At 36.2% G+C, this 288,358-nt stretch overlaps 12 protein-coding genes and 1 long non-coding RNA gene across 29 annotated transcripts in view; 8 read left to right on the top strand and 5 right to left on the bottom strand.

Annotated features, from left to right (window-relative positions):
- The window catches only part of LOC129247636 (sodium- and chloride-dependent GABA transporter ine), a 62,669-nt gene extending 2,726 nt beyond the window's left edge, over window positions 1-59,943 (top strand). For all 4 annotated transcript variants that reach the window (XM_054886848.1, XM_054886849.1, XM_054886847.1 and 1 more), the window contains exons 2-13: window positions 19,584-20,890; window positions 28,148-28,448; window positions 41,771-41,955; window positions 44,598-44,732; window positions 51,903-52,032; window positions 55,290-55,382; window positions 56,131-56,263; window positions 57,989-58,465; window positions 58,533-58,673; window positions 58,733-58,933; window positions 58,998-59,174; window positions 59,232-59,943. In XM_054886848.1, the coding sequence (XP_054742823.1) occupies window positions 19,789-20,890; window positions 28,148-28,448; window positions 41,771-41,955; window positions 44,598-44,732; window positions 51,903-52,032; window positions 55,290-55,382; window positions 56,131-56,263; window positions 57,989-58,465; window positions 58,533-58,673; window positions 58,733-58,933; window positions 58,998-59,174; window positions 59,232-59,561 (3,405 nt within the window). In that variant the 5' untranslated portion in view covers window positions 19,584-19,788 and the 3' untranslated portion in view covers window positions 59,562-59,943. The remainder of the gene's footprint in view (window positions 1-19,583; window positions 20,891-28,147; window positions 28,449-41,770; window positions 41,956-44,597; window positions 44,733-51,902; window positions 52,033-55,289; window positions 55,383-56,130; window positions 56,264-57,988; window positions 58,466-58,532; window positions 58,674-58,732; window positions 58,934-58,997; window positions 59,175-59,231) is intronic.
- Window positions 59,944-64,117: 4,174 nt separating this feature from the next.
- On the top strand, window positions 64,118-66,968 carry LOC129248560 (uncharacterized). The gene is made up of 2 exons (XM_054888156.1): window positions 64,118-64,456; window positions 64,512-66,968. The coding sequence occupies exons 1-2, from the start codon at window positions 64,301-64,303 to the stop codon at window positions 66,297-66,299; spliced, it is 1,944 nt and encodes a 647-aa protein (XP_054744131.1). The 5' UTR covers window positions 64,118-64,300; the 3' UTR covers window positions 66,300-66,968.
- Window positions 66,969-68,450: 1,482 nt separating this feature from the next.
- On the top strand, window positions 68,451-72,123 carry LOC129248167 (vam6/Vps39-like protein). Its single transcript, XM_054887624.1, has 9 exons — window positions 68,451-68,621; window positions 68,860-69,128; window positions 69,231-69,434; window positions 69,490-69,751; window positions 69,821-70,080; window positions 70,139-70,519; window positions 70,581-71,101; window positions 71,170-71,572; window positions 71,640-72,123. The coding sequence occupies exons 1-9, from the start codon at window positions 68,552-68,554 to the stop codon at window positions 71,949-71,951; spliced, it is 2,682 nt and encodes an 893-aa protein (XP_054743599.1). The 5' UTR covers window positions 68,451-68,551; the 3' UTR covers window positions 71,952-72,123.
- Window positions 72,124-72,635: 512 nt separating this feature from the next.
- On the bottom strand, window positions 72,636-74,083 carry LOC129248547 (uncharacterized). The gene is made up of 2 exons (XM_054888135.1): window positions 73,636-74,083; window positions 72,636-73,567 (listed from the first exon to the last, which is right to left on the bottom strand). The coding sequence occupies exons 1-2, from the start codon at window positions 73,982-73,984 to the stop codon at window positions 72,726-72,728; spliced, it is 1,191 nt and encodes a 396-aa protein (XP_054744110.1). The 5' UTR covers window positions 73,985-74,083; the 3' UTR covers window positions 72,636-72,725.
- A 49-nt stretch (window positions 74,084-74,132) lies between these two features.
- Window positions 74,133-74,872, top strand: LOC129248548 (39S ribosomal protein L27, mitochondrial). The gene is made up of 3 exons (XM_054888136.1): window positions 74,133-74,285; window positions 74,347-74,510; window positions 74,569-74,872. The coding sequence occupies exons 1-3, from the start codon at window positions 74,222-74,224 to the stop codon at window positions 74,770-74,772; spliced, it is 432 nt and encodes a 143-aa protein (XP_054744111.1). The 5' UTR covers window positions 74,133-74,221; the 3' UTR covers window positions 74,773-74,872.
- Window positions 74,873-76,364: 1,492 nt separating this feature from the next.
- On the top strand, window positions 76,365-77,540 carry LOC129248807 (60S ribosomal protein L27a). Its single transcript, XM_054888421.1, has 4 exons — window positions 76,365-76,375; window positions 76,532-76,886; window positions 77,100-77,235; window positions 77,433-77,540. Exons 1-3 carry the CDS (start codon window positions 76,365-76,367, stop codon window positions 77,226-77,228), a joined length of 495 nt encoding a protein of 164 aa, XP_054744396.1. The 3' UTR covers window positions 77,229-77,235; window positions 77,433-77,540.
- A 2,647-nt stretch (window positions 77,541-80,187) lies between these two features.
- LOC129249123 (uncharacterized) lies at window positions 80,188-81,229 on the bottom strand. Its single transcript, XR_008582639.1, has 3 exons — window positions 81,040-81,229; window positions 80,737-80,983; window positions 80,188-80,671 (listed from the first exon to the last, which is right to left on the bottom strand). It is a non-coding gene; the product is annotated as an uncharacterized LOC129249123 (long non-coding RNA).
- Window positions 81,230-81,710: 481 nt separating this feature from the next.
- LOC129247038 (chorion transcription factor Cf2) lies at window positions 81,711-90,517 on the top strand. Of its 3 annotated transcripts, XM_054885906.1 has the most exons (4): window positions 81,711-81,939; window positions 82,648-83,930; window positions 84,189-84,367; window positions 86,758-90,517. In XM_054885906.1, exons 2-4 carry the CDS (start codon window positions 82,714-82,716, stop codon window positions 86,931-86,933), a joined length of 1,572 nt encoding a protein of 523 aa, XP_054741881.1. In that variant the 5' UTR covers window positions 81,711-81,939; window positions 82,648-82,713; the 3' UTR covers window positions 86,934-90,517. The 3 variants fall into 3 exon arrangements, with proteins under 3 accessions (XP_054741881.1, XP_054741878.1, XP_054741880.1); XM_054885903.1 differs by having other exon boundaries at window positions 81,711-83,930; XM_054885905.1 differs by having other exon boundaries at window positions 81,712-83,930; window positions 84,189-84,283.
- A 19,858-nt stretch (window positions 90,518-110,375) lies between these two features.
- Window positions 110,376-256,521, bottom strand: LOC129247182 (probable G-protein coupled receptor 158). Of its 2 annotated transcripts, XM_054886174.1 has the most exons (15): window positions 256,465-256,521; window positions 254,930-255,670; window positions 214,982-215,027; window positions 164,826-166,409; window positions 128,847-129,092; window positions 128,608-128,786; window positions 128,287-128,367; window positions 127,795-128,143; window positions 126,034-126,102; window positions 124,245-124,646; window positions 123,983-124,177; window positions 115,119-115,288; window positions 114,944-115,055; window positions 114,316-114,336; window positions 110,376-110,831 (listed from the first exon to the last, which is right to left on the bottom strand). In XM_054886174.1, exons 4-15 carry the CDS (start codon window positions 166,197-166,199, stop codon window positions 110,640-110,642), a joined length of 3,390 nt encoding a protein of 1,129 aa, XP_054742149.1. In that variant the 5' UTR covers window positions 166,200-166,409; window positions 214,982-215,027; window positions 254,930-255,670; window positions 256,465-256,521; the 3' UTR covers window positions 110,376-110,639. The 2 variants fall into 2 exon arrangements, with proteins under 2 accessions (XP_054742149.1, XP_054742150.1); XM_054886175.1 differs by lacking the exons at window positions 114,316-114,336; window positions 256,465-256,521 and having other exon boundaries at window positions 254,930-256,024.
- Window positions 256,522-263,569: 7,048 nt separating this feature from the next.
- LOC129247185 (vacuolar fusion protein MON1 homolog A) lies at window positions 263,570-266,076 on the bottom strand. Its single transcript, XM_054886187.1, has 4 exons — window positions 265,265-266,076; window positions 265,053-265,204; window positions 264,774-264,975; window positions 263,570-264,715 (listed from the first exon to the last, which is right to left on the bottom strand). Exons 1-4 carry the CDS (start codon window positions 265,888-265,890, stop codon window positions 264,076-264,078), a joined length of 1,620 nt encoding a protein of 539 aa, XP_054742162.1. The 5' UTR covers window positions 265,891-266,076; the 3' UTR covers window positions 263,570-264,075.
- Window positions 266,077-267,568: 1,492 nt separating this feature from the next.
- LOC129247187 (28S ribosomal protein S2, mitochondrial) lies at window positions 267,569-268,635 on the top strand. Of its 2 annotated transcripts, none has more exons than XM_054886190.1 (2): window positions 267,569-267,676; window positions 267,736-268,635. In XM_054886190.1, exons 1-2 carry the CDS (start codon window positions 267,655-267,657, stop codon window positions 268,527-268,529), a joined length of 816 nt encoding a protein of 271 aa, XP_054742165.1. In that variant the 5' UTR covers window positions 267,569-267,654; the 3' UTR covers window positions 268,530-268,635. The 2 variants fall into 2 exon arrangements, with proteins under 2 accessions (XP_054742165.1, XP_054742164.1); XM_054886189.1 differs by having other exon boundaries at window positions 267,571-267,679.
- On the bottom strand, window positions 268,591-269,997 carry LOC129247186 (uncharacterized). The gene has a single exon (XM_054886188.1). It carries the CDS (start codon window positions 269,966-269,968, stop codon window positions 268,739-268,741), a length of 1,230 nt encoding a protein of 409 aa, XP_054742163.1. The 5' UTR covers window positions 269,969-269,997; the 3' UTR covers window positions 268,591-268,738.
- Window positions 269,998-270,212: 215 nt separating this feature from the next.
- LOC129247184 (eukaryotic translation initiation factor 4E-binding protein Mextli) lies at window positions 270,213-285,472 on the top strand. 10 transcript variants are annotated; one of them, XM_054886185.1, is made up of 11 exons: window positions 273,006-273,611; window positions 273,952-274,569; window positions 274,640-274,883; window positions 275,063-275,134; window positions 275,861-275,921; window positions 276,516-276,868; window positions 276,935-277,008; window positions 277,068-277,335; window positions 277,399-277,542; window positions 277,628-277,746; window positions 285,245-285,472. In XM_054886185.1, the coding sequence occupies exons 2-11, from the start codon at window positions 274,177-274,179 to the stop codon at window positions 285,374-285,376; spliced, it is 1,860 nt and encodes a 619-aa protein (XP_054742160.1). In that variant the 5' UTR covers window positions 273,006-273,611; window positions 273,952-274,176; the 3' UTR covers window positions 285,377-285,472. The 10 variants fall into 10 exon arrangements, with proteins under 10 accessions (XP_054742152.1, XP_054742153.1, XP_054742156.1 ...); XM_054886181.1 differs by lacking the exons at window positions 273,006-273,611; window positions 285,245-285,472 and adding an exon at window positions 270,591-270,898 and having other exon boundaries at window positions 277,628-279,102; XM_054886183.1 differs by lacking the exons at window positions 273,006-273,611; window positions 285,245-285,472 and adding exons at window positions 270,593-270,898; window positions 278,804-279,102 and having other exon boundaries at window positions 276,516-277,008; window positions 277,628-278,731.
- The last annotated feature ends 2,886 nt before the right edge of the window (window positions 285,473-288,358 follow it).

Genomic DNA, 288,358 nt, shown 5'->3' with positions numbered 1-288,358 from the left:
CACGTCACTGTTGACAGTTATCATTTCGAGGTTGTAAAATACTTCGTTTATTTAAGAACCAGCATTAACACCGATAACAATGTCAGCCTTGAAATCCAACGCAGAACCTCTTTGCCAACAAGTGCTACTGTGGTCTAAATAGGCAACTGAGCAGTAAAGTCCTCTCTTGACGAACAAAACTAACACTCTACAAAGCTCTCATCATGCCCATCCTAACGTGTGGTGCAAAAGCGTGGACGCTAACAACATCCGATGAAGCGACGCTTGGAGTGTTTGAGAGAAAGAACCTGCGCAAGATTTTTGGACCTTTGCACGTTGGCTGCGGCGAATATCGCAGGCGATGGAACGATGAGCTATATGAGCTTTACGACGACATAGACATAACGCAGCGAATAAAGATCTAGCGGCTACGTTGACTGGGTCATGTCGTCAGTATAGATACAAATGCTCCGGCTCTGAGAGTATTTGATGCGGTACCAGCTGGTGATAGCAGAGGAAAAGGGAGGCCTCCTTGGCGTTGGAAAGATCAAGTGGAGAAGGACTTGGCTTCCTTGTTGTGGCCAACTGGCGTCGGTTAGCACCAGAAAGAAACGACTGGCGCGCTTTCTTAAACTCGACCAAAATCGCGTGGGCGGTTATAGCGCCAATTAAGAAGAAGAAGAAGAAGAGGCAAGAATGTTGCATTCTAGAATTTTGTTTTTCCACAAAGAAATGTGATCATACCTTTTGAGACCATAGACTTAAGGCCCAACTTTATTAAACGCGTTCTTAATATGTATGTCTATCAGAATAACTTGTGCCAGTACATTAAGAGCTTCCCTAGGATATGATTATTATTATTAGAAGGCCATTACGCACTGTGACCAGAGCTGATCTATTGTGAAAGGCCTATTTTTGTTAACCCTAGACTTTTAGGCTTTTTAAAAATTTTAGCACAATTTTAGGTTTGTTGTTCCAAAGATTGCATGGAAATACTACGATACCACCAAGGTGATGAAGTCTCTGTCTGTCCAACGCAGGACATTCACAAAGCACATGTTCTGAGCTTTCTATGTCCATTTCGCAAGAGCGGCAGGCATCGGTCTCAGATTTACCAATATTATTTAGATGATACCTCAGGCTGCAGTGACCTGTAAGATATCCTTTTAAAATAAGCAGATCTACTCTGCTTAGTGAGAGTAGCTTGTCAGATATTCCTTTGTTGGGACTTAGAAATAGTTTGGCTTGACGCTGACCGGCACAGTTTAGCCAGTGTGCAGCAAATTTCCTTTCTTCCCATTGCCTAGGGAATTCATTAATGTGGCTTTTTTTGAGTCCACAGAAAGTCTCAGGACCAGTAAGTTGCATATGTGCTCCTTGTTTTGCAAGGTCATCAGCCACTTAATTTCCCTCATGTCTTTCATATCCCGGAATCCAGCCTAGTGTTACTATGTTGAGGTTTCCTAACGTGTTGAGGAGGTTTAGGCAATCATTTACCAATTTAGAGGTGATAGTTGTTGATAGAAGGGCTTTTAGAGCCGCTTGGCTATCTGAAAGTATGTAGATGTGAGTACCTCTCATTTTCCTGCTAAGGCATTCTCTCACACATATTTCAATGGCATGTATTTCTGCCTGGAATATTGTTGGGTAGAGTCCCATTGGAATCGATTTTTTGAATTTAGGCCCATTGATTCCTGTCCCTGTTCTACCATTTTACAATTTGGACCCATCAGTAAACCATAGCTGAGAGCCAGGTTTGAAAGTGATAGAATTAGTTCTCCAGTCTGTGCGTTCATTAATTATAACTTGGAAGTTCCTGAAGAGTATTGGTTTGGGTGATAGTATATCATCCCTATGCAGAATGGGACTATGAAGGAAGTCTTCTAAGATCTTTAAATGTCTTTTCATATCCCCACTTTTAAGTTCAGGTATACCATTAAATCTTAATGCACTCGAGCGAGCTTCCCTTTCAATCAAGATTGGAAGCGGTAGTATGTTCAGGAGCACACCCAATGCATCAGTAGGACATGTTTTCATAGCCCCTGCAATACCAACACATATCAGCCGATGCAGTTTGTTTAATTCGTTTAGTACTTTTCTTAGCTTGACCTTGGGCCACCATGCTAAGGATGCATAAGTGACTATGGATTTCACAACTATGGAGAATGTCCAGAAGGTCATTCTAGGGTTTAGCCCCCATGTCTTACCAAAAAGCCTTGTGCAGGCAAAGAATGCCATTGTTGCTTTTGAAGAAACTCTCTCAATACGGGAATTCCACGTAAGCGTTTTGTCAAGATTGACGCCAAGATAGTTCGCTTCTGTCGAGAGTTAAAGTGTTGTTCTATTGAGGATCGGACATTTGAGATTTATGTTCCTTCTCCCAGTAAACGGTACAAGTGCTGTTTTGGATGGGTTAATGGAAAGCCCTTTTTCCGTGCACCATTTGTTTATTATTGTAAGGGCTTGCTGCATGCGATCCGAAATGGTTTCCTCATGCCAGCTTAATACATAAACTACTAGGTCATCAGCGTAACCCTGAGTGTGAAAACCTAGGTTGTTCAGTTTGTGGAGAAGTTCATATATGACTAGAGTCCACAAAAGAGGAGAGAGTACGCCTCCTTGGGGGCAACCTCTTGTGGCTTTGATAGATTTGATTGTTCCTCCTAGTTCGGTGCTGATCGTCCTAGACTTCAACATGAATATTATCCATCTAGTGATGGGTTCAGGTACCTCCTTTAGTTATAGGGCGAATGTGCTGAGACTAATTGGTCTGTTTGATTAGGCCAATTGCTCGGGATTTTTCCCCTACCTTTGGAATAAATACAACCTCAACCTCAGCCCATTTTGTAGGTAAATATCCTAGCGGTAAGCTTACTTTGTATAGTCTGGTCAAATTAGGGATAATATGGTGTGCACCCTGCTTTAAAAGACAGGGGAATATCTCATCAGGTCCAGGAGATTTGTATGGGCTGAATGTTGATATCGCCCATTGTACCCACTTTTCGTGGAATAGCTTGTTTGCTAGTTTTATGTTCTCAGCACTCGCAGATGTAGTAGTTTCTGCCGGCACAGAGATCTCGTCTAGCACAAGTGATCCAGGGAGTTTTTCTGGGGTTTCTGCAAATTATCATTTGTGTTTGGTCGCACCTATATCAAATATAATATGTCTGTGATACGACATAGATGTTTCCTCTGACAGATGCCAATTTGAGACTTCGGACAAAGCATTATGACTAGAGAGAGTAATGTCAAGGACTTCTCCCCTGATTACATTAATGAAAGTCGGTTCGTTGCCTTGATTTAGGATAGATATATTATACCTAAGTAGAAATTCAAGAAGGTACTCACCTCTTGGATTTACGTTTGTGCTCCCCCACGCTGTGTGGTGCGCATTTGCATCAGAGCAGAGGATCCACCGGAGACGTTTTTGTTGACAGTATTCCACCAGGCCTATAACCTCCCTTGTTGGAGCAGTAACCTCATCTCCTGAAAGGTAAGTGGAGGCAAGTACTACCTCATGCTCACCTTTGCTCGTTGCCACTTTTAGCCAAATCGCCACCAGGTCTTCTGTAATAAACTGTGAAATTGGGATAAAGGTTAGTTGATTATTTATTATCAACGCCGCTCTGGGGCGGTCTTTGTGAGCAGCATATATCAACTTACCGTTTACGCTCTGGAGTCCCGGAATGACTCCTTCACGTACCCATGGTTCTTGAATGAACGCTACATCAAAGAGTTCTTGGTTAAATCTCCTCGTAAGCACGTCCGAGGCTGCTTTTGCGTGATGGAGATTTATTTGAAGGCATCCGAGTTGCCTTCTGCTGTTACGAGGTTTTTGCGTTGACCAAGTCATCTAGGGATCTTTTGTTTGGCAATGGCCTTTGGCCTTTTTCTTACCTCGGTTGCTTTTCAGCAAGACTGCTTCCTAAGCGGCCATCTGATCCCCTTTTCGAGCTTTGTTATGGCTGTGCGCTTTTTTATCGGCCTGCAGCGGGGGTCACATTCGAATGCCCTCAGACACGTTATAGCGCCATGTGCCGATTATTGATGGCTTTTCTGCATCGTGTCTGAAGCAACTGACTTTATCGTCCTGGGCTATTGAAGCCGTTGGAGTCAAAGTTCCTGATTCCTCCGAGCTTTGTTTCACCGAAGGTTCAGAATCCTTTTCGGTAACCTTGGGCGGATTAATCGGGCCTTTAGATTTTGGCCAAAGTTGGGTTTTACCGAACCCGTAGTTCAGCCAATTGTGGAAGGTTTTTAGGACCTCTGCGGAGATTGGGTCGATAGCAACAGTAATTTGTACCACAGAACCCTTGTGCACTCTGTTGAGCACCCGCTAGTCATTCGTGTTGAGGCCCTCATTTTTGCCATCAAGCAGGCTAACAATATCCTCAGTTGAGGTGCTGTCCAATTCTGGAAAGTGACCAACGAAGATTTGTGGGCGCGGTATATCTGCCTCCTGTACAATCTTCAGCCATGCATCTTTCCACTGCTCCAGCTTAGGAACTGCTTCCTTTAGCCAAATAGCCGTACCATCGCAGCCGCATGAGATTACTATGTATCCTGGGCAAAAGGTGCAGCTATTAAATTTGGGCTTTGCAGCACCAGTCTGCTTTTTCCTTATAGCCTCCAGGAAAACATGTTGTATGGCCGTTAGTTTTTCCGTCGACCATATTGTAGTTGGATAGTGATAAGTCTACCTTGACTTCTGGATTAGGCACTGCTGCCTTTGGTCCTTCCGTTTCGGTAGTCTCGTCTGTCTTTCCTCCACTCCTGCCCTTTTTAATAAATTTACGTTTGACTCTGCCATGTGGTCCCACGAGTAAAGGGGAAGGGTAAGGTCGAGCCACGACACTGTCCCGGTGTCGCGGTAAGGCTAATTACAACCAGAGGGCGCACGATATCTGGAGGTCACCGTTGTAAAACACACTTACGTAGTGCCATTCATCCTATAGGCACGGTTCGAATTACACCTAGGATTACGGGCTTTCTCGAGTTTTGCCTCTCTAGATCCGCCATTTTTAGTTAAAAGCAGGGGCACCTCGTACAGGAGTGGCATTCAACCACAGTGGTCGGTATTTAGGCTACTGGTACAACTGCCATACTCCTCTGTGTGCATTGCCCCAAGAAGCAAAGTACACTTCAGCCCCATGTGATGAAAATACATCGACCGTTATTGCAAAGGCTGAGCTTTGTATTTTGCCAAGTAATTTGGTATTGTAATCTCTCCCTAGAGCTTTCCACCAAACTACCGATACTTTCCATAAAATTGGTGTATAACCGCCTTGTACAAACATAAAGTATACTTAGGTTGAAGACCCCACCTTCTTCCAAGCATAGGCTCGCAGGCATATGAAGCAATTTCTGCTATCCTTACCCATTTTTTGACGTTTAATTTCCAGCTAAGTTTGGAGTCCATTACCCCTAAGCACTTTGCACTGGGTGAAAATGAGAGTTTGTCCATTAATATTTGTTAGGATAAAAATTAGTACGATTTATCTGGTGGTAAAAAGCATAAGTTCTGTTTTACGCGAGTTTAAACTTATGCTACAGCTTTGGCCCAAGGGTTAAACTCGTGTATTGCCCTTTGAATGATCCCACACAGTCCTGGTGCCATTAGTACCACATCATCAGCCTACGCAACCACTTTAACCTTAAGTTGTATTAAGAATTTACTACTTTCATACATAACTAATGAAGTGGAGATAACACCCAAAGAATTCAAAGATTGTTAATAAAATAAATAATAAAAATGACGACTTTTCCAGAAAACTTCGAATAATAATAACAGGTGTTTGAAATAAAATATCCCATTCATATACCCACTCGTTTAAAAATGAAGGAAATATTACTTTTAAAAACGGTTCACTAGTCAGGGCTAGTTTATTGGGGCGGAAGCCCGTGGTCGGGAAAAATCCGAGTCATTCCAGTAACGTAGAACCGGCTCCCATGGGAATATTACATTACTTCGCAAACAACAGTGAAATAATTTTAAACTTTTTAAAACGCTTTTTATTGGCATTCTAAAAATAACCTCTAAACATACGACCCCAGATGCCAACACTTAAGTCAATAATTATAAGCATAACATTCCCTTCATTTACTCCACATCAACATTGCCCGATAGAGTTTAACACTTAAAAATTCTGAATATTTTCACGCAATTCATTGACTGAAATCGTATGGTACATTAACTCGTACAAGCATATGAATACTTGGTAAGTAGGCGTTTTTGGGAAATACATATCATTCTGAGCTTCAATTTAGAGACTCAATTTTTAATGATATTTGGTCTGAAATCGACAATTTTTTTCAATCATTTCCCCGTAATAATTCAAATGTAATAATATCATAGAATTCTGACAAAAGACATTAAAATTAAAATCATCAGTGAGCAATTCTAGTTACACAAAAACGGATCATTCAAATTAGTTACAAAATTATTTCATTGTAACAATATGCTCATATATTGTACATACTATATATGTATATATAATTGGCTATTACACCCTTTGTTTGATGTTTGTCCAAGCTCCTCTTCCTATTTGTGGTGTGCGTGCTGTTGTTTTTCCACGAATGGGGAACCTACATTTTATGCCGCCTCCGAACGGCAGATGGTTTTTTCATAGCAATAATACCTTCCGAGGAGCGACCGCTATTAGAAAAGACTTGTTCTATCATTTGGTGTTTCGTGCCCAATCGATTACGGCGACTGCATTTCATCAAAACTGTTTTACTTAACAAAGAAAATTATTCCATGAAAGGGCGTAATTACACTGATCAACCAAACTAACACTTTGTGTAATTTTTAAATTACAGTAATTGTTGTGTATTTACAGTAGATATAGCTTGTATTTATTATTTATTTAGTGACATTAATCACTGTTTCACCAATTATATATGTATATAACACAAAACATAGACTAAAATAAACTATTATCTTTTTCCCAAATAGAAATTAATACAAGTATTTATAACTTTTTACATTTCCTCCTGTGTTTTTTCGCAAATCATACTCCAAATTCAGCTCCTAGCCGGATAATAAAGATCAGTTGGATTAGGTTAAAGAACTGGAAAGGGCAGGATCGGTAAAATATACGGTACTTATCTCTATGGTTAAAATTCTTGCTAATGAAGGAAATACGCCGAATGTTGAGGTCACGCCTAAGCTATTTGTCTAAAGCATTTCTGCGTCTGAGGTCCCGCCTTACGCATAGACATAAGTAGAAGTTAAATAAGTGACCTATCAACTCGCACCTTAGGGACGTTCATAAATTACGTGAGGTGTTTTTTTTAATTTTCTGTACCCCACTCCCCCCCCCTGGTGAGATGTCGTGAGATTTTATTCAACCCCCTCCCCCATCCCCCAATCTCACGTGAGATTTTTCAAAATGTGGGTTTCTTATGTAAACGCGTTGGATTGTTATTGTAAAAAGAAAAAAAAATTGCTTCGTGCTTTTATTTACGACTAGTTAAGACTAGTAATCAATATTGCTGAGAGTTATAAGTGTAATAAAAATTTAAAAATAGAAGATTTAAATCGTAAATACTGCGATTAAAAAAAGAATATCTACTCTAATTCAGTCCATGGAGAATCATGCGCGGTTTCAAGAGAGACTATTGGGACCAACATGTCCATATGATTTTCAGTAAAATCATCTGCTCCTTCAACTTCGTTCTGATCTAGCCACTCTAAGCCGCCACGTATACTTGGGCAATAGAGATCATAAGGCGTGCTGATGAAGGCATTCAGCGGTTGAATCGGTACGCGTATTATAAATGGAGCAAATGACTTTCCGTCATGTTCTTTAAAGTCCGGAATTGTCAAACGTCCATCAACCTGAGTGATATGGTGTGGAGGTGGCAGAAAACGGTCGTGAAGAATATAAGCAGATCACTCCGGCGTGGGCTGCAGCACTTCTAGTCATCGCATTTCACAACCTAAAAAAAAATTAAAAACAATTTCCCTTTGTAACTCTTAATAAAAACTTGTTGACATTCGCGCTCGTTAAAAAACTAAAAAAAAAATAAAATAGGCACGCATAAAAATTTGATATGAATCAACTGCAATGTACCTGGAGTAAATATTGGCTCTCTCTAACGTGCTCAGTGTACCATTCTTCGGCTGGCAGGTCTGGAACGCTGGAAGTGTCATTATTCGGGTCTATATATTTAGCGACTAATTTGTGTCCGTCAATGCACACTGCAGACCATATTTCAGCCAAAATATTCCCTGCCTTTTTGAAATTATGCTTTTCCAGACTTTTGTCTAATGTTCTGCCGCTGGAGTCAAGATGTGTCCCAAAAGAATCATGGGGAAGAACAACGCCTGTTAGCTCTCGACTGAGTAGAGCCAAGCGTCTCTCTACTCTGTTGAATGCGCTCCTGCCAGGGGCATTAGTCACAATAAATACTGCGTCCAAATCATATTGTTTAAAATGCTCTATGGCGTGTGTGATCACTTTTCGATATCGCGGATTCTCGTCAGGCCCACCGTCACTTGAAATTAGAAGAACAGGTTTAACTTTGCCGTCTATATTCTTTATAAATTTGGAAAAAGACTCAATTGTTAAAAGAGTGTCCAAGTCTTGAGCGTGACTAGTTGCAGTTGACGAAGAGTGCTTTCCACTTCGTATTACTATTTAAGTTGGTCCACTATATGAAACAGCTTCTGGTCGTCCCATCTCATTGGGTTTCACTTCACACAAAGCATACACGCTTGGAATTAATTTGTGCCCCGAAAGAATCACAAAGTCGTGATCTGGTAACGACACTTTATATTGAACGTGCATTAATAATGGCGCCTGCTTGTTTGCTGCTGTCAGACCGATTTCTTAAAAAAATATAATATATTTAACCTACCTTTTGAAGGAATGCTAAAGTAGACCAAACTTTTCTCTCAGTGGATTCCCTGAGAAGCCGTTCAATCTCATGTTTAATGTGATGTATTAACTCTTCTTTCTTCGGGAATTTTCGCTTCGCAGTATTCCATAATTTTATCACATCGTCCTGGCAGGACTTCTTCGTCTTATAGACGTATCTTTTGACGTATGCGTTATAAAAATCTTGATAACTCATTTTAAATTAGTAAGAGCATGAACTGAGTCGAGTAAAACATTTACAAGAATAAACAAAGAAGGTTGGAACCTGTCCGTGTGTCGCTGCCACTCAGCTCGTACGACGGGCTACACTGTACCGTAAATTCAGATTAAATTGAGCTATTTGGTATAAAACAAATATGGTGGTCAAACCAGTAATGTATAACGTCGAAGTATGATTGAAATTACTTTCTTTCGAACGAATTAGTGAATGATCTTAATCATACTACGATTACGCTTAAGATTAAATCTTAAGCATGTACAATCTGGATAATGGACCAAAATATTGTAGTATAATTTTTTTTTGTTTCAATCAGAAAAAAAATTGCGTGATATTTGCCGAGACCCCCCCTCTCTCCAACGTAAGATTAGATGAGATTTGACTCGACCCCCTCCCCCCTTAAACATCTCACGTAATTTATGGACGCCCCCTTATACTTATAAGTACATATGGGACGAGGGTAAACGTATGACTCTCAAATTATTTGGTAGGCATTACCAAATGCCATATCTCCTTCCACGGAGCATAATACCATATCTTCTTCTCGTAAACATCCATTGTTAAAGTTAGAATTTTTTAAACTTGGCTGCATAGTGTTCAAATATTTCATGGATTTTGCATAAAACTACTCAAAATATCAATTATTCTATTAGCGTAATAAATGTGTTTTTAAAGTGAATGAGTAGTTTACGACATGCTGCGGTATGCAGCGCTCCAGAGAGTGAATTAATAAATTTGAATTCCTAATAAATGGCCTCCAAGCTAAGGAGATCAAATTGCGGGGGTATAAAATATTAAACAAATAAAAGAAATTTGTGCGCACGAACTAAATTATGCAAAGATAGGCATACAAGTGGAGGATAAATAACTTAAATGTAATGAACATTGGTGGTAGAGACATAAGAATGTGGAACGAAACATCATTGCTAGTTCGCGACTTAATGCATATTTCTTGACTTCTTAGCATCAACTCTATTTAGAAAATACGCAGCCACGTAGGCTTTGGCATCTTCAACCACGAGTTTGATTAAGCAATATAGAGCTCTAGGCAGTAGTATCTGCAACTTAAGTTTAGGTACACTTCAGTGAAACACCCCTATAAACGAGATTGCCAAAGACCTGAGACTTGTTGCAAGAAGCGATTGGCCCCGCAAACAATTATGTTTTTTGTTTTGACAAAGAAAATCTGCCGCCGTAGCCGAATGGGTTGGTGCGTGACTACCATTCGGAATTCACAGAGAGAACGTAGGTTCGAAACTCGGTAAAATACCAATATTAAGAAAAACATTTTTCTAATAGCGGTCGCCCTTCGGCAGGCAATGGCAAACCTCCGAGTGTATTTCTGCTCCTAAACAATAGTTGCCGTTCGGAGTCGGCTTGAAACTGTAGGTCCCTACATTTGTGGAATAACGTCAAGACGCACAACACAAATAGGAGGAGAGGCTCGGCCAAACACCCACAAAGGGTGTACGCGCCAATTATATATATATATATATAATCTGTAAGATAAGCTTGATAGAAAATACGTTCAGTTGTGGCCGAATTAAAGGACACAACCCATGCGGATAGCATATGACTACTATTGAAATTATTGAAGACCTGATTTGCCTGTCTTGCTTAGAGGAGCCAGGTAGCATTGAGCATTTGCTCTGTATGTGTCCTGCCTTTGCTAGGGCAAGGCTACGCATTTTGGCTGCCGATGTCATGAGAATGAGTAAAATTCGTTCTCCGAAACTGGAGGATATTTTTAGATTTTCGAAAATTCTCACAGGACTAGTTAGTTATTTCTGTGCCTATCTCTATTCGATCCTATATATTTCTCTCCTTTCCTCCTTGATCATCAACCCGTTTACTTTCCAGAGCTTCAAATATTTACAATGGGCTTTTTCAGGAGTTACCATTCTCTCGGTGCTTCTTGGGTAGCCCTTTTCAAATTTCATTTCCAATCTGTAGGGTTCTATGTACGTTATTGATGTGGAAAAAATAAAACACCTTTATTTTTTGAGGAACACCCTCTAGAAAAGTAAGGTTACCTAAAAAATTGCAAATTATGAAATCTTAAGCCAATCGGAAAAAAATTAGAGGTTCCGACTAGAGCCTAAAGTTGAAATATAAGGAAAAATGGGTATTTTTTTTTAATTAATCTCAAGCTAAGTAAAATAAAAATACTTTATGTGTGTTTACTATTCGAAATATTGCAGTTGTATAATTAGAATATTGTGTTCTTAAAACTATGACAGTTTCTAAGAAACAATGTTTTTAAAGTATGCAAAATATTAAAAAAAGTAAACAAATATTATGTCTCAATAACAATTTTTTGGTGGTTTTTCACATTTAATATTAACGACTCACGTTTATGCACTTAAATCGTATTTGAATTGCTGATTAAGGATTTTTTTGAATGTAGTGCAAATTTTGAAGTATAGTCCTTTACGCCTTGCAGTAAGTTTTGTAAACCTTCTTCATTTTTCGTAAGTTTTTTATTGTACGTTTGAATAAGTTGAACACTACGCCCAGCAGTGTCGTTAACAACTTTAATTTTGCTAACAATTTCGAATCCTTTTTTGAAATTCTCGTCCAGGTCCCAAAAATCAAAATCATTCTTTAAAAACTCTTTGGAAATACCGAAATGCTCAAAAAAGCTCCATGTATGTGGCGTTATAAAATCTGGCAATTGTTTTTTCAAAAATATCCCAACATCAGTCACTTTCAATTGTATACGTTTGCATGGTTCGACATCGCAATCCACAGAAGTATTAAGATTTTTCAGCATTCTTCTTTTCTTCGTTTTGGAGATATTTTTGTCAAAGAATGAAAACGCAATGCTTTCATCCGATAAATACCGTAAATGATTGCATATCTTGCCAACAACTGCAGCTGATAATTTTTTGTCAATCCTTTGATAATGATAAATATCTAGCAGAAATATTAAATCTTAATTGGGTGCTTTAGCAGCAGCAGTGGAACAAAACCATACTTTAACGTAGAAGCTACACATACATATATTGCGTAAACGCTGTTCTTCACGCACTGTTTATTTAAATTCATTTCTAAAAATATACATTTTCAAAGAATAAATAGCTTTGGGTATCCAACGTGCGTTATGTATAGGTCCAGGCAGACGGAAACCAACTTTTTCTTTCGATAAAGTTCCAAAAAAAGATTAAAGAAAGCTGTAATAACTCCTCGGAATCGTCTCGTGCATGACCTCGTGATAATTCATTCGTACAGAATTCGACCATTTCGGATTTCACATAATTTAGCAGTTTTGCGACATAATCATTCTCTATACCAGCCTTGTAATTAGTATTATCCATTCCACTCGGCCTTAAATCTGTCAAATATTGGAACGTTCACACCTGATGTACCACTCGTTTTCGATTAAAATGCAGCTCGCAGAGATAATTCATAGTTGTGGTGTCGGCAGGGAAGGTATAATATATTCCGATCTAGCATATTCTCTAATAAAGTGGCTTGCACTCTTCCAGTATTTGCAGAGATCGTATCAAAGCAGGCCGCGGTAATTGTTTTTTCAGCATTCCATCGACCAACAGTTCGTGAACAGCCTCAGCAATTTCTGGGCCTGTTGAAGTAGTTATTATAATTTTGGAACTCCCTGTTAATTCAGGAAGCATTTTTCCATCCCAGTGTACTACTCCCGCTGCAACTTAAAAAATAAAATATTTTTATATATTGAATAATACAAAATAAAAACAATTTAAAAATTCAATTTGTCCATGCCTTGAAATTATTTTTAACACATGTATGTTAGATATTTTCAATCGGCTTTTTCTACGTTCCTCCTGTAATGTTGTGCGATTGATTACAAGTGTAACAACGGGATGTCCAAGTGCTTCTGCGACTGCAATAATTAAATGAATAGCCGACCTATCAGAAATTTCCCACTTGTCCAAAGCTTCAAGAAGTCTCGGCGTTGGAATTTATTTTTGCCTCTTCTCAATGGCCCCAGTACTTCCGTATCCATCATTTCAAGTTTCGGATCAGCTTTTGGACTATATAGCTTTCGGACGAAGAAAAAATTTATTGATCTAATCAAAATTTATTTTTAAAATTAAATTTAGTAAATTAAATTAATCAAACATTAAATTAAATACCCATTGTTCATACCTTGGAAACTGATTCCTATCGACTTATTACTTTCATCAATATGCTTTCGCTTCGGGCTTTCTTCTGCACTCAATCGATCTAATTTTTGTTTATCTTTTAGAATTGCTGTTTTATTAATTCGAAGCAAACATCCTGGACGCCCTTTCTCACATTGTAAAAGAAGAAAAGGGTTATCAGTTTCATCCTTCATCATATATGGAGCATCAATGTGTGCGATATCGAAAAGATCATTCAGTTCATTAACAAACTCCATCTCTCTTGTACGAAAAACCTCCAAATTTTTATTTTTGTTCTTTAGAAGATTTTGCCATTCTTGATAAAGCTTTTCCACTTTTTCTATAAAATTTTGTTGTTTTCGAACTGGAATGTGTGCCTTTTCCCAAAATATGCACACTTATTTTATAGCTAACTTTGCCCTCGCACGAATAGTTAAGTTTACAGTATGATGATTGAAAAAAAACGGACAATGTTTGTTTTTTTGATGGTAATTTGGAGCCAAGTATTTGTGGAGTCTCGGATCCCAATAAATAAATTTCCGAAGTAGAACTTAATTTCGCCATTTAATAATTATATTTTCCGCTTTCAGTGGAACACAAGAAATCTTAGAACGTAAATTGCACACATAGTTTGACGGTCACATACGCGCACTAAATTCAATCAGCCAGTAGAAAAGGTCGAGTAGATGTGTCGAGACGCAAGAACAGTGGAAAAAAGCAATGAACGATTCCGCGGACGTGAAAACACAGAACTCAATGTTTACAAATGTTTTTTTTGCAGACGATACCCCAAACTACAGCCACAAAAATCCCGACAGTATAATCAAAATCGAACATTCATTAAGAAATTAACTTAAAATACAACGAAACGATCAAATAGCTGACCAATGATCGAATTACACAAACATCCAGCTATTCAGCTTAGTAATATCATAAAGAAAGTACAACACTAAATGCTAAGAGAGTTGCAAAAAAAAATAACAATTTCAATTGAACTTAATTTTTTAAGGACCACAACAATAAGATTCTTTTGTGAGTGCGCACGTGCACTTTGCAAAAAAAATATAAATGGAAAACCTAGTTAGAGCCAAACAATATCAGAAAACTAAATCATTGCAAGAATTTATATGAGCACTTACTAAGTGTTTACACTTTAATTTTTTTTAATGTAAGATACTGATTTTTAGAGCATTAAAATTTAGCTCCTCTTTGCTTAATTTTTTTAAATTTAACCTTCACAATACTGTGATCAAATAATTATTTTCAAGCGATTCTGATCATCAGTAAAGTGTAAAAACACTTAAATCTAATCGAATGATTGCAATGATGAATGAAATAAAAAAAAAATTATTTTATTTTTATTTATTTTTTACATTATGTGATCGTACTTTTTGAAAATCGACAATTTTCTTAAGTTTAGGCTTAAGTTGGAACCTCTAACTCAACTCAGATTGGAATTTAATATTTTGTATATTAGTTTTTTAGGTGTTTTTACATTTGTAGAGTTTGTCCCGAAAGATATCAATAATTTTAATAATAACGGCCACCCCAATGTACACTTGTGAGGCCCTCGTATGTTGTTCATAAGTAGTGTAGTGTTCAAAAAATAAGCAGACTTTATATTTTCAGCGAAAATTGTGTATCTATTCCTCAATATTTCTTTTGTCTTATTGAAAGTAATCCTACTCAGATATAATACACTTCTGCCAACGCTTTATCCAATCCTCGAACCACTTCTGACCGAAAAGCGCTTTAATATGGTGTGGGCTCTTCCAACGGACTTTATCTTCACAATTGCGACGAAACTCCGTATTTTCATAGGTATATACATACAAATAGAAAATAGTTTGTTTCAAGATTACGGTGTTATTTTTGGACAAAAATTTCCAATTTTTTTCATTTTTTCGATAGCAGAAAAGCACCGAGCATACCAAAACACATCTAACCGTATTGCCTGTCAAAAACAAACTAAATATGGCAAATAAATGAAATGAAATGCAAAGTCAACTTACTTTTTGATCACCTCGTATAAACGCACCCAAAATACTTTTGACTCGCTCGCCTTAAGTATCCCTCAAAGGTGTAAGCGATGTACTAATACAACCCGGCAATATTTTATTTTGACTTATGTATTTCCATATACACGCCTTTAAAGCTCCATGGAAATCTACCATTGTTTGAAACAGTGCCTGAAGTCTGCTTCTTTCAGCCTTTTCAGTTTACTTAAGTCATGTATCTTTTAATACCTTCGAACCTTGGAAACAAATAGTAGCATGATGTAAAACAGACAATACGAAATGAGCCAATGCCTTGCCTAGATGAAGAACACATTACTTGCTTTCCACAATTCGGGTCGTTTTGTCATTTCGGAGAGTTCAACAAGAATGAAATACGGCTGTATTAAAAACGCATAAACCACTCAGAACCAAGGGTGTGTGATAAGCATTTATTGCCATACACTTCTTTGAATAGATTGTAAAATTTTAGTCAATTTTCAAAGAATTCATTTATATCTTAACATTTTTCCGGCGAACACTAATTTCTTTACATAATTAGTTCGAAAGATAATGACTTACGCTAAACACCTGGTGGACCCCTCACATTTGCCGTTCACGTACTTCTCCTATGACAGCGTCAGTAGTATTATTTAATTAATTAACAGTCATCCCAGTTATGTATTATATGTGGCATCACAATGGCACTTGCTTGGTATTTTAATGTTGACATCAAACTGTACATTTCTGAAGCCGACAATATCATGTGATACAATTCAACAACTCAAACTACCTTTTGCACCACACAATAGAGAATTTGCTTGTCCTTGACCCGTCTTGTTGCTGTTCCACATATGGAAAGAACTACATTTTTATGTTGTATCCGATTATTAGATGGTTTTTATGAGAAGTTTTTCATTGCAGAACTCAAAATACTCGCAGGCTTACCATTGTCTGCCGAAGGTCTACCGTTATTAGAAAAAACGTTTTCTATCACTTGATGTTTCATATCCGGAGATTCGAACCACGGCACTTCGGAATGGTAGTCATGCACCAACCCATTCGGCTACTGCGGCCGCCTTCATATTTTTCATGAAAATCTCTTTTCTCGATGTTGTGTGAAGTTTTCTTTATAATTTGGCAATGCAGGTTGGTTCGATAAAACCATAGATTTTCTTTTAAAAAATATCGAAATTATGTTTTTATTTCATCATATTTTTCAACTTTTAAATCGTTTCTTGCTTATTGGTATAGCTCACACTTTTCAGAGAGCCCCATATAAAGATATCCAATGGTGCCAAATTGCAAGACCTTGGTAGCCATTTAAGCTCGTTGCTTCGTAGGAACTTCGTTCACACTAGGGCCATTTTATTTTTTTTTTCGTTGTTGGGTGAGGTAGGGTTCAAAATGCTTTCGCACTTACAGCGATCGTCGTCTACTGGGTAGGCTGAGGCAACTCTGAGTGCCGCTGTTCGTTGCACAGCCTCCAGTGCTTTGCGCTTGGCTTTGCAGTTTGGCACAATTCCCCATACTTCGCTGCCGTACAGGAGAATTGAGCCTGTGGCCGTAATTAGCTTTATTTTGCTGTGTATTGGTTCAACTTCCTTCTAACGTCCTTAGTGTCCCGAGCTGGTATGACCGCCGCTATATCGCCCGCGTATCCCACTAGATATGTATCTTCTGGCATTTCTATGCTCAATATCTTATCGTAGCTGTTAAAGTGCCTGAGCGATTAAGTTCTGCGACTCGTACGATGCTCTCCAACATCACCAACTCCTTTTCGTACTGTCGAATGCAGCTTTGAAGTGACGAAAAGATAGTGAATGTCGATTCTCCTTTCACGGGTCTTTTCCATGGGTTTGGGAGCCGCCGCTTAAAAATCACCTCCAATGAAAAGATTGAATAAGCCTCGGATGAGAACTACCTCTACTGTCGTGGATGTTAGCTCCGCTAATTTTTACCGTTTTGTACATACATACATTCACATTTCAGTGCATACAAATTTATACTTTCGGCCTGTCCGTTTGTGTATGTGTTATGTAGTTTGACACGAGTGACTTCACAGCGTCACCTACTTAAGAGGCCACACACACTTAGCTGTTAATAATATTATGACGTAACTTAAAATTTGTAAGAAAATAATCTATTATTTGCATTTCGTGACAGTTATTAGTCATGCACTTAGAAGTCGGGAAAAATGAACAAAAAAAATGTGAACAAAAGTAAATATTGTTTATCGATTATAGCGGTACAAGTAAGCGAATGCAGGCGGTGCGGACACAGGCAATATATTTTAAGGGTTATTCTTTAAAGTTTGGACTTATTCAACCACTTTAGCGGCACAAAAATTATCCGATAACTCATACTATGTACTGTGCATATGTGTATGTATGTATGTTTGCATGTTTGCAAGTGCGTCGCAAAATGTAACTAGATTTATGTCTACCTGAGGCAATGTAGGCAGAAGATTAGCATTAATTGTATTTACCGTTCGACAGCAGTGATGAAACTTGGCAGACGAATTAATCTTAAGCTACATCTACCTCGATTTAAAAATTTAAAAATATTAACCTAGCACATCACCAGATAGCTAAGGTGTAAAGCTTTACAAAGTTTCACTTTATAGTGGAAAGTGCCGGACAAACTTCTTTTTCATCAGCTTCATTTCGAATCGAAAGAGATGGCTCAATAAATATTAATTTTATTTATAATTTAAAATATATAATAAATTTTCCACAGACAAAACTTTATTTTTATAAATTAAATTTAAACCAACTATAAATCGAAAGTATAGGAGGAATTGTCAATTTACATATATGGTGTTACAATATATGGACTATGTAGAGAAATCTATGAAAATTTTCCCCCACAACATTTAATTTAAAAAGTTCAAAAAAATGAAAAAAGTATAATCCCTAGGGTCTCATAGGGTCTCATTTTTAGCTTTATGCCACATAGAGTCCTCATTTTATATGAAATTCTGTGATATTATGGCAAAAATCATATTTGGAATCACCCAATTATTTTTTAATTTTTATAAATCTTATTTTGAAATGTTGCTTATGTCTTTACCTCTATTTTGGTCCATAACTTTTATTCTATAACGGAGTCTATATAAATTTTGCTTTTTCTTTGGATAAAATAGTGCTAATATAGCTACCAGCTAAAGTTACCACTCTTTGATGTTTGGCCTACAGTCAGCCTACGTCAGCTTATAAGCTGATTCTTTTAAATTCGATGAGGGCCTAAATGATTTTTTTATTCATCAGAAAAGTTGGTCACGGTCTTTAATCCTTCTGTATGCCGCTGTGCTTGTTAATCGAACTTTGAATAAATGTTTCCTCTGCTCCTCAAGCCTTTTCTTTGTACTACTTGTATAATCTCAACATTCAGCGTATCTGGCTTACTTCAAAATATGTGTACATTCACCCTTCTTTAAGTCACTCATAGTACCTACCCTCACGCCAAATAGAACGTATGGGCCAAAGTGGATCTGGAAAGCAAACAATGGGTTAAATCGGATCGCAAAACTCGATGATAATTTTATTTTATTTCGGCCCGTGTATCTCTTATTATGTTGTCTACAAATAGAGGGACTTACAGTTTTATTCCGCCTCCGAACGGCATGGATGGTTTTTTATGAAAAGCCTTTTCACAACAGAAATATCATACAATCTGTGATTGGCCACCAACTTTGAACTCGAATCCATGGAATGATACTCTTGCAAAAACTACGCGGCTACGGTGACCGCTTATGCTAGCCTCTAATTTAATTTCAGCTGCTTTCGCGTCAATTCCTTTTTTCTTTTCTCTATTTTGATTAGTTTCATATATTTCCGTCTTCATTTATTTCGTTTGATTTTATTTCATTTTATTTTCTTCGTTCTTTTTTCTTTCGCTTGCAGAAACTATGTATTATTTTTGTTGTTTTTCTCTTTATCACGTTGCATAATTGTGAATAATTTGCAACACCATCGTAAATTAGTCACTCTGCTGAGGTAGGACTATATCCATATGATTATAGCACATTTCTACACAAAAAGATTAAAATAGCAAAAATTTGTCTAAGCTACGCAGAATTACGGATAATTTATAAGAATGTGTATGCATGGGTGTAAATTAATTTTAGCGTCTTTTAATTTCTAGCGTAACTTTGTGAACATACGTACATACTTAATCTTGAGTGAATTTCGTGGCGATAAGAAAGCGTCCGTCAGGCAGACTGAGATAAAACCTAACGATTTATTGTTGTATTTTTTTTTTTTGCCTTAAACATTTTTACAATAGCTGCCGTGCAAATATTTTTTATTTATGTATTTCTTTTCCTTGCAAAAGTGTGACCTAAAATTTATCGCATGACATAATCTCTACCAAAATATAATTACAGTAAACAGCGATATGTTCCAGTGCAAAAGCTACAGAATTTAAACGAATATGAACAAAACGACCGTGGGAGTAGTGTTACTATTAATCTGAGGTATGAAAAAGTGAAGGTGCATCATTCTCAGAACTACCACCTCAAAATAGGGGTCAGACACAGTTCAGAGAAACTATTTAATCGCATTAGTAAAATTACTACAACAGTCACCAACATGGACGCTTCATCCACCGAACAGCCGAGCACTTCGAATGCTCCAAAGCAAGCGAAAATCAACTCTTCCGCAATCAAAACCAACACCACGAATACTGCCACAACCCCAAAAGAGAACTCAAGAACGACGGCGACTCCTACCCTCGCACAAATTGGCAAGCAGGCATCGCACAACTTTCGGCTTAGCCAAATTTCCGATAGCGGTGCGGAGAGCGGCGACGAACAAACACGTCTGATCCGCTCACCCTCCGCACGTTCGCATAAATTTATCATCATACCCGCCACACCGCCCACACCCATCGGCACAACAAAAGAAACCTCTCCCCCAGTTCGTCAAACCTTCTCAACAAGCTCATTGTCCACACTAGCAGCTGCAATCCAGAAGACGCCTGGCACAAGTCAACAACAAAAACAGCAGTCATTACAACGACCGAAATCGGTATCCCGTCAATTGTCCGCGTATGCAACGACTACGGGAGCAGGTTTAGCAAGCACAGCACAATCGCAATCACCGCCACAGCTGCCGAGTGGAATGAGTAAAATCCATGCACCGACAACAGTTAATCAGTCAATGCTCACACCACACACCGCTTTTCATTCAACATCTCCATTATCATCATCATCAACGCGTTTAGAAAAATCACAATCGGATGTAGTTCATCAGTCGACTAATACGAGTACAAATACGCCAACAACAATAGCGACTATGCTCAATAATAATGCAGCTGGCGTGACATTTACAATTGAGGATTGCGAATCGGATGGAGGTGGCGGTGATCGTTTTGATGGGGGTGGTGGTGGTAGTTTCGTTAGTGGCGGGCACATGCCTGCCATCGATGCATCAGTTCATCCAGATATTGCAACCACAATCAGTTCAATTAAATCCGCGACGAAACTCATACCAAAATACACGATCGCCAATACACAAACCCCACTCTCCTCCTCTACCACAGCGTTAGTTACAGCATCCACAGCACCGGCGACTACAGCAGCTTACCCCTACTATCGCGGCGCCTTAACCACCAGTGAAACAATGCCATATCTACAGGGTATTGGTTCGCGCGCTCGCAGCGAAAGAAGCAGCATGAGATCGGTGGTGTCAGGTAAGCAATCAATACGAAATTAGTTCATTAGCTAATGAAATTTAGTTGGGTTAGTACGAGGGGAGTTCAATAAATACCCGTGTTAGAAATGTAGAAACGCGATCCATTTCTTCATCTTACTCGAATAGCTGCCAAACCCATACTAACCTATCAATGAGCCTGTTATTTGTTTCGCCGTCGTTTGATAGATGGCAGCACACGATGCTAACACCAACTCTCCTCAGTAACGCCTCGTAAAGCTTTCAAGGGGTCGATGTTTAAGTGGGGATTAGAGGCAAAAAATTAGAGGCGTAATTTACTGTCACCAATGTCATAAACTATATTTTTACATTAGTTTAAGATCGAATTAAATTTAAGCAGAAAATACTTAATATAATATATCTAAATATGTAACTAAATAATATGGCGAAAAAACAGCTTATTACCGAAATTTTTAAGAAAACAGAGAGGAAAGCAGAGGTCAGAATACAAAATCGGCAACTTTTTTCAAAATAAGCACAACAAATTATGATAATCTGATAAATCGGATTTTGCTTACTTTTCTTTTATCATAAATTCTGCTAAGGCAGAGTTTTGCGCGAATGAAACTCCAAAACCTGAAGCGCTAGAACGCTTGGCATTTGCAAAAGTTGCCAAATTTTTCATCGAACACGAAATATTGCCTCATTGAATGAAACTCGAATAAACTCAAAGTCCTGCGAGGAAATAGAAAGATTTCTGGCATAAGATTATGTTATATGACACATATACTATAATTACATTATATATTATATTATTTAATTGGCTCTTACATCCTTTATTGGGCTCCTCCTATTTGTGGTGTGCTTCTTGATGTTGCTCCACAAATGGAGGGACCTACAGTTTAAAGCCGACTCCGAACGGTAGATATTTTTGTGAGGACCTTTTTCATGGCAGAAATACACTCGGAGGTTTGCCATTGCCTGCCGAGGGGCGACCGCTATTAGAAAAAGGTTTTTCTTAACTTTGGTGTTTCACCAAGATTCGAACCAACGTTCTCTCTGTGAATTCCGAATGGTAGTCACGCACCAACCCATTCGGCTGCGGCGGTCACCTAGATGAAGTTCTTTAAAAAAGTAGATATATTCCCTACTCATCAATACGAGTACCTATTTAAAGTCCGAGCATATAGAGCTTCGGAGACTGGCCAGCGGAATTTCTCCTCACAACAAATTCATCACATATCTGATGTTTAGGTCGGGCTAATGGGAAAATTAATAAATTTATTTATTTACTTTAATATAAATATAAATAGTAGTAGTTTTTTTTTAGGTAGGGTTCAAAATGCCTTCGCCTTCATACCGACCGTCGTCAACTTCGTCAAACGGTGTAGCCACTAAAACAATCCCTCCTCCTCTTATGAGAAAACTCCGTTCCCGGAGCTTCTTTATGCATTACTTCGGGAGGGGCCAGAACGGCGTCCATGAAATAGGCCAATACTATTCACCCTCGTCTGAGTCCACCATTTTTGTAGGCAGCTTTATGCTCTTCTAATGCCTCTGTGCCGTCATACCAGTGGTATGTGGGGCATGCTCCCAGGTTCTTCTCACATGGGCGTATAAAGGTTATGCGCTATCGATAGTTTCTTTTGCATCTGCAGCAAAACAGAAACATCGGAAAATGTTGCGATTTTGTAACTCGGAAAATAAAATAAATAAAAAATCTTCGAATTAAATACATTGAATAACAAGAAATTCATTAAGAGAATTCATTCCATATTAGCTCTCTGTATTTAAAACCGCTACTTAAAACTTAGCACAGCGCTAGATAATATAAATAATAATATTAAAATTAAAATGCACTAGTGACAAGGGCTATCAACTTGCCAAATGAATGAATAAATTTTAGCGTTTTAGGGAATAGAGGTAATGCTTATTCTTTAGTTTGTCTAGTTTTTGTGTTGTGAGATGGTACACAAGAGTACTATTAAACGACAGCGAACACAACTCAAAAAAATTATCGTTTTGCCCTATAAAATTTTTAATGCATTTTATTAATAAGAAGCAAAAGTCAAATGTGAAATATTTATTATTTTCTGGAAAGGAAAATTTTATTTTATTATACCCCGGAATTGTAAATTTCAAATTAACTCTTTTAATCAAAATGAAATTGTAATCTTAATATTTAAGCAATTTCCATAATATTTTACTTTTAGTTAAATCAACAATAGATGTTTTAAAACTAGTTTCAGATCACAATAAAAAATTTACTCGGCGCCCACATCGTTATCGAACAGCTATCATCCTGGAAAGTTGGACCAAAGATATATAATCTCATAAAATCACTCCTCACAAAACGTAAATTCTATACACGAGTAAACAGTTTTTTTCCCCCACATACTCACTTAAAAACGGTATTCTACAGGGCTCTCCCCTTTCCGTAGTTCTCTTTATTATAGCCATTGAACAGTTAAATAAAGCCACATCCGTGCACAAAAGTTTAGACTTCGGAATATATGCCGACGACGCTTTCTTCTATACAAACTCTAAAGACACAAACAACGTACAAAGAACTCTGTCGAAATTGCTGGGGGCAATACTCAGGAGCGATCTTAGCACTCGACAAATGCAAAATTCTACACATTTGTCGAAAATCCGACTGCCCCCAGCTACAAGTAAGCACGATGAATACAACCATAGAAAATGTTAATTACCTGAAAGTACTCGGCATCATTTTCGATACCAAGTAAAAAAACACCTTATAGCCCGACTTAACATAATCAAATACCTTACCTCAAAACACCTACATATTCACACCAACACACTTGTGAACATAACCAGGTTATTGATTCTATCCAAAATAGACTACGGTCTTCCAATATATGGAGAATGCGCCAGCTCCCATCTTAAACTTCTTAATAAACCTTATCACACCTCAGTACGCAGAAGCGTGTACGCCTTCCCAACATCTCCAATTAAATGCGTCCTCGCCGAGGCCGGGCTGCCATCTATCCTTGAACGATACAAAACTGCCACTTTGAGGCTTATTCCGAAAATATTGACCACAACCAATAGACCTCTATTTGATATCTTGAAAAACGCTTTCATGCACAAAGGAACTTACAAAATAAAGTCCGCCATACGAAACTGCATCTCCAAGCTTAATGACCTGGATATAAAAATTTGTATCTCCAACTTGTTCGACGGTAAGCCGCTAGGCGCCATGGCTTCTATATCCAAACTCAATTAATTATAGTCTTTATTCTTTCAAAAAAGCTGTATCATGAATTAGTCAACAAGAAAGATTTAGCCAATAGATAATAGACCACAGTACAACTTTTGCTGTTGTTGATAACAACATATTCATATTCGCAATTCTGAAGGCAGTAACCCTCGCATCTAATGCAAAAAGGAAGTTCGCAGTCTTCACCGATAGTTTCTCTGTCCTCCAGAGTCTGGATAATATTCACAACAGCAATCAAATTATCTCCCAAATACGTGATCATTTAATAAAAAAAGCTGGTAAAACAAAAATAATATGGACCCCAAGTCACAAAGGTATTACCGGAAATGAATATGCCGACTCTGCAACCAAAAGTTTACACCTCTCTCCCGTCATCACGTTCAACGCTCTCATGCAAAAGATATCCGCAAGCTTTTAACCTTACCATTACCTCTACTTACAGCAACACAACACCTGGACTCATTTCAACCACCCTACACTAACCTCAACCCTGAATGCAAAAAATCAATTTTCCCACTACACTACACTATCGAAAACGCAAACCTGTATCTTCACCCGCTTAAGAATTGGCCACTCCAAACTAACTAACGAACACCTCCTCTCATCAAGCAGAAGGGGGTGTGCTTCTGCTTGTCCATTTTGCAGAAACAACCTAAGCATTCTACACATCCTTGACAACTGCCCAGCTCTGTCCACCAAAAGGCAACTCCACTTCAACTCCACACAACCTAGACAATGTACTTAAAATATTCAAATTCATAAAAGATGCCAACCTAATTAACAGCATTTAAACCAATATCGACGAATTAAAAAGCTTAACAATTTTCTATACGTGTAAAGTAGCATACAGGTATAAGTAATATTTAAAACAATAGCATCGTAGGCCTAAGTAGCTAGTGTGCTCTATCAATTAGTGTTATATTTCATATTGCTCTAATAAATAATAATAATAATTACTAGTATGTAACCCCCAAAATCGGGTGGGCTTTTTTCCCACGGAAAGTAAACAGCATATGTGACACTTTTATATATTAAATTTATGATGATTAGAAAATTGTATATTTTTATTCGTATGTAATATGTAAGAACTTATGCATATAACATTTTTAAAATTATTCGTATATTTTCCCAGGATCTAACCCGGCTTAACGCAACATAAAGTTGGCCGTAAGCAAAGCAATCCTCCTTTAAATGAAGCCCCTCCCTTGATAATGTTTGCCCCTGGGCCTTATTTATAGTTATGGCGAAGGCTATTATAATGGGAAATTGGCGGCGCTTCAACGTGAAAGGAAGTGTGGTTTCGCTCGGCTGCAAATTTATACGTGGCAATAGAAATCGCCTTACCTGAGCCTCTCCGCATAACACTTCCGCGTGCAAACAATTCGGATGCATTTGTTTTATGATAATTCGTGTGCCATTCACCAGTTTTTTTTTTGCCATTCGTAAAATTTCTTGGATTTGCAAAAGTAAAAATTTTGTTTTCACAGATCTTTACGTTTTACAATATTTTAAGAAGAATGGTAAAAAAAATGTTCAAAGTTCATATTCATATATGATTTGATAATGGCTGCATACATAAAAATATACATGTACACACATAGAATACAATACAAAGAAAAAAAACCACTTAAAAATGTATATCTGTGTCAAAAAGTTCGTTGATTTGATGGGTAATAGTGTTCTTTTAAATGGCGTTGGGCATCGTCTATTACTATAAAATTTGTCTGAGAATAGCCCAATTACAGTTTACCTTTGAAATAGTATCAAATAAATAACTAATTTGTCTCTCTCTCCTCATCTTTTAAAACTATTTAAAATTTTGAGTTTTGCAAAAAGGATCAAACGCACACAAAATTTTTAAGTACATACATACGTTTATATTATATATTGTAGTTCAATTGTACCATATATGAACGAAAACAAAAGAGGATGCTTCTACTAATCACATCCAATGCGTGACGTTTCAAACATTTATCACTTACTTACCTGCTCTATTCCTCCACTTAAAGTAGGAACTCTTCTACAAACTATTCTTGGTCGTCCTCTAGGCATATTTTAAAATTAAATATGGATGTACTTTTTTCTTAAAATAAATTCTATTTTGCGTCTGTCCAGTTTTAAGTGAATTGACAAATTTCAAGTCAATTATCAATTCATACCAATTATTGCCATCACAACAAAATTCTGAAAAAAATTCGCAGCACCCGTTGGGACTATGTTCATGAATACATATTTATTAGGTAAGAGAACAAAACAATTATTGAGAATCCAAATGTATACAAGGCTGTGCTCATTAGAAAGAGAGCTAAACAAAGCAAACGTACCCATATATATGCGTATATTTGTGTGTCATCCCGCTTTGCATAGACATCGCTGTTATCAATATGAAAATTTTGATAACTTTACACGCAAATATTTCATGAACAAATTAACCAATTTTAATTTTTATAATTTTCCGGAAATATGCTCATCAAAACCTTTCTTTTGGTATATATTTCATATCTGTACGTGTTGTAGTTTAGTCAGAATAAGCGCCATGTTTTAAAATAATACTATAGATTATTATTTACTTATATATATGTATGTACTAGCAAGCCCGGCCCACTTCGCTGGGCACACTAAAATAGAATAGATATGGTTTAGAACAGAAAAGATATGGTTTTCATATTATTTATTTCTTTAATCTTTATTCAAGCGCTTTGGCATAAACAATATTTTTTGTTTTTCTATTTGTTTTTGAGTAAATATAAAATATAAATTGAAAATCAGGAAAAAAGAAGATTGTTTTCAAATTTCAAATCAACGCATATGAATAACTAAGAAACAATCGTCTTTTTTCCTGATCATCCATGAATTTTTCGTTTCAATTTATATGTTTTATTAAGCATTGGAGCTTTTTTAACCATTATCCATTTATATTTTTCAAAAAAAAAAAAGGAAAAAAATTTCATTCACACATAATTTCATTCGGATTTCACATTAAATTCTCAAATTTCGTAAGAAGTTATTCACTGTTCCAAAATCCACTCCAAAAAAATTCACAAACAATTTTTACATATTGCACTTACGTTTTTTCCTTATGGCATCCAAATCAGAAAGAAATATTGACACATTGTAACTCACACTGTCAATTTGACAGTTCAGTTCCGCCCCAAGCGTTAAAAAAGTAAGCGACATTATGGCTGGATCAAAAGAACGCTGTACCCGTGGTTGTAATTCGGTGCAAAGACACGGCGGGTCCACGTTTTGGCATATATTTCGAGACCCTAGTCAACAATAGGTATGAAATTTAACCCGTATTAAAGCACTTATCCACAGCTTTTATTTCATATCCATATTGTACAAACACATTCTAGGGTCCACGTTTTGGTCTCTATCTCGAGACCCTAGTCACGGAGCGGATGGAAATACTCTGAACTAAAGCATTCACCAACAGCTTCCATTTGATACCCATATTGTACATACACGTCCGAAGGTTACCCGGGTCCACGTTTTGACCTATATCTCGAGACCCTATCTACCAATAGGTATCCAAACTATACGGAAACCATCTTCAATGCCTCCTTAACAATGTGTATAAGTTTGGTTTAATTCGGTTTAAAGACACGGCGGGTCCACGTTTTGGCATATATTTCGAGACCCCAGGCACGGAGCGGCATGAAAAATACTCTGTAGTAAAGCATTCACCAACAGCTTCAATTTGATATCCATATTATACAAACACATTCTAGGGTCCACGTTTTGGTCTCTACCTCGAGACCCTAGTCACGGAGCGGCATGAAAAATACTCTGAACTAAAGCATTCACCAACAGCTTCCATTTCATACTCATATTGTACATACACGTCCGAAGGTTACCCGGGTCCACGTTTTGACCTATATCTTTATTCGAATTTTTCTCACCTTTTAAACCTTCCCTAGACCTCCACGAATAATTCAAGACCAAGATAAGATAAATCCGTTCAGCCGTTCTCGAGTTTTAGCGAGACTAACGAACAGCAATTCATTTTTATATATATAGATGTACATAATATACTTTTCTTTTCTATTTTTCCAGCGTACATACCTAGTTCACAGGATGCCCTTAGTGATGCCCTAACACAGTATGAACTGTTGGAGCAGCAACAACAACAGCAGCAACATTATTTACGACCCAGTCATTCGGGCAAAGATTTAAGCGCTAGTTCCTCTTTCATATATCGTGATCACGCTGCCAATCAAATTTATTCGGATGTGACGTCAGTTCGCTCATTAGCATCGATTGGCATCGGTTCGACGGATGGACGTAGATTAGTGATTAGACGAGTGCCGAACACTCCACATGAACTGTTCAATATGGTGCATCCACCCACGCCACCGTAAGTATGAGTAGCTCAAGTGTTAAGGGGTATGCATTTATTTTAGTTGCATACGTACATATAAACATATTTGTTGTTATTAAGCTAAATGTGGCTGGCTTGAAGAAATGTGTCCGCTAGTAAACATACACGTGTATTATGCGATAATCATTTGTGATAATTAGCGCTAGTAGAAATATACCGATATAATTTTTTTTGTAAATTAAATTGCTTCACACCTATCTTTCTTATTAAGTTTTCTGGTTGTAATAAGCGTAAATATTCTTCATAAATGATTGGGAGTGGCAGTCCTTGCGTGGATATAATTCTGGGTAGTTACTGTCGTGGGAACGTTCTTATTAAGTCAACTAGAAGTAGTAGTACAACAAAAATTTTTTTATCTATGCCCATAATTATGAAAGTGGTCTAAGTTATATATTTCTTGTTTCGAGATATTTAATGAACTGCATTTCAATAAATTTAAAAATATTTTTACATTATGCTACCTTTTTACTTAGAATTTTATTAGTCTTGACTAACCGAAATGTATGTATTATGAATATGAAATTTTGTATGAATTTTATGCGAAAATCTTGTTTAAAAATTGGGAATTGACTCTGGTCTAACTGAATGTTCAAAAAAGGATTCAAAGCAATAACTATGAGTTTTATTTTAAATAATATCTTTATTGAAATTTTTGCTTTTAAAAGAGTAATCAATTTGTATCATTTTGAGTTTTTAAGATTCTTAAAATGTTCCTGAAAAACTGGAGGGATGTATGATTATGTTTTTCTTCCATTTATAGTCTAATAATGCGGCATAATATGTAAGTAGGTAGCTTAACATTTTCGTATATTTTTATTCTTCGTCTTTTAGATAAAAGACCCAAACCAGATCCAAAGTGGTATTTAGAAGCATCTAAACAAGTTTAATGGAAAATTCAGAAGTTTCATTTTTCAAGAATCTCATCCATTATATTCGCAGTATTTTTTACTCTTCTTGTTGTTGACTCTTCTAGTGATTTCGAAAATGATAATTGTGGTACTCTTTTCCATTTCTTAGAAGTATTGTATTACGTGGTCATATAATCCGGTCACATCCTATCTCAATAATAATTAATATATTAACATAAAAAGTACGTTTTCAACAAGAATGATAGAGAAAGAGATTGCGCCTTCAGAATTCGCCGTGTCGTAAGAGTCCATCAATAAACAAACAAAAGGAAGGAGAATTACTTGTTTGTGAAAAAGGAGAGTCGGCGAAATGGAGCAATGGAGCAATGGAAACAACCAAACACAAGAAATTATACGCACGCACCTACATTCTAGCCACGGCGTCTTCTGCACAAAAACGCAAAAAACTGCATTTGGAGGCTTTATATTCATTTGTGCTTTGACAATTTACCATGCGGCACTTCATTTGCATTGGTTTGTTTAGTTTTAATCTCACAAAACACAATATTACAAGCCATTCACTGAATTTTCACAAGCATGCAATTTCTCCTACTGTTATTTGTTTTGTATTGCGAAGGGAGCTGACGTCCGATTAAAGTAACTGTTGTTTAATGGCGCCACCTTCAGTACTCAATTCGCTTTGCTTATTCAGTAAGGTTTGACTAGTCATCATGAATCGTTTGACGCCAGAGCAACGCGTCCAAATTGTAGAAATTCACTTTGAAAAAAAAAAAATCTATTCGCGAAGTTCAAAGGCCACTGGCGCCATCATCGACCCTTATTTCTTTCAAAATGAGGAAGGAGCTGTCGTTATGGTGAATGGCGAGCGCTATTGAGCCATGGCGACTGAATTTTTGTTTCCAAAAATTAATCAGCTTAACATCGACGACATTTTGTTTCAACAAAACGGCACAACTTGCCATACAGCGCGCTTAACAATTGATTTATTTCAATATTCAACCACGATTGACGCCATAGGGCCAAATTTATTATAAAAAGCAGTCAAAAATTAGAATGATCGAATGGTCCATGTAACTCGTGGCCGCGGCGGGCATAAGTCGGATATCAAAATAAATGACATGAAATTATTTACCAGATTATAATAACAAAGAAAGGCTCTTTAATTGGGTTAAAACTTTATTATATTATATTACTAGCTGATACCCCATGACTTGCGTATAAAATTAAATGCATACTTTTAATAAAATACAGGGTGGCTGATGAATTTTGCTACATTAAGAAACTCAAATAACTTTTTTTTTAGTGTATGGAATTCATTTTTTTTTTTTCCAGTTGAAGGTCATTAAATTTTATTAAATGTAGTTTAACTAGTTTTAAAAATAATTGAATTTAAATGCCCCCATGCTCGTTGACACAAGTGCGGCATCTTAGTAAAAAGTTGTTCATTGCTGCTTTGAGAGTTGCGACAGGAATAGCCGCAATTGTTGCCCGAATGGATTGTTTTAGTTCATCCAAATTTGTTGGCTTTGTTTTATAAACTTCTTGTTTACATAAACCCCAGAAGAAAAAGTCAGGTGCAGTAAGGTCAGGCGACGTGGGGGCCAACGAAATTCGGAGTTTCTTGAAATCAGTTTATTGGGAAATTTTCGTCGCAACTCTGTCATAACAGTCTGGGCAATGTGAGACGTTGCCCCATCTTGTTGAAACCACACAGAGTTGAAAGGAATTCTCTTTCGGCGTAGTTCTGGATAGAAAAATTCTTTCAGCATTTTCAAATAACGGTCTCCAGTAACCGTAACGGTGTGACCATTTTCTTCAAAAAAATAAGGCCCGACAATACAGAGTGAAGAAACCGCACACCACACTGTCACGCGAAGAAGATGCAATTCCGTCTCGTGGAGTATCTGTGGGTTAGAAGTAATCCATATTCGACAATTTTGTTTGTTCACATTGCCGTTTAAATCGAAATGGGCCTCATCAGACATGAAAAGGCAGTTTAACATGTTTTGGTCTTCTTCCACCATTTGCAGGATCTTCTGGCAAAATTCCAAGCGAATCGGCAAGTCTGCTGCATTCAGTTTGTTAACCATTTGAATTTTGTAGGGAAATAAGTCTAAATCTTTGTGCATTATTGTTTGCAAAGACTGTCGACTGACACCAAGTTGAGCAGATAAGCTTCTTGTTGAAACCCTTGGATTGCTTTGTATAGCTGCAGCTACAGCAGCGATCGTTTCCTCCGTCCGAACTGGTGGGTTTCGATGATAAGGCCTTCTTGCGACTGTTCCTTGCTCAGCAAAATTATTCACCAGTCTCATTATGGTCCATCTGCTCGGGGGATCGCCGCCAAACATCCGCCTGTACTCTCTCTGTACCGAAACTACGGACTCCAGTGCGTGATAGCGGCGGACTATCCAAATTCTTGTTTGCGTGTCCCAGTTATCCATTTTAATAAATTTTAAAGATCAATCTGCAAATTAAAACAAAAATGGAACAGATAACTTAAAAAGAAAAAAAGTTATTCAATTTTTTTTTTGGGTAGCGGCTTTCATCAGCCACCCTGTATTTAGCAACATTACACAATTTTTTGAAACGCAAAGGCAAACAATTTTTTTTTTTTATATTTATTGAAGTGCTTCCCTGAACTCATACTCAACGTAACGAGATCAAAAACCTTTCTTGGTTCCCCCATGAGCTGAATGAATGGTTTTAGAGACAAAATCTGTTCATGTTATTCCGGAGTACTAACTCAAAATTGAAATAATGGGAGGATTTTATATGTCGCCAATCCTTCCAAAGTGCACGGATAGCAAAGTTTCCAATTCGTGCAATGGCAGGACAACCAAACATATGGAAGAAAATACTTGCAATACCTACAATAATTGCTACACCTCTTTACATATTTACTTGCAACAAAGTGTAGGAAGAGAAATGCGACCCTGCATATTTAGTACAGGATTTTTGCATCTCTTGCTAGTTCATCTGTAGGTCACCGAGAATTGTATTTGCCTCTTATCTCAAAAATTGCAACATTAATATGGTCTCTTACCAAGTTTTCATCAGCGGTTAGTAATTTTTATTTACTAGGTAAACCCATTTTTTGTTTGCTAAAGCCTAAACAATATTCGCGTGTGCTTCGCCGATAGTTATTAATGTGAGAAAATTTATTTATGCTATCAAAAAATAAATTAGGCTTATAAAAATTTTAAACAACATTTTTTGGTACAAATATTTGCGATACGGCAAGAGTAATTTTAACACCTCGTTAAAACCCAATACACAGTGTGCAATGAAGTATATAGCCATGTGGCAACGAGTTCACTCACAAAAGATTGGGGCAGGTGGAAGCTATGATCTTAGGAGAATTATTATTTCGTCGGCATGCACGTATGTGTACATACAATATTATTATACATACATATAGGTGAATTCCAAATTAATTATACAAACTTTTTTTAATGGATTTACACACTGTGTGCTAAAATTAAATGCGCTTAAAATGTTGTTAATACCCCAGTTAATTTGCATTTACTTATATGAATTGTCAATTAGCAAGTTCAATATGTATGAGGTAACAATAATATATTAAACTAAATAGGTTGTATTAAGTTATGTGTGATATATATGTATCTAAGTTGATCAGGTAGAAGATGTTTTGTAGGGGTTATGAAGATATTAACGATTGTTCAATATTACAGTCACAACGCCTCCGGCGTCAGATGCAGACGTATATCAAGTAGTGGATTTCGGTCGGAAATAAAAACGCGGGCAGTCTGCTAAAAGTTTTAAAAATGGGAAGGAAACGATAGGAAATAAAAAATATCCTTGCAAGAGAAATAATTAAATAAATGAAAAATAATCGATTAAACAAGAAGTTAACCGAACCCTCGAAAAATTAAAACAAACAAAATATTTTTTCAACGCGTATACGAAAGACCTCTTTCCATCGACTACTGGCTTTGCGTTTTATGTTAATTTTTTGCCTGTTCGTCTCTCACCTAAATCATCCGGAGCAATGACGCCTCGCACCACAACTGAAATAGAAACTGCATCAACGAAACACGCAGAATATTCATACTCTCCCTATAATCGTATTGCCAAAGTGTAAGTTTGTTTTGCCGATAAAAATAACACAATAACCTAAAATTGTAGTAATTAAATTTTATAGTAGATAAGTAAAATATCAGCACATGATGCTTTTCCGCCAGTGATTGCATCACAAAAATGCAGTCAAAGTACGTCAGCCTGACTGTGTGTTTTTTTATCCTCAGAATGTGTGAAAACCTTTTGGTGCGTATTAAAATTTCCTACAATCAGCAGTGTTTGTTCAAATTATTAACAAGTGTAAAGCTGGGCAGACAAACGTTGTTAGTTCTTTCAATTTGCATTGAAGTATTTAAAATGCGTTTAATGAAATTTATTTTGACCGATTAATAATTCTAAGTATTTAATATTTTTTTTTTTGTGGATTCTTGAGAAAACGACCTATTTATAGTATGTAGATTTGGTACTTACGTAGTGTAAAATATCGAGCTGGTATATTTTAAAGAATATATGCTTTCAATAATGCACCTCGGCGCAAGCCTACTAGGCTTCTCAACTCACTGGGTTTCTCGAAGGTTCTGAAGTTCGGCTAATCGGCTGAATTTAATTATTATAACCCTATTTTTATAGAGCCTAAGTATACTTCTCCATGTGGGCGGAATCCTGAAAAAGGATTAAAATAATTCTAGGTTTCTCAAAGAATATGAAATGTTAGTAAAACGAATAAGAACCAATATATCGAGCTGCATGTGATCAGATTCCCTGATAAATTATTAAAAAGAACAATTCGAACTGCGCATCTTCATATAATATTATATTTAGACCTGGAATACAAGTCAACTTTAACCAATCGTAATAAAAACCGTATAAATGGATTTGCGGGAATTGGTGGAAATTGAAGAGTCAACCTATTTGTGGAAGAGCTGGATGAGTGGAAGAGCTGAGCACTTTTGACATGATAACGTCTTATAATTCGATGTAGCTGGCTGCACGCACCAAAAAATTCATCGTTATCTTGCGCATGTGTCGTTACCTTGCTTGAACTGCAAGCGAGAGCGCGGAACGAACGACAAATAGGCACAATCGGCCCCCGCGTTCCGCAACGTTCGACATCTGGCTTTCTCCTACTTAAGTAAGCATATATGTATATGCATGTATGTATATGGGCATATGTATATAAAATTCACATATTTGTATTTGCATATGCCTTATTCCTGTGTGCATGGTAATGAACCGTTTCTCTGTTGAAAATAGGCCGATGATAGGAAAAGTAGGAAATGAAAGGGAGTGTTTCGAGTGTAGTGTGTCTTGAAAAAGTCAAATCGTTGATGGTGCCTCTTAGTGTTGTTGACTTATTAACGTCTGATGCACAATCGAAATTGAACATATCTTTCATGAACTTGATTAATGTTTCGTAATTGTTCATGTTTGTGTAAATGTAACTTGATCAATTCCATTACGATTCCATTTACCTCCTTCTCTATACATACATACAAAATATCTATCAAACAAATAAAATTAAAATTTTCTTTTGAAAAATGCAACCATTCCATCAGTATTTTCTTATGACGTTGTCACGATAAACTATCGTCAGTAAACCGACTTTACAACCTTATTTTCCTTCCAACAAGGTTCTGAGAAATAAGACGTGGTGAAATCGGATGCTTTTCAGATTATTTTGACATCTGTCACCTGTGTTTTCCATTATCTTACTTTCTGCTGGCCCTTCAAAGCTGCAAAAATTTTGTACATGTTCTACAGGTAGGGATCTTCCCGATATGCAGAATGTATGTAGATATGTGGTCAACATCGGACCGTTAACTCGCTCAGGAATTTCAAAGGAATCAGCAGACTTGCTGACGTAACCGGGGCCATAACAGCGGTTTGTATACGATAAAACTGAGATTGTGTTGGTGACACACGAAAAAATTAACGCAGTCATTGGTCATGTCTCTTCATTGGCGTCGGAACAATGACTGTTTGATCGAGTGTGTGAATACGTGTATCCGGTGATAGGGCAGCCGAAGTTACTCTCACAGTTCGGTGGGCCACCATTGGTAATATATCATCTTTGGGCAACCTCAAGTGCATAATCGGCCTCTGCCATTTTTATTAATAGGTGTTTCGTGGCCTTTTAATTCGCGAAAGAGCTTCTTCAAGTTGTACAGGACCTTAATGATCTTCTATATGCTAAGTACTTTTTAGACGTTTACTTTTTATTCGTGTTTTTTTTTTTTTCTTGTGAGCTTCCTCTTTTCGTGCTTGAGTGGAGATTGATCTGCACGTCTGTGGCAAATGCGTCGGGTAGCTGTTTCTATCGCAACTCAATGGCCATCTAAGTTAGCTGTAACATGGTAATGCCCGTAGTAAATATAAAATACTCTGGCCAAGGATTCCTTCTACCATAAAAATATCGAGGTGGTTACGGCGTTTCGATTTGAGCCCCTTAGAGGGAGTAAATGCGCGTTATGTAGGTAAAATGGAGTGAACAGGTTTTATATCGCATTATTATTTTTCAGTTATGAGTTAATGCGCTTATTACAATAGTTCATGTGGATTCGGCATTGCCGGGATGCAGTCTGCTACTGATAGGTAGGCTAATCAGAATATTTGAGATAATATTTTATGGCTCAGTAATACACACCAAGTCACCATTCATTTTCTAAGCTCATTGAAAATTATAAATATGAGGGTATGTAGACTCGTAAAACCATAAATTAAGGAGCGGTTAGATACTATTTATTCCTGAAGCCGAACGTAGTATGGTAAAGTGCGCTTTTACCGTTTCATGAAACCGGTTAGAGGCGAATGAAATATTATAAAATAACTTGTATTATTTCTATGCCTCTCGGGTTCTCATAGAAAAACCATCTGCCGTTCGGAGGCAGCATACAATTACTTTTATGCCGAAACCTGATGTACATTCTACCGTTTTTTGGGGCTCGACTATTTCGACGAACCTCAATCTCTAAACAAAGGTTACGTCTAAAATGGTAAATTAAATACAAGTACATTCTACTATTCTATTTCATTGAAAACATTTGTGAAAGTCGATAGAATAATATTTGTAATTACCTTAACAAAAAATATATATAAAAATTTAAAGTATTTTTTTTTTTTATTTCATCGACCATATACGCATACGTATAAATAATTACCTACAATTTACGATTTTCATTTCCCTATTGAGCTAATATACTCGTATATCATATATACTATATTTACACATACAAATACTCATTTTGATACATATGTTTGGACGGCAACACGAACTCCTGTTGGCATTCATATATAGCAGTGTTTCTCAAACTGCGCTACTTGAGGTATCCAAAGGTCGGACGCCAGCAGATAAAGACACAAACAAATTAAATGATTTTATTAAAAATCCACACTGTTTTGTATTTTGTAGCAATTTTTCGAATTTCAACTTAACAGAAAATTCTTTTTCATTAAGTACAACTACAGAGCCAGATATAATATATGTACATATTGTATAAGCTGACTGAGATGAAAGACACAAAGAAAACTATGGACATAAAGGCCTTATAAATCGCCCGCTCCTCTTCGATAATAGCGAAGACACACCAGTACACTGTGCGGTGGTGAATTAGCGAATAGCGGTATTTTGAAGCGTATAAAGGGACCGAAGCTAATTTTAGTGCTAACATTAGAGGCTACTGTCGGTACATCAAAGATTTCATTAATAAAACTCATGAGAGCCGTTGATGCAGTGCTGACATCTGAAATACAGCAATGTGTTTCCTAACAAGGACTGGCAGGGTGGTAGCAAAATTCTTTCTCAGACAGCAAAGAAGTGAGATACGAGCACTGATGGGACTAATGAAGGAGTGATATCCATGGGACAACGTATGGTCCATATGCCCAATATGCATCAGCTGCAAAATAAATTAACAAATAAAATTGTCCTTTGCTGCGTCCGGGTCACTCTGGAATGAAAAATAATGATCATCGATGAGCTCACGAGAACGGAGTCGACAGCAGATTTTCATGGTCCAGGACCGTACTGTCGTATTAACTGGATAAAAGCTAAATGCAGGGTAAATCGAGAAATTGGGAAAATGCTCAAAGAATTAACCATTGGGAAGTCCCGCAAGGACTTGTGTATCTGTATTGCCTTGACAAAGACAGTGCAGTCTTATCTTTCATCGAGATCAAATGTAAAAATAAGTTACTCGTCCCTTTCTAATTCGCACTAATGACCCTTCTTCAAGCTGTGTAGGAGCTTAATACTCTTCTATATGCTGAGTGCTTTTTATATCTGGCATTATTGATTGAGTAGAGATTGATCTGAACGTCTGTGGTAAATGCGTCGAGTATCTGTTTCTATGGCAGCTCAATGGCCATCTAAATTAGCTGTAAGATAGTAAATGTAAAATTTCTGACAAAATGTAAATTCCTCCTCTCATAACAATATCGAGGTGGATACAACGTCTCGATTTGAGGAACTAAGAGAAGGACATGCGCAGTCTGTAGACAAAAAACAGTATCATATGCAGGTTTTATCAGAAGGATGTTGACACTATTGTTTTTCAGTTATTAGTTCATGTGGACTTAGCATTGCCGGGATGCAGTCTGTTACTGCTGGGTATGCTCATCATAGTTAATGGTAAGTCAGTTAAAGTTTAGGGACAATCTTTTATGACTTAAAGATCTCCGCAAGGCGGAAATTTACTGAAAGAATTTGGTTTTCAACCAATTCCCAACCTGAGGCAGGGAACATTTAATGATAATAGTGCTAGTCAATAGGACTACTATTAACTGCTTTTAAAAAATGTAGTAGGGCACAAATGATGTTTAGGTCGAAGTGTGGGCCGTTGGGCACACTACATACACCATACAAAATTATTATTATTATTATTATTGTTATCCCTCGCCACGACGCTCGTCCGAGGCATAATTTCTATCACTTTGAACTATTTTGCACATCTAGAGGAATGGGAATTATTATTGAGAATGGGCGAGCTAAATTATTTTTCCATCAAACAAAATGCTAACATTCATACAAGAGTCTAAAATCTGCAGATGGGCAATGCATTTCCACCACATCTTTTTTCAGTAACTTTAAGAGGAACAGGTAACATCAATATGTATAATTAATATATATATACTTTATATACATACGAGTATATAATTGGCGCGTACACCTTTTTGGGTGTTTGACCGATATTTTAGTCTCTTAAAAACTTGATAAAATACCATTTTGAAATAACTACGTCCTTAGTAAGATTTAAATGATTACAATGAACATTAATAAATAGTATTTACAGAAATTTACGAATTTCGGTTACCATGTGGACTAGATCACTCAATCTCTTTGAAAAATCATGTGTAATAAATTATAGTAAAAGTTCGGCCTAAACCTGTTAATTTTCCTTCCACACACTATTAATTTTTTTATTTATAACCCAATTGTTTCTACCGTTTTTGGTGGTATTTTTTTTTTTCTTCTTTTAATGCTGGCATAGAACTTTTTCATTGAAAACAGCGTGTTGTGCTTCGTTGATTTCAGCTGAATGAGGCATAAAAACAAAAGTAAGCAACATAAGTATGTGGATCTGTATGTAATGGTATAAGGTTGACAATCTAAAATTTTGTTTAGAACATATTTTCGTATAAGGCCAATTAAGCACAGAGTTGGGGTATTTGTACAAGTAAAGGGTGATTTTTTAAGAACTATAGGAAACTTTTTCAAAACAACACACATAAAATTCAAGAAATGCATGAATAGACATGAGCTTTAACATAGCCCCACAAAAAATAGTCTGAAGGCGTTATATCGCACGATCTGGTGGCCAATTGACAGGTCCCGAACGTAAAATAAAATGTTCACCGAACTCGCCTCTCAACAAGTCCATTGTTACGCGTGCTGTGTGCCATGTGGCACGTGCCTGAAACCACATGTCATGCAAGTCAAGCTCTTGCATTTTAGACAAAAGAAAGTTGGATATCATTTCACGGTAGCGCTCACCGTTCACAGTTACGTTACGATTCGCAGCATCTTTGAAGAAGTACGGCCCAATGATACCTCCAGCCCATAAACCGCACCAAATTGTGACTTTTTCTAGATACTTTGGTAGCTCTTGTAATTCTTCTGGCTGATCTTCACTCCAAAATTGACAATTCTGCTTATTTACATACCCATTGATCCAAAAATGAGCTTCGTCGCTGAACACAATTTTTCGATAAAAAAGTGGATCTTAAACTTTCTTAACAGAACACGGATTTTTATAATAAAATTCAATGATTTGTAAGCGTTGTTCGTTTCTACGACGATTCATGGTTAAATTATAGACCAAACTGAAGATGTTTGACAGTGAAACAAAACACTAAACGTGCGTCAGCTGTTTAAACCAACTGTTTAAAAAGATAATAGCTAAAAAATCACCCTTTACATATGTACATATGCATGGCTATTTTAGATATTTCAATGTGTGCATTCATATGAGGAATCTCTCAAGCATTGTATGTGAAGATATATTATATGTATTCAGTATGGATACAATACTCTAAAACAGTAAACATATTCAATTCAGGTGTGATAAAAAACCACGGCTCAAACGAGACTATATTTTTATATGTTTGTTTTTGGAGGTAGATAAATGACTTTCTAAAATGTTTAGATGATGCTCTTTTGTTGTATGTATGTACTTATGTACAATTACAATTGCCCATTATTCTGCTTAAACGACATACATATTCGATCCGATCCTGACAAATATAATATAAAAGCTCCCCGTTAAAAACGTCTACAAATAAATTTAATTTACTAAAACTATATATAAAAATGAATGGAATGAGAGTTAAAATCTTGGTATAAGAACCGAATTGGCTCAATAATGCCGTAATTTGTGCTTTATGTTTTAAAATAAGATGCCTTAAGTACCTTGATACTCAAGAGTGAACTTTAACGTTAACTTTCCACGAAGAATTGAGCTAAAAATGTACCCTATGAGCAATGTGTAGGGGTGTCTTAAGCCGTAGGTCTATACCGATAAGCCGTAACTGACCAATATCTTTAAAGTCAATATAGCCCAGGTCATAGCTCAAAACCTCTCGCACCCGTGCTGCTGTGGACATTTGAACAAAGTCATATCCATACATAATAGGATACACACACAACTTATTTTATTCCATTTCGACCCACCTTTGTAATATATTGCGAGCCGTTATGTACCTTTTTAAGTGCTTTTTTCTATTCGGCCTGAAGAGGAGAAAAAACAAAACTTATACTAGGTTGTTCTATAAGTTTTGCGGTTCGATAAGAGAAGGCGTTGCGACTAGCCTTTTTTTTTTTTTTTGTTATGTTTGTACACCCTTCATATGGACGTATATGGAGATTCATTTCAATCTGTCAATTCATTCCTTGTTTACAAGCCATTTAGTATCGACGTGTCAGAGTATTTTCTACAATGGAAAAAATCAAGTATCGTGCAATGATAAAATTTTTATTTTTGGAAGGTTTAAAAGCAAAGGAAATTGCTGAATAAATGTTGAAAGTGGATAAGGACTATTCGCCATTAATTAGGGTGGGTTACTGAATTTAAACGTGGTTGTACAAGTCTTGCAGACGATCCCCGTTAAGGACGTCCAAAATCAGCAACAACACCAACAACAGAAATAGTAGAAAAAATACAGGACATCGTTTTACAAAATCGTCGAGTGACTGAAAGAAATTTAGTAGCAGCCTCAGGCATCTCATTGAGCGGTGAAAGCAATACTTTGATTGAAGTATTGGGTTTCAGAAAGTTGTATGTACAGTCGGTGCCGCATTCGCTAACATGGAATGGAACAAAAACATACTCGAATGCGATTTTCTCAGCAACATTTAGAGCGTTTTCGAAATTATAAAGTGAACTTTCGATCACTGTGGATCAGATTTGGGTTTATTACTATGACCCTAAATCAAAACAAGAGGCTAAAGAGTGATGTGAACCTGGTTATCCAGCTCCGAAACAAGTTCGTGTCGAGAAATCGTCTGTAAAGGTGTCAGCATCTGTTTTTTTGGATGCGAAAGGATTTTGGTTTGTGGGCTACTTGCAAGAAAAATTATCATTGCAATACCCAACATGAAAAGCGGTAAACTTAGTTCTAGTTCTCTACTGATTTAATCCAATAACAAGAGTCCTATAATATATCAAGCCAACATACTCAGGATCTTAAAATACGTACAGCCATAATAGGTATATATGATGCATATATGCATTTAGATATGTCCCAATCAAAGTTTCAAAACTCAATCGGACCATGTTTAAAATGTTCTATAAAAGTTAATGCAATAGCTTACCGAACTGAAACTTTTACTGTAAAATAAATTTAAGTAAACCTTGCATTGATTTTTAGTTAATTAATCAGCCCTATCGCTTTCAGTCTTCCCGGCGTTGACGACGATGACTATGACAGCATTTTGGATCCCTCTGATGATGCGGCCAATTTAAAGCCACGTCAACAACACTGGGCCAACAAAATGCAATTCGTGCTAGCCTGCATAGGTTACTCAGTGGGGCTGGGCAATGTCTGGCGTTTCCCCTACATGTGCTACAAAAGCGGAGGAGGTGAGTTCAAATCAATGCCAACTGAAATGTGTAATGTGTATTAATGTCATACTGTCATATGATATGTGATAATGTGTACCTGAACAGTGTGCTGGAAAAGCAAATACCCACGCTTACTCACTGCATTAAACGCAATGTTATCAGTAGCCACAGAAAATGCTAATTCTATTTTTTACTATTTAATTTGTGCTATTCAATTGTTTAGTCAGCCCGAAATTTATGCATACGTATACATATAGACATAGATCTCGTCCGGTGTGGAGGCCTTTAAGTGTAATTAGCGAGCGTTTTAGTAATAAAAATTTTTGACACATATGTCTACTCATAATTCATGAATGGTCATAAATATTACTTAAGGAGCAACTTGCTGCTCTTCTGAGATTTTTTAAGCTTATCATGTGTGTAGAAAAAAGATGAAATAGCGTGAAATCTTTGCGTTTGCAAACAAGCAAAAATGACGCCGAATATACATAACACAAACATTTAAAAACAAATAAACTTAGATAGATTTATTTAAGATGCGTGTAAGACGCTACATTACTTTTGTCGCAATACGATTTTTAAACAATGATGCATAAGTAAAAAGTGTTTTTATAGAGAGTGATAGTTTTAGAATTAAAGTTGTCAAAGTTGGTTAAAGATGCCAAAAATGTTTAGTTTCACTTAAGAAAGTATTTAATTATTATAAAAAAATATTCATTCGGCCATAAGACCACCTGAATGGGCCCTGTGGAGCTGAGAGGAATGTAATCCATTGATCTAATTTTCCACGACTTATACCATGAGCAACTTTAGCAACTGACCCAGTTTTACGGAAAAAAACATCAATAATGGTGCATGAAATATTGGGGAACGATCTTAAACTTTACCCCTTCAAAAAGCAAATCTTGTAATTGCTTAAGATACACAAAAACATTTTATTTTTACATATTTTTTTTTTTGTAGTAGTGTGGAACCAAAGTAAGCGCTTTAAAAAAGAAGATAGGTGGCTTGTCAACAGGATTTTGGCTCTTCAGGACATCTGAAACGAAAATGTTAAACCTTTTATTACTCTGTAGGCTTGTCATTCTGGCAGGTGCTACTTTCGTTTCTTTCCAGCCCAAACTTTCCATACTACAGTCTGATTTCCACCCGAAAAACATACCTTTTTTCAAAATTCCGCCATTTTGTTATTTTTCAAAAAAAAATTTCCCATTGTAGCCTTTGAAACAAACCCAGCAACCAACACTAAAAGAAAATATCATTCTCAATAAAAAAATCATTACTGTAGGTAAAACAATATAGCTCGCCCATTTTACTACTAATCTTAAAATACAATGTTTTTTTTAAGTTCTAAGCTTCCTTCCTGTGGTTTTTTGTTGTAACTACTGGGTAAATAAATTTATATTGTAAATATATAACAAAGTACGAGGTTGGGTCAACGAGTTCGAGAAAATTTAAATAAAGAACTGTCTACTCCACAAACAGCATTTTCTTTTTCAACAGAGTCTTCTTTTACTGCCACAAATCCATCAGATGCTTGAGTTAGATTTAAATATGCAATCAGTGCCGCCGAGCGTTCCTCATCTAAGACATTCAATCTGTGAAGATTCCAAGCGTATCTAATTGTCTTATCAAAGAGAAGGGCTGAGGAGCAGTAGTGAAACGACATGGACATAATTATTCTCATTCAAAACCAAAACGTTTCTCTGAAGCCTAGCCCACATAGAACGAAGAAAAGAGTGGAGGAATTGCTCAACGCAACCTCATCCTTTGCTTCGCAGAGCATATTCCTTAGCTGATTTCCTGATCGAAATCATAGCATCAGTCCGCAAGTGGTTGCCGCTCTGAACTGGGGATATGCAATACACTGACTTCTTTTGGTAATAACTTTCTTATGGTGTGGGTGGTAAATGCGGAACTGAAGGGCTCCTCCCTCAAAAAACCCCACTTCAAGGAAAAGTAGTAACATCTCTACAAGATTAAAGTGCTGATTTACTATTGAAACCAGAAGACTGAAAGTTATATCTACCCTGATGACATCGTTATATGTATGTAGTGCCAACGGATATGCATATACATAGTGACGCTGATTAATATAATATCTTACAGAGATTACTGGACAAATCGTAAACTAACGCCAAGAAAATGGGGCTGAAAGGCTAACTGCAAAGCTTTTGAGCTAGCTCGCAGTGGTTACACCATACCTGATATTGGCATGCGAACTACTAAGAAATAAGAAAAAATTGCGGCCCGGTACATCTCTCGCTCAACAAACAAAAAATGTGTCGAGGACTTGATCAAACGCTGGCACTTGATGGGGAGTACTCTGAATATATTCCGCGAACTTTTTGATTAAAGTGGTCTACATTTGCTCTAACTGTATCATCTAAAAGTGGGTAAATGTAGTGGAGAGTAGAATTTACTCAATTGTTTGATACGTAGATTCCGTAGTCGAGTTTGCTTATTACTAAAGATCCGTCAAAAGTCAAGCAAAATTCTGCATTTTTAATGCGAAATTCATTACAATTTTTTATTTTTGTTTTTATTTGTTCACTATATTTAATTCTATACTCGTACCATCATTCAGTTGTTTATTTCTTATTTTAAAATTGTTTTGTATATTCCGTTATTTAATTTTCTTTATCATCAATCATTTTCAGGTGTGTTCTTAGTACCTTATTGCATTATTTTGTTTATATGCAGTATTCCTTTGTTGTTCATGGAGTTATCAATTGGTCAATACACCGGGCGTGGGCCAATTGGAGCATTAGGACAGCTATGCCCTCTCTTTAAAGGTAAGAATTTTTGTTTATTTAACACTACCAGATATCCAGGTCTTGGCTCAAAGTTCGTATTTAGCTAATATCTATAATATTGAACTTACTCAAATTACTAAATAAATATTATCAGTCGCAGCCGTTATTATAATATAATGACGAACGAACAATAGTAATGTTGTTTGCCTTCTCATCCCTCAAAAAAAGTGCAGCGATAAACTTAATCTAACTTTTAACGATGTACCATCATCTAAATCCTCTCCAAATAAAGGGTGATCAATTTAGAGGCATCGGATTTTAAATTGAAATATAAGAACGAAAACTCAAATTGCTTGGGCAATCTAATATTTTTTGTATAGAACCATTGTTTTTTAAAGATATCAAATGTTGGCCGCAACTGTCCGTAAATCGGCCATCCGTAAACACCAATTTTGAATTACTCGCTAGAGGACTTCAGTCGGTATCTCGTGAATAACTTTAGTAATGTTGGTGTCCAATTCCTCAATCGAAGCTGATTTATCCACAAAGCATTTGTACTTTACATATCCGCACAAATAAATGTCCAAGGGTGTGACATCTCACGATCTTGATGGCCAATCCACTGGTCCGAGGCGAGAGATAAATGGCTCACCGAAACGACGACGCAGTAAACCTGTATGGCAAGTAGCACCGTCTGTGGGAACTAAATGTTGTGGAGATCACGAGCCTCAATTTCCAGCTTCAAAAAGTCGTTTATCATATCACGATAGCTTTCGTCATTCATTTTTATATTGGCGCTAGCCTCGTGTTTGAAGAAATATGAGCCGATGATTCCTCCAGCCCATAGGCCACACTTCAACCCAAATAGGGCAATTTTGCTTACTGACGTAACCATTAAGTCCAAAATGGGCTTCATCGCTGAGCATCATAAGTTGATCTGAGTGCGCGTTGAACACTTTTCACAGAGCGTCGATCCAATTGTATGATTTATAAACGTTGTTGATGTTACTGAGAAAAAATCTGAATTGTATTTAGTTTGACAGTAGTCAATCTTGACAGAAGAAGAATAGAGAGAGTTTTCAAGCCCACATCTTGTATTGCAAATAACCCAACTTTAGCTTTGGGGCTTATTAAAACAAGACGTTCGTTCGCAGTTTGCCTTGAGTGAGGCTGTAATAGTAGCTTCCAAAAACAGATGACCTAATCCTTCCTACCCGGACGTGGACATATGGTGTGTTTCATGGTTACAAATGCAGTACAAAAAGTATACGGATCATCTTGAAGTTTTAAAAGCTTTTCAGTACCCAACGCGCGAAAACATTTTCAGTGTTAAAACGTTCCCATAAAATATCGACTAAGCACAAACAGAAGTTCTGAAGAATACTTCTAATTGAGATCGAAATATCGACAAATAAATAAAACAAATGAGAAAATAAAATAAATGATGCTAGTGATTTAATTTATTTTTTATTATTAATCCGACCTTGAGCTCACGAAATAAAAATACGAAAGGTAAATACTTGGAGGTCACTAAAACAGTTTAAATCGAAATATTAAGGGCCACTCTTCGAGCGATATTCTCCTTCAGTCGACATTCTATCCTGCTTAAACTCCTTGGCCCATCTTATGAATATGTAGAATATGAAAGAGAGGAATTCTCATTATTTCCAGTAAGTCAGTATGTATTTCTTTCCTAGACATTTTTTTAAGGAAGAAGTACCTAATGACAGTTTATACTTCATTTTTCGCTATTTAATTTTTTGTATGTATTCAGTATGTATTTCTTTCCTAGACATTTTTTTAAGGAAGAAGTACTTAGTGACAGTTTATACTTCATTTTTCGCCATTTAATTTTTTACACACGATTGTGTGCAAGTGGAAACGAACTACTTTAGAGAGTTAGTTCTTTAGAAATATTCATTTAACATTACTCTGTGATTAGTCCGGATATGGATAGGCTCTGAATGGTAGGCAATCTCTTGCTTGGCAGAAGTTAAGCAAGTTAATCGTGAAAACCTAAAAACAGCAATGCCAACAAAAGATCATTCTAGACCATAACAATAGCAGTTGTCACATATCGTCTTAAACAAATACCTATGTAATATATAATATTTAACTGGCAGTCAGACTAATGCATGAGCTCATGGTACCCTCGTACTCAGAAGGTCTGGCTTGTTTTCACTCCCTCTAATTAAAAACTCACAAATTAAATGGACATGAAAGAATATCAATCTCTTAGGTATGTATGTTTCCTCTGCATGTTCTCCACATAGTTCGAGCAAAAAAATAATAATAATGGGCGTTCTACCGTAGAACTAAACAACCTTCTTATATTCCTTTAAATTAAAAACATTTTATTATTTGTTTTCGGGCGACTAAAAGAATAATAGATTTATTCCAATTCAATGTTTTATAAGAACCTCAAACTGAGCGCAAGCAAAATACATCTTTAAAGGGAGCTTGGTACTGGACTTCATAATATGGTTTCACAAATGTTGGGGCTAAAGTTTAAACCTTCTCAGAACAGTCGATACTTTTCGTGTGATACTTTTCTTCTTTCAAAAATACATTCGGAGGAGGCCGTTGCTAACCGAAGGGCGAAACTTATTAGATTAAAACTGGTTGATTTTTAATTCTCGCATTGGGCAGGGGAAAAAGTGGTTGAGGTTCATATGGAATATTTTCAAAAACAAGTAAATTATATTAATTTTCAAAATAAAAGTAAATATTTTTGTTTTGTCAAATATTATATTATATCAATGACGTCATTTGCAAGACACATTAACGACAGTATCAGCTGATTATCTTACTACGCTGAGCTCGACTAATGTGTTACAATGATTCTTTGTAACAGTACCATTGAATCGACGTACGTATATATTATATAATATTAGTCGGTGCATTTTCAACTGTATTTTCGTAAGAGAACAACCATCGTACAAGTATTTTTAAAAGAGAAAATCGTACCACCCGTTTTGCTTGGCAAAGTTGATTTGTACTCAAAATCTAGTAGATTTATTAAAGATATTTGTACGAGAGTTGCTAAGCATTTATGTTTCAGACTTCACAATGGAAAAATGAGCATATGCCATCAGGCAAATGACCACCACGACCACGCTTGCAGGACAATATTCTTTTCATGAAATTTTCCAGAACCGAATTGCAAAGTGGCTGCCTCATGTCCTCGATAGCCTCACGAATTTCATCTTTGTGGTCTTGAATCGACCCTAGGCTATTGGCGTAGACCTTCTCTTTCACGTGGCCCCAAAGAAAAAGGTCACAAGGTGTTAAATCACAAGGTCTCGGTGGCCAATTGTGATCCCCTCTTCGAGAGCTAACACTGCCCGGAAAATTTTCTCGTAAAAGATCAATGGTTTCGTTGCTTGTGTGGCACGTAGCGCCGTCTTGTTGAAAATAAACGTCGTCCAGATCAATTCCATCCAATTCCGGCTATAAAAAATCGTTCATCATCTCTCGATAGCGCAAACCATTCATTCATAACACCTTTTATTGGAAAACTCTTTATATACATATACATATGTACACGCGATTGTCTACAATAGTACAATAATGCACTGACGACCTTGTCCGTGACCAGACTCGCACACCAGTTTCATGGTAATGGGTTCCTGTTTTCCGCCTAGCTGGTTTGTAAATGATCGTTTTACAAATACAACTCACAATACTGATCTAAATTCAACACATACAGACGTATGTAAGTACTCCATAAATGTAAACACCGGCGTGAGTATTAGAATATCGAATATCTAGACATACGAGTTTGTCTACAAGTAATTTTGCATCTATCAGTTCCCATACTCTTGCGAATTTTCCTCGTTCACCCATGCGAAATGAAAAGTGATACAGTTTTTAATGTGCATACTTATATACATTTATATATATGTATATATACGTTAATTAGCTCAGTATTCAGACTTAACGATATTCTAAAAGGTGTGAAAAGGTATGACAACAAAAAAGTTTAATGATAAATGCTGTATGTACATATATCCCAGTTGGACTTTAAAAAATTTGTCTTGAATAAGTTTTCTTTAAAATATAAACTAATTTTTTGGTGCGAGAGAGTGTATACCGAGTATTTATCTCTGGAATGTGGATAACAGTAAAAATACAGGACTACTGTAACCACATCCAGTAAATCGCCAATTAAAGCCTGTTGCATATCCAACAGTTGGTAAATCGAGCATATTGCATGAATGCGTGTATCGTTAAGTGGTAAACAGAGAGATCTATGCTCTACACTTTGGTTTGTATCCGATCAACTTACAGCAGAGCAAAGCTTACAAGTCGGATAACTTTATTCCCAAAAATTCTAGTTCGAAGTCTGAAAATGCTTTGTATGCTGACATTCTGCGTAAGGTAAAAATATCGGACTGTCTCAAGACTCTTGGAGTATATGTAAAAGCAATCCGCAGAGCAGCTAAACAGGAATTGATCATAGAGCTTAAAAGGACACCGTACGGAAAAACATCAGAATATCAAGCAGCAATTGAAGATGTTCTGAAAACCGCAGCAAAAGTGACGGTTAAAACTCACACTGTAACAGTACACTGCAGAGATCTGGATGAGGCAACCACTGCGGAAGAATTGTGTGACGCGCTTCATGCCCAAGGCAACATTAAACGTCCAGATACAGCGGCAGTAAGAAGCCTAAGAACGGGGTACAACGGTACACAGACGGCCGGGATGCGAAAAAGGTGTTAGAGATTGAACGTGTGCGAATTGGATGGGTGTCATGCCGGGTACGGAATGTCGATTTTCCTAAGCGGTGCTTCAAGTGCTGGGGATACGATCATGTTGCTCAAAATTGCAAGGACCAAATAGACAGGTCGAGACTCGGTGGAAAAAGTGGTCAGGAAGGCCATAAGACACTTATGTACGTGTAAAAATCTTGAACAATACGCACTGTGCAAGGGGAACTATGCAGCTGGCAGCTACAAATGTCTATTAGTTAAAAAGGCGCGAAGAGAAGCCATCCAATGAGGGTTTTACAGCTTAATCTCAACCACTGTCAAACTGCCCAAGAACTCTTGGAGCAGACCATGGAAGAGCACAAAATAGGTATTGCACTTCTATCTAACAAAAACATTGATGGTTATTCCTGGACGTCGGATGGTTCAAACAAGTCGGCGATTTGGACAATGGGACATATTAAGCCACAGAGCAAAATGATGACTGCTAAAGACGGCTTTACATCAGTTAAGACGAAAGACATCTATTTCTTAATTTGTTATGCTCCACCGAGTCTCACCGCAGAAGAATATGAACGAATGCTGACATCCTTTAGCCTTTGTTTTGTTTTTTTGGCGGTGAGGTTGGTTTAAAAATACCTGCGCATCATATAGTAACCGTCGCTACTATGTGTGTAGTCGCCTTGCGACGGCATTCCATTTTTCTTCGTCTATCATCATTTTTTCGGCAATTTCGTCAGGTGTAAATACACCAATAGCTCGTTACAGACCTGTTCTCTCTACGTTTCACCTCTCGCATTTAAAGAAGGTGTGCTACGCATCATCGTACTCAGTATCTCCATACATGCAGTTTGGTAGGCTCACTTTTCCCATTCGCCACAAATATATACTTGCGAAAGGGCCCATGCCCGGACAAAAACTGTGTGAGGTAATAGTTAACCTCACCGTGCTTTCTTTCTACCCACTTTTTTAGATCGGGTATTAGTCTCGCTGTCCTTCTACCATACCGTTCAGAGTTCCATCTTGCCTGCCAAAGTGTGAGCGTTTGAACTCTAATATCGGGGAAGCGTGGCACTCCTGTGTTTTTGCCTCCCATCTCCGCTTGCGCTCTTGTGTTAGAATATCTATAGGGATGGTTCCGCTGATAACTAACACAAATGCTAGTTCCGCTGCTTCAAATACTGTCCTGTATGACGAAGCCACTCGGACAGCGCAGGTGCGTTGCACAGATTGCAGAGTTTTCATTTTTGTATCACACACTTGCTTACTGGACGCGGTTGCTTCAAAGCATACCTACACAGGTTCCATCTTGATAACGACCCGTACTGCCGCAGTGCCCCGAAGAACAAGAAACGGCGAGGCATAGTTTGTTCCAATGCCCTCTATTCATTAATGAGAGAAATATGCTTGAGAGGGTGTTTGGTGAAAAAATAAGTGAGACAAATCTTATCCTGGAAAACTGAAAAATTATATGTGTAGTGACCGCAAATATCATAAAGGTCCTTCAATACGCGGAATATGCCCTAGAAAGAGCTCCTTAACACAATGTACAGAACAGGACGATGGAGTAATAATATACTCAACCCGGCCTCCTGACGTACTACTTAGCGGTGAAGTTCCAGGTATGTCCCGTAGGACATGAGGAGGGGTTTAGTTAGGTTAAAGTCCGACACCACGGCTTCGGCCATAGGCTTTTGATGCTGTCCCTCCTCCACAAAAAAAAAGATAGAGATAGAGAGAGGAATAGAGATAAAGATAAGGTCACACAGTTAAATATGAAATCACTGAAGGAACACTAATTTTAATAAACACAAATTGCCACAAATTTTTAAAATATTAAAGCCAAAATATTGCTGATTTCATTGGTTAAATTACTTCACTATATTTAAGAATATTTTCTTTATATGAAAGCCAGTCACTCAAAAATTATATTTTACTATTTGTATGTTTTCGTATGTTTGAATTTGTTGGTGTATGTAGATTTCCATAATTAAAAAAATAATAATACAAGCATTATTCTCAAGATTCATTTATTACTTTTCTTGATGTTTTTTTGAAACTTACTAGTAGCTTATAAATATTTATAAAATTCCATAAACCACAACAACCCACTTAATTACACGCCTCTATACTCATTAAGAATTCAAAGCTCGCTTTCATAATTACAATTTGTCCGCTAGTTGCAATTTTCAAATATTAAATGTCTAGACTCGGGAATTGAAGCAAAATGAAAAATGATGTATATTAGTATATATATATAATACATATTTACAGATTTATATATGCATACTCATATAGGTGGTATGGAATATAAAATTGAGCAATTGACATAATACTATGCGTAGTTAATTGTAATACAACAGTAATTTTTACAGAGTGGGATTAATAAATTTTGATTTTGTGCTAGATCTCCATAAAAGTATAATATCACTGTCGCACAGTGGTATATAAAAATCATGTTTTGTTTGCATCTAATTTAATTTTTTTATACTTTCAGGCGCTGGTCTCGCTAGTGTAATTGTCTCCTTCCTAATGTCCACTTATTATAGTGTCATCATAGGCTATTCAATATATTACTTTTTCGCATCATTCAGACCAGACATGCCATGGGTGGATTGCAATAACAGGTAAGCGAAAAAAATAAAACAGGTATAAAATGGTTTAAATTTTGGCGAAACCTGCCACACATTTGAACTTCAAATAAACCTTTTTTTTTGTTCCAATGGTTTTTTTCTCCTCTTTTGAAAGTCACAGTGGGTATAATTGTTAACCCACTTTGTCCATTTCAAATAGCAGATTACATATGTATATACGAGGGGTGCCTTTTATGTGTCGGGATTTGGCAACCCTGGTGTTGCAGTCAGGCAATTGACAGCTGTATCGCAAACTTTGACATTTTTTGGCTTTTACGTACTCAGAACGTTTTGAAATACCAGCGCTATTTGTGTTGTTTACAGTAACTTAAAAGATTCATCTCGGTCCAAAAATGGAATTAAATCGTGAACACTTTCGTGCGATTATTTTTTACCACTTTCGACGTGGATTAACTCAGCAACATTGCATGGATGAACTTAATTCATTTTTTGGCGATGAAGCTCCATCAAGGACCAGTGTTTATCGATGGTATGGTGAATTCAATCGTAGTTCACTCCAAGACGAATTTCGTGAAGGTCGTCCAAAATCAGTTGTTGTTCCGAAAACCATTGATGCTGTGCGCGAACTGATATTGCAAGATCGTCATGTGACCTATCGTGAGATTGAGACAATCTTAGGCATTAGTGGGACCAGCATACATTCAATATTGCATAAACATTTGACTGTCAAAAAAATTTGTTCGCGTTGGATCCCACACAATTTGTCAATCGCTCAAAAAAAGGCTCGTGTCGATTGGTCGAAGGAAATGCTCAAAAAATACGATCGCGGGGCTTCGAAACACGTCTATGACATCGTGACAGGTGATGAATCATGGATTTACGCGTACGAGCCCGAAAGTAAACAGCAGTCGACTGTATGGGTGCTTCAAGATGAGCCAAATCCAACAAAAGTTGTTCGCGCACGAAGCACTTCCAAGCAACTAGTCGCCTGTTTTTTCGGAAAAACTGCACATGTCGCAACCGTACCACTAGAACAACGCAGAACAGTAAATTCTGAATGGTACAGAACCATTTGTTTGCCAGTTGTCTTCCAAGAAATTAGGAAAACCAATCGCCAAAGACGGATCACTCTTCACCAGGACAATGCGAGCTCTCACACATCGGCTCAAACAACTGCATTTTTGAGCACCCAAAACATCGAATTAATGGGTCATCCGCCGTATAGTCCTGACTTGGCACCGAATGACTTCTTTTTATTCCCGTACGTAAAAAACAAACTGAGAGGTCAACGTTTTTCGACACCTGAAGAAGCGGTTGCGGCATTCAGAATGCATGTTTTGGAGGTACCTCATTCAGAGTGGCAAAAGTGCTTCGACAATTGGTTCAAACGCATGCAAAAGTGTACAGATCTTCATGGAGAATATTTTGAAACACAATAAAGTGATTTTCGATGATTTTTTGTTTTTTGTTTTTTTTGTTGTTTTTGTTCTCCAATCCCGACATATAAAATGCACCCCTCGTATGTATAGATGTATATACTATACTAGTCGTGCCATAAATTCTGTGACAAATTTTACAATGCGTACGGCAAGCAAAAAAAAGTTTCGTTATTTTTGCTTCTGGTCGTGTGCATTGTCTACTCATCAATTATATTCAGTTTGGTGGCAATTACAAAATTGTGGTCAAAGTGCAAAGGAGATTTACAAATTGCTGAAAAAACTTAATATTTCGAGAATGTTTGTTTACCGTACGATCTATCGCTTCTCCCAAACGTCTGAAGTGACGGGCAGAAAAAAAGTGGTCGTCCTCGCGAGTTACGTCACCCGGCCATTCCACTCCAAATATTGAAGTTGACTGGTCGTCGTAACACGACACCCAACCAAACAAGTGTCATTGCACCACTTCATTTCACAAGTGATATGCCTATAAGCTTGCAATGAATGAAGTGCAACGGCACTTACGCAAATGTAGAAATGTAATATCAGTAATAAGAAATATTTTGTTGATTCACCAATTATTGTACAAGTGAATCAACTATTGCCAATAAGTATAATTTCGATGACGTAGGCATAAGATCACTATAAATGTTAGTTGTAAGAACTCATTAATGAATTGTATTGCATACCGTTGGCAAATAAAGACGCAAATTGGTTTTTTTAAGCCGCGACTTACACTTAAACTTATCTCGCGTGGTTCAAAAAAATGCAACCATAAAAGCCGTTCGAGAAAGAATTCGCAGAAATCCCCTTAAAAAGCATGTTTATGTGCAGAGAAATGAAAGCCTTTCGAGGCTCAACTGGTTATCTTTTGACAACGCGCTTGAAGAAAATTAGACTCGACAGATGTAAGCAGTTTCTTTGGTGACACGCGGTGAACGACCATGAAAATATACTTTTCACAGATGAGAAAATTTGCACCGTTAAAGAAGTTTTTAATAAGCAAAACGACAAAATCTATGCTAAAACTTCTAAAGACGCAAAAAATGTTATTCCAAGTTTTTTCAGCGTGGCTACCATCCAGCCTCTGTCATGATTTTGTGAAGGTGTTACAGCTCTTAATGTCTGCGAAAAAAAAGTTAAGACCGGGGCAAAAGTGTACCAGGAGAATGTCTTAGAAGGCGTGGTGAAGCAGAGGGTTTTTATCCTCTGCCGAGGAGCGAAAACTATTAAAAATAACTTTTTATATAAATTAGTGTTTAATGCCCAAAGGTTCGAACCTGTGCACTTCCAAATAGTAGTCACGCACCAGCCCATTCAGCTACGGATAACCATTCTCTTGGGCACGAACCGACGTGGATTATCGTACAAACTTGTACCGACGAGTTCAATATTTTCATTTGATCTGGATGTCCGACTGGGTCTCAGTCGAGTGATGGTTGCTACCAAACCTGTTGCCCGAAACCTTCGTATCTATGAACGAATCAATTCTTCAATTGGGCGTCACGTAAACGTCGAATATTGTAACGCGAACAGCATCTGAGGCGACACACGAAACAAATTGCTTTGAAAACGCTTGAATTGTGAACGCACGTTATTGACCTCGTAACTAAATAAAACGCACGAATAACGGTGCTAGCGCGTCCCGTCCCCCTTCAGCGGTTAGGGTGAAACTTTAAATTTAAAACCTAATTCTGCCACTATCGCTTTATGATTCTTTGAATTTTTTCATAAGTAGATTTTCTTATCCTATCCCAGCCTATACAATTTTTTATTGTCTTCATTGGCGAAATGAAATCTACAGTAATGCCGCTATATCAATTATTTTTATTATTGTTGTTCTATATTCCTCAGATGGAACACTCCAGATTGTTGGGTGCCTCAACGAACTCTTAAGGATGCTTTTGCGCCAAATACATCACGAACACCATCAGAGGAATTTTTTGAGTAAGTAGTATAAATTACCGTTTTTTTTTTTCAAAAACAATGAAGACTTTTAATCCATTATGATACAGCCATTATTATCAATGTTTTGATTTAAAAAATCTGTAAGAACTTTTCGAGACATAATAGCCTATTTCCTGGAGCCTCAACTGTAATTCATACTCAACTGAACTTTGATGAACTAACAGATTGTTAACATAATAAACAGCCGTACAAACAGGGTTCGGAATCAGTTACTCACATTCGTATGCGAGAGCAAACGCGTCCATATATCCTTTTTTCGAGGAATACTCTTTTTTTATATAATTCCTTTTATTTACGATATAATTTTTTTTTTTATAAATCAATCTTTTATGAACAAGAAATGTCAACGAGACGGTGCTCCGCTTAGGTCTTGAGTGTTCCGAAAGTGTTCAGCCAGTGTGAGTACATTGCGAATTACTGGATATGATCATCAATAGAAATGAACCACTGCATGTTCAACAGAAAATAACTCTAATTCTCCACTTGAACCAAAATATAAATTTGGTAAATGATTTTAGATTTGGGACTTATTTAAAAAGTCATACAAATGCGGGGAAATTTTGTTAGTACTTGTTGGGTGATGAAATTGGAGAGGTGCTGCATACTTTTAGGCTTGAAATATGTATATTGAGAAAAGTCTTAAGTTAAAATTCTAGGAAACCATACACAAATTCAACTTTTACTCATTACACTTCCGACATTTCATTTTAATTGTTTTTAATTTCAGAAACAAAGTACTGCAAATCAGTCATGGCATTGAGTACCCGGGTGCGATGCGTTGGGAATTGTTTGTTTGTCTAATATGCGCTTGGCTTATGGTCTATTTCGCCACGTGGAAATCGATTAAATCATCCGCAAAGGTAAACTTAAAATCGCATATAACAAAATTGTACAACAAATTTAGTATTAAATTTAGCCGTAGAGCAGGCCCGTGCGCAGGGGGGCGCGGGGGGTTTGGGGGTTCAAACCCCCCCTTTTAGGGAGATTTCAGCAAACATTTATATTTCAAATGGCCAAATTCCATTCCATCTGATACTCTTTACAGCCTTAGATGCGGATCGAATTTTTTGGTGGGTGTATGTATTCAAATTGTCATTTACATTCGTGCACTCACTTTCAACTTTTGGAAGGCACATTTCATTAGAATACCATAAAAAATGTCTGTTGCAATGATCGTCGAGATTAGAAATCGAAGAAAAAAATGCTTTATCCATTGATTTGCAACTGTCGAAACAAAAATTAGACTTTTTGAGTGAAAGCATTAGACTTTTGTAATGAAGATGCGTTTCCAAATGTTAACCAGATGCTTCGCGTGATGGCAGTTTTGCCTGTGACAACAGCGACGAATGAAAACGTATTTGAGATCAACAATGTCTGAAGATCGCCTGAACGGCTTAGCCTCACTCAATGTACATCGCGATGTCAAAATCGATCCGCAAATATAATAATTTTGAAAAAGTTTTTTTCAGTACCTCGAAGAGTTGATTTATTACATACCTAAATGTAGCTAATTATTACTTTTGACAATAAAATTTCTGTACTCTAAAAAATTTTTTTTTCTTTTTTCATTAATTACGTAACTTGAGTTAAAACCACCCCCTCGGAAATTTTCTGCGAACGGGCCTGCCTTAGAGCATCATTATATGTAAACCTCTGGACTTCCAAACTTATTTTAAATTTTTATTAGTTTCCTTTAAATATCAATAATCGCAAAAATATCTTTAGATTATAATTTTATATTATGCTCGCTGTGGACAAATTACACAAGTTCGGGATATCCACGAACCCGTTATCTCAATCTTAGTGAATTTGGCAGAATCAGTTGATTTGCTGACGAAATAATTCATTATTTGTATTCATTTTGTTGTTGTATTGCTTTCCATTTTTATTGTTATTAACGAGCGAATTTATCTTACAACGCCGTTCTATTTCTTATTTGTCCAATGTTACGTCACAGCCAGAAAAACTCTCACGGTTATTGAAATCTTGTAGTCTATAATTCACCCTTCTATAAAAAGTGACATTGATTGTAAATCCTAATTTCCCAAAAATCATTCAATGCATCCATTTTTATGCACTTTCTTTTATATTTCGCTCACGACCGACTTGCTTATGATCGTTGGAAGTTAGCATTGATAAGTTGGAATAAGGTCTGTCTGTAAGTTGGAAATAATTAAAGAAAAGAAAATTAGTGAATAAAATAATTGATGATTAAAACTTCTAATCTCATTACAATATCTTGAACCAGCAGCTCACCTCGAGATTTCCTCGAGCTGGGTGTTATGTTTGACTAAATTTACTTAAGCCTTGTGGTAATTTAACGAATTTGCGAAGATATGCAAAAGTGTCAAAACTTGAGGCATTGAGAAAGCGGCCTTAAATTTTAGTTAAATGAATTTTTTTTCGTTGTTGTATAAAACACCCTGCGAAAAGTTATTTCGAGGAATACTAGTGGACAGTGCTTGGCGGGATATAAATCGGCCTATGAATCGGTCGCAGAACTGTTTTTTGTTATAACAGCATAAAACGTCCCGCAAACTAAACGAAAATATTTCTAGTAATCTTCTTTAATTTCTTTTGTTCAGGTTCGCTACTTCACGGCCACTTTTCCTTTCATTCTAATTATCATACTTATGGGGCGCGCGGTCACACTGGAAGGTTCCGATGAGGGCTTACGCTATTTCTTTCGACCAAATTGGTCCGAACTGAAGAATGCCAATGTATGGATAAATGCTGCATCGCAAAATTTCAATTCTCTGGGCATCACTTTCGGTTCGATGATCTCTTTTGCGAGCTATAACAAATACAATAACAACATTGTGCGGGATACCGTTGCTGTGAGCGTAGTAAATATGCTAACTAGTCTACTGGTGGGTGTATTTGCTTTTGCGACCTTAGGCAATTTGGCGTTGGAACAAAATACGAATGTGCGCGATGTCATAAGCGATGGGCCGGGTTTGATATTTGTGGTATACCCGCAAGCGATGGCAAAGATGCCATATGCCCAATTGTGGGCGGTGATGTTTTTCTTCATGCTGTTGTGCTTGGGACTCAACTCACAGGTGGGTAAAGAAGTCAATAATTTTAATATAACACCCATAATAATATTTTTTTTAAATTTATCCTCAGTTTGCTATCGTAGAAGTAGTAGTGACTTCGATACAAGATGGTTTTCCAAATTGGATTAAACGCCATTTAGGTTATCACGAGATTGTGGTGCTGTTTGTGTGTGTCATCTCATTTCTCTTTGGCTTACCAAATCTGATGCAGGTGAGTTCTTCTGAATTAGAAGCGTTTCAATTTAAAAATAATTCTGTGTTCGCTTTTAGGGTGGCATTTACTTCTTTCAATTAATGGATCATTATGCCGCTTCCATATCGATTATGTTCCTCGCATTTTGCCAGTTAATTGCAGTGGCTTGGTTTTATGGCACTAGTCGGTTATCGAAGAATGTCAAACAGATGACTGGAAAAGCGCCAACATTATATATCAAGACGTGTTGGCTCCTAATGGGACCATGTCTGCTTTTTGTGAGACTTTCTACTGAAGCATAAGCAACGAAGTATTTTCAACCTTTTTCTCGTACCCTTGCAGGCAATTTGGGTGCTCAGTTTAATCAACTATGAGGAGCCAAGCTATCACAACGGCCGCTACAAGTATCCCGACTGGGCCTACGGCATTGGCTGGATGTTTGCCTCGCTTTCACTCATATGCATACCAGGCTATGCTGTTATCAATTTATTGCGTGCGGATGGTCGAACTTTTATGGAGGTAAGCTCTAAATAAAATGTATAACTTATGTATGATTATCATTTCTATATATTTAAGCGCTTGAGGAATACATTACGCCCCAATATCTACGAATGCCGAATATGCGGCGAACATCACTGCGAGCATGATTTCCCTGAACAGGAACAGTATATGCTGGCACAAGAATTATCTGGTATTTATAAACCAAAAGACCCGTTGGATCCCAACGCTCCGCTACATCATTTGAATGCAGGCAACAAGGCTGGCTATAATCCAATGCTTCCACAGCGCGAGCCAACTGAATTTACCTATGAGGAGAAGACTCAACAGGACGAAGATGCGCATTTGCCGCCAGCGTCTACAGCCAGCACATCTACAGCAGCGGGATACTCGTATAATAAATGTTGAATATTTACGACATACATACATATATGCGGCTTAGATGACCTTGTCTACTGTGTGTACATTGCGCTCAATTAGTACTCATAATTAGTTAACTAAATTACATTCGCGGCATCGAACATTTACATTTTACGCAAAATGACTTTATTTGTTGGATTGGAATTAAATACTTTGCTAATAACGTATATATAAGTGCATATGTATGTACGACTGCATGTATATTCTAAATAAGCTAATTTAAAAACAATTTAAGCTTTCCTTAAACTACATACTTATGTATGTATGTATGTATATTATTAGAATGAAGACACTTCTCAAAATTGTTGGCTGAAAGCGAAAATCTCAACAGATGTAAGTTTAAAGTTATTCAATATAAAAAATACTTTTATATATGTGTTTTAATTTGGGTAAAACATTACTTTGGAATAAAGTTTTCAACCAGTTATGTAATTTCCTAGACTTCAATTACTAACATTGTGCGACAGCAATTTTCAAACCAAACCAATTGCAAATGAAAGTACTTATGTAGAATAGTAAAGCCCCGACTGGGTTTTGGTCTACCGGGTCACAAATTTTTTTTACAGTGTATTAAACTTTCGCAATATTGATCAAATACCATATTTAGTAATATGGTAAATTCAATACAAATATTTATTTTCCTTAAATTTTGTTTTAATACTTTCACATACCTTCTACTCAAATGTGAACGAGACGTTATCAATAAAACGGTCCGCGGATGACATATGGCAAAAATAAATTTTTTGTTTTTTGGTAGGACTGTTATAAGCTTACATGGCAAATTTCAGCGTGATATGTCACATAGTTTGTTTTCTGTGCTACTGTAAACAAGTCAAGCTCGAGTGTGTTCTTCGAATTCTCTTTTATGACTTCAATTGTCTCAAAATGTTTTCCACGGAGCGGCAACTTGAGCTTGGGAAACAGGAAAAAGTCACATGGAGCCAAATCAGGCGAATACGGTGCTTGCGGAACGATATTAACATTATTTTTGTTCAAATAATCGCGAACAAGACGTGATGTATGAGCTGGTGCATTATCGTGATGCAAGAACCATGACTTGTTGTCCCACAATTCCTTCCTTTTAAGAACAATGTATGGATTCCTAAAAGACGCCGACCTACTCCGAAGGATTTAAAACCGTTCATACTTCCCGGACAGCTGATAGCCTCTGATGCTAGTGCTGCATGACAACCCAGTTTATATACTAGTTATTAACATTGTATAAGCTTAATTAAAAAAAAATACATAATAGGCGTTCTGAATGGCCCAGATATAAGGAAGCTGGTGAATGATGAGTCATTTGACGCGGATTTAATAGACACTGAGTTGATTGCCTGATACGCAATCAAAATAGTTATTGAAGGCTTTCTAGATAAAAATAGATCAGAAACCTACAAGTCTGATGTGTAAACTATGTTGGATGCATTCGAAAAGCTTCAAGTCAACATGTCTCTCAAAATTCATCTCATGCATTTTCATTTGAATGAATTTAGTAGACAACTCGCCACCGAATCCGACGAGCATGGAGAACGATATCATCAGGTATCTGGTATCAGGTATTGCTATTTGAATAAAGATGACTTTAAAAAACAATTTTACAGCAATTCTTTTCTTATTGAATTCTTTTGTATTCTTTCTACTAGAGGCAAGGGGAAAAAAGCCCCAGATGCCACCAAAACATCTCTTTTTCCACCAAAAACATCTCAGAGTTTTATTTGATATGGAGTACATGAAATTCATAAAGTACGTTCACATATGCATTAATTACCAATAAATCCACAAAATTAATCTACCCCTTCACATTTTTCAGATTACCTCCAAAATTGACAATCAGCTGTCAATACTGTTGTGAAAGATTTTTCGGTGTTTTGTTTGTTTAAATATTATTAACGATATGAAGGAAAGACGAGGAGAAGGAATAGCTAATTTAATTGCGCAATTAGCTGCTAATAAAAAACAGTTGGAGGAAATCCCTAAACGACTATTACTGAAATTTAAAAATATTATGGCATCAATACGCATTCGAAATTCGATATTACATTTTATAATAAGTAATGAGAGGACACACATTTATGAGCACACGCTTCTTTTTCTGTTATATGAATGCATAGTTGATAATACCTAACAAAAATTTTATTAGAAATTTGTCTACAAATTGTTTTATTTGCCGGCATCCATTTTATTTAGTTTTTTACTCTGACGTTTCTCTTTACACTCGTAAAAATAATGATCTGTAATACAGAAACAACTCTGTGTTTTTTAAAAAGTATGGTAATAATCTAGGATTATTTATAATCTCAGATTTCGGGAGAGAAATTTTGTATGGGTAATCTCGCTTTTAAATTACGGATTGGGAGTTAAGTACGAAAAAGGAGATAATCTACGTACGTAGAATGAACGTAATGAACGTATTGTAAGGCATATTGTGTGAAGGGGAATAGCCTTATAATTATTGAGGGAGCTCTACATTGCATATGGAAAAGCGAAGACGTAAATAGTTCCCGTAATCTGATTATAGTTTCTAAATCCAGAACTATATCCGTGTTAGAGGAATTCCACAATGGACCAGGTGGAGGTCATCTGGGTATCACTAAAACGCTGGAGAAGATTAAGATGCTGTTTTACTGGGTAAATTGCAGAGAATCAGTTGCAGAATGGATTCGAAATTGCACACAGTGTTTGGCAGCGAAAGGTCCAAAAGAGAGAATTCGTGAAAGATTTCAGAAATACAACGTGGATTCACCATTTGAGCGAGTGGCCCCGGCTCCGTTTCCAACAAGTGACTCCAGCAACAAATATGTCCTCGTAGTTATGGATTACTTCAGTATGTAGTAAGTAAGTGTACTATTGGTGATGTTTTTGTGCAGAACTGGGTGACTCAGCCTAGAACACCTATTGAGTTCCATTCAGACTAAGGATGAAACTTCGAGTCCACAGTTTTTAATGTCCAGATTTGCTTGTTGGAATTAAAAACACACGTACAATACCCTTGTACTCGCAATCGGATAGAATGGGCGAACGATTCAACCGCACTCTGTATAAGCACTTGCAAAAAGTAGTCGGAAAGTGCTAACGAAATTGAAACAAACACATCCAATTGTTCCTGTTGGCATATCACTCAGCTGTACATAAAACTACTGTCCAATCGCCTGCAAGGGCCTTCTTTGGAAGTTATTAAAGGCTTCCGGGTAATTTAGCGTTCGGAAGAAGTACCGCTCGTGCAATGGACGAAGGTAGTCATTCGGAAATACTGCAGGGTGACATGGAGGAATTACACCCAACTAATGGGTAACAAAATGAAGGATCGATTTGACCGTGCTGTGAACTACGAAGGATTCACCGAAAGCAATTTGGTAATTCTTTATAATCCGCAAAGAAAGGGGCTTCTCCAAAACCACAACAGTTCTAGGAACGACCATACAAAGTGATTCAAAGATTGAATGATGGGGTTTAGGTTGAATGTGTCGATTAGATAGATAGGATGGATTTATTTTTAATTTTGCCTGTGCCGCAGGCTGCAAAATAAGCCCTCAGTGAAAAATTTAAGCAAATCTTTTTCGCAAACGTTTTCTCACTTGCAGATGTGCCTTGCTTTATAAATTTTGGTTCTGTTTAAGGGGGTCTTCTGGTCTCGAGGCCCTGAAATGAAGGGTTTTTTTGGGGATTGATTGTGACAAATCCTGTGAATATTTAAAAAAAAAATTTTTTTTATTTTAAAGGTACATGTCTTGGCTTTTAAAAAATGGCCTTGACTTTGAAAAAAATTAACACCCGCGACCTTGAAATGGCGCTGAAGACGTCCACCTCCAAACGAAACAGGTCTCCATTTTGGTCACGGTTGTTCCACCTGGGTAATCAGAAAGCAAAAATTAGATATGCGTTGTCTTCAGAGTTGCCCTGGTTAAGTTTTCCCGTGACAGATTTTTTTTTTTAAATAGTTATGCAACAATTTGCAAAAAAAATTTTTTTTTGCTCATTTTTTGAACTTTAAAAGGTTATAAAAATGGAATGAAAAAAAATTTCAAAAATCGTACACGGGGAAACTTAGCGGTAAGTTTTCCGAACCTTTTAAGACCAAAACCATTGAAATCGGAGTATAACTACTATGAAAAGTGTGACCAAAATGCTTAAAAAACACGATTTTCGGGGAAACGCGTTTAAAGATAAAGTTTATGATAAAACGGCCGGAGGAGGGTACACTTCGGTGCCCAGAAAAATGTGAAAAAATGCGATTTTCAAAAAATCCTTTCTGTGGCGTATTCTCGCATACACATACAACAAAATTATGCAAAAAAAAAATCGATTTTTTTTTTCGCTGGAGACCAGACGACCCCCTTAACTGATTAGCCCAGCGATTTGAGTAGCTGGTTTTAATTGATGCTCATTAACGAAGTTTACTGAATCACCCTTCCAAAATTATTCAAATAAATTTTAGAAAAATAAAAATCAAAATCTGTTTACTCATGCTTTATTCAGATTTCATGTTCACTTAAGGGTTGAGCAAATGAAGCAAATGACTTTTCGACGACTAGTTGTCAAATATCCAGCTGTCGTCGAGTCGGAATTTTTTGTTGCTTGTTTACTCAACAATCTTTGCAATTTTCAGCTGTGTATTTGTGTTGTGATTTTGTAAAAGTTATATTGTCCGAAAATTGCAAATGCTGTTCACACCGCTGGCCCTTTAATCATACCCTTAAAACTAATACAAAAATATTTTTAAGTGAGAAATGTCAAATTGGAATACTATTTGTCGTATATGTTCCAGTCCTGCTGAATACGAGATTTTCGAGAAGATACCAGCGTATTTACATGCCAGCTCAAATGAGTTCCTAAATTGGCAGAAAACAATAAACGTCCTGTTGGAGGAAACAACAGGACTAAAGGTATGAAAGCTTTGATATTAAGAATTAATACTAATTTACCTTCTCAAATTAATAGTGTTCTGAAAATGATGGTTTGCCAAATAAGATCTGTGCACTTTGCATTTCCTACCTAAAACATGCAGTATCTTTTCGTGAACAATGTGTTAACAACTCTTTGACTTTGAAAGCCGTTTACTTGCTGCAGCAACCAAATCAAAAGAACAGCGCAAGCAAAAGAAATATTGATAAAGATAGTCTATTAATTACTGCGCAAGAACTGAATTTTACAAATGAACGTCAAGTAGACACTAATCTACTTAACAATAATTATTCGCAAGATCAGAATAAAGTGTGTAAACAATTGCTAAATAACAACTTTCAAGCGAATGCTCCCACTCAACAAAATATCGAACAACAGTTACGATATCTGAATTTGCTCTTCAATAAAGACACTAATGCCGGTCTGCAAACGTATAAACGCAGAAAGGATAGTTCAGCATTGGATTTTGAAAATACCATTGCAAGCGGTGGTGATCGCTATGCCGAAGAAGACTTTCAAACAGCCACGTCGAGCGATGAAAACGACGTGACCGTAATCGCGCAGAAGCACAACATTTTTTCATACAAAGAAAAGAATTTCGAAGAAGATGATATTATGGATATAGACGAGCTACGTGATGCTATTACAATCAACATACCGGAAAGTTGTAAGGAACGCAAATGTCGTGCATGTTTCCGTCGCTTTATGTTTGAAGATTCGTATAATGAGCACATGAGTACATGTATCGAATATAAATTCCTCACATATATCGAGGAAATTAATAGACTATTGGATATCCGCCGCAGTAAGGCTATTTCGCCACATGAATTTGTGCGGCGCATGATTTTCTGCATCCGCAAGACTTGCGAGTGGCTGAAGAAAGCGAATTGTGGTGACATGTTGCTCCCCGATTTAGTACAGAATGGAAGCAACGCGGAAGAGAAAAGCAAATGCCGTTTAGAAAGCGAATGCAAAAGCTCTGCCGCATCGTCAGGCGATCAGAAGCAAACAACTGCACAGGTAGCATACAATGAAAAATCTCGTAAGCGCTATGATTTAGCTAAACATAATAAAATGACTGATTTACAAACTAAAATCAACTCCAATGCACACGATAAAAATCTTAAAACTAATGATGTAATTACCGGCGGTAAGATATTTGAAAGCCAAAAAATAGTACGCAGCAATGCCACCACACCAATAACAATAAATAACAACGTTTTATACGAAATAGAGCGTTCTCAAAATATTTTACCCAATTTAGATCTCGAACTGGACCCAGATGTTAAAAAACCCATTGCTTTATTGGCTCTTAAAAACACCACACCATGTACTGCCACCTTTAATTGTAGTGCTCGTGCCGATAATGTTGTGAGTGCACTGAAAGATACAGCCGAACGCTTAACATTCCTTCAGAAACTGCAACAGGCTGCCAGTCAACAGTCGCCAACATCTGGAAATTCCACACGTGCCACAGAACCAGGCACACTTTTAATAAATGTACGTAAAGACTTATTACCCCTAACGCCACCCAGCAAGCAACATGCAACATCACCAGCCGCAGTTACGCCAAAAACCATTCCCCTAACTCCATTGCGTCGTAATGTTAGCTTTAGTGCGCGTTGCAATCCATGTAATTTACTATTTGAGACACTCGCCGCACTCGAAATTCACAATGCAATGTATCACAATCATATGCCAATACAACCAATCAAACCAACGGAGGAGGCACAGCTGAAGGATATTGAAAGAGAGGTCGAACACAAACGTATTATTGCATTGTTTGAAGATGAAGATGACGAAGATGATTTAAACGCAATATAGTATAATTGCATACATATAAGATGAAATATCTGTTACGTATTAATTTGCCCCTAATTTATAAGCCAAAATTACAAACTCTTACTATCTATTTATATATAATATGGTTTATTTTATATTCGTTTTCATTTTTTTGAACCTATGACAAACCGTAACTTGACTTATGTTAAACTTATGACATATGTATTCACTTTCTCAATTATGAGAGTTACAAAAATGAAACTTCTCTATTTGTATTGATTACTTTGTGATATAGCGTCTGATGAAAGTTCATCTTTAACATGTACACAAAAATCATTTTAATTAAGATAATAGAGCCAATCTTTCCAACATTTTATTTATTATTTATGTACTATTGTATATATAAACAAATATCATTTTAATGCATCAATATTATTGTATTAGTCGCCATAACTTCAAAAAAATATACTTTAAAAAATTCAGTCCAACTCGCGACCCAACTTAACCGCGTTCAATTTGTAAGTTTTTATCAAAACACCAATTCAGTAAATATTCAATGTTCACCGGGGGTTTTCTCGCGCATTCAAATGAGAAGTACTTTATAGATAGTAACGCAATTTATTGCCCTACATGTACCCTTTTCAAATAAAAAGAAATTTTAGTATAAATCCTATAATTCCCACCAGGGTAGAAAGGCACTATTTCCTCCAAGTATTCCTTTTCTTTCTCTTCCCGTCTCTATAGTTCCTCCAATAAACCATCATCTTCCCTATCAGAATGATCCACAATTATTTCATAAATTCGCCATCAGAACCATTTGAATTATTTGAGTATCCAGTGGATTTAGTGGATTAAGTATTTAACGTACGCTTAGACCGCATTCATCAGGGTAACTTGTGGAAGAAGGAGAGACGAGGGAAGGTGAAAGGGGCACGGAATTGCTCGTACTCAGGAAATTTGCTTTGTGCTTTCTAGCGTCTCAATGTTGCTGGCTGTATACTAGAAACCAAAGTAATTGCAAGCAACGGCATTGCCCTGTTGAACGTCTCCTACAACACCAAAATAGAATTCGCAAAGTTGAAGCAACAAAAGTTTCTCTGTATGACACGGCCTTATTTGACAACATCAAAATTAATATTTTTTTTTTTTTTTTTTTTGTGTACATAATTAACCCATTTGGGTTTTTTGCACCTGAGTATAAAAGCCATTTGTTTTACACATGTATGTATAGCAGTACTGTTTAGTTTACTCTCAACGTTATAATTATTTCAACAAGTGTTCGATATTATCTTTAGTTTTTTTTTCGAAAAAGTAATGTTTTAGCATTTTTAACTATTTTTCAATTTCAAGGTTGATTTTTTTGAAGGAAAAAAAAATGTAAAAAATAGGTGTCATTCCTGTAACATATGGCAAATAAGCATAAAGAAAAATTAAATTTCACATACGGATTTTACTTTATTTAATACACTTTGGATTTACAATTAACTTTTTTCCTTTGCTCGAAAATGTACGGAATTTTTATTTTATTGAATAGTTGGGTAGGTAGGAGTATAAACTTAAGTGCGGGAAAGGCATTTATGAATTTCATAACAAATTTGAGAAACAAGTAATATAGCAAATCATATACAAAACATAATATTTTACAATAAATAGTTATAATACAAGCAATGCGAAAACTGCAGAAAGTTGGCAAAAAAACAACGTTAAACATATTTTTTCATATATACCTCCGCGTTGGGTATTTATAGTTCGTTTTTACTCCCTATGTTCCACGAAGGATATTTACCAGGTAGGAATCCATCTCTATATAGCTTCCAATATGTATTAAGACTTAAACTTTAACCTTTGGAAATTTTCGAGTCGGCCAGTTGATCGACTAAATGTGGCTCGAAGGTGTTATATTGCAATTATTAAAATACGAAAAAGAATTAAAAATATACGAAGAAATTATTGTCCACTCCATTTATAGTGATCGATTAGTAACAGGGAAATTCACACAAGGGAACAAATTAGTCATTTTTTATGAACATAACAATTCATCTAATCTATATTTGGAAATATAACGAAAAGGACACATTTCTAAAGCAATTATGTAAATATGTATAACGTACTTTACATATATATGGCAACCCTCTCATTTTCTGTAAGTTAAAATTTGCAGCGTGAGCTCTTAAATGCAGCAGTTCGCTCCGGGCTTAATCAAATAATTAAAGGTGATGGCAACTCTTCTAACGTTGCATCTATTTGTAATTTTTTATCACAAATTTTTGCAGTTAAACAAATTTTTATAAACAATGCATCAGGCTTATAATATTCACACTATTTTAAAACAAGGTGTACAAATAGAATCTATAGCCGCATTTGGTGAGCAACAAATCTACCTTTTCCACGACAATCATTTCTACACTATTGGAATGTCCGAGTTATATATCCAGCCAAGGACTATCGCTCTAGCAACATTGTCCAAATATTGAAATATCGGACTTGCGCTCAGAACACAAAACCACGTTCATATATTTACGGAGAATGTTTATCATACAAATCTATTACGAAATTACTGACACTAAAATTAATTTTCATACCTTCCATTGTTTATTTACAGGTAACAATGTCATCTTGGGCACTCGCAGTGGCCAGCTTATTATGTACTCTGTGGACGAGAAAGGCGCTGTGGATATGTTAATGTTTAATAAGAATTTTAGTAAAAAAGCTATTGTGCAGATGCAGGTCATACCGGCGGAGCACCTTCTCTTTGTGCTAACGGACAATACATTGCATGTTTGCGATATCAGTGGAGTAGGTAGCAATTTTACGTTCATACATAGCGCTGTGGCCACCAAAGGTTGCACTTTATTTGCTTTGGATGTAAAGGTATGTAATCTAATCTAAACTAAAAGTCGCTGCATTCAAAGACAACGGAAAAGCATCAGCTATATAGTCATTAAAATCCGGAATATATACATTTAATTTTAGCCTGCCAAGCTTCCGGCCGGTGAGATGACTACCGTTATTGGTGTTTGCTGTGCAATTAAGCGCCAATTACAATTCTTTTACTGGAAGCAAGACAAATTAAACACATTCGCTTTTAGTATTGAACTGAAAGATGTCCCTAAAGCTCTGAGTTGGGTGGACGATGCTGTTTGTATTGGATTTAAAGATGAATACGTCATTTATAACGTAAGAAAATATTTGATTAAATATTAGTCACAAATTACTTGAATATTTTTTGCAGATGCTCGCAAACAAACCTGAGAAGCACGATTTGATAGTGACCTCATCATCACACAGCATGGATCCCTGTATTTGCATTATGAAACATAATATGTTAGGTGTTTCTAAAGACCAGTATCTAGTTGCCATTGATACAAGTGACTATGTAAAAAAAGATGACGAAAAGCGCAAGACATTCGGCACAATTGAGGCATCAGTTGGTAGTGTTGAAATTAAAACTAAGCCGAAGCCAATCATGTGGAGCAGTGCATTACTTGATATAGGTATGTACCATAAAAAGTAAATTATTTATATAAGTCAACCGTTTTTTTCTTGCGATTATCTCGGGTAAGTTTGGGATGAACCTTACGTTATCGGACGCGTGGCAAATGCTATAGAAGTGCGATGCATTGAGGGGAGCAGTTTAAATAAGGACACCCTTGTGCAAACTATACCGGAGCTGAGTAAAACCAAGTTCTTAGTGCACTCTGGAAAAGGCACAATATTTGCTGCTGCCAATTCTGAGCTATGGTGTATTCGAATGGTAGATGTGCCGACACAACGTAATATTTTGCTACAGCAGAAGAAATTTCAACTCGCCATCGGGCTGACGGTAATAACTAAGTATAATTCTTAAATTATATTGACTTTATATCTTAAATCATACATAGGCTATTTCCGAAGAGCCGGAAGAAAACAAAGCTGCTACGATTCGCGAAATACACATGCGTTATGCCCGTGAACTATTTGCTAACAAACAATTTGCCGATTCGATGAAAGAATTCGAAAAGGCTGCTGCCGATCCATATGATGTTATTCGGCTTTTTCCGAATTTGCTACAGGATCAGACGAACAAAACCAATGAGGCAGCTGTGCCCGCACCACCAATTGCACATTTAGAAGAAAAAGATATGGAAAATGCACTTCTAGCATTGATAGAATTTCTCGCATTAGCTCGTCAAAAAGAGGTTGTCAAACTACGTGACACTAAAAGTACCTCCAAATCACTCCTATCCATAGTAGACACAACGTTATTGAAATGTTATCTGCAGGCTAGTTTTTCTATCGTGGAATTATTTCTTGTATACATTTCTAATTGCTTTTTTGTTGCAGACCAATGATTCGCTGGTTGCCCCTCTTTTACGTTTAAATCAGTGTCATTTAGAGGAATCGGAAAAGACTTTGAAAAAGCATGATAAAATATCTGAGCTGATAATACTATATCAAATGAATGGCAAACATAGGAAAGCTTTAGAATTGTTGAAAGCGCAGGCTTCAGTCGAGGGTTCGAGTCTTTATGGTCATGATCGTACTATAAAATATTTACAGCAACTAGGCAGCCCACAAATGTCTTTAATATTCGAGTTCTGCGATTGGGTGTTAAAAGAGTCGCCCGAAGTTGGATTGCGTATTTTTACGGATAATTTCATTGAGGTCGAAAACTTGCCTCGAGCCAATGTACTCGATTTCCTGCTTAGTCGTCATAAAACTTTAGTCATTCCCTACTTGGAACATGTAATCAATGTATGGAAAGACAGCAATACCCTTCTACACAATGTATTAGCAAAACAGTATCGTGATAAAGTGCACAACCTACTTGAAGAGTCAAAGAAGGATGCGTCTACGAACAAAAGGTTTGCGCTGTTTTGGAAGCGTTTATTTGGAATATGAAGGGAAAATATTTCTTGTGTTTATTTAACAGTGAAGCGAACGAAAATTTAAAGAAATGGCGTGAGAAGTTATGCGACTTTTTAAAGAACTCGCAGAACTATGCACCGGAGGTGGTACTGAAAGATTTTCCTACAAATGAGTTGCTTGAAGAGCGTGCGTTGATTCTCGGTCGACTTAAGAAACATGGAGAAGTATTGGCAATCTACATGCAAGTGTTGGGTGATGCGCAAAAGGCTACTGAGTACTGTGAGGCAAATTATGAGAATGATAAGAACATTTTTGCTACTCTTTTGAAGACGCTGTTGAATCCAGCGCGTCAGCCTCCATATGAAGATGTTGCCTTACATCCAGACTTTTTGCGACCGAACGAACAAATCGTACTGGAGCTACTAAGTAAATATGCTGAGAAAATTGACCCTTACGTCGTTATTCCGGTATATCACCATACCACATACATACATTTAGGTACCATTCATATTTGCATATTATTTTGCTTAACAGTTGTTGCCGGATGACATGCCAGTGCAGTCCATATGGAATTACTTGGAAATCGTGCTGCGTACTGAAATCGCTGAACAACATGAGAAGGAAGTGATGGCCAGGTTATTAAAATCCGAAATTCAACGTGTCAGAAGCGAGATACACGCAGAGGAAAAAAAATCCGTTGTACTAACAGAGTTTACCGTGTGCCCACATTGTAAAAAACGTTTCACAAATCCACCAGCATTCGTGCGGTATCCCAATGGAGAAGTGGTGCATTTATCTTGTCACGACAAGTACGTTCAGTCTAGTTCGGGTACTAGTTACATTTAGTTATATACTTAATAGATGTACCATTTTCTATTAATTTATGATTTGGTTTTATGTGATCTATTAATGTTGGAAGTCAGCCTTCAATAAGTATATTGTATATCTTTTACATACTAATAAACCCGATTACGCCTCGATGCGGCTCATTCAATTTTGGGATAATCGTGTAAACATATTATAATTTTTCAAATTACTGCTCACAAATATATGCGGAAGAACTGGTAATTCGTATACATATATATTCGGCGGTCACTGCAGCCGAATGGACTGATGCTTGACTAGCATTCGGGAGTGCGTGGGTTCGAATCTCCTTGCACGAAATAGCAAAATGATGAAAAAAGTTTTTTCTAATAGCGGTCGCCACTCGGCAAACAACGAAGAAACCTTGCCGTTCGGAGTCGGCTTAAAACTGTAGGTCCCTCCATTTTTGGAGCAACATCAAGACGCACGCCACAAATGGGAGGAGTTTGGCCAAACGCCTAACCGAATAGACGTTTGAATAATTTTAACTTCTTTGAATCCATTGGTTTTTATACGATACTTGTTGATGATTGAAAATGCTTACAGATACATTTGCCTGCAGAGTGTCGGTCGCTATAACTATTTATATGTATTATGCCCGTAATAGCAATCAATAAACACTCAGCATAGTGATTCGATTTCTAGTCACCCTAAATCAGAAACTCGTTTCAAAATAAACTTCTTAGTTATAGCGACTTTTTATTGAAAATACATATTTGATCCTCGAAAATACTCTGATCACAGTTATATAATAATTTAACCTTGACATTTACGGAGTAACTCATCATATCCGTCAAATTTTGGAATTCGAAGATTTTCTAATTGACATGGTAGAGTTTGACCAACCACCTCTTGCTGCGGCACTAAGTGCCTCAGTAAATAAATTGTTTCTAACGTTAGCTCCTTTTCTTCGAATTCAAAAATTCTGTTCAATATATCCTCTAAGTTTGTATTCCAAGCATCTCTTATTTGTTGGGTCAGCACACCAAGCGTATGTGGCTGGCCTACTAGCATATTAGTCAATAAGCGTACGCCATACAGAATTCTCAGACGATTACTAATGCTTATAAAGTCTTCAGTGGTACACAAATTATCCAGGGTAAATTCTACCAAATAAATAGTTTGCTCCATAGTTAAATCCATCATTGGATTTACAACTTCAGTATGGAATAACAGTTGCAAATGGTATTCGCCAGCTAAGCTACTACGCTTTTTCTTGCACATATGCTCTTTTATGAAGAGTAAATCCTGGGCTCTAAGTACTCGATTATTGGAGGCTACTAACAACTGTAAACAAATAGCTGCGTCCTCTCTAAAGTCGTTTGTTGGATCTGTATCGCCACTATCATCTACATATAGGTCCCACAATTTGGGAATTATTTCCATTTGTACGATAGTTTGCGCCGCTTTCTGGCTCGTTGAGACTGTATTAGCAATTGTCCAGAGCGATGTACGCTTTAAGCGGTCATCAAGGCTATCCAGGTAGGTAACTAAATAACTGCCCGCCGTATTTGTGATTTTTTCACAAACTGGCGCCTCACCAAGTGATAAATTGCAAAGACATTCCACCGCGCCTATTTGACGCCCAGAGTCGATACCTATAGTGATATGGTTTATGAATGTTAGTAAGTTATAATTATTAATTTACATATATACATTATGTTACCGGTGAGTTCTTTTACAATGATATGCAAAATACCAGGAACTTTGGCGAACAACTTTATATGGTCCATACTCTGCAGGAACGCATGACTCAATTGATACATTTCCTCTACCGATGCATGTTTGCGCCGTTTTATTCGCGTTATTAAACCTTCTACATCTTTTACGGTTAGGTTATTTATCTCCTCCACTTTTTTATTAATCTCTCCCAAACCGAATCGCAATGCATCTTTGGACTTGGCACGGTGCAATTCCCGCTGGTGTTGAGAAATTTCCCTAAGTTTTTCACGTAGAAATTGTGTAAGTACTGGGTCTCCCTGAGATGACTGTGCCTTTTCAGAATCTGTATTCATTGTTAAAAAATATGCAAATTTATTAATTCTGAAATATGAACAGTTTAATTTAATAAGATCGCTTATGCCGTTACTTTTGTGAGGTTTTGCCGCAATAAAAAAATATAGAAAAAAAAAACAATAAAACTAAGGCAACTCTGCCTACAGCAAAACAGCTGATAGTGACATAAAAGAATTTCACTAAAAACGAAAAGGTCTATGTTTATTTAGCAATTTTATTAATTAAATACAAAGATAATGTCCTTCACAATAATGCAAAAATTGTCACTGCAGTGCCTGAAAGGGGATCAGCCTTTATTGAGTAAGAAATCGTCGGAGTTACAGCTGTAGAAAATAATATTTTAGCGAACTCTTTTGCACAGCAACTATACGTAATGCGAGTAAAAAGACGGGAGGCAGCACGCGCAACAAGAAAGGTCACCCAAGACCAAAACATCGTGGCTGGCGTGTCCAGGACGGACATTGGGTTTCACAGGGCACTTTGCTAGCCACGCAATTAACTACGCGTTTCCATCCAGGCATGAATGTATGTGAAAAGTAAATATTTATTGCTATATATACATAAATATATTTATTTTATTCAGGTTGGATTTGGTCGAAATGGTACCCTCTACGCCATGGAGCATGGGCGAGTATACGTAACTTGTGAAGAGTTGGACCCGAATTGGGATCACAGCTGGGTACAAAGAAACTATGCCGGTCGCGAGGGCCAAACCATTTATAAGAAATTTTTTAATGTTATTCCTGAGGAGCAACATCAGCGCTTTCGATTAACAGAAGAGATTTAGAGATAAATGGGTGTTGTTTTTGTAGAACACTAAACATATATATACAAACCTAATCTGAGCCTAAATGCTTTTGTTAATACAGTTTGAAATTTGGAGAGAGTTTTGGATGTTTTGCATGTCATTAATCGAGAATGAACTTTTCACAGCAAAGGTATTTAGAAGAAATCGAACTTATGTAGGTATTGATGAAGAGTTCTGCTGCAAATGCAGCAACAGTTTGTTTTTTATAGAATATTTATATACCTGCCGAGGAACGATTGCTATTAGAAAAAAAAATCTATCAGCATATTCCCCAAAAATTTCAGGTAATTAAATATGTGCATAATTAACGAGATGCCCGACAATTTCAATTCAAATTTATTCAGTCTATGATTACAATTTTACAGACAATATTACAAAAGAGCAAAAATAATTAAAAACAAACAAATAATAGAGATACATATATAGTGTGAATTAATAGACAACTTAAATATAAATCTCGAAATTACTGAGTGACTCCCGATGAACAAATCGAAAATTTCGATAGCGTTTGTCCCGAAACTAAAGGGTATTTCAAAAATTCCGCCAGATGTCAGTAGTGAATAATTCCTAGACGGTATCTTTTTTATGGCATCTTTAACATTTGACAGACAGATATACAATTTTACAAGATAGACCAAAAATTTGACGTTCTGTAGAAAATATTGCTGCTGTGGCGCAAAAAGTTGCTGAACAACCTTCAACATCGTTATCTTGACGTTCTCAGCAATTAGGCATTCACGAATCGGCTGGCTGGTGGATTTTACATATAGACGTGCGTGGTTATTAAATCAGTAATTTTTAACATATAATTATTGAGATCCCTATTCTGAATAAAAATAGTGAAACCTGAAATAATCTAAATTTTTACATTTTGTATTAAAAAAGAGGTTGTCTGTACAGTCGGTTTACTGAAGATAGTTGAACGTGACAACGTCATAAAAAATACTCATGGAATAGTTGCATTTAAAAAAAATAATTTAATTGTATTTGTTTGATAGATATTTTGTTTAAGTTTTCATAAACGCTTTGACATGTTCCTGCTTATTATACAATGTAATATCGAATATCGCATGCGTATTGCTGCCATAATTTTTTGCAGCCTCAGTAAACGTCGCATACGGATTTCCTCAAACTGTTTATTATTAGCAGCCAATTGCGCAATTAAATTAGCTATTCCTACTCCTTGTAACTTCTTCATATCGGTTATAATAATTAAAGAAACCAAAAACACCGAAATTCTATGAAGAAAAACTTCTCACAGCAGTATTGACAGCTGATTGTCAATTTTGCAGGTAATCTGCCATATGTGAACGGGTAGATTTATAGGTGATTAATTCTTATGTGAACGTATTATTATGTTGTAATAAGAAATGCATATCTGCAGACGGATATAAATAGCGCACTTTTATCACATGTGCCTCTATGACAGACAACATCGACAGCCAACTTCACTGATTTCTTTCTTTCGAAAACTTTGAAGATGGTGAGTGGATGTTTAAATGTGCTTGGCAGTCACAATTTTAGCTTTTTCGTGTTAAATAAGTGAATTTATTAATGCAGGATATTGGAATATGAAAGTGAAGTAAATATTCGTAGTGTAAAATAATATTAAAGTGAAAGATTTGCTAAGATCTAATATTTGTAGAGTGATCGACAATAACCTCAAAAAAAAATCGCGCAGCCATTGTAAAATTTATTCGTGTACTACCCAAACACGTGTAACAAGAACGTGAACAAGAAATAATTTGATTGTTGTTTGTTTTTTAAATTTGCAGTCGAACATTAAAAGGAAGAAGACCAGAAAGCTGCGTGGTCATGTGAGCCATGGTCATGGTCGTATTGGCAAGCACCGTAAGCATCCTGGTGGTCGCGGTAATGCTGGTGGTATGCACCATCACCGAATCAACTTCGACAAATACCATCCTGGTTACTTCGGCAAAGTTGGTATGAGAAACTTCCATTTGCGTCGCCAGCATAAATTTTGCCCAACAATAAACTTGGACAAATTATGGTCTCTGGTTGGGGCTGATAAATTAAGTGAGCTGAAAAAGGAGAACAGTAACAAAGCCCCAGTCATCGATTTGGTGCAGTTCGTAAGTGGCTTTGTATAAAATAAAGAAATTATTTAAGTTGAATATCTGCTTAATATGAAGATATATCCAAGGCGTCGGGCGGACTGAATGCGACCGTACAATTGCTCTCTCCATGTAGCGAAAGCCTTTCAGATTGCGCAGAAATTTCAACGATTCGAATATAACTATGAATTATATGAAAGTTGTGGAAACTAATTTAACTTTTCCTTGCAGGGTTATTATAAATTATTGGGTCGTGGACATTTACCCAAACAGCCCGTGATTGTTAAGGCTAAATATTTCTCAAAGAAGGCCGAAGACAAAATCAAACAAGCTGGTGGTGTCTGCTTATTGAGAGCTTAATTTTAAGGTAATTATTTATGCCGTTTTAACTCTGATAGGGTTCTTAAATACAGTGACGATTTAGTTTATACGTCAGACTTTTGCTGAATGATTCTTGTGCTACCATAACTGAACTGAGTATTTGATATTCTAAACAGAAATAGTAGTCGTATTCATATTTGATTACCTTGATACATTTCTAATAGTTTGTTTTTAACTTTTCAGGTTCTGTTTCCAACTAAACTTACGTGTAAACATCAAACATGTATACATTTTATAATAAAAAAAAAAGTAAAAAAAAAAACAAAATGGAAATTTAGTTTTTCTGAAAAATGAATGGTTTCTCTACTGAAAATTATTGGTAGTTCATACATATATGGTAATTAAAATATGACGTTCATATGTAAAATGCTATTTTTTTATGTTAATAGAATGTGGTTTTTATTTTATAGATTGGTATAACAAATATAAATAATAATTCAAGAAACTTAAACTAGTGACAATAGGAGCAAAAAGGATATATATAGATTTGGTTATCCTACGGCAGGTTTCTGTGGTAGAGAGATATCACAGTTCTTTAGTTTTTTCAAATAAATCCATGTTATTGAATGTTTCCTTTTCGATTGGTTGCTTTAAATCTCCTCAAAAGTTTTCAATGGGTTTAGTACGGGTGAATGGGTGAACCTCACTATTCGAATACCTCACTATATATTCATCTACATCAGGGAGAAAATGCTTTTAAAAATATAAAAATTACATTGGCCCTTCTCATGGTGCATGCACTTGTACATAAACCGATTAGTAGTCCGCTAATCTAAATAAATATTTACCAAAAATATTCGAATAGTGATGTATTCGAATAGTAAGGTATTCGAATAGTGAGGTATTCGAATAAATATTATTCGAATTACGAATACCTCTCGAATAAAAGATTTTATTATTCGAATAGTCCCACCCCTAGTTTATATCTGTAAATATTTTACGGTTGCTAAGCGTAGGTAAGGAATTGAATTTGAGTTTGAGATATTTTACAAACATACTTTTCCTAACTATTTTTAAGTTAAAAATATTAGAGGTTATCTGCTTTAACTTATTCTGTTTTTTTTTCAGCATTTTATTTTTTGTTACCCAAATATTATATCACTTTTGCATTTCAGTTTTGAATAATTTCATTAAAATATGAATTTTTGAATTTTTTTTATTTATGTATTTAATACTGATTGTGGTTATTGCTACTGGGCAACCTCAATTATGGCGTTTTTTTTTTTGGAATAACCCTTTATTATTGATTCTATTTCAACTTAAAATATTTACAATTTTTCTTTCTTCTTGGGTTTCGACAATATTTAGAAGCCAATACCACTATATACATTGGTTTTAAAAAATTAACTCGTTATTTAATTATATATTTATTCATTCTTATTCATAAAATTGTGACATAATTTAAATCTGCAGATGAGTTGGTCGTTTGCGCTTAAGTCTCCTCGTCTCGGAGAAGTTGCCGAATTTCCCTGTTACAATGTTTAGTATTCGATTTGTGTGTCTTAAGCTGTTGTTGCGTATTTCTTCTTGGTCTGTTTTTACTTTCAGTTCTCCATGGATATTATCATTTAGTATATACCATTCTGCTTTTGATATTATACGGAGTATCTTATTTTGCGTTTGTTGTATAATTTTTATATTTGTTCTGCTCGCAGTTCCCCAAAGCTCTGAACCATATTTCCATATTGGTGTTATAATTACTTTGTATATTAGTATCTTATTTTCTAGTGAGAGCGTAGAATTTTTCCCCAAAAGCCAATGAAGTTGTTTAAACCTAGTCTTTATTTCGCATCGTTTTTGTCCATTGTGTAACTTCCAGTTAAGTTTATTGTCTATAATCATACCCAAGTATGAAAAAGCTCCTCATAAAAATATCTGCCGTTCGGAGTCGGCTTGAAACTGTAGCTCCCTCCATTTGCGGAACAACATCAAGACGCACACCACAAATAGGAGGAGGAGCTCGGCCAAACACCCAAAAAGGGTGTATGCGCCAATTATATATATATATATGCGCATATGTATATAAATTCACATATTTGTAGTTGCATATGCCATATGATGATAGGAAAAGTAGGAAATGAAAGGGATTGTTTCGAGTGTAATGTGTCTTGAGAAGGTCAAGTCGATGATGATGGCTCTTAGTGTTGTTGACTTATTAACGTCTGATGCACAATCGAAATTGAAGATATCTTTCATGAATTTGATAAATGTTTCGTCACTTTTCACGTTTGTGTAAATGTAACTTGACCTATTCCATTGCAATTCCATTTACCTCCTCCTCTATATCCATACAAAATATCTATCAAACAATTAAAATTTTGTTTTGAAAATTGCAGCCATTCCATCAATATTTTCTTATGACGTTGTCACGTTAAGCTATCGTCAGTAAACCGACTTTACAGACAACCTATTTTTTTTCTTTAATTATTATTAACGATAAGAAGAAAATACAAGAAGAAGGAATAGCTCAATAATTGTGCAATTGGCTGCTAATAATAAACAGTTGGAGGAAATCCGCAAACGACGTTTACTGAGGTTTCAAAAAATTATGGCATCAATACGCATTCGAAATTCGATATTACATTTTATAATAAGTAATAAGACGACACACGTTTATGGACACAAGCTTTTTTCTGTTATTTCAATGCATAATTAATAATATTTAACAAATTTTTTTTAGAATTATATCTACAAATCTGTTTTCTTTGCCGGCATCTATTTTATTTAGTTTTTACTTTCACGTTTTTTTCTTTACACTCGTAAAAATAGTGATCTATTACACAGAAAACGCAGGGTTGTATGTCGAAAAGTATGATTATTACTAGGATTATTTTATAATCTCAGATTTTGGGAGAGAAATTTTGTATGGTAAATCTCGCTTTTTAATTACGGATTGGCAGTTAAGCACGATAAAGTAGATCATCTACTTATATGTTAACGTATTATTACTTTAGTTGCGACATTCTAATATACAAAATGTTGTAGATTCGCTTTGCTCCCTCGGTTAAAATTTCCTACTGGCTACTTGAGTTGCCAAACAGCAAGAATGATAAAGAAATAGTTTGCGCCTACCGAATTCGGTGTGTCGTAAGAGTACATAATAAACAAACAAGAGGCGCATTGAGTACCTTAGGTGGCGCCATTAAAAAATAGTTACTTAATTTTTTCTGATTTTGACAAGTCTGACGTCAGCTTCCTTCGCAATACAAAACAAACAAAATGAGGAGAAAATATACTTGTTTGTGAAACTGTTGTCCATTAGTGTAGGAAAATAACACTGATATCCTTGGTATCCAGCAGTGCATCATGAATTAATAACACCAAACAGATGATTTTTTGAGCAGGTTCTAGCCACCATGATTTGTTTGAGAAACGAGCGGAAGTAAATAATGCCAATTTGCTAACTTGATTTCAAAGCGAATCTATTAAAGAATAAAACAAGACGTATTAATTTTTTGTTTTCCACTTCCGTGACAATCAAACGTACAAAACATTGTTGTTGGTCTAATGCGACCACCTTCAATAAATGCGCCTTGCTTGATTTTTTCAAAGTAGTGATTTTGAAAATTTCTGCGAAATTCTTGCATTTCAAGAAATTTAAATATTGAAAGGCTTATTTTCGTGTTAGATTAACTCTTCTTGCAATAATTGAACATGACAAATAGTGCTTCTATCGTTATTCTTATTTTTATTTAGTTGAGATGAAATTCCAGCATGCGCTAGTGATCTCCCTTCTGCGGCATAAAATGAAAAACTTTATTTTGCAAAACTCAATTTAAATCATACTCACAGTATAACAACAACAGCACGAACCAATCCTAAAATGTAAATAGAGAGTATGTGACGAAAACGCTTTTATGTTATTTTTTTCTTAAAACGATTGTGGGGTTTATCTTGTCTTGTGAACATATGCATTTACTCAAAATCAGAATCATATGTTTGTCTCATTGCAAAATACTAAATTATGATGACAGGTGATTCAAATTTTTCAATGCATACTCTTAGGCAGGAGGCTTTCAATGCAACTAAATTATATAAAATTTTGAAGAATGTTTATCTTTTAGGTATATTAAGAAAGTAATATTTTTCTATTCTCTATTTAATTAACTTAACAAAATTCGTGCAACAGTCTTGGCAGAAGTAGATTGATACAACGGTGCTCAACATGTTATTCGAATTAACAAATTTTTCGAATATTACAGAGTTGCTTTCAGCATTTGGCTTCTTTAGGCAAATATATTAAGTATTTAGGTAAACATTTTATATGGATTAAAGTTGAATTAAGGGCTAAATATGCCAAACGCCAATTTTTGTTTATCTTGTGTATTTGGTGTACGCAATGTTAATTTTGATAGCCAACTTTTCTCATCAATTTTATTCTGTTATACTTTTACAATTAATGTGGATTCTTTTTGCGTATTTTGTTTCCCATCTATTTTCTCTACTTTGCCTTGGCAACGCTTATTTTTTGGCAGAACAAAAAAGAACCCAAAAAGTTTTCATCAGTTCACGGAGATTTTCACTTTCTGGCGTATTAAATTTCCTTCGGCAAATTGTGCTTTATAGCTGCTCAAGGGCAAAATTACATTGAAAGCCTTAAAGTGATATCAGTTAAATGAAAGCCAAGTTAATCTCAAAGCAGGCGCAAAAATAGCTGGAAGAGTGTGGAAGCAGTAAATTGGCGACGAAAGTAAGTGTGGGATAGCAGTCGCAAAGGACAGCTTATATCGGATCAGCGCAGAAGGGGAAAAGGGTAGTAAATTTGCCCAATACCCTTGTGGGGGGCAAAAGGTGGAGGAGTGTATAGCGACAGCAACAGCAACAGCAGTTGTCGCCATCGAAGAAGTAGAAACGCGGAGCAGTGACAAAACTGCGTCCGAAAATGCGAAAGTGAAGAAAAAGTGAAATTCCGAAATTGGAATTAGTAGCAACGAAAGACAACGAGAAACGAAAAAAGATCGTTGAAGGATGATAGCGTGAACGGGGGAGAAACAGTGTTATAGAGTAGGAGTCAAAGAGATAATTGCAGAAAATGCAAAAAATCATTGTGAAACGAAAGACGAATGGAAAACCATTGTTGAAGTTAAAATTCGGCTACGCCAATTAACACTTGCTTTTTATTTACATGCAAAAAAGTTAACCGCGCGGCATTCGCAAGCTAATACAATAGGTAAACGGGGAAAACAAAAAAAATACATAAGAGCTGTCGTATACTGTTGCGCGCTTACTTACTACATCTGCCCTTGCCTCGCCTACGTCACAACATTGTGTACGATTCAACGTTAATAATTGTGCTTTCGTGCTTAAACGCATTATTTATTGTAAAATCTTCATTGCATTGCTTGAACAGCTCGAATTATTTGATGAAATTATGTTGAAATCGTCCTCTAATGCACAGGAACTTCGGCTGTCCCGACCAGAGACCACAGTACCACCATCAACAGTCTCATCGGCAACCAGCGCCATGGATACATTGAAATCATCTTTCCTACCAAACCTGGCCATGGATAGTGGGGTAATTACATCGGCTAGCTTTTGTCCGATGTGTGGCCAACAATTTGAAAGACCACAACACGCCCAAGAGCATATGCAGCTCTGCCACGGTATATCAGCTGGCATGATTGGTGGCGGAAGTGGCATTGCCGGTAGTGGTGCAGGAGTAGGTGGCCTGTTACTGGGTGGTGTTCCGCAACCAAACGTACCAGTCTCGGATCCCATGAAAATCGAATATCCATGCTTGAGCTGTGAGGAGAAGTTTTGTTCAGCGCAAGAGCTTGACGAGCACCACCGTATCGTACATCAAACCACTGCATTCTTGGCACGCTGTATGGCATGTGGTATTTATGGTATTTCATCAGTAACGTTGCACGAAGGTGACGAGTTCAAGTGCATGCACTGTGGTTCGGTGTGCACCGCTTCAAATATGACTTCGGCTCAACAACCACCTTATATGGACCAGCCTGAACCTCCGCAAACGCCAGAGGAAATGCCTTCTATACCTCCTGAGGAAATGAACACCATACCACCAGAAGAATTGACCTCTAGACAGAATCAGCAGCAGCAAAGACAACAGCAGCAACAACAACAACAGCAACACCAACACCAGCAACAACAACAACAGCAACAGGCAGTGCAGTCGCAACAGCAACAGCAACAGCGGCCACAGCAACAACCAGATTTGCTTGATCGGCAACGCCAGCCGCAACCAGATTTGCTTGACCAGCAACAGCAACAGCAACAGGCGCAACAGACGCAGTCGCAACCGCAGCAACAACAGTTACAGCAAAACCAACAGCAGCAGCAACAACAGTCAACTCCATTAAAAGTACCGCCTTTGACAGTAAAATTGAATAAAGGCAGCAATGGCAATACCGAAGGCCACCCACATGTGATAATCAAAGAAGAACCGCTCGGTATTAGTGATGGCAACGGTGATATTGATCAGTCATCAGTTCCCGTGTATACAATTCAGCAGCCGGCTGGAGCTACTAGTGTAGTAGTTAGCACGGCGGCAGCTACCGCTGGAGCCTTGGCTAATGCGACCGGTACAGCAGCTGGCAGCGCCGCACCTACTACCACTCTTAATAACAAAGTGCGCCACAAATGCCCGGAATGCCCGAAAAACTTCAAGACACCAGGCACATTGGCGATGCACCGCAAGATACACACTGGCGAAGCAGAGTAATCATTGCATATTCATATTACATGTTAACTTATTACGTTTTTATTTATGAAGAATGCTTTGAACGAAATTTCGAAAAATGGAGACTACATTTTTTCGAGTTTCCAACGAAAAAAAATCGAAATTTCGAACATGCTTTCTGCACTTTTAAATGTTTAACTATTAATTTAAATGTTTGTATTGAAATTTGTGATAAATATTAACTAATTTCTATTATGTTTTCTATCTGTTAACCAACTTCGTTTGCGCCCACGCAGCGTCACGCCCAAAGAACGTCCTTACACGTGCTCCTACTGCGGCAAGTCATTCACCCAATCGAACACCCTCAAACAGCACACGCGCATTCATACAGGTGAGAAACCCTTTAGATGTGGATATTGTGGCAGGCAATTCACTGTAAAGGACTACCTGAACAAACATTTAACAACTCACACGGGTGAGAGAATATAGTATATTTTGAAAAAAAAAAAAAAAAATGAATCAGTCAGTCAATCAATCAATCAGTCAATCAGCTCAACTCAGTTCAGTTTAATATCAGTCAGTCAAATTCACTCAAACCAAATCAAACCACAGAACCAATTATAAATCAAACCACAAAATCAAACAAAAAACAATTCAAATTATTTTCAGCTAAGCTAAATGCAATGTATTTTTTGTCGACGATTTCCAAAGGAAAAGGAAAAAAGTATCAAAATTAATATTTAAAAAGTTATACGCATACCTATTTTGAATGTGAATTATTTCAATTAATCTAAAAAACGCTTCTGCAAGTTATAATTATACGCACTCCCATGACAAATAATTAAAATCCATCTCATTTGCATAACAAAAAAAAAAACTAAAAAAATAAATAAAAACTGCGCCGCATGATGATCAATTGGCATATTGTAACAATGTTGTAAAATTATTGTAACAAATAAGAAAATTAAGCCGTGAAAATTAGACTTCAAAGGCGGAGAAAAATCAATTGAGGTTTTGCTTTCAAAATTTTGAAATTTCGGCTTACAAAATGTATAATATTCCCTAGATAAAAAATGAAATATTCAGAAGAAGTCGCTGTCTTGTCCGAGATATTAAATTATATTCCAATGCGTGGATGACATACACCTTTAAAAAAAAACCTTGAAAGAAGTTTCAAATTAAAACCACATTAATTTCGTGTTTATACATACATATATATTAATACAAATATTTAACATGTACGATATTCACCGATATATATCCAAATCTGCAAATACGCTAAAAATGTGTCGTATATATTATGTACCATGCACTATTTATCAGGTTTGAATATTACAACTTGGTGCACGTAATGGGAATATTCCTTACCATAATAATTTTTATATACATATTGCGTATATATAATCGGCGCTTACATCCTTTTTGGGTGATTGGCCGAGCTCCTCCTCCTTATTTGTGTCGTGCGTCTTGATGTTGTTGCACCTACAGTTTCAAGTCGACTCCGAACGGCAGATATTTTGTATGAGGAGCTTTTTCGTGGCAGAAATACACTATAGAGGTATGCCATTGTCTGCCGAGGGGCGACCGCTATTAGAAAAAAACTGTTTCATTTTGCTGTTTCATGCGTGGAGATTCGAACCTACACAAATATAATCCAAGAACTGATACTTACCACTGTGGATAACACTTAATGCTATTACAAGAATCACAACAACCCAGCAAAACTTAAACGATTTCACGGGAGGCAGGTCTTCGACGCCAGAACGTAGTTGTAGTGGCTTATTACTACCTACCTACAAAACCAAAGTTAGATTATCTTTATAGATGTATGCGTTAGGTATAACAAAGTTATAAACTAAAGGTTGATCAATTTAGAGGCATCGGTTTTTAAATTGAAATAAAACAATGAAAATTCAAATTGATTGGGCAATCCTTATTATTTTTGTGTAGAACCACTCATAGCATTTATTTTTTAAAGATACTCCCTTTCGAATGTTGGCCGCAATTGCGCCGTAGTTCGGTCCTCCGTAAACACCAATTTTGAATGACTCGCTGGAGGAATTCGGGCGGTATCTCGTGAATAACTTTAGTAATGTTGGCTTCCAATGCCTCAATCGAAGCTGGTTTATCCACAAAGCATTTTTACATTACATACCCTACAAATAAATCAAATCTTGGTGGCTAATCCGTTAGTCCGAGACGAGAGATAAAGTGTGTTGTGTCAAAAAGTCGTGTATCATACTAGTGTGTATGCGCCAATGATTCCTCCAGCCCATACGCCACACCAAACCTTTATATACAGGGACTTATTGAGATTTTTTTATATTTAATTTGAATAATTTTTTATAAAAATATGAATATGAATATAAAATATTGAAATTCTTCTTTTAAATTTCAAACCATGCTATGCTCAATTGGCCATCATAGCAACACCGCTATGATCACATCTAGCAGCCGCATAAGTGACCATCTCAAAGCACTCGCTTATTAAACATATTTTTTCTGTCCGCCTATTGCAGCCACTAAGCCACCACCCACATCACAACAATATTGCATTTCCCCCCATCTCATTTTATTGTATTATTGAAAAATTATAAAAACAATGTTTCATTTTTGTAAAATTTTTTGTAAATGCTAGAACCGAGGCATTGATTTGTTGAACGACATCTAGTTTATCAATATTTTGTTATACCATATTTCCGTAATCGTTGTGTTGTGTTCGTTGCCTTTGTAGTTCAACAAATCATTGGCCATGGTTAAGCAGCTGACTGTATATTATTGCTGTCCGTCAACACATCTAATTAACGCTATTCTTTTTTTTCTTTCACCATATCAATTTTGTGTACTTGCCACTGGACTGTGCAGGTGAGAAGCCGTTCCACTGTGTCTACTGTGAAAAACGTTTCAGTGTCAAGGACTACCTCACCAAGCATATACGCACACATACTGGCGAAAAGCCGTATACCTGCCCCTACTGTGACAAACGTTTTACACAGCGCAGCGCTCTAACGGTACATACGACGAAGTTACATCCACTATAGGGAAGACCGATTGGCAAAGGTAGCCGTGGCCGTTTGTTAACATAGTTTTGGCTAAGTTATGAGAAAAAGCCAATGGCCGCGATGGTGGCCAAAACCTTGGCGGAGGTGACGACAATGGTGATGACTGAAGCAACAGTTGTAACAAAAAATACCACAACTGCAAAAATCAATTTATCAATTAATCAACAACACCAACAACAGCAACAAACACAACAATCAATAGAAGGAACAACAAACAAAGAACTCGACTTTGTACTGCATTCGATCGGCTTGTCACAAGCTTTGCAGTAAGCCACGGCGGCATTTGGGTCGAAAATCAGCGCTCAAAATAAACAACAACAAAATCATTAAATATAAATCGCACACAACTTATTTAGAAAAAAAAAAAAAAATAGAACGAATTTGAAAACCACTGTAAGAGATTTTGATAATCTTATATTGTAGAAAACTGTATGCATATTCAGTGGTAATGCAAAAAAAAGACGCACAACAGAATGTGGACATTGCAACAACAAAACGAGCTGAAATTAAGTGATTGTGCTTAATTATAATCATGAAAAATTGAAATGATGAGAGCGAAAAATACCAAAATTACACAAAGCGAAAATAAGTAAGGTAATGTAAACAAGTAGAAAGAAAAGAAGAAAAACAAAAATATAATCTATTAGTGCTAAAGTTTAGTGAAAATGTGGGATTACCACCGTCTATTGTACGAGTAGTTTATTAAAGGCAAAGTTCAAAACAATATACATACATATATATTTGAACATTTTAATGTTAAACTAACCTATATAATTATAAATTAACGCTAATGATGTTTAAAATTTCAGGTTTTATTTTTTGTAACTTGTTTTTGTAAAGCGAAAGTTTTGTACATATCATTTTAATATGCAATATGTGTTTTTCGAATCCGAGCTGTGTTGATATGAACTTAAATGGTAACTATTTGAATTTTGTATTGCTTGCTTGTTATTGTGTGATTTAAATTTTTTTCGTCATTTCCTCACTCATGTATAAATAACATAAAATAATGAAAACGTTTTTGAACAAATTTAAAGTGTGATTTTGTAATGGTAAGACACAAAAATTGATCTTGTAAATTTGTTTCCATAATTTTTCTCCTCTTGTGTTAAAATGTAGTGTAGAAAAAAGAGTTTAATCTATATTTTCAGTAAGACTAGAATGTACATTTCTTTCTCATTTGCTTATTTTTAATTTCTGAATTAATTTATTAGTTATTTTTAGTTTTTGATTAGTTATTTTTAGTTTTTGACTTAATTCTTAAAGTGAACTCTTTTATTCCATTTATTTTATAATTGCACTCTTTGATATTTCACGCACTTCCTTTTACAGTCTTGAAATTGTTTAAGGCTTCCATTTTTTTGTAAAATCAAATAGTGCATGCTTTTTTTTTTTATTAAATTTTTAGATTATTACACATGTTTATGCAAATAAATCATAAATAAAGGCAAGAAGTAAAACAGCTTACTTTCAATATATGTACGTTTTACATATATTCATATGCATATGTATATGTATAATGAACAATAGCTAAAAAATTTTATATGAACCCAAAATATTTATTTTTGCTACTATTTTTCTAAAGTAATGAACTATAATAAATTTATAAAACATAAAGTTAACACTCTGTTACAGACAAAATAAATTTATTTTTATAATCTAAATGCGCCGCTATTTACCGATATGTTCTGTGGAACAATTTCGCTAAAAAACAAATACTTTTAAAGTCGATATTGATTTGTTAATGACAAGACTTACCGCGCTTTAGTAGAGATTTTTGTATCGCAATATTTTTTATAAATTGTAAAAAAAAATTATAAGTGATAATTGATGCATTAAAATTCGTGACTAGAAGCTGAGCAATCATTTCAAATATTATCGATTTCAGTGCGTTGTATACGAATCTAAACGCAAAAACCTTTCCACTTCATCATTTTGGGATATTTGAGAACAAAGACAAGTTTGAGAAAACTGCATTTACGGGGTTTTTCACGAATCAGTAGCAGCGTAACGCAACAGTCTTTAGCCTTTGTTTTTGTGTGGACTGGTGGTCTTTAGTGTGGAGTGAAAGAAGAAATTATTACTTCAAGATATCTTTAAAATTTGCATTAAATTTATTGAAAATCCCCAATCGCATCTTAAAAACAACAAAAAAATTTACTTTGAGCTTGATTTTCATTATAATACACACCACTACCAACTATTTGTGTGACAAACTTTTCAAAGCGCCAAATTCTTTTTAAAGTCAACCACTTTGTCCCTTTCCGAATTTGTGTGTATCTTCAAAAGTTTTATGTTTAAATTTCGTTTCTTATTATGTTCTCATTTGCTCTATATATTTTCTATTTAATCTGGTATCATAACAGCTAGTGCGCATATACATACATATATGTAAAAATGCATGTATGCAAGTAAAGTGAGTTTTTTATTGCAACAACAGAGCAGGATCTCGGTTGGCTTTAATTACTTATCGATTTCTTTTTTTGCTATATTCTCTGTTTCGTTTGTCTTGCAATAATTTTGCATAGATGTTAATATCTTTTACGTTTCTTAATTTTTAACATAAAACATTGCAATCATTCAACTATTATTATGTTGAACATTATTTGTATACCTTTTTGATATTTGTTATACCTTTCACGTTTCTTTCATTTGCCGTATTTAATAATGCATAATTGACTTTTTTAATTTGACTTATTTATAAGTTTTGTTAATATATTGTTTGTGAACATATATTTTTGCATTTTTAAGTTTATAAGTGAGACAGAAAGCAATGAATTAACAATATAAAATAAAATAATTGCAATTGTAACAGCTTTATACTAAAAAAAAAAATTATAAAAAAAAATAAAATAAAATAAACCACACCACCATCAGCATACTAACAATGTGCTTGCGTTTACTTGAACGCAAAGTGCAATACAAGCAAAACAAAAATATATTTGAAAATATTTGTAAATTAGTTTGTAAGAGAAATTTTAAATGCAACAAATTTAACAAGTCAAAAAACAGCAACAAAATACCCTTAAATTATACTAAATACTATTGTTTATCATGGAAAAGCGATGATAAGATGAAGACACTACTAACACACCACAGCAGCAGAAAGTAAAGTAATGCTTAGCGAGTAAAAATAAAAAAAAAACAAAATTCAAATCAAAAATAAAATGAAAACACAAAAACAAAAGTAGATTGTGAAATTATATCCACATTTTATGTAAATTTATACACTCGCAGCACAATGAATGCATAAGTTGAGAAACATAAACTTAACTAACTTTAATATAAATTAAAAAAAGCAACAACACTACAATATTATGTAAACTAGAAAACAAAATAATAAAAAAAAGATTTTAAACTAACAATATTGTAATATTAAAAGATTATACTACATTTGTTATAAATATTATAATAAGTACAGAAAAATTAAAATGAACATGTAGTAGGACAGTCTAAAATTTGAAAAGAGTGAGTTAAACAAATAACTACATATAACTTGAGCCGAAAGTCTAATGCAAATGAAATATTAGTGAAAAGTAAACCACAAAAAAAAAAAACACCAACTGCAGTCTAAGAATAAAATCAATCGCTTTTGTATAACTACACCTGCACCAAATTTCTGTCAAAACGCAAGCATAAAAACCAAAACAAAAAGACAAAAAATAAGTAAAACTGTAACTTAAGAGAAATCGAAAAAATACAGAAAAAAATCAAAGTAATGAAACTAGCAGCGCAAGTCAAGCACAATTAGCGCCAATTTGACACAAGATTCGCCGATATCAATTGTTGATGGTGACCACTGGTCAGCCACTGCACTAAAACCAGAGAACATCATGTACATATATACATCAATGTATATACCTCGATGTTCTCTTCTAAAACATACATATTAAGATTCAATTATTCAACGCCATTTGCATATTACGTATAATTACATATATATTTTATGTGCAACAAAATGAAAGTGTAGATCTTCAAACAAGAAAAAAAAAGAAGTGCATAAATAATAATTAAATGCACACAAATATACATACTTGCAGAGAAACACCTTCAATCTCTTGTGTGCATCAATCATTATAACTGCATAATAATACTTACAAGTTGTATATTCAGATCATTGTAAAACGAAGAAGAAAAAATTATAAGTATGAAACTACTTCGCACAAAAGTGCGAAAAACATAACATATAATATAAATAAAATAATAACAATTAACGAGAAGAGTGTACATGTAAAAATGTGCGAGCAATAATTTAATAAAACATTTCAGTAGAAAAAAAACAGGTTGCGAATTATTTTACACTTTCACCCGTATCATGAGTTTCGCCCAGAAAAAAAAAACTACGAGGAATTTTTCCATTCGTCTGAAAGGAATATATGTATGTATGCGATTTTTTCCCGAAATAAATTTCACTTCTAATCAGAGGGTATTATTCGAACATTAGCATATTGATGTTTAGTTAAGTTTTTTATAACGTAAAAAGCTTCTTGATATTCTGTGCAAATATCGGTAAACTTGGAAGCTTTAGTGTGTAGCGCTACTCCACACACTATAATAAATAATTTAGAGGTTCCTTAAGTGAATTGTACTCCTCATAGACAACAAATCTTACTGTTACGACATTAATGCTAGAGATACCTCTTCTATTCAATTTGAATTAAGGGGACATTCAACATTAATTGAAGGCAATAACGAATCTCTAAAAATTAGGACGAAAATTCAAACAATTTAGATGGAACCCATTTTGAAGTGAAAACTTCTTTAGAATCGTTGGGAGTGATTTGAGACTCGATGAAACGAAAAAGCGCCACTACGAAGCGTTATATGTTGATATAGCTTCTGCTCAAATATGAACGAGACGTTATCAATAAAACGGTCCGCGGATGACATATGGCAAAAATAAATTTTTTATAATTATATTGGTTTTCGGCAATGGCTCTCTTGATGAAATTAGAAAAATGCAATATATGAATAATTGCAATTTTGCAATCATGCGCGCCTGGTAGAAAACGAAACATTTTAACTGAGCAAAATTATTTGTTGGGCTTCGGTGCGCTACTGCTAGCAGAAAGACAGTAAGTAGCAGTGAGATAACAACAACAGTAATGCTACACTTAGAAACAAATCCTTTTCTAATTTGATATATTAGTTTGGGGAAAAAGAAATACATTATTTTCTCGGTAGATGACTATAGTGGTCGATATCTCTTAAAGTATTGATCAGACAATTAAAAGTTTATGCTCGTTGTCAAGGTGACATTTCACACTAAAAAATATCTTTTGCTGTTTTTGGTTTGTTCATTTCAGTTGTGAGCTATGTTATTGTAGGGTTGGTGTCGAAATTCTGTATGTACAAAATTCTAAAAACAAAATTCTGCTTTTTAAAATTCTGCTTTTTTAAAACTCTGCTTTTTTAAAATTCTGCTTTCTAAAATTCTGCTTTCCAAATTCTGTATTACAAAATTATGTATTAAAATATAATGTTAACAATGTTAAAGAGGTAATGTAATTATTTAATTTATTATTATTATTTTTTATTATTATTCGAGATATTAAAAAAAAAAAAAAATAATAATAATAATAATAATTTTTTCTTTAGTTTCGATAGAATCCACCGTATTTTTGCGTAGAACTCCTAAATCACAAAACTTGAATAAAGCAGAATTTTTCGCATTAAACATGCAGAATTTTCAAAAAGCAGAATTTTAGAAAGCAGAATTTTAAAAAGCAGAATTTTAAAAAAGCAGAATTTTGAAAAGCAGAATTTTTTTGCAATTTACAGAATTTTGTCACCCAGAATTTTGTAATACAGAATAATGACACACTCCCGTTTTTGTATACAGTTTTTCTTCTATAAAGGCGAAAATGCAAGGTCAGGAGCTAAAGATCGACCATAAATAGTTCTAAGCCATTTGCGTAAAAATAATGGTTTACCGAATAGTAAATAAATTTAGTTTTGTGAAAAATAAAAGTGCCTCATACTTACCTGTGTCGGTAATTAACGCCAACATTTTTGTTTTTATAAAATAAAGTAATTCTGTTAAATATTTGTAATTTTGCTTTATTTGAATTTTTAATGCTTCAATATTTCAGCTCAACGTTACTTACAAACATCTGTACTTAATTTTCATTTTATTTATATCTGTATGCTTAGATAAATATAATATGTATAGGCATTTTTGCTCTTAAAAATATATATGTTCTAAGTATGTGTGTACTTATGTACATAGTATGTATGTATTTATTTTCCATACAGAGCTTTCTGCGAGCACATTTGTAGGTATGTACATATGTATGCATGTATGTGCGTAGATGCTTTTAAATGCTGCTTTACGTATGCATATGGGTTGAACTGTACATAAATGAACTTTAAATTACCTAAATATGTTTTCGTACATACAAATGAAAGCATATTTATGTGAGTTTTGAGAAGTACTTATAGTATGTATGTATGTGAACATTATGAGTATCTGCATTCTACATCTAAAATAATAACCATTCGAGCTTCGAATAACCTAAGCCACGATTTACACGACTGTTTCACTTGGAGTTCAGGATGATGGGATTAAAAAACAAATAACCAAAATAAATCGGCAGTGTTTTTCCAATTTTGCTCCCTTGACTGCATTGGTGAATGTATGCAAGAACCTTTTTCGCAGAGTCCGATTTAAGGTGAATTTATAAATAAGCAGTAGTACAAAAACAAAATATATGTGCGATGTGGTGTTTGTTTTTGCAATTTGGTGTTTTGAAAGTAAACATTTCAATAACAATATCAATAAACAAACAAACATACATCATAGGTGACGATAATCGTCGAATCGTTCGCATAAGAGGTGTTATTTTGATATTCAAAGAAAAATGCTATTTTTTAATATAAATGATCCGATTTTTATTTCATTATAGAGAGGAAGGTATGCCGTTAATAGTGGAAAATAACATCAGGCAAATGACCACTACGACCACTCTTAGAGGAGAATATCCTTTTCATAAAATTTTCCATAACCGAACTGCAAAGTGGCTGCCCTATGTCCTCGATAGCCTCACGAATTCCATCTTTGGGGTCTTGAATCGACCCTGGGCTGTTGGCGTAGATCTTCTCTCCCGAAAGAAAAAAGTCACAAGGTGTTAAATCACAAGATCTCGGTGGCCAATTTTGATCACCTCTTCGAGAGATAACACGGTCCGGAAACTTTTCCCGTAAAGATCGTTGTTTGTGTGGCACGTGGCGGCGTCTTGTTGAAAATAAACGTTGTCCATATCAATACCATCCAATTCCGGCCATAAAAAATCGTTCATCAGCGCAATCGTAATCCATTCATTCATAACACCTGTTATTGGAAAACCTTTTATTGTATATAAAATATTTCAGAGCCTTAATAACAATTGTTTGTGTTGAAATAGCGCTGTAGGACTTTTGCAATATTCTGATTGCTTCTCGAAGAATTGGGGTGCAATTTTTTCCTTTAGACATTATTGAATCGTTTCAAATGAAGGGCTGTAGGAATACTCCAGATACTTTATTACCAGTTACAATATACAGAATATAACAGAAAACAAATTAAAAAATTTTGGACGAAGTTCAAAAATATCAGTGCACCTACTAAAACGCAAAAACTCAATGCGAACACTTTGTGTGAAATAGATAAATATGTTGGTGTCTCGTGTACCGATATTAAGCAATCAATAGCACAGGTCAACAACGTTTTGTTCTAGGAAAGTGTAGGGTCATTTTCGAAGTAATTTTTTGCGTAGAATCCGAATCCGGGGTTTAAATTGCTCTATCACGTCAGGATTTTGAGATATCCTAACCTAAAAGTGCAAAAACGCTGTTTTTGCCCATTTTTGAGGTTATGTAGCTACGCAGATTTTGCTCTTCATAAAAAAGTAAACGTAGTATTTTAAAGTATAAGTCCTCCTCTTTTAAATGCCGTTGAGTTTGCTTAAATATCTTTATTTTTCACTGATGGGTTTTTTTGCAGACCTGTGTAGTCAATGCCTACTGGAAAAATGTGAATGTTAGAATTCTGGATTACTATTGAAGTAGTATTCTCTGATAACGGAGATATCACATGTAACGGGAAGAGGGTTTTTCACAGAATTTACATTGTCAGATAGAATATTCTTGATATTTACAATGCTTGACCATCCGAATCAAAATTGTGAAAGTAACTTTGACTATTACGTTATAAAGGATTTGACAGAGAGTGAGGCGAATGAAATGAAAACAAAAAGCGAGGTTAGTTGAATACAATCAGTTTTGCAATCAGTCGCTGTTCAGATGGCAATGAAGTAAAAAAGGCGGTGGCTGCGTTCAATTTTTCTCTTCACCGTAATTTTATTGTATTGTAAAACTAATGGCGGACACAAAACTAGATGATAATGATTTACTTCATATGGTTAATGAGGCAAATGAACGTGACAGTGATCCTGATGAAGACCAGTTGCATACACAGCAAAATTAAGTAGTCAGGCGGGTTGAACATAATAAATTTGTTGAATACGGCAGCAGAGATCAACAATCTGAAATTGCTCTTAATTTATCTGACAACGAAATTAAATCCATGCAAGTATTACTGAATGACTTTACTTTCTCTGTAAATGTCCGGGTCTGGTAGCTAAACGATTAAGGTCACTGGGTGTTGCTTCCTTCGACAGCCTGGGTTAGTGCTCTAACCTAAATCCCACTAAAGCTACTTAGCAGTGTGGCATCATCTATCTTACTACATACTGTACCGGCCTGGGTCCAAGCTATACTCGTAAACTGCAGCTCCTACATTAAAGGCATTAAATTGGTAATACCGGTTATGTGGTCTCACGGTATGCTGCGCATTCCGTACCGTATCGGAGGATGCTGTTTTAGCTATCAGTTAAGTTGATTACATTCGAATTCGCTGAGATAAATAAAAAAGCACCGAGTTGATCCAACACAGCTGACCAAAGACTGAACGGGAGCGAAACATCCCTCAGTGGCAGGAGGAGTGGACGAACTCTATGAACGGACGATGAACGTATCCAGTGATTTCGAATATCTCCTAATGGATAAATCGAAAACATGGACAGATAGACTTCCACCTGACACCACTACTTAGTGGATATATATATATATATATATATATAATTGGCGCGTACCCCCTTTTTGGGTGTTTGGCCGAGCTCCTCCTCCTATTTGTGGTGTGCGTCTTGATGTTGTTCCACAAATGGAGGGACTTACAGTTTCTAGCCGACTCCGAACGGCAGATATTTTTATGAGGAGCTTTTTCATGGCAGAAATACACTCGGAGGTTTGCCATGGCCTGCCAAGGGGCGACCGCTATTAGAAATATCTTTGTTTTAAAATTGGTGTTTTCACCGAGATTCGAATCGACATTCTCTCTGTGAATTCCGAATGGTAGTCACGCACCAACCCATTCGGCTACGGCGACCGCAGAGTGGACATGGATGCTTTAATGCTTGGCTTAGAAGAACAAAAATAGTAATCACCAAACTGCGTCGCGCTGAACAACAGCGCAGATCTTCATGAATAGGCAATAGGTCGCTCCCCCTTTCATAAAGTATTACTTAACGGTTGTCCCGCGGTGGGAGGAAAACGGAGCTGGGGTGGATTTTTAGCGGGTGAGTCGAAAGAAAAGTCTCATACTTTTCGGCTTTCAATGCTTTTTGCCACCTCCATTAAAAAATATAATAATAATAAAAAACGTGTACCTTTCTTTGGCATCTACTTGTGCCGTACTTGCAATGTACTCGCCTAGAGCTCTGACGTAGTTTTACTAATATTAATATAACTTAATATGTATGTGTAATAGTGAGTATCTTGCATTTCTGTTCATTTCTTTCTTTAGTTATTACAGTAGTGTGAATTACAATACGTTATATGTATACGAGTATATGCATTTTGTATGTACCTGTATGTATCCTGTGTATTACCTATTTGTATTATTTCTTCAACTATATAATAACGATAATAACTATTTTTTGTTTAATTAATTAATATATTTTTTGCACAAACATCATCTTCCTAAATTGCTATCACACTTTTAAAGAAGAAAATGCCCATGCGGTAAACATTTTCCTCGGGTTTTTTGAATCATTTTTTTTAAGAATCAAAATGCATTTATTTTTGATTTTTTCTATATGATGTATGTATATAATTTTTGTGCATATTTCGCAATACATTTTTTGTTGGCAATTGTCTTGCAGTAACATACACTCTGAAATGCCGGTTTTCATTGTAATTTGATTTACAAAAGTTGTACACAATTTTTCGCATACATGTATGTGTATATATGCATACATATGCATGTTAATTGGTACCACTTCCTTCTTAATTAACCTAGTTCCTTTGTTTGTTGCATTTTTTATACTTTTCTAATTTATTACTTGGACTTGTTTCACATTTCATCTACTTCTTAAACTATTGTACATACGTTTGTGTGTATGTATGTAAGTTAATGAATTTTCACGTAGGTATATATACACATACATACCTTTTCAACTCTAACTATACTTTGTATCATATATGAATGCATGTATGTATGTACGAGGTCTGTTAGAGAAGTTTCCGACTTTGTTTTTTATTTCTAACGCCTGACAAATTTGAATTACGCGCGCTTGCATAAGCAGACCTGTAACCTTCCTGCACATGTGTGAATTTTTTCCCGCCTGTCGCTAGCGTCAGTTGCTGCCAAGCCGTGTAAACATAACATGGTATTTAGTGCTCTCGTCAGTTTTTGAATACAAGCAAAATGACGGAACGATTGGAGCGACGCTCTGGTCGGCTATCAAAATGCCGAGATGGGCATGTCATTGCCAAAGTGAACGCTGTGGTGATGCGGGACCGTCGTGTGACTATCCGAGAAATTGCAGAAGAGGTAGATATCAGCACTTTTTCGGCTCACTCCATCGTGACCGAAGATTTGGCTATGAAGAGAGTGGCGGTTAAATTTGTGCCGAAGCTGCTGACGGCGGGGCAAAAAGAACTTCGTGTTGAAGTCTCACAGGACATGTTGGACTCCATAAACAGTGATCCTGACTTCATGAACACTATTATCACTGGTGATGAGTTCTGGGTGTACGTGTACGACCCGGACACCAAAGTGCAGTCGTTACAGTGGAAGCATTCCACGTCACCAAGACGTATTCAAAAACCGGCGAGAGCACTAAATACCATGTTACGTTTACACTGCTTGACAGCAACTGACGCTAGCGACAGGCGGGGAAAAATTCACACATGTGCAGGAAGGTTACAGGTCTGCTTATGCAAGCGCGTGTAATTCAAATTTGTCAGGTGTTAGAAATAAAAAACAAAGTCGGATACTTTTCTAACAGACCTCGTAAATGGATCTATTTTTTATTCTATTGCAATCTACTGCATTGTATATATGTATGTATGTATAATATAAGTATTTATCTTTTTATGTAGCCACTCCTAATAGTACACATTTATCTAAAATATTTCTCCAAACATCATCCACATCATCGTCGACAAATATTTGGCTATTTTTTGTTGTTTTCCATTTAATTATTTTCTTACATATTATTTTTAGTTACATTTAAAATTTAAATTATGCATATATGTACATACAATAATTTTAGATGTATGCCTAGCATGTATGTGAGTATGTGAGCTAAATGCCTGTCACCGTATATTTTTTGATTTCTTTATTATTCTTTGCTACTTAAATTTATTTATTCTTCATTTAAGATGTTAATGTGCGTTTTTTTAATACCTGTACAGATTTCAACTAAGCCATGTTCGTATGTATTTTAAAATATTTTTTTTCTTTGTAGTGATGCCAGTTTAAATTTTGCTTACATACATACATGATTTATCCTTTATTTGGTAAATACACATACATATTTTTATTTATTTACATACAGATTGGCATCAATTAATGCAATGAAATGATTTTACAGTTGGTGGGCACTTCAGAATTATACGCTCATTTGTTTTGTCGCGCCTCATTCTTTTATGCAATTTTCCATTTAAAATATTTGAGTTTTTCGTTTTTCGGAGATCGGTCTTAAAACACAACAAGATATTCGTATTAAATGCCTTTTCAAGAAACGGTTTTAAGTATGTCTACTCTTATGCCAGACATGTCTATGGACAAGCGCGGCGAGTAGCATGGGCCTGTCGGACAGTATCCGAAGACGCAATCTGTGTTATTACTGAAAATTTTCTATGGTCATACGTGCCGCGAATTACATCAACAACGAAGAGGAGGTTCATCCTCATCTGGTCGCTTGACATACGAGCTCATGCCGACCGTCGATACATGGTTGAACATAGATTTGGAGAAGCTGAATTTTACCTAACACGGCTGCTGACTGAACATGGATGCTTTCAACATTATCTGCAGAGATTTGGCGGGCAGCTACCCTGAAGAGGTCGAAGACGTGAAGCATGTTCTGCGCGAGGAGTTAACTCTGGCGTGTGGCATACAACCAAGTGCGTCTGACCTAATAAACATAATGTGCAGCATAAAAGATTTCTGGGATGCGGTGTGCAAGTTTGCTAAGCTGGTGATATGGTCGTTGAGTGAGCTCGATGAAGAAAGGCGAAGAAGGGAACTGTTTCAACAGCAGTAGGTAGAGGTTGAGCAATTAGAGACTATCTTCGACGTATTACCTCCATATATCTGGACGCAGGTTCCTATTCAATAGACATAATCCCAATTCCACCTCCAAGCCGAAGAGGGAAGGTTTGATTTAGTGAGCTCTCGCCGCCTCACATATCGTTGCAGTCTGTTTAAATTTTTGCTGTAATTTGTGCATATCTATCAAATTTAACATGATCTACATCGTAGCCGCTCTATCTCTTAGACGCTCTTTAAGCTCTTGATTAATTCCAGTGATCCGAGAAGAGGTTTCTGGGTCTTCAAAACATCTTCTTGACGTATTGCCATCGTTGATGTTACCATAACCGGCTTTCGGAATGTCAACAAGGATACCCATTTCTCCTCTGAAACGTTTTTGAATTTTTTCTGTGGTTTTCTGCAATATTTTCTTCGCTTCTTTTGATCCTGTTTGCCATTTTTTTAATGTTAGCTTACACGGTAAATGCAATAGGGATTTTCGCCAAGAAACCTGTTTTCGCAGTGCATACTTTTAGAACTGAGAAAAAAAAAAATTGTGGACATGAGGGGACAATTCTATTACCGTTTATATTTGACAAGGGTCCAAATATTATGATCACACTAACAATTTTACTTGACAAGGTCTGACACAACAGTATTGTTAGCTAAATTTTAGTAAAAAAAAAATATACTTTTTACTAGGACTTAAAAATCCTCACTTGGAGTGCAATCTTATCAGGAAACTAAATAAATATATTGTTATCATAAAGTACATACCTTGCCCTTCCATGCCAAAAAAGATTTTTTCGTTCACTTCACAAAACAAAAGCACAGTTAACCATTACACATTATGGAAATATAAGATTGACGAGAACAAAGATGTATGGTTAAAACAATGACTAGGTTCCAATGAACAATGCTCAACCACCAAACGCTGGGAAAATCTCTCGTCTGTCTGTTATTTGATAAACCGATTATCTACCTTCAAGAAGATAGTTTCTGTGATGAGATTAGACATATTTTTTTTTCGACTTATGCCCGGCTCTTCCATACAAATACTCCTATGTGCGTTGGTGCGACTGTACCAATTGAATGTTTCTGACATTTTTATCCTTCTCGCTAAAAAAAAAAGTATGTCTACTCTTGATAAAACAGCTTAAGTCAACTTAGCACCTTTTTTCTGTAAGGCACTAAATTGCTTTCTTTTCTCGAAATATTTAATCAATTAATAATTCATAGCCGTAGCTTGAGCAATCATTTTATTACAAGTTGAAACTAAATTCTATCATAGATTGACCTTAAGGCAAACTTTTTTAAAGCCAAATAGTTTGTTTTGACAAAAGTTCACAGATATATACGAGTAAGTTAGCACAACGCAAACTCCATTCCCACATTATTCAATTGCCACCAATGCCCAAATATTCCCTATTAATATTTTAACTTATTTTGACGAAAGTCCAACTGCATGTGGCTTGGCTAACTTCAGTGTCTTATTTCGTTTAACTATTACTGAAATGGTCTACACGTGCATCTGTTCTAAGGGATGTGGATCGTTACACCTTAAGTGAGCGCTTTACGTGCATCTGGGCTCCCTCAATATAACAGGTGCGCGTTGCATACGCCAACTCCATTCTGTTAATCAAGTAACTTCTTGGGTCCGGATCAGGGTGACATCATTGCATAAAAATCATTGTGAAAGGTAGTCCAATAAACACCACCAAAGAAGCACATTGTGGTTAATAACACTCACATTACACCTATTTTTATATGGCGATAAACGAGGAGGCTATCGAGAAAATATGAAAAATTGTTAGGAGCATCCGAATGTCGACACAGCATTGCCGATAGCGAATCGTTGGCGGCATTGGGCTATGATTTTGATATCTTTACTTTAAGTTTTAATAATAAAAGGGTGAATAAAACTATAAGGGTGAACGATTTTTCTAAAAGTGGAAAAGTATATGAAATAAATTTAGTATTACATGCTAAACATTAATGGCAATCTGATCAGGCAGGTTAGCAATAACGCGGGAAGCAAGAACAAAATGATAATACCCATACAGTTCATACAGTACAGTACAAGCCTTCCTTCTCGGATTCGTGCTACCACCAGAAAATACGCCAAAGTAGATCCAAGAGAAGCTAAAAGCGAAATTCAATTTTAAATCAGCCTCTCTACTAATAAAAGACGAGCCTTGGAGTTTGGTCTACGTACAGGTGCACGAAGAAAACATTTTTATCAATAAAAAACAGTGGGGCTAAGATTTGCTTCGTACTTAAGTCGGTAGTGGAAGACAGTTTTACGGTCAGATGAATTCATATCTCAAGAATCAGATACCTGGGTCTATGTTCGCCATCCCCGAGGGGAAAAATACAACCCAAGGTACGAAATTGCCACAGTAAAACACGGAGATGGTCCAATTCATCGTATAACTAAATCGTTAACAGCCGTAAGTTATTGAAACATTTTAACTGATGTTGTGCCGCCGTGCTGAATGGGAAGTGCTACTTCCTAGGACGTACCTAAGCACTTATATAGGTTCAGAAAATCATAGCTGGAAGAAAATCAATTAAATGTAATGATCAGCGCAGTCTTCCGATCTCAACCCAATTGATAATATGATATGAGGATGATGGCGCTTAATTCAAAATAGGCAATGAAGTGTTCGGGAATGATGATGAACTTTTCAAAGTCTTATAGTATCCATGCTCAGATATGCTGAAATTATTATAAATAACGCTAATGCAACAAAATGTTGAATATATATTTAAAACTGCAAATGTTTTGATTATTTAAATATTGACCTTATTTGAATGCCTTTTTACCACTATAAGTTACTGAATGAAAGTTTTAAGTATTTTAGTACAAACAATATTTAAAAAAATGTTAACTTAAAGTGGCGTTACATTTACTGTTGAAAAAATTATCATACGTAAAATACCCCTTCTGGTTGCCCTGTACCTACCAAAGCTGTCTCATCAATACGATTTTTGCTGGAGATATAATCACAATCGTCAATCAAAATACACAAACTCTTTAAAGTTGTCTGGTGAACACATGTCTGCATCAGCTTGAGAAACATTCTCAATTATGTGAGCTGACCGCTCCGCCAACATAACCAAAAAGAAAAATCGAACCCAAAACCCATTTTTGGACAGCATTTATCGCACATTTTGGTTGAATATTAAGATGTAGGTGCCAATTGAAAGTTGTAAAAATTTTAAGAAATTGTAAAAATATGTGCCCATATGTACTTATATCAAAATAAAGGTAAAAATAGGCTTAAATCAATATTTTTAAAAGAAATTGCCATCTCATTTGCCAAAATGAAAAAATTTAAAATTTAAATGAATGCAATTTAATTATGGGTATCAAATAAAATGTGTTTAAAAAAAGTTATCAAAGCCTTTACTAAAATTATTTGTGTATGCCGTTGCCACCTAACTCTCAAGGCTCATAAAGTTAATGTTGAATGCATTCTTTCTTTTATTTTATTTTAAACTACATTAATAACCAACACTGTGTGGTTAACGAACCGAAGCAAAAATACAATGATTAAAAAGAAAAGAAACTATAATACGTGAACCGTATCTTTTGTTCTGTTCTTTAAGGGGGCCTCTTATCAATCGGCAAAAATCGATTTTTTTACTGCAATTATAGGAGAATATGCCTTCAAAATTTTATAGCGGAATTCAAAGTGATTTCGGAGTTACCGGCCTGTGTGCCGTCCTTCGTGTGAGTATACCGTCTACCTTCTGAAAACTTTGAAACACGTTTTTTCAAAACCACGTTTTGGAAAATGGCGTGTAAGATTAAAAAAAAACTACGAAAGTTAACAAACCGATAATCTATATAAAGACAATTAAAACGTGCAACTAATTAACTAACAAAATAAAAAAAAAAAATAATTTTTTAATGTTATTTAACACCTTTTTTGAAAAAAAGCGAAAAAAGCACTTTTTTTCAATAATTAATTGTGTGCTCATTTTTTCATATTTTTATACAGGAGTAGTCTATTCCATGCGGGAAAGTCTTCTGAATAAGACAATATTTATATATCTTATATATCTTTTGTGTTTCAGGTGAAAACTACGACCGCAATCTTACACGCCGTTTTACTAGCGCGCAACGAGAAGCAGTGCGAGATCCCTCATATGTTCGCCATTTTGTTTTTTTATTTATGTTAAAAAATTGTTTATTACTCTTCAATCATACCTTCAAATAAATGCAAAAGTTTATTTCTGTAAGTCACTTTTTTCGCCTCGAAAAAAAATTGAGAAAAAACACCTACTGATAAGAGGCCCCCTTAATACGAAAACTTTCTATTGAATTTGAAGATGCTCGGTTATTTTTTTTTTACTCCGATTAATAACGTATATGAAGCAAGTTGTGAAATATAAGAAAGTTAAGAAAAATAAAATAGAAAACGTTTTTGGTGAAAAACTTAAAGATTGATGGTTTTAATAAATGAATTAGAGTGATATCCTACAGGTTATGGGCGCCGTCTACGTTTAAATATAAACTGTGTTAAATTTGTAAGTGGACATGACAGTGGTTTATTTACAAAAAAACTGAGATTGTGTTGGTGATTTACAAAAAAAAATCAACAGAGTCTACGCTCATATTTCTTCGTGACCGTCTGAAAAACAACTGAGTGGATGAGTGTGTGAATACCTGTGAAATCATGGTGAACAAATTTAATGGTGTTAGCTGGCTCTCAACAAATTTGACAGAGTCAGCGGTTGGGTTGACGTAGTAGGAGTTATATATAAATCTGTTTGTTTACGAAAAAATTAAGAATGTGTTAGTGATATAAAAAAAACTAATACAATGTCCCTTCGTTTCAGCTGGCAAATACTCCCTGCGGTGGCAGTCGAAGTTCCTCTCACAATTTTGTTTTTCACCATAGTTATTGGCCAAACCTAATAATCTATCATCCTTGTTCACACCAAGGAGTTTAGTGTTAGTGTTTAGAATTCTGCTGTCGAGTTTCCGGTGACGTGGTAGATGTCGTTGCTCGCACAATTTTGTATTTCACCATAGTTGATGCCCAAGTCTGGTAATAGATCTAGGGAAGGTGCCACCTTCTGTACTCTTTACATCCTGAGAACGGAGAGACAAGAAATAGTTCAATAGTTGAAGCATTAAATTGAACGCGCGATAACGGACAGCGACGGACGTATTTCGCAAATTAAAGTTTAAATAAAAAACGAATACATTTTGAATAATTAATGCAATTAAATATAAGCAGATGTATGTACGTGGAAATATATCAGGCATAAGTTGCGTACAATTGAAGCAGAAGCGAAAAAAGCAGGCCGTTCCGGAGTCAAATTAAATTCTTAGCGTTAAATAAACCAAATTATAGTTTCATTTATTGAGACGCTATGTTTCACCTAGGCCGCCGTAGCCGAATGGCTTGCTGCGTGACTACCATTCGGAATTCACAGAGAGAACGTAGGTTCGAATCTCGGTGAAACACCAAAATTAAGAAAATCATTTTTCTAATAGTGGTCGCCCCTCGGCAGCCAATGGAAAACCTCCGAGTGTATTTCTGTCATGAAAAAGCTCTTCATAAAAATATCTGCCGTTCGGAGTCGGCTTGAAACTTTAGGCCCCTCCATTTTGTGGAACGACATCAACGCGCGCCACAAATAGGAGGAGGAGCTCCGCCAAACACCCAAAAAAGGTGTACGCGCTAATTATATACGCAATAATTATATATATATATGTTCCACCTAGGAACTACAGGAAAATATTACATAAAACATATATTTATATACGTACGAGTATAAAAATGTGTTGTAAATAATTGAAGCTTCTACTCTGCGCTGAAAATCATGCTTATTTTTAATGTACGAGTATGTGATGTACTATGATGTTAGCTGATTGTGATCTAATCAATTCTGCAAACTATTTAGTTCTAGGATTGTTCAAATTTGCTGCCTAATCAGATTATTTGAAAATTTTTGAGAGAAAGATTCTGCACAAGATTTTTGCACCTTTACACGTTGGCAACGGCGAACGAACGGAACGATGAACTGTATGAGCTTTAGGACGACATAGACTTAACGCAGCGAATAAAGATCCAGCGGCTACGTTGGCTGGGCCATTTCGTCCGAATAGATACAAACGCACCGCCTCTGAAAGTATTTGATGCGGTACCAGCTGGTGGTAGTAGAGGAAGAGGAAGGCTTCCTAACACGAGAAAGAAACGACTGGCGCGCTTTGTTAAACTCGGCCAAAATCGCGTAAGCGGTTATTGCGCCAAGTAAGAAAAAGATTCCAGTTGACAAAACTTGACCAGTATTAAGGCGGCTTAACAAGTACCATTGCACAGTTTGAGAAGTATGTGCTTATAAATAGTTAAAAATATAGGATAGTCTTTTGAATACCAAACCGTTTTGGGAGCACTAGCAGATTGAAGAGGAATTAGCCTAAATTTAAGGTTTCACACAAAATATGTTTTGAAGTTTTCTTTACACATAATTTTCATATTATTTATTTATTACCTAAATTTGTTAATTTTCCTACTACTAAAATTAAGCAACAACTGATGTGTGTATTTCTGAATTGTTTACCGTTATTTTTATTTACCGATATAAAATAAAACCTCAATAATTCTGCATAGATTCACACATTAATTTACTTGTAGCATTCATATTTATGTAGTAGTTCGTACCTATTAATACTATAAGCTCCAATTTTACAACTGATTTAAGTACTTTTGCCTTTTGGCATGAGTTAAGCTAGATGAACAATATTATTTATGTACGTTTGTATTGCCTAATAGTATTACCAATAGCTATTATGTTACCAAGGACATCACTCACACAATTGTTTTTAATAATTATTTAATATTTATTAACAAGTAAAGCATTTACAGCAATTTTGTATATGTTTAAGTAATAATATGTAGTGGAACTTTGCGAGTGATGAACGGGAAAGGCAAACTATCTATAAGTGAACGAGTATTAGTAACTACAGTACATACAATCACGCTGACGCAGCGCTAAGGAACAGAAGTAAAGCAATTCAGTTACCAATTTTTCAAAGAAATTGCTTGCAGCTATTTCGTCATGCAGCTAGAAAATATACCATGCAATACATACATATATATGTACATCCATGAACGTTTACTTCGTTCTTTCTTGTATCTATTGCATAGTGCACTTTGTGTAGTCTACTTTAAGTGCTTAGTTTTGGAAGTAAGGAGAAATTGTTCTGCTCTTTGATAGTTAATAGAAATATTTCGTTTAGAAATTTATTTGTCAATTGGTATTATATTTTTTTACTGCATTTACACATATACATACATATATTTTATTTCAACAATTTTCGATTATTTTTTGCTATCTGGGGCTTTTTATTTGGGCATTTTATGTTGAAATTTTAAAAAGTGCTTGCATTACTATAACAATTTGCAAAAACGTTGCAACTTTGAATTCAGCACAATTCTAAAGTAAATATCTTCATTGTTTCATACAGAGGTGGGCTTTGCTCTTTATAAATAATTTATATTGTGCTTATTCTATTTTATTTTATTTTATGGTTTTTATTATCATATACCAAATACATTTTTCTTTTTACTTCACTTTACATTCATTGAAATATCTCTTATAATACTTTTTAATGACAATATTCATTTCACCTTCATAAATAACTATTACGATTTTACTCACTAATTGAAAACTTGAAACAGAATTAAATTTTACATTTAGAGTCATAAAATAATAAAATAAAATAATTGAATTGTAGACCATCACGATTTGAATAGGATTCAGTTCTAGAAGTTAAAGAAGTACCGCTTTATACTGTCATATATTTCTATGGATTCATTGCTTGAATAGATCTATCTAATTAATTCTCTGTGGAGTTTTGTCCCCGCTTTAAGTGTTATATATTATATATATGAATAATTGGCGCATACACCCTTTCTGCGTGTTTGGGCGAGCTCCTCCTCCTATTTGTGGTGTGCATCTTGATGTTGTTCCACAAAATGGAGGGACCTACATTTTCAAGCCGACTCCGAACAGCAGATATTTTTTATGAGGAGCTTTTTCATGGCAGAAATGCACTCGGAGGTTTCCCATTGCCTACCGAGGGGCGACCACTATTAGAAAAAACTTTCTCTTAATTTTGGTGTTTCATCAAGATTCGAACCTACGTTCTCTCTGTGAATTCCGAATGGTAGTCACGCACCAACCCATTCGGCTACGGCGGCCGCTTTAAGTGTTGTGGACAGTATATTCAGAAGGAATTTGTTGCATCAGAGGGGAGCCACTAGAAAATGGCATGCACTCTCGCTAAACTAATTTTTCCCTCTACGCATAGTGGAATTGGAACAGAAACATTCGCCAGTTTAGCTCTTTCCTACGATATTGCGGCAGTTATTCATTCCTAATACATACATAGTTCTGAAAGTGGTACTTCTATTGCTTTCGGTAAGACCCTTGCATCTTTGTATGTATGCACGTTGATCGTACTAGTCCGCTTAAATTGCTTAAGCCACTGTTAGGATAGGTTATGTTGGAGCTGCGATGAGAGCTGCGACAATATCGGAAATAGCAAAATTCAAATCAATATCCCGTATATGTGTTATTAAGTGAATATTCTCAAAAAAAAAATTTCATTATTTTAAACAAAATTTAAAATTTTTTAATCAGAATTTTCAGACTATGAAACTAGCATAATTTCTGATTTTTCCATTAATAGGTAGACAATTTTCGAGCTCTCTGTATATTTTAACTAAATGATAAATTGGGACACTCATTTTTGGTAGCCCGAATTTCATTACTCCCTGAAGTTATCAAAATTAATCGCAAAAGATACTTGGATTTGTTTAACTTTTTCTAACTGAACTTCGAATACTTCATAGATTCATATACGTACACATGGCAGAAAAAGTCTGCGTTCACCCATCTCTATTTCCTTTGCAGTGTGGAAAATTAAAAACCCTCTATTATTCAATCAATATTTTTACAGTTTTTTATTTAGTTTATTAAGAAATAACTCTTACACAAAATTCAGCATCAATAACTTAATTAAATTCAAAATAAGCTCACATTAAAGAAAAAAATAATCTAACTGAACAGAAAAACTCTACGTTCACTTCAAGAATTATGAAAGGAAAAGCAATAATATTATAGAAATTCAGGAATTCAATAGCTAGTCGGGGAGGCCTTGTCTTCTTATGACCTTCCGAAGGCGAATTTTTATTGACCTAACTAATTTTTCAGTTATTTCTGGACTTATTGCTTCCCATTCTCCCTTAAGAACATCTTTTAACTCTTCTTTGCTTGTATTAGTACGCTACCGGACTTCTCGAGTATGTCCCATAAGCGCTCTATGGGGTTTAGGTCTGGTGATTGTGGTAGTAGTTTATTAATTTCTGCTGTGTGCTTCGGGTCATTGTGTTGGAAAATAAATCTTCCACTGAGACCCGATTTATTTACCCTCCATCGAAAATTGGAGGGTGAAATCCAACCTTTTTAAGTATTTTTCGGACTGTATCCGGACATATCTGCTTATGGAACTTTTTTTCTATGTTCTTCGCAATTTGACTTGCTGTTAGTCCTGGATTAGTCCCCATAAGGTTGATTACTTTGCACATTTCTCTCCGAAAGGTTTGAATCGCGTCCGGAACGAGGCTTGGATTCGTGGGATTTTGTTTGTTTGAAGTTGTTAACCACACTTTGGGTTGATGAGTACTAATTAGCCAATAATTTTCGCGATTTACCGACGGATCTTACCATTCCAGTAACTATCGATTTTTTATCGCTAATATCTATCTCCTTTTTTTATACACAATCAAACAAAATATCTTTTTCTATCACTATTTCTGCTTAACTCATTTGAGTATAGCTACTTTAATCCCGTTAACTCACAAAGGCGCACTTCAAATCCCGCGAAATTTTGTTGCACCCTTCAAATGACTGCCTCTAAAGTAAAAGGCAATTGTTGATAATTTTGAAATTCATATATTTTTATAATCTAATGTTTTAAAACAAAGGGTGAAAATGCCATGTGTAAGTGAGGGTTGGTGGGTAGGTAGTAGGCCCATGCAGAGGTTTTCATGTTAGAGCTGATTGCAATTTAAGAGGAGAGCAATAGGTTTTTGGCGGTCGCCGTAACCGAATGGGTTGGTGCGTGACTACCATAAGGAATTCCGAATCTGCGTGAAACACCACAATGATAAACATTTTTTCTAATAGCGGTCGCCTCATGGCAGGCAATGGCAAGGTTTAAATGTTTGATAGATAGACACTTAAAAGAATAAAAACAGAAATTATTACACTCATACGGGAAGACTCTGGAGTATTGCTCGCAGCGATTTTGTAGTTCAGCACCCGAGTTTAATTTTTGGGCTTAGACTTATTATAAGCTCTAAGATTTACTATTCTACAGAATCAAGAGAAGAAGTCATTGCAATGTTTTCTCAGCGCACCCTTGGCTTCATCTTCTATAAAATATTTTGGAATTTTTAATTTGTTATCGGTACAGCGCCTTGGTTTTCGAACTGTTATAGTTTTCAATGGCCTTTTTTGAGAGAAGATATCTAGAGCAGTAAGCAAACTAAATCTAATCAAGAAAAAATTTAAAATACAAATATTTTTTCTTCAACTAAATTTGCAAAATTAAATCATTAAAAAGGAAATGAAAAAAAAGAAATAAGTAAATGATTCGTATAAAACTCGTACAAAAATCTTATAAAATAATTTGGAAACTGATTAGCTCTCGCCATTTAATATCAAATCGTATTTCAAGCAAAAATCGTACCAAAGTTCCTAGCTGTTTTTTTATATATTATAACTATATGTATGTATGTATTTACAATTGAATATATTTTTTATATCCGCTTACCTTTTATTCTTTTATAATTTTAACAATATCTGGTTTTGTTTCTTTTTTACTCTTTCAACTGGTTTCTTATGCATTTACACTTAACACCCTTTTATTTTCATTTTTTTTACTGTAATATTTCTGCGGCTTTCCACAACCTTGTTGTTGTATATGATTTTATTATTCTTCGTTCTTTCGATTGCATTTCGATTTGCTCATTTCCTTCTACTCTTTTATTTTACACCCAAGTCATCCCCTTTGTATTTCACTTCGAATGCGAAACGATGGAATGTGAAATGGCTGAATGTGATAACATCGAATGGGAAATGCCTGATATCTCCGCATCCGTTGGCCCTTCAACACTGCACACTGAGTCCTCGGGTGTGCGTGAGGGTTCGGCTTCGGTGATTTCAATATCCTGATGGTGTTTGTTGCTACGATGTTTGGCACTTAAAGCCTGTGAGATGCAAAAAACATAAACGAAAAGTAAAATTATTTATATTTATAAACATTTTTTGCTTCCGAATAAAGGAAATATGCATTAGGTATGAACATCTATGTATTAGTCTTTCTAGTACTGTGTTGGTATGCATTTGCTATTTTGAAAGAAATAAAATTTTGTACAAATGCAAATATGCATTATATATGTATGTATGTATATAAAAAATCTATAACATAAATATCAACAACGAGTGCATGCATTTACGTGCGATTTTTACCCTGAAAGCAAACTATTACCCTGAAAACAAAAACTATTGTTATGTAACGTATGTTCAAATGTAGCAAAAATTGTTTACACTCAACAATAAAAATATACGTACACAAATGTTGCTTATATTTTGGAAAAGGAGCTATCGGAAAAGGGACTTTTAATATACATATGTATGTACACAAGTGGTAAGGTTTAGAAAATTACATAGAGAAAAGTATCGAAGGAAGGCAGATAAGAAAGTGTGCTGCGTCTAAGTGGTAAACTACTAAAATTTAATGTTGGGTTGGGTTATACTTCGATCGGACTGTAGCTCTAGATGTCAACTGTCATCGAAAAGTTTCCTAATCAGTAAAAAGTGTTCAATCAGAACTAAATATTTTGATCCATATAATTAGTTTGTTTTAAATAGTGAAATCATAAAAAGAAATGAAATCTGTCAACAAAATTGGTTTCTTCAATTAAGACACATTTGTGATTTTTTTACCTTAGCAAAACACCATCTCTACAAGATAATTTTATGTAAAATTCTTTGGTAACTTAAACACCTCGTAGTAAACATAAATAGTGTCGTATATTTAATCTATGTATCTACTTTTATTTATATAAATCCAATATTTCGAAAATTTAATTAAGTTAAGTTGACGTTAAGGGCGGCAGTGGTGCATGTTCTACACGCCCCAGTGATGCCAATACATGCAGTTCTTTGGCCTCTCTGATTAAGTGGTGTTATAGCCCTTTTGAAGAACTTCCCACCAAAATTAGTAGAACCACTAAGTTGTGCATCCAGAGTGTGACACGTGGCTTGAGATCCCATTTTTTGCCGAACATAAATTTAGAGGAGAAAGCTACCTAAGCTGACCTTCTTAACTCGATTTTCGATGTACAGCTTCCAATGAAGCTTGGGGTATTACACCAAGAAACTTGACTTCCGGCGAGAGTGTAAGAAACTGGTTGCGTAATCTAGGGAGTCTAAAGGTGAAGGTTTGTATTTTCTGATGAATAACATGAGCTACGTTTTATCAGGGTTGACTCTACGACCACAATTGGTAGCCCATCGACTGAGTACAACCAATGCTCCTTACAAAACTTCAGCCATGACTGAGGAGAAGGTCTCTGAAACCAATACGACCAAGCATAAGCTACCACACTTATCCCACCCCTGTTTAAACGGGTTAGAACTTCGTCAATAAGTACTAGCCAAATGAAAGAAATGAAGTTATGATTCAAAGTTTTTTTTTGCTGGAATATTAGAGCAACTGCAGGTATTGTGGTATAGGCGGGTATATCCAGGGTTGCCGGTAAAGCCGTCCTGGATACCTTAGGTACTTTAGTTAACAAGACATTTTAGTTTTTAAAATAATTTGCAGAATAATTCCCACACAAATAGTTGTTTTTTAATGATCATCAAGCAGTCATTTTCAACTGCCAGGACTTAGCACAAATTTTATTGATGTTTTTTATTAATTGCCTTTTACGTGAAGCAAATATTTTTTTTCAAATCGAATTTCTTGAAAATGGTTAAGTTTTTTACATCATGTTATTTAACAAAATTAGTCAGAAATTACCTAAGGAATAATGCCCGTAAACATCTAGGCCAACTCTCACGGTCATCCTGTATTTCTTTTTCATATACATATGTATATAAATCCCCTTTAGGAGATATCAAAGTATGTTTTGAGAAAAAGTTAGTTGTAAAGATTGAAATTCTTTCACTTAGATACTTTTGCGAGTTGAAGCTGAAGGGAGTTCAGAGCCTCGCAGGCTTATATATAACTGAGTCACGAAGCGCCATTCCCACAGGAGTACTAGAAGAAATACTAAAACTGTAACTAAACGGCTTAGCCGCAAAGAACTCAGCGGAGACGTCGGATTACGAAATCACAGATATCTTGGTCGAGGTTTGGTCGAGCTTCTCCTCCAATTCGTGATGTCTGCCTCCATTTATTTTTTTCTACAAATGCCGTTTTATGCCGTTTAAGAATGGCACAAATATACTCGGTAGTTTGCCGTTGCTTATTTATTTCTTTATTAGAATTAATGTATGCTATTAAAAGTAATAGGAGGACAGGGTCTGCCACTCGATAATTTGGTAAAGGAGTCTGTGTTATTATTGGTAAATTATATTAAATCACGGTAGTTAAGTAACAATCTTTTAAAAATTATTTAAAACAATTATATTGGCGACAGAAGCAGTAGCTAGTAAACCAGAAGGTTTATTGGATCCGAAGTGTTTCTTCCTGATACTTTCTAAGGTGCGACAATCGTTCAAAAGATGGTCAGTTGATGGGTTATTACCGCAAAATGGGCATCATTGTTGGGTACCACCTGTTGGTGCGTCAGTTTGTATGTCCTATTCTGCCTAAACGCATTCCATTTAGCCAGTTTAAAGGGTCGATATTCCTTTTATATGTCTGTGTAAATCAGATTCTGATTAAAATGGAAACAATGGGTTTGTTGATGGCATTAAGCCGTTGCTTAATGAATGGTGATCCTTATTAGAGCATTTCTTATGATATACTGTTTGATGTACAAAATAGGTTTCGAAAACTTGGTAAACTAGTGAGAGTCACACACAAACTCATTCGTCTAGAGCGGCCGTATTGCATTTATAATTAGCTTAAATTGAACTTGAGTATCTAGAAATGCGGGTAAAAATTAGAATTCAACATAACTATTTTAAAATATACCTAATTATGTACTAGCAAAAATAATCGTGCCTTTCTCAAAGAGCGTTCAGATGTTTGTCATCGTTGTTATCTTTCGTTTGATTGAAAACCAACACATAACTCAGAATTTTCTCCCACAAAAGAAGAAAACAAATGAAGCAACTGTCAAAAATTGCTTTAAGATTGGAAATACGAATAAGAAGAGCAAAGCGTGTCGCCAGGAGACAAATTCGCTTCCCTCTTCCGCGGCCGTCCTTCACCCTGGAACAAAATGCTTCCCTTCCAAATGTTTCCCTGTGTAAATGGGCACTAATACACAGCACACAACAACTTAGAAAACTTATTGAATTACACTACAGTATTGAATAAACAGGGTTCTCACGAACATACATTGAATGGATTTACAATTAGATTTTTAAAGAAAAGGAAAAGAAGAGGGTTTGGTGTAGGACAGCACGATTTCACTTCAATTAGTTAATATGTACTGGGATATAGTAGGATTTTATTTAGGTTTATTATCTACATAAGAGGGGGGAATTTTACGTTGTTAGCTCGGTTCTTACCTTATCTTTGCTTCCTTTCTTCTACGATGTAACGAAATTAGTAACGAAAACATTAACGATAAATTAATGATGAACACATGTAGAATTGTATACAAATAGTTTACAAAAATAGGTTTTTATGATTTTTTTCAAGGGATAATAATTTATGTATGCACTACGTATTTGTATTTATATATAAGTATATAGCGAAGTGTATTTAGTAACAACTCAATTATAACTATTTCAATGAAATAAAACTATACATATATGTATGTACATATATCCGTAATTTGTTGATTGTAACTTAGAAAAATTGATGGTATGGATTATTCGAAGTATAATATAATAAATAACATAATTTTATGAATTTAATGGAAATAGTTTTGTAAAGTATGTTAATCCTACGAAGTTTATTTGGAATAGTTCTTTGGTCATATGGATATACAAGTACATATTCTTCGGGCAGTTGTATATACATACACATATTTTTGGGACATAATACTTATTTTGTAGGATATTTGTTGGAAAATTGTACACAAGAGGATACTTGGAAATGTATACAATTTTTCCACTTAAACTATTTGTAGGTACTCGTATGTGCTTCTGGTATAGTTTAATATTTCTATATTTAATATGTATGATAACTTACTTGTAACGAAAATCGACGATGCCCAGCTTTCCGCCCACCACGTCGCTTACTTATATGCGGATTGTCTTGACGTAAGGTTTTATTCTTTAAAATTTCGAGTTGTGTATACAGTCTGCAATATTTAAAAGTAGGCATTTAAGTTTTGAACAATTTTGTTCAACAAATTCTTACATACCTTTTGAGTTCAGCACGTATATCCTCTGGGCTCATTTCGGCAATAGTTAGTTCACCAATATCGGGATCACCCAAACATAGACCAGCATAACCACCGCCAAGGCGTTGGGGATCATTGACCTTGAAAGCATCCACAGGTAAACGTATTGATAGATTCATGGGCAAGGGGACCTGCAAGCTATGAATTTGCAACAAATACCGCCAAAACACACGAGGAAGGTAACGAAAAAAGTAACAAGGACAATAACAACAATAAAAAAATATAAAAATACACACGAAGACCGTATGTATGACTAACGGAGAGTTAAATGAAATAAAGAAATGAAGTGAAATTGAAAAATTATGTTACTAAATGGAAGGATAGATCGTTAGAGGTAGTGTTTCAGAGAAGAGTAAAAAATTGGCTTAAACAATGCTGTAAAAATAAAAGGGCCCATACACCACTTCAGCATGCTGGATGTAATTCATTGAAGAAGCACATGCTAAACATCGCTCTGCATTAAATTTCGCTTTTTTCTATCTATCTACCTTTGTTAGTTTTCTTTTTACGACAATATCTGGACAATAGAGATATGAATTGCCGCGTTTGTCTTTATTCTTAACGATCTCCTCCGCCTACTGAATATTGTAAACGCATGCTGGTGCGGTATGTACACCGAGCTTGATGACGCTAGCATGCTGGTGTCGTGTGTGGGCCTCTTAAATGAGATTATTGTATGTAGTAAGAATGGATTAAAAAAAGTAATAAAACTAATGAAACGAAAAACACCGTTAGAGTTACAAAAGTAGTATAAAATGAGCAATGAAATTGACTAGGTACGTAATGAAGGGGGGTAAGTAGGTGATTTCTTACAACTTATGATCAGGACATTGTTGAGAGATCAGTTTTTGTTTTTGTTTTAGAAAGTTTGTGCTGGATGAGAAAGATCGCGTGTTTGGTATAGAGTTGTAGTTGGTATAAAAGCAGTTAAGATACAGTGTTGGATCGTTGGCGCAAAAATGAAAACGAAAAAATACATAACAAAATTAAAATAAATTAAGCAATAAAATAAATGAACAGTATAATAAATATAAAATTTTGCTTTTAGGTAAGTATACTCCTTTGAATGCGCGAGTTGTTTTCTTTGGAGCTACTTGTGACTTTTCGTAAATGACATAAATAATTAATTGAAAATGGCCCCACATGTAAAATTGGCTGCGGCTGTTTTAGCTAACCGCAAGGAGGACTTGGAACGAAGGAGATTTTTGAGAACATTGTCTGCAAATTTTCATTTTATTGAAACGCTTTGTCAGGAACAGTTTGTGTTTGGTTCTACTAAATCTTCGTTTTCGTGCCTCCCTATTTGTTTTTGCCCACGGATTATACATATGAATATTGTACAATATTTCGCGCCCCTGTACCATATTGCGAAGAAAAAGTATAAACAGCGGCTTGATAGAAAACTACTTTTCACCTTACTGTTGTGCAGTACAAAATGTTTTCTTTGAGAAAGAATTTCAAGCTAGAAATCACGAAAAATTATTACCAGAAAAATCTGAAAATTGAGATGGTATTACACTTCCTCTTAGAATTTTCTGAATATATTTCCTGATTTTTTGATCTCTGAGACAATAGAACTGCAACTCTTATTAACTGTGAATTGTGGAATGCAGAGGGGGTCGTCTATTTACAGAAATTTACAAAAAACTGCAAATTTATATCACTTAAAAAATGAGCTTTTTAGGAATTAGTTTTCGGGAAAAGAAATCCATCATCGGTAGATGGCTGTAGTGATTAATATCTCGTAAAGTATCGATTCAACAAGTTCGTTGGCAAAGTGATATTTCACACTAAACAAATTCTTTTGCTGTTGTTGTTGTTGTTGTAGCAGCATAAACATTCCCCCTACCTACATACGGGGAATGCTGCTGGAGTGACAGTCCTTGGCCGGATATAAATCCGGGTCGTTTCGGTAACGCAGAACCGACTGTCGTGGAAACGAAATTCTTTTGCTGCTTTTTGTTTGTTCCATTCAGTTGTGAGTTACAGTGTGTTAACAATGGAAGTCAATAAAGAGAAAATTCGGTACCATTACGAATGGTGTTCATGGTGCCGATACTGCAGCAGCTAATTAGGTGCAATTTTAACTTCGTCAATTCCGTTCAGGAATTTTTGATGTTGAAGAAAATGTCGATAATGTCGATAAATTCACAGAAATAATCGAAGTTGAGCGGAATGTTAGTAGTCGCAGCATCGCCCAGGACAATAAAAACATCGACAATAAAACGGTTTTAAACCATTTACGCAAAAGCATTCCCCAAAAATAATGAATTTTGTAATCAATAATTGTTATAATTTTATTCAGCAATTATAAGATACGACTCGACAGCTAGCCACCGATGCTTGCCATTGAAAAGTTAGTGTAGTCAAAGTCACGAATGCTGAATTTATGTTTAACCTTTTAATAGACAAATGAAAACATCATCCTGAAAAATGTTCTGTATCGCTTCATACACCTCTCCCTATTATACAACTTTTTTGTCTAGTATGTCAAGTTGATTTGGGATTTTTATATTTATCAGTTTATCGATAATTTACCCATTTGTGTTCAGCAAACAAATGCTACAAGGAGTGAATCGGTTCTCGAGTTAATTGGAATGAGTCATTTACTAAAGAAAATATTTAACTTAAGGAAATGCAAAATCTTTCAAGCTCGAGCTTATTTTTTAAATTCATATTAAACACATATTTTGGATGGGAACCTGTTCTTTGGCATACATACATACGTAGTAGAGGATCTATAATTTGTGAATGGTAAATTATTTTTTTTTTTCCAAATATCCGCCGTCTGTATGCTTACGGATGACAATTCTTTTGGAGAAATTTTCGATTAAATTTGGCATAAATGGGGCTCTAACTCCAAAATTAATTTCGCACCAGATATTATCTTGCAAAGCTTACGTTTTTTCTCGCGCCAATAAAGCCAGGAGTAGGCTTAGCGTCGAGATCTAAAATTGACCAACTACAGGAAAAATTCATCAACTGAATAAACATTTGGGGGTACGAGTAATCGTATACCATTACAAATTATTTATTGGGAGATGATAGAGCATACATATAGTTTCCTTTAAAAAAAAGAATTTTTCTGACAGGCTATGGAAGATATTTGGCGGCTGCCGTAGCCGAATGGGTTGGTGCGTGATTACCATTTGGGATTCACAGAGAGGTCGTTGGTTCGAATCTCGGTGAAAGCAAAATTAATAAAAACATTTTTCTAATAGCAGTCGCCCCTCGGCAGGCAATGGCAAACCTCCGAGTGTATTTCTGCCATGAAAAAGCTCCTCATAAAAATATCTGCCGTTCGGAGTCGGCTTGAAACTGTAGGCCCCTCCATTTGTGGAACAACATCAAGGCGCACACCACAAATAGGAGGAGGAGCTCGGCCAAACACCTAACAGAAGTGTACGCGCCAATTATTTATTTTTTTTTTATGGAAGATATTTATATCAGAAATTGCTTATGTTTTTATACCAAACTAACTTTACATTTATGATTTTATATGAAACTCTGAGATATTATGGCAGATTATTATTCCCGTTAATTTCGTTTGCAATAAAACTGGCAAAAAAATACTTGACAATCTGTGCTTAATATTTCTCGATAATGCAATCGAAAATGGTAAGCGCATCCCAGCCGCATTTTGGAAGCAAAATGTCGATTTGCCATTATAAACCTTCCGCCAGGGAATGTCACTTCAGTAGTATTCTCCAAACAATTATAGAGAATATTCTTGCTGTTACAACAGCAACAACAATTATTTTATTCTTTACTGAGCTAGCCGGCTAAAATTTCTCGATTAACTGTTTTACAACTTGCTCTGTGTATGATCATAATAACCAAAAGTATCAAATTTTTGTGGAACTATAAATTGTCACAGAAAACACTGCAACTATTTGCATTCGAATCTCAAATTAATATTGGTAAATTGTAGATTTTCTACTTAACATCTGTCAAAAGAAATGCCATCGAACTGTGACAGCTGTCAAAACAAAACTGCTTTCTAAAAAGATACTTGAACTTGAAAGTCTTTGTTTTTACCGCTAAAATTTATAAAAGCCAAAATATTAAAAAAATGTTTTATAAAACGATATTGTATGGAAATTCAAGTTCGTAAATTATATTGAAGTTTAGTATTTAAGTTTTGATGAATAACGGTGCCAGTGTAAATGCGAAAAATATTAAAATTTATACTATATAGGGATGTAAAGAATTTTTGAATTTAAGAAATTAAAACGGAATACAATAAACATAATTATTTTATTAATTTATTCTTGAAAACTTATAAAAAAAGAAAGAAATAAATATATACACAAATATTTATTTTTTAATATGAGTTTCTTCGTATATGCTTCAGAAAAGATTTAGAGAGAGTGAGCAGATTTAATAGTTGTTCTGAGCGCTACTTTTATAGTATTATGTTAATATACTAAGGTCATTGAGAAATATGTATGTATGCAATTGGTTCTTAGGTTCCGCAAGGATTGACATTCAAAGACACATATTTTTTCGTTTGGCTTACTATGTTGCCTAGAGGAATTTTCTTGGTAGGCAACCGATTTTCATTGGAGCAATTGAAACGATTTAAGAAAGAAAATCTATTTAAAAGGATGCAGTTAGTAAGGGTCAAGACCAGGGAAAAATATTTGATGCAAGAAGCGGCAAAATAAATTGAAAAGTGTTCCGTAATACAATAAACATGCAGAAGTGAGATTTAAGATATGATTTTAAAATATTATGAAAAGATAATATCAGCTTTTACAGCGGTTAGATTGTTAATCGGAGTTTAGCAGAAAAATACAGTAAAATTTATGTATAAATGAATCAACGTAAACATCAAGTCACGATTTCGTGCCATAGTTGTAAAAAAAAACTAAACCCTAAATAACACAGTTTAGAATCATGGTGGAATATTAAAGGTGACGTAATAAGGCAGTTATCCCTGTTCCTTTTATGACATTCGGCCGACTTTTATTTTACAAAGTTGCCTTTATTCGTTTGATGTTTCGTGTGTTGCTTTTTTGGATCAATGTACATATATAGGGTGCATGCGGTATTTGAAGACAACTTGAGAGTAAAACTAATTAGCTTTTATTTTGAATAGAATTTAATGAAATTTCATAGATTTTTTATGCAACATCAACTTATTATATATATTGTATTTAGGGCTCAATTTTTTTATTATCTTCACAATAGAATTATTTTTTCTTTAATTTTCCGTTTGTACTTTTGAGGAAAAAATAGTAAAATATGTGAATGTAATTTATTTGTGAATAAAATACTAAAAATGTCTAAGTCAATCTGTGCAATTTGAAAAAAAAAGTGGACAGCTGAAGGCGAATGTTTGTTCCATGTACTAGCGGTGATCCACTTACCCAGCATTCTAGAGTATGCAGGCATGCAAAATGCTTAGGGAACCCGGGAGCGAGGGAGATATTAATATTTTTTCCGATAGTCAAGCTGCAAACAAGGCACTGGCGATAAAATCGGCCTCAAGATCAATGTCCTTAAGCCTACTTATAGTTTCATGGCTGTATGTAGAAGAAATATTTACAATAATTTAATCTTATCTTAGGTGAACTCATAGAAAGAGTGTTCAAATTCAGAAACCTTGGATGTTCGATTAATGAGAACTGGGACTGCACCGAAGAAATTTAGACACGAATACAAGTGACAAGATCAGCATTCTGCAACTATAAAAAAGTTCTCTGCAGTCATGAAATCAACAGGTAGTTTAAAACTCGTTTCGTCAAATGCTACGTATGGTCAATGCCATGGGGATATGGACCCTTAAAGTGGCTGACATGAACAGGATCGACGCCTGTGACGTTTCAACAGTGAAGTTCTTCGCCGAATAAACCGGAGTAGGCAGCTTCTCACAGCGCGGTGAAGCAAAGGAAGACATATTACGTAGGGCCTATTCTACGAACTCGCAAGAACAAAATATTGCAACTCATCCCGCAAGGTTAAATAAATAGAAGGAAGACGAAGTATTGGAAGAAAACAAAATATCATGGTCGTGTAATGTGGAGAGGCATAGGAAACATCAGAGAGTTCTGGAATGTGGCAAGAGACAGAGAAGCTTTTAACGAATTCACAAACAATATTTTTCAGAAACTTTTAACTTTAAATTGTAATTCGAAAATGAACATGTAAATAAAGAAGAATAATTATTTTTAGTTGTGGGAATATTTGCAAAAGTGGCAAAGAGGCAAAGAGGATAACAGTGTCTTAAATTTCTGTTCTCTACCCCTTTTAGAAAATCTAAGAAACACCCTCTTCCCATAAGCCAGTGCCAAATTTTTCGTACTGTCTTATTACTTCACTTTTGAATACTTGAATATTGATAAGTTTGATTTTTCGAAAATGATATTCCAGCCATGGGAGACTGTTTTCTTTTTATTGTTGGCCGTTTTTTTATTTTCATGTTCAATTTATTCAATTTATTTAATATTAAACATGCTTTCAGTGCAAATTTATCTACTCAGTAAGGAGTTGTCTAAGTGTGTATGGTATACGTAAGTAAGTACAACAGCTATGAGGACCACATACAGCAACATGCACTTTTTGATTAGTCCAACCATTTACCGGAATGTATTTAATTAGAAATAAAAAAATTAAATTTGTATTAACGGATGTTGCAGTTGAAACTATAAAATAACTAAAACAAACGCACGCAGAACACTTGCAGCAACTTCATAGCTCGACTTGATTTTTTTCGCTTTTTTGCAGGATTAGTTAATTTTGTAAGTAAGTTTTATATTTATATTTTTCACATTACATAACTTAAACTAAAATTGAACAGAAACCTTTACATTAAAAATACAAAGCATTTAAGAAACAAAAGCCGTTCCATTGTCACGTATTTACATTTGTTCTTAAAAAATTGAGTAGCGATTTTTTCAACTTTATGGGAGACTCACTAGCTCAATGGCTCATTAATTTTCATTTTTATTCTATATCATTAAACAAAATTTTGAACTAAAAAATATTTTTAGGCATATATGTATGTACTATTTGAAATGAAAGCGCAAAATGAATCATGTTCAAATTCAAGTTTAATTCATTATGTCTCAATAATAAAGGGATTTCCAATAACAGGTGTTAGGTGTTAAACAAGAGAGATGATTAACGATTTTTTATGGCCGGAATTGGATGGTATTGATCTGGACAACGTTTATTTTTAACAAGACGGCGCTACGTGCCACACAAGCAACGAAACCATTGATCTTTTACGGGAAAAGTTTTCGGGCCGTGTTATCGCTCGAAGAGGGGATCACAATTAGCCACCGAGATCTTGTGATTTAACACCTTGTGACTTTTTTCTTTGGAGCCACGTGAAAGAGAAGGTCTACGCCAGCAGCCCAGGGTCGATTTAAGACCTCAAAGATGATATTCATGAGGCTATCGAGGACATAGGGCAGCCACTTTGCAATTCGGTTATGGCAAATTTTATGAAAAGGATATTCTCCTGTAAACGTGGTCGTGCTGGTCATTTGCCTGATGTTCTTTTCCACTATTAATGGCATACCTTCCTCTTTATAATGAAATAAACATCCGATCATTTATATAAAAAAATAACATTTTTTTTAATATCAAAATAACACCTCTTATTAGATAACCCTATACTTAAAGCTCTATGAAGCTTTCCTCTATAGAAAAAGAACTGTAGAACTTTGACGAAAACTTGAAGCTTATAGGCATATTGGGGGATGAATATGAAATTTGAAAAGACTGCTTAATTGATATCAGCCGTAAATCGTTTAATAATTTAACAGAGTTTCGAGATTAATGTAGGACTTCTTTAATTTAGTTCTTAATTTAAGTGGAATGAAAGTTCAATTTAAGCTCATAATTAGTGCTCTACACAACATGATGTTTTTTTCATACCGGAGTATTATCAAACCTTATTACTGGGTGGAAGACATTTAACAGTCGAAGCCAGTTTTATCAAAAATCTAAGCTTCTTCCAATTGAACATATATACTTTTACAAAAACTATAAATTATATAAGAAAAGATTTCATTCGTCCAAACAACCAAATTCTAATCGTTTTGATAAAAAACTTTGAGCTTTAAAGAAATTCTTAATTTTAATAATTCCTAATCGGATTTTCGTTTTCAGTTTTCTGGAAGTTCACAGTTTTTATGATAAAACTATAAAGTGCCCCACTGGCACGAGTTTAATTATAAATTTTTTCTAGAAGAAGTTTAGGACTCATCTATGTGTTAACCAATGTATCATATGAGTATTTCTAAGTTTAGAATTTTTATAAATTTTCTTTTTTAAATATTTTCTTAAAACATTCAAAATCATCTAAATGTTATTTATTTTTTCATATCTAATTTGTATTGAACTGACTGAACAAACTAGTAACTTCAAAAATTACACACAACTTACAAAATATGTAATTATCAAAAGTTCTCCATCAAAGAGTTTTTACTGCTATCTTCGTATGTGTTCTTGTATTTTTTCAAGTATCAGTTATTAAAAAATTTAAATATTTTAAAAGTAAACAAAAAAGTCTTTATGATTAGTATTTCTTTGAAGAACAAACTTTTTTATAATGGAAATTAATATAATTATTTTAAAAAACTAATTTACGTCACTTTAAATTCAATTTTAAATTTTTATATTTTTCCTTAGTGTATTCAGGCTTTCTTTCGTTTTTGTTGTTTGCTTCCACTTGATTGGCATATTTGAAATAAATTCAACTTAAATTAATGTTGAACAAAACTATTAAAAAAAACTTAACATACAATTTCTGCTTCATCTTCTTCCTCATCATCATCTTCAACATCAACTTCGTCTTCTGCTTGACGACTCACCTGCTTATGCTGATACCACAATTTTGGCACAAATATCAAACCCAACGCCATGGTGTTGGTCAATAGCGAACGTAGAAAAAGCGCTAGGAAAATAGCACTGGGACTCATTTCGGGCAAATAGAAGAAGCGCAGCACATAGAACGTTGTCGACACAAGAAATTCAATGACCAATGTCGCAACGAGAAATTGCCTTTCCTGAAAAAAAAAATCAAAAATGCCATATAATTGTTTCAATATTGAAATACTTGCAGAGCAAACTCACTCTAAATTGTGTGTTGGCATTACGACTGGCGAAGGCCAAATGCAGTCCAAAGCAAATTATCAGAACCTCGCTGACTTGCGTCACATATTCCCACTTGAGTGGCAGACAAGTGTTGGTACGTTGCTCACGCAATGAACCCAACTGTGACACTTGAATCAAATCCAGCGCTGCGGCAGTGAAGGCGGCCATATAGCAGATGACTGCAAATATCATGGTGCCCAAATATTTGAGTAGATCGATGTCTCGCAGTACCCAGCGATGTGCTTTGCGCGTTCTGAAGTCGATCAGATGACGATAGAGTTTCAGTATGATGGCGCCGTAGCAGGTTACGAAGCCGACTTCGCGCAGCCACGGTTCAAGTAAGCAGCGTTCGGTGCTGGCGGGAAAAAAGTGGACGGCAACCTAGAAAGAGCCGAGGGAGCAAGGGTGAGGGAAGTGACAATCAGTTTGCGAGTTAAGCTCAAAGTTGAGGTGCCATAACCATAACCATATAATCTGCTGATCGAACAAACGTATGGACTACTCTGTAATCGATTAGAGGTGACATGCTAAATATATTGTCTTAGGCATAGCCGTAACCGTACAGACCAATTGAATTTCGGTTTTTCGCCGTAACCTTAATCAGCTGATTGTTGATTTGCTTCATTGTGGTATATGTATAATGCCACTATTTTAATGAATAAATTACGAATTTTCTCGTCACCGCTTCTGTATTTTTTTTAGTTTCTGCATGACACCAATAATACATGACAGTAAATATCGTTATGGTTAATACTATGGTTTAGTTTATGGCATTATGGTATGGTACCTCTAATTTAACTTTTATGAAAGCGCTTCTGGAACTTAAAACAATTTAGAAGGTGCAAAATTAGGAAAAGAAAAACAAATTTAATAATAAAATCCGTATCATGTGTCTTATGCGTAAAATGAGATTGTGGATATGTTAAATTTTTAGAATGTATGAAAATGTATTAACTCACTCTCAAATATTTTTTTTGGGAATTTAATTTCATAAGTACGAGTTAGCAAAAAGGCGTTAAGCAAAACGGCCCTATATGTTAGACATAAGGTACACACACCTGAGGTGTTCATTTAATGACCAGTGTAAGTGTACTTATATATGTGTATACATATGTATGTACATATTTATAACATATGTAGGTTAAGGTAGGCAGCGCAATGAGACATAAAAATGTCGTAAGTGAATTTGCAAAACTTCAGTCAACTCTACGCAACGCCACTCCTGTCTCACTTTTGCTCTCGGTGGGACGCATTAATCTCCATATAGCAATTATGTACCAATGGGCAAAGGCTATCAAATCACAAACGTGCACGTGGAATGATGACTAACTAAGCAGTTAAGTTTATTTATTTTTCGTGCTTTTTTACTTTCGCATTGCGTGAGTAAATGCGTTCATGGGACACTGAGGTAAATAAATAATGCAGCATGTCTAGAGTGCCAAATGCCACAACGCACACTTCTGGAATTGTTTTGCAAAAATGTGTATTGAAGGTGAATATGGGCAATGGGAATCTTTTATTGGTCAGTGAAAGTACCATAAAGATGGAGTGACAATTAAGGAGAGAGTGGAAGTGAAAAACGTAAACTTTGCGTGCCAGTGCAGCGGTGAACTTAAACTCGACGTTTGTACGAATAACATTAACCATATCGCAATGGAATTTATGAGCAATGTAAATGCAATAAATAAGTTGACTGTTATTAGAATTTCATTTATTTTTATTATTGATAAAATATTTACGAGTATTGTGTTACAGATAACTAACTTACCGATGCATAAAGTAATATAATTCCCAATAAAATTGTTTCCAGCACTGTCCACATACCCGAGGCGATCGCCTATAAAAATTGAAAAATTTAATTTGAATGAATGTTTCGTTTTACTCTGGTTTAGTTTTAGAACTCTATAATATGCACTAAATTACAATATATATTAGGTACTAAAGCGATATTAAGTGGTAAGGCCGCTCTGACCAAAGGAAATTAAAACGGTTACAAATATATTAATTTCTCCGTGAGACAGTTTTCCCCAGACACCTCTTCATGCTGAGTGTGGTAACTCAAACAGTATTCAATCAATTTACCTAAAAACTGGCACCGATCCTATTAAAAAACTTTTCTTATTTTCAATAAGTCATTATTTTCTGGTAAATTCACTGATGCTTGGCCACTCGTTTCTATAACTCCTATATTCAAAAGCGGCGATAAGAGTGATATATTTAATTCCAGACCTATCTTGAAGCTATCTATGCTCTTATGCTGTATCTAAGCTCTTTGAATGCGTCATCAAAGACAAAGTACAATATATTGCTCAGTTAAGAGATCAATTTGCCCAAATCAACACGGATTTGTATCGGGTCATTCTACATTTACAAATCTAGCTGCCTTTAGTGAGTATTCCATCTCAGCATTCCCTTCCTTAAATCGTATTTGAATCGAAGGCGGCGCATTGTCACATTCGGTGATGTTTAAAGTGAACCTCTTTTCGCAACTCCTGGCGTACCATAAGATAGCATTCTTTGTTCATTGCTGTTTATTATGTTTATAAATGACATTGGATCTTGCTTTTCGTTTGCCAACTTTCTATTATAAGCCGACGATCTGAAGATTTATTCAGTCATTAAGAATAATGCAGATATGATGAAAAACTCCAACCCGAACTAGATGAATTATATTCTAGGACCTTGAGATCATACCTTTAAATATTAAAAAATGCATCTTCTTTTTTCAAAATCACGCCTCTTATTAAAAACCCAGTACAGCTTCTCTGGAGGTAATTTGCAATTTAAGGATTCTGTGATATTAAATTTTCAATCATTAGCCATATTGGTTTTGTGCGGCGAAATATGTAGCACTTATACCTCTCTATACCTCGCATCTGGTGTATGCTGCATGATATAGCGCCATTTCAATCAATTCCATATTGATAGGATAGAGCGCGTGCGGAGTGTATTTAAGGTGCGCATCTCGATGCTTTCCACGAATGAAGGAATCTATTGTTTTACGCCGCCTCCGAACGGCAGGCCAGTTGAAGAGCTTTTTCATAACAAAAATACGCTCGGAGGTTTTTCAATGCCTGCCAAGGGGCAACCGCTATTAGAAAAAACGTGTTCTATCTATTGGTAGCTCATGCCTGGGGTTTCATCAACCTATTTCGCTACGGTGACCGTTACAATACTCCAATAAAGTTAAAAATTTGTTAAAGCAGCGTGGGACTTGAAGCGTTTCCATGCCAAATGATCTAAGTGTTTTGATCATTTTTTCTGAAAATCGGTTTATTTGGGTTATTCTTCTTACTCTTACTCTTATTCTCACTCTTTTTTTATTCTTATTCACATCTTATCATCATACTCTTATTTCTTCTTATCTTCTACTAATTCTTATAATTATGTCTATCTTTATCCTCCTCCTGAGCTTTCTCCATAACGCTATAGTACATTCGTATATTATTCTCATATGGTTCTTTACTTCTTTACTCTCGACTTTACTTCTATGTATGTTTTTAATGAACATCCCTCAAAATTTGCTTACCTTACACTTCCTTTGCCGGAATACAATCACACTCAATACTATACAGCAAAGCATACACGCACCCAAAATCGATCCCACAGATACATTCAATAAGCTCTCCACTGACACTATTTCGGGTGGCTCTCCCAACAAACAGACGCCATACTGATCACACGTTGAACAGCCATCCGGACAGGGTATACACGAATAATTGCTATATCCCTCAGATGTTTCGACAATGTCACCACGAAAACCTTGGAGAGTTGAGTTGGGCAAGTAAAAAGATTCGCGACAGATGCAGGTGTAGACATCTCTCGTTGCCGCCGGTTTATTTTCGGTAAGCAAACAAAATGTGGTATTGCGATCGCAACTGTTGAAAAAAAAATAGAAAAAAATTTCGTATAAGTGCATATAAGTACTTTTAATATATATAATTAGTTAAAGGTGTCTTAGATTTCATAATTATAAATAATTTTTTCAAATCATTGATTGTGATAAAAAAGATAAATTTACCCATGTTTTCGTCCGAAGACTTCCTCCAACCCATCATTGCAGACATCTTCGTCAGCGGCGATTAATGCGGCAGCAGCAATTCTAAAAATTATATAATACACGATTTTAAATGTTTTAAATTAAAGAGAGAAGAAACAGACGGTTTTACGGCAAGCCTATTTATTAGTTTAAAGTATTTTCAATATGTGATGACACTATCCGATTCGCTAGCCTAAGCGAGTTGTGATTTCATTTATACCGACAAATTGAATGCAAACATTTTAACTAACATTTCTGAAAAGCCCCTCTGAAAATTCAAGAATTCCTTTTGCTTTAACTCACTTTATTTTATTTTCACTAAACGTAATGCGAAACGGCCACAACCAACGTCCTTTCAGTACATTGCAATCTCTAAATGGCGCGCCCCATTCCTGTGTGCCTTCGGTGCTGTTCCACGCCACACCTAACTCACGCCAATAGGAACCAAGAAATGCTTTATTGTTTGCCTGATGCGGTGGTATCTGCAGCAGAAATGAAGTTTAAACTGAAGTTCAAGTGGGTATTGAAATTCTTCTACTCACCGTTACATCATCCCTGAACTTGACCACAACCGTTTGTATACTCGGCGCTGCAATAGCGAACGCCAAGAGATTCTCATCCTCATTCAGAGCATAGCTGGCAATGCCATTGGCACGGCGCTGCAACTCTTCCCGCAACTCTGTAGTGATAGCCTGCTGTGTTGATGGGCCGGAGCTGCCAAATTTACTCACTATAAATTCGGTGAATTGGTGGGCGGCATCTTGGGCTATGTCGGAGAAATCAAAGAACTACAAGTAAAAAAGTTAAAAGACGAATGCAAATTATTCAAATAACTTTGCAATAAGATTAAGAAAACGCGTGTTCTTGACCAGGTCAGATATAGATTTCAGATAAAAGGAATCCCTAACAATATCACACAATTCAGAGAAACAATTGACGTGACTTACGGAGCTTTGGAAGTGTGTTTGGACCACTTGCGCTGATAATTGATAGCTCGGGGAGCAATTTTTGGGACGTTCATGGGCAGTTTTCCGATTCCAATGTAGTTTATTAGCACAGACGCCGAGATGAAAAAATTTCCGGTCAAAAAATATTATTTTCCGACGAAAAATCTTTATTGACACGTAATATGAAAGCGGAGATTTGAGTATCAGTGTCCCAGCATTTTTCAGGTCTTGCACCTAAGGAACACACGGAAAGCGCCTTGTCCGTATTGGAAGATGATGCAAAGCAAAACAAGGAAATTGCAAGAGGCGGGAGGAAAGAAAATCTTCTGAGGTCCGGAGTAAGAGGCGATAGCGAAGATAACCATCGCCTGCCTTTAATTGCTGAATCAAAGGAAATTTATAATCTGAGGTCTGTGATATTTGTGCACAATTATTACAAATCTGGTGAATGAAATGTTAGACTCTTGGCTATAGCACTAAAATTTTCGTTAACATGCATCGTATCGCAACAAAAAGGTGAGAGTTGTGCCAAATATGGAAGTTGTGTGTTACGAAGTTTTGAGTTTTCAAGATCGTTATGGAATGCAATACAGGCATAGACAAATATTACGTGACCTTGCCGATTTTTCTCATAAAATAAAACGAGCGAAACCATCCACATTTTAATGTTCAATTTCTTTTATCGTTTGATTTATAAAATTATATTAGATTTTAAACAAACTCCTTGAGTAATTTTTTTATATTTTTGAATGCAATAGGTGAATTTTCTATACCTAACACGATTACTTAATGGCATGGAATATAAAAATACGCAAGAGTATGAGAGTTCTTACATTGCACGACTCTAAGTGCCGATTTACACACGGAGACATCTGGAAGGGAAACACTGAAAATTCTCTTTTCATGTTCTATTCGCGTTCACACGGGCAAAATTGTTTTCGGCAACATTTTAATATTTAATACTTTAGAATCTTTTGGTTCGGATATATTCTACAACCTGGTAAAATGTAAAGCGGAGAACGTTCGTCAACCGTTTCTTAAATATTTTAATGAATAATGCAAACTGGTTAAATAAAAATTAATTTGTTGGTTTTTTTTTATACATTTTTGTACTGGGAAAAATTAGAATTCAACATAGGTCTGTCCCATAACTTTTTTAAATTATACCTACTTTACTAAGAAAAATAATCCTGCATTTCCCAAGCAGCGTTTGGATGTTTGCCATCGTTTATATCTTCCGTTTGCTTGAAAACCAACACAGAACTCAGAACTTTTTCCTACAAAAGAAGAAAACGAATGAAGCAATTGTCTAAAATTGCTTTAAGATTGGAAATACGAATAAGAAGAGCAAAGCATGTCGCCAGTACGGGAGACAAATTCCCTTCTCTCTTCCGCGGCCGTCCTTCGCCATCGAATAAAATGTTTCCCTTCCAAATGTTTCCCTGTGTAAATGGGCACTAAGTTACAATAAAAGAATAACCACAAACAATTGATAGAGGGTCGCATGGCCGCCATGCCACAATTCACAGCATGAAAACGTAAATGAGGTTCGCTGTTGCTTACTTTGGGGATTCCATATTAAGTAATCCAAGTATTTTAGATATTGTCATCTATTATTCTATAAAATGTGTTATTTGTTAGTTTTAAGAAGCAAACAGAAAATCTTTGAGATTTATTCAATGTTGAAAATTTATTTATTTTATTTATCAAACACACAACCAAAAGTTATTTTACAGTGTTTGAACTTACGAATATATTCGAAAGTATAAAGTTATGACAATTTTAAACACTTCAACTTTAGGAAGTCATCAAATGGTACGGAAAATATTACAGATATATGCGCGTGGCGTTTTATAAAAAAACATATCTCACTATTTTGGTATAGAATTTATTAAAGTGAAATACATATCAACGGTTCTTTTAAACATTTTTATGTTAAGCTGTATTTTTTATTATAGAATTTTAGAATTCTTTAAAGTGAAATACACTTTCGGGTTTTTAAACATTTTTACGTTATGTTTAACGCTTTATGTTTTATTTTGTTTTTTTTTTTTTTGATTTATTTTAATTTGTTTAGGATTTATTTTAGATTTTTTAAAATTTTTTGGGTGATTGTGCTCAGCACTCCCTGCCAGTTTCATAATGGGAACCCTATAAATTTTCGAGTCATATTCAAATACATACAGCGAATCATACTGCCCTAGTATATTTGAAGTTGTATTTGAACCTTTGCATTTGAAATGAGTAACCTAATTACAATAAAAAACAAGGAATATGGAATATTTACTGCAATAGGTAAATGACGTCGCGTCCTTTAATGGTTTTGAAACAAGAAAATGAAATCGGACCTGAGTTGAGACAGAAATTAAAACCGATTTTGCGGAAGCAAACGGTTCAAAGAGAGAAAATTAGATCCAAACATTTAACATTAAGACTTACAAATATTTACAGAACATATTTATTCTACGCACACATCTAAATAAAAATAGTATACGTCTTTGCTGGGTAGCTAAGCATCGAAATTTTTTCTAAATATAACTCCTGATTCAATTTTACTTTGACTTGGCACGTGGGTGCCTTCTGTTTGTTTGTGTATATGAAGTGGCTGCCAGTTGGAAGCCCTAAATTTAATGTGAATTTAACACGAGACTAGGCCACTACAAAATCATTCATTGCTCACTTTGAAATACTAAAAGTAGGAGAAAAATGGGGAAATTTTCATAGCACATTTTGTCAAATTTGTATGTATGCATACCAACAAAATATTATTTTATGAGAGTTTTTCTTTTGTAGAGAAGTCACCACTCCACCCACTCCACCCACTCATACGAGTATACCTTTTTCAATGGCGTGGTGTGCATGTATGTGCATATGTACTTATAGATATACGCATATACATATGTACGCTCTCATTCCAGGTATCTTGATAACTCACTCAACCAGATTCAATAGAAACTACCTTTCTTTACGGCAATATTGTTATTTTACAAAACCGGCACACGCACAACCATAAAGGTTATGTGCTGTTATAAATAATTTAATGGATACAAAGTTAAATGCTTGAATGAGACGACGAAAGCATGGCTGATTGTGGGAAAGGCGTCTATCAATAAATAAATATAATGCAGTGAGAAGTCAATGTTTTAAAGTGGTGATATATATTAGACAGTGTCGGTCGGCTTACAATAAAAAATATTGGAAAGGTCCTTGTATTTAAAGCTTAAAAGGACCCGGTGGTCTAGAAATTTCAAAAAAATTGATTTTTTGTTTTTTTCGAATCTTAAGAATATACTGTGATATTTTCATGTGGAAATTCCAAATATTATATTATAGTTCTACAGCACATTAACTAGGTAGAGAGCAGCCCGCGCACTCCTGTACCCCAAACTTTAAATTTATTTATCTCGAAACGACTTTTTTCGGCCTGGTGTTGTCAAAAAAAAAAAATATATTATATATATTCAACCGAATCGTCTGAAATTTTAAATGTTGTTCACAACATCAATGGCTATCACTCGTGCTAGAATCATATAATTATTTTAATTATTTCGTATTTTTTTGATTGAAAGACTGAGAAAAAATCCGATTTTTATAGTGTCAAATTCAAAACCGCGCCATTTTGTCAATTTTTTTTTATTGTAGTAGCGGGACATAGTTACATAGTTACAGCGATTAATTATTTTTTTTTTTTGTTTTTGTGTTTCAGATAAATAGAAGAGTCAAAATGGACAACACCGTGCAGGTCCAATTTATCGGGAGGATTAACCTCAGCGCTATTTTTAAAATTATTAAAATTAAAAAGAAATAATTTGTTTTTAATTTTTTTTTATTGTAAAAAAAACTCCTGAAAATACCCTAAATTTTCGAGCTCTAGACCACCGGGGCCCCTTAAGTTGAAAGAATTTCGGCAACGCTGTGCACTGCTTAGCCAGTTCATTTCGAATCGCTCTATATTCAACTGCCACTTTGGATGGAGTACTCTGGCAGAAATACACCTGGAGGCTTGCCATTGGCGGCCGAGAGGCGACCGCTATCATTTGTTGTTTCTTGCATACAGTCGCTGTAGTCGAATGGATTTGTGCATGAAACCGTTAATGCAATCGTTCGATTTTTCATCTTCTTAACCTATTCCCATTTTTCTGTTTCGCCTTTATCTCTGTAGTGGTATCATGATTGAGAATTTAAAGCTTCAAAATAAAAGAAAAATAATAAAAATTATAACAAGCGCCTTTTAGCAGGCAATGGGAAACCTCAAAGTGAAACTGTGACGAATAAAATCCTAAAAGTGGTTAAACAGCTTTGAACTATTGTTCAAAGATAACTAAATAATTTTCTTAGCTCAAAGCAGCATAAAATGATGTCACCATTATTCTTTTGAGTATGAATAGTATAAAGTTGTAGTAGTAGATACGAGTCATGGCGATATAGAAAATGTATGCGTAATTTATAATTTATGAACTACACACAGGTATATTAAATATTTCAAACATTTGTACTAAGTCCGTTTTGAAATAATCCATCATCGTTTGTGTTTTTAGAACGAATGACATCAATCAAAAAGCCTTACAACTAGAGTACCAATGGTTATTGAACTATACACAAGCAAATTCATATAAACATACATATTATAGTAAGTAAAAATTAATTTGTACATATGTATTTATCTTATGTAAGCATTTACAATAAAAACAACAACAAACATTTGTACACCCATGGACAAGAGCCAAATAACAAAAGTAAATAGCCACAAAACCACTAAAGCATGAAGGCAAACGAAAGCGCGTACATGGCAGCAGCAGCACAGAATTTGCAGCCGAGGAGGTAATAAAATGTCCGTATTTAATCGGGGTAATATTCGTGTTAGTGGCGAGCGTGGAGAGTGGGATTGATGGCATTGGTGAGTAAGCAAATACCTTGCATGCATGAGTGATTTACATACGTACATAACATCGCATACCAAAGCATAGTTATGGCGCATGTGAACATATTTTGTTAGTAGAAGGAGCAAAGGAAAAATGTTGTGTGCATACGTACACATAACACATATACATACCATATATATATATATATGTATATATATATAAGGAAGTACAGAACAAATACAATAAAAACATAAGTAAATGATAATACTCGTATGCATTGAAATGAAAACATAGCGCAACAGCAGAAGCAGCAATCGCAAAATGAACAAGAGCGCAACATAAATAACGCAACGGACAATCGAAAAATCACAATAAAAAGAATACAGATAAAAAACTAAAACAAAAAATCCTTCAACTTTATTAGGAGTAGCGCCATTGAGTGCTTTCAACCAGCCAAAATATACATCAATACGTAAACATAATTTTTTTCTTGTACCTGTACGAATTCTGAGCATTAAGTGTGTATTGGAACATTTGTGGAACAACATCAAGACGCACACCACAAATAGGAGGAGGAGCTCGGCCAAACACCCAAAAATGATGTACGCGTCAATATATATGTATATAGATATATGAGTGTGCATTGGTAGCACATAACGGTGTTTTTATAGTTGGTTAAAGTGCAGATGAAAAAACACTAAGCGTGGTGGTGCTTTAGTTGAAGGGTGTGCATTATGAATGCATTACAAGTGCAGAAAACATTAGTCAGCACTTGTGCAGAAGGCAACACAGCGAGGTTACGTATAAATACTATGTGCACACCGTCGCAAAATAATGTCCGATACTTATGTACATATGTACATATACATACGTATTTATACAATTTTATGACTTTTTTCGTTATTTACTTGAATCTCTGCAGTCGGGATACGTTCTTAACACTTCGTAATTAAGTTTAAAATTTAATGCCATGCCATGTGCAGCGATTTTATAATAAAACCCGTAAATTTTCAATGAATAAAAATGGGAGAAATGCGTTAAAACTATCATCAATGCCTTTTTAATCACATACTTAAATGCAGTTATGTTAACAGCAATTATCATAAAATAGTTGAGCCGAACCGCAACCAATCCTACCCAGTACGCATCAATTATGAATCGATTAATGATTTAAGCATATCAGTGCAAATGCAATGATCTTAAGTTGACAATAAAAATAAATTTTAGTTAAAAAAATTTGAAAAATGTGTAAAGTAATATTTGTGGTGTGCGTCTAGATATTGTTCCACAAATGGAGGGACCAGTGAAAGTAGGTGCAAGAAACCCATTTGAGAGTAAAAAAAAAGTACGAGCAAGCGATAAGATTGAATGAAGAGCCCTAACTGTTCCTTTTTGTTTTTATTTTCACCGATATATTTTCGGGCAAAAACCAAAGTTCAAATTGACTCGAAAATGAAAGTTAAGATTTGACTCTTGTTTTTTCAGTCAAATATAAAAGTTGAAATCTGCCTCTTATTTTCTCGATCAAATGCAAAAGTAAAAATCTGACCTTCATATTTTCGGTTACAATTTCGTTTGTTTTTTTCCAGTAAAAAATAAATTTAAAAAATGTATAAAATCCCGAAAAGGGGAATGTAACACCAGAGGGAGCATTCCATGGTTCGTACGGGATAGATTGTACGAATTTTTACAGTTTACAACCTTAATTATAGACAAACCATAACTTCTTAAACCCAGTTATTAAGTGCACAAATACTGTGTGGTAGTTTCCTAAACGAAACCTATAAACGTGTTTGAAAATATTCGCATATCTTTGCAAAATCAAAAAAAAATGTATATGTTCGTACGGGACAGCTCCAATCTACCACTACTCTGAGTTATAGTGCATTAAGTCAAATTTCAGCAAAACTAATAATATTAACAAGAAAACGAAAATGACATTTGATTGTGATTATATTAGAGTTTATTAACACAATAAAAACATTTAAAACATATTTAGTTTAAATGACTTATAGTGTAAAAATGAAAATGTTCGTACGGGACAAATTGTGTTCGTACGGGACGCGTACGAAATTCAGCTCTTAAATTTTGATTTTAACGTTCTCTAAAGGGAAAATTTGATGCTGTTGTTATCTTGAGCATGGCTTTTACACGTAACTTCGCGCCCATATGCTAATATTTCGTGAAATTTGGATATTCCGGGTATAGGCTTGGACGATTCCCAGAGACGAACATCCCGAATTTTGTCAGCTATTTCGGATGCAGAAATATAAAAAATGCATGTTGAGGGAACTAATGTGGCAGCAACTTTTGCGAAATCATTCGCGTTTTGGATTACAGTATTGCTTCCTTGGCTACGGGCTTTTTGATTAACAAGTCTTTTTATATTGCCACCGACTCCGTCTACAACTCCCTTACCATGGGAAGTGGCAAAATACTTCCATTCAAATTGTTTCCCATATCTTTCAGAGAGATATACCAATAATGAGACCATATAACGATTTTTGAATTCAGAAGAAGGACCATCACTCCATATAACTTCTTTAATTCTTTCGCCATGATCTGCTGCAAAAATTTTATCATACAAATATGTCACGAATGCGAATATACTGTCTTTATCTTTTTGCTTTGTATCAGAGCATATCACAAAAGTTTTACATTGTGCCATGAAAAATGAAGCAGCGGTAAAAAGAGTAACACTTTCCCTGCTCCATAAAGCTGACTGCACCTCGTTTTGATATGCGCAAGAATAAGACATAGCAAAATCAATTTGAAGTATTCTTGCATGTTCATTATTTTTATCGCTTTGGAATGCTTGTGCTTGTACTCTTTTTATATTTATGTGATACATGACATATGGTAAGTCGGATATAAGGTTTTCGTGTAACTCTCCACAACTGATTTCTTCTGTCTTCAGTTTTACTCGTTGATCGTCTCCTTTTTTCCATTGCTTATAAATTACATTTCTTCCTGGGTCATAAGGTATTACTATTTTACTTCCATTTTTAAATGTATCGCATACATTTCTCCAACAGCTTGAATCAAGGGCCGTATCACAGAGAATGTTGCTCCAATAGGAGCTATTGTAGCTTATTTTCAAACAGCTTATTTTAGAATAAAATTGTCGTGAATCATGCATTTGCACTGTTCTGATGGCGTGTCTTTTAATAACAAAGCATTTTTCGGTCGTAGTGCACAAAATCTAGAAAACTCTATTTTTATGTTCGGAAACTCTTCCTTAAATATATAAAAAGCTTCTTTTAAAAATAAGGTGAGGTAGTGCTTTTGTAATGTAAGTTTTTTACCGTTAGTCCAACAGACCATTGTGTCGTTCATGCCCGGGCATGTATAAACAATGTCTGGACGAAAGTAAAAATCTTTCACCATTTTGGTGGTTTCGTCATCGTTAATTGGTTCATTTATAGATTTATTCCTAACGTTATCAATACTAAGTCCAAGTTTTTTTGCCACACCCGCTACAACAGCCTTTTTTTTAGTGGGTGAACTGGGTAGACTTCGCATACATTTCTGTACAGCCTTAGCATACGTTTGCTTACATTTGTATGGAAAACATTCAGATTCGCAATCACCAACAATATTTGAGCCAGCCTCCCTGTCTTGGGCTTGGATCAACTTTTTGGCTCTTTGGACTCTCTTTTTTTCTTTTTCGTACTTCTTCCTTTTCTGTATTTCTTCCTGGGTCATGGCTTCAGTTTTTCTTTTCCTCCACTGTTTCACTCTTTCTTTTTCGTTGTTTTTGAAATCTGGACCTTTTTTTCGTTTCTCGTCTCTCCATTTTTTATAACGTGACACGCTATGGTTGTTATTATTTTCACTAATTTTCTCCATTTTTCAGTTAAAAGAAAAACTTATATGCCGTGTTCGTACGGGACAAAATTTAATGACTGAATATTGAACTTATTTGCGAAGCAAACTGAAATCAAAGCTTTACAAGTAAAAAGAGCACCAGTAGTTTGCTTTAAATGTAAAGTAATCGAAACAAATAAGTTACTCGGATGAGCACAAAAATAACTTACAGTGTTAAGTGCGTTCGTACGGGACATCATCGAGCCATCTTTTTAAAAGAGCATATCTGCGTTGTTCATAAATAAACTTTTTTTTTAATATTACGTTTCAAAACGTAAAAGTTTGTTCTTTTAACACCAATTATCAGTTTCACGCTATATGTCACACATAATGAGAACTAAGCGCTTAAACTTGACCAAATTTCGATAGAAGAAAATAAAATTTTTATGAGTTGTTTTTGTTGTAAAAAAAGATACTTCAAACTGAGGTCAAGTAAAAGGTCGATGTTTATAATGAAGATTGATATATTTTAAATACATTAACACTAATATAATCATCCGGAAATGCAATTTGTTCGGCGGTCGAAATTTACCATTTTCCATGGAATGCTCCAGAGTAGTTTTTAATATTTTTTTGAATTAAAACCATATGTATTATTCTGAAAAGATAAACTGTTACTTTTGATTGAAGATATATCAATCAGAAAATTGGTTAATTGCTGCTTTAAAAAAAAATCAAAAACGTTTAATTCATATTCCTTGGCTAATAGCCACACATCGTTAATAAATACGAGGTGTGTTCAAAAAATAAGGTGAATTTTAATTTTATTATATTCATCAACTTCTACTTTATTTCCTTCAAAGATATAATACACTAGTGCCAGCGTTTTTTCCAGTCCTCGAAGAAGTTCTGATATGCACTTTTATGTATGTGCTTGAGCTCTCTCAGCGATTCGGTCGAAGAAAACAGTGAGCAAAGCCTTGACATTTGACGACTTGACTGCTTTGTTTGATCTTGGCTCTCCTGGACTCTTCCATTGGGACGATTGGGCTTTGGTTTCGATGTCATAACCATACACCTATGATTTGTCACTAGTTACGACCCTTTTAAGTAAAATGGGATCATCGTTGACATCCTTCAACAATTCCTGAGCGATGCTCATGCGACGTTGTTTCTGGTCAAAATTCAGCAATTTTGGAACGAACTTCGCTGCCTCATGCTTCATAATCAGAATTTTCGAAAATATTGCATAGTATGAACCAACCGATATGCCGATGTACCGACATCCTCACCAACTTCTCTAATCATGATTCGACGATTCTCCATAACAATTTTCTTCACTTTTTCATCTTCTCGACCTTCTGTGAAAAACTTGTACCACTTGTAAACATTTTTTTGAGTCAGAATAATATCACTGTATTCCACTGAATTCCATTTTTACACAAAATTTGCTGCAATTTCTTTGATCCATTTTTTTCGATAGCAGACAATTGCCGAACACGCAAAAAACCTGTCTTACTTATGATTCTCATAAACAAACTAAACATCCTATATTGCTAAAACGGTGTTGTCTTTGAGACAACATAATAAAATAATAATAGAAAGTCGAATGTACGTAATCCTCGAAATTTGAAAGTTCACCTTATTTTTTGAACAAACCTCGTACATACAAATGTTAAATAGATAAATTCTTGCCAATTAACTTTGTGAATTGAAATTTCTAAAATATCATGATCGACTGAAGTGGTCTCGAGGTAGTAGATTTATGTATGGGAAAGAACAATGGTTAAAAAATCCCGAATGTTAACAGTTGCGCAGTGAACTTCGTGGCCAAACTGAATGCTTCTTCTATTCCTGCTAATAGTAACAGCACACAGCAACAACAGGATGACACTGCAAACAATAAATAAGCATATGCTAAAAGTTATTTTGTAGGATGACTATCGCAGGTGGGAGGGAGCCTGAATATTGTTGGCATAAAGAATGGCAAACAAGTGTCAAGGGTGTCATCAAAAGCCTCAGCTGATTTACTTTTGTTAATGTTTCTGTGGGTTCTGCCATGCGTTCGGTTCATTGCTATTGTTATTATTCATATTTTTATTTTGTATTATTCTTGTTTTTATAGCTGCGACAGGAAAAACATCTTTAGCTTACCACAAAGAAATGTAGGTAAATTTCAATATATTACGTCCCCTTCAAAGTAAGCCGCCTCCGACATATTGATATGCCGGTATAGCAATATTCATGAGAGTTTCCGCTTCATGGGCGTCATTTAAAAAAAAACGCTTATGCCAACGTTTCTTCCAATTCGCAAATTGGTTGGTAAAATCGATTTGCCGAATGCACTCTGTTTTGCTGTAATTTTTTTTGAGTCTTTTATATGGACACCGTAGTAATCTTTTTAGTTTACTGAATAGCCAGTTAAATCACGGATACAGTAGCTGCCGAACGGTAGTTGTAGAAACATCAAATGGAGATCACGTGGATTGACTAGTAATAAATAGGAAATGCGACATTGTAGTAATTAATACAACTCTAAAATTTGCTCAGACTATTAAAGAAAAGGTCCTATTATGTCCTTCGATTCGAAAAGTGCTCCTATTCGAATTTATTATTTATTAAAGTTTCGGATCGAGCTATTAGTTTTGCGACAGTTTTACCACCCTGTTGCCAAAAAAATAAAGAAACAACTTATTTCTCAGTAATTTATAAAACAAAAAAGTAATTAGCAAAATAAAAAAAATTAATTATGGTGCATTGTGGATGGACGCAGAAATCAATGAAGAAAGAAATGAGAGAAAGGCTTGCTTAAACATTATGGAATTACCACAATGAAAATAATTACATACCTACATACATAAATATTTAATATGACTGGATACCTATGAAATGAGAATTTTTTTCAATTTCAAACGTTTATTAACCAAAAATGGTTACAATTTTAATCTTCAAAATAATAGCCATCGCTACCGACACATTTTTCGCGTCCCTCAGGCAATTTGTGGATGCCACGCAAAAAAAATTGGCCGTCTCTTTGACCGCAAACCAATCATCAAGCCATTTTTTTGGCTGCTCGGAAAGTGCGTGGCCCATCGATGCAAACAAATGATAATCGGAAGGCGCCAAGTCTGGTGAGTAAGTCGCATGCACCAGCGGTTCCTAAACGTACGTCTCCACCAATTCCCTGGTCGCTCTTGTTCGATGTGGCGGTGCATTGTCATCAAGACGAGAAAACGAGAGAAAACTGACGCCGATCGGCATATTCTGGGCGTTTTCGGTGTATAGCGCTGTTCAAATCAGCCAATTGTCGTTGGTAGTTTGCAGCGTAGTTTGCACCTGTTTTTAATTGCTCGTACCAAATCATACCACGCTGATACCAGAAAACACACAGCATTGCCTTGCGGCTGAAGCGATTTGGTTTGGCCGTTGTCTGTGGCTTGTGGCCGGGCGGACCATACGATCGTTTACGCTTGGGATTGGAGAAATACACCCATTTTTCATCACCCGTAACGATTCGATGCAATAAAGACTTCCTCTTGATCCGGGAGAGCAGCATTTCACAAGGGGGTTTTCGGTTCTCTTGCTGCCTTTCAGTCAGTTCATGCGGCACCCATCTTCCGTTCTTTAAAATCATGCCCATGTCTTTCAAACGTTTGGAAATGGTTTTTTTGGGTCACTCCCAACTGCTCTGCCATCATTTCTTGCATTTGACCATCATCTTCATCCAGCAATGCTTGCTACTCGGCGTCCTCAAACTTTTTCGGTGGCCGGCCACTGTCCTCGATTTTCACGCTGAAATCACCACCTCCTGAAGCACTGTGCTCTACTTTGAGCATGTTCACCATAAGCTTCTATAAGCATTTGATGATCTTGAGAAGCGTTTTTCTTCAATTGATAACAGAAAATCAACGACGTCCGCAATAGTAGTTTGAAGGCACGAAATTCGACATTTTTAAGAGCGACAAAAATGCATTGTTGTATGAAACGTAACAAACAATGAACTAAATATTGTTGACAGATGACAGACGAAAAAAACAAGACATTTGGGAAGGTTTAAAAATACTTTAAAAATACTCCTAGCGACATCTATGGACTAATAGATGAAAGTCTCATTTCATAGGTATCTACCGTAGTTGTTAATATTTATGCATTTGCAATTATCTTCTTTTTCTTGATTGGCGCCATAACTGCTTAACTCTTCAGTTAACCAGTTCTACAAATATTTACAAGTTTGCTTAGCATCAGCGCACTTTATGTAGCCTTTGGCCAAATTTGGATGTGGTTACAGAAATGTCGCCATAATTCCAAATTGGATTTGTTTTGTGAGCTGGGGCTTGCTTGTTAATCGCTACTGATAAGAATTTCTTGTTTAAACTTTTTATATTCAATAAAAAATTATAAAGATACTTGCATTATTCAAACTGTTTCTACTAAAAAGCTAACAAATATTATTTGTGAAGGTCGAATGAATTTGACATAAAAATCCGAGTAGTTGTTAGTTTTCATTTTTCGAATATACAGGGTGGGCCATGTAAAATTTGCTTTTTGAATCGGCAATAAAAAAAAAACGAATCAATATTTTTCAAACTTTTTTTTTTATTTTGAAGATTGAACATTGTCATTTATGAATGAAAAATAATACAGTTCAAATAACTGCCACGACTGGCTTTAAAGTAGGCCATTCGATCAACCCACACATTTTCGATTGTTTGGGCTCCAATTTCATGAATGGCAACTTCGATTTCGTGTTTTAAAGCATCAATCGTATCTGGATGGTTCGCATAGCATTTATCCTTAACGGCTCCCCACAAAAAATAGTCCAATGGGCTTAAATCACAGCTCCGAGGCGGCCAATTGATATCGGAATTTCGGCTGATTATTCGGTTTTCAAAAACGGTAGCAAAAGTTCGAGTGTAACTTTGGCAGTGTGACAAGTTGCACCGTCCTGTTGAAATCAAATGTCGTCCATGTCATCCTCTTCAATTTTTGGAAACAACAACTCGTTGAGCATGTCACGGTAACGCTCGCCATTTACAGTAACCGCGGCTCCTCGCTCATTTTCGAAAAAAAATGGCCCGATGATGCCGATTGCTTATTGCTTATTGACGTAGCCACCGATGTGAAAATCAGAAAAGAAGAAGACTCACCACTTTGGAAATAGGTTTTCAATATTTCCCAATTTTGTTCAAGCGTATAGCGTCTCATTTCGTAAATGTCAAACCTTTAAGTAAATTACGAACACATTTGACATTTGTGTTACCATTTTCAAAAAAATAGGTGGTTCAAAAAGCAAACGCTATACGGCCCACCCTATATATATATATATATATATAATTGGCGCGTATACTCTTTTTGGGTGTATACTATTCGAAAATATAATTGAAAATTCAAAGGTAGAGTTACCAAGTATCAAAATTCAAGTATCGGAAATCGAGTAAATTTTAATTAAAATTTCGTATCGAATTATAAAGTAGAATAAAGCACCATAAATCAAGAAGAATAATGAAAATGATGAACTAACTTCGACCGATTATATAAAATGATTTTGCAAAAGACGGTAACATGTTCTAGAAGAGGAAATATTCTGGAATGAAATAATCAAATTCAGAAATTTTAATTAAAAATTTCATTTTAATCCACTCCATGCCAACGTTGCCTCAGAGAAATTTTGCATGTTTATAGGCGTACCAGCAGCATTATTTTGTATTTTGTTTGATGAAATGTAATGATAATATTAGTCCTGTAGTCTGTACTAAGTGTAATCAAATAATAACTCATGTGTATGTCATTTAGCAAAGCGATTTTTATAAAACTGTCACAATGTTAACGGACTTCTTTTCGGAATTCAGTAATACATGTATAATTTTTTATAATAATTATAACAAAAATGATGTGTCACCGAAATAGTCTTCGGAAACGTTGAATTATTTAATGTATTCATTCAAGAAAATACTCTTTTGTGCTGAATTTATACCATAAATGCTTAAATTTGCTCACAAGTAACTTTCTGTAGCGCCGTAGATGGTCGTGGCGGCTTCACATTTGTCATCATTTGAATCATCTCGAATAAATACATACAATACCATTAAAAGTGCATGAAAAATGTCAAGCAAAATTAAAAAAAAAAATCGTCGTTGAAAATCTTAAATAACTTAAATTACCTCGTGCCAATTTTAGAAATAGAAAAATATTCAATAATTCAACAAACATTCATTGCTTAATCATTTATTTTCGTTTTCAAAGTGAAAAATATAATATTTGATCATTTTGCTTTTCTCGGATCAAATACTTATTTTATAATGCAATAAATATAATTTTCTTGTTTCCTGCGTTTTAAAATTCGTAATTTCTTTCCATAGCCCTATTTTCAGCAGTTTTATTTTCTGCGTTCACTTTCGTTATTTACCTACCTTTATCGCTTGTCAATTCATTGAGTGATATGGTCATTTGTCTAAAAATAGACGTACAGAACTATTTGCAGACACACCTACAAATGAACATAAGAACGCAAATACCTATGCCTATGTATATCCACGTACATACATATGTACGTATGCCACATTTTTGCGCAAGCGTTCAATAAAATAAAGATTAGTGAGCATTTTTCTTGTTTTGCCTCCCCACACAAACCCACCTTTTCGACCACCTACTTTACTTTATGAAAGAAATAAGTTATGTTTGTCTTGCTTTTGTCTCTCATTGGCATTGGGTCTGTATTAAAAAACTTTCTAGCATTTTTTTTTTTTCAAAACTTTTACCTAATGAAATTCTAACATCTACAAAAAGCTTACAAAATTCGAATAGAGTCAAAGAGAATTTAAAAATGGGAAGATTAAAATGTGTATGTACATACATATATACGCATATTTGTTTGTGTATATTTTTTTGAAGACTATTTTACAAAAGTGGTGCTTAAAATTAAAATACTCAACAGTTTTAATAGAAATGAAAGACTCTGGCAATTAAAATAATAGCAAGCATTTATGCAATTCATCGTTTAGCTGTACGTTATAACGTCCGTTATAGCTTCTTACAAAAACAAGATTGTGAGCAACTACTTTTATGCGTACTCGTGTAAGTACAGCATAAAAATTTGAGATGTAGAATCATTAGACTCAAAAAAATCGAGCCTTTTTTATTACCTTTTTAGTTTATTCGTTTCTCTTTCCCTTCGAAACCAATTATCTCCTTTTCAGCACAATTTAATGATACAAAAATATCTTCAAAAATCAACTGTTTAGCTATGAGCAGACCCACTATTTTATGAGTGTAGAAATAGAAAGTTAACTTTAAGTCAGAAGTTATTTCCCAACTTAATGACTACTACCGACTACTTATATTTGAATGTTGGACCTCAACTTACTTGAAGAAAACCTTTTATTTATTTGTTTAAATCTATGAACCAAAAATTCTACTATTTATAAGACTATTTAATACATATACAAATACATATGTAGACTTACAATAAGAGTTAATATAAAATAATAAAGAATTTTTACCATAAAAAAATTATGTCTAGGAAATTTGGAAAAGCTGATTTAGGTGAAGTAAAGTCTATTGTAATTGATGATATTGACATCATTAGCCGCAAGGTTTGGAAGGTTTGAGAAAAAGATTCTGTGGAAGATTTTTCGACCTTTGCACGTTAGTGACGGCGAGTATAGCAGGCGATGGAACGATGAACTGTATGAGCTTTACGACGGCATAGACATAGTGTAGCGAATAAAGATCCAGCGGCCTCGTTGGCTGGGTCATCTACCGAATGGATATAAACGTTCCGGCTCGGAAAGTATTCCATGTGAAATTAAGCCATACGTAATGGCAATTCACTATGCATTGAATAAGAATAAAGGTAATGATTAAAAAGACATACCTCTTTTGAGAGTTCTCAGATTTATTAACAGAAGACGAGATGTATACGATGGCATAGGTGTTTTCAAATTCAGGAAGCAGGTGGAGCCAACTCGTTATTAGTTTCTGGAACTGCGGGGAAAGGCGGAAGAAAGAAACAGAAGGAAAACGGTAGAGAGAGATGTGCCAGCTACCTTTTGGTACAAGTTTTTTATTGAGCTTAATATCTCGGGTGGAATACTACCAACTACTTTTTGTTTCGGCTCTGAAAAAATCCCAAGGGACGCAGTGGTCTTTAAAAGTCAGGTTGCACCTCCACGTATGTTGTGTTTAGTAGTTGTTTTAAAGGGTCTTTCAAAAAGCGCACCTGGTTATTGTTATAAAATAAAACACATACAAATGTAGATTCTTTTATTCAAAATACGAATTTTAACAATTATATATGACGTCATTACATCATTTACCCACCATGATGAGCTCATCTACAACTAAAATACGCCCAAACAAAGCCGATTCATGAATGCCTAATTGTGCGATATCAATGTTGAAAGTTGTTTGGTAACACTGTGCGCTACAGCAGCAATATTTTCAACAGAACGTCCAGTTTTTGGTCTGCCAATCCTTTTTCTATCCTCGACAGAACCAGTTTCTTGAAATTTGTTCACCAATCTTTGAATTGTCGAATTCGAACGATAATTTCAACCAAAAAAATCGCGAATTTTGCCATATGTTGTTCTAAAAGATCGGCCATTTTCATAACAAGTTTTACGAATTTTAACACGTTGTACTACCGAGTAAAATTGTACATCTATCTTCTTGAGAAATGCAAAAGATAGCATACAAAATTATTAGGTATTATTCAATCGTTTATGAGAGTTTGCTTCTATTTCATCGTGATGCATGAGTGCGTATGGGAGGGCATGAATGGCGCCACTAATAAGTTACTTTTAAGCGGCAATTACAATCGCGGCAATTGATTATAGAGGCTTGAGCTAAGTAGAATCGTATATGTGCACATTAGGTGCATCACTTTCGAAAATACTTGTGAAAAAAATTTGATAAAATGCTCTTCTTACAAATCTAAATCGGGCAAGATTTGACCGAGTTATACAAGTTTTCTTGATCTTTAGAAGAAGTTAAAAATAGCATCCAAAACCTCTTTAATTTGATTGCGTTGATTAAATTTTAAAAATTTTTACGTTGGCCCCTTAACCATAAAAACGCTTATCTGAAGATATTTAAAAACAGTATTTTTAGAAACTAGTTCTATTTATAAAAAACTTAGTTTTATAGCGTGCGACAGCACATAAACATTGTTCATTATTGTTTTCTAAAAGTATAGCTTATTGTCTAGGAAAAACCATATACCATAAATCCAAGTTTTCAACTTTATACAAAAATTAGAAATTCTGCAAAATTTTTATCCCATTTCCACTGTTTTTAATTTTGATTTCTAAAACAATTTGCGGTATGCATTTTTATAATCAATTAAACTTTTTTATAACAAAGTACAGGTTTGAAGTTTCTCAAAAATCCCGTTGATTTTTTCTAAATTTTTTCCTTGACGGTGTTGCCCATTTTCTCTAAGCAATAAACGCACGACATTTTTTGTATTGATAAAATAGGAAAAGGAAGTCTTCAGACAAATATTTTTAGGTGTATTGTTGGAAAGTAGTTCTAGTCGCGCTTTGTATGTAATAGAATTTTTGAAAGGATACAAAAATCGATTTGGAGGTAAATGTTTTGAAGCTATTTTTAGCTTCTCATACTGCGATAACACCCTGTATTCTTTTAAATTAAATTGCAACTGTATTGCCAGACATTTTGTTATTCCGCAAAGTAATATTAAATACGTGAAAATTTATGTTCAAAGTTTTGCACACTCTTCCTAGAAGCAACTTGAGATTTTAGATGAGAAGTTGCGTGTGAAAGAGAAATTCGCTTTTATACAAGAATGATATAAAGAAGATTGCGCCCATCAGAGAATGCGTGACGTCACGTTTTTCCAAGTTTTGCAGTATTGCCAACCATTTGCTCCTCGCAATGAATTTAGTGCTTTTTTATACCGAAAATGCGAAAATTTTGAAGTCTCGTGATAGTTTCTTTTTTTGAAGTGAAAACTTCTTTAGAATCGTTGGGAGTGATTTGAGAAAAAGTGAAACGGAAATAGCGACCCTCTTGGCTACGAAGCGTTATATTATATGTTGATATAAACGTAGCGACGAACTAAATAACTTTTATTTTTTCTTGTGATTCGAACCAAGGATTTTGGATCGGAAGCTCACATTGCTAGCCGCTCGGCTACCGCGCCATGCTGTCGGCGCTGGCCTAAAAGTTATTTAGCTACGAAGCGTTATATTATATGTTGATATAAACGTAGCGACGAACTAAATAACTTTTAGGCCAGCGCCGACAGCATGGCGCGGTAGCCGAGCGACTAGCAATGTGAGCTTCCGATCCAAAATCCTTGGTTCGAATCACAAGAAAAAAAATTTTTTTATACAGTTATTTTTTTTTTTTATGATATGTTTATGAGGAGCTTTTTTTCATGGCAGAAATACACTCGGTGTTTTGCCATTGCCTGCTGAGGGGTGAGCGCTATTAGAAAAATGTTTTTCTTAATTTTGGTGTTTTCACCGAGATTCGAACTGACGTTCTCTCTGTGAATTCTGAATAGTAGTCACGCACCAACCCATTCGGCTACGGCGTTTGTTTAATTTTACTGATGCAAAAATGAGGGAAAATATTTGAATAAAGTTTGCTTACTGTTTACACATTTTCCAAAGGTGACGGAGAACCAAAATCAATAAATAGCATCACGGAATTCATTCACGAAAATTTAATAAAGTATACACCAGAAGTATCGCGGATACGATAAAGTTCCAATGATTTTAAGAGGTGATTTCAACGTAAATTTTGCATTGGACACAGCGGTTCCTTCAATTGACTTTCTCAATACAACATTCAATTTAAAAATGTGTAACAATCGCACTGAACCGACAACACGATCAAAAACAACAATTGACGCGGTATTTCAAAGATATGTTGACAACATCGAAACCAAAGCATTTGTATCATATTTTAGCTATCATAAGCCACTCGTATCATTTGTTGAAATTGAAAACATTGAGGATGAATAATAATAAAATGAAGAAAATAAAATATGAAATTTATATCAATATTATAATGATCCTATAATTATCCCGCCCCTAATGCTGTTTTCGTCTCATTCTCTCTCAGTTTGTTTTACGGAAGGTTTCACTTCTATCGCGTCTAACCGTTAGACTGGTATTTTTTTTTAATTTAAAGCTACCGAAACTTTAAGTTAAAAAAACTGTATTTTTATACAAAAGAAGGTTAAAAAAGGCCTCTCTGAGAAGATTTTAGTTCTAATGAAAATTCGTTGGTTCTTATAAAATTTGATATTTTGAAAGTGTGAATTTAATTTTTTGCTCGTTTTAAGGTTATGCAAGAATATTAAATGTCCCTCTTTCAACTCTTCTTAAGATTTAAAACCTTTTTATATATTTTAAAAGGCGTTTGAATTTAGTGAATGCGGATTAAAACCAAAGATGTGTATTTGTTTCTTCCGGCCATCAATCCTTAGTGGGACATAAGGCATCAAGCGGCGTATTCATTGTAAAAATAAGCCACAAAGTACCAGAAAATACTAAAGAAACCATACTGACATTTTTACAAAAAGAGTACCTTATCTAGTTTAATAACCTCAAATATAGCAAATAAGTCGTTTCCTTAACAAAAGAGTCTCGCTTAACAAAAAAAAACTCATAAATTAAATTGTACATAAGCATAACACATTTATTAAAAAAAAACGCACATTCTAAAGACAATTTGTCACGCATACAAAGTTCTTTAAGTGATTCAATAAAAATTTGTTGTTTAATTTTCTTTGAATGGGCATTTTAGTGCGTTTTTATATCCAAAGCTAGGCAACACTGCAGTAGCGAGAGAGAGATTTGACTGCCGAAAGCAGAATAACACCAACAACAACTGTAATCGCGGGCAATGCCACCAAATGTTAAAAAAAGTAAAGCTAAATAAAACTGAGTGAATTATTTAAATAATTATTGTATTAAAAAATGTATACTTTACAAAATTATAAACATTACATTTTAATTAGAACAGGCTAGAAAAATGTCATGAAGAAAGAACTAAGACTCTGAGACTAAATAACAAAAATCCTAAATCAAGTTACGAAAATGGTAATATGGCCATAATGGAGTAAAGTAACGGGACCACGATAGGCGGCATCTCATTATTCGTCCATCATGGCTTTTATATAATATTGTATATTTTCCACATTTTAGATGAGCTAACAAGTCGCATGTCAACATTTGTATTAATTGCAAAAAAAGTTGAAAAATACTTTTACTTTTACAATTACTTTTTTAATGTTTACGTGGGATAGTGAAATTTTTCGATGGCAAAATGAGTTGGAAAATCACTTTCCTTTCGATGTGTACTGCATTTTTGTTACACTTCTTACACCTTGAAAACTTAGCTAAGCATATTTTTGGGATTATCACTTGAAAAGAAAATGCGAATAAAAGATAATTACATTTACTTTAAAGCATTCTCCATTCATATCGAATTTTCCAGCCCATATGAACTCAAATCAGATTTTAGGTTTATACGATTACTCTTTCTGTGTTACAGCGTTTCCCTCCTTTCTTAAAATTCAAAGTTCAAATTATTTTCATCCCTTCTTAACGTCAACTTATACTGCTGAGTGTCATACTTAAGATGTACTTCAATTAACTCTTTAAATAATGCAAAGCTCCGCTTAAAGAGCTCTAAATATATAATATAAGCATTAATCACATTCATTAAAATGAACTCAAGTGAATTGAATGCACTTTCAAAGGAAATTTTCGCAGCTCACAGCGCTCAAGGACTTCAATGTCGACGTCGTGGTCCGCAATGGGGTACATAACTGGCAGTTTAATGAATTGATTGAGGCTTCAGTGTGATATTTAAATATATATATAATATCGATGCGTGTTATTTGCGCAGAAAATTGGCAGGCAACTGTTAAGGGGTTTGGTGGCAAATTTCGGAAAGATTTGCCAAATTATTAAAGTAGTAACGTATATTTATAAGTAGTCGTAGTAGTAACGCTCGAAATGAGTTCGGTGGTGCACAACACTTAGTTATGAACACTTTTGTACGTATGCCAGTAATTTGTTCCAAATTTAAGTAGTGATACATATGGGCAATTGCAACAAATTTCATGGGTACGCTTAGCAAGACAGTTTATGTAATTTCATAAGAGTGTCGCTTCCCTACAGGGAAAAATATTAGTAGTGAACTAGAATACCAGTTACCTTTTCAGCTCAACCAGTTCGTGTTGTATCTTTTTTTTATGTGAAGAAGTGACATTTTTAACTCGGCGATGTTCTACGAAATGTCAATTGTCCGGCAATCTATATTTATATATATGGGGCATTCTTCGCCAACCGGACACCCCCATCTGCCCAGAACAGTTTTTATAAAAAAAATTTTTCCCTATGCCGAAATAAAAGCTTATGTCATGTACTTTAATTTGTCAATTATTAAAAAAACATTAATTTTCATTCCAAATGCTGACCATTTGCTTTTACACAAGCCTTCAAACGATTGGAATATTCTGCTATTTCAGCACGCACGCGTCGCCGCTGGAACCAAAGATTGTTTGAGACTTTTCAAATTTCTGTGAGGTCTTTGGCAGGCCATTTTCACCAATTCTGACCACAAACCAATCTTCTACGGCTTCCCAGGAATATGGCCGTTGAGCGCGTGCCACTGCTTGCATCTGTCGAGACTAATTCTCTTCAAACGTGTTGTCAAAAGATGACCAGTTGTGCTTTCGAAAGGATTTCATGTGGAGCTCATCTCCGATTAGTATTGACGTGGATCTGGTCGATACATTCATTTTCCTACTTTCTAAGGAGATTTCTGCGAATTCTTTCTCGGACGGCTTTTATGGCTGCACTGGTTCGAACCATGCGCGGACGATCATTTCTTTTTCTGTCTCTCACTTCAGACGTCTGGAAAAAAACGATTGATCGTGCGGTAAGCAAATTCTAAAAACATTAAAACAAATTCTTTAAAACAAACTTAGAAGAATATAGGAACATAAATAAAATGAATGCTAGTTTTTCGGATTCACATTTTATGTGTTCAGTTGCTGTGAGGATTTTTCTGCGATGGACGTTTTTCGAAAGGCTCTTTTCATTTACGCTGGTAAAGCTTATTTATAACAGATTTGGAAATAAAAAAATAATAATTTAAGTACCCATTATGTAAAAGTTCATTGCCCAAAAAATCGCATAGAAATTTTTGTGTTCCTGGGATACTTTTTCGCGTATCCAGTGATTGTTGTACTCCATTTTTATATCGGTGTTAAATACGTTTTTAAGATTTTTGCTGATAAGATATGGAAAAAGATTCCTTATAAGCGCTACTCTGGGTGCCTAGCCATATTGGGATGCCGGGCAACACTCTTACGGATAATGCAGCAAAAGTTATAATATTATTTTAAATTTTCATATGCTCATACTTGAATTTAGTCATAGTGGGTGTTTTTTGTTTTCGTAAGCCGCTTGTTAACGTAGGCAAATTTGCCTACGAAATTACCAGGAAGGTGCGGAAATTGGCATGGCGTGGGCAACAAAATCTCTTGATCGCATTCAGTAGAAATTGTGAGCTCCATAAAGACGATACCTATGTAAGTAAGTGAATTTAATGCTGAAAAATTGTAGCAAACTTAAATGCTATATAACCTAAAATGTTTAGCAAAGTTCTAAGCGAAGAGATAAGCTATGAGAGAGAGTGGTACCATCCACAGGACAGTATTAACTGAGAGAAATAGTTTTTTATATTTTAAGTGAATTGATAAGATTTGTGGTTGTCGTTAAGTTAGATAAAAGTAAAATTCTATGCCTTCGACTTATTAAAAAACGGTAGTTCCACCCCGATTTTCTATTTGCGCCACGAATTACGGGAATAAACAAAACTTCAGAATTTCATCGTAATTTATAAATAAAACCCTGTGACTTGAAATGAATTTAAATGATTTTAGAATTTATTTAAATACAGTTTGAGATTTTTTTATTATATAAAATAAAGACAACCCAATAGAGACCAGAAGCAATAAAAATATCTTATGTTGAATCGAAACATCTGTGCTCGTAATGCCAAACCAGTCACGCATACGCCTATGCATATGAGTACTTGCATTTAGTGGTTTTTAGAAGTTTTGTGTATCATAAATTAATGTTTACGCTTCGCTAGGCGTTGCAGCAACATAGCGACGCTTTCGTGGCATATGGTGTGGTGTAGTTAAGGGGTTATATACCTTGTGGTCCGGTGAAATTAGCGAAAGTTGGGTTTTTTTAAAGATATGTAGCAATAATTTTATTGTATAAAAGTTTTTATTATTGGATATTACAATGTTTAAAGAAAAAAAAAGGCTTTGTTTGTGTAAAAATATTTAAAAATGGCGGAGTTATGGCGTTTTCCCCCAAGACCCTTTTTTTGGAAGAGGCTTGCGGTGGAAGCGATTCGAGTCCACCAAGTCAACTGAAATCAAAAAATCGAAAAGATTTCATTAGTATAGGGTTATATCTTCTTAGTGAACGATCAATATATTAAATATTTTGATTTTTGTGAAAATAGTTTTTTTAAAAAACTGTTTTTAAAAAACTCCACTACAGTCCTAAAATTGGCATTAAAAAATTCATATCTGCAAAATAAAAATTTATACATAAAAAGTTGATCGTTCACTAAGAGGCGACATCAATTACGAACAATTTAAAAAAAAAATTATAAAAATCGGTTGAATACTTTTTTTGCAATCGCGTCCACCGCAAAAGCATTTTTGGAAAAACACGTTTTTGAGATAATCGCGTTTAAAGTTTCAAGCGCCGCATGAGGCCGTACGCACAGGACGTGACGACGCACAATTTAAAACGCTGTAACTTTCGATCTATTGCTCAGATCTCTATGAAATTTTTGGAAAATGTTCTCAAGGGATTGTACTTTACGATAAAGAAATAAAATTTATTTTGATTTTTTTGAAAAACACAAGGTATATAACCCCTTAAGGATATTAGAACTCATTTTTATATTCATAAATATGTATATTTATGCGTATCGTTGACGGTTTCCACACTAATAATACGTTCACATATGCATATGTAGATGATCTACTTTTTCGCGCTTAACTCAAAATCCGTAATTATAAAGCGCGATTTCCCAATTTTTTATGAAACTATTGCACGGCGTTTATGATAAAATATTATTAAAATAAAAAGTTTTTAAAAAATTTCTTCGAATATGTTTACTTAAAGCTTAGAAGATACCTCATGATTTTTTTCTCATTTTCTGTTGGCGTTATATAGTAGAAATAAGCGCCGCACGCGAACGACCCATCGACATGGGATTAAGGTGAATGGGATTAGGATTAAGTATAGGGACTTACATATATATATAGAGAATTTTAGTTTGCCAGTTATGTATTCCGCGGTAATGAAATTTAATTGCTATACCAATCATCCATTTATGAACATTCAATTGGTAGCTTTCGACATCTACTAGCAGAAAGCGATTTGAGCAAAAATTAGTGAGAGTCCCTTGCAGTTCAAAAGTTATTCAGGGTTAAAATAAGCTTTCACCCTTTTTCTTTCTTTGTTTTCACTAAAGGTAAAGCTAAACCAACTGCAAAGTATGGCTTCTCACAAAAATGTATTTGATTCGAATTGCAGCGTTTCATAGTAATAATACGGTTTAGAGCAAAACAAGGATGAATGAGCTTTTGAAAAATTCATCGTCCTCCAACATTCCCTAATATGCAGAATGTACTTCAATATCTTTCGTAACTTTTTCACTTACATTTTTTCTCTATTTATTTTTTTGAAAATAGTTACGTTTTATGTGCACTGCATATTACACAGTTCGTATGTGATCGTCTCAGCTTAAGTGGTGATTGCCATGTTTTAAACGGAACTATACTGCAATGTCAGTAGTAGAAATACTGAAATAAAAGCAATATGAGGAACTCTAAATCGATGGCAAAATGTCAACATTTCCTCCTCATTGCCATGCAAGCGACAAAAAAATTGCAAGTATCACTTGGGAATCTTAAATATGGAAATACTTGCTATAGTACATACATATATTGTATAGGTATATGTACATGCGTATGTAGCGTGATGTGAGAACATGGGTATTAAGATGGAAAAATGAGTTAAACTCAGATGAAATGATAAAAGGAAACGGAAACATTATGGGCAAATACCTGCAACAAACGTTGAAGTGTAATGCACGGAAGAAACTATACATGCATATATTTACATAGTAACGGGTGATCAATTAAGAGGAGTTTTTTTCATTTGCGTTTTTTTACAGATCGCGCGCGAGTTGTGGCAAACTGTCATCGTGGATTTGTTGAACAGCGTTTGGCATTTCATCATGGAAAGACTCACACCGCAACAACGTCTACAAATTGTTCAACTGTATTATGAAAATCAGCGTTCTGGGACAAATGTTTTTCGTGCGCTTAGACCGCATTATGGTCAACATAATCGGCCTGCCTTAAACACTATTCGACATACCATCAACAAATTTGAATCCGAATATTCATTGGTGGATAATTCTCGACCGAATAGACCACGTCCAGCAAGAAGCATTGAGAATATAGCGGCAGTAGCAGAGAGTGTACGTGAAAACCGCGATGAATCGATTCGGCACCGTTCTCAGCAACTTGGACTGTCGTATGGAACAACTTGGTCAATTTTACGGAAGGATCTGCATTTAAAAGCATACAAAATACAGCTCGTACAAGAACTAAAGCCAAATGACCTTCCTGCACGTCACCATTTTGCTGATTGGGCTCTTGAAAAGATTGAAGAAGATCCGCTGTTTTCTAGCAAAATTTTGTTCAGCGATGAGGCGCATTTCTGGCTCAATGGTTACGTCAATAAGCAAAATTGCCGTATTTGGGATGAAGAGCAACCAGAACAGGTTCAAGAGCTACCTTTACACCCAGAGAAAACAACGGTCTGGTGTGGTTTATGGGCTGGTGGAATCATCGGTCCATATTTTTTCAAAAATGATGATGGCCGCAACGTAACTGTGAATGGTGCTCGCTACCGTACGATGATATCGGACTTTTTGCTACCTGAAATTGAATCTAATGATCTCTACGACATTTGGTTTCAACAATACGGAGCCACTTGCCATACAGCTCGTGAAACAATGACTTTATTGAGAAGTCATTTCGGAGAGCAGCTGATTTCACGTTTAGGACCTGTGAGTTGGCCACCAAGATCTTGTGATATCACACTTTTGGACTTTTTTCTTTGGGGATTCGTGAAGTCCAAGGTCTATGCTGATAAACCAGCTACGATTGAAGCTCTGGAAGCCAACATTACGCGTGTTATTCACGGCATACCAGTCAAAATGCTCGAACGAGTGATTGAAAATTGGACCTTCAGAATGGACCACCTTAAGCGTAGTTGCGGCCAACATTTGAATGAAGTCATATTCAAAAAGTAAATGTCAAAGAATGTCCTTTCAAATGATAAATAAAGGTTTTGAACATAATTTACATTTTTGTTTTTTTTTAACAATTGAAAAAAGCACCTCATGATTGATCACCCGTTATATCTGTACGTATATATGTCCATTAAGATGGCCAAAAATACAAATAAAAGACGAGATTAATATTATACTTCTTCTTTTTAATTTTTAATTAGTTATTTTTTTTAAATAGAGCATTTTTAAATATTTGTGAAGAAAAATTAACGGAGGAAATTAAATAATACCGATCTGTAAACATTTTGCCATGGGAATCAAACAGTAATTTTCAAAGTGTTAGCGGTATATTTAACCCTTTGCGGTCGTATGTCAACTCTCAGCAAGAAACCACACTATTGTACAAGTATACTGTATTTATTTTTAGAATTAATAAATCTTGTTTATCCTTCATAATCTTATATGTTAGGTAGCCCTACTCTTTTAACGGAAATTAATTTCGATCAGTGCGACGAACACAAAGGGTTAATATTGCCATTAAGAATAACGCAGTTGGAACTGAGTATAGAATCTTCAATTAAACGCCCTCTAGGATTAGCTGAGGGAGATCCCCAAAGGGGGCTCCAGGCGTTAAAGTCGCCGGCCAGTAAAAAGGAGCTGTGGTCAGGGGGAAGAGATTACAGATGTCGGTTGAAGTGAAGGTTTGATTGGGAGGAATATAAGCGCATGTGACTATGATTTTATTAGGAAGGAATTTCTATGGAAACGGAGGAGATATTATATTTGAAGGAAGTACAGGGAGGGTGTTATGAGGTATATTTCTTTTAACTAGGATGGCGATTACTTGTTTGCAGGAGGTATTACAAGGGAGGTTATAGGAGTGACCGGTATAAGCTTTGGAGGTATGAGCTGAAATATTGCGGGGAGATGTGTTTCGTTTAATAGTATCACTGAGGGGGTAAACTGTCTTAATAGTCCGAGATCGATATAATTATTTAAGTAACCATTAAAGCTCCATTGAAGTATGGATAGAATATTGATTATTTAAAAGAAAAGAAAGTTGTAAATATTTGTGAAGATAAGTGTATAATATAAATATTTACTGTTCCATTATTGATGGTGATGGTGAGGTGTGGGGATGGGAGGGCGAGTTAGGGTTATGAGCATTGGGAGAGATGGTAAAGTCGAATGGTCCATTTGAAGAGGAGTTGTGGAGGGGGGTGATGGATTGAGAGAAATGGGTGAGAAAGGAGGAGAAGGGGAAGGATTTAAGGTGTGCGAGGTGGGAAGAGCAGTCTGCTTTGAGTTTTCAAGAAGTTCTTCATGGAATAATGAATTATTCTTGGAAGATGATTTAGTAGAATTTGTGTTTGAATTTTTTGTGTTTGAGTTTTTTCTAATATATGTTGTGAATTTTGTTATATATATGTAATATTTGATATGTTATCGTTGGATGGTGTATTAACCACTCTGGCAAAAGAGGGGGTGGCAGCTGTACCATTGGCTTTTCTTTATATTTGAGGTGTTGTCGTTGTTTATACCTGTATTTGCCACTCGAGCGAAGGAGGAGGAGGTAGATGTGCTGGGAAGTTTTTTTTTGGTAGTGGTAATGGCTTCTCTCATGATATATTTATGTATAGTTTTATTTTTACGCATTTCTTTTAATTCAATAAACTTGGGATAAGTATTCGATGATGACGGATGTTCACCTGCGCAGTTGGCACAGTATACTCTAGAGTATTCTGTAGCGGAGGGGTGGTTGGGAGGGAGGTTGCAAACCACGCAAGCTGGAGTATTGTTGCAGCGTTTGGCTGTGTGTTCTAAAAGATTAAAAATTTTGCAGCTCATGGGATTGGGTCAAGGATACGCCAGGCGACTTCTATTCGGCTAGGTATGGTATACTTATCGAATGTTAGTAGCACCGCCCAGTACTTACACGGGAGCCTTTTTCTAATCGTGTAAATTTGTGCACAGCGGATACACCTTGGTCTTTGAGGCCATCAATTATTTCATCATCCGGAAGGTGGCAGATGAAGGGGGCGTAAATCGAGCCCTTGACGGAGATTGGTAATTTTTCGGCGATTTTATGGGCAGGAGGCAGGTGCAAGTGTTTTGTTAGCGTGCAGAGACTTGATTATTAGGTACTTCGGGTCATCCTTTTTTGTTATCGGTAATTCCGGGAAGAGATCCAGCGTTGAATATTCGGGTTTTTTTCTTTTTGTTTTCTGGACTGGAGACAATAGGGCGAACCTATTGTCTCCAAGTTTGTTGGCTCCGGGTGGCATTGTGTGAATACTGATTTAGTTGTATGTGAGTGTGTATATGTGCGTAAAGCGTGTGGGATAAAGAAAAGAACGCGGCCAGGTACAAATAGTAAACTTCGAGCGATCAAACTCGATACATTGTTAGTTCGAGCGAAACGTTAGTGTGCGAATAATACAAAGTAACACAAGCGGGGAAAATGCGACTGTACGGGTTAACAGTTCGGTTGCGACTGATGTGTGTATATCTATTCAGTACTTATGTAGTATTGGTGTATTTTTATACGAGTATATCTTGGCTTATAATAATGGACTCGTACGCCTGTGGCCAAAGCTGTGGGATAAGTTGCATTTTCTGTATTAATTTATTTGCAGTTGTGTTCAGTTTTCTTCTTTCCTCTTATCCTCATTTTTTGACCTTTGCTCATTGAACTTTTAGCTGTAGGTTGCATGTTGCATCGCACAACACACACTTATTCTGCAATTATGCAAATGAAAACATTTCGTAACACTTGAGTGATACTTAATGACTATAACTTGAATATTTTGGTTTGATGAAAGTTTAATGCAGACCAACTTATTGTTGGCTTTGTATGTGTGCTGCGGCAATGGATGGGTTTATGAAGTACTTCTATGTATCTGGCAACAATTCATAAATGTCCAATGAGTGCGAAAATAAATAAAAATAAATCTTCAACGCAAACAATTTGAATGGATGTGAAAAATTTTAACGCCAGGCATTTGTTTGCTGAAGCTAATTTGGGTTATATTTTGGGTTTAACATAAAACACCTAGGGATAGTAATTAGATATCGTTTGTTCTACAAATAAGGCTCTATTGGGACTACGTAGCTCATGGTATACTACAGTAAATTACCTTTAATCCTTACCTATGATAAAGACTTGCTAAAGTGTAAGCAAAGGTCAAAATATACCATATTTCAAGAATTTTTTCCAGATTTTGGTTTTATTTAAAAAACATCTGCTCACATTTCATGGCCAAGAACGTATGTATATATCCAATTTGTGCATAATTAATATCGAAAATATTAATCCAAGTATAACTTCCATTCGACACTAAAGTCTACACAGATGGGGTTGTAGTAGGTATACTAGAATATTCTTCAGTGTCTTCCAGGTGGAAGCACTGGCAATTCCGAAAGGTTTTAAATTACTAATCGCAGATGTCTCTTTTAAGGGCAATATCGCTATTCTTTCGGATAGCCAAGCTGCACTCCAGACACTGGATTTGGCTACAACAACCTCTAAACTGGCGGAATAAAGTAGGAATAGCCCTACTACTTTGAGTGAAAACCATAACGTTAACTTAATCTGGGTCTCAGGACATCGAAACATTGAAAGAAGTGAAAAAGTAGACGAACTGGCACGAAGGGGATCTGCCATGGGTAACATTCTTGCAGAATGGAGAGACCAAACGATTTGCAAGATTAGCAAAAAACATGACTGGCTTTTGGTATGTCGGGAAACAAGTAGCCAAAACGAGCATTCTTCACAACATACACTGTCACAATTTGTCACAATTTTAAACAACCGGCGAAAAAGGAAACGATTTTCCATTTCCTCTGTGAATGCTCTGCCTTATGTAAGGAGATAATGTCAACCCTGCGTAAAACACTGGCCGCTGTATCCGGATGGGATGGTGCGTGAGTACCATTCGGAAGACGTAGGTTCGAATCTCCGTGAAATAATTTTTTCTAATAGTGTATTTCTGTCATGAAAAAGCTCTTCATAAAAAATATTTGCCATTCGAGGTCGGATTAAAACTGTAGTTGGATTCTGGATGAATCCCCACTTTAACTAATCTGTCATAACTTCCATAGAATCAGTGGTTATAGATCTCACACAACAATAACAAGTTTTATTTCTTGTTAGATGTTAAATACTATATAATAAATAGGAGTATTAAAATATATAATATTAAATATTAAACCTAAAATTTTTTAAACTATTCGAAAAGGGAGAAATTGAAGAGAAAAAAGATATATACGGTAATTTAGCGAAGTAGCGTTTACTCGGTTAAGATATTTTAAAGTTAGTTAAGCTATTTTAAAGTTAGTTAAGCTATTTTAAAGTTAGTTGAAAATGAGTAATTTAAAACTGTTTAGGGAAAGCAAATGGTTTTAACCAACATAAGTCAGATTTAAATCTATGGGAAATACGAGGGCGGTTCAATAAGAACCCGTATTTGATTACAGAGGGCGTTCCTGAGAGAAGTTGGTGTTAGCATCTATCAAGCTACGGAAAAATAAATTTCAGACTGGTTAGTTTGGATTTGGCACCTATTCGAGTGCGATGAAAAAATTGTCGGCTCAATGGGTGCCGCGATTGCTCACAAGCAAGAAAAAGCGAATGCGGCTGTTACCTTTGAGAGATCCGAAGGAATTTTTGAGTCGAGTTGTCACCGTTGATGAAACCTAGATTGACACGTAGCAACAATTAAAATAATGGATTTCTCCCGGTAAGTCTACTCCACAGAAGGCGAAGACAGTTCAATAAGTACCCGGCCGATGAGTAGTTATTGAACCCTCCTCGTAAGTCTCATCAACAAGTATAATTTTCTTACATCTAGCTACAAAATTGTATGACACAATCACCCATATGGCAATTTTTATAATAAATAGACTAAAACACTACTCTCTAAAACCCTGCTGACCCATTCAATTAGAATCCACTACATATAAACATAAGAACACATTTTTTCTTAGGTTGAAATACCGCTTTTTAACATGTGGCGATTTTAATGATTGTTAAATTACCAAAGGTTGGGAGAGATTATTACACCAGCCTCAGAAGCTTTAGACGACGCTTAGTTTCGAACGCTTAGTGAAGTTGCATATGGGTTAGAAGTCGCTGAAGGTTCACCCACTCTCTTCATTTCAGCATGCCTATCAAAGCAGAAAATCCTGCGAGTCGGCAGGAAGAGTTGCTAGGGTAGGGCAGGCCATCGATAGGAGGGATTACGCTATGGTCATCTTTTTTAACATAGAGGGGGCGTTTGATAATGCCACTTTTGATAGTATGTGGAGTTTTGCTAGTGGGCACGGCGAAGACCGAGTGCTAGTGAATTGGATTCATTCAGTGCTAGCCCAAAGAATCGTCACGGTGCGGACGGAGGAGGATCTGCTGGTGTCATCCGGGGTTAATAGAGGCTGCCCCCGAGGTGGTGTGCTGTCTTCGTTGCTTTAGTGCATGGTGATCTATCTTCTACTCACCACCCTAAATGATGCTGGAGTCTACACACAAGCATATGCGGACGATGTTGCCTGTTTGTTAACGGACCCTTCGCTTATGAACATCTCTAGAAAAGTGCAGAGAATTCTAGATATGATTGACATTTGGTGCTGTGATAATGGGCTATCGGCAAACCCCACAAAAACTGGTATTATCCAGAAGAAGGAAGCTTGATGGACTCGTTCTGCCTAAGCTAAAAGGAGTCACAATCCAGCTATCCAAAAAAATCAAATATCTTGGAGTAATCTTCGATGGTAAACTTCTCTGGAAGTCACACGTTGAAACAAACACATCCAAAGCACTGACTGCTTCCTGTCGTACTTGAAAAGGGATACAGTGTGGTGCTGCCAGAGGATCAATTGTGGTCAAACTCGGAAAATGAGCACGGCAAACACTGTTTTCGCATTTTAACGGATGGCCTCAGGACCGAGCACGGCTCCGGCTTTGGGGTCTACGTGGAATCCAGCGGGACAAAACTGTACTTTGCTCTTGAAATGCATGCATCTGTGTTTCAAGCGGAGGTGTATGCTGTTCAAGAAACGATGAACTTTGTTGTGGAAAACCGATGGAGAGACAGATCTACATATATGTGTCTGCAGCGACAGCCAAGCTGCGCTCATGGCCTTAGACAGTCTCCCAACCATATCAGGGGTAGTCGAGTCCTGTAAATCCTCTGACTCCTTTGGTAGGATGAGCTCTGAGGCCAAATTCTTTGGCCCGGAGTCCATTCTGCCACGCCCTTCTGCAGCCATCAAAACCACGGTTAGCAAATGGGTTACTACAACCCACAAGCGAGTTTGGCAGGCTGAGAGAGGCTGCAGATGGACTAAACTGATGTTACCTGTCATGTCCGATCGACTGTTGCAAATCCTCCTGTCATTAAGCAGAAGGGAGTGCAGACAGCTGGTTGGACTGATGACGGGCCAATTTCTGTGGGTGAAGCACATGGGAAAGGTAGGCATCTGAGACAGTGTACTCTGCCCAGCTTGTGAAGAGGAGGATGAGACGGGCTTGAGGTTTTTGGCACTGATGTGTTAAGAAGGGACCACCTTGGCTCCTTGGCTCCTTGATTTCTTCGGAGATCGGGTAGATTTAAAGAAAATTAAAAGGAAATCCGAGTGCAGTACAATGGACTTAATTGTATCTGAGTGCTGTACTTGCTGCTGCTTAGCCGCAGAAAAAACGACTTAATTTTATGTTCTCGCCTATTGTCCCTCTGACTTTGCAAAAATTACAGATTTAACTAACATTGCGGCTACTAAAGCCAATGTTGGAAATCTCGTTACCGCTGAAACTTTGGTTGAACTGTCTTTGAAAAACGATGATACTTCAAAACGTTTGTCAAGAAATTATCTCCTCATTGATCCAAAAGGTATTCTCCGTTGAAAGCGAATAAAAACTTTAAGCCACTAGTAAACACGGAAACGATAATGGCATTTGAGCTCGAAGTTCAGGGAAAAAGACAAATTGCTTTGTAAAACTCCCCGAAACGGTGTTTCGACCTAATAAAGCCTTAATGAATTTTTCACTGAGAACATAGCAAATTTTAAAATGCAAAACATCTTAAGTCTTTATATCTTAATGTAAATAAAATATGCGGTGAACAAAAACAACTGAGGAACATTTAAACACGATTTTTTTTGCTTAGAAAATTTCTTTAAAGTTTTACTTTTTTCTAAATGATAAAAATATATAATGGCGCGTACACTTTTGATAGGCTTTTGGCCAAGTCCTCCTCCTATTTGTGTAGTACGTTTTGATGTTGTTCCACAAATTGAGGGACCTACAGTTTTAGGCCGGCAGATGGGTTTTTACAAAGAGCTTTTTCATGGCAGAAGTACCCTTGGAGATTCGCTTGTCGAGTGGCGACCGCTATTAGAAAACAACTTTTTCTATCATTTTGCTGTTTCCTGCACATAAATACGAACCTACGTGCTCCCGAATGGTAGGCACGCACTAATCCATTCGGCCACGACGACAATTTCAAAGCAATTATGCTAAGGTTTTGCACAGAACTGTTTACTAATATAATATCAGACATTTCTGATCACAATCGGATAACTTTTACATATAACCCCTACAGAACTGAATATTCAAAAGTGAGGTTCAAAAGGCAAATTTTCAAACACTGTTATCTCGAAAACTGGAGTCAATCTGACAAAACGCGGAATGCCTTGAATTTAGAATGCGCCAAGTAACATTTGCCCAAAAAAAGATTTAAAATCCGAGTAAAGGGAAACAAGCGAAAATTCAAGGATGGGTCAACACGTAAAAATTTAAATAACACATTACGCAGAAGAAAAAAACGTTTTATTTTTTAAAATAACCTTTTCTGTAACTCGAGGCGTATTAAACTTTTCTTCATTTTTTTTACAATTCTGGAGGCTCATAAATAGGAATTGACAGCCATTTGATTCAAATCGCTTGCCGCCGAACCATTTCATCATATTTTGAAGCAGAAAATTGTCCCAAATAGATCTTAAGAACATGCTGAATAAGGTGGCAATTCATAACTTAATTCACGCAAATTTTTGATTACGAACTTGTGCGCAGGTGTGTTGACCTGGAGGAAGAGATTTTTTCCCTCGTCAAATGTGGCCGTTTTCGGTTGATTTATGTAAACTACTTGAAACTACGTCTCATCGTAAAAAAGACTATAAAAGCCGAACGAATACATAACGTCTGATTCGAGAACCTCGTATCTACTTCACTAATTTTTGCATAGCGCAGGTATGCAGCAGAGAATATAAAAATACTGGTCATAGAAAAAAAATTTTACGACTGTAGAACAATAAAACAGATTTGTTATTTGTAAGAAATAAATTTCCAAAATAATGTTGACATAAGAAAGGTGATAAACTTTGCTTATCGTTGCGCGACTCGATGTCTTATTTCCTGAGTAAAATCTAACTACACGGATAACTTCCTATAAGGTCACGAGATTTTTAAAATTATACTCAAATCTAAAAGCTTACAAATATAAGAAATAATTAAATTTTCATTTACCGGTTCGGGTGGCACCTCATCCAACACCTTCGGTTCACACTTCTCCTCCACTGTACTATTCGCCGCTGATGTTAAATTGCTCGTAGTATTAAGGGAACTTAAAGTAGTTCCAGTCGTACCACTTGGTGGTGTAACCGTTGTCGATGCCAACTTAGTTGTTGCACTACGTTTGGTAACATGCTTGTGCACCAAATTTTCCCCATTGGTAAGTGTCGAAATCACATCGGTATCTATTGGCGCTGTATCGACGTAATGAAACTTTGACCTATCGAGGAAGGATGGCGATGCTTCATCTTCGTCGCTGGCTTGGTAATGATGATGAGATGCAGCATGTTGGTCCGCATACTGTGGTTGTCGCCTCTGATGTTCATGTGGCTCAGTCGCATGTTGTGCCCGTCTATAGAATATAAGTAACTGCTGTTCATTACTATTCAATTCACGCTCGACCGTCTGTTGCGGCAGCTGTTCATCCTCATCGTACAATGATTCTTGCTCTGACGCCACCTCTTCCTGTCTAAGCTTCCCAAGTATTGGCGGAGCCGCCGGATTATCATCATTATTATCCATAAAGTTAATACGCTTCACCTGTACCTGCACCATCGCATCCGCATCAACATTCATTTCCGCCGCCTCTGCTACATCAGTGGAAAATTTGTAGAGCATTAGCCGTGGTTCATGGGTGGTGGCTGTAGCTGCAGAGAGGACAGCCGCATGTGCAACGGATGCCTGACCCAGCACTGTGGTGGCGGTGGTGAATATCACATACGGCAGTAGTTTTGGCGAATTAAGTACGCTTGTGGCAGCTGCAGCTGTACTAGCCGCGGCGGTTATTGTACCTCTTGGCGTGAATTGGGCGGAACTGAGCAGCGCCAGCAACCAAAGACAAGAAAGTCGTTTCACCCAACTACATGCTACTATAGAGAGTATTTTTGTTTTCGCCACTGCCTCCGTCGACGCCGCTATGCTACAAGAAGTAACAATCGCAGTGACGCGCACCAATTTGTTGACCACATTTGGCTTTGATGATGTGGGTGAATCCTTTGACCGTGGCGTGCGTGTGGGTGCGTGTGCGTGCAATGGTGGCATTGGCCATAGATGATGACAAATGGGTGATAGTTGCGGCTCTTGCTGTGAGTGCTTTCGTCTTTGCTGTTGCTCATCGTTTTGTGTTTTCAGTCGCCGTTGTGTGATTATTAAATGTTTTTCGTTAGTGTAGTGTTTTTGTTGTTGCTGCTGTTGAATTTTATGTAATCGTAGGTGGTTTGTACTTTCATTTCGCTTTTGGTGGCATTTCCGTTGGGCTTGTTGCTGCAATTGAAGTAGCATTTGTGGTTCATGACTAGCTTGCCACTGACATTTCCCCCGCACTTCCATATCCGTATATGGTACCGGCGTTACTGCCGCTTGTTTCCCGCGCACACGTACACACCTTTATTCTTTTGCTCAGTCACACCCACAGTCACAGGCGCTTGGATTTCAGTTTCTAATCAGTTCAACTTTTGTGTGAAAATTGGAAGCTTTCAATGTTTGTGTCCTTTTTGGTAGTTGCTTGCAAAATTCGTTCATGTAAATACTTAAATATGTCTGGAAGAAAAAGGGGGAAAATGTGATTTAATAGCATACATGGTTTAGTAATTATGAAATTGGGTCTAAAAGATGATAAGAAAGTATAGTATGCCCCATTAAAACCGGCTACAATGTACAATGCCATTTGCTGTCAAGGTTTTTTGATAGAAAACAAAAACCCTGATGTAATATATCAGTTTCGGCCCATTGATGAAATGGAAATCGATGCGGTAATTTTTGAGATCATAATAATAAAAACATTTCATTATCAAGTTAATATTGCACACAAATTTCACAATGGAATGCTCTAATGGGGCGACCTATAAAGAAGATTAGAATCAGGTGATATGGTTATCTTAAAGTGCCGAATTCATTATCGATTAAGTGCGACAGTTTCTGAATTTCTCTTGATTGCGAGTGTTGCTGCTCTTTTTCCTTAACGAACAATCAATCAAAAATATTTTTTTCGACGGCCATATTGCTTTTTTGAGTGTTAATGTGAATTGAAAAGCGCCATTCAAGCAGAAAATTGTGCTCATGTGTGCTCAACAGAGTTCTATATACTGTGGGCAAAAAGTAAGGTGAATTGGGTTGTAAAATGAAAAATCTTTATTTATTCTTGTAAATCAATTTCATTCCCTTCAAAATAATCCCCTCTCGATGAAGTACACTTATGCCAACGATTTTTCCAATCCCCGAAACAGCACCTTCTTCGATTCAGCTTTTATCTCCTCAATCGACTCGAAACGCGTTCCCCGGAGTGGTCTCTTGAGTTTTGGGAATAGCCAGAAGTCACACGGAGCCAAATCAGGCGAATACGGTGGTTGCGGAACGATATGGCATTCACATCAAAGTTGGCCCAGATGTTATTAACAGTGCTGCCAACTCATGAAAAAAATAACTAGAGCGAAATTTTAGTCCCGCGAAGTTTGACAAATAAATTCACCTTACTTTTTGCCCACAGTAGTATGTATGTGATATTCATCGGAAATCAGTAAAGATGGACGTTGATAAAGATTTTTTGAAAGAGTTTATAATTTGCTATAAAATGCAAGGTTGTCTCTGGAGTATATCTAACCCAGGCCACATTATGGCTTCTTTGCTTGTGCCCGCCTATTTATGGGTGGAAATATGAGCTTGAGTAAGTGCTAATAATTTTCGTTTCACATCCTAAAATAATTTTTCTAATCGTTTGGCAAGGTTTTTTTCTCTTTGAAACCCATTTTGTTACCCGTTTTCTGTTTTGTTTTGACGTTTGCTGTTGAAGCTCGTTTTTAAAATGCGGTGAGTTTTAATGTTTTTCAACCTTTTTTTAATGGTAGACTGGTTCAAAGACTAATAGTGAAACCAAGGAATTCAAATACAGATAATGATAACTTAAATGTAGCGCGTAAAAGAAGATCGGATTGACTTGGTGCAATTTAGTCTATACCTGAGATACTGAGCAACATATGTATGTAGTAGGGCATCCCAGTTTTAATAAATTTTTAAGAGACACGGAATAAGTTTTAGTTTGCCAGGTTCTACACCGTATTTATGTACATCTAACGGGTGATTTTTTAGCTATTACCTTTTTAAACAGTTGGTTTAAACAGCTGACGCACGTTTCGTGTTGTTTCACTGTCAAACATCTTCAGTTTGGTCTATAATTTAACCATGAATCGTCATATAAACGAACAACGCTTACAAATCATTGAATTTTATTATAAAAATCCGTGTGCTGTTAAGAAAGTTTAAGATCCAGTTTTTTATCGAAAAATTGTGTTCAGCGACGAAGCTCATTTTTGGATCAATGGGTACGTAAATAAGCAGAATTCTCGATTTTGGAGTGAAGATCAGCCAGAAGAATTGCAAGAGCTACCAATGTATCCAGAAAAGGTCACAGTTTGGTGCGGTTTATGGGCTGGAGGTATCATTGGACCGTACTTCTTCAAAGATGCTGCGAATTGTAACATAACTGTGAATGGTGAGCGCTACCGTGAAATGATATCCAACTTTTTTTTGCCCAAAATGCAAGAGCTTGACTTGCATGACATGCGGTTTCAGCAAGACGGTGCCACATGCCACACAGCACGCGTAACAATGGACTTGTTGAGAGGCGAGTTCGATGAACATTTTATTTCACGTTCGGGACCTGTCAATTGACCACCCAGATCGTGCGATATAACGCCTTCAGATTATTTTTTGTGGGGCTATGTTAAAGCTCATGTCTATTCAGAAAAGCCTGCTTCAATTAACGCATTGGAAGACAACATTAAAGCATTTATATGTGAGATAACGACCGAAACATTGGAAAGAGTATGCTAAAATTGGATTAAGCGGATGGACCATTTGAAGCGCAGTCGCTGTCAACATTTGCATGAAATAATCTTCAAACATTAAATTATATGGACTGTACTATTGATTTAAATAAAAATTTCATGCAGTTTTCTGAATTTTACGTGTGTTTTTTTGAAAAACTTTATTATAGCTCTTAAAAAATCACCCTTTAGCTATATTGTTATATAAAACATTCAGTTCTTATTGCAGATACTATCACAGGGAGCCCATAATTTACAACCATATGGTAAAGCCGGAATCAAACATGATTTGGCTAGGAGTGATTCGCTATTCGCTCGAATTTTACTCCCGCTAATTACAGCCATTTGCTATGTTACGGCATGTGGCGGCCGCCGTAGCCGAATGGGTTGGTGTGTGACTACCATTCGCAATTCACAGAGAGAACGTTGGTTTGAATCTCGGTGAAAATTAAGAAAAACATTTTTCTAATAGCGGTCGCCCCTCGGCAGGCAATGGCAAACCTCCGAGTGTATTTCTGCCATGAAAAAGCTCCTTATAAAAATATCTGCCGTTCGGAGTCGGCTTGAAACTGTAGGTCCCTCCATTTGTGGAACAACATCAAGACGCACACCACAAATAGGAGAAGGAGCTCGGCCAAACACCCATAAAGGGTGTACGAGCCAATTATATATTATATATATATATTATATATATATTTTAATTTTAACTATCACTAACTTTAAAATAATTAATAATAAAATTAAAAATATAAATTAGTAATCGATCCAACTCATAAAAATAACGTGAAAATTTTAACGTAGGTAAAAAAAATGATGTTAAAATTTGAAAAATATTAAAATGTTAAAATTTTGGTGTTGGAATTGTCAAAATGATAGTGTTTTGGCAATAGTTAAGCTAAAATTCTAATACTTTTAGCTTGTCTTGTAATCCGAGAAATGTATACTACTTCTATTAACCGAGTTTGTATTATTTATGACTTGTTAAAAACGAAAGTCATCTTCGATTTAACAGATTTTCTAGCGCTTTGAACCAAATTTTCTTGTAGAAGCTTTAAATAAAAATATTTGTGTATTATTTCTTCCATAAAAGTCAAACATCCAACTGCATTTGATGGCAGCATGCCCAAAGCATGACATTACCACGACCGTGTTTTATAGTAGCTCGCAAATTTTGGGGTCTGAGTTTCATATGAAAGGCCTGCCATCTAGTCCAAATAAGTTTATTTTTACCTCGTTTGCAAAAAGTACGGTCCTCCAAAATGAGGTCTAATTTAAGAGGCCACGCGCAAACTTCAATCTCTTTCTTCTATTTCTTGCGCTTACGAAAGGTTTATTACGGGGTTTTCTACTATTTAAATTTGATTCCCTCAGTACTCTTCGAACAGTTTCTGGATGGCTATTTCAGTTAACTTTGGAGCTCTTGTTGCTGGATTTTTTTTCATTCGGCGCACTAACAACTGACACTCTTTCTCTGAGAACGTTTTTTTTTGGAGCTTGCCGTGCCTTGTTTACTGCTGAACTGTAGACGACCTTAAATGTACAATTTCAGCTATTTTACGATGCGACATTCCTTTTTTGAAGTGCTCCAAAACTAATTCAAGTTTTTTTTATTGCAGTATGCTGTCCCATGGTTAAAAAACATTGCTTTATGTCCAACTCACTTTACAAACTCTTTCATACTAAAAATAAAATTTCGTTTGTTGAAACATGCGTCGGGGAAAACGGTGCTCTTAAGCTTGGGCATGAATTCCCTGCTTGTTTGTTTTTTCCATTACAGTGAAATGTGTGGACACTTTTTTGTAGTTTATGAATGAAATAAAGCAAAATAAAAAAAGATGCATTTCATACTGTGTTTTTCCATTTTCAAATAAGATGTGAGTGACTGTAAATCATATAATTTTGAAGAATTACGATAATTTGTTCAGTACTGTGTCATAACTTAAGCTTTGAGGCTTTATAAAAAACTCAGACGTAATTGCGAAAAACTAAAAACACGGATTAACCACCATTGAGTAATATTTAGTATCGCGCATTATCGATTTTCTTATGTGTGAGCGCTACTGTTGCACTGTATTATGTGATGTGAAAAACGCTATAACTATAACTATAAAACAAAAAAATGTGAACGGAACTTTTTTTTCACTAAACACCTTAGGCCACGAATTTATCAGGCGCCCTTCATATATCAAACTTAATGACTTGAAATTTTTGAAATTTGAAAAGGTCGAACCAAGGAACACCAGGAGATTTGGGGGCTCTTAAAGCACTCAGGCTAAAAAGCCCATTGTATTTAAAGCTCAGGAAAGGAGGTAGCTAGTCAAGCAGGGAAGGAGAAAAGTATCAGTGAAAGAGATCGGAAAGAATAGAAACAGAGGTAGAGATAGTTAGTCCTGGGAGAATTTTCCAGATTCTTTGGCAAATCTGTAAATATCCTCCAGTTTTAGAGAACGAATATTACTCATTCTCATGACATCGGCACCCAAAACTCGTAGCCGTGCTCTAGCAAAGGCAGGACACTCACACAGAAAGTGCTCAGTGCTATTCGCCTCCTCCGAGCATGACAGGCACTCTAGGCCAATGATTCCAATAGTGGTCATATGCTGACCCCATGGGTTGTGTCCTTTAATGATACCGACCATCAACCGAATGTCTTCCTTCTAAGTTTTAGTAGAAAGTTTGACAGTTTTCTGTTCGGATTTGTCACAAAACACTTTGCAGTTCTGCAGCGTTCTAGACCGGACCATCGATCTTTATGTAGATTGCCTACATAATCGCTGATCCAATTCATGATTCCTGCGGAACTGATTCCGATTATTGGCTCTGGCCCCTGTGGGGGCACCGCTGATCCACGGTTGGCCAATTCGTCGGCGATTTCGTTTCCTTGAACACCGGAGTGTACATTCTTGAACAATCTTTGAGGTTTGCTTCGCGTTCTCCAAGGCCTTCAGTGCAGCCTAACTGTCACTGAAGACTCCAATCTGTTTCCCGCTCCATCTCCTCTCGATTATTCATTCGGCTACTTTCAGGATGGCGAAAACTTCCGTTTGGAAAACAGTTGCCATTTCCCCCATAGCATAGTTAATGACTTACACCACACATATTTTCTTTACTTCCATATACCCGTAGTGGTAAAGCATACAGGTATTTATCAGCACAGTAGGTACACAACAACAAACCTCAAAAAATTGGCATGCAATTAAAAATTTTTTGCAGCAGCGCCATTAACTGGAGTAATTTGAGGTTTGTATATATTTAAAAATTTGAAATGCACACGTATAGACAATTGAAAATAGGATATGAACATCAGCATAAATTAAGTTGCGAAGGCAAAACTTCGACACACTGCAGTTTCTGCTACTCCTTTGCCTGCAGCTCCTATTGGTCCTTGGTGTAACAATTATAACAATCATTTGCGTGTTGCTTTGTGAGCCATAGTGAGAATGCATTACTTTGCGCCTATACATAAAACTTTTAATGAGTTTGTTAACGTTTCCAACACTATACAAAATAACTTTTACCACTAACGTTTGCTGCAGCCTTAAAAAGTTCTATTAAATTTTTTTTTTGTTTTACACTTTATAAGTGAATTGCACTTTCCGCTACCTTCTGCCAACAAAAAATGTAGTTACACAGTTGAATTTATTCCAATTGTAATTATTTAAGCTCGAGCAGAAAAACTGTGTAGCATATGCCTCTGCACTGCCGGACGATTTGGGTTTGCATAGCAGCTGCAATATAGAGAGCGTATATGCAAAACATACCTACATGCATATGCATATAGGACAAATAGGATACATGCACATGTACACCAGCCTTGCCCCATGTGCCTTATGCACGTTTTGTGGCCCTAAGTGAAATTTATGTTTATGTGCTATTTAATACTACTTAAGCTACTGTGCTAACTAATTCTACTATGAGTGCGAACATTTGGTACTATTTATATGGCGCTACGGTGCTCTTCTGCTATGCGTGCTTCCTACTTTCAACTTTGCCGTGCTCGACACACAATTAAATTTGTAATATCTGTCATTGTTGCCACAACTGTCATTAGTTTTACCCTGTTTTGCGCAGCTAGCACTTAGAGTAATGCTAGTAAGTAAAAAGTTAATTGTACTTGTAATGGCTTTAATATTCAATATTGCCAAATAGGACTTATTGAGCCTTATTGAGATCAGCAGTATGTGCAAGTCTGTGAACTAATGTAGGATTTGATTTTAACGATTTGTGTTTATTATTTTGATTTCGTTTGCAACTGACTTACTAAAAAACGTTCCTACTCGCTATTCATTCGTATTTAATTACTTCATAACTAAAAAATCAACAAAATTTTAATCAAAATCTCAAACATTTTAATCAGAATCTATAGAAAATTTTCAAGCATGTAGTTTTATAGCCCATAGGTATAATATTGTGTGGCTTAAAGTGGCTCGAAATAGTTTTTATATAGATAAAATCTCCAAGATAGCTAGCAAAAAAAAAAAAAAAACAAAAAAATTTTATCAAAGCGATTTTTACGTAACTTCAAGCTTGCACTTCATGACACAAAAATTTAATGAGCTACAAAATTGATTATCCAGAACTTTTCTAAAAATTTTAATTAAAAGGTTCGAAATTTTGAAAAAAAAATTGTTAATTTTGTTTTTTTATTTGTACAAAAATTGATTTTTGTTGTAACTAGTGTAATGAATGGTATATTAAAAAAAAAAAAATAAATAAATAAAATAAAAACTAATAAAGCCTTTGCAATATGTCGCGCTGCTATTATTGTTAACACAGATGCAGACGACAGTGGCGTTAATAACCACTGCATCGCTTTTTTTTTGGCACAATACCCCTGGAAATTCCCCTATACTAAGGTTATTTTATTTATTTATTTAATTTATTCAAAAAACACAAAGGTTCCTACTGACTACTGATTTAGTGCTATCATAACATAAACAATTAACTAGCAGAATAGCAAAAAAAAAACGAGCTTAAACTAAAATACAAATAAACTAAAACTAAAATAAAACTAAAATACTAAAAATAAAATACTTAAAAGGAATACGATTATATAGCGAATTAAATGATGCAACAAAGACGATAATGGATTTTCAGTTATTGTACAATCTAACAATGTGGTATTCGGATAGGTGCATTGGACTTGAAATTCGTTACGAATATCTTGCCTAAAGTTCTCGCCGGAATAAGAAAGGTAGTGCTTCAGATGGAGCTTTATCACAAAAAGCCGCATTAAATTGATTAGTACATTGGAACGTAGATCACTACGCCGAAAGTCATAGAGCAAATTGTCAAAAGAATGTTCACCACGCAATGCCTTTTTTTGTCAACCCTTGTAATTGGATGTAACTCTCCTTTATTAAGAATCATTTCTTATAGTCAGTGTGGCATACAATATGGCTAAATAATTTATTGTGGTCTTTAAATTAATTATTAACTCGTCGGCAGGATTCAGATACCTTGCGTGATACAAGCCCCACAAAAGTTCATAATATTTTTATATATACTTATAGCCACTCTTATACAATATGGTAACATGTAAAGTTATATAATATAAAACATATAATGTTATATTATATAAATATCTAATGTGAAGCACACCAATGATTTCGACCTTTTTGCGGAGATCATGAAAACTAATTATTCGTTCATAAAAAAAATGATAACATTTCCTTTACGAAACAATATAAAAGAAATTAATACGCGTATAAGCTTACTCAAAAATATTGAGCATGGCACCACTCACATTCGAGTAAGTACATATCTGATCCTCTATACATGGAGCAGAAGCGATGCTATAAAAATTATCAAAAGTGCGGTTTTAACAGCGGGGACGCTCTATATGTTTCTAATTCCTTACAAATATTACCCGGCAACGTATAATCTGTAAGTCGAACTGAATCTAGTCTACCAGCAACACAAGTTAGCGTTGAAAGTCAATTTCCATCTTTAACGATTTTCACTAAAATATGAAATGAAATGTATCATTTTATTTATCAGGGAATCTACATAGTGATTATATGAGCAGATGCGAAATTTGACCAAATAATAATAATTGACACTTACATCCTTTGTTGGCTGTTTGGCCGGCTCCTCCTCCTATTTCCTACCACATCTGCTGATAAACTTATTCTGATAAACGAAATAAATTGCGCTGATTAAAAACGCAATAACCGTGCCCCGTTATTTTGGGTTACCGAACCGTTTTTGCACCGAAGCTAAGAAATTATCTAAATGAATAGTTTGAGTGATAAATTTTTCGAGCGAGGTAAGGGAATAATATAAAATAAATAAAATATTCAACGTAAACTAATCTAACATAAGCGTACATAGCGTATGAGTAACATTTTCGATAATTACATAATACGAGTATGACAACGATTGAACATCGCTTTTTGAAGTCGAAGACGGAACGAATCAAACTTTGGTCAATTCCACCAATGCTCATATAACCAAACCCAACCAAGCCGAATATTTTGAGACATGCAATAAAAGGACAACGATAATACAAGTTTTTTATTTCTAAGACAGTAGAAAGCTACATTATCTAAAATTGCGTTAATTTCAGTTCTTCTTTAAATAGAGCAAAACCAACCTGAAACATATTTTGACTATTTTCTACTATACTTATCGCCATGCACCACTCAGAACATCATTGGCAAAAGATTAGCAGCATCTGATGGTTATGGGGTGTCGAATCCGAATTAGGCTTATACAAGTTTCCATACTTCAGAGTTTTGGGAAAATTAGACTCAAAAAATCAAAAAGTCAAATATGAGAAAAATAATAGAAAAGGAAAGCAACAACTTCGCTATTGTGTAATACATGTAAGTTCACAGGTGTATGTTAGGTTAGGTTATGGTGGTACTCGGTCTGTACGACTAACTCACTTATGTATATCTTACAAGTCCGTTGTGATACCACTGTTTTCAATAAGTTATGATATGGTATACATATATGTTCCGCTAAAAGTATGGAAAGTCGCAGAAATCATTCCGCTACCAAATCCGCGTAAAAATCCAACAGCTTTAACTTCATACCGACAGATAATCAATTCGGTTTTCAAAAAAAAACATTCAACTATCCAACAAATTCATTGAGTTACACAAAAAACAATTTCAGATATGGAAAACAAACGATACTGCGTTGATGTATTTTTGGACTTCGCAAAAGCTTCTGACACAGTTTGGCACAAAGGCCTCTTGCATAAAATTAGGACAATACTACCACTGGACTGTTATTTAATTATCAAAAGTACTTTACTGATCGATGCTTCTACATTAAATACAATGACAAGTACTCACATATACATCCAATAACAGCAGGATTTCCTCAAGGCAGTGTTCTAGGACCACTGCTATATGTCTTATTTATCTCGGACATACCACTCTCAGACGGAACTAACTTAACTATAGCAACATTTGCAGACGACACAATTTTATTGTCATCTGACAAAAAACTATCAACCGCAACAACAAAGTTACAGATTTACACCAACAATGTAAGGAAGTGATTTTACAAATGGAGCTTAAAACTAAATGAGGACACATCTGTTCAAGTAATATTTACGACAAGAACAGAGGTTGCTGCTATGCCGATTAAGCTAAACAATAAAAATATATTGATTGAAATATCGCAAAATATCTTGGAATCCATCTGGACTTTAAACTAACTTGGAAAGATCACATCAAAAAGAAAATAAAACAAATAAAGGAAAAATTTCTACAATTGCATTGACTAGTCGACAGAAATTCCAAGCTCAGTATTCCCAATAAACTTTTAGTATACAACGCGGTCATTAAACCAATCTGGACATGCGGACTTCAAGTGTGGGGAACTGCAAAAAGAACTCACATAAACAAAGTACAACGACAACAATAAAAAATCTTACGTATAATAACAATGTTCGACAGGTACACAGGTGTCATCCATACAACATTCAATATCCCATTAATCGACAAAGAAATGAAAACGGTATCAACAAGTCATTTTAACGAAATACACCAGCACAAAAACAAAGAAGCCAATACGCTCTCACAACTTGAAAAAAGAACTTTACGACGTCTGAAGAGAAACCGACCAATTGACCTATTAAATTAAATATGAATTCTCGTATGTTAAAATAACTATTCTGTGTAAAATGTAATTGCTGTCCTAAAATGTAATCGCTGTATTCATCTTGGCACTGGCCATAATGAATATATTTAAAAATCTTCCCAACTAATTGTTAAAAAATCGACTTTTTGTCAGTACGACAGATGTATGATTAGTGTGGGAAATAATAATAATAAAAAAACAAGATATGAAAGGAGTCATTGGTTCTGGCCTATATATTTCTTTGTTATGTTGGTACACTCTTCATACGAACGTATGCGAAGTTTCATTTCAAACTGTCAATTCAATCTTTGTTTACTAGCCATTTAGTATGGACGTGTCACAATATTTTTTACAATGGAAAAAATTAGTATCGTGCAGTGATTAAATTTTAATTTTTGGAAGGCTTAAAAGCAACAAAAAATTATGAACGAATGTTGAAAGTGTAAAATACTTGGACTTTTCGCCTTCAATTAGTGGGTGGGCTGCTGAATTTAAACGTGGTCGTACAATCCTTGAATACGATCCACGTTAAGGACGTCAGAAAACCGTAACAACACCAGATTTTGTAGAAAATATACAGGACATCGTATTGAAAAATCGTCGACTGACTAAAAGATATTTAGAAGAAGCCCTAGGCGTCTCATTGGGTAGTGTACGCAATATTTTGACTAAAGTATTGGGTTTCAGAAAACTGTGTGCACAATGGATGCCTCATTCGCTAATAATGGAACAAAAATACATTTGAATGCGACTTTTTTAACAACATTTAGAGCGTTTTCGAAAGGATAAAATGGATTTTGATCCGTGATCCTAAATCAAAACAAGAGGCTAAAGAGTGGTGCGAACCTGATTCTTCGGCTCCGAAACAAGTTCGTGCCCAGGAATCGGCCAAGGAAGATGTTAGCATCAGTTTATTAGGTTAGGTGTGAAAAAAGATCTACAAACAAAAAAAATTATTTTCCAACAAACATCCTTAATAATGTCAAAAATAAAGGTGAGTGAATTCTATGAAAAGCTACGAAAGTATTGGAGTACATGTTGTCAATAACGGCTACAAAGTTGCGATGATGAAGGGAGGATTTTATCCAGGATAAAAATACTGAATGAAGGTATAAACTTGCTTGAGTTGAAATCAAAATAGAATGAACGACTTTATCGAACGCTTTCGAGAAATCAGTATATACAGTGTCATACATTTTTTGCGAGATTGACTTTTATTTAAGAAAATATAACTTTAAGTCGTTATTGAATGAAATTAAGTCAATTAACCTCTGCTTGGTGAAAACAGTAATGTTGCATTTAATACCCAACATTTATTTATTATTTATTTATTTATTTATTTATTTATTCATTTATTTATATCAATAGTATAGAGTAGTCTTACTCTTTTTAACATAGAAAGGGGACGATATGCGACATCGTGACTAAATAACCCTTCCCCGCTCATACCGTCAAAGGTTAAGGATAAACTATAAACCTAAAACCTAATTCCTAATCCTGCCACCGGATACCTTTTTAAAAGAAAATGTTGGTGTACACTGGTGTAGAAGATATTTACATACAATACTGAGAGTTGAGAGTGCCGACTAAACTAAAGTCAAAGTACTAAATATACTTGAGTGCGCATATGCAAGAAAAAACCAAACCATATGTTGGCAGAAATGCTTGTAAAAATAATTGAACAAGACATTTCATAGCAATGGACAAAAATTGATGCATTTTTTCAGAAATATTAGTTGATTAGATACTGTAAATGGAAAAATGTTTGAAAATTTTTACTTGGCTCTGGTCCATTGATTATTTTTTTATATAAACGTGAGAAGTTTACTGCAACAATAATAATTTTGCTGCAAAAGTGAAAATGCCTGAAATTTACACACAGTTCAACTTTAACTTCGATTAACTTTTAAAGGAGTCAATTTTTCGAAAAATTTTAAGAGATCTTTTTTGTAGAGAGTTAAAATTGCCATCAGAATATGTGTTTTTCATAGCTGTAAATTAGCATACTAGAGAAAAAAAAGTTTATTCCAAAAAGTAGCAAAATCCCATGTAATTTATATGGGAAATATATCGTGTTTGGGGCAAGATTCTGAATATTAAGAACTGATTTTGATCTGATAATTTTTCTTAGACGGAAAACTAAAAGTTTAGGGGGCGTCGCAAAAAAATAATCAAATTGGTAAATAACGGACACCCTAGTGTACAGGCCGCTGCTTAAAAATGTTACCACAACTGAAACGTTATTGACCAAACGTAGCCGAAGTATGATCGATCTTTGACATATTGCTTAAATATTTTTCGGTTTTTGCTAATAAATAAATAATAAATTCTATTGTAAGGCATTATCGTAAGTGTTTATTTAAAGGAAAACTCTTATCGTTTTGCTCCACTAATGACTGAGTAGCGTAAAAAAACTGCAGCGGAAGTGTAATTGTGTTGACGCAAAGGCTTTCATAGCGAGTATGACGCCACAACAACGTACGTAAGCAACATGTGTTGAGTGTAGCTATACAGTCGTGCAGCAGCTTAATTGGCAACATCACGAGCTAATGCCAACAATTATCGCGCAAATTGCAAATTAATTAATTGGTCAGATATGAAATACAGCATAAAAAACAAAAGACGCATAAAATACAACAAAGTAAAATGTGGAAAAATACTGTGCAGCAAGAATAGAAACAGCGAATATTGATGTAAAATGAATAGCATAAGTGTAACAAGAGGGCCACTACCTCAACGTTATCGTGGTTGCGATTACGGTGAACGAGGGTCATTAGCGACATAGTGTGCCTTATAATGTGAGTGTGTCTATGAATGAAAGAACAAATTGTAGCCATTGAGATAATTTCTTAGTTAGAATATTGAAATGTTCTAATATGGTCAGTTTTGTTTAGTGCCGATTTACCTGGTTCCAGTACATCAGGGTCATTTTCGATATTCTCTTTTAGGCTTGTATTCACCTACTCTTTTAACCAAATATAGACTTCAATTCAAAACGTAAACCGTTTAAAAGTAGGCTTTGGATAATTAATTTCGCTCATGGTGAGCTTTAACTTCAGATATGGAATAGCAAGGCATTAAACTGCCAGCAAATTTTTATATCAGGAACACGAATTGACTGAGATAGGTTGAGTGACTCCGAATGGAAGCCAGCTCCCACACCACAGTTCATCTTAGAACCATCGGTATAGATTTCGATACCGTATCTTCCAATCGCGTTCCTTTTGCTCCATTCGGCTCTCGGTGGAAAACGCACCGTAAAGTTTTTCTTAAAGTTAAGGTCGGGGACAGTGTAGTCTGATCTGTTTTTGAGCAGCGAGGGTCCCTGTAGGAGGATCTTACTGTGACCGTACGACCTTGTTGTCCAGCTTCCTATGTCTCTTAGTCTCGCCGCGCTGCAAGTAGCGATTGTTTTAATGTGTAAATTTAATGGTAGCAGATGAGTTAGTACGTTGAGCGCTTCAGTAGGACTGATGCTATGCGCACCTGTAGTTAAGATACACGCTGTTCTTTGTATCTTGTTCAGCTTAGTTTTGTTGTGTTTCTTTTCTGCTGTAGACCACCAGGCTAGTGCCGCATATGTTAGTATTGGCCTTGCAAAGGCCTAACATTCTCTTACACGTGTAAATTGCTATATTCGCTTTCTTTACCCTGTACTCTACGTTGGACTTCCAGCTGAGTTTGGGGTCTAGGATAACACCTAGGTATTTGGCCTGTTGGGTTAGCGTGAAACTAACGCCGTTTAGTTTTGGGGGATTAACGTTTGGTACCTTGGTTTTCTTGGTGAATAGCATCAGTTCAGTTTTTCTCGGGTTTACACTTAAACCATAGTCCGTGGCCCAATTGCTGAGTAATACCAGAGCTCCTTCCATAATCTCACTCTCCTCCAGCTTTTTGGAATATGCCCTAGCATTAGGATTTTTTGGAAAAAGATCTGTAGCCAAGGAATCGTCGCTTCTCGAGTGTTCCACAGCATGGCTGGGAATATCCCGTCTGGGTCAGCTGTTTTGTATGGTTCAAAGTTTTTCATCGCCCATAGTATTCTATCTTGGGATACGATGTGATTGATTGTATTGGCTGACAGGTTGGACGTTGGAACACTGCTATTATTGTTCTCTATATATTCTGTGTTAGTGTGTATTTATAAAATATTCTAGTGTGTCGGCCGAGGATTTTGTCCATTCTCCGTTACCTTTCTTCAAGAAGGAAGGGCAGGAGTGTTCTTTGGATAAAAGCTTCCCTAGTCTGGCCGTATCTTTGGTTGATTCAATGGAACTACAAAAATCTCTCCAAGCCGCTGTCCGAGCCTCTTTAATTGCTTTCTTGTATCCCCTAAGGCAATCTTTGTAGGGTTTGAAGTACTTGTGCTTTTAGCAGATATTGAAGATTTCGCTTATCATTTTCCTGAGTTGACTTAAATCTTCATTCCACCAGGTAGAATAGGTTGTTTTGCCATAAGTGCAGGGACATGAAGCTCCAAGCCCTTTCGTCAACGAAGCTTTGAAAGCTCCTACTTTCTCATCTAAGTCTTCACTTGACGTTATTGTTTTATTTATGTGTTGAAGTTTAGACTGGGTTACTCTACGGAATATGTGCCAGTTTGTTCTTATAGGGTTTCTATATGGGGTCGGTTTCTCAAGTTAAGATTGATATCGAAGAGAACTCAAGTATGGTCCGAAAAGGATTTCTTGTCAAATACTCTCCAATTTGTGACTATTCGGGAATTATTACTTGTGCATAGGGCAACGTCTAAGACCTCTTCCCAGCCAGGAAAGTTTGCCGAGCTCGGAAAAGTGAAGGCATATGTCGAGGTTGGTATTTAGTAGGAATTCAAAAAGTGACTCACCTCTTTCATTCGTCTCTGAACTGCCCTGGCGCTCATTTCTGGCGTTTGCGTCGCAGCCAATCAGCAGTTTATCTCCCTATGCGGAGCTTTCCTCTTAGTTCATGGTGGGTTAAATTCCTAAATAGAATCTAATCTCCATTTAAGCCCCATCCCCGCGGCAAGGAGGATAACTTTCGGTATCGTTGGTATGCAACTCCGATCCCCGATTTAAAGAGATGCTCCTTCACATAGGCATTGCAGTTTTTTCACAGCTTCCTTAACCCATATGAGAGTGCGATCGTCTTTACATTTTATTATATTGACGCCGCTGAACCAACCTGCTCCATCAAATGTAGGCATTGTTGCACTCGGGTCAGCGTAAATTTTTGCGAGTTTACTACTCCAGTATTTTCATCTCAACTACCTTCCATTGCTCCTGCGTTATCTATCCCAACGGGTTAATGCGATCAGTAAGCGCTACGGTCAAGTGCTTCTTGGATACCTCACTGACTGCCGCCGCTGCTTTAGACGTTGATTGCTTTTCACCGTCTCTGGTTGAGTGTTTCGCGATTGGCTTTACAGCGTCGCCTTTACCTTTCTTTTCGTGTTGGGCATCTTCCCTTCGATTTCTGTAGATCGGTCCCTCTTTACGGCCATATACTCCTCTACCTTCTTGGCAAACTTTGGGTTCAATGCGGCACATCCAGCACATGTTGCAAAATATGCGCGGTCCTTTTCTACTTCCTCCCTAGACCATGCCAGTCTTTCCGCTTCTGCTTGCGTCAGTTTGGCCATACCACCAAGTCGGTCGCAGATCTTGACCGCTGCTTTGTATCGCGACTTAGCTTTCAACCCCTCCTTACTTGGCTTTACTCTAGACCCTTTCGTACTGTCCGAAATGGCACCATCGAGTTTTACCGGAGAGTGAAGTTAAGCATCTCCTTCTGCGGTGTTTACGCTAGCCGTGCTTTCCAGGACCGAGTCTACTATGGCACCCGCACGCTGCATAGCGATTTAGGTTTTCGTGTTTGTGTTTGTGTAGGTGTGGGCGCTGGCGACACAGCTTCCATCTACACTGTGCCCGCCGATGTTAGCAGCATCTTCTCCCACCGACGTTTGGGTTAATATGCTAACCCGTGTGTTGCCCTTATCTACCTCCATATAAGTTTTTATTTCAAGCATCTCCAACCCATAGCGTTTTATTCGTAGCCGCCGGGAACATCATTAGCACCACCCCTTGGGATAACATATAAAAATAGTCACCGCGGAGAGGAAGGGGAGGTAATATTGCAATCAGATAGACCTGGCTAAACCTAACCTCATGTAATGCAGACAGTGGTGCCCATTGTCCAGTCGGCGCCCACGGGGAGGAACTAGCTACGCGGATTTTCGCCAACCATCACTAAGTGCTAAGCTAACATACAAATCGTGTGATTCTTATTTAACAACGGAGTCCAGAAAAGCCGAAAGTCTTTTATTCTTAAGATTGTCTAAAAACGAAGGTATGAACATAGACAAGGACTCATAAGAGAGATATGTGTCCACTTTTTTATCCAAAGAGCGCCAAAATGGCAATAAAGGCCTTTGGGAATTAACAAATTGATTAAAAAAATACTCTGATGCTTGTAGTTGACAATGGGAACATCATCATTGATATCGCAGGATAATTGTCATTATCATTAGGTATCGTCAACCTTAAACAATATATATGTGACCGCATTTCATTTCAGGTCATGGCTTAAAATGGTTTTTCCATACATTGCCACAAATAGAAAGAGTAACAGAATAAAAGCTATAGGGAGAACTAACACCTGTCATGCCCATGCGGACGTGTGCGCTTAGATGTGACTGCAGTTAATTGCAAAGACGTTTATCAGCCATTATTTGCATATTTAACGTACAAAGCATTCACTTCTGGGAATTCCAGCTGTGCTTTTTGGTTGCACTGTTAGGCACTGTTTCTGTTTTTGAAAAAGCCTGCCGCTGATTTAATTAATTTTTCACACAAAATCAACGTAATGGCAACGAAGGTGATTCGGCACGCAGCTGAAATAAAAATGTGTGTGATTTAACTTAAAAAGGAAAAAAAATACGCACTACATGGAAATGCTCATTCAATTTTTTCACAACCAACATTTATGCATTTATAAATATGTATGTACCTCAACACGTTTTTCATTTTTAATTACTTTAAGCCAAAATTGTGTTAAACAATAAAAGAAAGAAGAGCATATCACATACGATTCAGTTGAAAATTTGATCGTCGGAGGTTAATGCTTTAGAATTCTTTACAGATTGATGTGAAATGTATGTATAAATATATACATATATACAATATAAAGAGGCGTGAAAGTGAATAGTGTTTCGAAAATGTGGTCTAAGAATCGCTCAATAAAAGAAAAAAACCTGGTGTAAGTTTATTTTGTTGTAGGGAATTACTCTGAAGGAGGCGAAATGGATTTGTAAGAATTACGAAAAATTATAAAATTTAAAAACATAGACATCATTTTAATTTGATCAAAGTAGTAGTTAGAAATTTAATTTAATTTTAATGAGTACACGCTTTGGAAAATTGCACGTCATTTATGGCTGGGATATTACCACATAGACATATGTATGCACGTACATTAGGGGGCCTCACCCAAAAAAGTTGCAATTTTTTTTGTAAATAATATTTATAACGAATACAATTTCTTATATTTTAAAACTTTCGAAAATTAACAACTTTTACGTGAGCTGAAGTGATTTGAAAGTACCTCCGAGAGGCTTACAAATAAAGTTAGCTTTTAAATACATCGCATTATTTTGATAAAATGAATAAAAAATTTTATGCACACCTTTTAAGATTAAACTCTTCCATCACTTGTGGTCATTTGTTAAAAACAACTATTTTTATTTAAAAATAACGCGGTACTTTCAATCAGTGCAGATAACGTAAATTTTAGTATTTTTATGCGAAATTCTTAAAATATAATAAATTTTGCAATTCCAATGGAAAAACAGCAACATTTTTTTTTAGCGTATGGAAAGCGATGCACCCTAATGTAGTAGATATATTCGTATGGAAAGAAATATGCAGCATTTATACTTTTCACGCCTGTCAGCAATATTGACGCTTAGATTTTCAGCTTTAATTTTGTGTCTCCCGCGTAGGCTGTTATTTTTGTGTGCGAGTCATTAATTTATAGTAGTTGAAACATTTCACACATACATATACATAAACATCTATGGACTTTTGGCCAAACGGCTTATGTGACTTTAACAGGTTTTGCTTTATATACATATATATATAATATATAATACTAGCAAACCCGGCCCCCTTCGCTGGGCACACTAAAATAGAATAGATATGGTTTAGAACAGAAAATATATGATTTTCATATTATTTATTTCTTTATTCTTTATTCAAGCGCTTTGGCATAAACAATATTTTTTGTTTTTCTATTTGTTTTTGAGTAAATATAAAATATAAATTGAAAATCAGGAAAAAAGAAGATTGTTTTTAAATTTCAAATCAACGCATATGAATAAACAATCGTCTTTTTTCCTGATCATCCATGAATTTTTCGTTTCAATTTATATGTTTTATTAAGCATTGGAGCTTTTTTAACCATTATCCATTTATATTTTTCAAAAAAAAAAAAACGAAAAAAAATTTTTTTTCCACGAACACATAATTTCAATTTTGACCTATATCTCGAGACCCTATCTACCAATAGGTATTCAAACTATACGGAAATCATCTTCAATACCTACTTAACAATGTGTGTAAGTTTGGTTTAATTCGGTTCAAAGACACGGCGGGTCCACGTTTTGGCATATATTTCGAGACCCTAGTCATCAATAGGTATGAAAATTACCCCGTATTAAAGCACTTATCAACAGCTTTCATTTGATATCCATATTGTACAAACACATTCTAGGGTCCACGTTTTGGTCTCTATCTCGAGACCCTAGTCACGGAGCGGATGGAAATACTCTGAACTAAAGCATTCACCAACAGCTTCCATTTGATACCCATATTGTACATCCACATCCGAAAGTTACCCGGGTCCACGTTTTGACCTATATCTCGAGACCCTATCTACCAATAGGTATCCAAATCATACGGAAACCATCTTCAATACCTCCTTAATAATGTGTGTAAGTTTGGTTTAATTCGGTGCAAAGACACGGCGGGTCCACGTTTTGGCATATATTTCCAGACCCTAGTCATCAATAGATATGAAAATTACCCCGTATTAAAGGACTTATCAACAGCTTTCATTTGATAGCCATGTTGTACATACACAACCAAAGGTTACCCGGGTCCACGTTTTGACCTATATCTCGAGACCCCAGTCGCGGAGCGGCATGAAAAATACTCTGGACTAAAGCATTCACCAACAGCTTCCATTTGATACCCATATTGTACATACACGTCCGAAGGTTACCCGGGTCCACGTTTTGACCTATATCTCGAGCCCTTTTTCCAAAATAAAATATAACCCATGTTACTCGTGGATGATGTAGCTTTCGAATGGTGAAAGAATTTTTAAAATCGGTCTAGTAGTTTTTGAGCCTATTCATTACAAACAAACAAAGTTTTTCTCTTTATAATATTAGTATAGATAATTGGCGCATACACCCTTTTCTTGATGTTGTTCCACAAAGGGAGGGACCTACAGTTTCAAGCCGACTCCGAACGACAGATATTTTTTATGAGGAGCTTTTTCATAGCAGAAATACACTCGGAGGTTTGCCATTGCCTGTCGAGAGGCGATCGCTATTAGAAAAATTGCTTTAAGGTCAATAAATTCTGATCTATCATAGAAAAATTTAGGATTTTAATAAACTTTTTTAAAGTGATTACTCAAACAACGGCTTTGAATGATTAATTGATTAAATATTTCGAGAAAAGCAAGGAATTTAGTATTTACAAAAAAAGACTGCTAAGTCGATTTAAGTTGTTTTATCGTAAGTACACAGATGTATACACAAATATTTTCATTGAAGAGAACAAGCAAACGTATTATTTATTTCCATTGCAGTTGCAGTAACTTTTTGTAGAGTTAACCCACGTTTTAATTTATATTGAAAAGTGAATTAAAAGTGCAATAATGCAACTTATATTTTTATTGAACACCTATTCACATTTTTGCCGAATTTGCATGTGCGGCACTTGCCAAATAAACGGTAAACAAGTCCACAGAGTTATTCACCGTGCTAATATGCAACATAGACAGAATTAAAAAAAAATAAATAACACTGTAACACTAATCTTAAGATAGATTCAATAAAGAAAAATTCAAAAGTTCTTAGCTCAGGCTTAAACAATTTTTTCTTATACCGCTTAAACCGCTGAGAAAATGTCTGGTATAAAAAGCTTCTTGTAAAAGCCGCTGACCAAAATGAAGACTGCAAATTAAAAATAAAGCTTAACTTAAATTCACCATAATTTTATACGAGCAGTACTGCACATATATTAATGCATTTATATTTGCCTACAAATGTGAAAATTGAAAATATTCATCAAATGACTCTAGCGACACATTGTCGCTCTTTCATAAGATGAAGGGGAAAACTTGTCATTAAAGCGAAACAAATGTTCCTCTAACACCTGCAAATAGCTCTACTCATTTCGCAAAGTACGATCGTTTCAATCTTCATGCTTTCACTCTTTCGTGCGTGCCTTCAGTTAGCTTTCATGTGTTCGTATATTACAATACCCCCACATAAATATTTCACTGAATTGTTTGTTTGCTTTTAGCGTTGATTGTTCTTGCCAAAGAGGTATTCGAAAGAAAACAACAAAATGATCCAATGCCAGCACATTACCACTACATATAGTTAATAATAGTTGTATATGTACGTATGTATGTGCATATATTTATTTGAGAATTCCTCTATATCCTTGAAAGTGCATCTCTATTTGCAAACATTTGCGCATATGTACGTATATGCAAAAACATATCTACGAATATGTATTTATGAATATTTCCATGTTCATGCAACACACTTTAGCCCCATTTCGGGCAAATTGTTGAACAGCAACAAAGTGAAAACCAAAGTCAAAACAGTATTCTGAACAATGTACGCGCACGAGTAAGACCAACAACAAAAATCTGCTAAATAACATGTGAAAAATACAAACACATTCACACTCATACACATCTCCTTTCAAAGGCGCACGTTTTATTTCGCTTAGGCGAGCAGAAAATGTCACAGCTCGTTGCGAAATGCGCCTATTTTCACATAGTCATGCAAAGTCTATCGAAACAGTATCTTCGTCATCTTTTTCGCCTTTCGCATTTGCAGCAAATATTTTTGTTTCTGCGAATATCGCCTGGCATATTTCAATCACGTAAATCTTTACATTTTATGTTTTCTGGCTTTATCTGGTTGTTGTCTACAAACCGCCTAACAACAAGGAAAATGTGCGCTGAGTGTGAAGTCAAAACGTGCACGTTTATTCTCTACATTCTCCACATCAAGAAACACATGCACGATACTGTACTGTATATTTGTAGGTACGAGTATAACCGATTTTGCACACATTAGTATGTGCCTTCATACCAACAAGTCGTTCGATAACAGTACGTGCCACAATCTGACTTGTATCTCGTCTCTGCGTTTATCCCATTGAGGCTACAATCCTTTCAACTTCTTAACCCCCGCCTCTTATGTTATTTGTGTTTCACCTCCGCTGCCAATGCGCATGCTGTGCTGACGCTGCGCAACCTCCTCATTTTCACTTATTTTGATATGTTTGTGCTTTTCTGAAAACGGGTTATATGTGCATGTGTATGCACAAACACACAATCCCCATCTTTAGTTGCCAATTTAGTACAATTGCATTTGCCGCCAATCGCATGTGAGCCAGAATCTTAAAGCGCAGCCAAGCCTTTGAATTTGTGTAACTTAATTAAAATTTTATTAGCGGCTCGTGGCTCACAATAATTCAGTTGTGTGTAATTAATTTGTAGCAGTGAGTATACTGTGAAGCGGCGAAAAGTGGGATTTTTTATGCTATTATCTAAAGTATACTTTCTCCATTAAAGTAATAAACAATGCAAAATAAGGCAGCAAAAATTAGTGATTTAATGGAGTTTTGCATGGGGCCAGAGGAATTATGGCTCCCAAAGATCACATGAGATATCATGCCCATTTATGCCAACGATAAACGGACTGGTGGAAAAAAATTTTGTGTACTTAATATTCGACATTCAAATTTCTCACAATGTTACCATTTGTAATTTTGATGGAACTTTCAGATAATGTTTCCTTAGTACTCTTCTTGATTGATACGATAACGGCTTAAGCGATTTTGTCCATCATTTCTTTCTCATGCTAACCGGCGCCAGTTGGACACACCAAGTGATGTCCAGTTCTTCTCCACCTGCCTCCGAGGCAGAGAAGGTTTTTCTCTTCATACTACTAACACTACTACTACTGCCAATGCAAGGCACTCTCTATGGGGCAGCTCGGAGACGAACGCACGAGGTGAGTCTTTTTTACGACTTAATCATTAATTCTAACCTGACGGTATGTAACAGAGGTATTATTATTATTATTTATTAAAATATAATTAAAATTATAGATTAATCTAAGATAAAAGCTCTAGCTATGAAAGGCTATCGGCTAGTCAAGTGATAGTAAATGTAATTAAATAAAGATTATAAGACTAAATAAGTTGAAATATGTTTATAGCTTTAAGAAAATTTGACATTTTTATTATATTTGCTTCAGAAGAGATGGAGAGAATGTTGATTGGATCTGCGTTATCCAGTGTTGTGGTGCGTAAGGCGGAGATAGATGGACAATGTAGTAGAATGTGGCGTATGGTTAAGCGGTTCGCGTTGCAAAAGTTACACATTGGCGGTGGACTCTTTGTTAAGTGGTATTGATGTGTTAAAAGAGTATGTCCTAGCCTTAAACGTATAAAGCATCGGTTCATCCAAGTAGTAGTCGAAGTTGGCAGTATGGTAGCGGAACCGTGTGGATTTACTTCTTTGTATTCATGCTGGTAGATATACCAATTGGCGCCCAGCTGAGACTTTAAAGCTCTGGAGTATATGGTTTTAATTGATGTTGTACTAAATGGTTTATAAAAGTGCAAACATGAATTAAGGCAAGATTTGCGGCATAGTCAGAATGATGATTGCCGAGTATGCCCGAATGTCCAGGTATCCACATTAGTTTTGTGTTTAACGCTTTCTTAATTAACAATTGTTGCATGTGATATATTGGGCCTACATCCATTCAAATGTTTCTTGCAGTATTGAACACTGATTGGCTATCAGTGCATATTAAAACCTTTTGTCTAATCTTTACAAGATTTAATGCTGAAATTATGCCCTGTAATTCAGCTTCAAAGATATTGGCGTCCTGCGGTAGTAGTCCGTGAGAAAGGGTTTGCCCAGCTTCATTTGTAACAGCAAATGTGATGCCATTGACTTGCTTGGTGCCATCAGTGAAAAGGGGACTCCAACCACTTCGTTTCAGAGGGTGCACTATGCTCCAGAAAATTTGCTGATATGTTGTGTTGTTCGTGCACTGTTTACGTAAATAGCATAAGTCTTCGATAAAGCTTTCAGAGTTTAGAGCCCAGGGTGGTAGCTTGGTTTGAGGTATTCTCATTGGAGATATCTTCAAGTTTAAATTATCGGCGAGCTCTTTTACCTCGCATAATGTTGATTTATGTGAAAGTGGTCTTCTTCTTTTAATCAGTAAACGAATTTCATGGTGAAGAATATGAGTGGAATCGCAGAATAATTTGTATATTATGCGACTTCTGAGATATTTCGTGCGATCTTCAAGTGATTGAAAACCACCTTCCTTTAGCATATTTATAGTAGGTGTTGTCCTAAAAGCACGTAAACTTCTCCGAACCGCAGCATGAAATGGTGCTTTGATTTTATTAATGGTAGGATTACTACATTTTCCATATATTTGCAGACCATAGTCAATTTTTGATTGTATAATTAGTTTAGTTGCGGTAAGTAGTGTGTTTGTATGTATACAACTTTTTTTTGATGACAAATATTTTACAATATTCAATCTGGTAGCTAGATCACTTCTTAATTTAATACAATGATGCTTAAAACTATGTTTATTATCAAAAATAACACCTAGTATTTTCATAAACTTAACATTGGTTATGGTGTGATTGTTATATTGGATGTTAAGCTGATTACAATTTTGTTTCCTGCAGGCATGCAGGTGCTTGCATTTCTCAAATGAAATGAGAGCAACCGAATGTTTTGACCATTCGTCCAAAGTGCTTAAAGCTGTACAAAATGAAGTTTCAATATCAGCTATTTTCTTATTATTGCATATTAAAAATAAGTCGTCAGCATATTGCTCAGAAAAGATTTTATGTAATTGAAGATTTTGGGTCCAACTTTCCAGCCTTGAAGCTTTTTGAGAACTATGTGTCATCCGATTTTGTCAAAAGCATTAGCAAAGTCGATTGCAAGTAATGATGAGTGTTTTTTTTGGGAGAAATTTGAAGATAATTGGTGGTCAAGGCTTTGAATCCAACTTGGAATGATGATAGATGCTTTTTGGTCTTTAGAAACCATATTAATCTTTTTGATATAATTTTCTCCATTATTTTGCTCATGCATGGTATTAGGGAAATGGGCCGATAACTTTCGATAAGATTTAGAATTGAGTTGTAAAGTTGGAGTAGTCTATGTTTAACGGACATGGGTATATGGCGTAACATATCGTAATTTATTTGATCAAAGCCTGGGGTCTTACCTTTACATGGTTTTAAAGCAGAATCTATTTCATCAATGCTGATATTATTTTCAAGGGAAAGAGCAAGGTGGTCCGTGGCGTCGGTCGCACGCATGTAAGGCATATTGTTGGAAGAGGCTATGAATTGGGGCGGAAAGTTGGATGTTTCCGAAGATTTTGAAATTTTCTGTGCAAATTCTAATGAAATGGAGTGTGGTTTTGTGATTACAGTGTTATCTACAGTTATAGAATTAATACAATGAGGCTGATATGTCCCCGTGAGAGTTTGTATACCCTTCCATATATATCGAGTAGGGGAGCTAGGGTTTAGTTTTTTCGTAAATTCTTCAAAGCTTATAGACTTAGCCTTTCTCTTCTCCCTGTTAAAACGGGCGTTCAGCCTTTTGTAAATTATCAATGAATCGAGAGTTAGGCACTTTTGATAATCCCGTAACAGAGGTAACACCCCACTTTCACCTTTCCTAGTACGGAGTACTTTAGGGGATGGGCGGAAGTGATTGATGTTACTTTACTGTCCGAAAACAGTTAAGTAAGGGTAGACAAATGAAGGGTTTCCAACAAAAATTCTTTCTCGGATCACAGCTCGAAAAATGGTTATTAGTTAAACCCATAATGATATATTGTGAATTAATTTTTAAATTCAAAACTGATCACGAAGTTGGGAAGTTTCACCAATGACGCTGTTATGTTACCTAAGTATTATTACCCTAATGAATTCTTTCTTTGAAGCGGATTCGTCATAAGTTTAGTTCACTAAAAACAATTTTTGAGCATACTCACGGTTGCCAGATGACTTCTTCTATTTTTTTATGTTCATGTACGGGGATTCCAACCTACGCACTTGCGAATAGTAGTCACGCACCATACCCATTCGGTAACGGCGGCCGATCATTCTCTAAATAATAAAAAAACGTGTTTGGTTAAATAAGCAGCACCCTAATGTACTATTCTTTGAAATTAAGGTGCAATGAATACACTTGTCTACCATACATATCTTTCCGGTTAGCTATGAATTACTGTCCACACCGTTTACTTCACTTGCTTCGCAGTTGTTTGTCCATAATTGAAAATTAGTTACATGACATGACAATTTGGCAGCGACTATTTATTTTAACTTGAATACTAACATACGAATGTATATACGAGTTTAATAAAAATACACATTTTTACTTTTTCAACTATTTGCCCGTCTTATATAAGGTTGGCCAACAAGTCTTGCGGTATTTCCGCAAGCTTGTCTTTGCAAGCGCGTAGTTCTAGTTGTATTCGTCGCATCGGTTCACGCTAGAGCTTTTTGGAAAGCTCTTTTCACGTGCTAACACGTGTTTGATTAATTGTTGTTTGCTTTTAGTCGTTCGTTTGTTATAGTGTTGCAAACGTGGAGCAAAATAAAGAGTATTTTACAGTACTACTACGATAAAGGCAAAAATGCATCTCATACTGCCAATAAAATTTGTGCAGTTTATGGACCCGATACAGTTTCCATTTCCACCGCACAACGATGGTTTCAACGTTTTCGTTCTGGTGCAGAGGTGATCGAAGATGCGCCACGGTCCGGAAGGCCTGTCGTCGAAAATTGCGATAAAATCACTGAATTGATCGAAAGAGACCGGCATAGTAGCAGCCGTAGCATCGGCCAAGAGCTGGGCATGAGTCATCAAACCGTTATAAACCATTTGAAGAAGCTTGGATTCAAAAAGAAGCTCGATGTATGGGTGCCACACGACTTGACGCAAAAAAACATTTGTGCCCATATGGATGTATGCGAATCGCTTCTTAATCGCAACAAAATCGACCCGTTTTTGAAGCAGATGGTGACTGGCGATGAAAAGTGGGTCACTTACGACAACGTGAAGCGCAAACGGTCGTGGTCGAAAAGCGGTGAAGCTGCCCAGAAGGTGGCCAAGCCTGGATTGACGGCCAGTAAGGTTCTTCTGTGAGTTTGGTGGGATTGGCAGGGAATCATCCACTATGAGCTGCTCCCCTATGGCCAAACGCTCAATTCGGACCTGTACTGCCAACAACTGGACCGCTTAAATGCAGCACTCATGAAGAAGAGGCCATCTTTGATCAACAGAGGCCGAATTGTCTTCCATCAGGACAACGCCAGGCCACACACATCTTTGGTGACGCGCCAGAAACTCCGGGAGCTCGGATGGGAGGCTCTTTTGCATCCACTGTATAGTCCGGATCTCGCACCAAGTGATTACCACCTATTTCTGTCCATGGCGAACGAGCTTGGTAGTCGGAAGTTGTCCACAAGAGAGTCCTGTGAAAATTGGCTCTCCGAGTTTTTTGACAATAGGGAAGCGAGCTTCTATGAGAGGGGCATTATGAAGTTGGCATCTCGTTGGGAACTCGTCATCGAACAAAACGGCGCATATTTGACTTAAATCGCATTATTATAGCCAATTTTATGAACAATTGAAAATTCAATAAAAATACCGTAAGACTTTTTTGACAACCTTATATTTTTAGTTTTTCTAAGGTAACTAAACTATCTACACGTGTATTGCAAATGTATGTAAATTCGTACTCCCGTATGTGTAGTATAAGCCGCTAGCAACTTGGCTGCAATCCAAATCACATATGAAAATAGCTAAAAGCAGACTTTTATATGGTTTACTAGCACAGCGAAAAAATGGATTAGAATTGAACAACATACATATACATACATACATACACATGTTTTCTAGACAGAAATTTGTTTGGTGAACGAGAACAAAATTGTTTGGCATGAAATTGTAATTGAATTATATCAGTAGGTTTATAGCGGAAGTAGAAGGATAAGTGCACATACAGGGTTGCGCATATATTCGTCGGACCCGACGGATTTCGATGACTCTTTGTGCCCAATCCAATTGACGAGGCTTGTCCGCAGGCAACAATATTTGCGTCAATTGAATCTTATACGGGAATAAATGCAAATCAATGCGGATAATTCGTTGTAAAGTGGTCCGAGCAATGCCCAACTGCTGAGAACGGTGATTTTGGGATGTCCTTGGCGACGCCTTGGTCGGTTTTGATTTGGCCTCTTTGGATTAGAAAGAGCATCACCAGTCGAAAACCTTTCGTACAAACGTTTAATGGTGCTCTGAGAAGGCGCACTTTTCACATTATTTAATTTTTTATATGCACGTTGAGTTTTCACAATTGACTTCTTTTGTTGAATCTAAATTTTAACAATTTGGGAGCGCTCGCGTGGCGTGTACTGTTCAAGGGTAAAAATCTGCTTGGACTGACGCTTCCAACGCGGTATGTCATTAAGCGATCTGACGTCTCTGTCAAAAGATACAGGGTTGCCAGATGGGTCCGTCGAATTTATGTGCGATTATAAGAGGAACTTATGTGCGATTATAAGAGGAAGAATAGAGAAATAAATTGCTGGAAAAGAAGATCAAAGTTTGAGAATATATTGTTAGCTGTGCATTTAATGAACCAGCTGAGACTGGAGAGTAAGTGTGCAGAAAAGGAATTTTATTATTTAGAATTTAAACAGATATTTAAAGTGGTTTTGCAAATACTCTTGTGGTAATGATTTTTTAATCATAATTTTCCAAAGCAGCCTGTGGTTTAATTCTCTTACGTATTTTTCATTATTGAAGAAGTGAAATAGACTTATCCCTATATGTATATATCGAAAGTTTGCCTGCAGTAAAGGCTGTTGTCAAATTTGAGTTGATTTCTGTTTACAATTGAGGTTTGCTAACTACAGATGGCCTCCGAACTATAGTGGCATCTAGTTACAAAGAGTACTCATCTTAGCATAATATAAATTATGCGCATCCATAAATTAAGCTTATTGCATTTTATTCATGAAATTAACAGAACATTAATTTTGTATTTTTGTTTTTTCTTGTTTTTTGTATAACAATGAATACCAAACATAGTGTTCCGTTATAAAAAAAAATTAAGTGCTGCTAAATAGGTGTATCGTGGGCAATTTGTCGTTTCGTGAGAAATTCAGAAAGTTTACCCGGCTTTTACAAAATGAGTTCTGCATATGAAAAACGAAATACCCTAAAGATTCAAAATACCGAAGTTAAAAACGTTAACGACCTTTCTGGCGAGGCCAAAAAAAAAAAAAATAATACCTTTGCAAAGTAAGATATGAAAACCATTGATTTGTTTGTGACAAAAGTGAACTTAGCGTTGCATGAAGCTGAAGCAGTTTTAGTGTATTCCAAGATACGATTTCAGGGCGCTTACGTGCAGAAGACCTCAAATTCCTGAGCATTTTGAAACGAAAATTCTTGAAGTATCCAGTTATGATCAATTTACATGCAGTTCTGATGAATAAAATTTACCATAAAGTATTATTACCTTGACAACGATCTTGAGCATCGAAACTGAAGGTGTGTAGAATCGAAACATCAAATGTTGATTGGATTAGTTTGTCAAAACTGTAGCTTTGCATTAAGGCTCGTACCACGAATTGGAGGAGGAACCCGGTCAAATCTAACATACTCTCAGACAAAAATAAAAGATACTTTTTTAAAATGGCTTTGGAATTTTCAGCATATCAAAGCAAGAAATATCTAATCAAGGAGCTTGTTATATACGAAAAATGGAGTTATCTATTCTAAATAATAAGCATTCCTGTTTTTACTCGTAGAATCGATTTCCCACTTAATGTTTTTATCAGCGACCTTTTGAATTTTGACCCAACAACTATTTCATCCTCTCTTATAATCCCTTCCACATTTATTTAACTGAGAAACTTAACACATTTTGCTGGGTATCAAATTTTCCTCCACTGCGCCTTAAAGCACACTACTCAAAGCAAATGCAATTGTGTTGGCAATATTTCAAAGTACCGGTACATTTGTGGGTAGTTGCTGCATGGGTTGTGGTCACGTTCACCACTACAGGTGTATTAACGACACTGGAAGCAGCTTCTATTGCTTTCGGTCTCCTGCTGCTTTGGCATCAACCCGTTTATTACTCGATTAAAGGTGACACATTGCACCTTTGGCATGTTGCGCGCAAGGTGCATTGTATGTAAGGTTGGATGGTTGCACGACCGTTGCTGCTGACAGCTGTCACCTGTCCGATATCCGCTATCTTCTGTCTTCTGACAGTTGACTGCTGGTTGCTGTCCACTGCTCAGCGCGCGCCTCCACTTTTTTATTTTATTTTACTGTTTTGATCAAACACTTGGCAAGTGCACTAGTAGTATAGGGGTTTTTAATAAGAGGTGTTATTTTGATATTCAAAGAAAAATTATATTTTTTTATATAAATGATCGGATATTTATTGCATTATAAAGAGGAAGGTTTGCCGTTAATAGTGGAAAATAACATCAGTCAAATGACCACCACGGCCACGCTTACAAGACAATATCCTTTTCATGAAATTTTCCATAACCGAATTGCAAAGTGGCTGGCCTATGACCTCGATAGCCTCACGAATTCCATCGACCCTGGGCTGTGGGCATAGACGTTCTTTTTCACGTGGCCCCAAACGAAAAAAGTCACAAGGTGTTAAATCACAAGATCTCGGTGGCGAATTGTGATCACCTTTTCGAGAGATAATACGGTCCGGAAATTTTTCCCGTAAAGATTCGTCTTGTTGAAAATAAACGTTGTCCAGATCAATAACATCCAATTCCGGTCATAAAAAATCGTTAATAATCTCTTGGTAGCGCAATCCATGTAACACCTGTTATTGGAAAACCCTTTAGTTGCAGCAAAAAATAGTAGCGGAGACGGAAATAAGACTTTGTATTAAGCACGGTTAGTGGAGATTTACCAAAGAGATAGCGGTTTAACGACTTAGTAACGACACACAACTTTTAGTAATGACATTTTCCTGCTTCTTTCCATATTCAATGTAACTAATAATAATTTATCTTGGACTTATCTAATTGGAGATCTAAGATATTATTCTTTAATTAGCGTGAAGATACTTTGTTATGTGATAATAATTAAAAGTTAGTAATAAAAGCTTAACAAAACTTTCAATAATTCGATATTCAAAAAAAGTGTGTTTGATTTGCATTTAAAAGAATGTAAAAAAGTTTAAAGTTGACACCAAGCTATTTTTATGAAATTTGCGTAATCAACGGCTCGATATATAAATTTTAATATTTTTCAATATATTTCGCTGAATATTGAAAATAGACAAAAATTTTGTTTGCAGAGTTTTTCACACATAAATAGCTTAACAAGGTTGGTACACCATTTTTTTGTAATATGAACACAATCGAAGTTCTTTGCAACTATGTCAGAATTTTACTCATTTGAAAGAATTTGGAAGGATGTGTGGCAGTATTCGCGCTCAAAATTTTGACATGACTCCATATAAACATTTGATCGCCTTTATATGAGGCAACTTTCCCGCATAAGCCGAAATAAAAATTTCAAAAAAAGAGGTTGTCTGTAAAGTCGGTTTACTGGCGATAGTTTAACGTGACAACGTCATAAGAAAATACTGATGTAATGGTTGCAATTTTCAAAACAAAATTTTAATTTTATTTGTTTGATAGATATTTTGTATGGATATAGAGAAGGAGGTAAATGGAATCGCAATGGAATTGATCAAGTTACATTTACACAAACGTGCAAAATGACGAAACATTTATCAAATTCATGAAAGATATGTTCAATTTCGTTTGTGCATCAGACGGTAATAAGTAAACAACACTAAGAGGCAACATCATCGATTAGCTTTTTTCAAGACACATTACACTCGAAACACCCCCTTTAATTTCCTACTTTACCTATCATCGACCTATTCTCAACAGAGAAATGGTTCATTACCATGTACACAGGAAGAAGGCATATGCAAATACAAGTACATATGTGAATTTATATACAAATGCGCATATACATCCATATATATGCTCACTCAAGTAGGAAAGAGCCAGATGTCGAACGTTGCCTACGCGGAGGCCGATTGTGCATCTTTGTCGTTCGTTCCGAGCTCTCGCTTGCAGTTCAAGCATTAGCTTACATTTGCTTGTGTACAGAATAGATTCGTACATTTGATATGCCCATATGATTTGTATGCATCTTTACATATAGATTTGTTCTTTTTGTTTGCAAATTGCGCGAAATTGTATATATGCATGTTTATATGTATTGGCATAGGACATATGTATATTATATTATATATATATATAATTGACGCGTACATATGTACATATATTAGTCAATGAAAATTGCACCAAAGTATATGTATGTATGCATGTTTATATACATATATTAGTATACAAAATATCTTATAAGGTATGTGGTAAATATTACCATACATTTTTTCCTTCATATAAAATAATAAATTAATAATAAAAACATTAAAACAACAGTTATTGTTAACAACTAGTCGTCACTAATTATAAATTCGGTAAGGATGATGATGATACACTTGGCTTTAATTTAAATTCTTCGAGTAAATGAAATTAATAACAATCAATAAGAAGGCATATGCAAATACAAATATGTGAATTTGTATATATATGCGCATATACATACATATATACTAGGCCGGATCGATTCTTCGGCCTCCCCACAAAAGACACTAAAAGTTCGACCCAAATTGGGGGACATCAGAATTCGTTTTAGAGGTATGGTTCCTTCGGCAAAGTTTCTTATTTTGATCCCTAGAATACGATTTTCACAGAGCAATGAGCGATTTTTAAATCGACCCGCCCTAATATATATGCTCACTCAAGTAGAAGAGAGCCAGATGGCGAACGTTGCCGAATGCGGGGGCCAATTGTGCTCTTTGTCGTTCGTTTCGAGCTCTCGCTTGCAGTTCAAGCAAGGTAACGACGAATGAGCAAGATAACGACGATTGAGCAAGATAACGACACATTTTTTCGTGCGGGCAACCGGCTAAATCGAATTATAAGACGTTATCACGTCAAAAATATTCTCCATACAACTTTCGATCCACCCTAATGTACATCTACTTTTTCAAAACCACTTTCCATACTTTTCAGTCTTAATTTGCGTGATACCCACGTCGCCCGTACTAAATTCAACTGTACTGTTGTTTACAGTTGTCGCCCTAGAAATAGCATGGAAACGCCATACACAAATAATTTTATTTACTTAATGAGCTTTTCTCATTCCCTTCAACCCTTGCAAGTTTGGAGTCCTGAAACTTGGACCAAATCATGTTAAACATTGCATTTCTGATCATATTTTTAAGAAAATTGAAAATCCTAGGTTGTGCAGTAAAACACGTTTGAGAATTGATTGAAGCAACTTTTTTGATTGGTTCGCCAAATGAGAGTTTATTTTAATATCTTTAATTTCTTAATACCAACAAATTACCTATTCAAATTCAAACGACTTCAATCTTCAATGAGTTTGCGGCTTACATATATATGGTTTATATTTATTTATGGTTTATTTGTATATATGTATATAAATTGGCGACCAACACCAAAAATTACACCCTCCTACTCCTATTTGTGACACAAATGGAGGGACCTACAGTTTCAAGCCGACTCCGAACGGCAGATATTTTTTTTATGAGGAGCTTTTTCATTGCGGAAGCACACTCAGAGGATTGGCTTATAATAACATTTAATAAGGCCCAAAGCAGACTATTAAAAAGCAGGCATTTATATGCGCCTGACTGTTTCTAATAATAATAATAATAATTGGCGTGTACACTTCTGTTAGGTGTTTGGCCGAGCTCCTCCTCCTATTTGTGGTGTGCGTCTTGATGTTGTTCCACAAATGGAGGGACCTACAGTTTCAAGCCGACTCCGAACGGCAGATATTTTTATGAGGAGCTTTTTCATGGCAGAAATACACTCGGAGGTTTGCCATTGCCTGCCGAGGGGCGACCGCTATTAGAAAAATGTTTTTTGACTGACTGTTTTTACCATGGCGAATTATACGTTGGTTGTTCCCGAGTAATTCAACCGATTTATACATTTACGCTACCGATAACAAAACTAAAAATATTACGTTCAGGGAATCACTTCAATAAAATAATAATAAAGGTACACATATACATTAAAATAATTAAAAAAAATGTCAACTAAGAATGGAAAATGTTTGGTCTTTTGTTTGAATTTAATGTTGCTAAGTGTTTTATTAAAAGTATTTTTTTTAGCTCCGTTTCTAATCGATCTACAGTTTTGAATCTTGCTGTCTTTAGTGAATACTACAATTTGTGTTTTTCCTAAAGCTTTTGATAAAGTTTCTCCTTATCTACTCATTCTGAAGCTGTCTTGTATGGTCTTTTGACAGTATTTCTACCCGAAACTTTCTACGCAATCTTCTTGCGCTCCCCAAAAGTGTATGCTGGGACCACTATTATTTGCTATGTTTATAAATGACAGAAGCTGCTTTCATTTCGCGAAATTTTATTTATGCCGACGATTTAAAAGCATTTGCCAACATTTCGAAACCAGGTGACGCACTAGAGTTTCAAACTGACATTCACGCCCTGGAACTATGCTGTGTTAGTTCAATATTTTTCACTCTTTGTTGCAAAATTTGAATACAAATTTGTTGCAAAAACCACATAAACAGATTTGAACGGGTCCAAGAAATGTTTCTTAAATACGCTCTATGTGCATTGAGCTTTGTTCAATCAATTAAAGTCAATGGAAGTAAAAAGCTTAGTCTTCTCGCTTTCATTTGTTTTTATCATCATCAATGGTAGTATTGACTGGTCATTTATTTTGGAAAAACTTGATTTCAATATACCACATTGTAATATGTAATATACCACATTAGCTTGTAAGAAACTTGGGTTCATAGACAAAATACAAATAAATAAATACAAATAGCGAAATATTATCTCCTTGCTAAAATTTATTAGATCTTTATTTTGATTAAAATTAAGTTTCGCTTAGTTTTCGGACGTCTGCAAAAATATATTTTAACGTGAAAGCTTTTACTGTTGCTTAAGTGAACTAAGCTTATACGCATCCTGCAATTCTCAACAGGCTTGTGCAATAATTTCTCGCCATAGTGTGCCCATGCAAGCTATAATGAGATTATTCTTAACAGCACCCGAAACCTAAGGGCTGTGTAGCCATAAATATTGAAGCACATTTTATGTTCTAACCAAATGAAATTAAGATAAGTATTATCTACTCCACCCAAGCAGAACGAATTTTCCCTCCGAATTAAAGCTCCACACTTAAACATACATTAGAGGCGTTTCTATGCGAATTGTATTTTTTACTTTTTTATTCTTTATAATGTCAAAATTAATATGCCGTTAACTGTTTTTTTTTTTTTTTGAATAATTCAAAGCAATAGTTAAGTTTGAAGTACATTTAGTGAAAATTCAAGATATATTACATCAGTATTTTTTCTACAAAGTATGTAGTATTTAACTTAACTGAAGTCAAAAAAGAAAAGGTATACTTATTGCAATTACCTATATGCATTAGAGAAATTCATTTTTCAAATCATCTGAAAAGGGACCCAGAATAATAATTATTTCATGGTTGGGAACAAAAGTGCCATCAGAATTTTCGAAAAAAACCTTTATAAAAGCCTTTTAATAATAATAAAGAGGAGAGCTTCATTCTTCAATTTGCTACACATTGTTGAAGCTAAAACGCCATTAGCTAAAGATTTTTCCACTGACATCTGCGTAGCTGGAGCACCTTATCCTTTAACGAAAGCCAACGCACAACGATCGACGGGTCTATGAGGGCTTACAATTTTTTAAACTCAAAAATATGAGCATCACTAATGCACATACATCCGTACCACATGTCTTTATACAGGTATTTTTTTTTTGTTTTTACTTCTTATGCGCACGGCAAATACAAAAATTAAGTTGAAAAGCGCAACGTGAAAAGGACATAAAATTTGTAAGAAGGACAAACAAAATTTGTGAATGTAGAACATGCGCACATATCACATACAAATACCCATGAGCCAAAAACACAAAAGTATAACTTAGACTGCACTACAACGCAGAGCACTCCCTCTATGTGTCAGCAATACGAAAGGGGCCTAGAATTAGTACACAAAGTACTCATACATATAACAATTGGAAAACTATGAGAGCGCCCGCACATTTAGCTTGTCCTTGTGCTGGTTGCTTTACGAGTTTTTTCTTATTTTTCGCACTTTTTTGCTCTTTTAAGGGCGCAAGCACGCAACCGTTTTTTGTTGTTTTGCGAGGTAGCGAAAAAATTCGCTGCATGTAATTGTGTGTTTGTGCAACAACTGTAAGAGCAATCACCATCGCTACTGTAGCAACAAAAACAGCAATGAAGGCATTGAAATGAATGCAACCAGCAGGCCTTACATGAAAGCAAACAACGGCGGCATACAAAAAATGAGCCCTTACCCTAATTAATATTTGCTACCACCACCAACAAGCATAAATTATATGTAAGTCAGTGCACAACTAAATAGACAGGCAGACAACGCGCGGGTATGAGAAAAACATTCGCTTTTGACAATTTAATTTGCCTTAATTGTGAAAGAAATCGAAGTGACATAAATCGACACTTTTCTATGTCAGATATGTAAAATAAAAAATTAAAAAATGTGTCAGCACTAAAAACACGTTACAGTATAGTATAATTTGTATGCATTTCCTTTCATATTCGCGCAACATTAATTTTGGTAGCACAAATTCCATTTTTCAGCAACGAGGTTGAATCAACGTTACAAACGGACAACAGTTAACTGCACAGCCAACCAACAAACTTTTGATTCTCCAACGACATTGTGACAATGATATAAATTATATAATAGTCAATTTAAAAGTTTATTGTTGCACACATGCATAAATACTTTATGACAGCAATTTTTTAGATATTTACTCGGCTTGTGCAACCAAATTCAATCTCTGCAAAAAATCTAAATGGCATTGCATGCACCATATTAAAGCACATGAAAGGCAAAAATTGCACACAAAACGAATAAAATAAAATAAACCTTTTATTGTTACGTATACGCCGCGTATAACTTGATGCTTCTATGTCGAGCGCGACATAATTCAAATTTCTCGCCGGTTGACATGTTCACGAAACATTCTCGGCTGCTTACTAGGCATATGCAGATACTTTTATTTTATGCATGTATGTATATATTTATGTAAAAGTATGTGTTTTTATGTGTAATGAAAAATGCCACGATATAACACGAATTTGTCATTTATAAGTGCGCCTAAATATATACTTGCATGCATACACAGTAAATGAGGTTTTGATTTGAATTTATGTTACTCATACCACATGTCCGTCCAAAGTGTGGTATTGACTTAAGGGGGGGGTAGGGTCACAAAATCGAAATTTTTTTTCTTCACTCATCTTATAGTAAATCATTTCAAGAATGTTGTGTCAAAATTTTAAGTGGATCGGAGCAGAACTCTCAAAGTTATAGCCTTTGTAGGCACTCTACCTCGAATGCGGAGCATAGATAATTTTTCAGAGTCATTTTTTCAAACGCGTTTTTCCCGAAACGACTTCTTAAAAGTCGGTGCCAATCACAACTCCGAAACTATTCAACCGATTCTTTTGAAATTTGGCACACGTTTTCTAAATCAAAAATACCTCCCCCCTACACTGTTTTTTTTTTTTATTTTTTGTTTTTTAAGGTTGTTTTTCACTTACAAATATGGCGAAATTTTTCGCCAAAAATGCTCGTTTTACGTTTTTTTGCCACCAAAACTACAAAAATGAAAAAAAAAAAAATTTTATTAATGTAGGGGGGAGCATTACGTCATACTTTAACTGAAAAATTCGACTTTTTTAGTTTCAGATGATTCTACGACGAATGCCGATTGGCACCGCAGAGCACCTCTCGAAAAACATATCTCCAAAAAAACTCTGTCATGGGCTTATTTGTCAATATTTTATTATTAATATTTTTTAAAAACTTATTGAAAAGATGTACAATAACATGCAACTGATTTTATTAAAGTATCTTAAGCCATATTTCTGTAAAAAATTCACAAAAAAAGTGTTTTTTTTTTAGCGCTAAACCCTACCTCCCCCTTAATGGTGTTTTAAATAAATATAGTTTGTCTAATAGAAATCTGACAGGCAAAATTTAAATATAGAGTGCCGTTATTAAAATAACTAAAAACTACTTAAGGGGTCCCGGTGGTCCAGAGCTCGAAAATTTAGGGTATTTTCAGAAATATTTTTCCAAAAAAAAAATGAAAACGATACTTAATTTTTTTAGGCTTTTTATTTAACTTTTTTTACACAAAAAAATGGAATTTTTTTTTCTTTAATTTTAATAATTTAAAAAATGGCGCTGAAGTTGACCCTCCCGAAAAATTGGATCTGGACGTTGTTGCCCATTTTGGCTCTTCTATTTAGCTGAAACACAAAAACCAAAAAAAACTATACTCATTATGACTGTAGCTAAGTCCCGCTACTAGAATAAAAAACCAAAATTTGACAAAATGGCGCGGTTTTGAATTTGACACCCAAAAATCTAGCTTTTCTTTCACAAAAAAATGCGAAATAATTGAAATAATAATATGATTCTAGTACGGACGACAGCCATCGGTGTTGTGAACAACGTATTAAAACTTCAGACGATTCGCTGGAATAGTTTTTTTTTTTTGACAACACCAGGCCGAAAAAAGTCGTTTCGAGATAAATGAGTTTAAAGTTTGAGGTACAGGAGCGCGCGGACCGCTCTCTAGTCAATGGGCTGTAGAAGCTATAATATTGGGAGTTCCCAAGCACCTAACGACAAATATATGAAAAATCAGTAATAAAGGATCAAGTTCAGTTCTGGCACTTGCATTCGCATGTATAACGCCCGGAAAGTTTATGAAATAAGTTTTGTCACAAGCCTAATACTATGGATAATGATAAACAACACATTACATAGAATAATACACACTCATCAAAAGCAGTTTAAATTTGTCACATGTACTTTTCACTTATTGGTATTTTTACTTTATTTTGACTCCCTAAGGTGGAAAAGACGTGTTGACAAAGTAAAGTTTGAGTGATATATTACAATCCAATGAATGAAATATCGAAAGTAGTTCTTCTATGAGATCTTTGTAGTTACTTCTACATTTTCCGCGTAATTTTTATGATTTTTTCAAGCATAACGCACTTAAATTGCCTTCGAATATGTTTTCTTCGTCCGAGAAAATTCCTCCCTTTATTTTATCATCACTAAACTTAGGAAACTTTTTTTTCAAAACCATAAAACCTGAACCATTGCCATCCACTACAAATTGGTGTACAAAACTTCACAATTTTACACTAATTTAAATGAAATCCTTATGCAATTTAACCATACGATTAGTCATATTAGCAGAAAATGAAGTAAAATCATAAGTAGCTGTCATAAAAATCTGTGGGTGCAACACGAATTACATCTATTTGATATTGGGGGTGCGTAGTAAAGTAATAATTAGCATATAGAAAACGAAAACCTTCTCGATTAGTGTTACTATAAATGGCTTGTAAACAAAGAATGAATTGAGAAATTAAAATGAAACTTCACTTACGTGCATATGAAGAGTGTACCAAGATAACAAAAAAAATTGGACTAGAGCAATGCCCTCTCTTATCGAACCGCAAAACTTATTAAACACCCTAGTATTATAGAAGTTGTCTGAAAAATATGGAAAGCTACTCCTATTAAGCAGTAGATGTGAAAATTTCTACGCCATTTTACAATTGAATCTATGATTCAAACACACAAAAAAATATATTTTTAGATATCAATTCATTCCTTGTGTACAAGTCATTTGAAATTTACAAGAATCAATTATTAAGTAGTGATACTCGTAAAATAGCTTGTTTTGAAAGGTTTATAGCAACAGAAATGGATACAAAAAGTTGTGCAAGTGTTCAAGGAATCTGCTTTTTTATTTCCAACTATGCATCGATGAACAAGACCAGAAATCATTGAACAAGTGTATACACATTTGTATATGTATATTATTTGTGAAGATCCAAGTCTGACTAAGCGTTCAGTTGCTAGTACCAAAGGCGCTCAGATGCACGACTGTCTCAAATTTTATATGAGAAATTACATATGGTAAAGATGTTCGGGAAATTAATGACACATTCGCAAGCAATTCAATAAAAAGAAGATATGAAAGTATTGTAGAATTTTTGGAATAGATGTCTTAAAGTTGGGGAACATTATTTCAAATAAAAATGTAATTCCATATAAAACTCCAAATTCTTTCTTTTTTGCTTTCTTACTTTTAGACCGGCCTGTAGCCCTCCATGAAATTCGTAGGACACCTAAAACGACTTTTATTTTAAAAATGTTCTCTACTCATTTAAAATTTTTTTTAGATAATTTGTAATCGTAAATTTACTTCAACTTTTTGTATGCGACATTTAAAAAATCACTATATGAGTAAAATGCATACATTCTTGATAGGTAATAAATAGCAACTTCTCCTCCATTTTGTAGTGGCTGACTTAATGCACCCAAAAGCCATTCAGTATCTATGAAGAGCCTTCTTCTATTAACATTTTTTTTATCATGCACTGGCAGTATGCACACTCGACTACATGTAAATTAGACAAATAACTACCGATTCATTTATTTGAACTTATTGAGGGATTCAAATATGTAGCAAGCCACCGCCTCGGCAAAACAAGCAGGCGGAATATTTTTAAACAGCTCTTCACTTCGAAATCAAATTCACACATTGACATATTTTAATTAATGTTTGTTGTTGTAAACAGACTAAACCTTTACACGAGTGCATATCTACTTACATATATAGTTCATTGTGCGAAGACGGGAAAAATACTCATTGGCGAAAAAACTACGCCAAGCAAAGAATATAAAAATAGCTCTTTTTCTGACCGACGAATTTGAATATTACATCTTCCGGTCATTTCTTTCACAAAACCGTTGTCCCTTTTGAAACCAATAACATAAAAATACTACAAAAAAACGGAATTAAAACTTTTTTTTCTTCTTTAGACAAGAAAAATAAAATAAAAGGCAGCCAATAAAAATGCAAATTCAATGCCGTTGTTGACAGCGCTAATGATGAATTGGATGGTTTCCGAAGAGTGCATAGCACCATCACGGCACTCACCGTCATTAACACCCAGGTGAACCGCGAACTAAACCACTCGCCCCTGCGAGAGGACTGTCCTAGTAGCGTTGGATCTAAAAAAGGCTTTCGATACAGTCAGCCACGCCACGCTACTAGATGACATTTTACAGTCGACACTCCCGCCAGGGCTGAAGAGGTGGACCGCGAACTACCTGAGTGCGCGTCATTCGTCGGTGATATTTCGAGACCAAACATCTAAACAGAGGAAAATAAAGCAAGGAGTACCGCAGGGTGGTGTCCTTTCACCCTTGCTTTTCAATTACTATATTTCGAAACTCCCCCAGCCACCAGAGGGAGTCTCCTTGGTCTCGATAATGGCGTCGGGCAATGACATTGATGGCCTATGCTCCAACGTAAATGACTACCTCGCCTGCCTTTCTCGCTTCTTCATTGCGAGGAACTTACAACTCTCCCCCACTAAATCCACGGCGACCCCTTTTACTACCTGGACAAAGGATGTCAAGCTACAACTCAAGGTGAAAGTCCATGACATACGAATTCCGACGGTTAACAACCCCAGAACATTGGGAGTACCAGCTTGCTCTCCCTCTCAGCGCATACAACCGCTATTGCAACTAAAGTACAGAATCTCAACAAGGTTCTCAAGTCGCTTGCCGGCAGCTCTTGAGGCAAAGACAAGGGAATGTTGCTGTCGACTTTTAAAGCAATAGGCAGACCGGTTCTGAACTATGCTGCGCCTGTCTGTTCGCCTGGAACCAGTGATTCGCAGTGGATGAAGCTTCAGACCTGCCAAAACACTGCATTAAGGACCGCGGCAGGATGTCTTATGATGCCACCGATACAACACCTACACGATTAGGCCCTTATGCTGCCTGTTAAGGAGCATAATAAATTGTTCAGTAAGCAGTTTCTGCTAGGACGTTACCGCAGGCCTCACCCATGCAGACACCTGCTTGAGCCTGAGCCACCTCCCAGGCACATTAAGAGGCATTTCCTCAACTACGCGGACGAGATCCTAGACAAAACAGACAGGCCATAAACGACATTCATCGAGAGACTCTAACCACCTTCTTAAGCTCCTGACCCCCGAATGCCGTTATCGGAGTCCAACCACCACCAATCGCAGGCGAAGAGCTCCAACTTTCCCGAGAGTACCGCGTAACCTTGGCACAATTACGTTCTGGATACTGTAGCAGGTTAAACTCCTACTTATCCAGAATCGAGCCCGATATACTAAACATATGTCCAGCATGTGAAGGCACCCTGATCGACACTAACCACCTTTTCAAATGCCCCATCAAACCCACTCATCTAACACCCCTGCCCCTCTGGACCCAACCCGTCGAAACAGCTAGTTTCCTGGGCCTACCGTTAGATGAGCTAGACGAAGACGACCGGTGATTACGCTACACTGGCAGGGCAAAGTTACTGCTACAACAACAACAACAATTTGAAAATTACATCTTCCGGTCATTTCTTTCACAAAACCGTTGTCCCTTTTGAAACCAAACGCATAAAAATACTACAAAAAACGGAATTAAAAAGACAAGAAAAATAAAATAAAAGGCAGTCAATAAAAATACAAATTCAATGCCGTTGTTGACAGCGCTAATGATTATGATGATTGTTCTTCCGTTTGCCACAAATTGACTTCTTGGCAATAACAGGGAGCGGCAACAAGGAACTGTCATTCATATTAGTACTGGTACATAGTAGGGCAGCTAACTGTATCCCAACATACACATCAACTCACATACATATGGAAATTTCTAGTTTTACTTTTATCTCTCTTCATTTCTTTCGCTGGCATTTAAACGACATCTTAGGTACTTATACACAAGCACATACATACATACACACATATCCTTCTGTATTCTATTGACCTGAAAAAGACACAACAGAATAGAGCAAATCAATAGAAATCTTCATAATGGCCGATTTTGAACCTTTTATGCCCCAGCTTCCACCCTTTATTCGGATAATCGGATAATTTGTTTGTCTTTTTTTTTTTTGTAAGCATCAAATGCTCTTTTGCAGAAATAATCTCAGCTACGCACCTTTTCGTTTGTATGTTAGTTATTTATTTTTTATTCTGTTATTTTTACTTTGGCCTTTGAAACTCGCCTTAGAGCTAAGCTATGAATTTATTTCAATAATTTGATACCATACAATTTCTTCTGGTTCATCTGTATTCTGATTTATATTTCATTAGTCTCTATGCGTTTACAATATATTACTAGCGACCCATTGTCAATAAGTCTCATAAATAATATTACATGTAAATTTCTATATTAACTTATACGCTTGTAATGTGTAAATATTATGTTTGAAGAAAATTGTAACTACAAATCTGTATTTCAATAGATAAATAAATATTTTCCTACGGCGACATATACAAATGCATACATTCTGTCCAAAAAATGCCAGGGATTGGTCAATAAAATTCAAAATATTTATTATTCATACAAATTCAAAATAATAAAAGCACTTATTAGAATTAATATCACAGGCCGATAAGATGTTTGCAACACTGTATGCTAATTATTACTTTACTACGCACCCCTATTATCAAACACATATAATTTTTTCTGTCATCTACAAATTTCTGTAACAGCTGCTTCAATTTTATTGTATTTTCTGCTAATATTACTAGACGCATGGTCGAACTATGCGGCCGCCGTTGCCGAATGGGTTGGTGCGTGACTACCATTCAGAATTCACCGAGAGAACGTAGGTTCGAATCTCGGTGAAACACCAAAATTAAGAAAAACATTTTTCTAATAGCGGTCGCCCCTCGGCAGGCAATTGCAAACCTCCGAGTGTATTTCTGCCACGAAAAAGCTCCTCATAAAAATATCTGCTGTTCGGAGTCGGCTTGAAACTGTAGGTCCGTCCATTTGTGGAACAATATAAAGACGCACACCACAAATAGGAGGAGGAGCTCGGCCAAACACCCAAAAAGGGTGTACGTGCCAATTATATATATATATATATATATATATATATATGGTCGACCTACATCAAGTTTAACCTTTCAAACAGTATCAAATTGTGAGTTTAGTCTACCAGAGAACTTTCCCCACCTCTACATACGTATGTATATGTATAATGTAGGTTTGTATGTATAAATTAGGTTTGATAAAAAATTTTGTCAAAGCCATTCAGACCGCTCGCGTAGCTGATGCACGGACACCAGCTGTCTCTTAGTTGGCTAAATGACAGTTCAGAGTATTGTTTATCAGCGCGCAGTGTGAAAGTAATTTGTCCGCCCAATAAAATTAAATTATTTTGGAAGAAACGCAATAAAGTCGAGATTTATACCGCTTGGTTCTTTCTATAAAAGTTATTATTTTAAACAAGAAAAAAAACTTAATTTTTCTAAGATCCTAGAACAATATTTCCTTTTAAGGGGTTAGGGGTAGTCAGAGGCCCGAAAAAATGATGATTTTCACGAATTTTTTTTTGCTACTTAATTAATTTATTTAACAAAAATAAAAACATAGCATAAAAACATCATGTTTTAACTTGACTTCACCAAAATTTCGAAAAAAAAATTAATAATTGCAAAAGTTATCGCTGTTTGTGTGAAGCCCGCTTCTCCAGAAGTCCCTTGCGGTGAACATCACAAGTCCTTGCAGATTCATCTAAAACCAATCGGATGAGAAAAATTATTTTTATTGATAGATAATCTCGAGCCGGATCGAAGCTTTTTTTTTTCAAAATGAACAAAATGGCGGCCTCAGAAAATTTTTTCCAGATTTTAGAAAAAAAAACCAACAGTTAGTTGTTAAAAAAAAATCAAAATTTTTGAAAAAAAAATCCTTCGATCAGGCACAAGTTTTTTATGTTTTTCAAAAGCTGTATAAATTTTATTGAAATCTACGTAGCGGTTTTTAAGTTACAGTGTTCACCAGTTTGAAAAACATAGTTTTGAGAAAAACGCATTTAAAGTTTTGCTATCGGCTCCGGAGCGGCCGAGCGCCCTTTGTTAATTGTTGAATAACTTGAAAAGTATTTGTCGGATTCACTTCAAATTTTTACACAACATTATACTTCAAGAAAATGCAAAAAACAAAAAATCGATTTTTTGAAAATTCTGACTACCCCTAACCCCTTAAGTAGTTATATGTTAGTGAAACCTTTATTCGTTGACGTTTCGAAAAAGCCTTCTCGAAAGCATAAGTAGAGAGCTATGGCGAGAGCAGAGGTCGAATCGTCACATCAGCGAACGTACCACTCGTTACTGAAAAGGGCACTCGTACTATCGCATATGTAAACAAGTGCAGAACTTACTCCATTGATGGAACTGTCATTAGAACACCGACAGCCGCCCATTAACTATCGAGCTTAACCAAATATGTAAGTAAATTGTAAAAATATATAATTAAATATGGTTTCCAAAATACATTTATTACAGGACGAATTTTAATAAACTCAGCCCCATCCAAAAAGGTGTCATGGTGGAGTATATGGCCAACAAAGATTGAAATAGAAGCCCCACGCAATAACTTACGGAAATAAGTGTCTGCAATTTTGAATTTTAGCTTTAAGTATTCAGTATTCATAATTTTTCATTTCATAAGTTGTTTTGGATTCTATTTTATTTACTTCTATTCTTTAGTATTCAAGTATTTATGACTGACGAAACATTTATGTGATAAATGCAAAAAGTGGCAATTAATGAAGTATGTGATAGGAATAAATAAAACTGAATTTACATGAGTATTATCTTTCCATTTCACTTAAAAAATAGTTAAAAACTTTATACAAGATTGCATGTGTACATATGTTTTCAATTTCGGGAAAATTTCAGTAAGGAATATTTTATTTGGTCTCTTATTGTTTGGTCGTTTCACGAATCTGCAAGGGAAAGTTTGTAAATGGGCTAGAATAACTAACCATTTACATATTAACGCTGTGTTTGGGAATGCCAAAGGATTGCTCTTTCTCTCTTAGTTGCCTCCGCACTATCTTCTCATCTTCCTTACTTTCACTAGAACTCGTATATAAAAACAAAGCTGGACCCATTGTTATACTATGCTAAATTTTAATTGTATTTATTAAATTTAACAACAGTTTTGACTGTTCCACGTCATTGTGACCAAAAATTTCGATTCAAAGCATTGTGGAACTTCAAAACTGTTGTGAATTGAAAATTAGTTACGATCTCAGTCACCGACTAACTCTCTTGCCGTACGGTTGTGCGTATCAAGTGATTACCTAAGTTGAGTAAACTCCGCGAGCATTTGTGCTATTTCCACGTGCTTTTTGATAATTCCATCCTTTTACATTCTTATTGTTATTCAAATTACCTGGTTTGTAAAATATTTAAAAGAATATCACTAAGTGCCTTATATGGGTAAAAGCCCCACGATTCCTTCGGGGAATTTATTTAGCATACTTACCGACGGTATGCTAATTTCCCCGAAGACAAAACGTAAAAAGGTGAATAAAGAAGCAGCTTTTCCACTACTATCAGACGTGACCCAAAATCATAATTGCAATGATCCAAAATTCATTATCATTAAATCTACGGATGTGTCCAACTCCTTATCAAAATACAGCGTTTTTGCTAAAAAGAAGGCAATTGATGGCATTAGTACCGAATACTTATCAGTAAGCTTACTACGTGATGGCAGCCTGCTGATTCTAACAAAATCTCTCAAGGTTGCTGAGAAATTTATAAAATGCAAAAACTTTGGCGGCCTATGTCCCGTGTCTGTTACTCTTCACGAAGCCCTTAACACTTGTAAAGGTACAATTTTCGACAAGAATTTGGCAAATACGGACGAAAATGAAATTCATAATAACACCACATGTGAAATTTGTAACTTTCCACCCCATTCCACACTGCCATGTCAACGCACAATGTGTGCTAACTGTTTTGGGCCTCACCCCGCCTCTGCTAGAGACTGTCCAAAATACTTACAAGAGAAAGAGGTATTAAAAATAAAGACGCAGAACAAGTGCAGTTATGCCGAAGCAAGACGCTTATACAAACAACAAAACCCCATCAACCTAAGCCAAATGCAATCTTACTCGACAGTTTTAAACTCAACACAAGTTTCTCACCACAATATCGCTCACAACTCCATGGATCGTACCTCTTCAAACAGCACTGCAGTCGCCACTCAAGCACTCAACACCACTAACCAATCCGACACATCTACGAACACGTCTCTTTCAAGCTCTCATTCAATCTCTCAACACTCATTGGATCATATTCATACTCCTTCAATAGCCATCACAACATCGACATCTCAATCTCAATATCTCTCAGTTAACTCAAACGATCAAAACAACATCCACTCAACAACAAATATCCGCTCTACCTCTCTAATTCATTCTCCAACCACACCAACTATCAGTACCATGGACTATATTCAAAACAATAACAACTATGAAACTAATGCATCAACAACTCACTCCAATCAATTTTCTGTTCACCAATCAAATCCTCTTACTACACCCTACAATTCCTACAACACCGCAAACACTGAATCCACAACTCATTCCAACACAATCCCTCAATCTCTACTAACAACAATATCCGAATGCACAACACTACTACACCTTGGGAGCTTCAAGAACCAGAGCTATAGGTTATTTTCTCTTGAAAATAACACTAATAGCAAGCATAAAAAGTACAACAGCAATTAAAACCATATACTCCAAAGCTTTAAAGTCTCAGCTGGTTGCCAATTGGTATATCTACCAGCATGAATACAAAGAAGTAAATCCACACGGTTCCGGTACCATACTGCCAACTTCGACTACCACTTGGATGAACCGATGCTTTGTACGTTTAAGGCCAGGACATACTCTTTTAACACACCAATACCACTTAATAAAGAGTCCACCGCCAATGTGTAACTTTTGCAACGCGAACCGCTTAACCATACGCCACATTCTACTACATTGTCCATCTATCTCCGCCTTACGCACCACAACACTGGATAACGCAGATCTAATCAACATTCTCTCCATCTCTTCTGAAGCAAATATAATAAAAATGTTAAATTTTCTTAAAGCTACAAACATATTTCAACTTATTTAGTCTTATAATCTCTATTTACTTACATTTACTATCACTTGACTAAGCCGATAGCCCTGGTAGCTAGAGCTTTTATCTTAGATTAATCTATGATTTTAATTATATTTTAATAAATAATAATAATAATAATAATAGTTAGGATCTGTTTTATTTAACTGCGATTCAGGTTATACGATTGACGTATGACGTAATTTTCTTTCGTATGGTTATTGATCGTTTCGCGGATGTGATAATTCGATCCCAGGACCCATTAAACACATTTGTTCAAATGTTAAAACAGAGGTATTTCAGGAACGACCAAGATAGGTATTAAGGCCAAACATACATAAATATTTATTCAGAAAAGCGGAACAGTTAGATACCGCTAATACTTTCAAAAAGTTTTGGTCATTTTTAACATTTTAAACGAATGCACTCAGTTTTGTCCTGATATCTCAAAAGTGACTCCAAAATGAGTCGGCTATGCCGCTATGTACATACATATAATTATCGGTTTATGAATTAGAACTTTTTAACTAATATATAATATACATGTATGAATATGTAGTTATGAGTATTATCTACTTCTAATGGCGATGAAGTTGCAAAATATAAAACTCACCTGATTTAACGTTGTATAGCCTTTTTCATGTACGTGGAAGTAACACCTAGAAATACAAGATAAAGCAATAATAATAAAATAAATAAACTCTCACTCATCACTATTAATTCATTACCAGAAATATTTAATAAAATTACATTTTTTTATTAAAAAATATATTAATATGAATATTTTATTCAAAGTAATAAACATTAGTGGATACATTTCCCCATTTTTCAGGCATACAAAATTACAATATTTTTATTGTATATTTTCGTAAGAAGTGCATAAGTGCGTGTACCATCGATGAAAACAAAGCTCGGTCCGACTAATTATGTATTGTTGGCAGCGTTTGCTTTCACTTGGTTTTCGTTTGGTTTACACCAGATTATAAAATAACAAAAACTATGATATTTCCTTATAGTCGTTTGGAAGATCAAAACACAGCATAATTTTTACAAAAATCGTTTTTATCAGAAACTTCTAATGGTGATTACAAAGGATTCATTATGTCGTTTATTATTGTTTGGTCAAGCTTCTACTATAATTTGTGGTGTATATCTTGATGTTGTCTACAAGTTCAAGGGCTTACAGTTTTATGCCGATTCCGAAAGGATACACTTTCTAAGAAGCTTTTTTATAGCAGAAATTCACTAGAAGGACAGCCACTATTAGAAAAAGACTTTTTCGGATATTTCGAATGGTGGTCACCTCAAACGTACTTGGTTACGATCATCCCCCACTCTTATCTAATATATAAAATTTCCATGTCACAACCGTACTCCTCCGAAACGGCTTTACCGATTTTTACCTAATTTTATATGCGTATTCAGTAGGTCTGAGAATCGGCTACTATCCATTTTTTTTTTTTTTTAATTTTTTGACGAAATTTTTTGTTTTTTCTTTTTTTATAATGTGGCATTAAAAATACAAACAACACTAAATTTTTACTTTTTAATCACCAGCTCGATAACTGATCAATTATAGTGTTTTAACTTCAATTAAAAATTTAAAATTTTCCTATAGGATTTTTTGTGGAATAAATAAATACTTGTCTAAATAAATAAATGAATATGTGTAAATACATAAATACGCTTGGGCATCAAGACTCACTCTCTCGACAGTGCGGGCTAAGTAAGCTTCAGCGCTTAGCATGCGTGTGCATCACGGAAGCGATGCGGACCTGTCCTACAGCTGCGATGGAAGTGATGCTGGAGCTAACACTGCTCCATATAGTTATTCAGCTACCAGCCAAGCGCACCCTGCTGAATATTACCAGGGAAGGCTTCGGGAGAGGAAAAGTGATGTCATCTAAAAACATGGAAGTGCTAAAGCTGCAGCTCCCACTCTCCCAGGTACCCAGAGATGATATCACTAAAGCGATCAAACAGAAGTTCAGAATTAAACTGAACAATAAGTTGAACTGTAGCAGACCTCAATTTGAAAAGATCCTCCAGGAGTGTACCGTGCACTGGTACACAGATGGCTAGAAGAGCCCAGAAGTCATAGGCGCTGGAATTTACGGCCCCAGACCCAACTAATCTGTGCTGATGGGTAGTTTTGCAAGCATCTTCCAAGCGGAGATGTATGCCATCTGTCTATGTGCAGAGATAACCTTAGACTGGAATATTCGGAATGAGCAATTTCCCATTCTGAGTGATAGTCAGGCGGCACTCATGGCCCTATCGTCCTGTGAGATCAGATCCTCACTGGTACTTGAGTGTATCGAGAAACTTAACCTACTAGGAATGCACAACTATATACATATATATATATAATTGGCGCGTACACCCTTTTTGGGTGTTTGGCCGAGCTCCTCCTCCTATTTGTGGTGTGCGTCTTGTGCGTCAGTTTTAAGCCGACTCCGAACGGCAGATATTTTTATGAGGAGCTTTTTCATGGCAGAAATACACTCGGAGGTTTCCCATTGCCTACCGAGAGGCGACCGCTATTAGAAAAATGTTTTTCTTCATTTTGGTGTTTCACCGAGATTCAACCAACGTTATCTCTGTGAATTGCGAATGGTAGTCACGCACCAACCGATTCGGCTACAGCGGCCGCCAGGAATGCACAACTGCATCCGGCTAATTTGGGTCCCAGGACGCAAGGGACCTGGGAATGAGGTAGCGGACGCATTGGTGAGAGAGGCTGCGGCCGCGCCTCTAATCGGACCCGAGGCCTTCCTTGCCATAGGACAATACACCATCAAGAAGAAGCTCAAGAGTGAAGAGTTAGGACTAAGCGAGGTTCTCTGGCACCAAATTATGGGGCCACCCCAGGCGAAATCCTTACTGGGAGGATACAACCAAAAGAGGTTTAAACAACTCATAACTCTGCCCAAGGATAATCTAAAAATGCTCACGGGCATCTTTACAGGCCACTGCAGACTGCGAAGTAATCTACACATAATCGGGATTTGCAATACATCTTCTCCTGGAATGCAGCGCTATAGTGCGGAGAAGGTTGAGACACATATCTTCATAAATATGTTGCGCGTCTAGAATTTTTCATATTTTACAAAGGTGCAGAAAAGAGTCCTATCTTTTTTATATATTGTCCCAAAACTATTAAATCGATTTCTGCTTTGATTACTTTTTAATGGGAAGAACATACAAACATGGGCATTTAAAATTTTCAGTTATGTAAGCTTTGTAATATGTACATATGTATCTTTAGATTGTACAGCAACAACCCTGGGTGCTGTAAGATTGCAAAGAAGGCTCATTTGGGTATTAAGCACTAAAGGTAAAGCAACAAAGGACTAAACGAGTATCAGCCTTCACGAAACATTACCCTTTTACATATACAAACATATGTATGTACAAAACTCAACCCTCAAAATCTTTCTTACGGATTTACGTGCATAAATTTGTATTATTTTAATTGGTATGTACCTACTCACCGAGCCAAATGGATGTGTTGCCATTTTTTAAGCGCATTTTAGTCAATTTACTTTCGCACACACTTGCAGACGAGCTTCCCACCATATTTGGTAGTTAAAATATATGGCCAAATTTGAAAAATATCCTTAAATTAAATCAACCATATTCAGTGCACTTGGAAGGGGCCAAATTGAAAGAAAAAGTATTCAACAGTTTTAACTCAAGCGCCTCAACAACTGCCTCTGTCGCATATCCTTGCCATCTGTTGGTTTGCCAGTCGTATTTACACACCAAATTTTGAGTTTATGGTGATGCGGGTGCCATGACGTTTTCGCTATTTTGCTTGTTGTTCAGAAAATTAAGTTCGTTTGTTTATTACCCTTTCATGATTTCATAGAATTTCATAGCACCTCACATCCTCTGAAAGTGTATTATTTGTCCATTATATACAGCTTTTTACTATGCGAGTGTGCACAAATATGAGTAAGTTCTAGTGTAAATATTTAATATTATTTTATTTAGTACGTTTTGCGCAAAAATTTTTTACGATCTTTAAAAGGAATTTTTGATATTAAAATTTTATAAATAAATTTTATGAAATACTATTTAAAATTTTTTTGCTTTGCCAATAAAAAATAGACTTACTCATTTAGTATTTAAGAGAGCTATGTGTGTATGTAACTACCATTTGGTAGTTTAATAAAACTATAGGTCCCTTCATTTGTAGAAAACTATCCAGACACGCACCACAAATAGGAGAAGGAGTTCGGCTTAACACCAAATAAAGGCAAACGCCAATTATAGGTATATATATAGTCTGTCTAATAGAAACGTGATTGGCGAAATTCAAACTTTGGGTTCCGTTATAAAATAAATGAAAATGTTGCTCAACGGTGCTCTTTTAGCAATACGAGTTGTGGAATTTGTTAATTTTGTGAGAAATTTAGAAACCGACGTTGTTTTTGCCAAATGAGTTTCGCGTATGAAAAACGATTTGTATCAATGTTCCTATACGCACACTCTATAGGTAAAAAAATCGCATGCATATACAGCAAAATATTTGAAGAAGTTGAAGATTATTATAATAAAAACATTTTTCTAATAGCGGTCGCCCCTCGGCAGGCAATGGCAAGCCTACGAGTGTATTTCTGCCATGAAAAAGCTCCTCATAAAAATATCTGCCGTTCGGAGTCGGCTTGAAACTGTAGGTCCCTCCATTTGTGGAACAACACCAAGACGCACACCACAAATAGGAGGAGGAGCTCGGCCAAACACCTAACAGAAGTGTACGCGCCAATTATTTATTTATTTTTTTTTTTTAAAGACTTCCCCAGACGAGGTCCAAAGAAAAATGTATCTTCAAAGCAAAATCACATCATTGATTTGTTTGTGACAAAGACGAACTTATCGTTGCGTGAAGCTGAATCACTTGAGCACATTGAAAATAACCGCTGCTCTCATTATCATTCATTGAAAATAGACTTGCATGAGCAAGGCAAATTCATAGCGGAATTGGGCAGACGTAGTATTCACGGATGAATCTTCTTTTCGTCCGAATAGTTGCATAAGCCGGTCCTGGTTTACTGCTGTTAATCGGCAACTTCACCGAACTATTACGTATACACTTAAGATTCATGACTAGGACTGCTGCTCCGATAAAGAATTTGGCCGTTTATTTGTGTTTACGACGAATCTGAATGATATTTGGATGAATAAAATTTATCAAAAAGCATTATTACCTGCAGCTGCGAAGATATTTGGAACAACTATATATATAACAGGTGGCGCAAAATTTATCAATTATGGAAAGATTTATAATTGCAAATATCGTCCTACGGCAATCATATTTGACACTTGTGAGCTAGACAGTTGCAGCATACAAACAGACAAGCAATGGAGCACGTAAGGATCAAAATAAAGATTTCCGTCATTCAAAATATTTTTTTTTTAGTAAAAAGTTGAATGGTTAATTTTGCGCCACCCGATTAATTTTGCGCCACCCTTTATATATACCTGGCGCGTACACCTTTTTTTTGGGTGTTTGGCCGAGCTCCTCCTCCTATTTGTGGTGTGCGTCTTGATGTTGTCTGGCTTAAACAGAATTAATACCTTTTAAAAAGGGACTCAATCATTTCATTTTAAAAACCGACTCATTTCAGATGGTTTTTCTGAAATTTGAATAAACGGTTACATGTTTAAGAAATTTCTTCAATTTCTACATACAATTTTCTTTGAATTCAATTATTGTTACAGTTAAGTTCTTTGCAAACTGAAGCCTCTAAAGATACCGATAGCACAATGAAGTTGAAGAACTTTGGTCCAAATAAAAACATAGATTGCCAGCAAGTAGAAAAATGTTAACAGCTATGAAAAATTAATTTATTAATTAAGAAAATTTTGAAAATTTGCCTAACACCCGATCAATGCTACTTCTGCCTCCCATATAACCGAAATTTCGAAAATGTGCAGCTACGACAAATCAATTCTGATGGAATGATGGAATTTGAGATGCCAAAGAAAAAAACTACTTAACAGCATTCAACGTCCACTTTCTGGTCACGAAACACGAAAAGTATATCCCGCAAAATATTTCCACTAAAAGAAAAATATATAAATAAAATAAAATTGTATACCTTTTTATTCAGTTATCACTTGCTTCTCCACGGGATCTATCCCAAAACATTTTATTGGGTTGACGTTATTCACAGATTATATGAAGGATCAGAACTTGTCAGTAGTGGATGGAGGACACTTGTATTTGTGAAAATTTCATCACTTTTTATAGTTTCATATTGAAACCTCGTCAGCTATGAATACAGTATTACTCCCAAGGTAATTTAGAAATCAATATACGAGGTATGTTCAAAAAATAAGGAGAATTTTCATTTTTCTTAAAAAATACTTATTTATTCATTAATCTCTATTTTATCTCCTTCAAAGTATACAATACACTTGTGCCAGCATTTTTTCCAATTCTCGAAGCAGTTTGGATATGCACTATTTGGTATGTCCTTGAGCTCTCTCAGCGATTCGGTTTTCATCTCCTCAATCGTTGCAAAACGCGGTCTTTTCATGGGTCTCTTCAATCTTGGGAACAGGAGAAAGTCACAGGGGGCCAAATCTGGTGAATCCGGTGGCCAAATAATCTCTCACAAGCAAAGCTGAGTGAGCAGATGCATTATCATGCCATGAAAAAGCCATGAATTATTTTGCCGTGCTTGTTTTGGTCTTGGCTCTCCTGGACTCTTCCATTGGGACGGTTGGACTTTGGTTTCGATGTCATAGCCATACGTACATTATTCGTCATCAGGTAAGACCCTTTTAAGCAAATCTGGATCACCGTTGACGTCATTCAACAATTCCTCAGGCTCAAGCGACGTTGTTTTTGGTCAAAATTCAGCAATTTTGGAACGAACTTCGCTGCCGCACCTTTCATGCCCAAAATTTACGAAAAGATTCAATAGCATGAGCCAACCGATATGCCGACATCCTCAGCAACTTCTCTTATTGGGATTCGACGATTCTTCATAACAATTTTCTTCACTTTCTCAACATTTTCATCGGTTGTTGATGTGCCGTATTCTCACCGTATGGCACTGTCAAAATTTCAAGTGTTTTTGAGCACTTAATTCCATTTTATACACAAAATTTGCTGCAACTTCTTTGATACATATTTTTCGATAACAGAAAATCGCCGAATAAGCAAAACACTTATCTTATTTATGCCTCTCACAAACAAACTAAACATTACATATTGCTAAAACCGTGGACATATCTTCTAGACGAGTGTACCAACATAAAAAAATAATAATCGAAATTCTTTCTTTCTCTGTTTTCTTTGCAGAAGGAGATTAGTTGCATGGCAAAGCAACCTCAAATTTGTCTAAGAAATTGGGAAAACTATTACAATTTTCCATTTTCCCTCAAAATATACTTTTACGCAAAATTTTGTTCTTTGAAAAATAAACATCGAAAATCCCACTGTACACCATTCGTCTTGATTAAATATTTAACTATTTCAACATCTTCAAAAAAATAATAATCTAATAAAAGATAAATCAAATAATTCTATTATTACCTTGGTTTTTCTTTGAACACAGAGTAAGATCAAAAGAAAACCCCTCGGATTGAATGACAGTCGGAGACTATTTTTTTTAAAGAATAATTATTTACATTTCATACAAAACGGCAACATATTTTTGTTACTCAAAAACTTCAAAATGTTACAGATGCAGGAGAAAACTATCCAATGGATTTTGAAGCTTAAAGCAAGCGCCCAGATGTTTCTCTTTTGGTTAGCTCCTGATAATTATTGCTTTAATCCTGTTTTCTAATTGGATTGCTCACCTCACGTTTATATTTAAGTTCGATCATTTATTTTCGGGAATGCATGGCCGAATAGGTTGGTGCGTAATTACCATTCGGGAGTGCGTAGTTTCAAATCAAACAGTAAAACAGCAAAATGAAAAGATTTTTTCTAATAGCAAACGCCCTCGGCAAGCAATGACACACCTCCAAATGTATTTCTGCCATGAAAAAGCCCTCATAAATAACGATTTGCTAATCGGAGTCGGCTTACAACTGTACGCCCCTCCATTTGTGGAACAATATATAGAGGCACGCCACAAATAGGAGGAGAAGCTCGGTCAAACATCTAACAGAAGTGTACGCGCCAAGTGTTTATTTTTGTATTTATTCAATATTCTTTAACAAAGCAATCAAATTGAATAATTTGACTTTATTAAATACACAAACAATTCATTAAAGTCATAAATCGTAAGTAAAGATAACAAGCAATTGTTTAAGAGTGTATGAATGCATGGATGTATGTGTATAGAGTTGTATGTGCCTGCTTAAGCAAACTTTAGATCTACGAGCTGCATACATACACATAAATATGCATATGTGTAGTGTATACTTGGTATATGTGGAACGCTGTAGTCCAGACCTCATTCACAGCATGTTTCGGAAAAAAATTTAAAAACACATATGCACATATGTATGTGTATTGTTCTTTATGTTTCTACTCTCGTTGAATGTTTTAACTCGATACAGATTTTTCTTCCACAGCATACACATAAATATATATACATACATACATAAATAATCCTTTCATACATCCAAGCAGGAAAGTAATGTTTGCATATTATTTTTTTTATGTTTCTAGATTTGAATGGGATAGTCAGTGATTTGTGTGAACCTTGTATGAGCATATCAAAATAAAGCTGATAACCAGCTGTTATGCCGTGTTAGCAGACAAATGCAACATACACAGTATACCCACATATCTACATAATTTTAATTGAAAGGCTTTTAAGTACTGGAATGTTTTTTTTTTTTTTGTTTAATTAACTATTTATATTTGTAAATAAATAAAACCACTCACCACAGAAAAATAGAAATATAGTAGTTATGATCAAGTAAGTTGCTCAGTGAAGAAGAGGAAATGGAAGTTAGGATAATCCCGTAAAAAAACCAGAAGTGGCGCCAATCGGGATTAGCGACTTAATTTGAAATTATCTCAGCAATTAAGGGCAACTAATGCGGATTGACTACTAAACTTAGGATGAGGGGAATTTTCGATGGCAACATTACCGGCATTGAAAAAATTGCAGTTAATATGATAATATGTGTCGTAAATGAAAAATAATGAATCTTTTAAAGAGAAAAACAAGGAAGACTGGATGCAGTGCAAGCTTGGACGTTTGAAATTACATTAATTTTTTTTATATTTCGGATCAGTTTGAGGACTTTTTTAATGATTTTGTTAAAAAAATAATTGTTTTTTAGTATCAGGCTAACTACCACAGGATGGCGCAATAAGTCCCGAACAGACGTCCTTGCCACCTCAAAGCCAACATTTTGCTTCAGTATGCATTTTGCCTCAAATGCAAACGTTTGATAACTTCAAAGGTTTGTTCATAGAACGAAACTCGGATTCACCACAACAAACCAAAGGCCAAGGAATATAGGATTTGTCGATCAACAAATTCACGCCGGAACTTTTTGCGCCGCGCGCGGTTAATTCTCTCTTTAATTTGAAAAGAGAATACGCCCACCAACGCGTATTACGCAGAGTTGCTAAGTCGATTGCACTCCGATTTAAGGCAGCAACCGCATTTGGTAATGAAAAAAGTGAGCACAAGCCTTCTCCTTCTTCTTAATTGTCACGATAACCGCTTATGCGATTTTGGCCGAGTTTCTTTCTCGTCCTTCTCCACCTGATCTTTCCAACGCAAAGGAGGACTTCCGCTTCCTCCGCTACCACCAGCTGGTACCGCATCGAATACTTTCAAAGCCGGAGCGTTTGTATCTATTTGGACGGCATGACCCAGCCAACGTAGCCGCTGGATCTTTCTTCGCTGCGTTATGTCTATGTCGTCGTAAAGCTCATACAGCTCATCGTTCCATCGCCTGCGATATTCGCCGTTGCAACGTGCAAAAGTCCAAAAATCTTACGCAGAATCTTTCTCTCAAACAATCCAAGCGTCTCTTCATCGGATGTTGTCACCGCCCACACTTCTGCGCCATACGTTAGGACGGGCATGATGACAGCCTTGTAGAGTGTTAGTTTTGTTCGTCGAGAGAGGATTTTACTGCTCAGTTGCCTGCATACTCGTAGTCCAAAGCAGTACTTGTTGGCAAGAGAGATTCTACGTTGGCACAGATTGCAGGATCACCCTTCTTAGGGATTGGGCAGAGCACACTTAAGTTGAAATCGGCAGGTATGCTTTCATCCGACCATATTTTACATAAAAACTGATGCATGCCCCTTACCAGCTCCTCGCCGCCATGTTTGAATAGCTCAGCCGGCAGTCCGTCGGCACCCGCGGCTTTGTTATTCTTTAGCCACGTTATTGCTATTCTCACCTCGTCATGGTGAGGTGGTGGAACAACAATTCCATCGTCAACGATTGGGGTATCGGGACCTTCACATTCTCTGGTAGAATTTTCGGGCGTTGTTCCTATTGGCCCACATGGCTTGCGTTGCGCCCGATCGCAGCGTGGCTCTAAAGGCAGCATCTTTTCTTTCTGCAGCAGCATTACATTCCTTGTCCTTTCAACTGTTTTTGCTTCGCCTTCTCACTTTAGCTCACTCCCGAACGGGTGTTCAGAAGCTACCCAGAGGATACGTGGGCTAATCCCGTTGTGAGCTGCTTGAACCATATGCATGTGCGAGCCTGCAGTCGCAATAATGGCAAAATTACTTTTATTAAGTTAAGAATGGCAGCTGTATTAAGCAGGAGTTCGGCGGCAAGAGATTTAGGTCGAGATTTAGGTCTGGAATTAACCATTGTAGCTTTCCACCATACTACATAATGGGTCTAATCAGGGTGATGTACAACTAGTGTACTATCGCCGGTCATAGACCCCATGTCTTGCCAAAGGTTCTCTGCCAGAAGTCCTTTAGTGTTCGAGAGCCCTTCTGCTCGACGTGCTTCTTTACGGTAAGCTTACAATCTGGGATTACTCCTAAGTACTTAACCTTAAGAGACAGTTGTAGTGTTACCCCTTTCAATGTGGGTAGTACTCGTAGGAGATCTTCCATATTGCGTTTCTTAGTGAAAAGCACTAAGGTACTTTTTTTAGGATGTACCTAAAGACCATGCAATTCGTACCAATACTCAATCTTATTTAGAACTATCTGCATTTTTTTGCATATAGCTTCAAGTGATCGTCCTGAGATTAATACGCGCACATCGCCTGCGTAGGCTTGGATGTGTCCAATTTCCTGCAGATCATTAAGAAAAGAGTCCACAACAAAGCACCAAAGTAGGGGAGATAGTACACCGCCTTGTGGGCATCCCGTCTTAACCTCAACCTTAACTCCTTCAACACTTTCTCTATCCATGGTAAGCAGTCTTTTGTGTAGCATAGAGTGAATCCATCTGACAATTATTTCTTTCACTCCATGACTTCTGATAGAAGAGCACTTAGAGTCAAATGTAGCATTGTCGAAAGCTCCTTCAATATCCACAAACACATCAAGAGTGTACTCTCTTGTTTCCAACCCTTTTTCGATTATGCTAACGCACTCGTGCAGAGCCGATTCGCAAGATTTCCCACTTGATAGGCATGCTGTCTGACGTTGAGAGGGTTTCGACTTAGAACCCTCGTCCTAATTTGCTTCTCCACCACACGTTCCAGACCCTTAAGCATAAACGATGTTAGGCTTATAGGCCTGAACCTTTTTGGTAAATCGTTGCTGTCCTTGCCTGGCTTTGACAAATACAACTTTCACCAAACGCCACAGTTGTGGAACATAAGCGTGCGCAAGACATGCCGTAAAGATTCTTTCCGATCCTTCATTAGTTGTTCTCCGCCCCGCTTGAGCATGATTGGGGGTCCTGGGGACTTAAAGTTTTCAAATGACGAGAAGGCGAACCTTATCGTTTCCTCGTTAACTATCCTGAATGCAATAAACCAATCACGTCTGCTGGTAATTCTATTGACATAATTAGATTGGTCGATAGAGCTTTGACCAACAACATTCCTGGAGCCAGGGAAATGTGTTGAAAAGAAAACATCGTACACCCATGATTTTGAGTCCGTATAAGTACCATCCGGTTTGAGCAGTGAGTCCAGCCTAGCCGTCCGGTCTCTTTGGAGGGCGTTGAATAACCTCGCTAAACTCTTTCGTTTCTCCAGTTCACTGTAGAAGGTTCTATAATAGTCCAATTTAGATGATCTAATTTTCTTTTTATACTCCTTCCAACTGAGTTTTAAGAGCTCGGTTAAGAAGTTTCTTGGAAGTTTTCCGGATTTTCGAGAGTTCGGCGTTCAACCAAGGGACTGTCTTACCCTCTCTTCTCCTACGTTCCGGGCACTCCTTATTATAACACTCGTTTAAAGTTCACCCCAATGAGTTGTGTCCTCTTCAATCGCAGTTATTGTTCCGAGTTTGGGAACATAAAGGATTTCCTCTTCAGTGAGATCAAGCCTGAACTCTATATAACGATGCTCCGATAGCTAATCTTTATCGAGTACTTTCCAATCAGTGATATGATCTGATAGATATGACTCGTTAGATAATGTCATATCAATCACTTCCTGCCTTCTGCTGGTCTCCAAATTCGGGCTGGTGCCAACGTTCTGTATAACCAAGCAAGATGACAGAATTAAGTCCATGAGTTTATGCCCCCTGAAATTACATTTTGAATCCCATGGATTCAGCATATCTTACATCTTCTATAAACTCCCTCGTAGCGGGAGGCAGAATGGACTCGCAAGGAAAATAGGCCGAGACGACGATTGCCTCTACCTCTTTCCCCTCTAATCGATATTTTGAGTGCAACTAAGTCTTGACGGCAGAATGCAAATGCAATCAACCGCTTTTAGCATAATAATACACGTACGCGGACGAACCTCTCCCTCTATATAAAGGATAGATCCCCATTTTATATCTCCCAAGCCCTGTATTCGTCCATTAGACACCTACGCTTCTTGAATTAATATTATAAGATAAACCATACATAGGTACACCCTCTATTAAAAACAAAAACTTTTTATGAATAAAAAGAACTCATGATGTCGTATTTTGGTAAAATTTTTAATTCGATACACTAGTCCAGTATTACCATACTGTAAAGTAAGAAGCTAGTCTGTAAGACATGGAGCTTATCTTCACGACTTTCTCATAGGCGGTAGTAAGACCAGTAATGCTCTATGATATTCTAATATGGTGGACAAGTTTGAATAAGAAGACGTAAGCTAAAAAATTGGAGAAGGTAAAAAAATGTGCACCACTCATACAGCGGCACTGGACAAGATACTTGACCTTCACCCAGTAGACTTAGCAGCAAAAAGTTCTGCAAAAAAGTCTGCACTCAGGCTATTGACAACTGTACAACTCAAAGGTCATATGATCACAGCCCGATATGCAGAGATTTATATACTAACTTGGACAAAGTTATTCCGCAAGCTAATTTACACAGAGAGCCGAAGGTAATATTAGAAAAGAACGGATGGCGGAAGGGACAACTTTTAACGAGTCACAGCTTTAACATAGACACAGATGGATCCAAAATGCACGAGGGTGTTGGAGCAGAAGTATTTTGTTCGGCGTAAGACTATGAAAAGTTATGCAAATTACCGGACTACCGCAGTGGGATCCAAGCTGAGATCTACGCAGCAGAATTCTCAAATAAACTTCTACATTGACAGCCAAGCAGCCATCAAAGCAATAGCAGCTGTAATGAAAAACTCACACTGAGTACGGCAATGCAGATCAAAAAAATAGCAGCCTACTTAAATTATCTAAACTATGTTTTAAAGGCAAAATATAAAGTTCTTAAACTCTCCATACAAACTTTTGATATCTCTATGGATCAATTTCTGTTCTATGTGTGATCTACAGGATCAGGATCCTCCTACTCTTAGCCTAAACTACTCTGTTTTGTGCTTCGGTTCGAAAATGAGTTTCACACAAAGAGTAAAGAACTCTGACTGACTTTTGTGTTAAACTTGGCAGAATCACACCTTAAGTGTTGTCTGAACCTTATATTATAAATTCGAAACAAACTGATCGATAGTTAATAATATTTTTCTTTGTAACTAGTCGCAATGTAAACTAAAAAAAAAAGAAAAACAAAAACAAATGTGCCAACATTAATACATGATGAAAAGGATGATTATTTATTCTGAACGCAAATTCACGAGTGGCACAAATATTACCGATCGTGTTGAGAAACACTTAGAAAAATGTGTATCCCGTTTTGACGGAGTCTTAAGACTTTCGAAAGTTGAATTCAAGATTTGTGACACATATGTAAGCTCAGAGACGAGCAAAAAATGGATTTCATCGGCGGAAATTTGTGATTTAATTTCTTAAAAAGGCAAATTTTTCGCAATGTTCACCTCACTTGGCAGCTTGTGACTATTGTTCCAGAAAGACAATAGACATGAATCGATTGTAGTCGTTCAATAACCTAACGGTAACCAATATCCTAACAATATTTTTAACAACTTCCCTGTCTAAAGAGTCATATGTGACTCACGCAAAGTTCATGAGTCATATGTAACTCATTTCTCTACAGAATCACCAAAATATAAGTATATAAATCTATGTATATTATATAAAATAATTTATGGAAATTATATATTATGATATAAATGGGCCTTATTTAGCATATCAGAAAGAAAAAAACAGTGGATGTGGAGCACAAAACGCATTGTAAATGGAAATTATGAAGGGAAGTTGTTAAAATTATATAGCCTGGAAAAGTGTGCAAAATTGGGAGACAAAAGTCGAACATATTGATTGCTCAAAAATATGTAGCCCAAAATATATAAGTACACTGGTGATTTCAATTTGAAAAAAATATATTGTTATTTTTTAGAAAAGAGGGTATGTGTGTACTTGGCCTGCTTTCTAAAGCAATTTTAAGTAAACGTTATTCTACTAAAATGATGTAAAATAATGTTACGTATACGCCACCCCTCACCATACCAATTTTTTTGGACAGCCTGATGGTAAAGAAAAAGGAAGAGAATATAAAACAGTGAATTGTTGCAAAGTAATAGATCAAGAGAATGAAAATGTGTAGCAGCTTTCGTTATTTTACAGCCTTCAGCGAAAAAATTCAAAATTGCCCCAATTTGCGCGCTGCTTCGTTATGTATGTGAGTACGTATGTGCGTTGTCTTTCAGGCAACTTGAAGGCTGTGATTATGATGAGCCAATCAAAAAAGAATTTGCTAATTGTCTGCCAACGGAATGAACGAAATTACAAGAGTAGGAAGATAATAATTTGATATACGTATCTTTTTTTCTGCATCTCGTCTTCTACTATCTAAAATTTCTTTCGTTTACAGAATTTAGAGCAAAATTTAGAAAAGGCAAAAAGTGTAAACGGAAAATCAAACAGCCAACCGGTCGGAAATAAGAAGTGCTCGAAGAGTATAATTTACTTAATTTGCACGCAGTGTGCTTGAAAGGCAATTCTGGCACACAAGCATCAGACTGGGTGCTAAGTATACTTAAGCCCTTTTCCTCTTATTCAACGGAACTGCGGTTACTTTAGCGAAAAGTATATGCTCAAGTGATGACAGTTCCGGCTGCTGATGCCAAGAAATACTTCAGAGTAGAGCTGCAGTACATATAAGTACAATGTATAATATGCTACGCTCTTACATACGTATTTATGTGCATACTCCTACAATCAGCAACCCATTAGTTACTGACCTCAGTATTCATTCTTCTTTTGTGCCTGAAATAGCTTCAGCTTCTCAGGTTTTCGTCATGAAAGACAACTACTTTTCATGCATGCATACACACAATATCCACATATACAACCAGCCGAAGGCAAATTTTATAATATCACTTGAATGGCGGATTCAGAAAAACAAACTGCTTCAAGTAAGGAGACAAAGGTTGGTATGTAAACCGAAAACACAAAAATCGGGAAGCTATCAGAAGCAGGCGGCCACAGAGTCATCCGCAGACCAGAATTGTCATCAAGAAAATGAATGAGTAAAGTGTTAAATACGAAAATGGAGCATGCATGAAATGGCATTAAGAAGGAAAAGTAAAAACTACCTACTCCACCTCCCAACATTCCACGGCAGCAAAGGCTTATGTGCTTACATAGATAAGTGTGTGTGTCCTTGCCGATCGAAAAATGTGCAAAAGAAGCGTTTTAAACACATTAAAGGGACAAGAGTAGATATTGGCATGGTAGAGTAGAAGAAATGATCTTTGCGCAATCACTGTGAACTTATTAAGAACTGTGAAATTGAAAATCAATCTACAGTACCAAGTTTGTTTTTAGTCAGTTCCTTGTGTGATATGGGTCCCTAAAGTTAATGACGTCAATTTACTGATGCGATTTAAAAGAAAAATTCTCAGAAAAATATCCAGTTCCATATATAAAAAATATAACTTCATGAAATAGAATAAAACCGAATAAGATAGGATGGGTTATAATCGGAAAAATTAGGATAGCGTTGGAAATGAGCACAGAGGTGAAAATATAAATAACATGGAAATGCTTAAGAAAATTTTGAATTTAAAATCTAAAATAATTGAAATGAAGAGAACGGTTTATACGACCGAGCTGACAATTTCAAGGACCTAAGTAATAAATAATAATGACTTTTCAAAAATCCAGTATTTTTTTTTAAATCTATGTGTATCTGATAAAATATACGCTCAGAGTTTACATATTAAATATAAAAAGAGGTTGTCTGTTAAGTCGGTTTACTGACGATAGTTTAACGTGACAACGTCATAAGAAAATATGTAACGGTTGCAATTTTCAAAACAAAATTTTAATTTTATTTAATTAATAGATATTTTGTATGGATATCGAGAAGGAGGTAAATGGAATCGCAATGGAATAGGTCAAGTTACATTTACACAAACGTGAAAAATTACGAAAAATTTATCAAATTCATGAAAGATATCTTCAATTTCGATTGTGCATCAGACGTTAAACATTCACTAAGAGGCAACATCATCAATTTGCCTTTTTCCAGACTCTTTACACTCGAAACACCCTCTTTCATTTCCTACTTTTTCTATCATCTCCTATTCAAAAACAGAGAAATGGTTCATTACTATGCACACAGGAAGAAGTCATATGCAAATACAAATTGTCAATTTATATACATATGCGCATATATAGGGTGGCTGATGAATTTTGCTACATTAAGAAACTCAAATAACTTTTTTTTAGTATATGGAATTCATTTATTTTTTTTTCAAGTTGAAGGTCATTAAATTTTATTAAATGTAGCTTAACTAGTTTTAAAAATAATTGAATTTAAATGCCCCCCTTGCTCGTTGACACAAGTGCGGCATCTTAGTAAAAAGTTGTTCATTGCTGCTTTGAGAGTTGCGACAGGAATAGCCCCAATTGTTGCCCGAATTGATTGTTTTAGTTCATCCAAATTTGTTGACTTTGTTTTATAAACTTCTTGTTTACATAAACCCCACAAGAAAAAGTCAGGTGCAGTAAGGTCAGGCGACCTGGGGGGCCAACGAAATTCGGAATTTCTTGAAATCAGTTTATTGGGAAATTTTCGTCGCAACTCTATCATAACAGTCTGGGCTATGTGAGACGTTGCCCCATCTTGTTGACACCACACAGAGTTGAAAGGAATTCTCTTTCGGCGTAGTTCTGGATAGAAAAATTCTTTCAGCATTTTCAAATAACGGTCTCCAGTAACCGTAACGGTGTGACCATTTTCTTCAAAAAAATAAGGCCCGACAATACAGCGTGAAGAAACCGCACACCACACTGTCACGCGAAGAGGATGCAATTCCGTCTCGTGGAGTATCTGTGGGTTAGAAGTACTCCATATTCGACAATTTGGTTTGTTCACATTGCCGTTTAAATCGAAATGGGCCTAATCAGACATGAAAAGGCAGTTTAACATGTTTTGGTCTTCTTCCACCATTTGCAGGATCTTCTGGCAAAATTCCAAGCGAATCGGCAAGTCTGCTGCATCCAGTTTGTTAACCATTTGAATTTTGTAGGGAAATAAGTCTAAATCTTTGTGCATTATTGTTTGCAAAGACTGTCGGCTGACACCAAGTTGAGCAGATAAGCTTCTTGTTGAAACCCTTGGATTGCTTTGTATAGCTGCAGCTACAGCAGCGATCGTTTCCTCCGTCCGAACTGGTGGGTTTCGATGATAAGGCCTTCTTGCGACTGTTGCTTGCTCAGCAAAATTATTCACCAGTCTCATTATGGTCCATCTGCTCGGGGGATCGCCGCCAAACATCCGCCTGTACTCTCTCTGTACCAAAACTACGGACTCCAGTGCGTGATAGCGGCGGACTATCCAAATTCTTGTTTGCGTGTCCCAGTTATCCATTTTAATAAATTTTAAAGATCAATCTGCAAATTAAAACAAAAATGGAACAGATAACTTAAAAAGAAAAAAAGTTATTCAATTTTTTTTTGGTAGCGGCTTTCATCAGCCACCCTGTACATACATATATATGCTCACTCAAGTAGGAGAGAGCCAGATGTCGAACGTGCCGAACGCGGGGGCCGATTGTGCGTCTTTGTCGTTCGTTCCGCGCTTTCGTTTGCAGTTCAAGCAAGGTAACGACGATTGAGCAAGATAACGACACATTTTTGGTGCGTGCAGCCGGCTAAATCGAATTATAAGACGTTATCACGTCAAAATGTAATCATGTTCAAAATCCTGCTACCCGAAGCGTAATGTATTCACATTAGGGCGAACTACATTTTTTCTTTACTTTGTTTCGGCGACTGACGTATTCTTATGGCAATTCTTAACAAAGGAGTCCGAAAACAGACTCGCTTTCTGATTGCAAGCAACAAAATATCGTCGGAATAAATCAAAATACAGTTAGAGGTAAGTTTCGTTTCAGCCTAAGAAAAGTTGGCTTTCATCTTAAATCCAGATTTTGAGAGTTAATGAAAAATTCGTATTATGCAGTATTTTCTACTTGATAAAACCTTATAAATAGTACATTCAAAATCTTATTTCTGTCACACAGTGTAATATTATATTGAAAAATATAGGGAATAGATTTCCTTCTGAGAGAATAGAATTCATCCTACTGCTAGACTTTTTTATTATCAATTTCTTCTAAGTGTTTAATAATCATAATGTTCGGCTGCCCTAGCCGAATGGGTTGGTGCGTGACTACCATTCGGAGTACGCGAAACACCGAAATAAATAAAAAGTTACTTCTGGTAGCGGTCGCCCCTCGGCAGGTAATGGCAAACCTCCGAGTATATTTCTGCCATGAAAAAACTCCTAATAAAAAATATCTGCCGTTCGGAGTCGGCTTAAAACTGTAGGTCCCTCCATAAGTGGAGCAACATCAAGACCTTCGCCACAAATAGGAGGAGGAGCTCGGCCGAGGAGGAGCGCGATCACATATACATATATATATTATTTTAATAACCTTAAATAAAATAATTGCAATAAATAGTTTTGCTTAAGTATGGAAAACAGTTCTCTTTCTTTAAATTAATCAGATTGAGTAAACTTCGCAACAGAAAAAATTGTATTTCTCGTACCCAAAAACCACATGCATTCACAAATGTTTCTCGAAAAATATATTATAAAAAAGTAGAATTATTGTGGATTAATACTTATGTTTCCATGAGTTTTTTTATTGTTTAGAATTGCGAGTAGAAAGCTCCGGTAACCGAAAAAAAGCCGCTTATATTTTTTTAGAGAAAATTTACCCACCCTAATATTTGTGGTTGTGAGTCCATTTAAACTTTTGAATATTTTATTTCATTGTATTAATTTTTTTTATCACTTAATTAACTTTTTCCTTTTTATTTAAATCCTTTTTCTAAATTTTTGATTTTGTTGATTTTTTTCATTATATTTTATTGAATTTAATTTGTAACGGCCCGTTTGCGCACTCAATATGCTGCAACTATGTTATTAACTTATATCCTAACATAGTTTGCACTTAGTTTAACTGTAAAATTTTCTTTTTAATTCAAAAGCAACATCGTTATCATGCCTCAGCCATCGTATTCACCTGTGACTTTTTCCTGTTCCCAATATTGAACAGGCCCATGAAAGGACGGCGTTTTGCGACATTTGAGGAGATAAAAACCGAATCGCTGAGAGTGCTCAAGGACATACCAAAAGAGCATATCAGAACTGCTTCGAGGATTGGAAAAAACGCTGGCACAAGTGTACTGTATCTACTTGGGGACTACTTTGAAGGAGATAAAATAGAAATTGATGAATAAATACATTTTTTTTAAGAAAAATAGAAACAACCCTATTTTTTGAACACACCTCGTATCTATTTTGTACCCTTCAGAGTAATCCCCACGAGATAGTATGCACTTGTGCCAACGTTTTTTCCAATCTTCGAACCACTTCAAAAAATTATGTTTTTATCTTGTTCAGCTCCTCCTTCGATGCCGTCTTTTTCTCGTCAATCGTAGCATAGCGTCGTCCTTTTGTGGGCATCTTCAGTTTCGGGAGCAAGAAAAGGTCACAGGGGGCCAGATCTGGGGAATACGGTGGCTGTAGCATTAGTGTGTTGGTTTTGGCCAAAAAGTCGCGCACAAGCAACGATGGACGAGCAGGGGCGTTATCGTGATGCAAGAGCCTATTTTTTTTCTTCCACAAATCCGGGCGTTTCTGGCGGATTGTTTCGCGTAAAATGCGCATAACTTGCAGGTAATATTTCTTATTGATTGTTTTACCCTGTAGCAAGAGCTCATGATGCACAACGCTCCTGCAATCGAAGAAAACGGTAAGTAACACTTTTACATTCGACCGAACTTGGCGCGCTTTTTCAGTATTGGTTTGTACGGTATAACCATAAGCCCACGATTTGTCACCAGTTATGACCCTCTGGAGCAAATTTTGGGTCGTCGTGGACAGAGTCCAACATCTCATTAGCAATGTTCATGCGATGCTACTTTCGGTCGAAATTGAGCAGTTTTGGTATGAATTTTGCGGCGACCGTCTCATGCCCAAATCATTGAAAAAAATCGAATGGCACGAGCGAATCGATATGTCTAGGTCCTCAGCAACTTCACTATCGGTGAATCGACGATTGGCCAATACCATTTCCTTCACCTCATAAATTTTTTCGTCTGTTGTTGAAGTGCTCGGGCGTCCGGCACGCTTTTCGTCGTTCACATCTTCTCGGCCTTCTGAGTACATTTTGTACCACCGATAAACGTTGCTTCGGTCCAAAGTAGCTTCTCCGTATGACACAGTCATCATTCGGAATGCATCCGCGCACTTAATTTCGTATTCCTGCACAAAATTTGATACCGGTTCTTTGATCCATCTTTTTGAATAGGTAAAAATCGAAGACGAGCCGAAACACGTGCAACAAAGCAGCTGTCAACAATTAACTGAACATTCAAAATGGCCGAACTTGTCGGCATGAGTGAAAGACATGAGTACCAACATATCGCCACAAAAAAATCGAAATTCGAATATATGTAACCACCGAAAATTCAAAATTCGCGATACTTTTTGAACACACCTCATATATATATGTGCCAATTATATATATTACACTATTTTTGAGTGTTAGGCCGAGCTCCTCCTCCTATTTGTAGTGTGCTTCTTGATGTTGTTCCTCAAATGGAGGGTCCTACAGTTTCAAGACGACTCCGAACGGCAGATACATATTTTTTATGAAGAGCTTTTTCATGGCAGAAATACACTCGGAGATTTGCCATTGCCTGCCGAGGGACGGCCGCTATTAGAAAAAACGTTTTCTTCATTTTGGTGTTTCACCGAGATTCGAACCTACGTTCTCTCTGAATTCCGAATGGTAGTCACGCCCCACCCATTCGTCTACGGCAGCCACCATAGTCTAAATGCTTTGTAGATAAACCAGTTTCGCCTCAATCGAAGCCAACATTACTAAAGTTATTCACGAGATACCTACCGAAGTCCTCTAGCGAGTCATTCAAAATTGGTATTTAAGGAAGACCGAATTACGGCGGAGTTCCGGCCAACATTTGAAAGAGATTATTTTTAAGAGACAAATGTCATGAATGGCTTTACAGAAAAGCAATAAAGATTCACCAATCCATTTGAATTTTAGTTGTGCTATTTCAATTTATTCTAAATTGATCAACATTTTTGTTATTTATTTCTTATTACTAAGGTATTCAATTAAAAAAGTATGATAATGAAAAGATACTCGTAAATTAAAGAAATTACCACCAGTTCTTCTTTTATGATATGGTTTGGAGAAAACCCGATGTGCTAGAGACTTCAAACTGCACTCAAATTAAACTTTCGGTTAAATCGAATGCATTACGTGAATTACATAAAAACAAGCCATAAATAAATGTAAAGCAAAGGAATTGGCAGAGAAGAGAATAAGGCAGTTTATTCACAGAAGGAAGTGTACGAAATTCGGCACAAAAGGAAATCAAGCAAACATATGCCAACAAGAAGAGATGAAGACGTCGACTGCAGTTACTGTGGATCTTTGCATGAAAGGAACAAGAAAAAAGGCCACCGTTCGGAAAAGTCTGCGAAAAATGCGATCTTCGAAATCATTTTGATAATTGCTGTAGAACACGAAAACAGACGAGCAAACGAGTGAACAAAATTCAAAAACAAGAAGAAAATAGGAAGTAGCATCCGCGAAAGCAGTGAAGAATTCGTTTTGGAAATAAAGAGCAATAAAAATTGTTTCAAATCAAAAATGCTTATCAATGCGAGTTTGAAGAGAGAAAAATACACAGCTATGGAATGCCAGTTGGACACGGGAGCAACGATAAATGTGATAGGAAAGAAAAATCTGAAAGAAATTATGAATAGCCGCAAACTGATTGTCAAGAGATCAATGCAATACAAGGTATGAAGGACGTTCATAATGAGGCTAAAGGGATTGTTAAGAATGCCTAGACGCCTGTGAATTGAATAAGGCCTTGAAAGATATGAAGCATAAAAGCCAAAGATTCGACGAAATTTTACCTGATCTAAAGGATGCGAAAGTGTTCTCGACAGTTAACGTTAAAAGGCTTCTGGCAAGTAAAGCTAGATGAACCAAGTAATAAGCTGTGCACTCTTTTTACGCTATATGGGAGATATCGGCTTTTGAGAATGCCTTTTGGCATGAAACAAAACGAAGTTGTGCACGGCCTAAAAGGGGTCCCAGTAATAATCGATGATATTTTGGTCTATGAGAAAGGAAAAACAATAGAAGAAGCCTTCAAAGATCATAACGAGAACTTGCAAAATCTTTTTCAAAGACTGAGAGAAAGAAATTGTAAACTTTTTTTTTGTTATTGCTTCCAACAAATATTGCACCTGTCTATATTAACAATAAGTAATTTGTTTCAAAGGTATTTGGATAGATAAGTGATACTCTAAGGCCATTGCACTTCAGGATCATTTAGGAATATGTAATTCATTTATAAAATATTTTGAAAATTGAAATTCAAAAAGGTCGAGCCAAGGAGCACCAGGAGATTTAGTGGCTCCTAAAACACTCAGGCTAAAAAGCCCATTGTATTTAAAGCTCAGGAAAGGGGGTAAATAGTCAAAGAGGGAAGGAGAAAAGTATCAGAGAAAGTGATAGGAAAGAATAGAGACAGAGATAGACATAGTTAGTCCTGTGAGAATTTTCCAGATTCTTCGGCAAATCTGTAAATATCCTCCAGGTTTAGAAAACGAATATTGCTCATTCTTATGACATCGGAACCCAAAACTCGTAGCCGTGCTCTAGCAAAGGCAGGACACTCACAGGGCTCTTGGAAAGTTGGCCGAAGATCCACTTTTTTATCGAAAAATTGTGTTCAGTGACGAAGCTCATTTTTGGATCAATGGTTACGTAAATAAGCAGAATTGTCGATTTTGGAGTGAAGGTCAGCCAGAAGAATTGCAAGAGCTACCAATGTATTCAGAAAAGGTCACAGTTTGGTGCGGCTTATGGGCTGGAGGTATCATTGGGCCGTACTTCTTCAAAGATGCTGCGAACCGTAACGTAACTATGAATGGTGAGCGCTACCGTGAAATGATATCCAACTTTTTTGCCCAAAATGCAAGAGCTTGCCACATGCCACACAGCACGCGTAACAATGGACTTGTTGAGAGGCGAGTTTGGTGAACATTTTATTTCACGTTCGGGACCTGTCAATTGACAACCAGATCGTGCGATATAACGCCTTTAGATTATTTTTGTGGAGTTATGTTAAAGCTCATGTCTATTCAGACAAGCCTGCTTCAATTAACGCATTGGAAGACAACATTAAAGCATTTATATGTGAGATAACGGCCGAAACATTGGACTAAGCGGATGAAACATTTGAAGCGCAGTCGCGGTCAACATTTGAATGAAATAATCTTTAAACATTAAATTATATGGACTGTACTATAGATTTAAATAAAAATTTCATGCATTTTTCTGAATTTTACGTGTGTTTTTTTGAAAAACTTTCCTATAGCTCTTAAAAAATCACCCTTTACAACGGCGATCTGTACGAACACCAAAAACACTAGTCAAGACAACAATGCAATACATTACGATAGGTTACAACGCATCTATGCCTAAAATAGAGAAGAAAAAAAGAAATGCTGTATACTGGTGGACACATGAGATCGCAGAACTTAGAGATATTATATTATATGTGCATCCATAAGTGTAGAAAGTATACTAGAGCTAGAAGATTGGGCCCGGCGATAACGAAATCCGAAGAATACAAAAAGAGCAGAAAAGAATTGAGGAAAACTGTAAGCCAAAGCAAAAAACACAAATGGGAAGAGCTACGAAACGATCTAAACAATAACCCATGGGGGTTGGGATACAAAATCGTTATGAAAAAGCTAGGAGCCAAATCCCCTACTGCTGAATGGAAACCGAAGTGCTAAGCAAAATAGTCGACACACTCTTCCCAACACACTGTGCTGAAAAGAAAGAACTCGAGTATAAAGCATCGGAACCTGTCCCATTCACAGAAGAAGAACTTATGGATGCTGCAAAAGCAATTAAATGCAATAAAGCGCCAGGACCTGATGGCATAGTTGCAGAAATATTGAAACTATTGGCAATCGAAAGCCCTCTTTTGCTGCTAAACATGTACAATTCATGCCTAAAAGAAGGAATTTTTCCAGAAATATGGAAAAAACAAAAACTAGTACTAATCAGTAAAGGAAAGGGAGACCCAACATTAGCGTCCGCTTATAGACCGTTATGTATGCTGGATAGCGCAGGAAAACTCTTTGAGAAACAGATAAAGCATAGGCTTAGCGAAGCCGTAGAGAACAGTGGTGGCCTCTCTGACAGGCAGCATGGTTTTAGAAGTGGCAGATCTACCTTAGGAGCCATCCAAGATGTAATATCTAGCGTAGAACATGCCCAGGCAGGTAATCGATACTCCAAGCGCTTAGTATTACTAGCCACATTGGATATTAGAAATGCTTGGGACGACGTAATTGAAGCCTTAAAGGTAAAATTCAAGATCCCGAATAATCTATTGAAGAGTATTCGTAGCTATCTAAGCAATCGCGTGCTCTTATACGAAACGCGATAAGGGTGTAAGACTAAACAATTAACAGCAGGTGCGGCCCAAGGATCAATACTCGGACCTGATTTTTGGAATATAAGCTACGATGAAATCCTTCGAATAGAGATGCCTGAGGATATGCATTTAGTGGGATACGCGGATGACATTGCAGCTGTAATAGTCGCCGGAAACACTGACGAAGCCAAAAGGAAGTTAAATCAGGTGATGATCCGAGTTCAGACATGACTAGAAGACCATGGATTAAAGCTGGCCACAGAGAAAACAGAGCTAATCCTTCTAACGAACAGACTTATCCCATTAGAAGTAGACATACAAGTACTCAAGGCCACTTTATTAGACACAAAGCCAACTTACTGGGCGCACATAAACCATGCTGCCACAAGAGCTGCCAAATTAAGCGGCATTTTAAGTAAGCTCATGGCAAACCTTGGAGGTCCAACGCAGAACAAGCGTAAACTTTTAATGGACCCGACGAACTCGATTCTCTTATACGGATGCGAAATATGGGCAGATTCGCTAAGAGAGTGGCTTCGTCATACAGAACAGTATCTGAAGCAGCGGTGTTAGTTATCAGCGGAACCATCCCTATAGATATTCTAGCACAAGAGTGCAAACGGAGATGGGAGGCAAAAAACACAGGAAGTATCAGTACCACGCTTCTCCGATATTAGAATTCAAACGCTCACACTTTGGCAGGCAAGATGGAACTTTGAACGGTATGGTAGATGGACAGCGAAACTAATACCCCATCTAAAAAACTGGGTAGAAAGAAAGCACGGTGAGGTTAACTATTACCTCACACAGTTTTTGTCCGGACATGGGTCCTTTCGCAAGTATTTGTGGCGAATGGGAAAAGTGAGCCAACCTGACTGCATATATAGAGAAATGGAAAGTTATACTGAAGAGCATTGAGCATAGGTTTCTCAAAACAGGCGACCCTGGACGCAGGGTGAGTAAGTAAGTAAGTACGGAATCAGTCCCGGGGTGGAGGGAAAAATCCAAGAGAAGAGGGGGGATACTTTTAGTGGAATCACCACACATTTAGTAGCGACGGTTACTATATATATGGTGCGAAGGCATTTTTAACCCAACCTCACCGTCAAAAAAAAAAGAAAAAAAGGCTTATACGCCTCTCCCAGTCATTACTCCTTTACCGAATATTTTCAAAGCGGCAAAGCCAACATATCATTTTGTGTATTTTATGGCATTAAAATTTCGCAGTTATTCTAATGAAATATTTCTTTGCATCCTTATGTATTTTCGCGAATCTGATTGACAATCAACAAATTTTTCCAACTACCAATCAGACTGAAAAAAGTTGTCTGTCCTGCAATGTCTGTTATTGACGATAATATTTCTCCCGTCTTCTTAATTTCAATGTTTTGAGACATGAGCGATTTGAAAATATCACCAAAGCAGCAAAATCGATAAAGAAGCATCTATTCAATAAGCTGCAACAATACAAAGAAGCCTAAAACCAATAACTTAAGCAATCGCACTCTGCCACATTTAATTCCCCACAAATTGTGAATTATTAATGCGCATTCACATGGAAAATATGGAAGTGAGAGCTAAACAATGGACGAAATGTGGTAAAAAAAATACAGAATACAAACACATAAAGGAAGTAAGAAAATCCTATAGTCTAGTAAGGAAATGAGTAAACTAAGCTCTGACACATTTTGCTACTTCACTAAGCCTTAAACAAAGAGACAGACGGGGAAACAAGCAGCATGGCAAAAAAAAATATTTCGTGACGAAGCGAGCATGAAACAATGTTAGTAAAACAATTTTCTTCAATAGTGATTTCGTCTATTGAGATTCTCCACTTCCCACGCAACCAGTCTACTAATCAGACAGTTATGGGGAACTGGTTTGACTGGTGTGACAGTTAAGATAAACGAAGCTCGTAGGAGAGAAGATAGAACGTTTGGCTATACAGTTGCACAGTTCAGTACACATGTATGTATGTATATTTATACTGCTTTTTGTAGGTAACTATGTATGTACATATACTCGTATATTTATTTATCGTTATTTATTTATATTTTTTTCAATTCATGCGAGTATTTTAGTGGAAATGCAAATATTTGCAGCTTGCTCTGGATACTGAAGTAATAAAAGTATTCTTAGAAATTGTTCAGTGCTGCAGAGTATTTAAAGCTCCAATTATTTTTCTAAATGGGAATTCATTATGTTTAAGTGGAAAAGCCACGGTTTTTTTTTCTTTTGAATGATAAATGATATTAGACAGTCTGAGTAACCGAATGGGTTAGACCGTAATTCGAAACTGCCTGTGGTCATAAAACACCAAAAATTATAGAAAAAGTTTTCTCTTATAGCGGTCGAGCCTCGGAGGACAATGGCAAACTTTCGATTGTATTTCTGTCATAAAAAGTCCTTCAAAGAATATGATTTGTCATTCAGAGTCGGCTTAAAATTGTAGATCCTTCCAATTGTAGAAAAACTTCAAGACGCACAGCAAAATTGGAGAAGTAGCTCGGCCAAACAACAACAAATTATATATAGTATATATATAGCGGCGGCCGTAGCCGAATGGGTTGGTGCGTGATTACCATTCGGAATTCACAGAGAGGTCGTTAGTTCGAATCTCGGTGAAAGCAAAATTAATAAAAACATTTTTCTAATAGCGGTCGCCCCTCGGCAGGCAATGGCAAACCTCCGAGTGTATTTCTGCCATGAAAAAGCTCCTCATAAAAATATCTGCCGTTCGGAATCGGCTTGAAACTGTAGGTCCCTCCATTTGTGGAACAACATCAAGACGCACACCACAAATAGGAGGAGGAGCTCGGCCAAACACCTAACAGAAGTGTACGCGCCAATTATTTATTTTTTTATATATATTATAAGTAATCCGAGGCTTTTTTAATCTTTTCATTGAGGGGGATTTTTAAGAGGCGGGTCCCAAACCCAGCGCACAACCAGCTATCCTGAAATGCTTCGCCTTCTCACGTTAGCTCACTCCCGAACGGGTGTTCGGAAGCTACCCATGCAAGATGGCGTTGCTCAATACGAGCACCGCCGTCAGAATTGGGAAGGACCTCTCCGAGTCGTTTGATACCAAACGAGGTTTCAGACAGGGTGACTCGCTGTCGGGTGACTTCTTTAACCTGATGTTGGAGAGCATTGTATGAGCCGCAGAACTTAATCGCTCAGGCACAATTTTTTATAAGAGCGTACAATTGTTGGCGTATGCCGATGATATTGATATCATCGGCCTTAACAACCGCGCTGTTAATTCTGCCTTCTCCAAACTGGATAAAGAGGCAAAGCGAATGGATCTGGTGGTGAACGAGGACAAAACGAAGAGCACCGATAACAATGTCAGCCTGGAAATCCAACGTAGAATCTCTCTTGTCAACAAGTGCTATTTTGGACTAAGTAAAGACCTCTCTCGACGAACAAAACTAACACTCTACAAGGCTATCATCATGCCCGTCCTAACGTATGGCGCAGAAGAGTGCCCGATGACAACATCCGATGAAGCGACGCTTGGAGTGTATGAGAGAAATATTCTGGGCAAGAATTTTGGACCTTTGCACGTACGAGCTGTATGAGCTTTACGACGACATAGACATAGAGCAGCGAATAAAGATCCAGCGGCCACGCTAGCTGGGTCATGTTGTCCGAATGGATACTAACGCTCCGTCTCTGAAAGTATTCGATGCTGTACCAGCTGGTGGTAGCAGAGGAAGAGGAAGTCCTCCTTTGCGTTGGAATGACCAGGTGGAGAAGGACTTGATTTCACTTGGTGCGTCCAACTGGCGCCGGTTAGTACGAGAAATGACTGGCGCGCTTTGTTAAACTCGGCCAAAATCGCGTAAGCGGTTATGGCGCCAATGAAGTAGAAGAAGATATATAAGTAATATTTTCCAAATCGTGAGATAATATTTTGTGGGAATTTGGTTTGTTTTTTGTTAGGTAAAAACGAAAATGTACATCTTCAGTGTACAGTACCTCGAGAGCAAATTGGTTTGTTCCAGCATTCTTCAGGTGTTTAGTAACCTTCTCGACTTAATAATTTTGAGGGGTGAAGTTCAGAGCACTAGACAGTTTACAGACACACTTTAAACGGCCTTCATCGGGAGTCTCTTACCACCTTTCTAAACTCCCGACCACCAAATGCAGTCATCGGAATCCAACCACCACCCATCGCAGACGAAGAGCTTCAGCTGTCTTGTGAGGCTCAATTACGTTCTGGATATTGTAGCAGGTTAAACTCCTCCTTATGTAACTAATTTAGAATCGACTGCGACATAATCAATATATGTATGTCCAGCATGTGAAGGTACCGCTACTAATGACCTATTCACATGTCCTCTAAAACCCACTCACCTAACACCTGAACCCAACCCGTCGAAACAACATGTTTCCTGGGTCTACCGTTATATTAGCTAGACAGTAATGATCGGTGACTACACCGCACTGGCAGGGCTTGATGAACTACAACAACAATATAATAATATATTTTTTTCATAATTTGTTTTGTTTTTGCATCCATTGTTAGAAAATAACTTTTTCTGGTTATTATTCACCGTTCTTTCGCTCTGTTTGTACTGATTTGTACGTAATTCGCAAGCTAGTTGAGACTGAATTACATACGAATGAGGTAATTCTCTCCCAAATTTTGTGTGGGGAATTACGTAATTCGAAGGGTAATTGCGAAGTGTTTTTTAACCAGAAATCAAGATTTTGGAGATATTTGGCAATTTAGCATTTCACACAATACAGATGTAATACATATGTTTTAACAAATAACACAATAATAATCTTAATCCATAAGAAAAAAAAAATATAACAAAGCATACTAAATCAAATTATTTATAGGCATAATTAAAAGGAAAAAGTACCTATAGTCAATTTAAATAGATTTGTAAATACAGTCGAACCTCAATAAGTCGAACTTCGATATGTCGAATATTTGATATCTCGAATCAAATTGCTTGGCAATGGCGTTTAGAGTGAGAATTGTGTGTTATTTTTACTTGATAACTCGAATATCTTGATAACTCGAACAGAATATTTGGCGCCAGCTTTGATAAGTCGAATTTCCGCGGGAGTCCCCTTATTACGTGTTGCTTATTTTTTAGCAAACAGATGTCAGCAGTTGGATCGCTGCACAGGTATTTTATTAGTAGTTCTTACGCGAAAATAAACTCTGTTGACATGTCATCAAAACGTTGTTTAAAAACTTTATCTATTGATGAAAAATTTAAACTAATAAAGGAAGTAGAAATGGGTGCGCGGAAAAAAGATGTAGCTGTAAAGTATATATATATATATAATTGGCGCGTACACTTCTGTTATGTGTTTGGCCGAGCTCCTCCTCCTATTTGTGGTGTGCGTCTTGATGTTGTTCCACAAATGGAGGGACCTACAGTTTCAAGCCGACTCCGAACGGCAGATATTTTTATGAGGAGCTTTTTCATGGCAGAAATACACTCGGAGGTTTGCCATTGCCTGCCGAGGGGCGACCGCTATTAGAAAAATGTTTTTATTAATTTTGCTTTCACCGAGATTCGAACCAACGACCTCTCTGTGAATTCCGAATGGTAATCACGCACCAACCCATTCGGCTACGGCGGCCGCCAGCTGTAAAGTATGCTATTCCGATAAATACAGTGTCAACTATTTTAAAAAATAAACGAACGGTTATTACTGCAATCGAAAGTGGTGGTGCAAGTGGGAGTTCAAAGAGACTAAAAAAGCCAACATACGTAAATGTGGACACAGCAGTTTTAGAATGGTTTAAATCGGCAAGATCACGGAATTTGCCTATATCCGGAGGATTACTTAAAGAAAAAGCATTGGAATTTATTCAAAAATTAGAACAACCGAATTTCAAAGCAAGCACTGGTTGGCTCGATAATTGGAAACGAAGGTATGTACATTCATAAAATAAATGTGCAAGCTGGCACCTAAAGTTATTTTTTTTCTAAGATCTGGTATATGTCATAAAAAGACGTGTGGTGAGAGTAATGATGTAAGCGAAGAAGACTTTAGGAAATGGCAACGTGATGTTTTACCTCATTTATTAGAAGGTTATCAAGCACAGGACGTATTGAATGCAGACGAGACGGGCTTATTCTTTAAATGTCTTCCAGATAACACCTTAACTTTTAAAAACTAGAAATGCTATGGAGGAAAGCACAGTAAACAGAGAGTTACGATAATGATTGCCGCAAACATGGATGGATCAGAAAAATTGAAATTACTCTTGATAGGTAAAAGTAATCAACCCCGCTGTTTTAGAGGTGTTAAATGGTTGCCCCTCGACTATTAAGCAAATTCAAAGGCGTGGATGACGGGAGCCTTTTTTGAAGAATGGCTTCTTAACTTAGACAAACAATTTGGAAAAGCCGGAAGAAATATTCTACTTTTTATTGACAACTGCCCAGCCCATCCTAAAGACATCCAACAGAGATTAAAGTTTATCAAACTTGCATTTTTCCCCCCGAATATGACATCAAAATTACAACCACTCGATCAAGGTGTCATACAAAATTTAAAATGTCATTATCGTTGTAGAATTTTAAAAAATACTATAAAATGCTTTGAAGTAAACAAAAATCTTAACATTACATTAATGGACTGTGTTGATGAAATAACTAATGCATGGAATATCGATGTTAAGCCTGAAATCATCTCTAATGCTTTAGAAAAGCCGGCTTCGGTCAATATTCTGAATGGGAGGAAGAAGATGGCATTCCTTTGATTTTCATAAGCGAACGCATAAAAGAAACGAGTGAGGAAGAAATTCAACTGCAGAATGAATATGAAGCTTGGCAAAATATTAAAGGTACATAAGGTGTCACCTTTAATGATTTTATGCATATGGATGACGATATTGTTACTTCAGAGTTTCCCACAGATGAAGATATTGTGGAGCTATTGAATTCCGAATTTGAGCATGATAGCGAAAGTGATATAGAAGATGATATGCTGCAACCAGTTTCAAACGAGCTAGTTGCAAATTCGTTCAAGATTTTGCGGTCATATTTAAAAACCAATGAACCTGCAACCGATTCTCTGTACAATGGTTTAAATAATATTGAAGCTTTTTTTGAAGATCATAATAAAAAATCCTCTTGTCAATCCCAAATAACTGACTTTTTTACTTTAAACGAATGAAAGCTATACATCTATTCATACAATGTCCTTAATGAGGTATATATAATTTTAAAATATACACATACAATATTATATAGCAACTATATATAATTTGAAGCAAGTACTGTTTTATCAATAAAATTGTTTGCTAACCCTTGAGTTTTATGGATTGTTTTATTTTTCCATCAAGTTTTATTTTGTTTATGGATTTTTATGTATGTACATATGTATATTATATTTGATAAATCGAAATCTTGATAGCTCGACTTTTTTTGTGGCATGTCATAGTTCGAGTTATCGAAGTTCGACTGTAGTATTATAGTCGATCATAGCTCTCATGGCAGGTGCATTGTCTGCATACAGAGTTCTTATAAAGCCAAAATGGAAAGCATCTAGAAGGAAAGGGCAATCCACAATAATATCAAACACCAAAGACAAAGACAAAAAGATCGGCGATACTACGGAGATTTTAAATTGATAAACAGGCATCTAAAATAGTATAAGGGTATGGGTCATGAAAATTTAATTTTAGATAGGAATTAGATCTTTTGGCTGTTGGTTTATTTTGGCTGTATACTGTAATGAAAAGTAAGGTTACCACAGTCAATAAATAAATACTCTCTTTTCGAAGTAATTTCAAATTTAGTGAAAAGCGTCTTGTCGCACTTTTAACACTTTTTACTAAGAGGGTTAAAATAGTACACATTGTACTTGTTGCTTTTGCTATAATATTTTCAGGTGAAAAAACTTCCCATGTCAACGTGGTATGTCTGGTACATATGTATGTATATATTTCTGCTTACAAACAATTATTTTCTTCAAACTGGTAAAATTCACATAAATGCAGAGAAATGAAACCAAATTTATCAATCCAATTTGCAATGAACCAGTACAAATAAATATGTATTGCCAACAAACAAAAAAATAGCAAATCGAACAAATGACCATAATAAAATGGCAAAGCGCTTAAAAGAAAACGAACACACATACGATCGCACACATTCGCATAAACAATAAATGGATTGAACAAACAAAAACACACAAGATTGGGTTACAGCAAAAAGTCATATCAGCACTGTTAAACGGTTATCTCGCATGCTCAGGCATGCATATGAACATACAACATGATATTAACATACATATTTATATGTGAATATACCAGGCTTGTATATATATACATATACATGTATTAAAGTATTGAAAACAAATTTCTATTGACGCGCCTGTAGGTGCAGCCCGCTCGGTGCTGGAAGATCAGTCCCTAAAAACGCACGTAATCTCTTACTGCCTCAACTCAGTCAAATCAAACTTTTTTCCACCTCCCAGAATCCGTCCAACAGCGAGTCTTCAAGTTATGGAATAGCCACTGGCAAAGGTGTTCGACTCTCAATGAATATACTTTGAAGAATTCTAAGGTTTTCTATCACCTTCAGACGAAATAAATACATACATTTTCCTTAAACTTTTCCCAGAATACTTTTTACACAAGCCCTCTAAATGCGTTGAACATATTTACTTGCAGAGAGTGTGTGGGTTGATGGGAGCTATTTCAATTTTGTCCACAATTGCACCGTACAACGGAAGACCATCAAACCATTTCCGCTGGAAAAAACATATGTATGTATGTATAAATTCTGTAAAAGTGTAAATGAAAATATAAATACATATCCGGTAATTGTACTGGGAAACGACGCTTTCATGCTAACATAGAAAATGTGTAGCGCCTACCGCCAAAAGCCATGTGTACGAAATTCAAGAAAAAATCAAAAGGTTCACTCAACACACAATACGAATATATACGAGTATGCGAATTGTTGTACGCATAAAGGCGGCGTGACATAAAATTTCGTTTACAAAAAAAAATTAATAAATTAGGGGATACACATACATACATAAATAAACACTTTACTTGAGTGAATGAAATTATGCTGGTATATGGATACATGGTTAATGGTTGTAAAGGGTTAAGGTATGGCCCTTTAGCACTGCGACCATATTGATCTATTGTGCACCCTATGCTGTCTATTGACTGTTAAGTATGCTTATGAATTGTACCAGCTCCTTCTGAGGGAGTGATTGAAGGTCTTCATCTGTAAGCATGAACTTGTTTAAAAGCCTTTTCCTTTAAGCGTCAACCCCGGACATTCGCTAATGAGATGTTCTATAGACTCCTCATCTTCGCAGCAAAATCTGCAGGTGCTGGTGTTAGTTATGCCTAATTTATGTAAGTGTTTGTTGCAGGTGAAGTGACCCGTGAGGGCGCCTGTGAGAGTGCGAATGCTCTTTTTGTTATCGTAAGGGCCATGTTAGCTCTTTTAGCGTTGAAACTTAGGAATTTTTTGGAGAGTCTAATACCCTCTACGTTGTTCCAATGCTGATTTAATAGAGTTTTGGCCCAGTATTTTACTTTTTGTTTCAGGCTGTTTTTGTTGAATCCGAACATGGGACTAGGTCCGATGAAGTTTGCATCTGCCCCTTTTCTGGCTTGAAAGTCTGCCTTTTGGTTGCCGTCATATCCCTCATGTCCCGGTACCCAAATCAATGAGACATTGTTTTTGGATGCCAGGTTATTGAGTGCCTTGTGGCATTCTAAGAGGGTTTTTGAGTTGTAGGTATAGCTATCTAAAGCTTTTAGAACTGATTGGCTGTCCGAGAGTATTTTGATCTTTACTCTCTTGTAGTTTCTACGTTGCATGATGTTTGCTGCTTCCATTATTGCGTATAGTTCCGCTTGGAAGATGGTGGTGTCCCTGGTGAGAGTGAATGATTTGTGGATTCTGGGCCCCACTACTCCTGCTCCTACACCATAAGGTGTTTTTGATCCATCAGTGTACCATTTTTGTGAATCATCATTCATCCATTTTGGGTTTGTTTTCCACTCGATCCTCTCAGGAAAGGTAACTGTGTATCCTTTTGTGAAACAGAGGGTTGGGTCAATGTGGTCTGAGACTTGAGGTGTTTTTGATTTTGTTTAGGATATTTAGGTGACCGGTGAGGTTGCCTAATTTGAAATTTTTTTTCATGTGTAGCACGAGTGCTTGCGTAGCTGCTTCCTCTTGGATTGCTATATGAAGTGGTGGGAGATTAAGGAGTGTTTCCATGCCAGCTGTTGGGGTGATGCATAGGCAAGCAAGCCTTTATACTTTTCCCAGTTTGGGTACATATACATACATACACACATACAAGTATGAATGTCGAGTAATTTACAAATTATAAAAATAGCAGGCACCACGTATTTGTAAACCATTCTCTTGCATCTACTATACTATAACTACGACGTGACATACCTATATGTACATATGTACTCGCACAAGTATATTACTCAGTATAAATGTGTGTACATAACACATTAACATATTTTTTTGCCGTGTCGCATCTCTGCTTGTTGACAGCGTGTACAACACCTATTTTTACTTCACCATCCCTGCTCGAAGTTTTTATATTGGCCGTCATAGCCAATATAATGGATGTGTTCGAGGCCTGTATCTGCTTAGTATCGGGACTAGTAACCGCTATGAGATATCGAATGATAAAAAAATTTGTTTGCAATAGCGCCCCGAGTGTTTTATGTCATACCATAGCTTCTTGTAACAATTTGCTCATGCTCGATGGCGGAGGCTCATGACGTATGCCGTAAATTGGAGGAAATACTTGGCCAAACAAAGGACCTATGTGTCATTTGTAGTTTTTATACAGGGTTATGTCGGTATGTAAACGCTGAATAACTTGTCATTTACCAATCGAGCGACTTCAACATACATGTTTTCGATAAGTCAATTCAGTATAATTTCAACCATGGATCGCTTTACACCGAAACAACCGAAATGGACGGTATAAAATCCGAAATGCTTGACAAGGTAATGACAAACGCAGGAAAAAGATCGCAGTTTATGATTGTTAATAAAGGTGACCACTTGATTGGTATTGTATTCAAAAAATAGTTTTAATAAATTGTAAATCAGTTTTTTTTTTAAAGTTATTTAATGTTTTCATACCGACATAAAAGATGGGGCACCCTGTATATAAGAATAAATAAATGATATATATATGGCGTTGAGGCGATGAGCTTTCGGCTTGTCGTGGTTGAATTATTCGTCCATAACGTGTTTGCAAGTTCCCATAGCTCGTTCTTTTGGATGGATGTTTACTTCTTGGTATCACTTCCACTTCCCATACAAGTTCTCCTTATAATTCGATTCTGTTTAGCTTAAAACTTCATCTTTATCTCTATTGAAAATATTCTTTGGCAAGTAAAAGTAGAGGCATATCTTATATATGGCTCCAAAAGTACTCAGTTGGTCGCCGCAGTGCTGTAAAATTGCCTATATCGTTATAAATCATTCTGTCATGACTCAGGCACTATAGGCACTACACAACTTTTCTATGATTTTCTTATTTTCCTCCACCTCTTTCTTCGAAACACTAACCACAACTGGACAGGCACTCACATACGTATTAATTCGTACGTACATACATATGTATATGAAGGTTATACTCGTATACGAGTATTTATGTAAATACATAATTACAATCCTTATACGTATGAGCTAATACATCCTTATGTGTGCATATGTATGTATTTAAGCGCACTGTAAAGTGGAAATGCCAATTAAATTCCAATAAACTCCAACACGAAATGGCAATCAACTATTTGTGGCGTAGTAAAGCGTAAAATTGAAAGGCAGCCCCCCAAAACACAGCTATTGTAAATATGACATACATGTACATATAAATACTTATACATAAAATATATAGCACTCGATGGGACCAAAGAAGCAGGTTTTTGTGAGAAGAAAAATGGCGGTAGAAAATTGTAGAATTATCAAATCCAAACATATGAAGAAACATACCAGTATGTATTGGTTGCATAGGTATGTACTAAGTTTTCCAGCCTACCTGTTCAATGAATTTGCCTTTAAAAGAATTCGTATAATATATTGCATACTTGCAGGTGCACATTATTGCGTCATCAAATACAGTACCCATACTTTCTTTGAAAAAATGTATAAATAAATGTAAAAAAACTGGAACTTTACGTCAATCATATGCTCTGCGTTTTCCTCAATTTTTCCGCTCAATGCTGTTTCGATGGGCTGGGTCCAGAGGGAGAGGGGTGTTAGATGAATAGGTTTTAAGGGGCATGTGAAAAGATTCTTAGTGTCGTGCGGGGTATCTTCATATGCCAGACATATGTTTGGTATATCGAGGTCTATTCTAGATAAGTAGGAGTTTAACCTGCTACAATATCCAGAACGTAATTGTGCCAGTGTTGCGCTGGTCTCACCGGGAATCTAGAGTTCTTCATCTGCTGTGGGTGGGGGTTGGTCTCCGATTACGGCATTCGGTGGTCGGCAACGGTCTCCCGATGAATGTCTGTCTAATGTCTGTCTAAACACTGTCCGGTCCAGTAAATGCCTCTTAGCTTTGTCCTGGATCTCGTCGGTTTAATAGGTGTCTCTTGACGTGCCTAGGAGGCGGCTCTGGCTCAAACAGGTGTCTGCAAGGGTGAAACCTACGGTAGCACCCTAACAGTAACTGCTTGCTGAGCAGTTTGTTGTGCTCTATTACAGGGAGCATCTGTGCCTCATTGTGAAGGTGTTGAAGAAGCGACATCATGAGGCAACCCGTCGCTGTCCGAATGACAGTGTTTTGGCAAGTCTGGAGCTTTATCCACTGCGGGTCAATGGTTCCAGGCGACCAGACAGGCGTAGCATAGTTTAGAACCGGCCGACCAATGCCTTAAATGTCGATAGCAACAATTTTGTCTTTGCCCCAAGGGCTGCCGGCAAGCAATTCGACGACCTTGTTGCAATTTTGGACTTTAGTGGCAATAGCGGTTGTATGCGCTGAGAAGGAGGTTCACCCAAAATTTTGGAATTGTTAACAGTCGGAATTGGTGTGTCGTCGACTTTTACCTTGAGTTGCAGTTTGACCTCCTTTGTCGAGGTTTTAAAGAGGGTCGCCGTGGACTTAGTGGGAGCAAGTTGGAGATTTCTCGCAGTGAAAAAGCGAGAAAGGTCGGTGAGGTAGATGTTCACTTAGGAACACAGGCCATCAATGTCATTGCCCGACGGCATTATCATGCAGTCGTCAGCGTATGATACCAGGGAGACTTCTTCTGTTGGCTGGGGGAGTTTCGAGACGTAGAAGTTGAAAAGGAAGGGTGAAAGGACAACACCCTGTGGAACACCTTGCTTTATCTTCCTCTATTTTGATGGGGCGGGAGTGTCGACTGATAAATATCATCTAGTAGCGGGGAATGGCTGACTGTTTCGAAAGTCGCCTCTCTCAGGGGCGATTTTGGTTAAGCCTGCGGTGAGTGCTGTGGTGGTGCTATGCACTCGTCGGAAACTAAACTGATGTTGGACTGGGGCCAGGTGTTTCGTGAAGAGTGGGCGTAGGAGGGCTTCAAGTGTTTTCACTACTGGGGAAAGGAGAGTTATCGGACGATGAGATTCCCCTTGGTTGACGGGTTTCCCAGGTTTCAGTAGTGGGAGCGGCCAGGGACAGATTGAAAACCCTTGTGAAAAATCGTACTCCCAATGGTCCCAGGTACTTCAGTATCAGTATGTTCAGTCCGTCAGGGCCAATGGCTTTAGATGATTTGGATTTGTTGATGGCCCTCTGAACCTCCGTTCGTCAGTTTGAGCAGCCGTCTGGTGACAGGACGCTTTAATCTGTCGGCCGGAGGATGCAGTGTGAAAAATCGGCTAAAATAGCTCGGGATTCTCTTCGGGTCGGGTTCGACAGAGACCTTACGGTGGACCAGAGCTTACTCACACCAGTGGTGAAATAGCAGGTCTGTGGGTCCCCTGCCACTCTGGAGTGAAAGAGCGAATGAGTGTGCAAGGAAAGGCTCTGAGCTTGACCTTCTGGACATAAAGGACATAAGCATTCCTCTAAAAGAACTGTACAAACTGCAGAAACCAAAAAAAGTTGGTCCCTAACTACTAACTGCAGGGTCTCCAGAGCGCTCCGGCCTGAATCTTAAAAGGACAAAATGTCTGCTTGGGTTCAACAAATCAACTAACAGCGTCCTCACAGGTTTTGTAACGGAACTCTGCACTATTGGCACCCGATCCAGTAAAACGGGTGTACCTCACAATGACTTCTGCAAGAGTTGTGGAGATGAAGAAGAAATTAAGTCGGCACAACACCCCCTCTGTGAATGTCTTGCACTTCAAAGAAGCCGTGCCAAATATTTTGGCGATTATTTCTTTTAAGACCTCGAAAATTTGCAAATGTCTCACTGAAGGACCTAGTTACCTTTCTGAAAATATCTAAGTGGTTTAAGCAATTTAGTTAGGGGATAGAAATCAAATACAGGTATCGAAATGGGCCTGTCTTGTCTTAGACAAGTAACCTGACCAACCTAACCTTACTGGGAAGGTACAACCAAAAGAGGTTTAAACAACTCATAACCCTCCCCAAGGATAATCTCAGAATGCTCACAAGCATCCTCACAGGCCATTGCAGACTGCGAAGTCATCCGAACATGATCAAGATTTAGTCTACGGACTCTTGCCGTTTCGGCGACCAATCTCAGAGGACCCTAAGGTTGAGAGAAGAGAAGGTTGCGACATCTTGGCCAACTGCAGCCAGATGAAAGGCACATACGCTCAATCCAAACCACCTCTATCCTGAGTTTAATAAGAGAACTGGGCTTGGACAAGAGTACTGTGATGAGTAGAGGGCACAAAAGAGCATGAGGTCGAAGTACTAACCTCATATATCTATCTATCTAACCTAACCTAACCCTAACCACACAGTTTAAAGGGCACATTAGCCGTGATTTAAAAAAAGTTTTTAAAATTTTTGTATAGACGATGAAATTTGAGCTGTAATGTAATTGGTTAGTTAAGAACAATTTTGTTAATGAAGGGTTTACAAAAATGTGTATCGATGCAAAGCTTTACAGTTTTATTTTAACTTAAATATGCGTGTATATATGTAACTGGTGGTAGAACACTAGTTTTATGTCTTTCGTACCTTTCGTTTTGGGTTCATAAACAGCTGTCACGCTGACTCCATGTGCAGCTGTTGCATGTATCGAACAATAAATATATGTATGCAGTATATATGTAGTGGATCAGCATAAAGAGCGATTATTGCTGAGTTAAATTTTCACACCTTGTATGGATTTTGAATAAAACAATATTATTTTACCACTCTGAACCCTTCAATGGATCCTGTGTTTAGGATACGCGCACATAATAAAAATTTAATACATTTTTTTCATGTAATTAATTTTCTTTTTCATTTCGATTACTAGAACACATTTGGCAAGTTTCACACGCAGAAGAGATTATGCATCTTTCACACTTCCTGAAGCCAACATCCGATGGGCTAATAAAGCCGGTTGTCGCACACTTATATCCGGTTGTATTACTTTGGGCTCTGCTCGCATACATGCACACACACATCTGCACAAATAAACTCACACTTCCATAGGTGTTTGTGAAGGAATTTTGATGTTGTATACTCACTAACGCTGCAGACTTCAATTCAACATAAAAGCGAGCGAAAAAACAAGTTCGGTCGCGCTAACGAATGGGGAAATATACGAAGAATGGTAAAAAGGACACACGTAAAAGCACAATGAAAGCAAGAGCTCAAAGAGTAACGCATCAGTGGCAACAATGGCAAACGCAGCACTTACACTTTTGGTTATGCAAAATATATGCCTGTATGCAAAAGTCACAGTTCACAACAAAAACACGAGCAGCAAACCTAAATCACACCACAGTGCGGGTAATAAATTAGTAGCGAACGAAGACGGCGCTAAAGCGGAAAGTCGAAAAGGTAGCAAGCATGAACCGGACGCCGCACCTCACGTAGCGCCAAGATATAGATGAGATGCGCGGCACAACTCGTGATTTCGAAAACCATGAGCGTAAAAAGTTCGAAATGTATTGGTACTAAACGGTTCCAAGAATTTTGCGAATACGAAGACGCGTTGATTATGGGCACAACATTTTTACACACGCCCACGGATAGCTTAGTGGTGTCTTTTCTGATATTGGAATAACGGATTAAAATGGACGAGCACAAGTCACGACTACCAACGCAATATAACCAACTTGAAATGTGGACTAAGCGGGTACTGAGCAGCGGTAGTGGTGCGCCACTACCACATGTCTGAGTGGATACAGAGGAATTTGGAATACAAGAAACGCAAGAAGTACACGTTATTTTGCTCTACACCTTATCTGGCTTAATATTAATTTTTCGTTGCTCAGTTTTAATTTTGTTACAAATTTGTTAATTTTGCACAATTTACGCTTTCTGACTTTGCTTCTTACTGCTTTTTCGAAAGTGTTCACTCCCTACTGAGCCTCTGCTTTACTTTACCTACGTCTAGTTGTAGGTTTCGAATTTTGTACAACGCCTATAAGTATGCACACTTCCTAACACACTATAAACATATTTCGGATTTTTGCAGTAAGCAATGGAAAATATATCTTTTTTAAGATTTCTTTAAAATTTTGTGAAATTTCACTTCACATAAATTTAACACACACTACTTTTCATTTAATTTTCTTTTGTATTTGTACTGCTGCAACGTCTAATTTAAATACCAGTTATGACCGCACGCGCGTATGTCCTTAACTCAACTGAGACAGTACTAATGTCACTACAGAATTTTGTGCCTTTCCAGCTGTGGAAAGCAAAGCAACGAGTGTTTGGGCTTTCGAATTTCATACAACCCTCTTAAGAAAAGAAAGCGAAGGTAAAGTGAGGTAAAAGGGATGTTTTGATAGCGACTGGTAAAGTTTCGAAGAGGTATAAAGCTTTTTGTTTTTAGTACTTGGCAGTTGCCTCAATGTGGCAAGCAAAAATATGGAGGTGTCCGGAAAATTGGGGGAATAATATTAAATTTAGAAATTAGTATGTTACTTGTATTCAATACATACAGAAATATGCTCACGTATTTAAGTAACGGGTGATCAATCATGAGGTGCTTTTTTCAATAGTTAAAAAAAAACAAAAATGTAAATTATGTTCAAAACCTTTATTTATCATTTGAAAGGACATTCTTTGACATTTACTTTTTGCTTTACTTTCATTCAAATGTTGGCCGCAACTACGCTTAAGGTGGTCCATTCTGAAGGTCCAATTTTCAATCACTCGTTCGAGCATTTCGACTGGTATGTCGTGAATAACACGCGTAATGTTGGCTTCCAGAGCTTCAATCGTAGCTGGTTTATCAGCATAGACCTTGGACTTCACGAATCCCCAAAGAAAAAAGTCCAAAGGTGTGATATCACAAGATCTTGGTGGCCAACTCACAGGTCCTAAACGTGAAATCAGCTGCTCTCCGAAATGACTTCTCAATAAAGTCATTGTTTCACGAGCTGTATGGCAAGTGGCTCCGTCTTGTTGAAACCAAATGTCGTAGAGATCATTAGATTCAATTTCAGGTAGCAAAAAGTCCGATATCATGGTACGGTAGCGAGCACCATTCACAGTTACGTTGCGGCCATCATAATTTTTGAAAAAATATGGACCGATGATTCCACCAGCCCATAAACCACACCAGACCGTTGTTTTCTCTGGGTGTAAAGGTAGCTCTTGAACCTGTTCTGGTTGCTCTTCATCCCAAATACGGCAATTTTGCTTATTGACGTAACCATTGAGCCAGAAATGCGCCTCATCGCTGAACAAAATTTTGCTCGAAAACAGCGGATCTTCTTCAATCTTTTCAAGAGCCCAATCAGCAAAACGGTGACGTGCAGGAAGGTCATTTGGCTTTAGTTCTTGTACGAGCTGTATTTTGTATGCTTTTAAATGAAGATCCTTCCGTAAAATTGACCAAGTTGTTCCATACGACAGTCCAAGTTGCTGAGAACGGTGCCGAATCGATTCATCGCGGTTTTCACGTACACTCTCTGCTACTGCCGCTATATTCTCAATGCTCCTTGCTGGACGTGGTCTATTCGGTCGAGAATTATCCACCAATGAATATTCGGATTCAAATTTGTTGATGGTATGTCGAATAGTGTTTAAGGCAGGCCGATTATGTTGACCATAATGCGGTCTAAGCGCACGAAAAACATTTGTCACAGAACGCTGATTTTCATAATACAGAAGAAAACAATTTATAGACGTTGTTGCGGTGTGAGTCTTTCCATGATGAAATGCCAAACGCTGTTCAACAAATCCAAGATGACAGTTTGCCACAACTCGCGCGCGATCTGTAAAAAAAACGCAAATGAAAAAAACTCCTCTTAATTGATCACCCTTTACTTACCTCGTTCACTTCATCAATCGGGCAATGCTTAAAACTCATTTTTATCAAACTTAAGTAGTGCCTACAAATTCTTAATGCTTTTTGCGATTATACATAGTATTAGTAATTTTTCGACTTCGCTCTCTAATTTTATTTTCGATGTTTTAACATCCATTCGTAATTATAATAATAAAAGAAAATATTAATATAAAATTCTCCTTTCATCATTATTTAAATATCTAAAAACAAGGTTGAAAATCGTAATAACGATAAATATCAGATTAAAACCAAAAATACATAAAATATACATAAAGGGTGATTTTTTAAGAGCTATAGAAAAGTTTTTCAAAAAAACACACGTAAAATTCAGAAAAATGCATGAAATTTTTATTTAAATCTATAATACAGTCCATATAATTTAATGTTTAAAGATTATTTCATTCAAATGTTGACCGCGACTGCGCTTCAAATGTTTCATCCGCTTAGTCCAATGTTTCGGCCGTTATCTCACATATAAATGCTTTAATGTTGTCCTCCAATGCGTTAATTGAAGCAGGCTTGTCTGAATAGACATGAGCTTTAACATAGCCCCACAAAAAATAATCTAAAGGCGTTATATCGCACGATCTGGGTGGTCAATTGACAGGTCCCGAACGTGAAATAAAATTTTCACCGAACTCGCCTCTCAACAAGTCCATTGTTAAGCGTGCTGTGTGGCATGTGGCACTGTCTTGCTGAAACCACATGTCATGCAAGTCGAGCTCTTGCATTTTGGGCAAAAAAAAAGTTGGATATCATTTCACGGTAGCGCTCACCATTCACAGTTACGTTACGATTCTCAGCATCTTTGAAGAAGTACGGTACAATGATACCTCCAGCCCATAAACCGCACCAAACTGTGACCTTTCCTTGATACATTGGTAGCTCTTGCAATTCTTCTGGCTGATCTTCACTCCAAAATCGACAATTCTGCTTATTTACGTACCCATTGATCCAAAAATGAGATTCGTCGCTGAACACAATTTTTCGATAAAAAAGTGGGTCTTCAGCCAACTTTCCAAGAGCCCATTCACCAAAAACTCTGCGTTGCGGTAGGTCGTTCGGCTTCAATTCTTGCACCAGCTGTATTTTGAAAGGCTTCACACCTAAATCCTTTCGCAAAATTTTCCACGTTGTTGAGTAACAGAGGCCCAATTACTGCGAACGGCGACGAATCGATAATTGATGATCATCATTAAGACTGGCCGATACAGCTGCGATATTTTCTTCAGTTCGCACTCTACGTAAGCGTATTGGTGGTTTGATGTTCAATAATGTAAATTTGGTTCACACTAGCTCGAATAGCCGCTTCAGTGGGTCGATTAAACTGATCATAAAATGGAAGAAGCGCGTGATAAACTTTCTTAACAGAACACGCATTTTTATAATAAAAATCAATGATAAGACGATTCATGGTTAAATTATAGACCAATCTGAAGATGTTTGTCAGTGAAACAAAACACGAAACGTGCGTAAGCTGTTTAAACCAACAGTTTAAAAAGATAATAGCTAAAAAATCACCCGTTACTTACATACGTACCGTACCGGCCGCCGTAGCCGAATGGTGCGTGACTACCATTCGGAATTCGTAGAAGAGAACGTAGGTTCGAATCTCGGTGAAACACCAAAATGAAGAAAAAGTTTTTTCTAATAGCGGTCGCCCCTTGGCAGGCAATGGCAAACCTCCAAGTGTAGATCTGCTCCTAAACAATATTTGCCGTTCGGAGTCAACTTGAAACCGTAGGTCCCTCCATTTGTGGAACAACATCAAGACGCACACTACAAATAGGAGGAGGAGCTCAGCCAAACACCCAAAAAGGGTGTACGCGCCAATTATATATTATATATACATATATACTATATATACATACGTACATTAGCAGCTAATTAGAAAGGCGATATTTTAATCAGTTCTGATTATGGTTCCTTTTTCTCATTATCTTTTCGTAAAAATGTAGTTCATTCTGCAACAAATATCATATAAATTTAAATAAAAAACCCTGTAAAAGATTTATAAATTCGACAAATTTTCATCGAAATTTCAAGCAAGGGTGAAAGGACACCACCCTGTGGAGCTCCTTGCTTTATTTTCCTCTGTTTATAGATTTGGTCTCGAAATAGCACCGACGAATGACGACCATTCAGGTAATTTGCGGTCCACCTCTTCAGCCCTGGCGGGATTGTCGACTGTAAAATGTCATCTAGTAGCGTGGCGTGGCTAACTGTATCGAAAGCCTTTTTTAGATTCAACGCTACTAGGGCAGTCCTCTCGCAGGGGCGGTTTTGGTTAAGCCCGCGGTTTATCTGGGTGTTTATGGCGGTGAGTGCCGTGGTGGTGCTATGCACTCGTCGGAAGCCGTGCTGATGTGGGGCTGGGGCCAGGTGTTTCGTGAAGAGTGGGAGTAGGAGGGCTTCAAGTGTATTTACTACTGGAGAAAGGAGAGTTATCGGACGATAAGATTCCCCTTGGTTGGCGCGTTTCCCAGGCTTCAGTAGTGGGACCACTCTCCCTGCTTTTCACTTGTCAAGGATGATGAGAGTGGTCAAGGACAGATTGAAGACGCTTGTGAGAAATCCTACTCCCAATGGTCCCAGGTTCTCCAGGGCTAATGGCTTTTGATGTTTTTGATTTGCTGATGGCCCTCTGAACCTCATCACCGGAGAAAGCAAGTGGCACTGTCGTTCGTCAGTTTGTGCAACCGTTGAAGGTAATAGCCACCTTGTCGTTATGCTTCGTCGGGTTCGACAGGGACCTAACGGTGGACCAAAGCTTACTCACCCCAGAGGTGAGGTTACAGGTCTTCAAGTGTTCAACCCATTTAGTCCGCTTGTGCAGATCTACCAGTTGCCGGATCTCCAAATTGAGATCCCTTATACGGGGATCCCCGGGATCGACCTGGCGTAGGTGGTCACGCTCGTTTTCCAAGCTGGCTGCTTCGGCTGGAAAATGAGGACAGCTGATGAGCACCTTGCGGAATGCGCGTTCGCTTCCACGCACATCGGTGGGGATGGGAAGAGCGGCGAAGGTGTCTTCGGTGAATTCCATGAAGTCGGCCCAATTAGCTTTTTTAAAGTTAAAATAGGGCCGGTGGTTCGCGGAAACAAAGTCGGCAGGTCTGTCAATCGAGACGATAATGGGCAAGTGGTCTGATGCAAGCGATAGCATAGCTCGCCACGTTATGCTATTTATCAGACCCGCGCTAACTATTGTTAGGTCAGGCGAGCTGCTGCAATTGCCCACTACCCTGGTGGGGCTTCGTCGTTCACAGTACTGAATGTCGAATCGTCTATTTGCTCTGCCAATTGTTGTCCCCTACGATCGTTTGGCAGGCTTGAATGCCAAAGATCATGATGCGCATTGAAGTCACCTACAACCAATCGGTTTAGACCTCTGATGAGCGCTCCTATATCAGGGTGATATCCTGCCGGGCAGCAGATGACAGGGGGTATATAAACATTAAAAATTTCGAGCTCGGAATCGCCTGTCCGGACAGCTATGCCTTGACATTCTAAGGTGCTGTCCCTGCGGTCGATCCCTTCATCAATGAAGCGATACTGCACTGTGTGGTGGACTATAAACGCTAGGCCACCACCAGTGTCTCGCTCGCGATCATGTCTGAGCACGTTATAGCCATCCCTGGTGATCAGAGAGGACCTAGCGTGCAGCTTGGTTTCCTGGACCGTAGCTATTTTGATACTGTGTCGGTTCATGAAGTCAACTATCTCGTCGACCTTGCTCGTGAGTCCGTTGCAGTTGAATTGTAGAAGCTTGAGGCTTCTAGGCAAGGTCGTTGTAACTCGGGGGGGTGAGGGACGCGTGGGGTTGCCTACGTTGGGCGTGCTGTGCAATCCGCTGTAGTTGTCGCGGCCTGATGATGGTGGGCGGCCGCGCCACGGGGGGCGGTTGCGGGTGCAGAGCTCTGCAGCAGGGGACAACGTAGTCAGTTGTCCACTCACGGGTGGTGCGCAGGCCGGAACATATCCGAAAATGGCACCAGCCATTGCAAGAATTGCATTTGACTGATGCCAGATTCCGAGGTATTACGGTCTGACACACGGAACAGACTGTGCGGGGGACCAAGAGCTACTGGTTTGTCCCCGCACTGGGGTTGGAGCAAGATGGAAGGGGATGGGTTAAGTCGGCGGAGTTATGTTGCTCCGATAGGCTCCTTACCGTGGAGGTGTGAGTTGTGGTGGCGGTTGGTGGTGCCAGCCTATCAGGGGGAGTAGTAGCCTGCTGACGGGAGCAACACGAGGCCACATACCGTGTGGACCGCTCCCTATGAACAGGTCTTAAGATGGCTCCTTCCGTTGCACTTATTGCACCTAACCGCGGTGGAATTCGGATGGAGCTGTTTATGGCAGACGCAGCAATAGAATACTTCTGGCCCAGGGTTGGATTCAATTCCAGCCCTGAGGGGAAGCATTTGGAGCAAGGTTGCTGCGAAGAGTTGCTCCTGTGACGTAAGGGGTGAGATGATATACTGTTCACTAGACAGGGCTAGTTTACTGGGGCGGCAGCCCTTGGTTGGGAAAAACCCAGAGTCATTCCGGTAACGTAGAACCCGCTGCAATGGGAACGTTCATCGGGAGACTCTTACCACTTTCTTAAGCTCTCGACCCTTGAATGCCGTCATCGGAGTCCCATCACTACCCATTGTAGACGAAGAGCTCCAACACGTTTCCACGACAGTCGGTTCTACGTTACCGAAACGACCCGGATTTATATCCGGCCAAGGACTGTCACTCCAGCAGCATTCCCCGTATGTAAGTATGGGGAATGTTTATGCTGCTACAACAAGAACAAGAGCTCCAACTTCCCCGAGAGTCCCGCGTAACCTTGGCTTAACTACGTTCTGAATACTGTAGCAGGTTAAACTCCTACTTATCCAGAATCAAACCCACTCATCTAACACCCCTCTCTCTATGCACCCAACCTGTCGAAACAGTGAATTTCCTGGGCCTACCGTTGGAGGAGTAGACGAAGACGACCAGTGATTACACTACACTGACAGGGCAAAGTTACTGCTACAACAACAACAACTGCGGCTCACCTTCTCCTTGAATGTGATGCTATAGCGTGAAAAATGATGAGACTCTCGGCCGGATGAGGGCAGAAAAAAAAGCATATACATTCAGCCCGAGGTTGAGGTACAGCGATGAGTAGAGAGCACAAAAGACCGTCGAAGTGCAAACCTCATTTTCATTCAATATCCTAATAATGCCGTCGTAACGCTGGTCTCTTGAGAAATTATATATAAGAGTTGGTAACCACATCGATGATTTAAGCGTAGAACCTGAGTAGAGAAATTGTTGGAATTCTGTAATTTTAATAGCAAAAACTTTAATTACAATTGCGGTTTTTCAAATTATTTACTCGGCATTTGTATTTATTTTAATCAATAATTATTAATTTTTTCTTTATTGTAAACATTCGCAAATGTTTCTTAGTCTAGTTTTGTTTAAAAGCTTGCTCTAGGCCATTTTATTTATTCTCTTTTATATTTTTCATTACGTACCTAACAATCAACGTCATTTAACTATTTATGTATCAACTAAAAATATATGTAATGCAAAAGGTGTATATGCAAATATCACTAAAGAATTTGCACTTCGCATTAAAGTCGTGCAGTGTCTTTTTTTTATTTTTTTTTTTTCATTTTAATTACTTTAACTTACTTTTTTACTTGCCAATAATACTTACAATTTTACACAACGTACACCGCATTAACCGCTATATTTTTTACAGAATTCTTTAATAGTTTACACACAAGTGAATTCACTTATTCGTCGTTTCTTATACTAATAGTCCCATCATCATCCTCTATATTTCAGCGCTTGGTATTTCGCGGAATATCCACCAGTCTCAGAAAGTTGGATGGTTTCGTATGAAAAATACATGGTATTCCTTTTCAATCCACTTAATTAATTTGTCAACGTTTTTTATGACCGCACATTTATCTACCAACGGTTCGAAGACGGCATACAACTCGTATGCCGCCGTCACCCAAGCCAACACCACTTCACGGTCGTGCACTTCATAAATCAGCTTCAGTGGCCGTGAGCTGTTATGTACGCGATGCAGTAAATCACAGTATATACCTTCCAAGCGTTCGAATTCTTTAAGTGTTGAATATGGTGGTACCAACTCTGAACAGAGTAATTGTGCCGCAGATTTTGGTTTATAAAGGAAGTGTCGAAGTTCGGGAATGCCCATAGCTGTCAAATTTAACCCACCATTAGAAGGTTTATCTATTTCTTTGCTTATCGCTTCAAGACATTTTGAGCTTCGCAGTTTGTCTGTTATACGCCTCTTCGCGTCAGATAGTGTGAAAAACACGTTGGGATCGACGGAAAGTAGCAAAAGGCACGCCTGGCAATCGTCCGTGAGATACGAAACATGCGCATACAAATAACCATTCATGTCGAATTTCGGCAAGCAAATAGGTGTCCAATTTTCCGATGTCTTGAATGACTCTGAGCACTCGATAAGATTGAAGACAAGTCTAAATGTGAATATAAAGCTTGGAGTAATAAATGAAATAAGTATTATGTTTTCCTTACCTTAAGTCCGCAGGATGTATAGAATATTTTTTCATTCGCACGAGCGATATTAGTTTATTATTTGCTATAAGCACGGCAAATACTAAATCCTTAATTTTTGAGCAATTACTTTGTATGGCGCTAACGATACTCGAACGCACGGCGGTAGATAATGGCATCACGCGTATCGAGTTCGTTAAGAAAGTGAATACATTGTTGGTAACTATCATTTAAAAAGTGCGATAATGTTAGTATTGCTCATTCTTTATATTTGTTTTAGGTAATTTGCTTTGAACTTACCGCGCTTATTACTGCTATCATTTGCAAGAAGATGATAGATCAGCCGCTCACTTCCTGCGAGCGAACGACGCAGGTCGAAATTTTTACGTGTTTCAAATATGCGCGTGACATGCTTATAAGTAAGAGTTGACAGAATCTGGTTATAGACGTCGCTAAAATATTAACGGCAATTTTTTATATTTCTAAATTAGCATTAGTAATTTTCAACTCACCTCAGTTGGTGTTGCAGCTGTGGCACACTCATATTTGTGCGCGATGCAGCCACGAGTGTAAGCGTATTACGCGTTAGGAATACAAACTTGATACCCCGCGCATGTATAGACGTAATAGCGTCTTGGCCATGTTGCACAAAGCTCACCAGCGCCTGTATGACTCCGAATAGTGTCGCCAATTTGTCTTCATTGCCATGGAGTGAATATATGGGTTTGCCTGCTTCGCTTAGTATAAATATGTGCTTCTTTTGTCCAAGCCATATACTATCATGCATATAGTCATCCAGTACTTCAGTACTTTCATCAACGGTAGCAGATGAATTTACCATTTCACCGGATACTGTGCTGGTGCTATTGCTTATGGGTAGAGATTCAGCTGATATCGACTTTTGAACATCGCCATGTGCATTAGAGTTATTGCTGATGCTACCATTTACACCATTAACTGTCAATCCTTCACGTATCTCACTAATAACGCTATGGCCTATCCCGCTTTCTTCGCGCTCTGTGTCGTGGAAATAGTCGCTGTCATCTAAATGTGGTTCACATTCCGCATCCGAGTACTCAGAGTTCGATTGCATGGACGCTGTGTCCGAGTAATTTGTGGGTGTTTCTACAGTGTCCATGTTTGTTTACTTCGTCTCAAAATTTGCAATTTCGTCGGTCCCCTCAAATTTACTGCGAACCGTAATACTTAATTTTATTATACACCAATGCAACTACCCTGGATTTTACATAATATTTCTTCCAAACTTATATTTACAAATTGATTTTCAATAATTTGACAAGTTTGTTTTGGCTTCCTTATCGTAAAACTAATATTCCCCTCACTTTTTCTTCCAACCATCTGTCAGAACGGTTACGATAAAGATGCTCTTAGTGCCCATTTACACAGGGAAATATTTGGAAAGGAAACATTTTGTTCAATGGAGACGGACAGCAGCGGAAAAGAGAAGGGAATTTGTTGTCGTTGTTGTAGCAGCATAAACTTACATCCATATGTGGGTGCTGCTGAAGTGATAGTCCTTTATATCCGGATAAATCCGGGTCATTCCGGTAACGTATGTTAACGTATGGGAACGCGAAGAAGGGAATTTGTCTTCCGTACTGACGACACGCTTTGTGCTTCTTATTCGTATTTCCAATCTTAAAGCAGTTTTTGACAGTTGTGTCATTTGTTTTCTTCTTTGTGGGAGAAAGTTCTGAGTTATGTTTTGGTTTTCAATCAAACGGAAGAAATCAACGATGACAAACAGCCGAACGCTGCTTAGGAAATGCAGGACTATTTTTGCTAGTAAAGAAGGTATAATTTAAAAAAGTTTATGGGACATGTTTATGTTAAATTTTAATTTCGGGATATAGGCCGACGAAGTTCGAAATTGGAACTTTGGAAAACATTATTTCCAATTATTGAATTTAAAAAGAGTAAAAAGCAGGTCATGTTCATATTTTTACTTCCTTAGTTATTTATCTTGATTTTGATGACTAACTTCGTAAAACATGTTTTACTTAAGATGTGACTCAATATCTTAAAAAAATTGGTTTGGTCCAATAACCAAAACAAAAGTTAATTTGCGCGTATAGTTTTATAAGTGCCTTAGAATTATCATGGCTGAGTTATAATACGTTTACATTTGCATTAATCACCTATAAATCCACCAAATTAATATACCCGTTCACATATCAGCTATATTGCTTTCAGAGGTTTTTCTTTATAGAAATTATTTTGGTGGAATATTTCTGTGTTTTTGGTTTCTTTAAATATTACTCACGATATGAAGAAAATATAAGAGAAAGAATAGCTATTTAAATGGCACAATTGGCCACTAATAATAAACAGTTGGCGGAAATCCGTATGTGACATTTACTGAGGTTGTAAAAAATTATGGCAGCAATACGCATGCGAAATTCGATATTACATATAATAATAAGTAATAATAGGGCAAAGCGTTTGCGGACACACACTTTTTTCGGTAATATGAATGCATAATTAATAATATTTAACTAAAATTACGTCTACAAATCTGTTTTCTTTGTCGGCGTCCATTTAATTAAGTTTTCATTTTGACGCTTCTCTTCACATTCGTAATAATAATTATCGATAACACAGGGTTGTGTGTCCAAATTTATTATTATTATCTAGGATTATTTTATAATTTCAGATTTTGGGAGAGAAATTTTATATGGGAAATCGCGCTTGTTAATTACGGATTATGAGTTAAGCACGAAAAAGTAGATCATCTACTTATATGTGAACGTATTATTACAGCAAGCCGTAGTTAATTTATTTTAATTCCTTGTCTGGCAACCTGAGTTTTCGACAGCTGTTCGTTTATCATTGGTGAATTGTTATTCCTTACACATATGGTTAAAAGCCAGGAAGGGCCAAGATGTTACAAAACTCGCTAAAATGTGGTAAATTATATTCTTTCATTTTGAAATATTTCCAATAAATGGAATTACAATTACAGGGGCACGATTTTTCACCTTACGTAATGCTTATGTTATCCCAAAGCGTTTACAACAGACTCAGGTCGCAGCAGATTCTACCAACACGGAGCCAGAGAATATCGCCACCATCGAGGAACGCATACTAAAGCACCATGATTATTTCCAAGTGCATAACCTTTTTACCGTGCGCGATCTTTTCAATGCACGAGTACATTATGGCCACAAAGAAGGATCGTTGGACGATCGTATGCGCCCCTACATATATGGCAGTCGTCTAGGCCACCTTATTTTTGATTTGGATATAACAGCCTCACATCTGCGTGATGCTTTAAATGTAGCAGCACATGTCGCTTTTCGCGATGGCATTATTTTATTTTTTAACCGGAATGCTCTCAATGCTCATTTGGTGGAGAAAAAAGCAATGGAAGCGGGTGAATTTTCACACACACGCTTCTGGAGGGGAGGTATTTTTACCAACGCTAATGTGCAATTTGGTGCCGTAACACGTTTGCCAGATTTATGTATTTTCCTGAATACCCAGAATAATATCTTGACGCAGCATGTGGCGGTGCGTGATTCAGCTAAAATGGCTATACCCACTATTGGGATTGTAGACAGTAATTGTAATCCTAATCTGATCACTTATCCGGTACCTGGTAACGATGACTCACCGGCAGCAGTTGAGTTATACTGCAATCTCTTTAAAGCAGCAATATTAAGAGGCAAAACAAAACGACGAGAAATTCTTGGCGAAGCTGCAGAAGGTGAGAGTCCTGAATCAACCGAATCGCAACAATTATTCGAGAATAAGTAACGATCTATCTTAAATATATACATAGCGCTTACGTAATTGATTGTATTGAAAAGCAATAAAATAAGCTTTTTGCTTCATAAAAAAAGTTCTGATTGCATAAATCATACTTCGAAGCCAATTTATTATCATTCTGGCAACGATCTAACAAATTTTACCTAATACCTTAAAAACTAACTTATATCTGTAAGTTTCCAAAAATATGTTTTTGCTTAAGATCTCGGATTTGTTAAAACTGGCGTCGTGTTCCACAAATGTGCAGGTACGAAGCTTCCCATTAGGGGCACATGACGAAACGAATGAGGAGCGTTTTGTGTACCACCACTGTTCCAAATAGTGGTATATGATGAAGTATTTAAGTGCCAACTTGTTAGTGGTTCGACTCCATTTGTGGTCGGTCCATTGCTGGTTTCAGTTGTTCCAGTTTTTAATTGTTGTTCGATTCGAGTCGATCGTTGTTCCACTCGTGCATTTAACATGTCCTTATGTGCATTTACAGCTTCCCAGGCTCGGTCTAGACGTGAACGATCCTTTTCATCCAATTCTTCATAGTTCTTTTTACCCAGCCGCTGCACAACCCTTTTGGCATTTGAAAATTCGCGATTTTTAAATGGCTTCATAGCTTGACGGTATTCTCGCCACATACGTTGCTTTTCTTCTCGTAATTCCGGCGTATTTGCTTGCATAGGTGGTGGTGCTTGAGGTTTTATTATCCAGTTGGATTTAAGCTTATCATTTTTATTCATAGCATTACGGGGTCGTTGAACATAAATTTGCGGTTGAGTTCTATTTTCTTGGATTGATATTTTTGTGTCCGCAGTGGTGGCTGTTTTTATACTATTAGGCTTTTGTTCTTTCTGGGACGCAGTTGAATTCATTTGCCCGGATTTCGGTTTAACACGCGTCAATGTACGAATTTCCAAAGGGAATCGGTTATTATATTGTCCAGATTGGTTTATACGTATACTATATTGATTTAACCGTGGCATTCGAGGCATTGGTGGAAACATGGGCTGCATTAGAGGTCCAGACGACCATTGATGATCATCATAAGACGATGGCGACATTATTGGTGGTATCATGGGATCTTGAAAGAAGTTGCGGTCACTTCTTTGGTTTTGACGTTTAGGGAATGCATTAAAATTAGGTAAATTTTGTTGTTGTGGTCGTCTTTGTTGACTATGTTCAGATGACGAGTTGTTATTGTGTCGATTTTGCCTAAGTAGACCAGTTGGCTTTACAACTTTTGCGGATCTTGAATTGTTATCTTCGCCTGCTTCTTTCATTTGCTTCCAATCACTAAAAGACATACCTAGTTTAATGGGTGGTAGGACTGCTTTTTGCTCCATTTTCTTAGTAGTTTGTGATGTGTCTTCTAAGGAGGCATTTTCACATTGCTGTCGTAAACTTTCTTCATCTTCTACCGTAACAGATAAAGCCATTGCCGAAAAACTACGTGGTTCTTTTAAACACAATACAGAGAACGTTAATGAATATTTAACGTTCTCTGCGCAATATGTATGGTATTATGATTGGTAGTTGTTGTAAATTTATGTTTCCAGATTCATTTACAGAATAAACGGAAATGTAAATGTCAACCATTCACAAACAATTTGGTGTTGGGATTCACAATAGAATAACCGAATTTTTAGCATCCACAAAAAATGGCAGCACTGAGATTTGCATTTGCTTTGATTGGATGTTTCATCCACTACGACGAGCAGTAAAAAGTTTTTCTCTTGTGTGAATTTGCAGAATTTCTGGTAAGTTTATCCGAAAAATGGATTCTTCACTAGAAAAAACGAATTCTAAAGTGTAAATATATTGGTAATTCTTAAAAACCAAATGAAATATCAGTGCACATGGTTATTTTATCATATAAAAGTCTTAAAATGTGCGCGACGGGTATAATGTCAAGTGCAGTAGCGAGATCTGCGACAACGGTATCGAAAGCAGCAGTTTAAGGGGAAAATAAAAAATGCAGAGGAACACCGCTACTTTACGCACCAAAATACAAGTATGAGTTGAAAAACCTCAGTGGCAGTTAAAATCTGCAAATATAATATTTCCAGTTACAAATATATTTAATTGTTAGAAAGAATTTTTCTATGAAAATGTGGCCATTGCGCATTCAGCCATTGCTACACAGCGGTCAACGTCGCTGTCAACCTCCCTGCGTATTTAATTTTTGTTGTTTTGTTTTTGTTTCAACTTTGCTGCTGTCGCTGGCAGAGGTGCTGAGTAAATGAATATTTGTTGCTATTCTCGACTATGATTCAATTGACTTGTACTGGTCAGGGCAGCAGTTAAGTAAAGTGGAACGAGTGCACAAATTTGTTGCAAGTTCATATTGGAATAAGGGCTGCATTTGGGTAAGAGTTTTTAAAATGTATTCACATTTCTGTAAGTACGGTCATGAAATGGAGATACGGTAAAACAGCAATAGATCATTTACGAGTGGGCGGGAGTCTTGTGCAAAACACTGCCGACTTGACGGGCGAGAAACTACTGGCACTTTTGTCGATAGCAACACACAGGTTTAACGTGTGTTGTTATGACCTTTACATGATTCATATGTGAGAAATGTATATTTTAATAACCGCACGGTTACCCATTTGTCTTTGAATGAGATTTGGCAAAAATCCACCCGATCATAAATGGATAAATGCATATCATATAATATTAATGTTTTAGTAAAAATTTCAACTTTGCAATAAATATATTACAGGGAATTATGATAGCCAGTACTATTGCGTGCTGCTTGCGGTATTGACAGTGTTTGAATTGAAATGCAAAGCGTGTCATCACATACTGAAATTATAATTCCAATTGTCATATTCATACAACTGAATGAGTTTTGTGTGCGGCTCTCACCTCGTCGAATAATGAATTTTGTGTTGGTTGCGCTAATTATGAAAGAAGATATGTATAGGAAATTTTATATGGCTAACAATTAACTCTGCAATGGTTACTTAAATAAAGCAAAAAAAATATATAGACACGTCTAAATATAAAAAGCTATTCAACTTGTTAGGGCTGTTGATTCCAAAACGAGGGGAGGAACATTAATTGGTACTCATTACTTCGTTACTTACTTGGGTAAGCCTTGCAAAACGTAAGAAATATTATCTTACGCTAAAATTGTACGTCCTACGGATGTCATCATCTCACATAAGAACCTCGATCGTAATGCATTAAACCTAAAAAATCCCACCTCCAAAGTCTGCGTAAGTGCACTCTGACAATGGACGTTTCACAAGCCCATAAAATCATTTAATAAAAGTTTTTAAAACTTTCTACAGGGCTGTCAATCTCTTTTTTCCAAAATCATTATCTTCGTCATGAACAATGCTGAGGATTTAGAAGCCTTGCCGATGGGAATCCATGTTTTGATGCACCTGAATTACTCTGTTCTTGTTGTAACAGCTTAAACTAACAGTGCTTGACCGAATATCAACCTAGGTCGTTCCGGCAAGGTAGAATCAACTGAGAGAACGGCGGAATGGCACTGGTTTTTCCCGACCAAGGTCTCTGACCCAGTAAACAAACTCGGACTAGTCTGATGAATTTTAAATAAACAAAGATGTGCAAAGGTGTATGCTTACAATAGTAATAAATAACACATATAAATATATGCGATGCTTTAAGATTCACTAAGAATTGATTTGAGGAGTCAAAAAAGTCTATTAATCTTATATTTGGCTTTAGTGCGCTCTTATCATAGATTGCCTTTGATCGAAGATATTTGTTCATTAGCTTCTAAAGCAGAGTAGGCGTCCTTCAACACGGCATCTTATAACACGGTTTCGCTCTAACACGATAAGAAAATTTCAAAAACCTTTATAAAGACGAGGTGTGCTTTATTTTCTTAGAAGTATAGATACAAATCTTGGATCGTCTGTTGAAAGGAGAAAAAGCATCTCACATTGGAAAAAAGCTTAATTTGAATGAAAAAACAGTCCGGACTATCAAGAAAAATGAAAAAGAAATAAGAAGTGCAGTTGCTGCTGCATCAATGACATCCGCAAAGCGTGCAGCTCGCCCCTGGGCGTCAATAATTGAGAAAATGGAAAAGACAAAGCATTTGGATTGATGATAGCTGTGAAAAAAAATCCATTCCATCTTAAAGAATAAGGAGAATCCTATGTCAAATCCAATTCAAAAAGTAGAACGATTGAATCGAAAAAAGAAAAAACAGCACCAGGATTTAAGGTGTTTAAATATCCTTTTTTTGCTGTAATGCATCGGAGGACTTTATGGCAAAACCCTTGCTAGTTTATGGGTCTTTAAATCCTCGTGCACTTAATAATTTAATATAAAAAAAAAGATATTTAAAGATGCCGAAAACTCAGAAGGGAACTGCACAACTGTCTAGCCCCATACCGAGAAATTATAATGACCTGGTAAGTACCAGCAATGAAAGTACAATTACAAATTTTTTTTAAGAGGGAGGAAGATGCAAGAACTTAAAATGAAGAAGGAAGTTCTGAAAGAGAAGGTGATATCATTCCACCGAAAAAAATTTTCTCGGTAGATTATACTGAGTAGTGACTACGAAGAAATTTATTAAATTAGAGTTGCTTATGTAGAATTAAAAAAAAAACAAATTTTTAACAAGTTTTCGGAATAACCCCTGTTTTTGTACTTGCTTTGGGTCTCATACAACACGGCAATTTTAGGAATGTTACCTGTATTAAAGGAATGTTACCTGTATTTTGAGAGATAAAAAAGAAAGTAATAAATCAAAAAGAATAACCGTAAAATGCAAATAAGCTATACATATGGGCATGCAAGTGTATTAGGCACAGGAAATGAGTTATCAGCTTAACCGAGATACACAATGCAAGCAGATAGAAGTCAAATAGCTCCGAACAATTTACGTTATTAACAAGCAATTTTCCATGGAGCTTCCGAAAAAGCAATAAAAAATCGAGAGAAATATTTCTAATAAACACTAAATAAAACAAGAAATAGGATATGCCCAAAGCGTAGTATATTCAAGCAACATCAATTGAGCAAATCAACAACTTAAGCTTTTTGCCGACATTAAATTTGTTGGGTGTCTATTGGAAAAGGTAGAAAGAGGTAAGGTACAATACATATGTATACGACACAATTGTCATCGTGGTAGGGCTTCAACGTAAGCTAATCAATAGAAAAAGTAGAAAAATAAACACTAAAAGAAACCTGAAAGCAGTCAAAGTTGATGGCATAACAATTTTATTTGGCAAACATGTAATACACCAACATTTATCGGTTAAACTGCCGTTACCATACAAACTATTTACGAAACTTGTGAGTCAAAGGCAAATGATTCAAATTTGTTTGGTTCGGTTTAACTGCTTACACTCAACCAAAAAGGAAGCTTCAAATTAAATCAATATCGCACAGCTAATTATTTATACTTCTTTCTTAATTTTTGCAGGGGGAGGTGCGAACAGACGTTTGAGTTAATCTCGATTTTCCTTCAATTTTACTTGAAGCTTTTTTTGTAAAAAAATTACTTCAAATACTCAATATCAATTTAACCACCTATAATTCCACGCTTATAAAAACAAACATAAAAAATATAAATAAATAATCAGTTGAACGACCAAATCAATAAACGATTTTAAATTTTAACTTAAAACCTTAGTTCATTTAAAAGAAAATGGCGCACATTGGACGTACAGTGAAAAATGTTGAGGCGCCACGCCCATTAAAATCACAATCACGCTCATCACTGAAAAACAACTACATGCTCATTGAAGAGCTAATTCAGCTTATTGAGAGTGTTGCGTTGAATCTACAATCGGGCATCAATAATACGGAACCAATGGCCGCACTAGTGCAAAACCTGCGCATACACGGTCCACAGCTGGAGACGGTATCGAAAGATACACTAGATCGTGCTTTCGTTGTTTTCCGTAATGCTTCGCAGGACGAACGCTTAAATATTATGACGAGACTGAATTTGCTCGAATTGATAGAGTTACGCGCCAAAGGCTGGGAGGACAATGGCTTCAATTCGTACTATAAAACCAAGCAAGTAACGAACATCGATGTAAGATTTAGTTTCACTCGTTTTCGTAAGTTTTATTTGCGTTAATTATTTGGTGTTTTAATTTTTCCAGTTACCCGATGGACTTGTTGATCCAACACAAACCGGGTTCCTAAGCACCTCCCCCACATTCGGTGGGGCTGGCGCCGCCGCTGCAGCCGCAATAGCCGCTGTTGGTTCCGCGCAGCAGACGCAACTCCTGTTGGCACCGGGTGAGGTCATACGAAATTCGGGAAAGTTTCCGAAACCAACTAAAATACCAGGCAAAACTTATTGTAAAGACGAAGTGGTCATACGTAATGCGGATTCGGGAAAAGGTATATATGTAATTTGTCTGAAAATCTCTTTAAATTTTACAAAAGGTTTAAAAAAAACTGTTACCTATGCACCATAAACGTCACAGCAAATACTTGAATATTTTTTTCCATAAACTCTATTTAATTGCTATCAACTATTGTGTTTTGCCTGTTTCTTTGGATATGTGTGCGCATAAAAGTAATGGGCATTAAAGGCAGACGTGTTCATATGATTGAGGAGTTAAGTGAAACGATAATTTCCTTCCAAAGAGGTAAAAACATGTACACAGAGTCAATTCAAAAATTTTATGCATATTTAAAAAGAATATCATTATTGGTAACAATTCATTTGTTGGGGGCTATGGCACCGTGAACGCTATTAACATTATTTGTGGTTGCTTGTTGCTATTAACCGTAATTTAGCGTTAATTTTTTATGCTGCAATTGCTTCAGGGGCAACTTATTTTCACTCATTTCGATTTCGATTTTTTTTTTTGGACTTAAAAAGCAGAAAGCTAAAGATAAGCTGTTTATATTTGTGTGTTAAAGTTAAAATTTACTTTTATTAGTGTGAGCTTTCTTTTTATTTAAAATTTCGTTTATTTTGCATTTTCACCTCATCAACTCAAATTCACATAACCATAAAAAATATTATTTTGCATGCAAATAAGTTTTGTATTAAAAAAAAATAAAAACATACACCACACTTTCACACGCATGCATCGAATCAACGAAATATACAATTACATACGTGTACATACTACATACATATGTATATAAAAACTACATTATTTTGCAAGCTTTTAAGTGTTTTTTTTTTCATACTAATCGAATTTCGGAGATGCAGTGAGGCTCAGCTTGTAAGAAGTTGCATACATTTAGGTGACGGTTTTTTGTATTGCGCTTCGTAAATGTATAGCCAACAAGCAAGCAAGCATATGAGCCGTTGTTTTCGCTGCGGAATTAGTAATATTTTTTTTTTTTAAACTTTACTTTAGTAAATCCTGGAGCTAAGGAACGTCTGGTGCAAATTACGGGACCAACTGAGGAAAAAATTAAGTAAGTACCCAAAACCACGCTTTGTGTGGATGAGCACTAAAATAAGGTCATGGCGTCATGTCCAGGGCTTTTACATTCGCAAAACGCGAATTATATTATTTGTCTGGTAAAGAGTACAAAAGATTTGGACGATTTGTATACTGCCGATAGAAACGTTAAGAAATATTTTGAACCTCCTTGTTTGCATGCTTTCGAATCGTCGCTATCGTATTGATATTCGACCAAGAAATGTCACTCCTACATTTTGTAGCGAGTGCTTAAAACTGCTCAAAGGCAAAAACACTAATTTTCACTGCTTACTCGATAGTCTAATAAAAAAACTCACTAAGAGAATTTAGATAAACAAAGAATGAATCGTCTGCGAGGAAATATATATGTGGAAAAAATTGTGAGTTATTGCTCAATGATTAGCGATTTTTAAGTAAACGTCCTTTGCTTACTACGCACAATGCAATAGCTTTTAGACGCAGGATTTCTGTTTGAAAATTCCGTTTTAAAAGCATCTTAATTCGATTTTATGTCTTCTCAGCCAATCCGATTCCAAACACATCTTAATAATAAATATACATAACTAAAATTTTCTCTCCCACCTAGCTATGCGAAACAACTCATCGAGGACACTATACGTCGCAACGCTTCACCTGTGCGTCTGGACCCCGCTATGGGTAGCGGCCATGCTGGTGGCGGTGGTTCATGTTCTTCACTGGCATCTTCCAATTCCGATGAGGCTGTTACACCACGTACACCGGGCGCAGGTGGTGCTGGCAATAGCAGTTTAGCCAATCGTCTGAGCTTCAATTCAGCGCAAAATTTCATGACTGCCTCTGCGGCAGCGGCGGCCGCAGCAGCAGCAGCTGCTGCACAACAGCAACAAGTCATGAATATGATGGGTGCCGTCGTTGGTAGCACTTCCACACCTACGGCTGCTGCCGCAGCTGCAGCTGCTGGTAAAGTGTTGCGTCCCAATCAGCAAATGTTATTGCATTCATTTTCCACCAATGATGCTTCTTTAGGTGAATACAAATACACGGTGAACGTGGGTCAGCATCTTATCAAAATCACCGGTGATTGTTGCGATCTTGTGCGGGTAAGTGCGCATGCGATATGGCCTCTGCACAGTGATTGAATATTTAAAATGTTTACTAGGTTGCAAAATTAGTATTGGATGATTACTTTAGCAGCGCCGAGTTCTTAGCTTCAGTGGAGGCAGGGGCTGCCTTTGATGGTAGTATTGTAAGTCCTATTTCAACACCGTCCACGCCTATGGCTGCACCACAGTTCATGATGGGCACACCTTTGCATGCCGCTGCACCACCACTGGCGGATAGCGGTATCGGCTTGAATTATATGGCCGCACAGGGTGTAAACAGTAATGTGTACGATTTTGATGATGAAGTATTTGCCGATACAAATGGTTTGCTTTGATTTTTTAAGTTGGTCAGCACTAGAAAACTATTGACTGTCATTTGTTTTGTAGCTTCAGGTCAAAGCAATGGTTTATCGCGTTCACGTAGAAGTCACTTCTCACGCAAGGACTCTACACCTGAAGCGGCAGCTAACTCAACAGTTGCGCGTGGCAAAAATGAAAACATAACTGCTGGTTTCGTCAGCAGCGATTCGGGTAAGTGTGCCTCTAGTAGTGGAGTTGTGGATCACATTCGAGTTCCAATCCAATAATCCATACGTATTTGTTTGTTGTCATGCAGCACGAATTGTTCACGAATACGAGCATTTGTTGTACTATGCGAAGAGTCCCCATTCCTGGGCACTCCCTGGGGAGTGGCAGAAAATATGCGAAAAGTTCCCAGCCATCGTACGCAATAAGGTAACACAGCTCACTGCCACAACAGGCACTGTTACTAATACAGCACCGATATTACGTGTTGCTTCCATTACTACCAATACTACTATTTCTACTCCTACTACTAGTACCACTGCAAATACGCCAAATACTTTTCCAAATATTGCTAGTAATAATATATATAATCCGTTTGGTAGTGCCACAGTTGGCGCCGTTGTCGTTAGTGCAAATGTGACTATTAGTAGTTTAAATATGTCCACAAAGAATTCAAATATGGTAGCGCAGGCACAATCGCCCACAATTCTTACACAAACACAGACACAGCATCAGGCTAATATGCACATGCACCCTGGTAGTCAACTTACACATAACCGTCAGCAGTATGAACTGCAAACACCATTACATATCAAGCGGAAAGGTTTCTTTAACCGTCAAATTGTTAGTATAGACGAAGAGGGCTATGATGCACTGCGACATCAGCAGCAGCATTTGCAACAGCAATACCACACCGATCGTCACTATAATAATGCAAATGTTGGTGCAAACAGTTTATTTCACCGTCCGTATAGCCAAAGAGCCGACGCAAATGCCAATAGCAGCAACAATCAACAAACTCACTATCAGTTGCAGCAACAACAACACCAACAAAAAATTATGTCTGTCCGTTCAGGTCCTACAACCGGCAGTTTTAGCTATGCTAATATGCCATATAGCAGTGGTGGTGCAACACCCCCACCAGTACAAGCACCACCTACCAATAATGTATCCGCCACTTTTAATAATGGCAACACCAATGATACTAATGGCAGCTCCTATGCATTTGTCAATACAGACAATAAGCCACAAAAATTGTTAAGTAAACAAATCAAAATGATTTCCTCCATTATGGAAAGCAGTTTAGTTAATGAGCCGGCCGAGGAAGCCACCAAATCTCTTGAATCGAATGATAATGGAGTCAAAGGTAATGCTGACGTAACTGCTGCGGCTGAAAGGGAAAAAGTGAAGATGGGTAAGACCAGACCGAGCAAGTGTAGAAATATGAAACGTGACAAAAGAAATAATGAGATCATTGAAATTATAGATGATGAAGATAACGATACTGATGTTGAGTTTGTCAGCGAAACAAAATATATGGAGACAGAAATTGTAATCACTGCTGATGTTGTGGCAAATCAGAGGCGTGCCATTGAGCGCCCTAAGTTTATGCGCGAGTATCGCTCAAATTCTACATGCGATTAATATCAGAAGCAAGTGGCAAGAGTGCAAAGTTCTCAAATGAATTTAAATTAATGATGGTTCTCAAAATCGTATAGGGCATGTTTATACTGTAAGGAGCGAGTGCAAGATGAGGTTTAAAACAAATATTTTGCATCAACACAAGGCTCACTTAAAATGAAGTGATGCCAGTAACTTAGTCTTACTTTCTCGGTTATGCATTTTAATGTATTAAAATGATCTATTTAAGTCCCTTTCGCATTACTTCTTTTGTGCATATTATTTTCAATTCGTAGGAAAAGAAGTCATCATTTTGAAATAAGCATGTCGAACTTATCAATATTACAACAAACAAACATTATTATTGCTATTTTAATGCTATACTGCTAAATTATTTCTGAAAGTCATCAAGATCAAATAGTTTTAACATATACGTAGCTCTCAACGACCTTGATGGGAACTTTTATTTACCGTTATCTCGAAAACTGGAGTCAATCTGAGAAAACAGTGGACGCCATCAAACCCCTTGTCCATTTTTCGAACTTGCACAGTGTCATAATTCTGAACAGTGTAGCCTCTACCAAAACTTATTTCAGCAATATAGTTTTTAGGATACTTGAATATTTTTAAATACAAACTCGATCGATTTCTTATAAGACGTAACCATTTTTAATGTTAAAACATTAATATGAAATTTCAAATTAAAAATGGTCTCAACGATCCGACCAAGTGAATGCTTAATTTTGTAAGAGACGAACTCTTAATATACGAGTAAAGCAAAAACGTTTGACAGCTTAGTTGTCAATTATTAACGTGAATGATTGGATGAATTGTTCAGCAATACACAATCTAAAAAACTTAAATGTGTCAAAATCTCCCTATAAAATAGTGGAAACAACTTTGTGGCATAATCTTTTTAACTATTTTATACATAAAATTATATAGGTATATATATTTTTATAAAAGCGTGAGTAAAAAAACCAAAATGAACATAGTTTAAAAATATTTGTTCCTTTTAAACGTTTTTTTGTTTTGTTTCTTATACAAATTCTTATTTTAGTGTTATTTATAATAAAAGATACAACTTAAAGTTGTATTTTCAATTTATCGACATATTTTAAATGGACGTTTCAACCACGAATTTCGAGGTATTAAATTTAAAGCATGCGAAATGTTATTATCAGTTTCAACTGTAAAAGAAAAGCAAAAAAGATTAATGTACTATACATTTAACTAATCTGTGTTTTGGCTGTGAAACAGATTATTATTAACTAAAAAATAAAATTGAATTAAATAATGAAATATGTCAGTTCAAAATAAGAACGCAAGTGCAAAACTTAAAAAAAAAAAACCATAAGCATTAAAGTTAAAGAAATAGATAACACAGAGTCTCAAAGAAAACATGTTTTGCAAATTTTGTAGTTTTTTAGTAAAATATGCAAGCACTAATGCAGTAAAAAATGTCACAATTAAACAGACGCTAACTTATATATACACACAAATACACAGATAAGGGCAGCTTTCGTACAATGATGCATTCTTATCACAAAGTAAACTAGAAATGAATAGTAATTTAATTTGATTATGTTGCTTTATAATTGGATTTCTAAATGATTGCATAACAGTGAATTTGAATGAAAGTCCCAACTAGTACTTCTATTCCCATAAAACTAACTTTTTACTGATACACAGTTTGTGCATCATTTTTGTGCCATTGTACGAATAAGTCGGTGAACTACAATATATTTCTGGTCAAGGGTACTGCAGACATTTATGAATTCTACTAAAACTACTATGGAGGCTTACATTAGTGGAGAGGCATATGGATGAAATCAAGTGTTTTTTGGTTTCGGTAGGGCAAAAATACTTTTTATTAGTAAAGTGAATAATAAGTAGCAACCAATCAAATTTAAATATTTTCGAAATCGCTTGTATAAAAATTCAGTAAATATACAAAAAGAATTAAAGCAAATACTATTGCAACATCGCAATAAAACCTCAACCCCTTCTGCTTCTTCTTCTCCGTAAAAAGGAAATACAAATGCTATTCCAACAATTTTGCATGGAAGAGCTCGAGACGTCTTTTTATTTTTTAGTTGCGTACATACCAAAATATTTATATATTTTTTTTACACTGTTAGTTATTAATATAAATTACAGTACGGCGAGCCTAATGTGAAAAAGGGCACTATCACATTTCGAGTAATTACTTTATTCCAACCTTATTCATTACCCATCTATAATCATATTTTGGCCAATATACAGCAGTTTTTGCGTGAGATTGTTTTTCAATAAGACCAAATAATACCATGAATACTAAATACTTACCTCCTTACACAATGTACGAGGTTTGCTAAAAGGTGAATTTTGAAATCTCGCGGGCTACGCGAAAGTGTACATCACATATTAATAAGTTTTGACTATTTATTTATTTATTTTGTAATTTCAATTATTTTTTATAAAAATATAGTTAATACCACTACAAGAACCATATAATTTTCTTAAAAATTTCAAACTTTTTACTTAGAGTTTTTAGAAAAAGTGCAAGTTCCAAATGATTCCTAAATCGCATTAATTTTTTACAATCCTTTCTGCTGACGGTGTTGGGTGTTTTCTTCCATATAAAAAAACGTGGAGTAGGCGAAAATGCACAAGACCGCGACCGAAAAAAACTCAAAAATCAGTATGACTTTTAACCTTCTTGAAACTTGCACTTACTATACCAAACATTTAATGTGCTATAAAATTGCAAATTGTAAAAAGACTGCTATAGGTATAGTAAATAATAAATGGTCAAAACTTATCAACACTTTCTTTAGACGTTGACTGTACATACCTCAAAAAAATTGGACTTTTCATATTTTCATGATTAAACGTTCCCAAAAACAAAATTTGTTTTTATGTTACGGACACACCATGTCAAAGTGAAAATTTTTTTGGCTGAATATTGTGAAAATCAGTCTGTCTTGAAATTTTAAATTGTGTTGGACGCCTCTGCACCAAAGCACTTGAATTCATCTTTCCGCAATTCTGTAGTTGTTTAATTAACGTAATTTAAAAGAGCATCACCTTACGTACTTAGTAATAAGATTTATGTGCGGAGAAAAGTTCTTATATATCTGTATTAAGTATACTATACAATGTTTAATTGTAGACAAAGAAGCAATTACTTTAATATATTGGGTATAAACTTTGGTGTTCTATGATTATACTTAAATACACTTCAATTTATGTACACCTACATATGTATGGGAGCAAAATTTATTTGGTACACCTCTTTTTTCCTTTCTTTAAGGTATCACTTATAAGTACATTCTCAGTTTATTTCGAAAATCTCAATAAAAAGTATTTACTTAGATATTTTATCTAAAAAATAATTTGGAAAAATATTGCTCTTAACCGCTTTATTTCACTTTAACATGGATTAAATTGAGCTCATCGATCGACCAGTAAACTAAACGCATGCTTTCAGCAGCACAAATGGTATGGACAATTTTGATGGAGTGCTTAAATTCATCACATCACATGCGCCCACAAACACACACAGAGTCACATTCACGCATAGTTGTTAACATAAACTGCACATTTGCTTATAATTTAGTGATATTTTTTATTTACCTATATAAAATTAACAACATTTTACGTATGCACATTTGTGACATCAGTTTTGGTGTAATAGTTTTTCATATTGATTACGATTAGGCTAACAAGTAGTTAAAAAAATTCACTAAAATCAAAATCGCACTGAGCCAATGGTAAAAAAACAGCTTTCACCATTTTTGTTGTTAAATAATCGCAGGCTCAAAATTTGTATTTAAAATGAAATGCGCGAATCTTTAATTTTTTATAAAATGTTCTATTGTTTAAATTTAAAAATTAATTGACTAAATCGTAGAGTATTCAATGCATTCAGTTTTATTAAAATTAAAAATTTTATATTATACTTTTATATTTATATATATATAATTGGCGCGTATACCCTTTTTGGGTGTTTGGCCGAGCTCCTCCTCCTAGTTGTGGTGTGCATCTTGATGTTGTTCCACAAATGGAGGGACCTACAGTTTCAAGCCGACTCCGAACGGCAGAAATTTTTTATGAGGAGCTTTTTCATGGCAGAAATACACTCGGAGGTTTTCCATTGCCTACCGAGGGGCGACCGCTATTAAAAAAATGTTTTTCTTAATTTTGGTGTTCCGCCGAGATTCGAACCTTCGTTCTCTCTGTTAATTCCGAATGGTAGTCACGCACCAACCCATTCGGCTACGGCGGCCGACATAAAATTAAAATTAACGACATAAAATTGAAAAAAAAAAATTAAGGTTGTATTGAGGATAGGATAATCAGTAGGGTAAGGCATATTTTAATTTTAAAGAAGTTTTCTGATATTTTTTTTATTACCAACCACAACTTTACTTAAAACTAATTTTTGCAAATTGATTTTTAATCGGTCAAAATAATTAAAATCTAAGCTTGGGTAACAAAAACTTAAATAAATTTAATTTAAATAAATGTTAAAACAAAAAATAAAAAAATTTCATCAATGGACAAAAGACAAAAATAAAAATTAATTTTTCATTGACATTAAAAAAGATAAAATGTGAAAATGAAGGATTTTATTTGAGCGAAAAAAATTAAAAAATAATAATTTTTTTACCAAATGAGTTCATTTTTATTTATTTTTGATTAATTCTTTGGGTTAAAAAATTGAAATGTGAATTATTGTTTTTGAGCAAAAATAAAAAATTTCTCGGTCAAAATAATTAAAATCTAAAACTGGGTAACAAAAAATTAAATAAATTCAATTTAAATAAATTAAATGTTAAATCAAAAAATAAAAAATTTCATCAATGGCCAAAAGACAAAAATACAAATTCATTTTTCATTCACATTAAAAAAGAGAAAGAAATGAAGGATTTTATTTGAGCGAAAAAATTAAAAAGAAAATATTTTTTTTTACCAAATGAATTTATTTTTTTATTAATTCTTTTGGTTAAAAAATATTGAAAAAACAATAAGAAATATATCATGGATGGAAGAATAATAAAAATAAAATGGTATTTTTCTTTAACAGTAGAAAAGATGAAATGTAAAAAATTTGAATTTTATTTGGGCTAAAATTAAAAAGGAAATAACGTTTTTACTAATTGAGTTTATTGATTTTATTTTTGATCAATTCCACATATAATGATTCAAAAGTGTGCATTTGGTGCAAATTGTTAATTTTCCAGTACAATTTAAATACAAATAACTAATATATCCCGTTTATAGTATTTAATCAAGAATATCTTGAGAGATTATACGTGGAAGTATTTTCAAAGAGAATAAAACTTCTCTAAAAGTACATAACACCTTGCACATTTTGCGATATTAAATTAACCCTTGGCAATCGTGCTTAACAGCTGTTATCAAATTTTAATAAATTTACCAAATGATGCCAAAGAGTGCATATGTATTTCTGTAAAAAGTATGTTTAAATTCAAAAGCTTAGTTTTTTGATTGAAAATATGACAACTATGTATGTATGTGTATATGACAACTTGTGGCTAACAGTAATTTCATATAACATGTAATACCCTAAAAAATCTGAATTTCTCGCATAATTTTTCGGTATATATTTATGTTTTATTTAAATTGTTATCCTGAAATACTTGGTTCGCTCTCCATTTGCTGGTTTGAAAATGGTTGCGTCAGTAAGAGATGTTAATCTAGATGGTTCGGGTGTGCACTTATCCACTTCTAACCGCTCATCCTTCCATTTATTCATATCACATTCAACAAATTAAAATTTTGGGTGCATTGCTTGTAACTATTTATTTACTAATGTTTTTTATTTCATTTAATTTCCTCATTTTTCGTTTTGTTCTTTTTCGTTATATTTATTTAATTTACATTTACACTCACATTATATTAGCATCATTCGTGTCTTGAAGTTGTTACCTCTAAGTGTGCATACTAAAAAGACTATACCAAAAAACAAAACCACATATATACATACACACACACACATACACACTCATAATCATTCGCTAGAAACGGCATATATAGCCGGGTACTTTTGAAATAACACATTCATTCATTTTCATCGCTGTAATTCGCATTTGTCGTCGCCGCAATAACAATGCTTCATCGTCACGCTTAAGCCAATAAGTAAACTTAATTATCCTAAATGTAAGGTAAGCCAAAATTTTGTTACTAATCAACTCCGATTTAGCGCACTTTCAATTAGATTCTATTTAATTATTATTATACTAAATATTATTTCGTAATCGTTGTTACTTGATTTTCTCTCTTCCTTTTCACTCCGCAGGATTTGGCAGATGAGAGTAATCGTTTCGATGGCAAAAAATATCTGGAATTGGTTAAATCGGCGAGCAAACGAAATATCGCTTCCGCCACTGATGAAACGACCGCTGACACGGAAAATCAGGAAAACGAATAAGCAAACGATTTAACTTTTTTTCATTTCGGAAAAAAAACATCCCTTTTTCAAACGTTAATTTAATAGTAATAATTATTCGTTTGTGTCACATTTAATTTTCATGGAAAGCAATTGTTTAGAAAAATTTAAAGTTTAATCGCGACCCTTAAGTGGAATATAAAAAAACTCGGTTAGCATAGTGGAAATAATTTTCAAGTAATTAGAAAAAAAAATTAATTTTATTATTCGTATAAGCCTAAATTTATATTTCGAACAGTAATACTACTTTTAATTTATTCCTTTTTTTGTATTCAAGTATATGTTTATTGAAAATAAAATCAATGCAGTGCGCATAAGTTTTAGGCAAAACGGGGATTTTCGAAGGTTTGAGGTACCAAAAAAATGTTATGTTTTAAAGATATAAGTTAGAACAAAGAAACAAATTGGCATAGCTAACTGTCGATGGCCGATTTTTAAAAATTCGAAGCAAGTGTTTAGATATTTTTTTGCGCATTAAACGATAGCTAACGTGGTTTTTTGTCAATCTATGTGCATTAATTAGACAATTTATGTTTTGTTAACGTTTTTTATAATTTGATGGTTGCAAGCAGTTGCAAGCAATTTCATTTAAAAATGAATTATTAAATTATACGTATTATATACTCCTAAGGAAATCGACAAAATACTTAAAGTATAAATTCAATAAAATTGCTGCTACGCTCGAAAAAAACTAGCTGGAAATATTCACTTTTGATGCAAATAATACTAAATTATTTCAAGTTCCATAGACATATATTTGGTATTTTAAATTTGCCTTACCTACGGGCGCGATTTACTAGACCTCAGCTCGCAGCCATGCGCATTGCATTGATACATTTGAACTGCAAAAAAACTAACTCCTAATATTTTAGTCTTTAATACGTGTAATCTTATGCATTTTGAAAAAAAGAAACGAACTTGTTATTTATGTTGTAATAACATAAAACTATTTATCTTTAATTTATAATTGAACGTGAATTACAACAATTTATTTAAGTGCTTCATTTTTTGCGTGCGCGTATTATAGTAATATATGTATGTATATGTAGTAGCCGCCGTAGCCGAATGGGTTGGTGCGTGACTACCATTCGGAATTCACAGAGAGAACGTTGGTTCGAATCTCGGTGGAACACCAAAATTAAGAAAAACATTTTTCTAATAGCGGTTTCAATTATATATATATATATATATATATATATATATGTAGTAGTTTGTTTTTGCAAGACCAAACTTTTGGGAATTTTGTATCATGATTTTTTGTTAATTTTCGTTTTTACTATTTTGAAAATATGTATTTAAAATCAATGCCAAATGTAAAAGCTATCGCCACTTTTTTATAAAGTCGCAATGAAAGCGCAAAAGTATTTCTTTTTTAAAATGTTGATTTTATTATTTATTTTCCCCTTAATTAAAATTGAAATGTAGTTTTTTGCAAACACTCATCGTGGCAACCATTATGCATTCATTGAAATTCTCAAGGTATACTTAATATATTTTGATCTAATATATTTTATAATGCCTACATTAAAATGCATAAGGTTTTTTTTTTATTGAAATTCTGCTTGTAAAGCAAAAGGTAAATCGTCTAGTCTATCTGAAAATCGTATTTTTGTTTTTTGTAATAACTAATAAATTTAAAATAAATATTGAATATTTTTTTTAAGTACTAAAATCAAAAAAAAAGCATATTTTATATGAGCAAATTTTTTTTTTCTTTAGACTAAATTACTTTTACCTTTTTAATAAAGCAAACAAAAAACAGAAGAGCAAAAGAAATTTATTTACACTCTTACAGATCAAACTCCACGTACCCAGAATTGACTCCGATATACTCTCATCATGTAATACTAACCACTTCTCCACATGCCAACCCACTCATCTAACATTATTTCCTTCTGACCATTGGGTGTACTGTTAGATGAGATTGGCGACGACGACTGATAGCTTCTCCGCTTCAAGCAGTGGTTTGCCAGCTGCTAAAACAACAACAAGCAAAATGAATTTCGTTTTAATAAAGGGTCTTCGAAAAGCGGCGCCTAGGTGTCAGGGGTAAATAATTCCTAGACCTACCTATTTTATGTCATCTTATGACATCTTCTAAGTATATAGAATAACGCGTTCAAATTATTGAAACAAAATATAGCAAAATTCGTAATTTTTTTTTGGTATAAACAATCGTCCGAAAATCACCCGACAATTCCAAGGTTGGTGGAAAATCATCAAGAAACTGGTTCTATCGAGGATGGAAAAAGGACTGGCAGACCAAAAACTGGGGAATATGATGTTGAGGATATTTCGCTTCTGTAGCGTAACGTTTTTGAACAACCTTCAACATCTATAGACTTGATGTTTGCCTAGACATGATATTTTCCCTTGCGATTACCGCCGAATGCTGCTTTTGGCCTGGTGAAGATTTATTTGGGCGATATTAGTGATGGTATTCGTTTTTACTACATCTTCATCGATATCTGACAGTACCACTCCGTCAAAGTATCCTATGCTGAGCTGGCTCAACGCTTCGAATCCTCTGTTAACGTCGGAAATTCTTCGTTTTCGTGAGGCAGCAGCGGTTCATCCACAGTCAGATAGCTTTCGGTAATTTTTTTAGCTATCTTTGCGGCTACTAGGCGTTGCGCTTTTACGTCCGCTCGCGGGTTGACTGCTAGCTGCTTCTTTAGCTGAGCCTTCCGCAACTTCTTCGAGTGTTTTTACGCGCTATGTCGCTCAGCCACAGCTTCTCTATTGTTAAGTGAACAACACGATTGAATCTGTAGAATATCCTACTGTTGCTCTCTCTGATTGCTTTTATTGACAGTTCTGAACTCCTTGCTGCTGAGTATTCTCTGCAGGAGTGTGTTCAGACGCCTGTTCTGGGTGATGTTGAGTTCCAGAAGATGCATTGTTTCAATGTCGGCTGCTCGTGGTAGGTACACAGTAATGTGTATATCCGTTATATTGGCCCCT

The sequence above is a fragment of the Anastrepha obliqua genome, chromosome 5 (genome assembly GCF_027943255.1).
Source record: "Anastrepha obliqua isolate idAnaObli1 chromosome 5, idAnaObli1_1.0, whole genome shotgun sequence".
In the NCBI taxonomy this organism is placed as follows: Eukaryota; Metazoa; Arthropoda; class Insecta; order Diptera; family Tephritidae; genus Anastrepha; species Anastrepha obliqua.
The sequence above is the reverse complement of the archived record's forward strand: the minus strand, read 5'-3'. Positions and strand labels throughout refer to the sequence as shown.

What these genes read in the sequence shown, in the direction of transcription:
- LOC129248560 (XM_054888156.1), top strand. Translation starts at nt 64,301, where the DNA reads ATGTCAAATTGGAATACTATTTGTCGTATATGTTCCAGTCCTGCTGAA. An exon ending in AGGAAACAACAGGACTAAAG is followed by an intron (nt 64,457 to 64,511) that starts GTATGAAAGCTT and finishes TCAAATTAATAG; the next exon opens with TGTTCTGAAAATGATGGTTT.
- LOC129247182 (XM_054886174.1), bottom strand. Translation starts at nt 166,199, where the DNA reads ATGGAAGTGCGGGGGAAATGTCAGTGGCAAGCTAGTCATGAACCACAA. An exon ending in TTTAGTGAAAATAAAATAAA is followed by an intron (nt 128,368 to 128,607) that starts GTGAGTTAAAGC and finishes TATAATTTTTAG; the next exon opens with AATTGCTGCTGCCGCATTAA. An exon ending in TGTGGTATCAGCATAAGCAG is followed by an intron (nt 115,289 to 123,982) that starts GTGAGTCGTCAA and finishes CATAGCTTGCAG; the next exon opens with GTCCCCTTGCCCATGAATCT.
- LOC129248807 (XM_054888421.1), top strand. An exon ending in TCATCGATTTGGTGCAGTTC is followed by an intron (nt 76,887 to 77,099) that starts GTAAGTGGCTTT and finishes TTTTCCTTGCAG; the next exon opens with GGTTATTATAAATTATTGGG.
- LOC129248167 (XM_054887624.1), top strand. Translation starts at nt 68,552, where the DNA reads ATGCATCAGGCTTATAATATTCACACTATTTTAAAACAAGGTGTACAA. An exon ending in ATGAATACGTCATTTATAAC is followed by an intron (nt 69,435 to 69,489) that starts GTAAGAAAATAT and finishes TATTTTTTGCAG; the next exon opens with ATGCTCGCAAACAAACCTGA. An exon ending in AACTCGCCATCGGGCTGACG is followed by an intron (nt 70,081 to 70,138) that starts GTAATAACTAAG and finishes AATCATACATAG; the next exon opens with GCTATTTCCGAAGAGCCGGA.
- LOC129248548 (XM_054888136.1), top strand. Translation starts at nt 74,222, where the DNA reads ATGTCCTTCACAATAATGCAAAAATTGTCACTGCAGTGCCTGAAAGGG. An exon ending in AGGGGATCAGCCTTTATTGA is followed by an intron (nt 74,286 to 74,346) that starts GTAAGAAATCGT and finishes TCTTTTGCACAG; the next exon opens with CAACTATACGTAATGCGAGT. An exon ending in GTTTCCATCCAGGCATGAAT is followed by an intron (nt 74,511 to 74,568) that starts GTATGTGAAAAG and finishes TATTTTATTCAG; the next exon opens with GTTGGATTTGGTCGAAATGG.
- LOC129247187 (XM_054886189.1), top strand. Translation starts at nt 267,655, where the DNA reads ATGTTACAAAACTCGCTAAAATGTG. An exon ending in ACAAAACTCGCTAAAATGTG is followed by an intron (nt 267,680 to 267,735) that starts GTAAATTATATT and finishes TTACAATTACAG; the next exon opens with GGGCACGATTTTTCACCTTA.
- LOC129247185 (XM_054886187.1), bottom strand. Translation starts at nt 265,890, where the DNA reads ATGGACACTGTAGAAACACCCACAAATTACTCGGACACAGCGTCCATG. An exon ending in TGATAGCAGTAATAAGCGCG is followed by an intron (nt 264,976 to 265,052) that starts GTAAGTTCAAAG and finishes TTTAAATGATAG; the next exon opens with TTACCAACAATGTATTCACT. An exon ending in ATACATCCTGCGGACTTAAG is followed by an intron (nt 264,716 to 264,773) that starts GTAAGGAAAACA and finishes ATTCACATTTAG; the next exon opens with ACTTGTCTTCAATCTTATCG.
- LOC129247184 (XM_054886177.1), top strand. Translation starts at nt 274,177, where the DNA reads ATGGCGCACATTGGACGTACAGTGAAAAATGTTGAGGCGCCACGCCCA. An exon ending in ATTGTTGCGATCTTGTGCGG is followed by an intron (nt 277,009 to 277,067) that starts GTAAGTGCGCAT and finishes AATGTTTACTAG; the next exon opens with GTTGCAAAATTAGTATTGGA. An exon ending in TTTCGTCAGCAGCGATTCGG is followed by an intron (nt 277,543 to 277,627) that starts GTAAGTGTGCCT and finishes GTTGTCATGCAG; the next exon opens with CACGAATTGTTCACGAATAC.
- LOC129247038 (XM_054885903.1), top strand. Translation starts at nt 82,621, where the DNA reads ATGTTGAAATCGTCCTCTAATGCACAGGAACTTCGGCTGTCCCGACCA. An exon ending in ATACACACTGGCGAAGCAGA is followed by an intron (nt 83,931 to 84,188) that starts GTAATCATTGCA and finishes GCGCCCACGCAG; the next exon opens with CGTCACGCCCAAAGAACGTC. An exon ending in ACATTTAACAACTCACACGG is followed by an intron (nt 84,368 to 86,757) that starts GTGAGAGAATAT and finishes TGGACTGTGCAG; the next exon opens with GTGAGAAGCCGTTCCACTGT.
- LOC129248547 (XM_054888135.1), bottom strand. Translation starts at nt 73,984, where the DNA reads ATGAATACAGATTCTGAAAAGGCACAGTCATCTCAGGGAGACCCAGTA. An exon ending in CATTGTAAAAGAACTCACCG is followed by an intron (nt 73,568 to 73,635) that starts GTAACATAATGT and finishes ATATCACTATAG; the next exon opens with GTATCGACTCTGGGCGTCAA.
- LOC129247186 (XM_054886188.1), bottom strand. Translation starts at nt 269,968, where the DNA reads ATGGCTTTATCTGTTACGGTAGAAGATGAAGAAAGTTTACGACAGCAA.